At 43.2% G+C, this 288,358-nt stretch overlaps 3 protein-coding genes across 8 annotated transcripts; 1 reads left to right on the forward strand and 2 right to left on the reverse strand.

The window, feature by feature from the left end:
- Window positions 1-3,464: 3,464 nt before the first annotated feature.
- On the reverse strand, window positions 3,465-129,146 carry LOC121540502 (KICSTOR complex protein SZT2-like). 2 transcript variants are annotated; one of them, XM_041849429.2, is made up of 75 exons: window positions 128,968-129,146; window positions 127,960-128,085; window positions 127,462-127,635; window positions 125,214-125,384; window positions 124,806-124,949; window positions 122,972-123,137; window positions 122,612-122,718; window positions 118,190-118,400; window positions 111,200-111,370; window positions 110,288-110,519; window positions 108,159-108,288; window positions 107,733-107,878; window positions 107,299-107,451; window positions 106,912-107,026; window positions 106,357-106,562; window positions 105,922-106,158; window positions 105,598-105,676; window positions 105,209-105,297; window positions 104,787-104,955; window positions 98,887-99,109; window positions 98,470-98,670; window positions 98,104-98,201; window positions 97,686-97,824; window positions 97,094-97,348; window positions 96,681-96,888; window positions 96,138-96,185; window positions 94,527-94,654; window positions 89,431-89,689; window positions 88,842-89,016; window positions 88,625-88,717; window positions 88,366-88,438; window positions 87,841-88,161; window positions 85,534-85,672; window positions 85,093-85,209; window positions 84,775-84,844; window positions 84,423-84,608; window positions 83,887-84,180; window positions 83,269-83,695; window positions 73,442-73,516; window positions 73,129-73,267; window positions 72,046-72,172; window positions 71,567-71,687; window positions 68,963-69,115; window positions 68,264-68,366; window positions 67,966-68,083; window positions 67,534-67,621; window positions 62,566-62,684; window positions 62,100-62,264; window positions 61,394-61,478; window positions 55,343-55,516; window positions 54,166-54,363; window positions 53,422-53,666; window positions 52,948-53,111; window positions 50,280-50,377; window positions 49,796-49,928; window positions 49,411-49,538; window positions 46,764-46,811; window positions 45,525-45,646; window positions 45,183-45,365; window positions 40,338-40,605; window positions 39,666-39,745; window positions 34,492-34,620; window positions 33,985-34,187; window positions 33,345-33,438; window positions 32,910-32,990; window positions 32,145-32,219; window positions 28,838-28,906; window positions 21,450-21,663; window positions 20,952-21,138; window positions 20,752-20,874; window positions 19,741-20,077; window positions 19,253-19,462; window positions 8,402-8,512; window positions 5,458-5,526; window positions 3,465-5,295 (listed from the first exon to the last, which is right to left on the reverse strand). In XM_041849429.2, exons 1-75 carry the CDS (start codon window positions 128,989-128,991, stop codon window positions 5,152-5,154), a joined length of 11,484 nt encoding a protein of 3,827 aa, XP_041705363.2. In that variant the 5' UTR covers window positions 128,992-129,146; the 3' UTR covers window positions 3,465-5,151. The 2 variants fall into 2 exon arrangements, with proteins under 2 accessions (XP_041705363.2, XP_041705364.2); XM_041849430.2 differs by lacking the exon at window positions 96,138-96,185 and having other exon boundaries at window positions 128,968-129,145.
- A 218-nt stretch (window positions 129,147-129,364) lies between these two features.
- LOC121540503 (mediator of RNA polymerase II transcription subunit 8) lies at window positions 129,365-133,400 on the forward strand. Of its 2 annotated transcripts, XM_041849431.2 has the most exons (7): window positions 129,365-129,467; window positions 129,686-129,807; window positions 130,138-130,282; window positions 130,464-130,604; window positions 131,137-131,224; window positions 131,395-131,631; window positions 131,882-133,400. In XM_041849431.2, the coding sequence occupies exons 1-7, from the start codon at window positions 129,462-129,464 to the stop codon at window positions 131,947-131,949; spliced, it is 807 nt and encodes a 268-aa protein (XP_041705365.1). In that variant the 5' UTR covers window positions 129,365-129,461; the 3' UTR covers window positions 131,950-133,400. The 2 variants fall into 2 exon arrangements, with proteins under 2 accessions (XP_041705365.1, XP_041705366.1); XM_041849432.2 differs by lacking the exon at window positions 129,365-129,467 and having other exon boundaries at window positions 129,717-129,807; window positions 130,076-130,282.
- A 4,358-nt stretch (window positions 133,401-137,758) lies between these two features.
- Window positions 137,759-243,047, reverse strand: LOC121540504 (pre-B-cell leukemia transcription factor 1). Of its 4 annotated transcripts, XM_041849433.2 has the most exons (10): window positions 242,372-243,047; window positions 240,964-241,037; window positions 153,640-153,887; window positions 150,012-150,074; window positions 148,073-148,263; window positions 146,650-146,785; window positions 145,319-145,478; window positions 144,585-144,697; window positions 144,047-144,136; window positions 137,759-141,192 (listed from the first exon to the last, which is right to left on the reverse strand). In XM_041849433.2, the coding sequence occupies exons 1-10, from the start codon at window positions 242,554-242,556 to the stop codon at window positions 141,100-141,102; spliced, it is 1,353 nt and encodes a 450-aa protein (XP_041705367.1). In that variant the 5' UTR covers window positions 242,557-243,047; the 3' UTR covers window positions 137,759-141,099. The 4 variants fall into 4 exon arrangements, with proteins under 4 accessions (XP_041705367.1, XP_041705368.1, XP_041705369.1 ...); XM_041849434.2 differs by lacking the exon at window positions 150,012-150,074; XM_041849435.2 differs by lacking the exon at window positions 144,585-144,697 and having other exon boundaries at window positions 141,103-141,192.
- Between the last annotated feature and the right edge of the window lie 45,311 nt (window positions 243,048-288,358).

Raw genomic sequence — 288,358 nt, forward strand, 5'->3', positions numbered from 1 at the left:
CCTTGAAGGAGCTGGAGCAGTTTTACCTTGAAGAATGGGCAAAAATCCCAGTGGCTAGATGTGCCAAGCTTATAGAGACATACCCCAAGAGACTTGCAGCTGTAATTGCTGCAAAAGGTGGCTATACAAAGTATTGACTTTGGGGGGGGGGGTAAATAGTTATGGACGCTCAAGTTTTATGTTTTTTTGTCTTACTTCTTGTTTCTTTCACAAACATTTTTATTTTGCATCTTCAAAGTGGTAGGCATGTTGTGTAAATCAAATTATTCAAACCCCCACAAAATCAATTTTAATTCCAGGTTGTAAGGCAACAAAATAGGAAAAATGCCAAGGGGGGTGAATACTTTCACAAGCCACTGTAATTTATATATATATATTGTTTTGTTATTTTTGACCCCTTTTTCTCCCCAATTTCATGATATCCAATCGGTAGCTAGTCTCGTCCCATCGTTGCAACTCCCGTACGGACTCGGGAGAGGCGAAGGTTGAGAGCCACGCGTCCTCTGAAACACGACCCTGCCAAGCCGCACTGCTTCTTGACACACTGCCTGCTTAACCCGGAAGCCAGCCGCACCAATGTGTGAGAGGAAACACTGTACACCTGGTGACCGAAGTGGGACATCCTGGCCGGCCAAACCCTCCCCTAACCCGGACGACGCTGGGCCAATTGTGCGCCGCCTCATGGGTCTCCCGGTCGTGGCCGGCTGTGACACAGCCCGGGACCGAACCCGGGTCTGTAGTGACACCTCTAGCACTGCGATGCAGTGCCTTAGACCGCTGCACCACTCGGGAGGCCAGAGGATAGACTTTTGTTGAGGCAGAAAACATAAATAACAATATTTGAACGTTCTTTTAACGTTATTAATGTTTTCTTTGTCCCCATCAGCCCGCATCCTCTCTCCCCACCCGGAAACCATGCCTCCCATCCCGCCTAGCCTTTTTTAAGCAAATGTATTTTAAGGGAGTATACGAACACGGACGTTCATTTCCCCTAGCCGAGTTCAGCTAGGAGCAAACCAAACCTATGTTTTTGGACGCTTTTGGCCACGTAGCTAACATAAATAGCATTCCTCTCTGTTTGAGTCACGTTGTTGCTAAGTACGTGAAAGGTAAAATAATAATAAGAAAATATACAACGAAATAGCTAGCTCTCTTTCTCTCTGTCCTCCGGCTACATCATGGTGCTACCCTAGAGGGTGCTATTGAGGGTAATGTAGATCATTGCAAAACAGTGTGTTTTAATCAGTTATTTGGTGACGTGAATATATTTAGTATAGTTTTATTTTAAAAGGATACCTTTTTTAATATTTCACTATTTTCATTTTTATTAAAATTCACTGAGTAGGATGGTCCTCCCGTTCCTCCTCTGAGGGGCCTCCACTGGACCACATTATTTGACATATGATAGTAGTAGTGGTAGAACTCGTTACTACTGTAATGGTGTTTGAATTTCAATTCCTTCTCACATTCTCTCTCTGGCAGGTCACATCCAGATAGCTCAGGTGCCCAGCAGGAACGAGCCAGGCCGTGTCTAGACTTGACAGTTAATGCAGTTTTTGTATTCGGATCATGGAATTCTGATCATGGAATTCAGAACACATCATGCATCTACGCTTACATTTAAATGTGTCCACCATGTCCAGATTCCCTTTTCCCACACTATTTTCAAATGCCACTATGCATTCTGCAAATGGTGAAATAGACAAAATATGATAACACAACAACTTGATGGCAGTAGCTAACTATTGTAGCTAACTGTCCAGCTAATATCTGTAGCTAGCCAGCAAGCTAGCAAGCAACACTAAAGGGATTGCAAACTGGTTAGCATAATTCTAGCCAAACCATTTTTTCCCTTCTAAATATTAGCTAACTGGTTAGCATTTATGAGGCCAGCAAACACATTCCTCACATGCTAGGAACGTATTTCCTCCAACGTTATAATGAAAAGATGCCTCTCACTCCCAAAACACAAGTGTTTTGGAGACCTGTGGGCGGAGTGCTGATGACATCGCCCACTGTATGATCTTTAGGTAGCCTGATTGCATCCAGACTGAGGAAAAATCTGCAAACAATGTGTCTCTGACCACCTCCTGACCTTCCTTTTCAATGCGATATTTGTATTTTGATAGCAGAAGTCGCATGTAAGTGTCAAGTGTAGACGTGGCCCAGACAGTGCAGGAGAGCTGAACTTCCCATACCTCTTGTCTAATAGAGTAGCTGGGTTACCAGGGATACATCGGCTATGAATACAAACTACTAGGTGAGAACAGAGCTGCATTCCAAATGACAAACTATTCCTTATATAGTGTACTACTTTTGGCCAGAGCCCTCACATTTAATGGGTTTAATGGTGAACTAATTGATGTCTTAACTAAACTACCGTTAATTGCACTGGACTACAGTTCAATTCACTTATGACATTGTGGATATAGATTGATAAACTGTTTCCTCACTTCAATCATCACATTTATAATGTAGAGTGTAGTAGTAAGGTTATGATAATGTTAGTGTGTATACTGTATAAAGTAATAAACTCTGTCAACATTGAATCAAGATTCTACAAATTAAGGTCTGGGTTGGGTGAAAGACTACTGGAAGAGCAACTACAAGTGATGGACTAAGAGACCAGAATATCAGAATTCATAGAATAGGCAAAATCATGAACTAACAATGTGAAATGTGGGTTTGGCAGATGCCAGGAGAACGCTACTTGCCCAAATGCATAGTGCCAACTGTAAAGTTTGGTGGAGGAGGAATAATGGTCTGGGGCTGTTTTTCATGGTTCAGGCTAGGCCTTTAGTTCCAGCGAAGGGAAATATTTACGCTACAGCATACAATGACATTCTAGACAATTCTGTTCCTCCAACTTTGTGGCAACAGTTTAGGGAAGGCCCTTTCCTATTTCAGCATGGCAATGTCCCTGTGCACAAAGCGAGGTCCATACAGAAATGGTTTGTCAAGATCGTTGTGGAAGAACTTGACTGGCCTGCACAGAGCCCTGACCTCAACCCCATCGAACACCTTTGGTATGAATTGGAACGCCGACTGTAAGCCAGGCCTAATCGCCCAACATCAGTGCCTGACCTCACTAATGCTTGTGGCTGAATGGAAGAAAGTCCCCGCAGCAATGTTCCAACATCTAGTGGAAAGCCTTCCCAGAAGAGTGGAGGTTGTTATAGCAGCAAAGGGGGGACCAACTCCATATTAATGCCCATGATTTTGGAATGAAACGTTTGACGAGCAGGTGTCCACATACTTTTGGTCATGTAGTGTAGCTCTTATTGATGTTTTGATTAAGAATGTTCGGTGAGCAGCAGTATGATTAGATCCTTTGTAAGACAATATGTCTTTTAAATGTACTTGTGTACAATAAAGTCCTGTGTTTTACCACACTCTCTCTTCACTCTACTCCCAGTCCCAAACATTGCACAATTTACATCTGTCAAGTTACTGTTAAAACACACTTGAATATACCATAAGGTTTATTGTAGCATATCATACAAATTCATCTGTATATACATAATGTACAGTTTCAGATGATATTACAGTTTCAGAATGCCTATACTGTTGCTATAGCTGGCCTAACTGTTAACAACATCTTGAATTATTCAAAATCCAGTGTTCTTACCTTCAAAACAAATAAACATCTCTAAAGACACAATTCACCTTACTCAGAAATCCATTATTATTAATATTCAAATTTCCTTCATTCCTTTTTAATAAGGAACTTTAAACAATCTTGAAATATTTGGTTTCCTTCAATTGAATTGTGTACAAACTTTAAGGCCATCTTGAAGTCATAATGTATTGCAATGACATCTCTGAACTGATGTGTGGGTGATATTACAATGTTGTACACAAGCTGGCTCCTATGTCCACCCAACACTCCATCTCTTTGTAAACGGAGACCAGCTATACCCTCAACCCTGTCAGAATGTAGCTAGTTAGCAGTCCAATTGCATTTTCCAGAGATTCCACTTGCAAGATTGATGCAATAACAATAACACTGCTCTAGTAGCATTGTTAAGAAATAAAACATTAAAAACGAAGGCACTTCTAGGATGAAGATGTGGCAGTAGGGAAAACTGGGTAGCAGGTTTGACACTTATACTGTAGGATACAATGGGAAGAGGGAAACATCATTTACCCAATATTTCAGACTGAAATGGCAGCAATCTTTCACCTCTGCAGAAGACTCAAGACTGTGGATTCACTGGATTGTGTGCAGCGCTGATCTTGAGCATCTAGTCCTAGAGCTTCGCAAGGCACAGTATCCAAGATAAATCAGTTGGAGAATAGGATCTAATTTCCCAACACTTGTTTGCACAATACTGACTTGTTTACAGTCCAATTCAGTTGGTTGGGGAGTGAGATCCACTTCAGGTTAGATGTACATGTATTGTAGATGATGTCTCATTTGAAGTAAAGGCCAAACGACAAGCTGAATGGGAACATGAATGAGATTACATACAGAAGTTTGGCTTTAGATCAAACTAGCCTGAAAGTCTCATCCGCTTTTCATTCTACCATACCACCACTAACAACCAAGTCAATGAGCAATGGGCCCAGAAAGTTGGCGTTGAAATGGGGGCAAATTGCATAACTTCGCTGCTTTGATCTGGTGCACTGTTCAGTGCAAAAAGCTCATCTTCTTCAGTCGGATTCTGTCATTGTGAGGTAGTGTTCACCTGAGCCTCAAAGCAAAGCGTTTGTAAAGTGACCTCTGACTGTGAGGCTCAATGCCCACTGCAGAGGGCATGTCAACACCCACTACTGGCAGAAAAGAGTTCAGCCAAAGCCTGTCTCTGGTTCAACTCAAATTAAATTCAGTGTTGAGAGGAATCCTTGAAGTAAAAATATATTTTCAGTCACTATAGGGCACATACACTGTCTGATAGAGGAGAACCTGTGTGCAATAGGGTGTATAGTTCCTCCGAATATATTTTCTCCCAGCGGTAGAATGAGTAAATTCCTGATTAATTGTACAGGAAGCTTTGACCTTTGAACTCTCTCTCTGATTCACTGGTTCTGCACTTTTCAACGATAACATCCCTTTTTGGTGTCCTATAAATGAAGCCGCCTGTCTGGAACTACACCTCCCAGCAGCTCCGTTTCTCTGAGGCACGCCCGGCCCTGATTGGCCCTCCAGCCCTACAGCAAGCCGGTCCACAGGTTGTAGCAGGCTGTGTTGATCACAGACTCCAGGTGATGGTACATGGATACCAGCTGGGGCGGGGGGCTGCTACTAGGCTGCGGTTGGGATGGCAACGGCTCCCTAAACACAACCTTGAGGCTCTGGAGGGAGGGGGGTGGGGGGCAACAAAGATACACTGAACATGTCATCTCATGTTATGGCTTATAAGGAATTCATACACAGTATTGGAGAAGCTATATAATTATATAAATGGGATTTTAAGAGTTAGACCATAACAAGGGGCAGGCATCACAATTACTCACCGTTTTTCCTGCCTTAGTGTCAAGGAAGACCAGAACAAAGCAGTCAGTGAATTTCTGGTTTAGGACAGCCTGAAAGAGAAAAGAAGAGAATCGCAGGGCAACTGTTTATTTCAAACTATAATGACTTACTTAAAATTCCATCCCCCCTATTCCACACAATATAACTTTGAACAAAAATAGGTGACTGACTACAGTTAATAGATGGATGGGATCTTGTGTTTGAGCTGTTATAGTCTTTTTCCCTCTGGAACAAAAAAGTTATTGTGTGTGTCGTTTGCTAGGGAGGGAGGGAGAGGTTGAGTTTATGTCACCAACTACAGTACTAGGGCAGAACATCTCCAGAAGAGAAGAAGTGAGGGGGTTGTTCTTTTGATCTCAACTCTCCCAATTACCATATTAAGTAGTGAGTAACCTCTTGACACAGGAGAGGAGATGACAATTCCCCACAAGACTCCCATAATCCCCCTTGAGAGCCAAGCTTCACATTTTTACACAATGTCAAAACCCTTCTTCCAAACTGCAGAGGTCTCACAATTTTACATGTTTGAACAGACCAATTTTTTCCTTCTTCACATTCAATAGTTATTTTTCTCCCCTGTTACATATAAAAGTTAAAAGCCTGAGAGAAACAGATGAGTTGAATTTAGAAAAGTTCAAGGTGAATTGAAGGAGTTCCTGATAGCGGATTAGTCCAGAAGAACTTACACTGAACAAAAATATAAACGCAACATGCAACAATTTCAACGATTTTACTGAGTTACAGTTTAAATAAGGATATCAGTCCATTGAAATAAATTCATTAGGCCCTAATCTATGGATTTCACATGAAAAAAAAAAAGTAGGGGGGTGGATCAGAAAACCAGTCAGTTTCTGGTGTGAACACCATTTGCCTCATGTAGCGCGACACATCTCCTTCGTATAGAGTTGATCAGCCTGTTGATTTTGGCTTGTGGAATGTTGTCCCACTCCTCTTCAATGGCTGTGCAAAGTTGCTGGATATTGGCGGGAACTGGAACACGCTGTCGTACACCTGGATCCAGAGCATCCCAAACATGCTCAATGGGTGACATGTCTGGTGAGTATGCAGGCCATGGAAGAACTGGGAACATTTTCAGCTTCCAGGAATTGTGTACAGATCCTTGCGACATGGGGCTGTACATTATCATGCTGAAATATGAGGTGATGGAGGCGGATGAAAGGCAGGACAATGGGCCTCAGGATCTTGCCATCGATAAAATGCAATTGTGTCGGTTGTCTGTAGCTTATGCCTGCCCATACCATAACCCCACCGCCACCATGAGGCACTCCGTTCACAACGTTGACATCAGCAAACCGCGCGCTCACACGACACCATACATGCTGTCTGCCACCTGCCCGGTACAGTTGAAACCAGGATTAATCTGTGAAGACCACACTTCTCCAGCATGCCAGTGGCCATCGAAGGTGAGCATTTGCCCACTGAAGTCGGTTACGACGCCGAACTGCAGTCAGGTCAAGACCCTGGTGAGGACGACGAGCACGCAGATGAGCTTCTCTGAGACGGTTTCTGACAGGCTGTGCAGAAATTCTTCGGTTGTGCAAACCCACAGTTTCATCAGCTGTCCGGGTGGCTGGTCTCAGACGATCCCGCAGGTGAAGAAAACGGATGTGGAAGTCCTGGCCTGGTGTGGTTACACGTGGTCTGCGGTCGTGAGGCTGGTTGGATGTACTGCCAAATTCTCTAAAACGACGTTGGAGGTCGGCTTAAGAAATTAACATTACATTATCTGGCAACAGCTTTGGTGGACATTCCTGCAGTTAGCATGCCAATTACACAGTCCCTTTAAAACTTGAGATATCTGTGGCATTGTGTTGTGTGACAAACTGCCCATTTTAGAGTGGCCTTTTATTGCACCTGTGCAATGATCATGCTGTTTAATCAGCTTTTTGATATTCCACACCTGTCAGGTGGATGGATTATCTTGGCAAAGGAGAAATGCTCACTAATAGGGATGTAAACAAATGTGTCCACACATTTTAAGAGAAATAAGCTTTTTGTGCATATGGAACATTTCTGGGATCTTTTATTTCAGCTCAGGAAACATGGGACCAACACTTAACATGCTGTGATTATATTTTTGTTAAGTATAAAAAGATCACCTTCAAAATCAAATAGGGGATGGAGGGAGGGAATTAATTATAGGATATTACACATATAGAGTGATATAGTATTTTTCTTGAATGCATATAATAAACGCTGGAGTCCAATGACTGAGCTATGGGAACTTTGATAGAGGCACCCGGTGGTTTTGATGTTGTTGCATGTAGTGTCAAGATACAGTTTGGCTTGAGGTGGATGGAATCACATTGAATGTGGAGTAGAGAACAGGGGATAATTAATTTGCTTAGTGGGGTGCTTTCCCCTGTTTATCTACATTATATTCTGGGTCACATTGAATCAGCTGGAGGTGCAGTAGCTGGTGGTGCTTTGTCCAGTGGTTCCCAAACTGTGGGGTGCGGAGAGGTAGGGGGAGATTAACAAATACAAAGTTGGGCTTTCAAGTTACTCTTGAAAGTTGTAATAGTTGAATGCACAAGGTGCAATTTCGAAATTGGGTAGTGCATCAGTAGTTTTCCTCGTCATGTCAGTCATTGCAGAACTTAGAGAGCTATTTATATATTGTCAGAAATGGGGCGAGGCACCTCATAATATACTGGGAAGGGCTGTGTTCAGTGGGGAGAAAGGTTTTGATACGTTTTCCATTGCAGATTTTGCTACGTGTGCCCTACTGAACATGACCCTGATTTAGTGGTGGTTGAGCTCCGAAGGCCGCACTCTGGAACCCATTTTGGCAAGCCATTTTAATTGTACTGTAATTGTGGACAAAGTGCTGTAGGGAGTTGTAGTTTTTATGTTTTTGTAGTGTTTATATTTTATATGTTATATTAGTTGTTTTGTTCTTACCAGATACTGAATGCCACTGTCATCAAAGTGTCGGCAGCTCTGAGGGAAGCGAGTCAGCAGCACTTTGATCAGACTCTGGTACCAGCTGGGACTCATGGTAAGGAAACAGTCCTGGAACAGAGAGAGAGGACAAAAAGCTTTGAAAGAAAGATAGATACCCGGGCCACACAGTGCTGAATGGTCCCAAAGTGTTATTGTGCAACATTTGTATTCGTCAGGCTTCTGAACTAGAGACAAACAAAGGCTTGACCCTACCAGTTACCACCCAGATGCAGAACTGCTCCAGCTACATAAGAACTACTGCTCAAACTGGAGGAACAATTAGCCTACACACACTGACAAAGGATACATTAGGAATTAAGTTAAGAGTAAACATCTTTCAAAGTCTTCTAGATATTACCTTCCAAAAAAGAAAAGCCCAAATAGTACACATCCAAATACTAAGTTGGCTTTGAATCTAAAATGTATAAAACATTGCTTGGCTGAGAATCTGTGATTCCCTGACATACATTATGAATAGCAGCAAATAATGCAAGCAGAGGGATTGGGAGGGAAGACGAAGCTGTAGGCAGCTTTTCAAGGAGACCCCTGCAATGCTGCAGAGCCTACTCAGTTCTCAATGTGCATACTTTACTACACTCCTAATCTGTTCTCTCAGATCACTGGCGGTGAAGTTTCCATTCCACTTATTTTTTCTTCATCAGACGGACATACAGCGAGGGAAAAAAGTATTTGATCCTCTGCTGATTTTGTACGTTTGCCCACTGACAAAGAAATGATCAGTCTATAATGTTAATGGTAGGTTTATTTGAACAGTGAGAGACAGAATAACAACAAAAAAATCCAGAAAAACGCATGTCAAAAATGTTATAAATTGATTTGCATTTTAATGAGAGAAATAAGTATTTGACCCCTCTACAAAACATGACTTAGTACTTGGTGGAAAAACCCTTGTTGGCAATCACAGAGGTCAGACGTTTCTTGTAGTTGGCCACCAGGTTTGCACACATCTCAGGAGGGATTTTGTCCCACTCCTCTTTGCAGATCTTCTCCAAGTCATTAAGGTTTCGAGGCTGACGTTTGGCAACTCGAACCTTCAGCTCCCTCCACAGATTTTCTATGGGATTAAGGTCTGGAGACTGGCTAGGCCACTCCAGGACCTTAATGTGCTTCTTCTTGAGCCACTCCTTTGTTGCCTTGGCCGTGTGTTTTGGGTCATTGTCATGCTGGAATACCCATCCACGACGCATTTTCAATGCCCTGGCTGAGGGAAGGAGAATCCCACACAAGATTTGACGGTACATGGCCCTGTCCATCGTCCCTTTGATGCGGTGAAGTTGTCCTGTCCCCTTAGCAGAAAAACACCCCCAAAGCATAATGTTTCCACCTTCATGTTTGACGGTGGGGATGGTGTTCTTGGGGTCAAAGGCAGCATTCCTCCTCCTCCAAACACGGCGAGTTGAGTTGATGCCAAAGAGCTCCATTTTGGTCTCATCTGACCACAACACTTTCACCCAGTTCTCCTCTGAATCATTCAGATGTTCATTGGATAACTACAGATGGGCATGTATATGTGCTTTCTTGAGCAGGGGGACCTTGCGGGCGCCGCAGGATTTCACGGCGTAGTGTGTTACCAATTGTTTTCTTGGTGACTATGGTCCGAGCTGCCTTGAGATCATTGACAAGATCCTCCCGTGTAGTTCTGGGCTGATTCCTCACCGTTCTCATGATCATTTTGCAACTCCACGAGGTGAGATCTTGCATGGAGCCCCAGGCCGAGGGAGAAAAGACACCTGGGAGCCAGAAATCTTTCTGATTGAGAGGGGGTCAAATACTTATTTCCCTCATTAAAATTCAAATCAATTTATAACATTTTTGACATGTATTTTTTTGTTGTTATTCTGTCTCTCACTGTTCAAATAAACCTACCATTAAAATTATAGACTGATCATTTCTTTGTCAGTGGGCAAACGTACAAAATCATCATGGGATCAAATACTTTTTTCCCTCACTGTAAATTATAAATAGGATGTTTGGGTTTGTAACTTTTCTATTGATAATTGCTGAGATCCCTGTGGGAAAGACAGAGTGTGTATTAAGACATGTATAAATATATCTTTGAAGAGGGCAGCTCTCTACTGTAGTTATACCACCACACTAACTTGAAGTGCATATTTTGTTACATAATAATAAGGTATATAGAACTTTATTTGAAAAGGGCAGCTCTCTACTGTCCCAAATGGCACCCCATAGCCTATATACACTAGGAAATAGGGTTTGGGAAGCATCCCATTCTAACATCCTACTCAGAATAAAGACCTTCTGCACTTCTGAGCATCGAGAAGCTTCAACCTCATGATGGACTGGATTTTTGATTTATTTAATCTTTAAATAGACATTTAAATGAAATTAGTAACTAGCAAAGAGTATCATCAGACACATTCTAAATGTTGTTCAATTTGGTTTAAAATCTAATTTGAAGCTGGGGATCTTCTTGATTTTGTGTATCACATGTAGGCAGAGTAGACCTCTGGTAGCTGAGCGCTATCCCCTTGTTGTGAGCAGCATGTAGACTTATGACATGCCCAGAGAGTCAGGGGGTATAGAACTAACTCATAGGCAGAATCCCAAATGGTACCCTATTCCCTAAATGGTGCACTACTTTTGACCAGAGCCCATGGGCCATGGTCAAAAGTAGTTAACTATATAGGGAATAGGGATGTAACCACATAATAGATCAAATAAGACATTGGCACAGTGGAGTAGCTACATGTAATCACACTGCACATATCTGCATTCAGCACATTGACATGTTCTCCAACTGCGCATGGGGATACGACGGCTACATTAACCTTATTTTGCTGTCACAGTAAATATTGTGTGGTTAATGTAGGGAGGATATGGCCTGGTCTTGGCTCCATTCTCCACCTGCCTCACCGTCTCAGCTCTGATGGGATGAGCTGCTGCGGTGCACTGTGGGAAGGCTCTAATACCTGAAGGAGCTGTCAGTCACACGGTGAGGAGCCCAGGAGCCAACAACCACTGGATCAGGGAAGGTAAGTGGGCTTTTAGAGGGAGCCTGTGATTATCAGGATTCCTTTCTCCATGGATTACGTGGCGTGTTTCTCTCCTGTCCGACTCGCACAAGTAACATGTGCGCATGCACGCACGCACACACGCATATGAAAATGCATATGCACACACACCTCTGTGATTATCAATATTCGTCCAAGGATGCTGTGGAGTCGTTCCTTGTCATTTTGGCAAGCCAAGATTGATCTGAAATTGTTTCTGTAGTGAGAAACAGGTAAGATTGGCATTCCTGATTTTTTTTCTTCAACATTAAGTAAAATGAAAATTTTATTTATAGAATTAAGATAATATCCAATAAATATAGTACCCAACATCTGATTTGTACCAAACTTTTTCCTACCAATGAGTAAGACATGAGGAATCCCCCACAAAATGGTCAATAGCCACCCACAGACCGCCCACACCAATCCCACCCCAACAACCAGTATAAAAACTCAGCAAAAAAAGAAACGTCCCCTTTTCAGGACCCTGTCTTTGTGAAAATACAAATAACTTCACATATCTTCATTGTAAAGGGTTTAAACACTGTTTCCCATGCTTGTTCAATGAACCATAAACAATTAATGAACATGCACCTGTTGAACGGTCGTTAAGACACTAACAGCTTACAGACAGTAGGCAATTAAGGTCACAGTTATGAAAACTTAGGACACTAAAGAGGCCTTTCTACTGACTCTGAAAAACACCAAAAGAAAGATGCCCAGGGTCCCTGCTCATCTGCGTGAACGTGCCATAGGCATGCTGCAAGGAGGCATGAGGACTGCAGATGTGGCCAGGGCAATAAATTGCAATGTCCGTACTGTGAGACGTCTAAGACAGCGCTACAGGGAGACAGGACAGACAGCTGATCGTCCTCACAGTGGCAGACCACGTGTAACAACATCTGCACAGGATCGGTACATCCGAACATCACACCTGCGGGACAGGTACAGGATGGCAACAACAACTGCCCGAGTTACACCAGGAACGCACAATCCCTCCATCAGTGCTCAGACTGTCCGCAATAGGCTGAGAGAGGCTGGACTGAGGGCTTGTAGGCCTGTTTTAAGACAGGTCCTCACCAGACATCACCGGCAACAACGTCGCCTATGGGCACAAATCCACCGTCGCTGGACTAGACAGGACTGGCGAAAGGTGCTCTTCACTGACGAGTCGCGGTTTTGTCTCACCAGGGGTGATGGTCGGATTCACGTTTATCATCAAAGGAATGAGGGTTACACCGAGGCCTGTACTCTGGAGTGGGATCGATTTGGAGGTGGAGGGTCCGTCTTGGTCTGGGGCGGTGTGTCACAGCATCATCGGACTGAGCTTGTTGTCATTGCAGGCAATCTCAACACTGTGCGTTTCAGGGAAGACATCCTCCTCCCTCATGTGGTAACCTTCTTGCAGGCTCATCCTGACATGACAATGCCACCAGCCATACTGCTCGTTCTGTGCGTGATTTCCTGCAAGACAGGAATGTCAGTGTTCTGCCATGGCCAGCGAAGAGCCCGGATCTCAATCCCATTGAGCACATCTGGGACCTGTTGGATCGGAGTGTGAGGGCTAGGGCCATTCCCCCCAGAAATGTCCGGGAACTTGCAGGTGCCTTGGTGGAAGAGTGGGGTAACATCTCACAGCAAGAACTGGCAAATCTAGTGCAGTCTATGAGGAGGAGATGCACTGCAGTACTTAATGCAGCTGGATACTGTTACTTTTGATTTTGACCCCCCCTTTGTTCAGGGACACATTATTCAATTTTTGTTACTCACATGTCTGTGGAACTTGTTCAGTTTATGTCTCAGTTGTTGAATCTTGTTATGTTCATACAAATATTTACACATGTTAAGTTTGCTGAAAATAAACGCAGTTGACAGTGAGAGGACGTTTATTTTTTTGCTGAGTTTAGTATAAATTCGCTATGTTTAACAAGTAGTATGAAGCTGCGGCTTGGAGTATTGCTTCTCCATACTATGTAATGTATTCCCTGTGAATCTGGTGATGTGTTTTTCCCCTGTTCAGAGAAATTTGTCGCTTGCATTATTTACCCTAAAGTAGTGCGAAAATACCAGGTTTAGATCACTAGATGCTGCTGTTCCTGCTATACCACCATACTCATCCATTGTGCTGGTCTCTTGTGTTTATTAAATAGATCACAACATTTCCTTTACAACTTTAGGTAGAAAACCAATTAGGGCTGTCCCCACCCAAAAAAATATATTGGTCAACAGAGAGTATTAAGACTAAAGAGGACGCACTCTTAGGCCTACAGCTTGATGGAGGTTACACAATGCTTCTATACAAAGCCTACTAATGATAACAACATTACATATTATTTTAATGATAATCATAATAATAATAATTGTAATAAAAACAATAAGAAGGAGATTTTAAAAAAGGAGGTTATAGGAGTCGAGAGCTGCGTGCATATTATGTGTGACAAACAGGTGCTGTTAGGTTACAATATTATTTTTCTGCCTATTTGGAACAGTGTTAACACTAAATAAAGTAATACTAGTCTGTTCTAACGGGGAAAAAAGTAAAGCCTTTATTACAGCATAGCAAAGATTGCACTTGAAGAAACGTTCAAAGTTCTTGATATTTTCTGGATTGACTGACCTTCATGTCTTAAAGTAATGATGGACTGTCGTTTCTCTTTGCTTATTTGAGCTGTTCTTGCCATAATATGGACTTGGTCTTTTACCAAATAGGGCTATCTTCTGTATACCCCCCCCCCTCCACAAATTAACTATTAAGAAGGCACACCTGTTAATTGAAATACATTCCAGGTGACTACCTCATGAAGCTGGTTGAGAGAATGCCAAAAGTGTGCAAAGCTGTCATCAAGGCAAAGGGTGGCTATTTGAAGAATCTCAAATATAAAATATATTTTGATTTGATTAACACTTTTTTGGTTACTGCATGATTCCATATGTGTTTTTTCATAGTTTTGATGTCTTCACTATTATTCTACAATGTAAAAAATAGTAAAAATAAAGAAAAACCTTTGAATGAGTAGGTATGTCCAAACTTTTGACTGGTACTGTACATACACAACATGAGCAAATGTATGTGGACAGCTGCTCGTCAAACATCTCATTACAAAATAATTGACATTAATATGTAGTTGGTCCCCCCTTTGCTGCTATAACAGCCTCCACTCTTCTGGGAAGGCTTTCCACTAGATGTTGGAACATTGCTGTGGGGACTTGCTTCCATTTAGCCACAAGAGCATTAGTGAGGTCGGGTGCTGATGTTGGAAGATTAGGCCTGGCTCGTAGTCGACGTTCCAATTCATCCCAAAGGTGTTCGATGGGGTTGAGGTCAGGGCTCTGTAAAGCCAATCAAGTTCTTCCACACCGATCTCAACAAACCATTTGTGTATGGACCTCGCTTTATGCACGGGGGCATTGTCATGCTGAAACAGGAAAGGGCCTTCCCCAAACTTTTGCCACAAAGTTGCACAGAATCGTCTAGAATGTCATTGTGTGCTGTAGGGCCTCCTGTAGCTCAGTTGGTAGAGCATGGCGCATGCAACGCCAGGGTTGTTGGTTCGATTCCCACGTGGGGCCAGTATGAAAAATGTATGCACTCACTAACTGTAAGTCGCTCTGGATAAGAGCGTCTGCTAAATGACTAAAATCTAAAATGTAATGTAGCGTTAAGACTCCCCTTCACTGGAACTAAGGGGCCTAGCCCGAACCATGAAAAACAGCCCCTGTCCATTATTCCTCCTCCACCAAACTTTACAGTTGGCACTATGCATAGGGGCACTATGCATTGGGGCAAGTAGCGTTCTCCTGGCATCCACCAAACCCAGATTTGTCCGTTGGACTGCCAGATGGTGATGCGTGATTCATCACTCCAGAGAAAGCGTTTCCACTGCTCCAGAGTCCAATGCCGGCGAGCTTTACACCACTCCAGCAGATGCTTGGCATTGCGCATGGTGATCTTAGGCTTGTGTGCAGCTGCTTGGCCATGGAAACCCATTTCATGAAGCTCCCGACGAACAGTTATTGTGCTGATGTTTCTTCCAGAGGCAGTTTGGAACTCGGTAGTGAATGTTGCAACTGAGGACAGACGATTTTTATGCGGTCCCGTTCTGTGAGCTTGTGTGGCCTATCACTTTGCGGCTGAGCAGTTGTTGCTCCGAGACATTGCCACTTCATAATAACAGCACTTACAGTTGACCGGGGCAGCTCAAGCTGGGCAGATATTTGACGAACTGACTTGTTGGAAAGGTGGCATCCTATGACGGTGCCACGTTGAAAGTCACTGAGCTCTTCAGTAAGGCCATTCTACTGCCAATGTTTGTCTATGGAGATTGCATGGCTGTGTGATCGATTGTATATACCTGTAAGGTGCCAAATCCACTAATTTGAAGGGGTGTCCACATACTTTTGTATATATAGTTTATGTACCTCAATTTCCTCGTTCCCCTGCACATCAACTCAGTACTGGTACCCAGTGCATTTGCCAAGTTATCTTTGTGTATTTATTATTATTATTATTATTATTATTATTATTATGTGTTTTACTTTTCGATTATTTCTCCATTTTCTTTCTATCTGCATTGTTGGGAAGGGCCCGTAAGAAAGCATTTCACTGTTAGTCTACACCTGTTGTTTACGAAGCTTGTGACAAATAACATTTTATTTGATTATAGTGTTTTGCAATTGTAATCGTATTGGGTTGCGTGGATTTAATGGTAAATGCCAATATATACAGTGCTTTCAGAAATAATTCACACCCCTTAACGTTTTCCACATTTTGTTGTGTTACAAAGTGGGATTAACATTGATTTGTCATTTTCTGTCAACAATATCCACAAAATACTCTGTAATGTCAACATTTTAAAAAAGGGAAAAAATAGTTAGCATTTAACACTAATATATCTTGATTAGATAAGTCTTCAACCCCCTGAGTCAATACATGTTAGAATCACCTTTGGCAGTGATTACAGCTGTGAGTCTTTCTGGGTAATTCTCTAAGAGGTTTGAACACCTGGATTGCACAATATTTGCCCATTATTCTTTAAAGAATTCTTCAAGCTCTGCCAAGTTGGTTGTTGATCATTGCTAGACAGCCATTTTCAAGTCTTGCCATAGATTTTCAAGCCAATTTAAATCAAAACTGTACTAGGCCATTCATGATTATTCAATGTCGTCTTGGTAAGCAATCCAGTGTATATTTGGTCTTGTGTTTTAGGCCTTGTGTTGTCCTGCTGAAAGGTACATTTGTCTATCTTTGTCTGTAGATGCTCCAACCATTGTGTAATTGAAACTAAGTATAACGAACACTAATTGAAATGATTGGAGCGCTCAAGAAAGGCAAAGTCAACAAGTGAAGGAAGGCTATAATCGGTAACATCAGTAACAAACTATTGGGTTAAAGTGGTTTTCAGTTATTGCAGAAGATAATCTGTTCTCAGTGATTTACTGGTAACTAAATTAAATGTTTCCATCTAAAAGCACCATTTTAATGGGTGGTAATTTAAGAGGATAAAATACTAACAGGAAACTCTACAACACTGACACAATGCATGCTTATCTACCTCCAGAGGTACTCAGCCAAATCCAATCACGTCTAGAACGCAATAGCCTAATACGGACATGGCGTGATACTGGAAATTAGGCTATTGAATCTAACACATATACACCTGACTGGAACTATCCAATCTCTCTGAATGGCGGCACAATCCAATCAGTGACCGGATGCGTTTTAATAATACAGTGAGGGAAAAAAGTATTTGATCCCCTGCTGATTTTGTACGTTTGCCCACTGACAAAGAAATGATCAGTCTATAATGTTAATGGTAGGTTTATTTGAACAGTGAGAGACAGAATAACAACAACAACAAATCCAGAAAAACGCATGTAGAAAATGTTATAAATTGATTTGCATTTTAATGAGGGAAATAAGTATTTGACCCCCTCTCAATCAGAAAGATTTCTGGCTCCCAGGTGTCTTTTATACAGGTAACGAGCTGAGATTAAGAGCACACTTAAAGGGAGTGCTCCTAATCTCAGTTTGTTACCTGTATAAAAAGACACCTGTCCACAGAAGCAATCAATCAATCAGATTCCAAACTCTCCACCATGGCCAAGACCAAAGAGCTCTCCAAGGATGTCAGGGACAAGATTGTAGACCTACACAAGGCTGGAATGGGCTACAAGACCATCGCCAAGCAGCTTGGTGAGAAGGTGAAAACAGTTGGTGCGATTATTCGCAAATGGAAGAAACACAAAATAACTGTCTCCCTCGGCCTGGGGCTCCTTGCAAGATCTCACCTCGTGGAGTTGCAATGATCATGAGAACGGTGAGGAATCAGCCCAGAACTACACGGGAGGATCTTGTCAATGATCTCAAGGCAGCTGGGACCATAGTCACCAAGAAAACAGTTGGTAACACACTACGCCGTGAAGGACTGAAATCCTGCAGCGCCCGCAAGGTCCCCCTGCTCAAGAAAGCACATATACAGGCCCGTCTGAAGTTTGCCAATGAACATCTGAATGATTCAGAGGAGAACTGGGTGAAAGTGTTGTGGTCAGATGAGACCAAAATCGAGCTCTTTGGCATCAACTCAACTCCCCCACCATCAAACATAGAGGTGGAAACATTATGCTTTGGGGGTGTTTTTCTGCTAAGGGGACAGGACAACTTCACCGCATCAAAGGGACGATGGACGGGGCCATGTACCGTCAAATCTTGGGTGAGAACCTCCTTCCCTCAGCCAGGGCATTGAAAATGGGTCGTGGATGGGTATTCCAGCATGACAATGACCCAAAACACACGGCCAAGGCAACAAAGGAGTGGCTCAAGAAGAAGCACATTAAGGTCCTGGAGTGGCCTAGCCAGTCTCCAGACATTAATCCCATTGAAAATCTGTGGAGGGACCTGAAGGTTCGAGTTGCCAAATGTCAGCCTCGAAACCTTAATGACTTGGAGAAGATCTGCAAAGAGGAGTGGGACAAAATCCATCCTGAGATGTGTGCAAACCTGGTGGCCGACAACAAGAAACGTCTCACCTCTGTGATTGCCAACAAGGGTTTTGCCACCAAGTAATCAATCAAGTCATGTTTTGCAGAGGGGTCAAATACTTATTTCCCTCATTAAAATGCATATCAATGTATAAAATTTTTGAAGTGTGTTTTTCTGGATTTTGTTGTTGTTATTCTGTCTCTCACTGTTCAAATAAACCTACCATTAAAATGATAGACTGATCATGTCTTTGTCAGTGGGCAAACGTACAAAATCAGCAGGGGTTCAAATACTTTTTTCCCTCAATGTAGGTGTAGATGGCTCTATAATAATTATGCCTCTTGCTGTATGTGTACAGTAGGGTGTCGAGGGGTGTTTGAGATATTTCCTAAACAGAAAGAGCAGCAAACAGATGCTGTCAAATCAACACAGCAGCTAAGCAACATTCCTCCTACTTCTAAAGCCTTAAGCTAATAGAGGCGATACAAACAAGACCTGAGAAAGACATGTTTCATCAAACGTCACTGCACATCTGAGTGAGTCAGCGAGGGAGGAGGGTTTGTGTGTAAACAGGAAAGCAAGGTCAGGGTCTATCATTGAAGAGTAATGAGGAAAATCGGGTATTGGAACTTCAGCTTATTTCCTAAATTGACTTAATGGAAATGGAATGGATCCCGACCCTGCAGGAAAGATATGGCCAATATGAACTATGGCAGAGTGGGGTTCAGTTGTGTTGGTGTACACAGTGAGGTGAGGTGGTGTGGTCTGTAGTGGAGTGAGGTACAGTGTGTTCTTTACCAGCTGTGGGTCGATCTCCCCGACAGATTGACTCTGCACGGCATTGAGGAGCTCCTCCAATTCGCTGAAGGAAAGTTTGCTCAGCTTGAGCTTGTCCATTGCCAGGTGATGGTGTTCACCATGGAACAGTCTCCTCCACAGATTATCCCTGCGACAGTGGCCCATGGCCTGCTCCACGCTCGCCTGGATCTGCCTCCGCGCACAGCCCACCTGGATGGATGATTTAGTCAATTTATTCGACTAATTTAAAATACATTGCCTATAACCTCATGTATATGCCATAGCAGCAATAACTACTACATAAATATATTGGTACACTGATTTATTTAGTTATACTAACATAGTAACATATTCCTTTTGTATAGAAATGAACCTAGTATGAAATAGTAACCTACAGTTGCCTCATCCACGTGAGTACAACAATACACACATTAACTAGTTCAAGATTAAAACCACAATTAAGTTATAGCGGTCCTGGAGAACCCTACCTCCTGATTGAGTAGGGGGAACAGAGGAGAGGGGTAGAGGAGTCCCTGGGCCCCAGACCCAGACCTCCGGGGGCCAGTCAGGGGGTAGAACTCGTTCCCATCGCTGGGGATAGAGATGGCCGTGTCTGGGGCTGAGGTTGCAGCGGGGGTCTCCTCCCAGAGGTCTGGATCAGGGTCCCGTGCCCCGCCCGGTTCTGTCCCTCTCTCAAGGGGAACCCTTCCTCCCAGGTCGCGGGCCTCACGGTGTATCTGGGGAAGCTTTTTGAAGCGCCGCATGTCAGCAGTCAGCCGGGGGAACAGCTCTCGCTGACTGGTCATGATCACGTAGTAACGCAGCCTGAAACATTAACACACACATGGTCACATCACACACACACACTGTCAATGTCAAAGCAGTGCAATAAACTTCATACATACATAGAGATATTGGTACAGTACACTGTTTCATGTTGTGTAACCTACTGTATAGAATACTAACCTACTGTTTTCAATAGCAACCTACTGTATGAAATTATAACCTTCCCCAATTTCCAAAATAAACAATTTCCCACAGGATTTCAGAGGATTGAAGAAAGGGAAAGGGGGATACCTAGTCAGTTGCACAACTGAATGTATTCAACCAAAACGTGTCTTCCTCATTTAACCCATACCCTCCGAACCAGAGAGGTCTTAATCGACGTCCGCGTTATCGGCACCCGTTGTTGGGGGTTAACTGCCTTGCTCAAGGACAAAAGAGAGCAACATGGTTTTTACCACATGTATACCCTGGACTAACCCATCTGACTAGGTGTAATTACTTCCCCCATCCATTGTGTGATATTTATACAACGGGTGGGTCTAATCATGGACGCTGATTGGTTAAAACCGCATTCCAGCACGTGTCTATTCCACAAGTTACCACCGGCTAAATCTATGATGCTAAAATGGCTATTTACTCTGTTCCATCTGACTGTGCAATCCACTGTCTCATCAGCTCAGCCAAGCAATATATATACTAGATCTACACTGGACCTCAGCAGATGTCGCTCTCCCTCCGACTGCTCCTCAAACGGAGCGGCATTGTGACACACCAGCAGGGACACGTCAAAATCGTCATGGTGACGCAGGCCTTCCAGGTCCTTGTAAGAGCCAGAGCTAGAGGAGAAGAATAGGTCATGAATAATGTATATTTTAGAGTCACGGAGGTGTGTGTGTGTGTGTCCATAAACTACCTGTTCCACAGCGCCACCAGAGCATACTCATGCAGGTCAGAGCTGGGTGGCGCTCCCTTCTTGCCTTCGCTGGTCATTGCAACCTTGGACATGCGAAGGGGCTTCATGCCGTAGGTGCCAGCGTGGTCAGTGATGTAGTTATACAGCTGGTGGGCTGTGATCATCCCCGTAGAGATAGAGAAACTCCCTGACAGACAGACAGGTAGAAGCATGAGCTCACTGACAGGACATAAGCCTAGATTCAACCCAACACAGATTAGTAACCTGCGCACAGCGATAGACTTTCAAAGGCAATTTCCCCGATGTCCACAGAGATCATGCTCACTGTTAGGCTCAGGGTCAAGCAGAAATCACATGAGAAAGTCAATCGCAAGCACAGGTGGTTAATCTGTGTTGGTTTTCATTCTGGCCTTAGTCTTAAACATGTTCCTACTGCTGGGACTCATTTCAGTAACAACATCAGGGTCTAGTTGTTTAGGTGGGCTGGGTCAGACTCACCCTGGAAGACGTGATTGCGTCCGAACTTGGGGATGTCAGGGTGATGAGCTATGAAGTCCTCCAGGAAGCCAGTGAGCTGGTATCCCTGCCGCAGGGTCATGTGACAGCCCACCAGGTACTGGTGCACCACCCGTAGGTGGAAGTCATAGCTGAACGAGTGCACGTGCATCAGGTCACGCACCTTATCACACTCCTCTGTGAACAGCATGGAGAGCTGGAGGAGAGAGAGGGAGGGGGTGACACAGTGTAGACACTCCCTACCAAGTTCTTTAAGGGCTGCAGGGATGGAATGGGATACATCACACACACACACACACAGTCGCACACGCATAGACATGCACGCACGCACACACACACACCATGGAACCTACCAAACACCTTCTCCAGAGGAAGAAGATCCCCATGACCTACCCTACCCAGCATTCTTAGCATCCTCAGATCATGACCTTAAACCCCAAGCCTCTTTTCTCAAGTCCATCCATTCACAAAATCATTAGAATTCTCCTGGATTAATATCAAGGCAGTATTGGCAGTATCATATGCACAATTCAATGTTTTATAATAATGTTTCTGAAGTTAGGCCTAGCTCCTCTGTCTCTTGGCATTGCTATCTGTCTAGTGTCTAATAGTAATAGCGGTCCCATTAAACTCGTCTACATCGGTAGGAAATACGTCCCTGCTGTTTCAGCCATTCCACAGCCATTGTCTGTCTGTGTTGTATCTATCCAATTTGTGGCAGCATGCACTTAAATTGCTTATGCTGCAACGCTACTCCCACCCCTCCTTTGTGAGAGCCTTTTATAAGCAACTGTGATATCAATCAACTTCACAATTATATCTTATTTAATTAAATCCAACATCAAAGCGGAGGCTTACAAAAGCATTAATGGCTAAATGCAAATGTTTGCGGTGAGAGGCTGGTGCATGCAGTAATTACTACACATTAACAGGAGCTAGGGTTCCAGGAGGGGTGTTCGGAAGGGGAAGGGGGGTAAATGCTATTACCGCTGCTGCTTTCATCTTGACCGTTTGCCTGGAACAAATGCAAATAGGTCTTATCTAATCCAAGAGTTAGGGGGGGGGGAAACACTCACATTCAATGCCAGCACTAGTCTAGAGGCATACAGTACATTACACATCAAGAAACATTTATTTCTCTCTCCTTTTAAGTAAACGTAACAGTTGAACCTTTCACCACCTCTCTGATGAACTGAACATTTTGTACCTGACTTTGCCATCTTATTTGTGCTAGGGCAGACACCTTCAATAAAATAAATAAAATAACATTTCTGTACAGACTGTAGAAGAGATTGAAGGCTAGAACTGGTAGTGTAATGTCAGAAGTCGGAACATGATGGTACAGAGCAGTTTAGTAGGTAAATGGTTCTGTTGGTCAGTGTTGCCCATTGGAGCTGGAGAGATCTGGAGCCTCTGACCCCTGAGTCCACAGGGCAGCGGAAGCTATTAGGAGTACAAACTTCCCTTTAGCAGTGAAACCACAGGGACACAATATAATACTATTTAATTTTGTGAGCGGAACAACACATTTATTAGGGACCTTTTAGCAACAACACTGAATTAATTGCTCAGTCATTTCTTGCATTAATTGCTCAGGCGTTCATATCTAAAAACTATTTTGGGTATACCTTTGAAACTTGCCTGTATCTTTAACTTAGTCTTTATGTTAAACCCCTTTCAAACTGTGCTAGCAAAGAGGTGGTGAAACACATATAACTTAGTAAAAAAGTCAATTATCGATACAGTGCAATTATTCATCCCACTTGGCGTTTTTCCTATTTTGTTGCATTACAACCTGTAATTGAAATTGATTTTTATTTGGACTTCATGTAATGGACATACACAAAATAATCCAAATTGGTGAAGTGAAAAAAATTATAACGGAAAAGTGGTGCGTGCATATGTATTCACCCCCTTTGCTATGAAGCCCCTAAATAAGATCTGGTGCAACCAATTACCTTCAGAAGTCACATAATTAGTTAAATAAAGTCCACCTGTGTGCAATCTAAGTGTCACATGATCTGTCACATGATCTCAGTATATATACAGTGGGGAAAAAAAGTATTTAGTCAGCCACCAATTGTGCAAGTTCTACCACTTAAAAAGATGAGAGGCCTGTAATTTTCATCATATGTACACGTCAACTATGACAGACAAAATGAGAAAAAAAAATCCTGAAAATCACATTGTAGGATTTTTAATGAATTTATTTGCAAATTATGGTGGAAAATAAACAAAAGTTTCTCAATACTTTGTTATATACCCTTTGTTGGCAATGAAACAGGTCAAACATTTTCTGTAAGTCTTCACTAGGTTTTCACACACTGTTGCTGGTATTTTGGCCCATTCCTCCATTCAGATCTCCTCTAGAGCAGTGATGTTTTGGGGCTGTCGCTGGGCAACACAGACTTTCAACTCCCTCCAAAGATTTTCTATGGGGTTGAGATCTGGAGACTGGCTAGGCCACTCCAGGACCTTGAAATGCTTCTTACGAAGCCACTCCTTCGTTGCCCGGGCGGTGTGTTTGGGGTCATTGTCATGCTGAAAGACCCAGCCACGTTTCATCTTCAATGCCCTTGCCGATGGAAGGAGGTTTTCACTCAAAATCTCACGATACATGGCCCCATTCATTCTTTCCTTTACACGGATCAGTCGTCCTGGTCCCTTTGCAGAAAAACAGCCCCAAAGCATGATGTTTCCACCCCCATGCTTCACAGTAGGTATGGTGTTCTTTGGATGCAACTCAGCATTCTTTGTCCTCCAAACACGACGAGTTGAGTTTTTACCAAAAAGTTATATTTTGGTTTCATCTGACCATATGACATTCTCCCAATCCTCTTCTGGATCATCCAAATGCACTCTAGCAAACTTCAGACGGGCCTGGACATGTACTGGCTTAAGCAGGGGGACACGTCTGGCACTGCAGGATTTGAGTCCCTGGCGGCGTAGTGTCTTACTGATGGTAGGCTTTGTCACTTTGGTCCCAGCTCTCTGCAGGTCATTCACTAGGTCCCCCCTTGTGGTTCTGGGATTTTTGCTCACCGTTCTTGTGATCATTTTGACCCCACGGGGTGAGATCTTGCGTGGAGCCCCAGATCGAGGGGAGATTATCAGTGGTCTTGTATGTCTTCCATTTCCTAATAATTGCTCCCACAGTTGATTTCTTCAAACCAAGCTGCTTACCTATTGCAGATTCAGTCTTCCCAGCCTGGTGCAGGTCTACAATTTTGTTTCTGGTGTCCTTTGACAGCTCTTTGGTCTTGGCCATAGTGGAGTTTGGAGTGTGACTGTTTGAGGTTGTGGACAGGTGTCTTTTATACTGATAACAAGTTCAAACAGGTGCCATTAATACAGGTAACGAGTGAAGGACAGAGGAGCCTCTTAAAGAAGAAGTTACAGGTCTGTGAGAGCCAGAAATCTTGCTTGTTTGTAGGTGACCAAATACTTATTTTCCACCATAATTTGCAAATAAATTCATTAAAGATCCTACAATGTGATTTTCTGGAGAAAAAAAAAATCTCAATTTGTCTGTCATAGTTGACGTGTACCTATTACAGGCCTCTCTCATCTTTTTAAGTGGGAGAACTTGCACAATTGGTGGCTGACTAAATATTTTTTTTCCCCCACTGTACACCTGTTCTGAAAGGCCCCAGAGTCTGCAACACCACTAAGCAAGGGGCACCACCAAGCAAGCGGCACCATGAAGACCAAGGAGCTCTCCAAACAGGTCAGGGACAAAGTTGTGGAGAAGTACAGATCAGGGTTGGGTAATAAAAAAAATCTGAAACTTTGAACATCCCACAGAGCACCATTAAATCCATTATTAAAAGAGGCAACAAAGAGACCAAAGATAACTCTGAAGGAGCTGCAAAGCTCCACAGCGGAGATTGGAGTATCTGTCCATAGGACACTTTAAGCCGTACACTCCACAGAGCTGGGCTTTACAGAAGAGTGGCCAGAAAAAAGCCAATGCTTGAAGAAAAAAATAAGCAAACACGTTTGGTGTTCGTCAGAAGGCATTTGGGAGACTCCCCAAACATATGGAAGAAGGTACTCTGGTCAGATGAGGAAAGCGCTATGTCTGGTGCAAACCCAACACCTCTCATCACCCCGAGAACACCATCATGCTGTGGGGATGTTTTTCGTTGGCAAGGACTGGGAAACTGGTCAGAATTGAAGGAATGTTGGATGGCGCTAAATACTGGGAAATTCTTGAGGGAAACCTGTTTCAGTCTTCCAGAGATTTGAGACTGGGACGGAGGTTCACCTTCCAGCAGGACAATGACCCTAAGCATACTGCTAAAGCAACACTTGAGTGGTTTAAGGGGAAACATTTAAATGTCTTGGAATGGCCTAGTCAAAGCCCAGACCTCAATCCAATTGAGAATCTGTGGTATGACTTAAAGATTGCTGTACACCAGCGGAACCCATCCAACTTCAAGGAGCTGGAGCAGTTTTGTCTTGAAGAATGGGCAAAAATCCCCAGTGGCTAGATGTGCCAAGCTTATAGAGACATCCCCAAAGAGACTTGCAGCTGTAATTGCTGCAAATGGTGGCTCTACAATGTATTGACTTTGGGGGGGTGAATAGTTATGCATGCTCAAGTTCTTTTTTTCCTTCTTTTTTTCTTGTTTGTTTCACAATAAAACATATTTTGCATCTTCAAAGTGGTAGGCATGTTGTGTAAATCAAATGATACAACCCCCCCCCCCAAAATCCATTTTAATTCCAGGTTCTAAGGCAACAAAATAGGAAAAATGCCAAGGGGGGTGAATACTTTCGCAAGCCATACAGTACCAGTCAAAAGTTTGGACACACCTACTCATTCAAAGGTTTTTATTTATTTTTACTATTGTGTAGAATAATAGTGAAGACATCAACACTATGAAATAACACATATGGAATCATGTAGTAACCAAAAAAGTGTTAAACAAATCAAAATATATGTTATATTCTCTCAACCAGCTTCATGAGGAATGCTTTTCCAACAGTCTTGAAGGAGTTCCCACATATGCTGAGAACTTGTTGGCTGCTTTTCCTTCACTCTGCGGTCCGACTCATCCCAAAACATCTCAATTGGGTTGAGGTCGAGTGATTGTGGAGGCCAGGTCATCTGATGCAGCACTCCATCACTCTTCTTCTTGGTCAAATAGCCCTTATACAGCCTGGAGGTGTGTTATGGGTCATTGTCCTGTTGAAAAACAAATGATAGTCCCACAAACGCAAACCAGATGGGATGGCATATCGCTGCAGAATGCTGTGGTAGCCATGCTGGTTAAGTGTGCCTTGAATTCTAAATAAATCACCAACAGTGTCACCAGCAAAGCACCCCCACACCATCACACCTCCTCCTCCATGCTTCACGGTGGGAACCACACATGCAGAGATCCTCCGTTCACCTACTCTGTGTCTCACAAAGACACAGCGGTTGGAACAAAAAATCTCAAATTTGGACTCATCAGACCAAAGGACAGATTTCCACCGTTCTAATGTCCATTGCTTGTGTTTCTTGGCCCAAGCAAGTCTCTTCTTCTTATTGGTGTCCTTTAGTAGTGGTTTCTTGGCAGCAATTCAACCATGAAGGCCTGATTCATGCAGTCTCCTCTGAACAGTTGATGTTGAGATGTGTCTGTTACTTGAACTCTGTGAAGCATTTATTTGGGCTGCAATCTGAGGTGCAGTTAATTGCCGATTTCTGAGGCTGGTAACTCTAATGAACTTATCCTCTGCAGCAAAGGTAACTCTGGGTCTTCCTTTCCTGTGGCGGTCCTCATGAGAGCCAGTTTCATCATAGCGCTTGATGGTTTTTGCGACTGCACTTGAAGAAACTTTAAAAGTTCTTGAAATTTCCCGGATTGACTGACCTTCATGTTCTTAAAGTAATGATGGACTGTCGTTTCTCTTTGCTTTTTTGAGCTGTTCTTGCAATAATATGGCCTTGGTCTTTTACCAAATAGGGCTATCTTCTGTATACCAACCCTACCTTGTCACAACACAACTGACTGGCTCAAACGCATTAAGAAGGAAAGTAATTCCACAAATTAACTTTTAACAAGGCACACCTGTTAATTGAAATGCATTCCAAGTGACTACCTCATGAAGCTGGTTGAGAGAATGCCAAGAGTGTGCAAAGTTTAACACTTTTTTGGTTACTGCATGATTCCATCTGTGTTATTTCATAGTTTTGATGTCTTCACTATTATTCTACAATGTAGAAAATAGTAAAAAATAAAAGACAAACCCTTGAATGAGAAGGTGTGTCCAAACTTTTGACTGGTACTGTATTAAAGCTCTTTTCTAATACAGAGAGACACTTTACATTAAAACAACGACAGAGGATGACAGTGGATTAGTGATGCAAAAAATAGATACAGAGAGGATTCTTAATTATCGGGGCCATCCAGGAAGCAGAGAAATCACATACGAGTTGATTGAAGTAGAGAAAGACCGAAAGGAAGGCGGGGCCAGACAGGGCCTTGACTCTAGCCTATCAGAAGCTTTGAAGAAGAAGATCCCAGATCCTTGGACCAATGGGTCACCAATCCGCAAGACCCCACAAGAGGTGACATGAAGTTTCAACTACTAAATGTACTAAAATAAATCACAGACAGATGCTTGAAGACTTGATGGACGTGAGAAGATTGCTCATTCCAGATTTCAGCTATATAAAAAAGACAGAAGAAAAGACAGTAACAGTAGGCATTCTGCAGAAAAAGCAGCATTTAGGCTAGTTTATTCACCAGCTGCATGACAACACAGACTGATACAGAAGGATCTCAGAGGGAGGGCCACAATAACCCACAGACAGACAGTGAATCACAGCACAGCATCGCCCAGGCCTGTTTGCCCCAGCAGTAAGATGGAGATGTAGATTGAGACAGGAGTCAGGCAAACCCAAAGACAACAGAGTCTAGAGGACCGAGGTAAACCCAAGAGTCACAACAGAACAGACACGTAGGGAAGTCAAGAGCTCCACCAGGCTGCATTTAAGATTGATTCTACTCTATCATCACAATTCCACAGAAAGAGAGAGAGAGAGAGAGAGAGAGAGAGAGAGAGAGAGAGAGAGAGAGAGAGAGAGAGAGAGAGAGAGAGAGAGAGAGAGAGAGAGAGAGAGAGAGAGAGAGAGAGAGAGAGAGAGAGAGAGAGAGAGAGAGAGAGAGGCGGAGAGAGATAAACAGCACAAGAGGGAAAGGGAAAGAGAGAAGAAGAGAGAGAGAAAGAGGAAGAGAGAGAAAGAAAGTAAGAGAGGGATACTGTAGATAGAGATAGATCAGGGGCCATGGCAGCAAGCAGAGGGAAGAGGAGGGGAGGGGGGGGGGAGCCTGATTGGTGGAAGACACCCCACCCCTAAGGGTTCTGGGACATACCGCAGAGTCAGAGACCGGTGTGGCGTCAGGGAACGGCTTGAGACGGAGAGGTTTGGTGAGGAGGGAGCCCTGATGGAGAGAGGATATGAGATGGGACTAGACAGACACAAAAACACACACACACACGCACACACACAGAGAGAAGGAAAGGAAATGGACAAACACAGAACAAGACAGACAGAAACACAAACAGAGCAAAAGACACAGACAACTGTCACAATATTGAGATCTATTACACATGCAAAGACAACTACAAACAAATGTGTTGCTACACACTCACATTAATACGATTACAGTGATATGGAAGAGAGAGATGACAATAGGTGACAAATTAGTGGGTGTGTGTGAGCACCAAGCATGAGCAGGTCAGACAGGCCACAAATACAAAAGTCAACACTGAGGGGAACTGAGGGTGATTGGTCACAGCATCCAATTATAAACCACACACGCACACACACAAAGGCAAACATATCTGCCCCTGAATCTCTCACTCATCCACTCCAGTGCTTAATAAACATGTCTGCCACCTTGCTGTGCATCGAGATGAACTCTGCAACCGCGATGGCTCTTCACAAACTATTTACAGTGATTAAAGAGATAGTTATTTGTTTACTCAGACTAACGTGCATCACTTTGAGCCATTTAGTAACACTGGTGTGGAGAGAACGGTGTGGATGACATTGATACATGGTCCTCTGTCTGCCGGTCTGTATCATATTAAATAACAGTAATCTCACAGAGACAGAGAGAGAGCGCGAGAGAGAGAGAGAGCGCGAGAGAGAGAGAGAGTGAGAGAGAGAGAGAGAGAGAGAGAGAAATAGAGCTTATCACAAAAAGCCTATCAACACAGGAGATCCAGTCAGTCTGTACTCTGTATGCCGCGCCGAGCTGAGCACAGCCAGTAGTCTAGTACATAGAGTCGAGAACAGACCTACCGCTGCTAGCTCCATCTCCATATCTCCCTAGTCCACAGACACCACAGTCCATTAGCTCTGTTCAGAGTGGGTGGGCTGCTGCAGTAGCTAGCCACTCACCCCCACACACACTACACTCTGCCCATTAGTTTACATGGCAAAGCAATTACCAGCCTGAAATATACTGGTTATATCTGAGCACTGGAATATTTCTGAGATCAGAATACCATACACGGCAGGCAATCATTATGAAGAATTTAATAAAAGAGGTGAAAATTATGTTCCACTGAGTCCACTGATTTCTTTCATATAATAAGACAATTTGACTTAAAAAGGAAATGGAGGACAGACTGTTTCAAATCCCCTCTCTTGTTAATATAGTTGTAGGTCATTTCAACAACAAAAATGTTTCACTGAGTTTCCCACTGTAGTTTAGTACTACACCAATCCTTCATTGTTTCATAGCTTCCGGCTTTGAGCACCCACATTTACAAACAAACGTCAAAAACACTTGAGATGTCTTAATAGTTGTAGATGGCCAGCTGCTGAAGAGAGGCACCTGTTGGGGCTTTCCCTCACTACCAGCAGAGAGACATCTGGAGACACTCCGCAAACACACAGCATTCATTTACACACCTTTACACTGAATTACACCTAGTTTATGGCAAAACCTGGATACACTCCAGCTTTACATACAGAGGGAAAGAGAGAGCGAGAGAGGGTGGGAGAGAGAGAGAGAGAGAGGAAGGGAGAGAGTGAACCTGAGAGTCAACTGTGAGTCCTAGGAGATAGATAAAGGGGGGGGGAGGAACAGAGGGGGAGGACTAAGAGAGGGAAGGGGGAGGGAGAAAAAGAGGGAGAGAGAAAGAGGGAAAGAGGGGGGAAGACAGACTCCAATTAATTACACCATAGCCTGTAGGGGTGTAACCGTTCACAAAACCCACGGTTCGTTAAGTATTGCGGTTTTTGGGGTCATGGTTCGGTTCGGTTTCGGTACACCAGGAAAATGAAATGCCATTCACAATGTTCATTCAGCATTCACGATGTTCCTTGCATTGTCTGTTGTGACCAGATTGTTATGTTGGGCCTCTCAAGTTTCAACTCTGATGCTGCGTTTGTAACCATGTAGGAGGTGGAATTGACCAGTTGTGAAGTCGTAAATACCAGTTGGACACATTCATGTGATTTAAACTCATATGAGAAATGGCGATTGGCTAATGGCCAACAAGCTGTCAACCATAAATTAAAAGTACAGTTATCATGCTTGTATATAGATATTTTTATAAAATCATGTTTTGTTGTTGCATTTAACTGCCGAAAATGCTGTTATCGAGAAGTGGGTGCTCAGGATGATAGACGAGTTTCCCACTAGTAATTACCAGTTTGAGGGCTGTTCAAGTGAGTTTTTCCCAGTCGTATGTTGTAAATACCCACTTCTCACTTGGTTACGAATGCACCACGACACTGCCTCCTTCAGTGCCAGATGCGTACTTGTGACTCTCATAAAGGGGGCATGTCTGTAGCACGGTACATCTCCCACTCCGGGTAATGTGATGGGCTGTCACTGTGAAATTCATTGAAAACGTTGGCTTTGGTTTGCTTATATAGAGCGTGTACTACTTGTTTGCTGAAATGGGTGCAAGAAGGAAGTTCGGAACGTGGCTCGAGCATCTTCACAACGTACTGAAACCCCCTATTCTCAACCACCGAGAATGGGTGCATATTCGCGGCTATAAACGAAAGACTGTAAAAAATATAAAGCCTATCTATCACTCTTAGAACTTATTTGGCCTGGTCAAAATCAGCTGCCAAGGGCTGCTTGAATGCAGAGAGGAGACAATGTTGTTTCTTTGCATTTCCGTCTTGCTCTGGTATACTGGTGTGATGTCGGCATAAATGTGTCAACATATTTGAGGTGTTTGAAGATGCATAGCCTATTCTCGTTGAGCGTGGCGACATACTGTTGTAATCTACTGGGAAGCCAAAATGTTGCCAAACTGAAGATTGAAACGATGATGGAGGATCCTCCAATTCTGGTTTATCGACCCCACCACTCGCCATCGTACAGAACTAGTTCATGGTTGCGCCAATTAAGATGACCGTTTTTAAAGAGGCAGGCCTACAACACAGCACAGGCATAGCCTATAGGCCTACTGATATGTGTGCCATTAGACTCCTAATAGCCAGGGGGGTATAAAGTCAAGACAATGTTTCCAGAGATTTGTGGAATCAAGCTGTTTACGAGATCAAATCTCTCACTCCCTCCCTCTCGCTCTATTCATCCCTCTTTCCCCAGCCCCAGGTTTACCTAGAAGAGGCTATGGTCTGGTTAATTTGGCCCTGGCTCTGTGGTATAACTCACAGCACCAGCGATAGAGACGCCATAATGTTACCTGAGAGTTGACGGTCTGCCCCATGGGGATGCGGGAGCACTCCAAAGCATACTGCTTCACACAGAAGTAACAACCCTGAGAGAGAGACAGAGCGAGAGAGAGAGAGAGAGAGAGAGAGAGAGAGAGAGAGAGAGAGAGAGAGAGAGAGAGAGAGCAGAGAAAGAGAGCGAGGCAGAGAAAGAGAGAGAGAGAGAGAGGAGAGAGAGAAAGAGAGAGAGGCAGAGAACGAGAGAGAGGCAGAGAAAGAGAGAGAGGCAGAGAAAGAGAGAGAGAGAGAGAGAGAGAGAGAGAGAGAGAGAGAGAGAGAGAGAGAGAGAGAGAGAGAGAGAGAGAGAGAGAGAGAGAGAGAGAGAGAGAGAGAGAGAGAGAGAGAAAGACAAGGGGTGAGGGGAGAAGGAGGAGAGAGATTTTATTGTGCATATTTTACCGCATATTGTGTGGTGTGGTTACAACGACTAAAACTGTTCTAAACACATCTCCTACACTGAGAATGATGAGACACAAAATACTCATTAGGAAAAGACAGTTCACCTCACCTCACTTCTTCTATCTTTAAGGCCTTGAGTCAGACTGCACACAATGATCACACATTTAAACCAGAGGCCCATGTTAAGCTAATATGGAGTAGGAGGGGTGGAGGTGTAATATGGAGTGAGAGAGAAAGAGATAGAGGGAGAGAGAAAGAAAGAGGGAGAGAGAGACAGAGAGAGGTGGAGGTATAATATATAGAGAGGGGTGGAGGAGGTCTGTAGGCAACAGTCTCACCTGGAAGGCCAGCTCCATCAGTACGATGCCCCCTGGCAGCGCCCGCTGGAGGTGGTAAGCGGTGGTGCCCGACCCTGTGCTCTGCAGAGAAATACAACAGTATCTCAAGAGTTGATGATGGAGGGAATTGTGTGTGAGAGAGAGAGAGAGAGAGAGAGAGAGAGAGAGAGAGAGAGAGAGAGAGAGAGAGAGAGAGAGAGAGAGAGAGAGAGAGAGAGAGAGAGAGAGAGAGAGAGAGAGAGAGAGAGAGAGAGAGAGAGAGAGAGAGAGGCAGAGAAAGAGAGAGAGAGGCAGAGAAAGAGAGAGAGGCAGAGAAAGAGAAAGAGAGAGAGAAAGAGAGAGTAAGAGTCAATATATCCCTCTATACCTTTCAGTCAGAAAAAGTGTGTGTAAGTGTATGCGAATATCCTCATCTCTTGCATCAACACTACTCACCTTTGGGCTGTCCTCACTCCTGGCCTTGTTATAGGAGAAGGACTGCCTCTCTGACGAGAGTGAGCTGAGCATGGCTGCCCGGGCCCTGGCGGTGCTACAGGGAGGAGAGGAGAGACAGGCAGGGTTAGGGGTTAGGCAGAGCAGGAGAGACCACAGAGAGAGAGAGTGTGTGTGCATGCTCCTTTCAGCATGGGCCACAGACCCCCAGAGACTGGCAACACAACAGAGTGAATCAACCAGTCCTGGGCCAGAGGATGACAGAGACCGAGAGAGGCAGAAACAGCATCTGCCCAGTGTCTGTTACAGTTATATCACATCTGTGGCCAGAGGGATGTGGCTATTGAGGGCTAGGATGTGATCACAACACATCTGATGACTAATGGATGAATGAATACTGCTCACAGTTCTACTCACTGTCACAGAGAGGATCGTGGGAGGGAAACTCAGAGAAAAAGGACATTTATTGCATTTTCAATTGTGTTTTTATTGTGAGAGATCGGGTGAGTTAGATTTCCAATGTAATCATTACACATGGTAAATACACTTGAAACTTGAGCTAGTATGGTGTAGAAAGATAGGTTACTTGAATAGTGTGTACAACTTTTGAGGACCACTGGACTCTCAGTGAGACAAGACGTACCTGCGTCCGGGGGACTGTGGCCGGACCTGGACCAGAATGAAGCCCATACTCTGGAGGTACTGGACATACTGCTGGAGGAAGGTGTTAGAGATGTCCTGCAGCCAGGGCTCCTCTCTCAGCCGGCTGGGCAGCATGTCAGCTGAGTCTGTACTGTAGCTACGGTCCCTGCCAGACGCCGTGGAGTCACTGGAGCAATGACGCTTCTGAAGAGGGGGGATGGGGGGAGCGGAGGGGTGAACTGGGGTGTTTCATCAAACTGTGACCATCGTTGTTTAGAGTTGCAAAATACCAGGTTTTTCAGAGGTTCTGCTTGAAAGATTGTTGGATGATTGCTGCTTGTTCCCTCCTGATTCCAGAAAGGATACAACCAGGATTTCTGAAAAACGTATGGTTTCCAAAATTTTGCAACTAAGGGCATCTTTCTAAGTAAGAGAGAAGTGAAAAACCATATGAGGAGATTGTGTGTTGGAGTTAGGCCCCAAGGGAAAGAAGCCACGGTTGCTGTACCTTGACCTGTTGAGGTTGGACAATCTGCTCTTCTTGGATCTGCTTCCTGAACACGGGATCAAAGAGCAGAGGGGTGGCACAATAGTGCACTAGCCTGGACGACTGCTTCAGAGTGTCCAAGTCCACCACCTGTGGAAAGTAAGGAAACATCTCTTCATGGTCTTCGAGTCGGATGTGAATTCTTCTAGTATATACACTACCGGTCAAAAGTTTTAGAACACCTACTCATTCAAGGGTTTTTCTTTATTTTTACTATTTTCTACATTGTAGAATAATAGTGAAGACATCAAAACTATGAAATAACACATATGGATCCAAAAAGTGTTAAACAAATCAAAATATGTTTTATATTTGAGATTATTCAAAGTAGCCACCCTTTGCCTTGATGACAGCTTTGCACACTCTTGGCATTCTCTCAACCAGCTTCACCTGGAATGCTTTTCCAACAGTCTTGAAGGATTTCCCACATATGCTGAGCACTTGTTGGCTGCTTTTCCTGCACTCTGTGGTCCGACTCATCCCAAACCATCTCAATTTGGTTGAGGTCGGGGGATTGTGGAGGCCAGGTCATCTGATGCAGCACTCCATCACTCTCCTTCTCTGTAAAATACCTCTTACACAGCCTGGAGGTGTGTTGGGTCATTGTCCTGTTGAAAAACAAATGATAGTCCCACCAAGCCCAAACCAGATGGGATAGCATATCGCTGCAGAATGCTGTCGTAGTCATGCTGATTAAGTGTGCCTTGAATTCTAAATAGATCACAGACAGTGTCACCAGCAAAGCACCCCCACACCATAACACCTCCTCCTCCATGCTTTACGGTGGGAACTAAACACGCTGAGATCATCTGTTCATCCACACCACATCTCACAAAGACACGGCGGTTGGAACAAAAAATCTCCAATTTGGACTCCAGACCAAAGGACACATTTCCACCGGTCTAATATCCATTGCTCGTGTTTCTTGGCCCAAGTAAGTCTCTTCTTCTTATTGGTGTCCTTTAGTAGTGGTTTCTTTGCAGCAATTCGACCATGAAGGCCTGATTCACACACTCCTCTGAACAGTTGATGTTGAGATGTGTCTGTTACTTGAACTCTGTGAAGCATTTATTTGGGCTGCAATTTCTGAGGCTGGTAACTCTAATGAACTTATCCTCTGCAGCAGAGGTAACTCTGGGTCTTCCATTCCTGTGGCGTTCCTCATGAGAGCCAGTTTCATCATAGCGCTTGATGGTTTTTGCGACTGCACTTGAAGACATTTTAAAAGTTCTTGAAATTTTCCGGATTGACTGACCTTCATGTCTTAAAGTAATGATGGACTGTCGTTTCTCTTTGCTTATTTGAGCTGTTCTTGCCATAATATGGACTTGGTCTTTTACCAAATTGGGCTTTTTTCTGTATACCTCCCCCATACCTTGTCACAACACAACTGATTGGCTGAAACGCATTAAGAAGGAAAGACATTCCACAAATGAACTATTAAGAATGTACACCTGTTAATTGAAATGCTTTCCAGGTGACTACCTCATGAAGCTGGTTGAGAGAATGCCAAGAGTGTGCAAAGCTGTCATCAAGGCAAACGGTGGCTATTTGAAGAATCTCAAATATAACATACATTTTGATTTGCTTAACACTTCTTTGGTTACTACATGATTCCATATGTGTTATTTCATAGTTTTGATGTCTTCGCTATTATTCTACAATAAAAATAGTAAAAATAAAGAAAAACCCTTGAATGAGTAGGTGTTCTAAAACTTTTGACCGGTAGTGTATACCAAAAGGCCAAGAATGTTAATACACAGACTGTAACACACACACACACACGCACATGCACACATGCACACGCACACACACACACACACACAACCAACACACACACAGCCACCTACCCACCATCACAATCATTGAGATCAATGACCGGTTTTTCTAATGACACAATCAAACCGTCTACTAAACATTATGCCGACAATGCAGCTAATGGGCGTAGTACAGAGGAATCTGACTGGTAAAATGTTACGGCTCATTTTATCCAGTCATTAATCTGTTGCTCTCTTATAAATCACTCTCATTGACACATCTATCATCTATCTTCCCTGTGCAGCCTGGAGATGGAGATGGAGATAGGACTGTGTGTGTGTGTGTCTCTCTGTGTGTGTGTGTGTGTGTCTCTGTGTGTGTGTGTCTCTGTGTGTGTGTGTCTCTGTGTGTGTGTGTGTGTGTGTGTGTGTGTGTGTGTGTGTGTGTGTGTGTGTGTGTGTGTGTGTGTGTCTGTGTGTGTGTGTGATATAGGAGGGAGGGGGAGACAGAACACAACACTGTATGTTGAGCTGATGTGATCTCCTCTCATATCTAATCCATCATGTCAGGGATGGAGTCAGGAATCCACAGGTGGGCCGGCAGGCGGATCTGAGGAGACCTAAGGGGCCAGCGAAGGGAGAGGGGTCCCCTTAGGCAAGCCTGCCGTCTGACTGGGCATTAATGGATGAGCCTGCTCTGGTGAGGGGTACCATACTGAGAGAAGGAGCAGGAGCACACACAGGGAACACAGACAATGTCATCATCAGGCACTAGCTCAATAGACTGAGTCTAATTGGGACTGACTAGTGTGTGAGAGTGACATGAGGCCTACTGGTGGTGTTTTTTTGTTACTGTTTCTACTGTAACCAGCAGTTATTTAGGCATGAAAGAAACTGTTGTTTTCGTCAGTCTTCCTTTTATGATGAAGGTAGGCAGGGAAACACCCCCGCCACATTGCATTTTTGTGAAATTAGTGTAGTGTTTCAAAAACATGAACGAATGTCAAACACACTTGATTTTTCTATTGATATGCCGGTGTGTTCCAGAGATGTGCTGTCTGTGACGATTATGGAATTTTGGGTAACGATTAATGGTCATGCAAATGGACACGGCATTGTCATGCATCTTTGAAAATTCGCTGCAATATACCTAATGAATACAACACAGCTTTGGTGACACCCCTGTCTCAAAAACGAAACTTTTGGAAACTAAGCCTCTCCTCCAACCGTGCTGTTCTGCTCTTAAAACCTTACCCTATTCATGTCAAAAGTGTAAGTATATCTACTTGAATATAAAGCTAAATCCCCTTCACCTAAAATGAATGAACTAAGACGATTATGACAATATAGCTTTTTTGTAAATGGTTATTGTCCATAATTGTCATGATTATATGATTACTGTGCTAGCCCTAGCTGCCTGTCTATAGCTGCAGTGCCTCTGATGAAACCACTGGTGGGCTTGTGCTCGTGAGTCCCAGGTTACCTACACAAATATGAACTCTACAGTCCCACAATGCCTGCTAGAATATCAACTTAACAAGAGTTACTGTCTCTCATTAAGAGCTGTTCAAATGCTCCAGCTTGCAAACTTTGTAAATTAGTTGGAATATTTAAATGGAGACTACTTAAAAATAATCTTGTATTTACTTCTCTGTGCCAAAGTCCCAGAATACTAAAAATGGCAATAGTTAAATATACATCAATTAGCTACAGCGCATAAAAGCCCCATCTTCCTGACAGCATAGCAGCCAAGTTCAGACAACCAAATGTATTTGAGATGGAGAGATACCATTTGCTGAGTCGCTGTGTGCATACTCTGCCAGCATGTGTGAACTCCATGATTTGCAAACGTATGTGGACACCTGCTCGTCGAACATCTCATTACAAAATCATGGGCATTAATATAGAGTTGGTCCCCCTTTTGCTGCTATAACAGCTTATATTATTCCGGGAAGGCTTTCCACTAGATGTTGGAACATTGCTGGGGGGACTTGCTTCCATTCAGCCACAAGAGCATTGGTGAGGTCGGGCACTGATGTTGGACAATTAGGCCTGGCTCGCAGTCGGCGTTCCAATTCATCCCAAAGGTGTTCCATGGGGTTGAGATCAGGGCTCTGTGCAGGCCAGTCAAGTTCTTCCACACCGGTCTCGACAAACCATTTCTATCTGGACTTTACTTTGTGCACGGGGACATTGTCATGCTGAAACAGGAAAGGGCCTTCCCCAAACTGTTGCCACAAAGTTGGAAGCACAGAAGCGTCTAGAATGTCATTGTATGCTGTAGCGTTAAGATTCCCTTCACTGGAACGAAGGGGCCTAGCCTGAACCATGAAAAACAGCCCTAGACCATTATTCCTCCTCCACCAAACTTTACAGTTGGCACTATGCATTCGGGCAGGAAGCGTTCTCTTGGCATCTGCCAAACCCAGATTCGTCTGTCGGACTGCCAGATGGTGAAGCGTGATTCATCACTCCAGAGAACACGTTTCCACTGCTCCAGAGTCCAATGGCGGCAAGCTTTACACCACTCCAGCCGACCCTCAGCCATGGAAACCCATTTCATGTTGCTCCCGACGAACAGTTATTGTGCTGACGTTGCTTCCAGAGGCAGTTTGGAACTCGGTAGTGAGTGTTGCAACCGATGACAGACGATTTTTACACCCTACGCGCTTCAGCACTCGGCGGTCCCGTTCTGTGAGCTTGTGTGGCCTACCACTTCGCGGCTGAGCTGTTGTTGCTCCTAGACGTTTCCACTTTACAATAACAGCACTTACAGTTGACCTGGGCAGCTCTAGCAGGCCAGAAATTTGACGAACTGACTTGTTGGAAAGGTGGCATCCTATGACGGTGCCACGTTGAAAGTCACCTAGTTCTTCAGTAAGGCCATTCTAATGCCAATATCTTCCTATGGAGATTGCATGGCAGTGTGCTCGATTTTATACACCTGTCAGCAACAGGTGTGGCTGAAGTAGCAGAATCCACTAATTTGAAGGGGTGTCCACATACTTTTGTATATATAGTGTAGATAGCTCCGATTGTCAGACAGAGGGGAGCGGATATTTCTCCTCACTAGAGTCGTTTACCGTGTTGTGAGTGTTTGCACGTGCGCACGTGTGTGTGTGTGTGTGTGTGTGTGTCCATAGGCGTTTCATGGGGATGGAAATGGCTAAAATGGAGGGTGCCGCGTGGCTCATTTCGTAAAGCATGGCGCTTGCAACGCCAGGGTTGTGTGTTCGATTCCCACAAGGGACCAGTACGAAAAAGTATGAAAATGTATGCCCTCACTACTATAAGTAACTCTGGATAAGAGCGTCTGCTAAATTACTCAAATGTAAATGTGATGTAAATGTAAAACGGTTGTGGTAGATAGGTACTTACTGAGATGGGCATGTTGGACTGCGCTGACCTCTGCTGCCAAGTCACAAACAGGTTCTCAATCTTCATCTGCTTCTCCATCTCTGTCAACATGGAGATAAATCCACACAAACACTCTTCAGTCACACAGCACAGCGGTGGGGATACGTAACCATGTGTCCTAAATGGTAGCCTATTCCCTATAGTGCACTAACCATAGGGCTCTGGTCAAATGTAGTGCACTATAAAGGGGAATAAGGTGTCATTACTATAGGCAATAGGGCAGCCTTACTGTTCCCAGGGCCATGTGGTAGCCATCCCTCAGAGCTATCAGCCAGGCCTTGAGCCTTCTGCCTGTCTCTGTTAGGGCCAAGGACTAACTATCGCCATCTCCTCAACCAGCATAGCTGGCTACTTCATCTTTGTTGCTGCTGGATGGACTGGTGTGGCTCACATTGTATCAAACAAACATTATTAGAGCATCCTGTACTCTAACCCCCCCACCCCCCTCAACCTTTTACAACACATTAACATTGGGTGTGTTATAAAAGCATTGCTTTAAAGATCCACTTCATTCTCAACCTGAGTAATATTGCATTAATTAAACTGTAGGAAAGTAGATAGTACAGTATGTACTAGTTATATATTGAAGGTGGGTGAGGAGTGTTTATACACATCATTGGGTCCATATCTGACCTCTCCTCTCTGCAGCCTTGACCTCTAGTAGCTGGGCCCCGTGCCGAGCCACCACATCGGCCCCGTCCTGAGCGCTGGCCAGGGGGCGGCCCGTCCCGATGTCCCTGAGGGCCTCGTCAAAGGGCACCAGCTCTGAGGGGAAGTGGAGGGGTGCCAGGGAGCGGATGGAGCTAGCCAGCCTGCCCTGGTCCTTGCTGGGTACGGGCGGCACTGGGCTCCTCAGCAGGGCATCAGCCTCCATGGTAGGGTTCAGGAACGGGTTGGGCTCCTGAAGAGAAGAGAAGAAGATGAGTGAGGGAGAGAGAGAGAGATTGAGAGACAAAGAGAGGGAGAGAGAGGAAGCAGGAGATGATGAGAGGGGGAGCAAGAGAGAAAGTAGAAGATAGGCGGGAGAATGAGAGAGATGGAGAGAGATAGATGGACAGAGATGGAGAAAGATGGAGCGAGATGGAGAGAGAGATGGAGAGATGGCGAGGAAGAGAGAGAAAGTAGAAGATGAAGAGGGAGCGAGAGAGATGAAGAGGGAGCGAGAAGCAGAGAGAAATAGTGCAAAAAAAGAGGAGAATAGAGGGGGAGCGAGAGATGGAGAGAGAGAAAGAAGATGAGAGGCAGAATGAGAGCGATGGAGTGAGTGCAAGGGGGGCGTAGAAGCTGAACAAGTAACTTTCTGGTATATCAACATGCCATGACAATGATTTTTTTTATTAAATACACATGAACACTGTGCCTGAAACAAGCCTAAACCATGGGTTGGAATCTGAATTCCAACTCCATATTCCAGTGTGTAATAAATGAACTATCAGGACACAATAGTTCTGAAAGAGCTGAAAATTCTGGACCCCCACAAATCAGCTGGGCTAGACAATCTGGACCCTTTCTTTCTAAAATTAGCCGCCAAAATTTTCGCAACCCCTATTTCTAGCCTGTTCAACCTCTCTTTCGTAACGTCTGAGATCCCCAGAGATTGGAAAGTTGCCGCGGTCATCCCCCTCTTCAAAGGGGGTGACACTCTAGATCCAAACTGTTAGAGACCTATATCCATCCTGCCCTGCCTTTCGAAAGTATTTGAAAGCAAAGTTAACAAACAGATCACCGACCATTTCGAATCCCACCGTACCTTCTCCGCTATGCAATCCGGTTTCCGAGCTGGTCATGGGTGCACCTCAGCCACGCTCAAGGTCCTAAACGATATTATAACCGCGATCGATAAAAGGCAGTACTGCGCAGCCGCCTTCATCGACCTGGCCAAGGCTTTCGACTCTGTCAACCACCGCATTCTTATTGGCAGACTAAATAGCCTTGGTTTCTCTAATGACTGCTTCGCCTGGTTCACCAACTACTTCTCAGATAGAGTTCAATGTGTCAAATCGGAGGGCCTGTTGTCTGGACCTCTGGCAGTCTCTATGGGGGTGCCGCAGGGTTCAATTCTCGGGCCGACTCTATTCTCTGTGTATATCAATGATGGTGCTCTTGCTGCTGGTGAAGCTCGGATCCACCTCTATGCGGACGACACCACTTTGTATACATCTGGCCCTTCATTGGACACTGTTAACAAACCTCCAAACAAGCTTCAACGCCATACAACACTCCTTCCGTAGCCTCCAACTGCTCTTAAACACTAGTAAAACTAAATGCATGCTCTTCAACCGAACGCTGCTTGCACCCGCCCACCCGACTAGAATCACTACTCTCGACGGGTCTGACCTAGAGTATGTGGACAACTACAAATACCTAGGTGTCTGGTTAGACTGTAAACTCTCCTTCCAGACTCACATTAAGCATCTCCAATCAAAAGTTAGATCTAGAATCGGCTTCCTATTTCGCAACAAAGCCTCCTTCACTCATGCTGCCAAACATGCCCTCGTCAAACTGACTATCCTACCGGTCCTTGACTTCGGCGATGTCATTTACAAAATAGCCTCCAACACTCTACTCAGCAAATTGGATGTAGTCTATCACAGTGCCATCCGTTTTGTCACCAAAGCCCCATATACTACCCACCATTGTGACCTGTACGCTCTTGTTGGCTGGCCCTCACTACATATTCGTCGCCAAACCCACTGGCTCCAGGTCATCTATAAATCACTGCTAGGCAAATCCCAGTCTTATCGTAGCTCATTGGTCACCATAGCAACACCCACCCGTAGTATGCGCTCCAGCAGGTATATCTCACTGGTCATCCCCAAAGCCAACACCTCTTTTGGCCGCCATTCCTTCCAGTTCTCTGCTGCCAATGACTGGAACGAACTGCAAAAATCTCTGAAGCTGGAGACTCTTATCTCCCTCACTAACTTTAAGCGTCAGTTGTCAGAGCAGCTTACCGATCACTGCACCTGTACACAGCCCATCTGTAATTAGCCCACCCAACTACCTCATCCCCATATTGTTATTTATTTTGCTCATTTGCACCCCAGTATCTCTATTTGCACATCATCTTTTCCACATCTATCATTCCAGTGTTAATACGAAATTGTAACTATTTTGCACTATGGCCTATTTATTGCCTTACCTCCATAACTTACTACATTCGCACACACTGTATATATATTTTCTGTTGTATTTTTGACTTTATGTTTTGTTTTACCCCATATGTAACTTTGTGTTGTTGTTTTTATCGCACTGCTTTGCTTTATCTTGGCCAGGTCGCAGTTGTAAATGAGAACTTGTTCTCAACTGGCTTACCTGGTTAAATAAAGGTGAAATAAAAAATAAAAAAATAAACACAAGTTGTACACACTCATATTAGATCAACCTAACGGTAGAAACCTATCCCTTTATAAAGTACAGTATCTGTTACAGACCAACTCTGGTAGGGCTGAAACCATGATCTACTTGAAAGGCCTAACAAAACTAGGATAGAGCCTAGTTGGTGAAGCTTTAGAGATGGCACAGAGACTCATGGACAGCATGTCCCGACTGACACTGCACAGCTAATATGTCCGCATCCCCCCCTCCCCACTCTCTCCTCCACTCTCCCCTCTGCTCAGGGGAACTTTTGAGCAAGTTAGCTCAACGGAGCAGCTTATTGGCTGCTGGGCAGGACCAAGGCAACGGATGAGGAAGGGGAGGGCCCAGATGCCCCAGTGTGGCAGAACCCTCTGGCCAGTGTCTGTCTCGTGCCCGGGGGGCGAGGGGGGGATGAACTGGACACTGGTGCCCACTGTGCTCCTCATCAGGACAGTGACAGATGACGGTCTGCGCGGGCAAATTTTCTGTCGCTCTGACTCTGCCTTCTGTCAGCATTCGTTAGTGGAGATGCGATTAAGAGTGAGGGCATATAGAAAGAAATAGAAGAAAGTTTGGGAGATTTCCTTTCTTTTGATTTGACTTTTTTGCACTGTAATTGGTTGTCGTGCAGTTGGAAGGATGTTTCTACCATATGATCCCCAAAACACTGTTGTAAAACAAAATGCTATAAGTGTATCGTCTTATGTTCCCAGTAAAAAGAAAAGCGGCAGAGCAAAACAGTTTCTATGACAGATAAAATACAGAATATTATTTTTGCCCTAAAAGCCCTAAAAATACCTCTCGCCTTTCTTTCGTCTCGTATACGGGCATTCATGCAGACTGCTCAGAAATGATAGGCATTCTTTGTTTTTGACCCCCGGAGCTACGGAACTAAAAACACAGGGCTGTGAAGTCAGAGAGCTGAGTGATTCTATTAGCGATGTCCCAAATGGCACCACATCCCCTACAGAGCACTATGTGCCCTGGCCAAAAGCAGTGCACTACATAGGGAATAGGGTGCCATTTGGGACACAAGACATTCTCTCCGCTCCTTTCCTCACGCATATCAAAAGGAGTCAGAGATACAAGGATGCTGACGGGGATGTTGACTGAAAAGGTGAAAAAGAGGAACAGAAGGAATGAGGAATGGAGGCCTTGGTGCTGACATGTCATACCCAGGTAGGGAGGAAGAGGGATGATCAAAGAGAGGGAAAAAACTAGGTCATATTGATGTTCTGTATTAAAGACCAAGGAGAATCTACTAAGTACAATAAACAGACTAAGTGTGTGTCCCAAATGGCACCCTATTCCATATTTAGTGCACTACTTTTGACCAGGGCCCATAGAGCTCTGATCAAAAGAAGTGCAATATGAATATTAAAACTACCGCTGTTTAAAACTCAGATAGGAATAGAGATGTAGGAGGGGATTTAGTGACAAGACACCCTCCCAGCTTTTGCTAAGAAGAGAAGCAAGAAAGCAGAGGAGAGCGTGAGAGGGGGACATAAAAGAAAGGCAATGAGCAGGTATCCTACCCACTAGAGTGAAAGAGGGCAGTGCGTGTATGTGTGTGTACGGTACGAGCAGGTACCTGCTAGTGTGAAAGGAATCTCAGTCCCACACTCAGGAGTTGACAGCTGTGTGTAACCTGCCTCGGGGGTGGCCTGTCCTGTACCACCAGACACTGCAGTTACACTACCCAACTGACTGATTCCACCTGACTGAACCCCCCATTTAAACCACCAGGACATTGTTCCCAATCCTAACATCGTACCATCTGTATAGTGTGTGTGGGTAAATGTTTAATACTTACAGGCCACAGTGTATGAAAGGGTGTAAGACTGTGATGAATTAAAGCAGATGGCTGTGCCGTGCGTGAGATTGAGCGTTTACCTGATCAGGTCTTCGTGGGCAGGTGTGTCTGATTTAGATACAGTAGCTCTGTGAAAGCGTTGGTGTGTGTTTGAGTGTTAGGCTGTGGTTACAGTAAGAATGATGGATCTGTGTGAGATTGACAGTGTTGTAAGGCGATGTCAGCACCACTTCCCCAGTTCAAATTCATGGTACAGTAAATGTACTTGGCGAGTAAAGGTGATTCTGATTCTGAGAAACGTTTACCTGTTTGAGGTCTTCGTGGGCCGGTGTGTCAGAGAAGCAGTAGTGGTGGAAGAGGCCCATCTTCTGATTGAGGAGACAGTGGATAACGTGGGACCTGGCGTTCTGCCACTGGACCAGCCTGACCAGTCCCCGGTTCAGAGACACACCAAGGTCCACTGACCAGTTATAGGTGTACAGGGTCACCTGAAGAGGGAGGGAGAGGGGGAGAGAGGGCGGGAGAGACTTAGATCAACATTGAGATTGAGATCAACCCACGTCACATAGCCTATGGGTAGAAATAAATGGGCCAAATTGTGCATACATACCCACACCCACCAACAACTCACTCCCATACCTACTCACCTTCTTATCCAGGATGTGTATGAGGAGGAACCTCTGTCTTGGGGCCACACCCCTCGAGGCCTGCCCTGGGCTGAACCAATCAGACTGCTCCAAGGCCTCGAAGCGCTGGAAGCCCTTATGAGCTGGACCAATAGGGAGAGAGAAGACAGTGAGAGTGGGACACAGGGGAAGGATGCAGACCAGGTTTGGGGTCAATACCATTTATTTCAGTCAATACTGAAAGTAAACTGAAATTCCAATTCCATTTTGTCTTTATTGACAAGCAATGAGGCACATTGGAATTGGAATTTTAGTTTAGTTCCTGGATTGACTGAATTGTAATGGAATTGACCCCAACCTGACACAGCAGACAGAGGACAGACAGGAGAGAACCTGAGCTGAACCAGACTCTGGCACAGTCTCTAAGATAAGGATGGTACAGTAGAATAGACTCAGGTTGACAATCAATTTAACAAGGGGACCTTAATGTCAAAGACTGAGAATCTTTCATCTCTTATTTACCATCAAGTATATTATTAAACAGACAGTCAGTCACCTTATGGTGGGAAAGTGATTTTTGAATATGATGCTATTAAGATTAAATAATAAACGGTTCTCATTATGTCCTATCAGCAGGGTTTTCTAAGCCCCCAGGGCCGGTTGCATAACATTATTCACAGATCCATCCTTTGAGAGGCGTGCAAGGGGCTACTCTGCTGCTGCTTTTAGAGCAGGCTGAGAAGAAGAAGAAAGAACCTTTCCTTTCTAGGAAAATGACTATTATTTTGCCAGACAGCCAGAGAGTTTAGCTTGAAGAGAAATTGTGGCCCTTTATGAGTAGAAATTGTGAGATTTGATTGGACATTTGGAATTGAAATATCAAGTTTGAGGGAGACGGGACAGAGGAAACTGTGTGAACTCTTCATATTCCACAGGTATAAGGTCATCCGTATTAAGCTACATAAGCAACATGAGTATATGATGCACAGTTCACGCCATGCATTCAGTGAAGCATTCAGTACAAAGCTTTACATTCCAAAAAATACCTATCTATGCAGCAGAGATTCTGTTTTTTTTGGACACATTCTTTTAGGCTTAATAGGTAAATAGAACAGCTAATAATGGCTTAGAAAATTGTATGAATTAAAAAATATATAAATGAAACCAGAATAGCCCAGAGCCAGCGTTGCTTGGTTGGGGCTGGCTGGAGGTAAACTTACATGTGAACCTACTATGAGGAGGGGGCAAAGTCAGACTTACGTGTGAACCTACTAATCTCAGGGGTGTTTTCATCATCTGAACTGTCTTCTGTGGGCAAACGGAGATGAGCACAAACAAACAGCATGATATTGGCAGGGTGCAGGCACTGACAACAGACAGGTTTACAGTAGCTACACAGAGACACTCAGCTAACACTAGACAGACAGACACAGAGATGCTTGCAAAAGAAAGAAGAAATAACAGTAACAGTTAAAAAAATGTTGCTTTGATTGTCAGAGAGGGACAGAGGAGAGAGAACAGAACCCAAGCGCAGTAGCAGACAGAGCACGTCATGTCACAGTAAGCTTAGAAATAATACCTTTATGTATATCATGCACTTAGTCTTCTACACTCATCTACAGTTGATAATTAGTAACAGTTAATAGTAACATGCCATTGAAATGCAGTGTTGTTTTTGAAGTGAGAGAATCTATCTAACAGATTTGATGCAATGAGTAATTTGGAAGTCAGTTAGCTACAAATGTTCCAGGTTGGGTTAGGATAGAGTATTTGGGTTTGTGCCCAGTTCTGCTATGGTCTGCCTGCTAGCTGGGTGGCTGAGCATCATAATAATATCTCTCACTATAAGCTAATGTAGTACAGTGGCTTGCGAAAGTATTCAGCCCCCTTGGCATTTTTCCTATTTTGTTGCCTTACAACCTGGAATTAAAATGGATTTTTGGGGGGTTTATGTCATTTGATTTACACAACATGCCTACCACTTTGAAGATGCAAAATATTTTTTTATTGTGAAACAAACAAGAAATAAGACAAAAAAACAGAAAACTTGAGCGTGCATAACTATTCAACCCCCAAAGTCAATACTTTGTAGAGCCACCTTTTGCAGCAATTACAGCTGCAAGTCTTTTGGGGTATGTCTCTATAAGCTTGGCACACCTAGCCACTGGGATTTTTGCCCATTCATCAAGGCAAAACTGCTCCAGCTCCTTCAAGTTGGATGGGTTCCGCTGGTGTACATCAATCTTTGAGTTATACCACATATTCGCAATTGGATTGATGTCTGGGCTTTGACTAGGCCATTCCAAGACATTTACATGTTTCCCCTTAAACCACTCAAGTGTTGCTTTAGCAGTATGCTTAGGGTAATTGTCCTGCTGGAAGGTGAACCTCTGTCCCAGTCTCAAATCACTGGAAGACTGAAACAGGTTTCCCTCAAGAATTTCCATGTATTTAGCGCCATCCATCATTCCTTCAATTCTGACCAGTTTTCCAGTCCCTGCCGATGGAAAACATCCCCACAGCATGATGCTGCCACCACCATGCTTCACCGTGGGGATGGTGTTCTCGGGGTGATGAGAGGTGTTGGGTTTGCTCCAGACATAGCGTTGTCCTTGATGGCCAAAAAGCTCAATTTTAGTCTCATCTGACCAGAGTACCTTTTTCAATATGTTTGGGGAGTCTCCCACATGGCTTTAAGCAATGGCTTTTTTCTGGCCACTCTTCCGTAAAGCCCAGCTCTGTGGAGTGTACGGCTTAAAGTGGTCCTATGGACAGATACTCCAATCTCCACTGTGGAGCTTTGCAGCTCCTTCAGAGTTATCTTTGGTGTCTTTGTTGCCTCTCTGATTAATGCCCTCCTTGCCTGGTCCGTGAGTTGGCAGATTTGTTGTGGTGCCATATTCTTTCAATTTTTTAATAATGGATTTAATGGTGCTCCATGGGACGTTCAAAGTTTCAGATATTTTTTTATAACCCAACCCTGATCTGTACTTCTTCACAACTTTGTCCCTGACCAGTTTGGAGAGCTCCTTGGTCTTCATGGTGCCGCTTGCTTGGTGGTGCCCCTTGCATAGTGGTGTTGCAGACTCTGGGGCCTTTCAGAACAGCTGTATATATACTGAGATCATGTGACAGATCATGTGACTCTTAGACTGCACACAGATGGACTTTATTTAACTAATTATGTGACTTCTGAAGGTAATTGGTTGCACCAGATCTTATTTAGGGGCTTCATAGCAAAGGGTGTGAATACATATGCACGCACCACTTTTCTGTTATTTATTTTGTATAATTTTTTGAAACAAGTTATTTTTTTCATTTCACTTCACCAGTTTGGACTATTTTGTGTATGTCCATTACATGAAATCCAAATAAAAATGCATTTAAATTACAGGTTGTAATGCAACAAAATAGGAAAAATGCCAAGGGGAATGAACTTTTGCAAGGCACTGTATTTCTCACTTTTTCATTTGTCAATTTGGTGCTTCCATAAAGTCAGTTAGTAAAGCATGGTTGACCACAGAATCCCAAAGTTACAGAGGGGAAAAAGGTACCTCATAATTTTTTTATTTCCCAAAACTAAATAAGGAAATGAGGCATAATTTGAAGTATAAAATGAGCATCAAATGCTAGTAAAGGGCAATGATTATGTTTAACTCCATGAATCTAATAAGCCAATAAAATCAAGGGTCAAGCGAACAGCACCCTTAGCGGAATTGCTAACAGCCGGATACATCCGGTTTCCAGGGATAAAGCTAAGTCAACCTAGCTTCCTCTTCCGCTGAAAACCGGATGTGGGACCTCTGCTCAGGCGTCTTTTTACACCTGTCACATTAGGTTAAGCAAACAGTGAACAGTGACTACTTTCAAAGCACAGGGATAATAGAACTCTGGCTTATGCAGGTACCTTGCTCTGTGCTGCAATGCCATTGGTGGAAGTTCCGTCCAATGAGGATGAAGGTTCTAGAGGTGGTAGGTGGTTGGCTGAGGTGGTGGATCAAAGTCAGGGGAACAAATATGTCTCTTTGGAGACAACTAGGGGACCAAACAAAAACACAAAACCATGATAAAGTAACTTTAAACCAAAACAATATCCTTATAACACTAGCTTGAAAGATGAAGCACAAAATGTGTTTATGATTTTAGAAAAATGTATATAGATGCTTTCCTGATATACACTCTTTCCAAACTTGCTGGAAGATATTAAAATAATGTACACATATCTGTATGCTTGATTAATTCCAGTGACTGTGTCTTTCCAATGATTGACTTGATTATTTCAAATGACCTACCTTGTCCTCTCAAACACCTTGACTGCCGTGTCACAGGCCAGGGAGCTGACCAGATTGACAATCTCTGTCAGGATGGGTGGAAGCAGGAACTGGGAGGCAATCTCAGCTGTGCACTGCTGAATCGACGGGCATCCTATTTACACCAGAGAAAGAATGAGAGAAAAGGAGAAGAACTAGAGAAAATGAGAGTTAACCTTAACATTGAAAGCCACTCGCAGAAAATAGATAGGAGACAATGGTATCGTCCCAAATAGCACCCTATTCTCTGTATAGTGCACTACTTTTGACTAGAGCCCATCAAGGGTTATATAGCGGTAATAGAGTGCAATTTGGGATGCAGCCAATATTTTCTATTACCCCCTCTCCTCTCTCCTCTCCACTCCACTCCAGTAGAAATAAGGAGATGGGTAAGTGGAGTGCAAAGGAGAGGGCAGATGACAGGGCAGAGGAGCTCAGCCATGAAAAGAAAAGAAAACACACTCACCAAGTTTAGCCATGAAGGTGATCCAGGGCTGACAGGTGACCTGGTATAAAGGGTGCAGGGTCCCAACGTCACCCTCCTCTAGCTGGGACACGTGTCTCCTGTTGGAACATACACACCCATTAAACAGTGCAATACTACTGACAGAAACTCCATATTTGTGACTGAAATCAGGAAGGTGAGCTTATGTCCCGAAGAAACAGTGCATTCGTAAAGTATTCAGACCCCTTGACTTTTTACACATTTTGTTACCTCACAGCCTTATTCTAAAATAGACAAAAAAATAGTTTTTCCTCATAAATCTACACACAATACCCCATAATGACAAGGCAAAAACCGTTTTTGTGTTGCTATGCGACTCGAAATTGAGCTCAGGTGCATCCTGTTTCCATTGATCATCCTTGAGATGTTTCTACAATTTGATTGGAGTCCACCTGTGGTAAATTCAATTGATTGGACATGATTTAGAAAGGCATACACCTGTCTATATAAGGTCCCACAGTTGACAGTGCACGTCAGAGCAAAAACCAAGCCATGAGGTCGAAATAATTGTCTGTAGAGCTCCGAGACAGATCTGTGTCAAGGCACAGATCTGGGGAAGGGTACCAAAAAAGTATCTTCCTAGAACTGGCCGCCCGGCCAAACTGAGCAATTGGAGGAGAAGGGCATTCGTCAGGGAGTTGACAAAGAACCCGATGGTCACTCTGACAGAGCTCCACAGTTTCTCTGTGGAGATGGGAGAACCTTCCAGAAGGACAACCATCTCTGCAGCACTCCACCAATCAGGCCTTTATGGTAGTGGCCAGACGGAAGCCACTCCGCAGTAAAAGGTATATGACAGCCTGCTTGGAGTTTGCCAAAAGGCACCTAAAGGACTCTCAACAAGATTCTCTGGTCTGAAAAAAAACCAAGATTGAACTCTTTGGCCTGAATGCCAAGCGTCACATCTGGAGGAAACCTGGCAGCATCATGAGGTGGGGATGTTTTTCAGCGGCAGGGATTGGGAGACTAGTCAGGATCGAGGGAAAGATGAACGGAGCAAAGTACAGAGAGATCCTTGATGAAAACCTGCTTCAGAGCGCTCAGGACCTCAGACTGGGGCGAAGGTTCACCTTCCAACAGGACAACGACCCTAAGCACACAGCCCAGACAACGCAGGAGTGGCTTAGGGACAAGTCTCTGAATGTCCTTGAGTGGCCCAGCCAGAGCCCGGAATTGAACCCGATCGAACATCTCTGGAGAGACCAGAAAACAGCTGTGCAGCGATGCTCCCCATCCAACCTGACAGAGCTTGAGAAGATATGCAGAGAAGAATGGGAGAAACTCCCCAAATACAGGTGTGCCAAGCTTGTAGCGTCATATCCAAGAAGACTCAAGGCTGTAATCGCTGCCAAAGGTGCTTCAACAAATTACTGAGTAAAGGGTCTGAATACTTATGTAAATGTAATATTTCATTTATTTTAATAAATTAGCAACAATTTCTAAAAACCTGTTTTTGCTTTGACATTATGGGCTATTGTGTGTAGATTGATGAGGGAAAAAAATCAATTTTAGAATAAGGCTGTAATGTAACAAAATGTGGAAAAAGTCAAGGGGTCTGAATACTTTCCGAATGTACTGTATGTAAATAAGGTATTTCCATTTTTTATTTTTTATAAATTTACAAAAACCTATTTTCGCTTTGTCATTATTGGGTATTGTGATGAGGAAAAATAACAATTGAATCCATTTTAGAATACGGCTGTAACATAACAAAATGTGGAAAAAGTCAAGGGGTCTGAATACTTTCCGAATGCACTATACATGTATGTGTACACTGCAGCTGGGGGAAGCATTGGAAAGTCATGCTTTTTATTATTATTATATAAACCTATCCTTTGGAGACAAGTAGGAGAAAATGCATTTGAATGATTTTCACACTTTCTAAAGAGCTCTTCTTTGTTTACGCCCATTCAGCATCAGTCACACCCTCTTAAGCCGTAGCCCCACCCATCTCTTTAAGAATTCATATGTAAACGCATTAGTCAGCATGGCATTGTCCTCCAGAAATTACTCTCTTTTATCCCCCTCCATTATCTCAGCCAATCATGGATCCTGCCTTTCTCCATACACTCACCGGCCAGCTTATTAGGTACAGCGAGTTCAGTTTACTTGAGTGGCCTGCGCAGTCCCCAGACCCCAACCCAATAGAGTATCTTTGGGATGAGATGGAACGGGCTATTCGCAGCATGAATGTACCGCCGTCCAATCTGCAGCAGCTGCGTGATGACATTGCGTCAGCATGGACCAACATCCCTGTGGAACGTTTCCTACACCTTGTAGAATGCCCTGAATAATTTAGGCTGTTCTGGAGGCAAAGGGGGGTCCCGACTGGGTGTACTTAATAAACTGGCTGGTGAGTGTAGCTCAGTGCTTTCTCCTTGGCTTAAGGAGATATTGAATCCGCTCACATTAAACGGTGGAGACCAGACCTAGGTTCAAGTGGTATTTTCTGTCTACTTGACGAAAAAGTACCTGATTGAGCTTGCCTGTCACAATGAAACCAATGAAATAGTTCTAACTCTGCCCATCTGTAACACCAGACAGAAAAGGAAAAAAAAGCATTTGGAAGAAAAGCGATACTATTTGAACCCAGATCTAAATCCAGCCTGTGTTGTGTGTATCTGCTAACCTCTGGGCCTGCTCCAGCTCTACAGCCATGGCCTTCTCCTGGCTCCACTGCTGCTTCACGTTCTCCGTCTTGTGTCTCCTGCGTGTCCGACCCTCCTCTCCCTTCTCCTGCACAATGTCGTCTGTCGTCTTAGGGCTCCCCAGCTCAGATGAGTCTGGCTTGCTCTATAGGGAGGATCACAATTTCATCACCACTCTTTACTACTGAATAAAACAGCAACATGGTGGTTCATAATCCAACTATAGATATAATATTGATCTCGGATGGATGTATCACTGACAGAACTAACTCAGATGAGACACACAAAAATGTTTTATGAAAGATTGTGAAATGGCACTATTCCCTATACAGTAAACTATTGTTGGCCACTCTAGCAGAAATAGAAAAGTAGTGCATTAGGGAATAGGGTACCATTTGGGACAAAATCCTGTCTTAAAAAACGTCACAAAACCAATGAAAGAGAACTCCACTCACCAGTATTTCCCAGAAGCTTCGGCGGGTGGTCTTGCCGGTGGGTGTAGTGGACTCAGGTGTACTTGGTCCGGTGTTGGGGGTGGTCCCAGGGGGGGCAGGAATCAGGGTGATAGGGGAGGGGCTGTTCTTAACCCTCCTAGAGCCACTACAAGGCCGGAAGCTGTCCTTAAATTCCTTCACTTCTTTCACTTCCCTAACCTCCAGTTCATTCACCTTTGCTTCCAATGGAGGAGGACTTAAAAGACCTAAAGAAAAGATGTGGAGATAGACAAGGGATGAACCTGATAACATGAATTGATAACATAGACTGAATTATACAACAATTTGAATTCACTTTCCAAGAAGACCAATAAAGCATTTTTGTATTTGTTGTGCAGGCCAAAGGCAACAATGTGTACTAATCAGTAGAGGTGTGTTATATGGACAACAATCCATATTGCGATAAATCGCCTGAATTGATGCGATAACGATATGATACGTTTATAACAATCTACACCAGTTTATTTTAAATGATCCTTTAAACTACTACTACTAGTTTGATGTCATAGCCATCAATTGTCCCATCAACAATCACCCATATTAGCAAACTTTCATTTCAACCTTCACATTTCTCTAGTATAGGCTAGTTATCACAATTAACAATATCAGCAAAATGCCTGTGATAAGTGATCGGTGTCGATCATTTTCTGTTGATCGTCCCAGCATTGCCACGCAGGTACTTTAAAGGTAGTTATAGTTCCTCACTGTTAGTTGAGTCCTCTCTCCGCCCTCTCCCCGGTGTAGCGCAGAATGTCTCCAGACACAGGGGATTCGGCAGGACCCGGAGTTCCATGATGACATCACAGAGGGCGTGGCGCAGGGCTCCTCGCAGCTTGTCAGTCAGCTGGAGGGGGGAGACGTTACCTTGCTCCCAGATGTCAAAACGCACCCTCATCTCTGGCCCTGTCAGGAAGAAGGAAGGACAGATTACTGACTAATGAGAATTGCACTGAGCATGAGCAGAACTACTAGAGCCTGGTTCCAGGTCTGTTTGTGCTGTCTTGCCAGCTCCTATTGTCATTGAACTAGCCTGGTCCCAATTCTGATGGTGCTGTCTTGGCAATCATCACATTGTGACTATGAGCATAGTAGTTGGCTATACAGCACACACACATCTGCGACCAGGCTAGTGCAGAGCACACCTGATTAAACAGCTCAGGTAGTAGGCCTCTAATGAATACACAAACACATGGCAACGCAGTAGATTACCACATGAGGTTATTTTTACTCTCAGAACTAATTGCATTTTCTCAAACAAACTAGGAAGCATAAATCATATTTGCCAATTAAAGTTGGTAGCTATATGCGAATAAAACATTTTTTATGCACGTAATTAGTTGGATGATGTTTTAGAGTTTTTTTAAACAAAAACAAAAAAGTTCATAATTTCATTCAATTTAACTCAATGTCACATTGAAAAATACAATCCCTGTATCTCAGAAAGAGGGAATAAAAACTCCTTGTGCAATGACCATCATTATGCAAACAGCTTTAGCAGTCCTATTCAAGGTGACTTGACATTTCATTCCAGAGAGAGAACATTATGTATGACTTATTGCTCTGCGTATAAATTAATCTCTCTTGTGAAATGAAGAAGTTTTACAATTCTCAAATACTTCCCCAGTGCAAAATATATTTCATAAAATCACTTAATACAAATAAACAATGCAGCACATAATAAAAAACACATTTTATGACACTCTTTGAGAAGAAAGAGACACAGCAACAACTCCGCCAAAGGTTGTCCTGGCTACTCTGGCCTTGTCATGGTCATCAGGCACGAAACGGAGAGGTATTATCTGAACCTGTCCAATATGAAACATTCATTTTTGTTTTCCGATATGGGACCCTGATCTCTAAAAGAAACCCTACCAGGCTTTACCTGAGCTGAGGTTGTTGGAGTCCACCTTGATGACAGTTGTCAGGGCGTCAAACTGGTCCGGCTGTAGGAGGATGGTGGATGCATCCCCTCTGGGTGGTGTGGCGCAGTCCTGGGCAGGAACCTGAAGAGGGCAGCCTTGAGCATCAACGAACGACAGGGCGATACAGGCGATACCTGAAGGGAACAGGTGAAATGTGGAGGACAGGGTGACCCAGAGTTACACTGATAGACTAACTAGAGGATGAATAAAGGTGGTGCTCTTTTTAATGGTCCTTCGAGCCGGATAGTGTTTTTTCTACATTAACAATAACCTTGATTATTGTGCATGTTGTTTGTCTCTAAACTCTAAACATATTTCTCAAGTGCAATTAAGTTCAGTTTTGGAGTGCAATAAACAACAACGACTTTGTGTGCCATTATAAACTACAGAGATTCTGCATTGACTCTTGTCTGATATTCTCCTGCATCAACATCAGAGGAACTACAGTATAAAATGTACAAACCATGACCTTTCTACTACAACACAGTTGATGTTCCATCCCAACACCAACCCAGACAGCCTTGTCTTCTGATTCACACCCCATCACCCTGCTTCAGCTATTCACCTCATAAAACCTGCACCACACAGGCATTCCTCACCCATACATGACACCTGCGTTAAATAATATTACCGCCAATCTGCCCGGACCCATGTTTGGTTTGATACGGCTATGGCTATTAGCTTGCACCATTAGTGGGCAGAGGCATGCGTGGAGTAGTGATTGTTAGGCTGGTGTACCTGGCAGGCTGGCGGGAGACATAGATGCATTACATTCATCACCTGGAATAAATCAGCAACACACACACGGCCATCTCTTCTACGACACGCTGCACTGGACTGGGCTTCACACTGACTGCAGACAGTCATGCCACACCGCTTGCCTGTGCCTGTGTGTGCATGTTGTGTGCGTATTGTGTGCATGTTGTGTGCGTGCGCGTGTATCTGCCTATTGCAGCCAGCTAGTCAACAAAGCAGCCACATGTCATTCTCAAACCACTAAGCCCACTTATAAATGTTACTGTTTCTCTCCAGAAGGTTTGGCTACTACTACTACAACGTGCTTGTGTATTCTGATGACTGAACAGGTCAGTCTACAACGTGCTTGTGTATTCTGATGACTGAACAGGTCAGTCTACAACGTGCTTGTGTATTCTGATGACTGAACAGGTCAGTCTACAACGTGCTTGTGTATTCTGATGACTGAACAGGTCAGTCTACAACGTGCTTGTGTATTCTGATGACTGAACAGGTCAGTCTACAACGTGCTTGTGTATTCTGATGACTGAACAGGTCAGTCTACAACGTGCTTGTGTATTCTGATGACTGAACAGGTCAGTCGGAGCGAGTGACTTGATGTGTTTGCAATTTGTGTTTTGCGGAGACTCCAATCCATTTTTCTTTGGCTACTTTAGCAGGGTGGTTTATGAGGTCTGACGGACTGACTGGGCCGTCACCTGCGAGTCGCACACGTACACACAAACACCACAATGCAGCAGGAGTCCTTTTGGGTTCAGTAGACCCTCCACGGTGGCTTTAATGTGAGTGGCTTTGTCCCAAATGGTACCCTAATCCCTATTTAGTGCACTACTTTTGACCAGGGACCTTATGGCTCTGGTCAAAAGTAGTGCACTCTATAAGGAATAAGGTGCCATTTGGAATGCAGCATCTGATAGGCTGTCCAGGTTCTGTGATGGCTGCCTGTGTCAGCCAGGGCGATGAGGCAACAGATTGCTACAGCACATCCATAGTAGTGGCAGCCAGAAAACAGGATTTAGAGCTGATGGGGCTCTAGCTACAAGACAAGGCCATGCCGTTATCCTGTAGGCCCTGAGCCAGGCAATCACTCAGTCAATTACATCACGGTTAGTCTGGACTATGGATCCTTTCCGCAGTCTTTGAAGAAGTCACACTGACATCCACTAGTCAGACAAGACAGGACCGAAGTGACATTTTCAAACTGTCTCAGCCTTGATTCAAATTTTAAAAAAGAACACACTGAAATATTACATTTTACAAACATTAGGCTACATATCATAGCCTTTCTCGGAACGAAAAGAGCTCTACAGTTCTAAAGATAACCTTTCTATAGGAAAGATGGTGAATAAAAGACTATACCATTATTTCATTCTACTCAACAGAATTATTTCAATATCAATGAGTACACTGCAGTAGCCCTGTGTTTAACCAGCCTATATCTCATCAGACGTAAATATCATTGCCTAATTGGAAAAAACATTCCATTTAGTTTAATAGCTGGATGCTATTAAACTAATGCACACATATTCCTATGCTTGATTATTTTCCATTCAATTTCTCATTGAGCAGCATCTCTTGATAGACTGCAGAAGACCAAAGCCAGTCAAGAACACATTGAAGCTTTAAAGGCTGTGAATGTTCCAGACTACATTACGGAAAGAAAGAACAGTCAGGTCACTCTGCATGCCACTTAAAAAGTAATGCAGAGAGCAAAGGGCAACTCAAATAAGCAATCCGTTCCACAGTAAAGACTACTGCTGTTGAAGTACAGCCAATTTAATTCCAAAGAGCCAATCAACCTTAAGAGTAAAGCACTGCCACATAAAGCCATTGGGAAAATGAGGTAAGAGCAGAACACCCCCAGCCAGCCAGGCCAGTAGAGCCAAGGTTGCTAGGGGTTCATAAAACATGATACCTTGGAACTGAGAGGGTGGGAAGAGGTGCTGAACGAGGTCCGACATGGTACCTGAGTCAACAGACAGACAGACAGACATACAGTTGAAGTCGGAAGTTCGGAAGTTTACATAAACATTTTAGTCATTCAGCAGACGCTCTTACCCAGAGCGACTTACAGTTAGTGAGTGCATACATTATTATTATTTTAATTTTTTTATCATACTGGCCCACCGTGGAAATCGAACCCACAACCCTGGCGTTGCAAGCGCCATGCTCTACCAACTGAGCTACACGGGACCCCTAATCCTTAGCCAAATACATTTAAAATCAGTTTTTCACAATTTCTGACATTTAATCCGAGTAAGAATTCCCTGTTTTAGGTCAGTTATGATCACCACTTTATTAGAATGATTTATTTCAGCTTTTATTTCTTTCATCACATTCCCAGTGGGTCAGAAGTTTACATACACTCAATTAGTATTTGGTAGTACATGGTCCCCATGTGCAGTTGCAAACGGTAGTCTGGCTTTTTATGGCGGTTTTGGAGCAGTGGCTTCTTCCTTGCTGAGCGGCCTTTCAGGTTATGTCGATATAGGACTCGTTTTACTGTAGATATAGATACTTTTGTACCTGTTTCCTCCAGCATCTTCACAAGGACCGTTGCTGTTCTTCTGGGATTGATTTGCACTTTTTGCACCAAAGTACATTCATCTATAAGAGACAGAATGCGTCTCCTTCCTGAGTGGTATGATGGCTGCGTGGTCCCATGGTGTTTATACTTGCATACTATTGTTTGTACAGATGAACGTGGTACCTTCAGGCGTTTGGAAATTGCTCCCAAGAATGAACAAGACTTGTGGAGGTCTACAATTTTTTTTCTGAGGTCTTGGCTGTTTTCTTTAGATTTTTCCATGATGTCAAGCAAAGAGGCACTGAGTTTGAAGGTAGGCCTTGAAATACATCCACAGGTACACCTCCAATTGACTCAAATTATGTCAATTAGCCTATCAGAAGCTTCTAAAGCCATGACATCATTTTCTGGAATTTTCCAAGCTGTTTAAAGGCACAGGCAACTTAGTGTATGTAAATTTCTTACCCACTGGAATTGTGATACATTGAATTATAAGTGAAATAATCTGTCTGTAAACAATTGTTAGAAAAATTACTTTTGTCATGCAGAAAGTAGATGTCCTAACCGACTTGCCAAAACTATAGTTTGTTAACAAGACATTTGTGGAGTGGTTGGAAAAACGAGTTTTAATGACTCCAACCTAAGTGTATGTAAACTTCCGACTTCAACTGTACATACCCTCAATACATGACCTTCTACTATCATCAGATATGATATGAGAGGTGTTTCTCATCAGCTCCTTTCTGAAGGCCAGATGGTGCATCAGCTGCTAAGGTAATGTATGGTATGTTGCAAACTGTGTACAAAGTACTGCAAACTGATAAGGAATGAGGGGAGTTAGTGGAACAGCATCATAAGATCATCACTAATTAGGGTTGCAAAGGCTTCCACTAACTTTACCAAAATTCACAGGTTTTCCAGAAAGTTTCGGATTTCCTGCTTATTCCCTACGGATTCTGCAAATCTTCCAACCAGGATTATTGGAAAACGTGGAAATTTGGGGATAGTTACCAAAATTGTGCAACTCTCTGCTGGACCTTCACTAGCTCTGGTTCAGGGTGTTAGTGCGGCTTTAAAGAAGGCTCAGCGTTAACTAGCCGCACTAACTCCCTGGACCAGAGCTAGGCCTCCACTAGCCTGGCACTACACTCTTTTACTTCCTTTAAACACGGATATTGCTACTATTTTATCACACATATAATAACATATATGAGTTATTATATTAGTTATTTGTTGCAGGGCCTTTGTGCACAGTTATTTGTAAGAGGAAAATGTCTCTGTCTGTATTCTGCAATAAAACTCTGTCTATAAGCTCTCTGAGATGGAATCACTGAAGCAGCAGCCCATACTAAAGTTCCTTCCACGGTACTCAAGCACAGTAGACATGTATTTTAGGCTGTGACTTTTCTATAAGATGAATGTGGCAAATTAGAAAACTGTTTCTTAATAAGCTGGCAGTGGAATACAACAGTGCAAAACTAAACCTTCAGTCTGCACCAGATATATTCTCACACCAGGCAGGGATCAAGTAAAATCAAATAATTTAAGCACCTTGTTGTGCAATACTTAAAATGTATGAGATGAAGTCAGAGCTTCCCTTCACACCAATTAAAAAGTAGCGAGACTGCATGGGAAATGAATGCAAAGCCTGGGTTGTGTCCCAAATGGCACCCTATTCCCTTTATAGCGCACCAAGGCCTATAGGGCTCTGGTCAAAACTAGTGTACTATATGAGGAATAGGGTGCCATTTGGGATGCACTTGGAGAAAAAAAGCCCCTCGAATAAACATCAGCCTTGGTACTTAAGTATGACACTGCAGAGAGAGGTCAGTTTAAGTGAGATATCAGCCAGTATCAAGTTCCTCTTGTTTTGAAACATTATTTATAACGACAGGAAGGTAGTGGGCATCATATAGGAACCGTGTATTAATCATTATAGCTGTCAACACACTATATAATCAACAGGATAGATAGAGAATTGTCTTACTACAGGCTAATCATAACTGATAGGAGGCCATATCACACCCAGGCGCACGGCAATAGCATGTGCTGTCACCAGAGAAAAATGATCTGATTCTCAAACAGAGGAATACACAACAAAACAGGTAATTATTCAGTCTAGTTTCATTTTTGGCAAGTTACCACCAAAGCACACTCTGCATACGGAAGTTGGAGAGTCTGATGTTCCAGTCACCTTGGGAGAACGAGTGTAGCACTAATCAGAGAAACGAACATTCTATCCTAGAAGTGTCTTAGCAGAACAGGAGAAGTCAGCTTAGTGCATTTTAACTATGCAAGGCAAGGCAGTGCTGTGCTAATTTGCTGTGCGTTTATTTAATGTGGTGGGAGGTATAAATAGGGAAAGAGGCTGTCAGCACAACCCGTGATATCACTCCCTCGAAGTCAGCAGCTTATAAACACACACACGGAAAACAACAACTGACTCCGCAGAGCAAAATCCATCAAGTAGAGGAGAGATATACAGCAGATAAATTATTAGAGAAAACAAGCAACGGCTACCTAATTATAGAGAAACCCACTCTCAGGTGGTGAATTAGATGTAGGGTGCGCTATGCCAACTGCAATGGGATACGCGTGTTTGTATGCGCGCGTGCATGTGTGTGTGTGCGAAAGAGAGAGAGAGATAGACAGTGTGCAGGGATGGAGTGAGCGGGAGAGGAGGGTGTGTGTGCAGGGATAGCTGTGCTGAGAGAAATAACGTCATTACCTTTCCCTCCAGTCCCCTGGCCCCCAGGCTTATTGTAGAGGTAGATATCAGAGTCAGGTAGCTCATTGCTCTGATGGAAGTAGTGCTGAGAGAGGGGGGGAAGGAGAGAGAGAGAGAGAGTAAGAGAGAGTGAGAGTAGAGTAGAGAGTAGAGAGAGAGATCATCAGCCCAGACGACAAAACAAAAGCGAATAAGGAAGTCAGCACATTTTCGGGAGAGCTGATTTCATACATAAAAATGAAACTCCTCTTTTTATACATCTAGCCTACACCCCTTCATAGGGAACTGTATACACCACACTTGCATAATTTGAACGGTCCTCTTCTATCATCCTTTAAAACTGACAAATACATCGCTGTAAAACGTTTGACCAATTAGATCAGCTCTGAAAAAGATCTGATGTGAAAAAGATCTGATTAGATTGGTCAAAAGAGAGTGGAAAAAAGATCTGAATTGGGCAGCACTAGTGCTGTGAGTAATGTTACCCCACATTCAGAGGTCGGTTTATATTGGTTTAAATTCTTCCAAATGTAAGAGGGGGATAGGTGGGACATTCACTTGCAGAAGCAGAAGCAGATTTTGCCCCCAATGTCTGTATGCGGGGTGAGGCTGGGCTGTAGCCTACCTTGACGTGGTGATCGATGTACTGTAGCTGTCTGTGTACTCGTGTAGTGTACTAGTGTAGTGTACTAGTGGTGTAGCCTACCTTAAAGTGGTGTTCTACGTAGCTGTCTGTGTACTTGGGGATGTGGAGGAAGATGAGCAGGTTCTGCCTGAGGTAGTGGGCCACAGCAAGGGTCCAGGGCATGAAGCACTGCGGCAGAGTAAACTCCATCACCTCAGTGGCTGGAGAGCCTGACGGCTGGATAAACTGAGGGGAGAACATCAACACGTAATTAAGCAACACATCAATGTCTCTCCCATTCCTACTAAATACTAAGTAATCTCTGAAATCCATAACTAATTTTACGTAGTCTTTTCCACAAGAGATTCAGAACCAAATCTCAACTCTACTTCTGGGGGCGGAAGTAGCAACATTTGAACTAGCCAAAACAGCATATTTAGCCCCTTTCCACTACAGAACAAACCGAACGTTTCAGTTAAAATCTCTGCCTCCACTAAATCATAATTCATCAAAAGAATAAGTGACACTAATGCACCAAATAATTTACCTCCACATCAGCGGGGGTGAGTTTGCAGTTCCTGCCCAGCATGATGGTGATGATGTCCAGGGTGGTCTCATCCAGACGCTTCCTCAAAACCTTCACCAGCTCATCTGTGATCTCCGGACCTGTGTTGGAGACCAGACAGTGACAAGGGTCAGGAGAATAGACCTCAAACCATTGCTCTAATTGTATTGTAAAAAAAAAAGATCCATCATCTCCTCGCCTCCTCTCCTTCATCACTCTGACCAGAAAGAACTGACCAGGTGAAAGCCAGCTTAATGATGAGCGTCCACCATATTGTTTTTATCTGTCAAGTATTTTTTCCATCAGTGCATATGAAGGGGAGATGATGACAGATTAAGCAATTAAAATAGAGACCATGTCAAAATGACCCTTGCCTCAGACCGGACTCGGCTTTGTCTTTCCAGTTCTACACTGAACAAAGATATAAACACAACATGCAACAATTTCAAAGATTTTACTGAGTTACACTTCATATAAGGAAATCAGTCAATTGAAATAAATGAATTAGGCCCTAATCTATGGATTTCACATGACTGGGAACACAGATACGCATCTGTTGGTCACAGATACCTTTAAAAAAAGGTAGAGGCGTGGATCAGCAAACCAGTCAGTATCTGGTGTGACCACCATTTGCCTCATGCAGCGCGACACATCTCCTTCACATAGAGTTGAGCAGGCTGTTGATTGTGGCCTGTGGAATGTTGTCCCACTCCTCTTCAATGGCTACATTTTACACTAAATACCTGCGTGCACTATTTCTAAAAAGACTGTGCACGCACAAAAATATTGAGATTGATACACTTGGCGTTTCCCGTTAGAAGTCAGACATGTCGTAAAACTGCACGTGCGTGAACGAGCATTAAAACTCAGCCTGAATAATGCCCATCATGTACCTTTTATGGTGACAATAACGCCCTTATTTACTGTATACTTTGGAAGTATTGGAATTAGGCCAAGACAGTATCTAAAGGAAATATCAATGGCAAACTTGATCAAATGTCTTTGGAGGTGTTGGCAGAACGTAAAACATTTTGGGCAGTGACATTTGCTTTATCTAACCATTTCTGAAACACAAACAATTGCAAATTGTTGTGGACCTGTAAACAGATCGTTTCAATTGAACATTGTCTACTCTGAAAAAAAATTATACCTACAGTAGGCCTACTTACAGTGGTAGTCTACACACTTCAATGCAAAAGATCAACTGTCTGTTCACCTGTTAAATTATACTGTATGTTATAAACCGCGCTCCCTTTCGGATGCATAGAGCAAAAACTTGAAATTATAAGTCTAATAGGCCCAATTAAATGAGAGATGTGCATCGTCTCTTGGCCCTCCCACCCCTATGGGAGAGCAGCTCCCGCTCAGCTAAGTCCAAGTTCTCTGTCCTGGCATCCCAATGGTGGAACCAGCTTCCCTCTGAAGCTAGGACAGCAGAGTCCCTGCCCATCTTCCGAAAACATCTGAAAATGTACTTTTTATCCCTGTGATATGTGGTTGTCCCACCTAGCTATCTTAAGATGAATGCACTAACTGTAAATCGCTCTGGATAAGAGCGTCTGCTCAATGACTAAAACCTAAATGTAAAATGCATGGTAATTTGTTGTATGGCTACTTTGGGAATATGAACTCATCATGGGCAGAAAAGGTGGAATGGTTATGATATACACCACATGACCAAAAGTATGTGGACACCTGCTTGTCGAACATCTCATTCCAAAATTATGGGCATTAATATGGAGTTGGTTCCCCCGTTGTTGCTATAATGGCCTCCACTCTTCTGGGAAGGCTTTCCGCTAGATGTTGGAACATTCCTGTGGGGACTTGCTTCCATTCAGCCACAAGAGCATTAGTGAGGTTGGGCACTGATGTTGGGCGATTAGGCCAGGCTTGCAGTCGGCTTTCCAATTCATCCCTAAGGTGTTCATCCCTAAGGTGTTTGATGCCCCAGACCATTATTCCTCCGCCACCAAACTTTACAGTTGGCACTATGCATTGGGGATAAGTAGCGTTCTCCAGGCATCAGCCAAACCCAGATTTGTTCGTTGGACTGTCAGATGGTGAAGTGTTATTCATCACTCCAGAGAATGCGTTTCCACCGCTCCAGATTCCAATGGTGGTGAGTGTTGCACCACTCCAGCCAACGCTTGGCATTGCACATGGTGATATTAGGCTTGTGTGCAGCTGCTCGGCCATGGAAACCCATTTCATGAAGCTCCCGACGAACAGTTCTTGGCCTGATGTTGCTTCCAGAGGCAGTTTGGAACTCAGTAGTGATTGTTGCAACCGAGGACAGATGATCTTTACGCACTACGCGCTTCAGCACTCGGCGGTCCCGTTCTGTGAGCCTGTGTGGCCTACCACTTCGCGGCTGAGCTGTTGGGCTATCGAATCCCAGGGCTGACAAGGTAAAAATCTGGCGTTCTGCCCCTGAGCAAGGCAGTTAACCCACTGTTCCCCGGGCGCTGAAGACACATTTCAGTTGAATGCATTCAGTTGTACAACTGACTAGGTATCCCCCTTTCCTTTCCCTTTGTTGATCCTAGATGTTTCCACTTCACAATAACAGCACTTACAGTTGACCGGAGCAGCTCTAGCAGGGCAGAAATTTGACAAACAGTGATTGGAAAGGTGTCATCCTATGATGGTGCCACGTTGAAAGTCACTGAGCTCTTCAGTAAGGCCATTCTACTGCCAGTGTTTGTCTATGGAAATTGCATGGCTGTGTGCTCGATTTTATACACCTGTCAGCAATGGGTTTGGCTGAAATAGAACAAATCCACAAATTTGAAGGGGTGTCCACATACTTCTGTGTATATAGTGTATGCATTATGCTTATAAATTAAATATTGTCTAGGCTACTCGAGAAATCTGACAGTACAGTATTCAGACGTAGCCTACAAACGTTAATGGAAAAGGTGAACCGTCTGTTCTACCGTTAAACTGTGCTTCGGATCAGATCGCATAGGGCAAAATACCGGTAGCTTTTCTACAGTATTTACTACTGTGAAGTGGGTCCAATTAAATTAAAGATGGGACGAATGGTAGCCTATCCTAAATTGTTGTAGGCCTATAAGCTATTTTGCGAGAATGAAACCATCAGGCAGGAATTTAATTTGCAATGATCATGGATATAAATAAATAATCGGAAATAGATTTCTAAATATTTTACAATGCAAATATCAAATTAATTGATTTTTGCTCTTCTCACTAACAGCCAATGATTGCATCTTGACATTTAGCTATCTGTTTTTTTTTTTTTTATGAATAAGTCATCATACATTCCTTGTGAGAAAGCTAACTCAGTGCTTCCTCACTAGTCCAATTTCACAGTATACATGGTGATATAACTGCTTGGTCACCTCACCCAATATACATTTTTGGTTGATTATGTTACCTGTGTTTGATCTATTATAAATCATTTCTAAACATTAAATATAAATTACAGAAGACATGAGAAGTAAATCACAAAGTTTGTTAGTTATGTTGCTAGTCTAAAGCAGTACTATTTGCCAGTCTAAAGCAGTACTTACAAAGGTTTGTGTGAGGTCGGTCTTGTAGCATGTGGAGGGGGTTGGTCACCATGCGCGCAGGTCTGCTCATTAATTAAGGGACACTATGTTACTAATTGGGGGGGAAAGAGTTTCTGCTCTAGTCCAGCTCTTTAAAAGTATTCTATATATTTCTGTATCGTACAGGTTATAGTATCTAAACTGTTATTGTAGAGTTGTTTACTTTGCTAAGTGTTTATTGCCTTAGTTGGACAAAGTGTATTCAAAGACAAGTGCTTCCTGTTTCCTGTCACCTGGTCTCTGCCAGGGTGCTCAGGTGTAGAGCTTTATGTTAGTTGAAGATGACCGCCTGGCTTGGCAGGGGTTAGCTAGGGTTGTTTTCAGCCCTAGGGGCTAGTCAGACTGCTCTTTAGTCTTTATATTCATTTGACTCGTTTTGAAAAAATCTGTTTATTATTTACTCTGAGCCTGGTCAAGCATCTTGTTGCATGATTTGTATATTTTGTAAATGCCTGTTCCAAGAGCCTTAAAATATTAACCATGCAGTAGATCTTCTGCTTCCTGCCTTTCCTTGCTCACCAACACCAGCCAGACAGCTCAAACCATCCAAGACAAGTAAGACATTTGCACAAGGTTACTAGGCTACTTTTGTCTTGTTGCAATGCAATACTTCAACCACTAGAAACTTTGCGTACGCATGGGCTAAAGTTTGCAGGAGGATAAGCACATTCTCAAGTCTAGCTCAGTTTTTATAAATGCCAACTTTTGCGTGAAAACTGATGCGCACATATGTGCGTATGCAACGTTTATAAATGAGGCCCCTGGTCTGGAGCCTTAGAAACAAACGCTTCATTGAAACACATACACACACTTCAAGAAAATGTAAACTCTCTGTAAACAAAGGAATTCATCAATAAAGACGTTGAGCTGTATGAACAGTTGTGGGGGAGATTTAAAAAAACACGTACAAATTTAATATGTCCATCTTGTTGAAGCTCAGAAGAACTTTGAGAGGAAAAGAGCTGACGTGTAAGAAGCCTGGGAAGAGCTAGATGGAGCCAGAACAACAGTGCCATCTAGCAGGTCATTAGAGGTACTGCAGCACAAACTACAGAATGTTCACACTATTTGCCACCCAGAATGAATCCGCAGTTTCATGAGTCACTCTTAAGTTTGCCAGGAGGACAGTATGCGGGGGCACATTTAACTCAGCGAGGAAATGCACTCAGAGGAGACAAACAGGTCGTGTTTTACTCCTTACTCCCGCATCAGCCCTTTACATATGCAGTCAATCTCTCATTAGGCTAACTCTTCTCACAATCCATACACTGCAGGATTCTCTGTTACCAATAGCACTGTCAATCACACTCTTTCCTAGAATTGTCCTCTAGCCCCCTGAGCCCCTTTCTTCCCCTTGCTCTCCAAACCACTGTCTTACCAGCACTTCCCACTCCATGCACCAGCAACAAGATGTGTTTGTCCACCTGTCCCACTGGCCGAGCACCTTCCAGAGATGACCGGGAGCCCTGGGGATAGGAGTAAAACACAGACACACACAACATACAAAGACAAACATGCAGACACACACACACACACGTCAGACCACTGTAGAGATTTGACAGTGCCATTGCATAATCCCCTCTAACCCAAGAGCAGGATACCACAGTTCTGGGAACAGCAGATAAATCATCTAGTGGTGACACCATCTCAGAGCCCTAATGGTTTCTCAGGGCCAAAGCTGCCTGCTCTTTATAGAGAAATCCACTATGAGTGTGGTATGAGTTTACTATGACATGACCAGAATAGAGCCCTAATGGTTCTTCGGGACCAAAGTTGCTTGCTGTTATTATAAGAAAGTGTGCTACTTTACCGTGAGGTCCTCAGAGTAGAGCGGCTCCTGGCTCTGGGCGAGGCCGACGCAGCGAGACATGGGGTGCAGGTTGCCATCCTGGTCAGAGTATTTCCCTGTTTGGGACGTCTCGGAAAGTCTGGGAAGAACAGAGATCATGGGAATATTTACAAGCAAGAGTTGGCCTGCTCAATTCAATTCCTTCAACAAAAGTATTTGGGTGCAGGGTTGGATGCAGGAGAGCCTATGAAGAGGTGGGACTGTTCTACAACGAGAGGGGAGGCAGCGGAGTAAGAACGAGGGGGGCACCAGGGCTAACCTTAGGTAGAAGACTGATTTAGTGGTGCGCTCCTGATAGACAAACATGCTCTTCCTGTTGACCACACACATGGCGTTGAGCACTGACCGCAGAGCCTGGATAGCTGGGATATGGAGAGGAGAAGACAGTCTTTCCACACAAATAAAGATACTGAGCAAATCATCTCAATAATACTGACACTGATTGTGATGAATCCATCATATTAAAATGTATTTTAAATAAAGGAAGTCCTATTCATTTTACATTTACATTTTAGTCATTTAGCAGACGCTCTTATCCAGAGCGACTTACAGTTAGTGAGTGCATACAAAATTTTAATATATTTTTCATACTGGCCCCCCGTGGGAATCGAACCCACAAACCTGGTGTTGCAAACGCCCTGCCCTGGACGACGCTGGGCCAATTGTGCGCCGCCCAATGGTTCTCCCGGTCGCGGCCGGCTACAACAGAGCCTGGATTCGAACCAGGATCTCTAGTGGCACAGCTAGCACTGCGATGCAGTGACTTAGACCACTGCGCCACTCGGGAGGCCACATTTTCCTATGTATATTCATTTGGCATATTCAAAGTACATTTCAGGATCAAGGGGTTATTGTTAATGGTCATGAAGACATGAAGTCCTACTCTGTGGGTGGTCTTTGTTGTTCTGCATGACCAAACACATTCTTGTTCTGTATTTTGCGAGTGTCACTGACTCACCCCTGGACACCCCCATGTTAGGCCCCATCTTGAGGCGAGGGTGGATGTGGATGACGGTGCTCCACACCACCTCACAGGCAAAGTGACCCGGGATGAACTGCATTGTGGCCGCTAGGTAGTCCCGTGGCTGGTAGCTCTCCTCTGCATTGTAATCTGTTGGTTGGTGGAGAGGAGAGGGGAGAGAGACGTGGGTGAAAGAGAGAGAGAGAGAGAGAGAGAGGGGGGAGGGTGAAACAGAGAGAAGATAAAAAATAAATAAAAATAAAAACAATTGCTGAGAGGAGAGAGGGGGGGGACGCATTTCAGCATGACGCCAGCCAGGAAAAGAAACACAAGGGAGCCCCTTCCTTTCCACACTAATATTATGTTACTGCCCTGCAGTCGCAAACAACAAGCCTTCTCTCTGATGCCTATCCCCTGTACAGGATCCAATTCATTTACACATACTGGAGCGGAACAAATCAGCGATATTAGAAAATAAAAGCTGGTAATTCTGGCTTAACAGCTGCCATAAAATATAAAGTGAATCTAATGAGCGTTTCACACCGCTCCCGTCTCCGAGCATACGTCACTGGCCTGTCACTGATGCTCCTACCTGTAACCTTGAATACATTAGAGAGAGTGTGTTTGTGTTTCCTTCTCCTTGGCCCTGTATTGATTGTGCTCTATTATCACTATGACAGTTGGGAGCTTGTGGGGCCAAGGAAGTGCAATGCATTATTAACTTGTGTACTGTACAACAACAAACCTGGTGCCACCAAGAGAGAAGTTTATGATACTTGTGTATTGATTAGCCTTAGGTACTAGAATAGGGACGTTCCACTGAAACTACGACTGTACATCATTTTACCTTGGCTGTACTCGACACCCCAAAACTGTTTTTGGATATTTAGTTCATGTGTTTATGTACATGTGTAAGCAGGTTTAGAAAGTTGTTGAGAGAGTCTACAGTGAGGAAAAAAAGTATTTGATCCCCTGCTGATTTTGTACGTTTGCCCACTGACAAAGAAATGATCAATCTATAATTTAAATGGTAGGTTTATTTGAACAGTGAGAGACAGAATAACAACAAAGAAATCCAGAAAAACGCATGTCAGAAATGTTATAAATGGATTTGCATTTCAATGAGGGAAATAAGTATTTGACCCCCTCTCAATCAGAAAGATTTCTGGCTCCCAGGTGTCTTTTATACAGGTAATGAGCTGAGATTAGGAGCACACTCTTAAAGGGAGCGCTCCTAATCTCAGCTTGTTACCTGTATAAAAGACACCTGTCCACAGAAGCAATCAATCAATCAGATTCCAAACTCTCCACCATGGCCAAGACCAAAGAGCTCTCCAAGGATGTCAGGGACAAGATTGTAGACCTACACAAGGCTGGAATGGGCTACAAGACCATCGCCAAGCAGCTTGGTGAGAAGGTGACAACGGTGCAATTATTCGCAAATGGAAGAAAAACAAAAGACCTGTCAATCTCCCTCGGCCTGGGGCTACATGCAAGATCTCACCTCGTGGAGTTGCAATGATCATGAGAACGGTGAGGAATCAGCCCAGAACTACACGGGAGGATCTTGTCAATGATCTCAAGGCAGCTGGGACCATAGTCACCAAGAAAACAATTGGTAACACACTACGCCGTGAAGGACTGAAATCCTGCAGCGCCCGCAAGGTCCCCCTGCTCAAGAAAGCACATATACATGCCCGTCTGAAGTTTGCCAATGAACATCTGAATGATTCAGAGGAGAACTGGGTGAAAGTGTTGTGGTCAGATGAGACCAAAATGGAGCTCTTTGGCATCAACTCAACTCGCCGTGTTTGGAGGAGGAGGAATGCTGCATATGACCCCAAGAACACCATCCCCACCATCAAACATGGAGGTGGAAACATTATGCTTTGGGGGTGTTTTTCTGCTAAGGGGACGGGACAACTTCACCGCATCAAAGGGACGATGGACGGGGCCATGTACCGTCAAATATTGGGTGAGGACCTCCTTCCCTCAGCCAGGGCATTGAAAATGGGTCGTGGATGGGTATTCCAGCATGACAATGACACAAAACACACGGCCAAGGCAACAAAGGAGTGGCTCAAGAAGAAGCACATTAAGGTCCTGGAGTGGCCTAGCCAGTCTCCAGACCATAATCCCATAGAAAATCTGTGGAGGGAGCTGAAGGTTCGAGTTGCCAAACGTCAGCCTCGAAACCTTAATGACTTGGAAAAGATCTGCAAAGAGGAGTGGGACAATATCCCTCCTGAGATGTGTGCAAACCTGGTGGCCAACTACAAGAAACGTCTGACCTCTGTGATTGCCAACAAGGGTTTTTCCACTAAGTACTAAGTCATGTTTTGCAGAGGGGTCAAATACTTCTTTCCCTCATTAAAATGCAAATCAATTTATAACATTTTTCTGGATTTTTTTGTTGTTATTCTGTCTCTCACTGTTCAAATAAACCTACCATTAAAATTATAGATTGATCATTTCTTTGTCAGTGGGCAAACGTACAAAATCAGCAGGGGATCAAATACTTTTTTCCCTCACTGTACATCAAAGCATGAATCATGTCTGTTTGTATTAGTGTGTGTTTGTGAGCATCGCTGACTAACTGACCGTCAGAGTTGGCCAGTCTCTGTCTGTACAGGGACTCGTTCTTCCAGATGTCCTCTTCACTCTCTGCCACCAGGAGCGAGTTACACACATGGCTGTCATGTAGGTCCTGGAGTAGCAGACGCTGTGGAGAGACAAAGGAGAGGAGAGACAGAAGAGAGGAGAGAGTTAGCGCCTATTCCAATATCCACACTAGCACACTACTTAGAATGCGAGTGTAATATGTTGGTTAGTTATAAGAGGTATGCTACTGTGGACATTTGAATGTTGCCTTAGAGGTTGAACAGCACCAACCAGACAGAGGGAGGGAGGGTTAAGGGCTAGGACTGCACTTTAATGTTGCTATTAAAGCAATAAAGTGGCAGACGTGTCTTCCTGGGTGAGAGCGTAACCTACCTTTTGCGAACAATTTTTTAACTGAAACGTTTTTATTAAGGTCAAACAAACAGAGGATCACAGTCACATAAAGGAGTGTAGCCTACCTGATTGACTATCCGGCAGATCTCCCCAATCTTCCTCACCACCATCTGATGCAGCCGTAAGTACTCTGGAACCTCCTCTTCTTCCTCCTCCTCCTCTACTCTGCCCTCCTTAGCTTCATTGAAGCTCCTGCACACAATACGCCATGATGGATTTACATCTTACAGGTCTCCCTTGCAAAATAGATGATCTCGGTAGCTAGGTTTCCATCCAATGTGCGACAGATTTCCATGCGAATATTATCTGCATCAAAAATTGTGCAAGATGCGTGATGAGGTAGCGTACATAAAAAACACGTTTGCGCTAAAGTCCTCATGTGCCGAATATAAAACATAAGTTCACTGTGTTTCCATTACATTTTCAACTCTCTCGATGATTTTGTCACACAAACCGATGCGATAAATGCTCTCTAGACAACAGTTTGCTCATAAATTGGACAGGTTAGGTTATATGATGAGATGGATAAGAGCAAGATCATTCTTATTTGTTAATTGGCAGCTAAGCACTGATCATCATGTCACTAGCATACAAATTAAGACCTTCAATATGTATTGGAAAGGAGCATCAAGCTCATCACTGTGCACTTTCACCCCCCTGTGAAGTTCATCATACCTTATTTCCTCTGTAGCCTAATAAACTGTGCGTGCTTTTCAAGTCATAGTAGGAGGACCACACAACATAGCAGTAACATGTGACTGCAAATTGACTTTGACATGATGGTTATTCTATCAACAATTGCGCAAGAAATCGTTTCCGCCGCACTTTGTCGCATAATTTATTTTACCGACACAAAAGGATCCCACCATGTCAAACGAACATATTGTCTGTTGAGATTTCTGAAATTGTACCGACACTTCCTGTTTCCTTCCATACTGTTGTGATTTATTTTTTTATACGGTATGGCTTTACTCGCATTAAAACTGTGGATGGAAACGTGGTTAGTAAGAATAATATTGTATTTATGAAATATATTTCCAAAGGGTTCTCAGAAGCTAAATAATGTAAACATTATGGAAAAATCATGTCATCTAAGATGAGAACCAGTTATGAGCTGGATAAGTGTCCTCCCTAAGCCCCTCCCTCACCTAGACTGGGAGTACACCTCCACTCTGTCCTGGTGGATCTTAACGATGAGCCAGAAGTCAGGCATCAGAGGGGACTGGGACTCCTGCTCATCCACAGTGGGGCTCTCACACTCAGAGTCACTGCTGCCACCATCATAACCTGAAAATATACAGGTAGAGATCAGTTATCATTAGCATTAGTATCGTCATCATTATTATCATCATGAGCGTCACCACCATCGTTATCATCATCATCATTATCGTCATCACCAACATCATCATCATCGTGATAATCATCATCTTCTTCATCATCACTATAATGTCCATCTCTTACCCAGCATGTCAGAGTCCAGGCTGCCTTGACTGGAGACCACACTCTGGACTCGACTGGGCCTCAGCTTCCCACTGCCTGAGGAAAGAAAGAGATTAGTTCTATAGTTTTACACCACAACACATTCACCTGAGGCAGCACAGCCCAGGGGCATGTTCATTAGGACACACGTAAAATGAAAAAAAAAATACATATATTTTTGAATGTACAGATAGTACCAAACTGTTTCATGGAGAATTATTCAGGTTTGTGCCTACTGAACACAACCCAGGACCAATCTAAACAACTCCCTCTCTAGCACTGACCAATCTCCAGATGCCCGCTATCTTAGACTCTCCGAGACATGACTAAGACCCTCAGGGCTTTCTCCTCCTCCCTTCTCCCCCTATCCTGGCAGGGCCTATGAGTCTCCCCAAATCAGTGTTGGAACAAGTACCCCAGACAGAAGAGAGTAGGGGGGGATCATCACATGTATTATTCTGTCTGTCTGTCAGCTCTGAGCTGAGCTGTGTGCTGCTCCCTGTTGATTTGGGGAAGAGAGGGAGAAAACAGCCTGGAGGTGGACACTCAGTAAAGCTGCAAGCTAAGCCAAGAGACTTGTGCTGCTAGTGCTGCCGATGATTCACTCACTCACACAACACTCACTCACTCCTCAATGGTTTGTCAGTATCTGTTACACACAGCTAGCCTTGCAAGAGACACTCCACACACAAGGGTAGACAACAACACATCCGCCACGCTGTCCCTCAACATGGGGGCCCCTCAGAGGTGTGTGCTTAGTCCCCTCCTGTACTCCCTGTTCGCACACGACTCTTACACCATCATACGTTTTGCAGACGACACAACGGTGGTAGGCCTGATACCGACGACGATGAGACAGCCTATTGGTAGGAGGGTCAGAGACCTGGCAGTGTGGTGTGAGGACAACAAGCTCTCCCTCAACGTCAGCAAGACAAAGGAGCTGATCGTGGACTACAGGAAACGGAGGGCCGAGCACGCCCCCATTCACATTGACGGGGCTGTAGTGTAGCGGTTCGAGAGCTTCAAGTTCCTCGGTGTCCACACCACTAAGGATCTATTATGGTCCACACACACCATCACATTCATGAAGAGCCCCCTCAGGAGGCTTAGAATGTATGGCATGGGTCCTCAGATCCTCAAAAAGTTATACAGCTGCACCATTGACAGCATCTTGACTGGCTGCATCCCCGCTTGGTATGGCAACTGCTTGGCATCCACCGCAAGGTGCTACAGAGGGTAGTGCGTATGGCCCAATACATCACTGTAGCCGAGCTCCCTGCCATCCAGGACCTCTATACCAGGTGGTGTCAGAGGAAGGCCCTAAAAATTGCCAATGACTCCAGCCACCCAAGTCATAGACTGTTCTCTCTGCTACCACACGGCAAACGGTACCAACGCACCAAGTCTGGAACCAACGGCACCCTGAACAGCTTTAAACCCCACGCCATAAGACTGCTAAATAGTTAATTAAATAGTTAACCAAATAGATACCCGGACTATCTGCATTGAACCTTTTTGCACTAACCCTTTTGACTCATCACATAAGCTACTGCTACTGTTTATTATCTGTCACTTTATTCCACTTACATTCTTATATGTACATACAGTGCCTTCAGAAAGTATTCGTACCCCTTGACTTATTCCACATTTTGTTGTGTTACAGCCTGAATTCAAAATGGATGACATTTATTTTTATTCTCACCCATCTACACACAATAACCCATAATGACAAAGTGAAAACATGTTTTTAGAAATTGTTGCACATTTATTGAAAATGAAATGCATAAATATTTCATTTACTTAAGTATTACCAACCCCGAGTCAATACATGTTGGAATCCCCTTTGGCAGCGATTACAGCTGTCTTTCTCTGGGTAAGTCTATAAGACCTTTGCACACCTGGATTGAACAATATTATTAAAACAATTCTTCAAGCTCTGTTAAGTTGGTTGTTGATCATTGCTAGACAGTCATTTTCAAGTCTTGCCATACAGTGGGGAAAAAAGTATTTAGTCAGCCACCAATTGTGCAAGTTCTCCCACTTAAAAAGATGAGAGAGGCCTGTAATTTTCATCATAGGTACACGTCAACTATGACAGACAAATTGAGAAAAGAAAATCCAGAAAATCACATTGTAGGATTTTTAATGAATTTATTTGCAAATTGTGGTGGAAAATAAGTATTTGGTCACCTACAAACAAGCAAGATTTCTGGCTCTCACAGACCTGTAACTTCTTCTTTAAGAGGCTCCTCTGTCCTCCACTCGTTACCTGTATTAATGGCATCTGTTTGAACTTGTTATCAGTATAAAAGACACCTGTCCACAACCTCAAACAGTCACACTCCAAACTCCACTATGGCCAAGACCAAAGAGATGTCAAAGGACACCAGAAACAAAATTGTAGACCTGCACCAGGCTGGGAAGACTGAATCTGCAATAGGTAAGCAGCTTGGTTTGAAGAAATCAACTGTGGGAGCAAATATTAGGAAATGGAAGACATACAAGACCACTGATAATCTCCCTCGATCTGGGGCTCCACGCAAGATCTCACCCCGTGGGGTCAAAATGATCACAAGAACAGTGAGCAAAAATCCCAGAACCAAACGGCGGGACCTAGTGAATGACCTGCAGAGAGCTGGGACCAAAGTAACAAAGCCTACCATCAGTAACACACTACGCCGCCAGGGACTCAAATCCTGCAGTGCCAGACGTGTCCCCCTGCTTAAGCCAGTACATGTCCAGGCCCGTCTGAAGTTTGCTAGAGTGCATTTGGATGATCCAGAAGAGGATTGGGAGAATGTCATATGGTCAGATGAAACCAAAATAGAACTTTTTGGTAAAAACTCAACTCGTCGTGTTTGGAGGACAAAGAATGCTGGGTTGCATCCAAAGTACACCATACCTACTGTGAAGCATGGGGGTGGAAACATCATGCTTTGGGGCTGTTTTTCTGCAAAGGGACCAGGACGACTGATCCGTGTAAAGGAAAGAATGAATGGGGCCATGTATCGTGAAATTTTGAGTGAAAACCTCCTTCCATCAGCAAGGGCATTGAAGATGAAACGTGGCTGGGTCTTTCAGCATGACAATGATCGCAAACACTCTGCCCGGGCAACGAAGGAGTGGCTTCGTAAGAAGCATTTCAAGTTCCTGGAGTGGCCTAGCCAGTCTCCAGATCTCAACCCCATAGAAAATCTTTGGAGGGAGTTGAAAGTCCGTGTTGCCCAGCGACAGCCCCAAAACATCACTGCTCTAGAGGAGATCTGCATGGAGGAATGGGCCAAAATACCAGCAACAGTGTGTGAAAACCTTGTGAAGACTTACAGAAAACGTTTGACCTGTGTCATTGCCAACAAAGGGTATATAACAAAGTATTGAGAAACTTTTGTTAATGACCAAATACTTATTTTCCACCATAATTTGCAAATAAATTCATAAAAAATCCTACAATGTGATTTTCTGGAGATTTTTTTTTTCAATTTGTCTGTCATAGTTGACGTGTAACTATGATGAAAATTACAGGCCTCTCTCATCTTTTTAAGTGGGAGAACTTGCACAATTGGTGGCTGACTAAATACTTTTTTTCCCCACTGTAGATATTCAAGCCGATTTAAGTCAAAACTGTAACTAGGCCACTCAGGAACATTCAATGTTGTCTTGGTAGGCGACTCCAGTCTATATTTGGCCTTGTGTTTCAGGTTACTGTCCTGCTGAAATTTGTCTCCCAGTGTCTGTTGAAGCAGGTTTTCCTCTAGGGTTTGCCTGTGCTTATTCCATTTATTTTTATCATAAGAAACTCCCTAGTCCTTGCCAATGACAAGCATACCCATAACATGATGCAGACACCACCATGCTTGAAAATATGATGGGATTTTTCTGTATTTTTTTTGTTATTATGTTTCAGCAAAAGAACACAGCATTATCCATGGCAAAATGCATAGAATTGCAGGAAACTAGCTTTAAAACTGCAAAAATTTCTCTCAGCTCCAAGGAGACATTTGCAGAATTGCAGGGAATTGGCATAGAAATGCTACAATTTCTCTACAACACCAAGATGGGTGCCTGTAAAATGCTCATTGCCCCGCCCACCACCTAAGCCCCTTTTTGATCGAGGAAAAACACCTGTACTCAGTGATGTGTTTTGTTGAATTTGCCCCAAACATAACATTTGTATTGAGGACATGAAGTACATTTCTTTGAAAATATTGTGGAGTTTTACTTTAGTGCCTTATTGTAAACAGGATGCATGTCTTGGAATATTTTTATTCTGTACAGGCTTCCTTTTCACTCGGTCATTTAGGTTAGTATTGTGGAGTAACTACAATGTTGTTGATCCATCCTCAGTTTTCTCCTATCACAGCCATTAAACTCTGTAACTGTTTTAGTCATCATTGGCCTCATGGTGAAATCCCTGAGCGCTTTCCTTCCTCTCCGGCAACTGAGTTAGGAAGGACACCTGCATCTTTGTAGTAGCTGGGTGTATTGATACACCATCCAAAGTGTAATTAATAACTTCACCATGCTCAAAGGGATATTCAATGTCTGCTTTTTCATTTTTACCCATCTACCAATAGGTGCTCTTCTTTGTGAGGCATTGGAAAACCTCCCTGGTCTTTGAGGTTGAATCTGTGTTTGAAACGCACCGCTCGACAGAGGGACCTTACAGATAATTGTATGTGTAGGGTACAGAGATGAGGTAGTAATTTCAAAATCATGTTGAACACTATTATTGCACACAGAGTGAGTCCATGCAACTCATTACGTGACTTGTTAAGCTAATTTGTTACACCTGAACTCATTTAGGCTTGTCATAACAAAGGGGTTGAATACTTATTGACTAAAGACATTTCATTTTTTCATTTTTTATTAATTTGTAAAAGTTTCTAAAAACATCATTCCACTTTGACATTATAGGTTATTGTGTGTAGGCCAGTGATACAAAATCTCAAATTAATCCATTTTAGATTCATGCTGTAACATATACAGTGGGGAGAACAAGTATTTGATACAATGCCGATTTTGCAGGTTTTCCTACTTACAAAGCATGTAGAGGTCTGTCATTTTTATCATAGGTACACTTCAACTGTGAGAGACGGAATCTAAAACAAAAATCCAGAAAATCACATTGTATGATTTTTAAGTAATTAATTTGCATTTTATTGCATGACATAAGTATTTGATACATCAGAAAAGCAGAACTTAATATTTGGTACAGAAACCTTTGTTTGCAATTACAGAGATCATACGTTTCCTGTAGGTTTGCCACACTGCAGCAGGGATTTTGGCCCACACCTCCATACAGACCTTCTCCAGATCCTTCAGGTTTCGGGGCTGTCGCTGGGCAATACGGACTTTCAGCTCCCTCCAAAGATTTTCTATTGGGTTCAGGTCTGGAGACTGGCTAGGCCACTCCAGGACCTTGAGATGCTTCTTACGGAGCCACTCCTTAGTTGCCCTGGCTGTGTGTTTCGGGTCGTTGTCATGCTGGAAGACCCAGCCACGACCCATCTTCAATGCTCTTACTGAGGGAAGGAGGTTGTTGGTCAAGATCTTGCGATAATGGCCCCATCCATCCTCCCCTCAATACAGTGCAGTCGTCCTGTCCCCTTTGCAGAAAAGCATCCCCAAAGAATGATGTTTCCACCTCCATGCTTCACGGTTGGGATGGTGTTCTTGGGGTTGTACTCATCCTTCTTCTTCCTCCAAACACGGCGAGTGGAGTTTAGACCAAAAAGCTCTATTTTTGTCTCATCAGACCACATGACCTTCTCCCATTCCTCCTCTGGATCATCCAGATGGTCATTGGCAAACTTCAGACGGGCCTGGACATGCGCTGGCTTGAGCAGGGGGACCTTGCGTGCACTGCAGGATTTTAATCCATGACGGCGTAGTGTGTTACTAATGGTTTTCTTTGAGACTGTGGTCCCAGCTCTCTTCAGGTCATTGACCAGGTCCTGCCGTGGGCTGATCCCTCACCTTCCTCATGATCATTGATGCCCCACGAGGTGAGATCTTGCATGGAGCCCCAGACCGAGGGTGATTGACCGTCATCTTGAACTTTTTCAATTTTCTAATAATTGTGCCAACAGTTGTTGCCTTCTCACCAAGCTGCTTGTCTATTGTCCTGTAGCCCATCCCAGCCTTGTGCAGGTCTACAATTTTATCCCTGATGTCCTTACACAGCTCTCTGGTCTTGGCCATTGTGGAGAGGTTGGAGTCTGTTTGATTGAGTGTGTGGACAGGTGCAGTTAATACAGGTAATGAGTGGAGAACAGGAGGGCTTCTTAAAGAAAAACTAACAGGTCTGTGAGAGCCGGAATTCTTACTGGTTGGTAGGTGATCAAATACTTATGTCATGCAATAAAATGCAAATTAATTACTTAAAAATCATACAATGTGATTTTCTGGATTTTTGTTTTAGATTCCGTCTCTCACAGTTGAAGTGTACCTATGATACAAATTACAGACCTCTACATGCTTTGTAAGTAGGAAAACCTGCAAAATCGGCAGTGTATCAAATACTTGTTCTCCCCACTGTACAAATTTGGAAAAAGTCAAGGGGTGTGAATACTTTCTGAAGGCACTGTATCTACACTATATATACAAAAGTATGTGGACACCCCTTCAAATTAGTGGATTCGGCTATTTCAGCCACACCCGTTGCTGACAGGTGTATAAAATTGCGCACAGTCATGTAATCTCCATAGACAAACATTGGCACTAGAATGGCCTTACTGAAGAGCTCAGAGACTTTCAATGTGGCACCGTCATAGGATGCCACCTTTCCAACAAGTCAGTTCATCAAATTTCTGCCCAGCATGAGCTGCCCCAGTCAACTGTAAGTGCTGTTATTGTGAAGAGGAAACGCGTAGGAGCAACAATGGCTCAGCCGCAAAGTGGTAGGCCACACAAGCTCACAGAACGGGACATCCGAGTGCTGAAGCACGTAGCGTGTTAAAATTGTCTGTCTTCAGTTGCAACACTCACTACAGAGTTCCAAACTGCCTCTGGAAGAAACATAAGCACAATAACGTTTCATTGGGAGCTTCATGAAATGGGTTTCCATGGCCGAGCAGCCGCACACAAGCCCAAGATCACCATGCACAATGCCAAGCATCGGCTGGAGTCGTTTAAAGCTCGCCGTTATTGGCCACTGGAGCAGTGGAAACACGTTCTCTGGAGTGATGAATCACGCTTCACCATCTGGTAGGCCAACGGACGAGTCTGGGTTTGGTGGATGCCAGGAGACTGCTACCTGGCAGAATGCATAGTGCCAACTGTTAAGTTTGGTGTAGGAGGAATAATGGTCTGGGTCTGTTTTTCATGGTTCGGGCTAGGCCCTTTAGTTCCAGCGAAGGGAAATCTTAACGCTACAGCATACGATGACATTCTAGACGATTCTGTGCTTCCAACTTTGTGGCAAAAGTTTGGGGAAGGACCTTTCCTGTTTCAGCATGACAATGCCCCCGTGCACAATGCGAGGTCCATACAGAAATGGTTTGTTGAGATCGGTGTGGAAGAACTTGACTGGCCTGCACAGAGCCCTGACCTCAACCTCATTGAACACCTTTGGGATGAATTGGAACGCCGACTGCGAGCCAGGCCTAATCGCCCAACATCAGTGCCCGACCTCACTAATGCTCGTGGCTGAGTGGAAGCAAGTCCCCCCAGCAATATTCCAACATCTAGTGGAAAGCCTTCCCAGAGGAGTGGAGGCTGTTATAGCAGCAAAGGGGGACCAACTCCGTATTAATGCCCATGATTTTGGAATGAGATGTTCGACAAGCAGGTGTCCACATACTTTTGGTCATGTAGTGTCCCTCAATTACCTCTAGTGGAGGCTCCTCAGAGGAGTAAGGGGAGGACCGTCCTTCTCAGTGAAAAAATGTATATTGTAAAATATTTTTAAAGTTATCCTTTTTGGTTAAAACTATACTAAATATATTCACATGTCACCATATAATTGATTAAACACACTGTTTTGCAATGAAGGTCCACAGTAGCCTCAACAGCACTCTGTAGGGTAGCACTGTGGTGTAGACAGAGGACAGCTAGCTTCCGTCCTCCTCTGGGTACATTGACTTCAATTCAAAACCTAGGAGGCTCATGGTTATCACCCCCTTCCATAGACTTACACAGTAATTACGACATCTTCCGGAGGATGTCCTCAACCTATCAAAGCTCTTGCTGCATGAACTGACATGTTGTCCACCCAATCAAAGGATCAGAGAATGAATCTAGTACTGAAAGCATAAGCTACAACTTGCTAGCACTGCAGTGCTAAAATGTAGTGAGTAGTTGATTCAGAGATAGAAGACAATAGTTGAACAGTTCTGAACAAATTCATTTAGGAGAAGCAAGAGAGAAAGAGAGATTTTATAATTTTTTTCAGTTTCAGTTTCACTTAGCTATCAAATGCAGCTAGCTAGTTTAGCCTACTCAAACACCCTGCTCATACAGAGGGATGCCATGTTAGCTAGCTGGCTATGACTATCCAACACAACACTGGAACTTTTCCAAGTCAAGGTAAGCTTTTGGTTTTACTAATTTATTGCCACCGGGGCCCGCCAGTGTAAGTGCTAACTGCTTACTGACTGTACACTGTAACGTTACTGCATGATTGTAGCAGGTTTACGAACACGTTAATTCTATCAGCTATGTTGACTATGACGTTACTTTAGCTAATATGGTGTCAACGATGTAGGCTGTGTGTAGCGGTGTTTTCGCCTGGTCAAGTACAGCTGATGTGTTGTGCATTGAAGACAACAAGGGAAGGGAATATGTGAGAGGAGGAGAGCGCATAGATGCGAGAAGGAATACAACGTGGCTGCTATGAAAGTGAACTGTGTTTATGCGTGATCAAGGGTGTATTCATTCTGCCGATTCTGTTGAAAAATGTTTCTTAAACGAAAGCAAACGGAACGTGGATAAACATACCTGAATTTGTCCAATAGAAACTCTTGTTTGCAACTGTTGGACTAATGATTACACCCCAGAACAGTTAGATGCAGTCAAGGCGGTATTGAATGTGTCACTGTCTGTCACCTCAAGTTTATCTCTCGACCTGTGTGCACCTACATCGTAAACTTTCCTTCATAGGCTAGATTGCAGCAACCTCATGATGGGTATAGGGAAACTGAGTATCATGTAGTAGCCTAAACCTATCGCTGTTACATTGAACTGGGTGAATGGAATATGAAAGACAGTCATCCAATATTCTGTAATAGAAATAAGGCCATGCTCATAAAAAAACGGCACCGACCGCCACTGATTACCTCGTACCCCTGCACATCAATTCGGTACTGGTACCCCATCTATATAGCCAGGTTTTCGTTCCTCATTGTGTATTTATTTCATTTGGGCAACAACAGTTTAGCTAGATTCACAGTTGAGACACTTCTCGTTCCAGTGGTGTATAACATTCAGGTATTCACACATGTTTAAAAACTGTACTACGTCATTGTTTGAGATTGCGGGAGGAGTACCCCGGATATGGGGAACCTCGTGATGAAGAGGTTAACAAAATGTGGAAAAAGTCAAGGGATCTGAATACCTTTCGAATGCACTGTACACACACACACATCCCTGAAATAGCAATCTCTCTTTTGCAGGTAGATAGATAAGGCCAAAGTGTAGTTCCATTAAAAACACAGTATGAGAACACCACCATTTAAAAAGAATGTCATCATGATCAATAGGCCTCATCCGCTTCTGTCATTAGGTCTGTCATTAGTTTCTTTCATTCCACACCACAGAGTCGTGTTCAGTAGCAAGACAGATAGTATTACCCTGGAGACAGGGACACTTACTGTGGGTGGTGGACTGCACCGACTCGGCCAGGCTGACCGTGGAGGGGGTCTTGGGGGGCGAGGTGTATTCTGAGGAGCGGTCGGTGCTGGTGCTGGGCTGGAGCTGAAGGGTACTGGCCTGGACGCTGTCCCCTGTAGCGGTGGAGGTGGAGTTGGAGCCCACGGAGCTCAGCCGAGGTCTTATCTCCTCTCCTCCTCTGCCCACAGAGCTCAGTTGGGGTCGACTGGTGGAGGCACCAACAGAACTCAACCGGGTGCTGTCACCAGCGGGAGTGGAGGTAGCACCAACTGAGCTCAAGCGGGGTCTAGGGCCCTCCTCTGAGTCAGCCCGGGTTGGTTTGACTGGGGGATCACTGGGGTCCTGGGCTGGGTAACTCACAGATTCACTAACAGCCCCGACAGTAGACTTCTTCTCTTCTCCCTGAACCTTCAGGTATATAGAATAATTAATTAATTCATTCATTTAATCATACATTCATTAATTCATTCAAATTTCATTTATTCTGAAAAAAACAGAAACATAAGAGACCTTAATCTGTCTCAAAGGACCATGAAAGAGGATGCTTGGAAATAAACTAGTTGGTCAGGTTGAAACTCCACCCAAAAGGTTTGACAAACCTCACTGTCTGTCTCCACCCTCGCCACCTCTGCTTCGTGGTCAGGTCTTCTTCCTGGTGTGCCATGATTGGACGGAGCCCTGGCGCTGTCATCCACATCAGGAAGGTGATTGGTTAGCTGTGAGTTCCGTCCAATCATGGAGTTCTCTCCCGCCTCACCAGGGTTGACAGTGCTCTCAGACAGCCTCTTAGCAGCCTGGATCCTCTTGGGGTGGAGTCTACTCAGAGACATGTAGTGGAAGTTGTCTTGCTCTCCGTTCAGAAGGTAACCTGAGAATGACATCCTACGGAACTCCTGTGGAGGAGAAGATTCAAGGGTGAGGGTCAGTACCATCTCAATTCAGGAAGTAAACTGATATTCCAATTTTCCTCATTGAAAAGCAAAATCGGCAGAGTAGCACTTGGGTATGCAACATGTAAGGTTCCGAACAATGTGAAAAACTAATTGATCGCATAGAAAAAAGGATCAAAACTCATCTTTGCTATGAAAGAAGAACACCCCTTTGTCACCGCTCCTGGTCACCCTCCCTTGCCTACCTCTTTGAACTTCTCCAGGGACTGCTCAGGGCCGAAGACAAACTGCAGAGGAACGACCTCACAGTGGCACCGTGGTCGCCCGCCTGAGCGAAACACGTGATCCGCCACCTTCTGTAGTGTGGACGAGCGGATGACCCGGGAGAGACGCAGCGCTGACACGATCTCATCCTCCAAGAGCCAACGGATCTACAGCGAGAGACAACAGGAGAGCTGAGTAAATGGGCCTGAAATATGTAGCTCAGTGACAGGGGAATTCCTGCTATTTAGTGGTCGACTAGCTCAAAGTCGAATCAATATCAATATGAAGTATCAAAATCGACATCAAGTTCAAAAGTAAACAGACTGAACTTACCTCATCCATGGTGGCTAACACTGCTAGTTTGTGGGGAGTTGGAAGTTTGGCCAAAGGGTCTCCTCCAACCCTGTTGAAATAAAGAAGAAATTAGCTACTGTAAGCTACGTGAAATTATCATGCAGGCAGCCAAGGCCTGCTCAACATGCTTTCTTACTCCAATGTATCCCTACCCTTCAGACCACTCACCCGTCAACCCCTACTCCTCTAGCCTAGTTCTATATCTGTTTGTGCTGTATAGCCAAAAGACAACGGTTATACAGCACAAACAGATAAAGAACTAGGCTACTCCTTTCCCCATCCTTCCTAATGACTCACCCGTCGACCCCTACTCCTCTCAGGCTGTCCAGGTTGCCCATCAGCTCCTCGTCAGAGCGGTAGGAGGAGGGCTGACCTGGAGAACGGTTCAGAGACACACTGCTCTCTGACGTGTACCTGGAGAGAGTGCAGCCCGTTGGTTAACATGATCTACTTCTAGTGAAAGATCCTATCTGATAAATGCAGTTTGATGAAAGTATACAGCACAGGGTTATGCTCATACACACTGCACATTATCATTCCAATGACAATGTATCTGGTAAGAGTGCCTATCCTAATGAGTGAAATCCTACAAGTTTAAGCGCCAAGTTCTTTTCAATGTTTTTACAAATCTGGGGAACCAAAGAGCACCTTACCATATGAACAATAATGAATCCAAGAACAAAGAGATGCATTTTATTTTGTTCCACATATTTCTTAAGTAGGATCTAAAAACCTCACCTGTTGTGTCTCAAGTCAGATTGCATGCCCTCTATCTCTAGGGGTAAGGTGAGGACAAAGATGTCCAGTGTGACAGACAGATCATTCAGATCAACAGCCTGCAGGGCCTCTGCATTCTCCAGACATGTGATCACCTCACCTGTAACAAAACAGTACACGTCGTCTCAACACAAATAGCAGGGCATTTAATATTATTATGAAAATTCACACCACAACTGGGGTCAAAGAGTATTTGTTGTCTTTCAAATATTTTGACTGTAAGAGTGATCCAGATGGGAAGGTTTAGCACTTTTGGAACTAGTCCACTGGTTCCATTGTGCCAGACAAACTCAATAAAGTGCAGCTATCAAATCAAATCAAATGTTACTGGTCACATACACATATTTAGCAGATGTTATTGTGGGTGTAACGAAATGCTTGTGTTCCTCGCTCCAACAGTGCAGTAGTATCTAACAATTCACACAAATCTAAAAGTAAAAGAATGGAATTAAGAAATATATAAATATTAGGATGAGCAATGTCAGAATGGCATTGACTAAAATACAGTAGAATACAGTATATACATATTACATGAGTAAAGCAGTATGTAAACATTATTAAAGTGACCTGTGATTCCATGTCTACGTACAGTTGAAGTCGGAAGTTTACATACACCTTAGCCAAATACATTTAAACTCAGTTTTTCACAATTCCTGACATTTAATCCTAGTAAAAATTCCCGGTCTTGGGTCAGTTAGGATCACCACTTTATTTTAAGAATGTGAAATGTCAGAATAATATTAGAGAGAATGATTTATTTAAGCTTTTATTTCTTTCATCACATTCCCAGTGGGTCAGAAGTTTACATACACTCAATTAGTATTTGGTAGCATTGCCTTTAAATTGTTTAACTTGGGTCAAACGTTTCGGGTAGCCTTCCACAAGCTTCCCACAATAAGTTGGGTGAATTTTGGCCCATTCTTCCTGACAGAGCTGGTGTAACTGAGTCAGGTTTGTAGGCCTCCTTGCTCGCACACGCTTTTTCAGTTCTGCCCACAAATGTTCTATAGGATTGAGGTCAGGGCTTTGTGATGGCCACTCAAATACCTTGACTTTGTTGTCCTTAAGCAATTTTGCCACAACTTTGGAAGTATGGTTGGGGTCATTGTTCATTTGGAAGACCCATTTGCGACCAAACTTTAACTTCCTGACTGATGTCTTGAGATGTTGCTTCAATATATCCACATAATTTTCCTTCCTCATGATGCCATCTATTTTGTGAAGTGCACCAGTCCCTCCTGCAGCAAAGCACCCCCACAGCATGATGTTGCCACCCACGTGCTTCACGGTTGGGATGGTGTTCTTTGGCTTGCAAGCATCCCCCTTTTTCCTCCAAACATAACAATGATCATTATGGCCAAACAGTTCTATTTTTGTTTCATCAGACCAGAGGATATTTGTCCAAAAAGTAAGATATTTGTCCCCATGTGCAGTTGCAAACCGTAGTCTGGCTTTTTTATGGCGGTTTTGGAGCAGTGGCTTCTTCCTTGCTGAGCGGCCTTTCAGGTTATGTCGATATAGGACTTGTTTTACTGTGGATATAGATACTTTTGTACATGTTTCCTCCAGCATCTTCACAAGGTCCTTTGCTGTTGTTCTGGGATTGATTTGCACTTTTCACACCAAAGTACGTTCATCTCTAGCAGACAGAACGTGTCTCCTTCCTGAACGGTATGATGGCTACGTGGTCCCATGGTGTTTATACTTGCGTACTATTGTTTGTACAGATGAACGTGGTACCTTCAGGTGTTTGGAAATTGCTCACAAGGATGAACCAGACTTGTGGAGGTCTACAATTTGTTTTCTGAGGTCTTGGATGATTTCTTTTGATTTTCCCATGATTAAAGGCACCGTCAACTTAGTTTATGTAAACTTCTGACCCACTGGAATTGTGATACAGTGAATTATAAGTGAAATAATCTGTCTGTAAACAATTGTTGGAAAAAGTTACTTGTGTCAGGCACAAAGTAGATGTCCTAACCGACTTGACAAAACTATAGTTTGTTAACAAGAAATGTGTGGACTGGTTGAAAAACATGTTTTAATGACTCCAACCTAAGTGTATGTAAACTTCTGACTTCAACTGTACATAGGGCAGCAGCCTCTAAGGTGCAGGGTTGAGTAACCGGGTGGTAGCCGGCTAGTGAAGGTTATTTAACAGTCTGATGGCCTTGAGATAGAGAACCCAGGTCTGATTCACACACTGTCTATTGGCTTGTGTCTCTTATGTGAGGGTTGTGAGGGGTGCCAGGTACAGTGTGTACTCACCCAGGCAGGTGGGTAGCGTGGTTATGGGCATGGATCCGTGGCAGCTCTTCATGTTAACAGAGCAGGTGAGGTGGACGAACAGCGGCGGCATCTCAGGCTGAGGCCCCTCTGGCTCCAACAGGCTGTCTCCCTCTAGGATGCTGAAGGAGTCCTCATCCTGGTTCACCGTGTTGGAGTCAGACAGGGACTCATCCTCCCCCTCTCCCCCTGCTTCCCCCTCTCCGTCTGTCCCTATGCAACTCCGGCCTCCAGCCCTCTCCTGGTACTCCACCTCCAGGTCTGTGTCGCTCTCCATCATGATGCAACAGCCCGACATGTTCTCTGAGGTGCACAGGTGGAAGACATTAGGATGACATAGTACACAGCATTATGACATAGCGCACAGGACTTATGACGTATCCTTAACTACATGTTCTCTGTCGTGCACAGGATGAGTATAGAGTATCTGATGTATTGTTAACTAGAAGATCTTAGGCGGGGGGTTACACCAAGTAATCCTAGCAACTAAAATACAAGGATCCTCACCGTCCTCTGTAGCAGGCTCAGCCTCTGAGACAACCTCTTCACTAAGTCGTCTCTCCTCTTCCCTATCAGAGTCCTTAGGAGAAGGACAAAAAATGTAATAAGATTAAGAACACTATATTATTCACAGTCTCAGTTAGTTAGCACTGAACCAATGTTTCGGCAGCCAGTGCCATCTTCAGTGTCCTGAGGGTGGATACCAACCAGGCATTCACGTACCACAGAGACTCAGAACAATGGATAGGAAATAACATACACATACCTCTTTCTTAGATGATGGTGGGCAGTAGTAGAAGTAGTGGGGATTGGAAGGCACGGTCTTGAAGTACTGAGCACCAATTTCCATGAATTTGTCCTGTTGAATACAGGTATTAGCTAGCTTTAAAACTGTTATATAACAAGAGCATCAAATTGTAACATAATCCATAATCCAACAAATTTCTTTCCATTCTAACATCATTTATCCTTCAGTTGTTTACCTGTATGATTTTGTGCAGGTCAGGGTAGACCTCACACTTCTGCTGAAGGTGGAGGAGGGACAGAGGGAACTCTGGTATCCTGGTGGTCCTGGGGGGTTCGTCCAGGCCGCGGGGGGAGTTTGGGGCCGAGGCCTTCCCCCTAGACTCTGCCTCACTCACGTCCTCCATCTCAATACTTGCAGATACAAGGTCGTCATATTCACTCATAGAGCACCATTCAGCACCGTCAATCAATAGTCTGAACCAAACAAGTACCAAAACAAACCAAACAAACAAAGGTCCTGTATATACCCACTCTGTGTGAATTAAGCTCTGGGCCAAGGTCAGATTACATTCTGAGGATCATTCTGTAGCCGACCTGGGTCGAATATGTATATAAAATATTTAATATACTTCAGGTGCCCTTGATTTAGTTTGTTAGGGACATGGGATGGTCCCAAAAGTGCAAACTCCAGATTGTTTGTTTTAATTTATTTGATAATTAATAGTAGAAGGCTGCTCCAGCCAGAGACAACACACACCAGTCAAACACACCTTGATTACTTCAAATATTTGAAATGGGTAACTGCTCTGTAGGTCCCAGTAGTACCTGGATGAGGAAGCCATGGGTCCCCTCTTGACCGGCCCGTCCTCCTCTGCCTCGCCGACGGTGAAGGTGGCGGAGTTGCTGCTGTGACCCCTGACCCCGCCGTCTCCATGGCGCTCTCGGAACACCCGGATGTGTCCGCAGAGCGTCTGGAGGAAGGAAGTGATGTCTATCTCCTGGAGAGACTCCTCACAGTAGTCCATGGCTGTCAGCAAGTCCTGGGAACTGATGCTGTGGGACTGCTGCAGGCTGTGGTACACACCTAGGGGGAGAGAACACGATCATGCACACGCACACACTTCAGATACATGCCTGCTCTGTCTTAATTCATCTTTCCACGATTCCTCAAATCTTATCTCCTCGCCTCCTTCTCAAGTGCATTAAAGGAGAACGTAAAAGTGGACGATCTCCAATGTAATCTGAAAATGAGGGGAGGAGAGAGGATGCAAGGAATATCTTAGCTACTAACTACATTATCAAAAACCTTCCACTATACTCTCAAATACGAATCTGGCCAACTATTCCACGGTTAGTTCAGTCAAGTACAGCACATAAATCCACATAAAAAAACAGTGCCTTCAGAAAGCACTCACACCCCTTGAGTTTTTTCCAGATTGTGTTGAATTGAAAATGGATTACATTGGGCCTCCCGGGTGGCGCAGCGGTCTAAGGCACTGCATCGCAGTGCTAGAGGCGTCACTACAGACCTGGGTTCGATCCCAGGCTGTATCACAACCGGCCATGATCGGGAGTCCCATAGCGCGGTGCACAATTGGCCTAGCGTCGTCCGGGTTAGGGGAGGGTTTGGCCGGGGTGCTTTACTTGGCTCATCGCGCTCTAGCGACTCCTTGTGGTGGGCCGGGCGCCTGCAGCCAGACCTCGGTCGTCAATTGAACAGTGTTTCCTCCGACACATTGGTGAGGCTGGCTTCCGGGTTAAGCGGGCAGGTGTTAAGAAGCGCGGTTAGGCGGGTCATGGTTGGGGTGTTGCAGTGATGAGACAAGATCGAAATTGAAGCACCAGCGATTCGGTCAATAAAGAAGTGGTCAGATGACGCAGATCCTAAGCTACAGGACTGTTCCGGGATTCTTCCGATGGCTTCATCAATAAGTGCATTGATGACGTCGTCCCCATAGTGAACGTACGTACATACCCCAAACAGAAGCTATGGATTACAGGCAACATCCGCACTGACCTAAAGGGTAGAGCTGCCGCTTTCAAGGAGCAGGACTCTAACCCGGACGCTTATAAGAAATCCTGCTATGCCCTCCGACAAACTATCAAACAGGCAAAGCATCAATACAGGACTAAGATTGAATCGTACTACACCGGCTCCGACGCTTGTCGGATGTGGCAGGGCTATTACAGACTACAAAAGGGAAACAAAGCCGCGAGCTGACCAGTGACACAAGCCTACCAGAGCACATAACACTGAAGCATGCATGAGAGCATCAGCTGTTCCGGATGACTATGTGATCACGCTCTCAGTCGCCGATGTGAGTAAGACCTTTAAACAGGTCAACATTCACAAGGCCGCAGGGCCAGACGGATTACCAGGACGTACTCAACTGGAAAGTGTCTTCACTGACATTTTCAACCTGTCCCTGACTGAGTCTGTAATACCAACATGTTTCAAGCAGACCACCATAGTCCCTGCGCCCAAGAACACTAAGGTAACCTGCCTAAATGACTACCGACCCATAGCACTCACGTCTGTAGCCATGAAGTGCTTTGAAAGGCTGGTTATGGCTCACATCAACACCATTATCCCAGAAACCCTAGACCCACTCCAATTTGCATACCGCCCCCACAGATCCACAGATGATGCAATCTCTATTGCACTCCACACTGCCCTTTCCCACCTGGACAAAAGGAACACCTACGTGATAATGCTATTCATTGACTACAGCTCAGCGTAGTAGTTAGGACTAAACGCCTCCCTCTGCAACTGGATCCTGGACTTCCTGACGGGCCGCCTCCAGGTGGTATGGGTAGGTAACAACATCTGCCACGCTTATCCTCAACACGGGGGCCCCTCAGGGGTGCGTGCTCAGTCCCCTCCTGTACTCCCTGTTCACCCATGACTGCATGGCCAGGCATGACTCCAACACCATCATTACGTTTTCTGACGACACAACAGTGGTAGGCCTGATCACCGACAACGATGAGACAGCCTATAGGAAGAAGGTCAGAGACCTGGCCGTGTGGTGCCAGGATAACAACTTCTCCCTCAATGTGATCAAGACAAAGGAGATGATTGTGGACTAGAGGAAAAAGAAGAGGACTGAGCACGCCCCCATTCTCGTCAACGGGGCTGTAGTGGAGCAGGTTGAGAGCTTCAAGTTCCTTGGTGTCCACATCACCAACAAACTACCATGGTCCAAACACACCAAGACAGTCGTGAAGAGGGCACGACAAAGTCTATTCCCCCTCAAGAGACTGAAAAGATTTGGCATGGGTCCTTAGATCCTCAAAAGGTTCTACAGCTTCACCATCGAGAGCATGCTGACTGGTTACATCACTGCCTGATATGGCAACTGCTCAGCCTCCGACCGCAAGACACTACAGAGGGTAGTGTGTACGGCCCAGTACATCACTGGGGCCAAGCTTCCTGCCATCCAGGACCTCTATACCAGGCGGTGTCAGAGGAAGGCCCTAAAATTTGTCAAAGACTCCAGCCACCCTAGTCATAGACTGTTCTCTCTGCTACCGCACGGCAAGCGGTACCGGAGCGCCAAGTCTAGGTCCAAAAGGCTTCTTAACAGCTTCTACCCCCAAGCCATAAGACTCCTGAACAGCTAATCAAATGGCTACCCAGACTATTTGCATTGTAGTCACTTTAACTCTACCTACATGTACATATTACCTCAATTACCTTGACTAACCTGTGCCCCCGCACATTGACTCTGTACCGGTACCCCCTGTATATAGCCTCGCTACTGTTATTTTACTGCTGCTTTTTAATTATTTGTAATTTTTATTTATCTACTTTTTACTTAACACTTATTTTTCTTAAACCTGCATTGTTGGTTAAGGGTTTGTAAGTAAGCATTTCACTGTAAGGTCTACACCTGTATTATTTGGCGCATGTGACAAAAACATGTTTGATTTGATTTGGGGAGAAAAAGGGGGTCAAACACACCAAAAATAAAACTAAAAACGATTTACATTGAGATTTTGTGGAATTATGTTTTTAATGGCTGTGATAGGATGGATCAACAACATTGTAGTTACTCCACAATACTAACCTAAATGACAGAGTGAAAAGGAAGCCTGTACAGAATAAAAATTATCCAAAACCTGCATCCTGTTTGCAATAAGGCACTAGAGTAAAACTGCTAAAATTTGGCAAAGAAATTAACTTTATGTCGTGAATACAAAGCGTTACGTTTGGGGCAAATCCAACACAACACATCACTGAGTACCACTCTTCATATGTTATGGGTATGCTTGTAATCGGCAAGGACTAGGGAGTTTTGAATGTTCCTGAGAGGCTTAGTTACAGTTTGGATCGGTTTGAAAATCTATGGCAAGACTTGAAAATGGCTGATCAAAAACCAACTTGACAGAGCTTGAAGAATTTTCAAAAGAATAATGTGCAAATGTTGTACAATCCAGCTGTGCAAAGCTCTTAGAGACTTACCCAGAAAGACACAAAGCTGTAATCCCATGTAGCTCAGTTGGTAGAGCATGGTGCTTGCATCGCCAGGATTGTGGGTTCGTTTCCCACGGGGGACCAGTATGAAAATGTATGCACTCACTAACTGTAAGTCGCTCTGGATAAGAGTGTCTGCTAAATGACTAAAATGTAAATGTAAAAAATGTAATCGCTGCCAAAGCTGATTCTAACATGTAGTGACCCAGGGGTGTGAATACTTATGCAAATGAGACATTTCTGTATTTGACTTTCAATACATTTGCTAAAAATTATTTTAAAAAAATATAACTTTGTCATTATGGGGTATTGTGTGTAGATTGGTGAGATTTATTTATTTTTAATCAATTTTTAATTCAGGCTGTAACACAACAAAATTAATACTTTCTGAAGGCACTATAATATACCCTAACAAATGAGTCAATACTTTTATCTGGATGTTGTTTATATCAAATTAATCTTGAGAGAACAGGTTTTAAATTGTGCTTTTTTTCAGTACCACAGGGTATACATTTTCTGTTAACCTCTCGACTCAGTGAGCAGTGAGAGAAAATATGCTGCCGTGGTGTGACTATATCTGCATGACAGACAGTCAGCACCTGAAATGTGCACCAATTTAAATCCATCAGGCTTGTCAGAGAGAAGCGGATATTTCGCCTCAACAGAGTTGTCTAGTGTGTGTGTGTGTGTGCGTGCATGCATGCGTCGTCTAGTTGCTCTCCTCCTGATTGACGTTTACAGATGCTTCTGCCAAGGAGCATAAAAGCCAATCCTGACAGTTTAAACACTCCTCTAATTGATTTTTCCGTCACTGGGATGACGCAGGTGAGAGATGGGGGCTGTCTGTCGTCGTGTTTAAAAAGCCCAGGCTTGCCCTGTAGTAGTGGAGGCGCTATCTTCGGGTCTATGTGTGTGTGTGTGTGTGTGTGTGTGTGTCGAGTCACAGGCCTAAAGGACTCTGTTCAACAGTAGTGCACTATATAGGGAATAGGGTGCAATGCACTGTTTAAAAGTAGTGTACTATATAGGGAATAGGGTGTAATTCCCTGATCAAAAGTAGTGTACTATATAGGGAATAGGAAGAGAATCAACTGCTAGCCTATACTGTGGTCAATAATAAACTTCTCCTGCCAACTGCTTTCCCCAGCACCAGTAGCCCATCTCATTTCCTTTTAGTGCCATAAAGCAGGGTACATTACCATTGGGTTCCTCTCTGCGTCAGTCATTTGCGAGTCAGAAGACAGAGGTACCGTATCTCATTTCCTGAGCAGTATATTTAAGGGGTGTTTTATGACGTCTGGCTGTCGCAGTGGTCAAATGCTAGCTACACAGACAGATTAAGCGGTCAGACTGGACTGGTCATCTTTCACTTAGTCTCTCGTGACAGGCTGTTACCAAAAATGTTAATGTCTGTCAGCGATACTTGCTGGCAGTAGTGTCTTACCTTTGACATAACACTGGTGGTAGTGCTCCTGTAGCAGGCTGCAGTAGTTGGCCAGCTCCTTATTTTTATGAGGCTGCGACATCAGGTCTGTCCAGGAGGAGGTGCTGCTGCGTTCCTGAGATAGAGATCTGCAGGGGGAAGAGGACAGACATCGGCCAGACAAACACACACACACACCGGACACACAAAAAAAAACAACACCGTTAGAGAAGAAGAAGAGGAGAAAGCTCAGAATCAGGAAGCCAAATAGTAGATCTGTGGAAGTAACATACAAGCCATAGAAAGGAGGGAGCATAGCCTAATCATTAGATATAACACGGTTATTTTACACACCCCTTTGAAAACACAATCTCATCTCACCCCCCAATTAACATGCCGCATATCTCCTTTGCAAACACAGTCTCTAATCTCACGTCATAAAAAACACAAATCTCTGATGATATTTAATCTCTGTTAGAAAATAAACACACTGTCCAGCTCCATGTAATGTTGCATTATGCATTGAGGAGGATGCTGTTAAAGTCTATTAGCTTGAGGATGAGCGGTCACTGAACAACATTAGAGCTCCAAAGCGTGCTTTTTAACGGGGGAAATAAGCAGTTCCGAAAATGTATCCAATATGTCAATACTATGTGTCTAATGTTAATCTGAGATCAGCACATGGTTGGTCCTGTCCTATGATACACAAGTGTATAATTCCCATATTTGACTTGACTTGGAACTTGCGGATGAAAAAAAAAAGAGTACCAAGGAACTTGTTTCTTCATTAAAAACATGAATTGTTTAATCATAGGCTTAGAGGAGAGACTTTCATAGCACCACGCCCATGGCATCAAGTAGGGTCTGCAAAAGTCACCACAACCCCCAGAGAAGCATGAAAATACTACTGCAACTGCATGAACCAAATTTGATTTTCTGGGAACATGCAATTAGTTAGATATTGTCAGTTCACACAGCAGACATGTTGATTTTTGACAGTTCCACCCATTGGTATCTGACTGCAGAGAGAGAGACCGCCTCCTACAAGAAGCTATGAGCTCCAGCAAACATAAGTGCCTTGTGGAGTCAAGCCTTCAATTATGCAAATTCATATAAAGTCAAAATGTCTAGAGGTGACAGTCTTATCTGGAGGCAGATACCAACCTCCCAATAGCAACACAGGCCTGGAGTGAGTGAGAGAGAGATGACCTCAGCCTCACCCACTTAGAGAGGAGGAGCAACCTCTCCCTGGTATGAAAAAGGAGGAGCTAGGAGCATGTGGCCAGGCCTAAGTCCCTCCCACAGGCACTGACTCGAAACCCCATCAATTAATCTTTCCATGAGTCCTTGTGTCTTTTCTCCTCACCTCCTTCTCAACCGTATTGGAGGAGAACGTCCAAGGTCCCTCCCTTCAGACCTTCTTCTCCTATGTCTTTTGAGAAAGATGCAAGGAGATAAGATGCAAGGAATTGAGGAAAGATTCATTGAGATTGATCTCACCACAGCTCTACACCAGGAAGGGACGGAGGGGAGGAGGAAGAGGAGGATGGGGGGGGGGGTAGGTGCGCAGCAGGATGATGGAAGCAGCAGCAAGCTAGCTGTGCTGTGCTGTGCTGTGCTGTGCTGTGCTACCTGAACTTCATCTGCTGATACATCTCCCAGGAGTCAGCGTCTTGAGGTCTATTTTTCACCATAGTACAGGAAAACAATCAGAGATGCACAACGTTAACATGGGGCTCAACCAACAACAATGAGCTTGCTGGCAGCCAATGTTAAGTGAAGGGTAGACTTATGAAGGGTATGAAGGGTATAATCTGGTATGGCATGGTAGGACTTCTGACTGTGAGCGTTTCAAGAGGAAGTCACATATGATGGATGGTAAGGTGATTAAACGGATGATAAGTAAAGTGCTGCATACACGGAGCCTTGGATCTGCCCTGTTCCGCTCACAACACCTGGGTTCAAATTGAATTTGTTTCCTCCTCAATACTCCTCAGTCCCAGACAGCTGGTTTTTCCACTTCTGAGAATATTCAAGTGATAACATTGAATTGGGCAAGCTCAATCCTCAATCAAGTGCAGCTAAAGTATTTGAAAGAAAACAAATCCTATTTGAACCCAGATGTGCTCCCCATCAGTAGCCCCAGTGTGTGTATGGGTGTGTGTTACTGGGTACCTGAAGAAGATGTCCCTTGGCTGCCTGTTAGAGTGGGGATTGAGTAGCTGATCCTTCAGAGAGTCCAGGGAACAGTTGTAGACGTATACGGGGCAGCGCGGACGGGACAGGTCCCCTGAGCTCTGCTGGGACGCCTGGCGACTGAACGTGATGTGGAAGTCTCTCTTCTGGGGCTCAGCGAACTGCACCCCGTCCCTCTCCTCCACACCTGAGAGAGGGAGAGAGAGCGAGACAGAGAGAAAATAATTTCCAATTTGCTCAGGGAGCCCCATCCCTTTCCTTCCCTTTCACAACAATAACATTATGTTATTGCAGAGCGAGAGAGAGATAGAAATACAGAGGGTTGGGTTAGTGATGAGGTACAGTATGTTGGTAGGAAAGGACTAATGATACAATAATCCTATAGTACTTACCTGCACCTTTGGTGCCATTTTCTGGCTCAGAGGGACGGCTCTCCCAGTTGTCCTGCTCCACCGTGGAGCTCCCAGATCCAGGGGAGAGCAGGGGCGACCTGGGTCCCGCAGGACCACCACCACCAGGGGAGAGCCCATTGGTGGAGCCAGAGTGAGAATCAGCCTGTGATTTGTTGCTGGTAGTCAGGGTGTCGTCATCATCTCCGTTATCCTGGGGCTCTGTCTCCAGCCCAGATGACATCAACATCTGGACATCTGCAGAGAAAACACAACAAAGTTAAATTCCAAGAGCCTTATTGACATAGTACCGTAAATGTTGTACATTTTAGTAATTTAGCAGACAGTCTTATCCAGAGCGACTTACAGTTACTGCATTCGTCTTAAGATAGCTAGGTGCTATAACCACATATCACAGGCATAGAACGTACATTTTTCCTCAATAACGTAGCTATCAGTAGAGTCAGAGCTGGGGGGGGGGGGTCATTATTATTTTTAAAAAAATGGGGGGGGGGTTACCAACATCTACATCTTCATTCGTACAGGCACATCACACAACTACAGCAGAGCACAGAGAACAGTAGCGGGTACCTACCTGTGAAGGTGGAAGGGAGGAAGGTCAGTAGGATCTGTTGGGGGCTGATGTACTTGGCGTAACACTTCCACTGAGGGGTAGACCCATCCCTCTCCACTGGGACTGCCTCCTCATCCACCAGGTCTGCATTGCTGAAACTCTGAGAGAAAGAGGGGACAAACTGAGGTATAACTGAGCATAACTGAGAGGACAAGTGTTACAAAATAGACAAAAATAAGTTTTGCCCAAGGTGGACAGAGTTTCAATGAGAGGAAGAAGAGGGTAGTATAAACCATGTCTGGACATCCAAAACAGAACCTCTGGCCAACTGGTGGTTTTACATTGTTTTTACACTGCATAAAACCAATATCAATGCCAAGGAGAAACCTTCTGGATATCTTTCCCTGAAGAGAGAATGCAGACTGGTTAAAAGGTTTACCTGAAGGGTACTGGTTGATCCTGTCACCTCCTTACTGCTCCCTGTAGTGTGGAAGGACATCACTGTGTCCTGTCTCTCTGGAGGTTTCAGGCACTCTTCTGTCAAGGGAAAGTAACAATACCAATCACTCAAAACATTGAAAGGAACCACATTGGCAAGGCAATTAAAACATGTGTGCAGGAGTATAGGATGTTGTTACATAATTAATACAATCATTAGCAGGATTCTGTTCTTTTCAGTCAGTCAACATGTATTTATAACGCCATTTCTACATCAACAGTTGTCACAAAGTGCTTTACATGAACCCAGCCTAGACCCCAAAGAACAAGCAGGTGCATAGCAGAAGCACACATTTACAATGCCTACCTCTGATGACAGGTAGAGAGAAGGGTGCAACATGTCCGTCTCGTTCCCTGTCTAGGATGTGATGCATGAAGGTGACGTTGTCCTGGTCAGCCAATGGGATCTCCCGGTCACTGAGCTCCTGTTGCAAGCTGCTGTGGAACAGGCTCAGCAGGAGCTCGTTGGGAATATAGGGGGTACTCTGGGACACCTCCTCATTCTCCACTGCAAGACACACAAATAAGTATCAATTAATTCATCCACCATCTTCATAATATTGCAGCGACAACACCTAGCGACCAAGTCAAGATGTAATGGCTAAGGTGTTGGGCTAACAGTCGCAGGGACTCAGGTTTGAGCGATTCCTTGAATTTGCTACAATTTATAAATTAATGTTTGATAACAATAAGATCCTTGAAGACATAACATGATAAAATTCACCTCTGCTGAGAGTGAGGAAGAAGATTTCTATCTGTTGGCACTTGGGCAGCAGCTCTATGAGGTCAAACTGGAAGGGAACAGTGTGGATGCAGTCCTCAGAGGCTGGGGGTTCCCCTGCAGCGGGCCCGCTGGGAGGGTACACCTGCTCCTTGTTCTGGCACAGCTGGCTCAGGTACTCAAACGTCATCATGGTGGACATACACGTCAGATCCCGGGGGAAGATCTGTGGATAAAGTAAACTCACAATTTTATTTATTTATATATATATATATATATATATATTTTAACCCCCGTCTTCGGAAGACACATATTTTTTAGTTTTTACATATTTTCTGCTACATATACATTTTACATTTTAGTCATTTAGCAGACGCTCTTATCCAGAGCGACTTACAGTTAGTGAGTGCATACATTTTCATACTGGCCCCCCATGGGAAACGAACCCACAACCCTGGTGTTGCAAGCGCCATGCTCTACCAACTGAGCTACAGGGGACTGTAGATACATTTTACATATATATTTTACATATACATTTTAGATACATAGTACTTTCATATACAGAAATCATGTACAATAATACATTACCGAACATAAACTCTTTAATCCCACTCCTCAGCCACTCTCAGCCCATCCCACCTATCACCATAGACCACCCTCATTTGGTTTCCATGTGCCAAATATTTTTCAATTGTGCTGTGATGTGTAAATTAATTTTCTACCTTTCTAATTGCATATTATCTTCAGATTGTGAGCTAAAGATGAAAACCTTTCCTACGAGTATTTATTATATTACTGATTGATTGACTATGGCTTTCCAAATCGCCCAACACTGCTATTTGTAAGATTAATTTGAAGTGAATGTTATGATTTTTTAACCATTCCTGAACCTGTGACCAGAAACAAGCTACATAGGGGCAATACCAGAATAAATTATCTAGTGATTCTGTCTCTTCGCAGCAAAATCTACAGAGCTGAGACTGTTGTATGCCCCATATATACAGTGCATTCGGGAAAGTATTCAGACCCCTTCACTTTATCCACATTTTGTTACATTAAAGCTTTAGTCTAAAATTGACTAAATACAAATATTTTCTTATCAATCTACACACAATACCCCATAATGACAAAGCGAAAAAAGGGTTTAATAATTTTTTCCACATATAAAAAACAGAAATACCTTATTTACATAAGTATTCAGACCCTTTGCTATGAGACTCGAAATTGAGATGAGGTGCATCCTGTTTCCATTGATCATCCTTGAGATGTTTCTACAACTTGATTGGAGTCCACGTGTGGTCAATTCAATTGATTGGACATGATTTGGAAAGGCACACACCTGTCTATATGAGGTCCCACAGTTGGCATGTCAGAGCAAAAACCATGCCATGAGGTCAAAGGAATTGTCCGTAGAGCTCCGAGACAGGATTGTGTTGAGGCACAGATCTGGGGAAGGGTATCAAAACATGTCTGCAGTATTGAAGGTCCCCAAGAACACAGTGGCCTCTATCATTCTTAAATGGAATAAGTTTGGAACTCCAAGACTCTTCCTAGAGCTGGCCACCTGGCCAAACTGAGCAATCGGGGGAGAAGGGCCTTGGTCAGGGAGGTGCCCAAGAACCCGATGGTCACTCTCTCTGACAGAGCTCCAGAGTTCCTCTGTGGAGATGGGTGAACCTTCCAGAAGGACAACCATCTCTGCAGCACTCCACCAGTCAGGCCTTTATGGTAGAGTGGCCAGACGGAAGCCACTCCTCAGTAAAAGGCACAAGACAGCCCGCTTGGAGTTTGCCAAAAGGCACCTAAAGGACTCTCAGACCATGAGAAACAAGATTCTCTGGTCTGATGAAACCAAGATTGAACACTTTGGCCTGAATGCCAAGCGTCATGTCTGGAGGAAACCTGGTACCATCCCTATGGTGGTGGTAGCATCCTGCTGTGGGGATGTTTTTCAGCGGCAGGGACTGGGAGACTAGTCAGGATTGAGGGAAAGATGAACAGAGCAAAGTACAGAGAGATCCTTGATGAAAACCTGCTCCAGAGCGCTCAGGACCTCAGACTGGGGCGAAGGTTCACCTTCCACAATTTACTCCATTTTAGAATAAGGCTGAAAAAGTCAAGGGGTCTGAATACTTTCCGAATGCACTTTATAGCATTCTGTTGGTGGCAATAATTTTGTTTAATAATTTAAATTGAAAACATTTGAAGTGTTGAATCAAGTGTTGTTTTTTGTATCAGTACATATAACGTGCCATGTAATCGGCACATCGAAAATCTCTTCTTTTTTTTGCAACCTTTATTACATTTACATTTTAGTCATTTAGCAGACGCTCTTATCCAGAGCGACTTTACAGTTAGTGAGTGCATACATTTTTATTTTTTTTCATACTGGCCCCCCATGGGAATCGAACCCACAACCCTGCCGTTGCAAGTGCCATGCTCTACCAACTGAGCTACACAGGGCCTGTATGGTGCAGCTGGCAACATTTTTGTCCTCAAATGAAACTGGTATATTTTTCTATTTATGCCAATTCCTTTCAGCCAATTTGTATCTTTAATATATAGCTGACAAACAAGTTCCCTACCTTCCCTCTCTTCCACTTGCCTCCTCCATATTTGTGGTAATGCTGCAATCAGTTAGTTGTAAGTTAGGATTGAGCAGACAACTTTTGATGCCAGCAAGAATGAGACCAGGAACTAGTCAAGACGGCTAGCTTGTTTAAGCCTCCTCCATGTACAGTGGGTAGAACAAGTATTTGATACACTGCCGATTTTGCAGGTTTTCCTACTTACAAAGCATGTAGAGGTCTGTAATTTTTATCATAGGTACACTTCAACTGTGAGAGACGGAATCTAAAACAAAAATCCAGAAAATCACATTGTATGATTTTTAAGTAATTAATTTGCATTTTATTGCATGACATAAGTATTTTGATACATCAGAAAAGCAGAACTTAATATTTGGTACAGAAACCTTTGTTTGCAATTACAGAGATCATACATTTCCTGTAGGTCTTGACCAGGTTTGCACACACTGCAGCAGGGATTTTGGCCCACTCCTCCATACAGACCTTCTCCAGATCCTTCAGGTTTCGGGGCTGTCGCTGGGCAATACGGACTTTCAGCTCCCTCCAAATATTTTCTATGGGTTCAGGTCTGGAGACTGGCTAGGCCACTCCAGGACCTTGAGATGCTTCTTATGGAGCCACTCCTTAGTTGCCCTGGCTGTGTGTTTCGGGTCGTTGTCATGCTGGAAGACCCAGCCACGACCCATCTTCAATGCTCTTACTGAGGGAAGGAGGTTGTTGGCCAAGATCTCGCGATACATGGCCCCATCCATCCTCTCCTCAATATGGTGCAGTCGTCCTGTCCCCTTTGCAGAAAAGAATCCCCAAAGAATGATGTTTCCACCTCCATGCTTCACGGTTGGGATGGTGTTCTTGGGGTTGTACTCATCCTTCTTCTTCCTCCAAACACGGCGAGTGGAGTTTAGACCAAAAATATATATTTTTGTCTCATCAGACCACATGACCTTCTCCCATTCCTCCTCTGGATCATCCAGATGGTCATTGGCAAACTTCAGACGGGCCTGGACATGCGCTGGCTTGAGCAGGGGGACCTTGCATGCGCTGCAGGATTTTAATCCATGACGGCATAGTGTGTTACTAATGGTTTTCTTTGAGACTGTGGTCCCAGCTCTCTTCAGGTCATTGACCAGGTCCTGCCGTGTAGTCCTGGGCTGATCCCTCACCTTCCTCATGATCATTGATGCCCCACGAGGTGAGATCTTGCATGGAGCCCCAGACCGAGGGTGATTGACCGTCATCTTGAACTTCTTCCATTTTCAAATAATTGCGCCAACAGTTGTTGCCTTCTCACCAAGCTGCTTGCCTATTGTCCTGTAGCCCATCCCAGCCTTGTGCAGGTCTACAATTTTATCCCTGATGTCCTTACACAGCTTGGCCATTGTGGAGAGGTGTCTTTGATTGAGTGTGTGGACAGGTGTCTTTTATACAGGTAACGAGTTCAAACAGGTGCAGTTAATGCAGGTAATGAGTGGAGAACAGGAGGGCTTCTTAAAGAAAAACTAACAGGTCTGTGAGAGCCGGAATTCTTACTGGTTGGTAGGTGATCAAATACTTATGTCATGCAATAAAATGCAAATTAATTACTTAAAAATCATACAATGTGATTTTCTGGATTTTGGTTTTAGATTCCGTCTCTCACAGTTGAAGTGTACCTATGATAAAAATTACAGACCTCTACATGCTTCGTAAGTAGGAAAACCTGCAAAATTGGCAGTGTATCAAATACTTGTTCTCCCCACTGTATATCTCATTAGGTCAGAGGTTTTCAGCCTCCATATATCCACTAGTTCTAATGTATCCATGATATTCGTGATCTCCTTAACTGCATGAGGGTGATAGTTTGTAGTGTGATGTATTTTACAATCCATTGAGGTACTTAAAACCGTATTGTAATCTCCCACCATAATAATAGATACATTTGTTACTTGTGAGCTCAATAGATTATTATATATATTTTCGAAGAAGTGTGAATCATCATTATTTGGCCCATATAGATTAATTAGCCAGATCTGTTTTTGGTCCAATAGCATATTTAAAAGGATCCATCTTTCTTGAGGATCTGTTTGCACAAATCAGATCAACATTGTTGTTATTTAATATAATCCCCCCGTTTGAGTGTCTTTGCCCATGATAAAAATATATTTCTCCCTCCCAGTCCTTTTTCCACCCAACCTCATCTATATTTTTAGAGTGAGTTTCCTGTAAACGATAGATAGTTTCAATTATACTTAACACAACCAATGTTTGTAAACTTACCATCAAAAAGCGTCATGATTATTAAGTGTCCATATAGCTGTACCATAATATTTGCACTGTTAAGCATACTGTAGCTGCAACTGTGTAAACCTCCAATTGTCTTAACATTCCACCCACTAAAACCTCCCCCCATATCTGGGAGGTCTGTTGTCACTAAGACCATCAGACCATCTCCCTGACACATGACGCACCTTCGCGTCCTAAGGCAAACCTTTGGCCGCCAATTGGCATAGGCCAGAGGGAAAAATGGGCAGTCCCATGATAACATAATTCAATACTGCCACCCTTCACTCACACATTCAAAGCCACATAGGTCTATTGTATATCTATGAGGGTGCTTTTTCATACAGAACTAACCAAATAACATGGAAATCAGTCAGAAAAAGACAATAACAATAACAGATAATATTAATATAAATAATAACAGCACAATATTATAGATTCGTGCTCATATTGTCCCCTGTAGCTCAGTTGGTAGAGCATGGCGCTTGCAACGCCAGGGTTGTGGGTTCGTTTCCCACGGGGGGCCAGTATGAAAATGTATGCACTCACTAACTGTAAGTCGCTCTGGATAAGAGCGTCTGCTAAATGACTAAAATGTCAAATGTATTAAGAAAGTCCTAGCAAAGGCTATAAGCATGTCAGCCTAGCCTGCTCAGTTCATTGGATCCAATTGTTTGAAAAAATGAAGAGAAAAATACCCATAAATATCACAAGACCAGTTATTTATGTCCATTACAAGCACGCTGCCTATTGGCAGAGAGACATCTTTCATGTAGTCCTTATTATATCCTGTTATATTCGGAACATACATTTTAACAGCCGCTAATGACTTCCTGTAAAATGCTGTCTTACGCATCACACTACCCATGAAGGGATACATAAGTTTAACTTACTATCAAGCCTGACACAGCCATGGCACGATAGTAAAGACGACATGCAGTACTGACAATCTAGAACGAGTAAACCTGTAAAACCAACCCGCTCTCCACCCACACACATTTTGTTTTTATTCTATGGTCGTTTCTCTATGACCTCGGCTGTTTTACACATACTGACCGCCTGTGGTATCCCCTGGTAGGTGAGCTCCTGGAAGTGTCTATGTTGGTCTCTGGGGCTCCATACTGTCCCACTCTGAGGCTCTACCCAACACTCTGTCACCAGGTTGAGCTCTGTGTCCACATCAATGGCCTCCACCTCTGTTTCGTTGTCATCGTCTGTGGAGAAACTGGAGACCCCATGATGGAAGACAAGGGGTCAGGACAGGAGGAGACATACAGAAGCTTATTCAGCAATAGCACCATTTACTGACTAAATAACCAGCAAAATATACCAAAGTGTTCAAAAGGTTAAAAAAATATATATGTTATTATAAATGTTTAATATTTGTAGATACAGTTGGAGAATGTGTATAATTTGTGGAACTGGTAAAATAAAGCAATAGAACCAATGGCCAAATATTCTATGGAATTCAGTCTCACCTGTCCTTGGTAGAGGTGGAGTGAGGTGGAAACAGGATATACTGGACGATACAGGTGTGACTTTCTCTGTCCACCGCCTCTGGCATCCCCTACGAGCATCATTACAATGGGATTTTTATAGGAATTCAATGCAAACACTATACAGTAATAAACTGTCTGGCCTCAATATGTCCAGATTAGAACATATGTATGTGTGTATTGTGTAGAATAATCTTCCTTTCAGTGTTAATGTAGACAGCGCTACATTAGTATTTTTTGGTTACAATTTAACAATTTTACTTATGAAGGACTCAAAGGTTTTGTGAGAGGGTTTTTGTACTGAGTTCATCTGGGTTTAGTAAATGTTTGCTGTCCCTAAGTGTCCCAGTACCCCAGCATGCTACTCTCACCTTCATTGGCAGTTCAGTCACCATGTTGACTATGCCCTCTCCACTGGAAGCAAAATGAAAGCCCTCAGAGAGGCGAATCCTGGGGAAACATCAATAAACATTTTCAGCCAACAAGTCAGATGATGTTAGTACCCCTAAGACCTTCATAACAACTCTCTGATATGATAATGATGATGACTTCATTTATATTCATATGGAGAGTCTTTCTGTGTCATAAAGCATGTCAGCATACAGATATTCATGTAAACAGCCGTACAGCAAATCACAAACACTACATACATAGTGCACGAGTCAGGTAACATTAGACATGCCAGTGGGACTCACTCAGACAGCATGGACAGTATATGAGCCACAGCCTGCAGCGGTACGGTAGATCCCAGGCCGTTCTGCACCGTCCACACCCACCGCTGGTGGAGGAAGTAGCGTGACAGAGACGCCAGCGTGGATGAGGCCGTCCGATTGGCTGCCATGCTGAGGGGCACGGTCATGTTGATGGGCTGGGTGAAGTTCTCCATGTTCAGAATAAACGGGGTCCGGAAGTCTGACGGGAGCTTCTCGTACCTACAGGAGGAGATTGGACACCGTTAGATTCAGAGTACCGGTACTCATGTTTATAATTGGGTAAAATGTCTTCATAATCCAAATTTAGGTCTGATACTTTATGTTTTATGACCTCAATAATTGTAATCTACAGTAATAAGCCACATCACTGAAAAAATGGCCATGCTCAAGGCACAAATCTGACAACATTCCACTGACCTGATGAGTAGTTTCTCCAGAGGTTTGTTGAGGACCACCACACATGGCCTGTCAGACAGCGCAGGTTTGGGAGCAGGGAGAGGAGGAGACTTGGAGGGGGACGCGTGCCCCAAAATCTTCCTCTTGGTCTTTGGCGTAGCCTCCTTGTTCTGGACGCGGTGAGGGAAGCGAAGCCTCAGGATCTGTTCCCGCAGCTCATCCACTATCTGGAAGTGGGCCAGAGAAAAGGTTGGGCTGAAGAATAGGATGGGTTGGTTCCCTCGCAGACAGTTCAGCTTAGTTCACTTGCCTTTATTGGCCTTGTTCATGATTCTTTTTTTGCATCTTCAGCAATGAGTTAACAATCAACATTTACATAAACGGCAACTAAAGGTCACACCAACAGAGGGTTGCAGCATTCTGAGAAAAAAAGGTGACGTTTCACCTAGCGACTGACATCTTTCTGCTTGTTAGTTCCATTTAGTGAGGAGAAATAGGCACAGCTCTTGAGATTAAAAATATAGATTTTAATCAAAAATGGTTAGAAGTGTTTCTGGTTTGGACCATGTCCCATACCTTGTTCCTGGTGTGGGCCAGGGTGCCGATAGGGAAGCCCAGCCTCAGCACCATGCAGGGAGCCTTGGAGATCAGACGCACCAGATAGAAGGAGTTGGGGGGCTGGTCAGAGGCACTGGGGACAGAACAGGACATTCATTAAAACCTTACTCAAGTCATTTACTGTAGCTCAATCCAGACCTGGGTTAAGATAGTATGTGTTTTCTTTCAAATATTTTGAGCATGTGATTGAATATGCCTCAAGTGGTTTTGCCATTTTGAGACTATTCCATTTGTTCATTCAATCACAGTTTAAGTATTTGAAAGAAAAAACAAATACTATTTAAACACAGTTCTATCTCACTCCACAATGTGAACAACATTTCCCATGAGTCTCTCTGCCTCTACCTGTATATGAGCTTGACATATGAGTATCCCTCCACCAGTACAAAGCTGCTCCAGTCCCTCAGTAAAGAGGTGAGGGCTGAGTGGGAGATACGACACTGGATGGTGCTGAAACGCCCGTTACTACCGGCAGTGTGGAGGTGCTTGGGCACAGGCCTGCAGAGAAGACAAGACAGGAGATCACCATTACAATGACTGGGGAAATAATAAACAAATGTATTCTGAAGTTGTTGGTACGTAGACCTGAAATAGTTTTTAAAAAAGATTCTACCTAGATTTGACTAATTATACTAAATGACTGGGAGAGGACTGCTCTCAGTGATGCATCACTTTACAGTACATCTAAAAGGAGAAATGTAATCAGTATGAATTAACAACATTGTAATTTAAGACACTGACACCAGAAGTTAGTGTAGTATCTATAAACCATCTCTCACATGTCATGCTCCAGGATTATGGCAATGCGGTGCATGTGAAGCCATCTCTGCCAGAAGTTGGCGTCCATGGACAGGATAGGCTTCCAGTAGGAGGCAAACTGGGACTGGGAGGAGTCCTTAGAGCCACTGTGCTGGAGGGAGAGAACCTGAAGGAAACAGCATAGGAACACTGTGACTATCTGTCCTTAGGTTACTAGGATCAATGGCCCATATTCATAAAGTGTCTCAGAGCAGTCGGATATAGGATCAGTTTTGCCTTTGTGATTATAAGATCAGTTTTGTATTTTAGACCATAACGAATAAAACTATGGAAAGTGGGGACCTGATCCGAGATCAGCTTTATGAATATAGGCCAATGTAAGAATGAATTTGAAAAGTCAGTGCTAGTAAGAGTAAAGGAGTCACCAGAGCAGACAGAGGACATACCGGCGTGGTGGATCCAGGTGGGATGTAGAAGAGGGGAACTCCGTTCTTGGTGCTCTCAGGGATGGTGTAGTTCTCTGGGAGAGAGTTAAAGGACTGCAGGTGGACCAGCATCTGATCTGTCTGGTTTATACTGTGAAGAAAAAGAGCATAATAACATGTGTTTTAACAGGAGAAATGCAGAGTATACACTTACAAAATCTTGTACTTGGAATTCAATTCGGTGTTTCCCCTATATTCACTGACACCACTCCAAATTATTATAATTATTATTATTTGTTTTAATAATTTCCGGTATAATAAAACGTTTTCAGTGTAAACTTAAACGAATAAAACCAGAGATAAAGTATATACAATTGATAATGGAGCTACAGTATATAAACTCAGCAAAAAAAGAAACGTCCCTTTTTCAGGACCCTGTCTTTCAAAGATAATTCGTAAAAATACAAATAACTTCACAGATCTTCATTGTAAAGGGTTTAAACACTGTTTCCCATGCTTGTTCAATGAACCATAAACAATTAATGAACATGCACCTGTGCAACGGTCGTTAATACACTAACAGCTAACAGACGGTAGGCAATTAAGGTCACAGTTATGAAAACTTAGGACAGTAAAGAGGCCTTTCTACTGACTCTGAAAAACACCAAAAGAAAGATGCCCAGAGTCCCTGCTCATCTGCGTGAGCGTGCCTTAGGCATGCTGCAAGGAGGCATGAGGACTGCAGATGTGGCCAGGGCAATTAATTGCAATGTCCGTACTGTGAGACGCCTAAGACAGTGCTACAGGGAGACAGGACGCAGTGGCAGCCCACGTGTAACAACACCTGCACAGGATCGGTACATCCAAACATCACACCTGTGGGACAGGTACTGGATGGCAACAACAACTGCCCAAGTTACACCAGGAACGCACAATCCCTCCATCAGTGCTCAGACTGTCCGCAATAGGCTGAGAGAGGTTGGACTGTGCCTATGGGCACAAACCCAACGTCGCTGGACCAGACAGGACTGGCAAAAAGTGCTCTTCACTGACGAGTCGCGGTTTTGTCTCACCAGGGGTGATGGTCGTATTTGCGATTATCGTCGAAGGAATGAGCGTTACACCGAGGCCTGTACTCTGGAGTGGGATCGATTTGGAGGTGGAGGGTCCGTCTTGGTCTGGGGCGGTGTGTCACAGCATCATCGGACTGAGCTTGTTGTCATTGCAGGCAATCTCAACGCTGTGCGTTACAGGGAAGACATCCTTGTGGTACCCATCCTGCAGGCTCATCCTGACATGACCCTCCAGCATGACAATGCCATCAGCCATACTGCTCGTTCTGTGCGTGATTTCCTGCAAGACAGGAATGTCAGTGTTCTGCCATGGCCAGCGAAGAGCCCGGATCTCAATCCTATTGAGCACATCTGGGACCTGTTGGATCGGAGGGTGAGGGCTAGGGCCATTTCCCCCAGAAATGTCCGGGAACTTGCAGGTGCCTTAGTGGAAGAGTGCGGTAACATCTCACAGCAAGAACTGGCAAATCTGGTGCAGTCCATGAGGAGGAGATGCACTGCAGTACTTAATGCAGCTGGTGGCCACACCAGATACTGACTGTTACTTTTGATTTTGACCCCCCCTTTGTTCAGGGACACATATTCAATTTCTGTTAGTCACATGTCTGTGGAACTTGTTCAGTTTATGTCTCAGTTGTTGAATCTTGTTATGTTCATACAAATATTTACACATGTTAAGTTTGCTGAAAATAAACGCAGTTGACAGTGAGAGGACGTTTCTTTTTTTGCTGAGTTTATATATGTTTAAATAATAATCTTTGAGAACTAACAATCATCAAAATAAAAACTAGACATTTAGGGAGAATCTAACACTTAAAAAATGTCATGGCATGGGGACCCCATTGATTTTGTTATAATGTTTGAGTCACTCAGATAGCATAGGACACGGCATAAGACATGGCAAAATGTGTAGAATTGCTTTAAAACAATTTTAAGTAGGTTCTATGATTATCTATTATAGGAGTAACACTAAAATATATATGTTTTAATAGAATAGTATCCTTAACAATGAGCTGTATCAGTGTGTTTCCCTAGCAGTTTCCTTAGGCAGATTGATACAGCTGAGTCAAAGGTCACCTCTGCAGTGTGTTCCAGAAGCGCCTGATGACGGAGGTGCGGTAGGTTGAGGTGATGGGTTTCCTCATGGTGCAGCTGATATCATGAAGGATGTCGTAGCTTCCCTCCATGGTGACCTCTACCCAAGTGGTCCTCTTGGCAGGGTCCAGGGGCCACTGGGCCACCGCCAGGTACTCTATACGCATGTTGTGTTTCCAAAGCAACACCAGCTTCACCTCCAGCTGGGTGCCACCTAGAGGAGGGACCAAAACACAAACTGAAACATTGCCTTTATATAAATAGTTTGGTTTATTTAATACTGTATACAGTAAGTCTGGAAAAGTGGAAGAAAGTTGGCCTTGTGGATGCACTTGCAGTAAAACAGATGTTCTATATCGTGGGTCTTGTGTGGACAGTAGAAAGTAACTTTAATGTTAGGCTTGAGGCTAATCTCGCCCACCAGCCTGCTCTTTCTCTCTCTCTGTTGAGACTTCTGGTTTCTGAGCGCCTCAGAACAGGACTTGACTAGAAGTCTATGGCAGGAGCAGACAAAACAACCGCTTGCTTTAATTGGCTGATCTCTCAGTCCATCACCATCTAGCACAAGCCTTAGAACCTCCTCTCTACATTGTGGATTTCAATCAGAAAGTCTGCATCTTAGAACTAATTTTCACATATAAACGTTATATGCCAATCAGAATCAATTGGGCTTCCCAAAAATAATACGGTCGCTGTGATAGAACATTTATTTTTATTGGCGATTTTCTGCAAGTCCAATCTAATACAGTTGTAGCAGGCTCTCTTTCTCTCCCATCTCGATTTTAACCCACACCCCTTTCATTGCCACTTTGTTGCACAGTGTTTCCAGGCACTATATGTGTTAGCAATTGAGCTTGGAACGAGATTAGGCTTGAGGCTGGTGTGAGCCGGTACCTTTAGTGAGGTTGATCTCCCTGATGGTGTATCCCTCTCTCAGTCTGACCGACACCACACTGACTAGGTGGGCGTGCACTTCCTTCTCTGTGTGCTTCTTCCTCCTCATCACTAACGCAGGGTTCCCACTGGCTGACACCAGGTGCTCGTTGAACAGCTTGTGCTGAGACACTGGAAAACAGAATTGTTAACATGCCAACAAGATGTTCAATGTTTATAACAGCTTACAATTAGCCAATAAGTCTGCCATTTGAGCCAAAGTAATGGTCTGCTGAACTGCCTGCCAGCACTGTATCATTGCTCTACCTAGATGCTTTATTTAGAAGCAGTAAAATGCATATAAAAAAAAATGTATATGAAATGAAAGTACAATTATCAACATCATGCATTTTCACTTCCTCTGTTGATATCTCCACTGTGACAAACTCTCCTCCAGTAAAACAATACACCGGTAGGTAGGTATAGTATTTAACGTAATGAGAGATATTGGGAAGGAAAGACTGTAAAAAGACAGCCCATTTCATTATGTCTAGGTGAAGTCAGACCCAGCCATTAAACATTGTCCTTTCATCTGCATCTCTTTATGTTAAACCACTCAATATAAAGACTGACTTCTATTCAGAGAGCAGCCATCACTGTGGGTGTCTCCAACACATGATTCACAGATAATGACAGGGTGTTTGGAAATGACAAGAGCCTTGCACAAAAGCCACTGTAAAGTTAAAATAGAGTATAGTCTTTCACATCATGATATATCGTCTTGCACTTCACGTCTAGGGCGTCTTGCAACTGTGTCGGGCTTCATCAGGAAATACATAGCTGACGTTGTCCCCACAGTGAAGTTTCACTGTTCCCCAATCCAGCTACGACCTCCGCAGGACCATCAGACGGGCAAAAGCATAATATAGGAACAAGGTGGAATCCTATTACACTGGCTCCGATGCTCAACGCATGACGCAGGGGAAACAGTCCATTATGAATTACAAAAAGGAACACAAAGTCTGCATATTGCACCTATAATTATAATGTCAATACTAGCTACAGTGGTCAGCTAGCTTGGAGGAAGTATTTAGTGTTGTGTGCATTATGGCTGTGCACTTAGCTAGTTACCATCCCAATTGCCTACATTGCATACAGTTGAAGTCGGAAGTTTACATACACTTAGGTTGGAGTCATTAAAACTAGTTTTTCAACCACTCCACAAATGTATTGTTAACAAACTATAGTTTGGGCAAGTCGGTTAGGACATCTACTTTGTGTATGACACAAGTAATTTTTCCAACAATTGTTTACAGACAGATTATTTCACTTATAATTCACTGTATCACAATTCCAGTGGGTCAGAAGTTTACATGCACTAAGTTGACTGTGCCTTTAAACAGCTTGGCAAATTCCAGAAAATGATGTCATGACTTTAGAAGCTTCTGATAGGCTAATTGACATCATTTGAGTCAATTGGAGGTGTACCTGTGGATGTATTTCAAGACCTACCTTCAAACTCAGTGCCTCTTTGCTTGACATCATGGGAAAATCAAAAGAAATCAGCCAAGACCTCAGAAAAAAAATTGTAGACCACAAGTCTGGTTCATTCTTGGGAGCAATTTCCAAACGCCTGAAGGTACCACGTTCATCTGTACAAACAATAGTACGCAAGTATAAACACCATGGGACCACGCAGCCTTCATACCGCTCAGGAAGGAGACGCGTTCTGTCTCCTAGAGATGAACGTAGTTTGGTGCGAATCAGTGCAAATCAATCGATGAACAACAGCAAAGGACCTTGTGAAGATGCTGGAGGAAACAGGTACAAAAGTCTCTATATACACACAGTAAAACGAGTCCTATATCGACATAACCTGAAAGGCCGCTCAGCAAAGAAGAAGCCACTGCTCCAAAACCACCATAAAAAAGCCAGACTACGGTTTGTAACTGCACATGGGGACAAAGATCGTACTTTTTTGAGAAATGTCCTCTGGTCTGATGAAACAAAAATAGAACTGTTTGGCCATAATGACCATCGTTATGTTTGGAGGAAAAAGGGGGTACTTGCAAGCCAAAGAACACCATCCCAACCGTGAAGCACGGGGGTGGCAGCATCATGCTGTGGGGGTGCTTTGCTGCAGGAGGGACAGGTGCACTTCACAAAATAGATGGCATATGAGGAAGGAAAATTATGTGGATATATTGAAGCAACATCTCAAGACATCAGTCAGGAAGTTAAAGCTTGGTCACAAATGGGTCTTCCAAATGGACAATGACCCCAAGCATACTTCCAAAGTTGTGGCAAAATGGCTTAAGGACAACAAAGTCAAGGTATTGGAGTGGCCATAACAAAGCCCTGACCTCAATCCTATAGAACATCTGTGGGCAGAACTGAAAAAGCATGTGCGAGCAAGGAGGCCTACAAACCTGACTCAGTTACACCAGCTCTGTCAGGAGGAATGGGCCAGAATTCACCCAACTTATTGTGGGAAGCTTGTGGAAGGCTACCTGAAACGTTTGATCCAAGTTAAACAATTTAAAGGCAATGCTACCAAATACTAATTGAGTGTATGTAAACTTCTGACCCACTGGGAATGCGATGAAAGAAATAAAAGCTTAAATAAATCATTCTCTCTACTATTATTCTGACATTTCACATTCTCAAAATAAAGTGGTGATCCTAACTGACCTAAGATAGGGACTTTTTACTGTGATTTAATGTCAGGAATTGTGAAAAACTGAGTTTAAATGTATTTGGCTAAGGTGTATGTAAACTTCCGTCTTCAACTGTATGAAGTGTGACTGGCTCATGACATTTAAACGTGGATGTACGGAGAAAATGCCCTCTTTTTTCCTTTTTGTTGTCACTCCTGTTGGCTCCCACATGAACATGCTCTCTGATTGGCTCCAAGTTATTGGCCACTGACGAGCATTGCGATTCTACAAGTAGAAACGGTAGGTTTGTCGCTACCGGGTTGGCAAGCAGCAGATACCGCTGTTTAAAGGCACAGTCAACTTAGTGTATGTAAACTTCTGACCCACTGGAATTGTGATACAGTGAATTATAAGTGAAATAATCTGTCTGGTAAACAATTGTTGGAAAAATTACTTTTGTCATGCACAAAGTAGATGTCCTAACCGACTTGCCAAAACTATAGTTTGTTAACAAGAAATTTGTGGAGTGCTTGAAAAACGAGTTTTAATGACTCCAACCTAAGTGTATGTAAACTTCCGACTTCAACTGTGTATGTATGTATGTATGTATGTATGTATGTATGTATGTATATACAGTGGGGAAAAAAAGTATTTAGTCAGCCACCAATTGTGCAAGTTCTCCCACTTAAAAAGATGAGAGAGGCCTGTAATTTTCATCATAGGTACACGTCAACTATGACAGACAAATTGAGGAAAAAAAATCCAGAAAATCACATTGTAGGATTTTTAATGAATTTATTTGCAAATTATGGTGGAAAATAAGTATTTGGTCACCTACAAACAAGCAAGATTTCTGGCTCTCACAGACCTGTAACTTCTTCTTTAAGAGGCTCCTCTGTCCTCCACTCGTTACCTGTATTAATGGCACCTGTTTGAACTTGTTATCAGTATAAAAGACACCTGTCCACAACCTCAAACAGTCACACTCCAAACTCCACTATGGCCAAGACCAAAGAGCTGTCAAAGGACACCAGAAACAAAATTGTAGACCTGCACCAGGCTGGGAAGACTGAATCTGCAATAGGTAAGCAGCTTGGTTTGAAGAAATCAACTGTGGGAGCAATTATTAGGAAATGGAAGACATACAAGACCACTGATAATCTCCCTCGATCTGGGGCTCCATGTAAGATCTCACCCGTGGGGTCAAAATGATCACAAGAACGGTGAGCAAAAATCCCAGAACCACATGGGGGGACCTAGTGAATGACCTGCAGAGAGCTGGGACCAAAGTAACAAAGCCTACCATCAGTAACACACTACGCCGCCAGGGACTCAAATCCTGCAGTGCCAGACGTGTCCCCCTGCTAAAGCCAGTACATGTCCAGGCCCGTCTGAAGTTTGCTAGAGTGCATTTGGATGATCCAGAAGAGGATTGGGAGAATGTCATATGGTCAGATGAAACCAAAATATAACTTTTTGGTAAAAACTCAACTCAGTCGTGTTTGGAGGACAAAGAATGCTGAGTTGCATCCAAAGAACACCATACCTACTGTGAAGCATAGGGGGTGGAAACATCATGCTTTGGGGCTGTTTTTCTGCAAAGGGACCAGAACGACTGATCCGTGTAAAGGAAAGAATGAATGGGGCCATGTATCGTGAGATTTTGAGTGAAAACCTCCTTCCATCAGCAAGGGCATTGAAGATGAAACGTGGCTGGGTCTTTCAGCATGACAATGATCCCAAACACACCACCCGGGCAACAAAGGAGTGGCTTCGTAAGAAGCATTTCAAGGTCCTGGAGTGGCCTAGCCAGTCTCCAGATCTCAACCCCATAGAAAATCTTTGGAGGGAGTTGAAAGTCCGTGTTGCCCAGCGACAGGCCCAAAAATCACTGCTCTATAGGAGATCTGCATGGAGGAATGGGCCAAAATACCAGCAACAGTGTGCGAAAACCTTGTGAAGACTTACAGAAAACGTTTGACCTGTGTCATTGCCAACAAAGGGTATATAACAAAGTATTGAGAAACTTTTGTTATTGACCAAATACTTATTTTCCACCATAATTTGCAAATAAATTCATTAAAAATCCTACAATGTGATTTTCTGGAATTTTTTTTCTCAATTTGTCTGTCATAGTTGACGTGTACCTATGATGAAAATTACAGGCCTCTCTCATCTTTTTTAAGTGGGAGAACTTGCACAATTGGTGGCTGTCTAAATACTTTTTTTCCCCACTGTATATATATACGGTGGGGAAAAAAAGTATTTAGTCAGCCACCAATTGTGCAAGTTCTCCCACTTAAAAAAGATGAGAGAGGCCTGTCATTTTCATCATAGGTACACGTCAACTATGACAGACAAATTGAGAAAAAAAATCCAGAAAATCACATTGTAGGATTTTAATGAATTTATTTGCAAATTATGGTGGAAAATAAGTATTTGGTCACCTACAAACAAGCAAGATTTCTGGCTCTCACAGACCTGTAACTTCTTCTTTAAGAGGCTCCTCTGTCCTCCACTTGTTACCTGTATTAATGGCACCTGTTTGAACTTGTTATCAGTATAAAAGACACCTGTCCACAACCTCAAACAGTCACACTCCAAACTCCACTATGGTCAAGACCAAAGAGCTGTCAAAGGACACCAGAAACAAAATTGTAGACCTGCACCAGGCTGGGAAGACTGAATCTGCAATAGGTAAGCAGCTTGGTTTGAAGAAATCAACTGTGGGAGCAATTATTAGGAAATGGAAGACATACAAGACCACTGATAATCTCCCTCCATCTGGGGCTCCACGCAAGATCTCACCCCGTGGGGTCAAGATGATCACAAGAACGGTGAGCAAAAATCCCAGAACCACACGGGGGGACCTAGTGAATGACCTGCAGAGAGCTGGGACCAAAGTAACAAAGCCTACCATCAGTAACACACTACTCCGCCAGGGACTCAAATCCTGCATTGCCAGACGTGTCCCCCTGCTTAAGCCAGTACATGTCCAGGCCCGTCTGAAGTTTGCTAGAGTGCATTTGGATGATCCAGAAGAGGATTGGGAGAATGTCATATGGTCAGATGAAACCAAAATATAACTTTTTGGTAAAAACTCAACTCATCGTGTTTGGAGGACAAAGAATGCTGAGTTGCATCCAAAGAACACCATACCTACTGTGAAGCATGGCGGTGGAAACTTCATGCTTTGGGGCTGTTTTTTCTGCAAAAGGGACCAGGACGACTGATCCGTGTAAAGGAAAGAATGAATGGGGCCATGTATCGTGAGATTTTGAGTGAAAACCTCCTTCCATCAGCAAGGGCATTGAAGATGAAACGTGGCTGGGTCTTTCAGCATGACAATGATCCCAAACACACCGCCCGGGCAACAAAGGAGTGGCTTCGTAAGAAGCATTTCAAGGTCCTGGAGTGGCCTAGCCAGTCTCCAGATCTCAACCCCATAGAAAATCTTTGGAGGGGAGTTGAAAGTCCGTGTTGCCCAGCGACAGCCCCAAAACATCACTGCTCTAGAGGAGATCTGCATGGAGGAATGGGCCAAAATACCAGCAACAGTGTGTGAAAACCTTGTGAAGACTTACAGAAAACGTTTGACCTGTGTCATTGCCAACAAGGGGTATATAACAAAGTATTGAGAAACTTTTGTTATTGACCAAATACTTATTTTCCACCATTATTTGCAAATAAATTCATAAAAAATCCTACAATGTGATTTTCTGGATTTTTTTTTCTCATTTGTCTGTCATAGTTGACATGTACCTATGATGAAAATTACAGGCCTCTCTCATCTTTTTAAGTGGGAGAACTTGCACAATTGGTGGCTGACTAAATACTTTTTTTCCCCACTGTATATATATATATATATATATATATATATATATATATATATATATATATATATATAGGGTAGGTGACTAGGCATCAGGATATATGATAAACAGAGTAGCAGCAGTGTATACGATGATTGTATGTGAGTGTGTGTGCGTGTAGAGTCAGTATAAATGTGTGTGCGTGTTGTGTGTGCGTAAGCAAATGAAGTGAGTAAGTGAGTGAATGAGTGTTGGAGTGTCAGTGTGCGTGAGTGTGTAGAGTCCTTTGAGTGTGCATAAATAAAATACAAGGGTCAACTCAGATAGTCCGTATAGCCATTTTGTTAGCTATTTAGCAGTCTTATGGCTTGGGGATAGAAATGGTTCTATTTTCTATTATTATCTATATTATTATTACTGCACTGTTGGAAAGAGCTCTCAAGGTAAGAATTTCACTGTACTGTTTTACAATGTCAAATATCACGACATTCAATTTAATCATATATCGGCCCAACCCTAACGAATGCCATGCCCTTTCTTACCACAGTTGTACTCAGGGTTCATGGATTCGCTGTTCTTGAGGAAGGAGTATGTGAGGAAGGCCTTGTGGTAGGTGTTCATATCCTGACTGGCCAGGTCAGGCTCAGGGCAGCTGGACAGGTAGGAGCCAAAGGTCGCCAGGGAGATAAACTTCATCAACTCAACGTTAGGGATGTACCCAAAACTACAATTGTAGGAGTAGGCCCCGCCCACCTAACAGACAGACACAGAGAATAGCAAAGATATATGAAACCAATCACAACCATAGACTCTCCACAATATGTCAATTACAGTGTGGATCATAAGTATTCACCCCACTTGGATTTTGTGTTGCGTTTCAAAGTGGGATTGAAATGCATTTAATTTGACATTTTTGTCATTGATCTACACAAGATACTCCATAATGTCAAAGTGAAAAGAAAATTCTACAAATGTTTACAAATTTATAAAAATGTAATAACTAAAATATAGTCGTTGCATAAGTATTCACCCCCCTTTGTTGACGCAAGCCTAAATAAGTTCAGGAGTAAAATTTGGTTTAACCCTTTACACTCGTGGGAATTGGCCTATATGGATAGGGAAAAATTAAAATATTACTTACAGAATAAATATGAAAAGCATAACCATGATAGCTATTGAAAGGCAACAGTTTGGAGATAATAGAAAAAGTATTAGACCAAAGCTGAGGACACAACAGTTCACCTGACACAAGACTGAATCCAAACATTACACTGTTGATTTTGTGTTACATTTACTGTACTTTTCACCCCATTTGTTGATAACGAAATCTGAAAATATTCCTGAAAAATTGGGGTAGGTGCAACATAAGACAGAAAAATGACAAGGGTTTGAGTGAAAGGACTAACTGGTGTTTCCAAGTGGCCACACACCTCTATAAAGTGTGCACAGCTCCTAAGTAATTTCAATGCACTTTCACTCAAAAGAAGTGTCTTCAACTATAAGGTGCTTTTTTGAGCTCTCCTAGCTATCCCGTTGAGGAACTAGAGCAAGCACACTTGTAGTTGTTTTGTATGGAACACAACCCTGCATCCCCGCCATCACACAATTACAGTTGTTTACGCAATCCCAAAACTGCAATCTGGTTCAGGTGGGCATCATTTGAAAGCTAGTTCTGTTGCCAACATGACTAGCTAAGTTATAAAATACGATCTTACCGTGTTAGACTTTCACAAGGCAATTCAGTGAAACCGATTGTAATTTTGGTGCGCATAGAAAGGAGTCATGCGTGCATTCAGGTGCGTGTTCTGTGGCAAATGTTCTTTACAATAGACAAACATAGGCTCATTCTGTTAAGAACAGCCCAGGGTATGACGCCATGTCATCTTGTAACTGTACATCAAACATTAGTGATCATAAACGTTGACACTCTATATGACATGAGTTTATGATATGCGGTATTTATCATAATACTCAACGTCTCATCTTTCAAAATACATAGAGTCCTCTTAATTTACAGAACTTCCCTCACTGAGACAACAAAAAAATGAGCAAAAGTTGCTGAATTAGCTGGAGGGATGGGGGCAACTTCTTGTTGTGTGCAGTGCTCAAGTTCAGAACGGCTATCAGTTAAAACCCATACAGCGCTGTGAAGAACAGAGCGTGAGCTCTGGCGTAATTTATAGCATGTTTCTGTACAGCCACTGCGTTCCAATTTAGGTGCTCATCAGTGCACAAATCTGTCATTTTCAACCCGTATACTGGTACGAGCTAGTATTGCTTACACCAGCCTCTCTACATCCCTGCTGTGTAGTCACGTGGGTCGCGCATCAGCCAAGCTAGGTACAGTGGGGAAAAAAAGTATTTAGTCAGCCACCAATTGTGCAAGTTCTCCCACTTAAAAAGATGAGAGAGGCCTGTAATTTTCATCATAGGTACACGTCAACTATGACAGACAAATTGAGAAAAAAAATCACATTGTAGGATTTTTTATGAATTTATTTGCAAATTATGGTGGAAAATAAGTATTTGGTCACCTACAAACAAGCAAGATTTCTGGCTCTCACAGACCTGTAACTTCTTCTTTAAGAGGCTCCTCTGTCCTCCACTCGTTACCTGTATTAATGGCACCTGTTTGAACTTATTATCAGTATAAAAGACACCTGTCCACAACTTCAAACAGTCACACTCCAAACTCCACTATGGCCAAGACCAAAGAGCTGTCAAAATACACCAGAAACAAAATTGTAGACCTGCACCAGGCTGGGAAGACTGAATCTGCAATAGGTAAACAGCTTGGTTTGAAGAAATCAACTGTGGGAGCAATTATTAGGAAATGGAAGACATACAAGACCACTGATAATCTCCCTCGATCTGGGGCTCCACGCAAGATCTCACCCCGTGGGGTCAAAATGATCACAAGAACAGTGAGCAAAAATCCCAGAACCACACGGGGGGGACCTAGTGAATGACCTGCAGAGAGCTGGGACCAAAGTAACAAAGCCTACCATCAGTAACACACTACGCCGCCAGGGACTCAAATCCTGCAGTGACAGACGTGTCCCCCTGCTTAAGCCAGTACATGTCCAGGCCCGTCTGAAGTTTGCTAGAGTGCATTTGGATGATCCAGAAGAGGATTGGGAGAATGTCATATGGTCAGATGAAACCAAAATATAACTTTTTGGTAAAAACTCAACCCGTCGTGTTTGGAGGACAAAGAATGCTGAGTTGCATCCAAAGAACACCATACCTACTGTGAAGCATGGGGGTGGAAACATCATGCTTTGGGGCTGTTTTTTCTGCAAAGGGACCAGGACGACTGATCCGTGTAAAGGAAAGAATGAATGGGGCCATGTATCGTGAGATTTTGAGTGAAAACCTCCTTCCATCAGCAAGGGCATTGAAGATGAAACGTGGCTGGGTCTTTCAGCATGACAATGATCCCAAACACACCGCCCGGGCAACGAAGGAGTGGCTTCGTAAGAAGCATTTCAAGGTCCTGGAGTGGCCTAGCCAGTCTCCAGATCTCAACCCCATAGAAAATCTTTGGAGGGAGTTGAAAGTCCGTGTTGCCCAGCGACAGCCCCAATACATCACTGCTCTAGAGGAGATCTGCATGGAGGAATGGGCCAAAATACCAGCAACAGTGTGTGAAAACCTTGTGAAGACTTACAGAAAACGTTTGACCTGTGTCATTGTCAACAAAGGGTATATAACAAAGTATTGAGAAACTTTTGTTATTGAACAAATACTTATTTTCCACCATAATTTGCAAATAAATTCATTAAAAATCCTACAATGTGATTTTCTGGATAGTTTTTTCTCATTTTGTCTGTCATAGTTGACGTGTACCTATGGTGTAAATTACAGGCCTCTCTCATCTTTTTAAGTGGGAGAACTTGCACAATTGGTGGCTGACTAAATACTTTTTTTCCCCACCGTACGAGTGTTAAGGGCTACCAAATCACATAAGTCCAACAAAACACATCACTGAGTAACTGCCTGCATATTTTCAAGCGTGGTGGTGGCTGCATCATTGGGGAGTTTTTCAGGATTAAAGGAAATGGGATGGAGCTAAGCACAGGCAAAGTCCTAGAGGAAAACCTGCTTTAGTCTACTGTCCACCAGACACTGGGAGACAAATTCACATTTCAGCAGGACAATAAACTACAACACAAGGCCAAATCTACACTGGAGTTGCTTCCAAGAAAACAGTTAATGTTCCTGAGTGGCCAAGTTACCATTTTGACTTAAATCTGCTTCAAATCTATGGCAAGACTTGAAAATTGCTGTGTAGCCATGACCCCCAACGCCTTGACAGAGCTTGAATAATTATTTTTAGAATAATGGCCAAATATTGCACAATCCAGGTGTGCAAAGCTCTTAGAGACTAACCCAAGAAGACTGACAAATGTCTTTCTGACATGTATTGACTGAGGGGGTGAATACTTATCTAATCAAGGTATATTTGTGTTTTATTTTCCATTAGTTTTTAAGAAGTGTTAGAAAAGAAAAAACACTTTGTGTAGCCAAAAAATGTCAATTAAATCCATTTTAATCCCACTTTGTAACACAATAAAATGTGAAGAAATCCAAGGGGGGTGAATACTTACGATACCCATTGTACATAAAAATATTTTCAGAACTATCTTTCATTACAAAAATACTGTTATTGAATGACAGATATCAGACCATATTTAGTAGATGGACTTTTCTAAAGGGCAGTTGCCTGCTAGCCTGGAATCCAAACTGAATCCATGCTGCGTTTCACTTTGTTTCACTTAATTAAACAGAGCATGGATTCAGTTTGGATTCCAGGCTAGTTGCCTGCCTCTGTTGAGAAGATACAACAATCTATGCAGTAGATGACAGACAGCAGTTATCATGGTGTGTCAGCATGTTGTAATGTAGACTGAATAGAAATAGCAGTTTGACCCACTGGGCTATGTTGTGGCATGTTTCAGTACCTGGACGAAGGAGCAGGCGATGGTTCCACTCCTGAGCTGGTTCAGAAGAGTCTCACACACAGCCACATCAGGCACACTGGTCACCCCATCTGTGATGATGATTATACCTGGGAGAGGTGACAGGAATAGTGTCATAAGTCTAAAAGAATCAATCATATATAAATTAATCAGATCATGCATCTCCCTTCGAATGGTGCCTTTAGACAATTACTCCGATAGTGCCCTTTCAGACCTGGCTATGGGTTGCAACAAAGGAGGACCTTATCATAAGTCTGACTCAAACAAGTATCATTTCTCCCTATGGAACCAGCCTTGAGAAGCTCAACTTTAAAAGCAAAGGTATTGACAGACTTAACCAACCTGCGGAGGAGTTGGGGGGCAGCAGCTGTAGAGCTAGGATGCCCTGTCGCACCATGCTGACCAGCCCTACGTCTGCAGTCACCATGGAAACGCCATGTTTCCTCACAGGCACCTCCTCCATGGTGATGTCACTACCAAGCCCGGGGCACGGGATTGGCCCATCAGACTATCAGAGACAAATTTAATAATAATCAACCTGGAAATTATATCAAACATTTTCATAGTCATACTCAACTCCAGAGCCATATACTGTACAGTCAGTTACAAAAAATTTGGCACCCATGATAAAGATTAGCAAAAAAGACTGTATAAAATAAATAATACAAATAACTGAGCTATATTTTTGCTCCACAAAATTGGGAAATCATATTATTTTGAACCAATACAATTCCTCAGAGAAATATATTTTGTTTAACAAGTAATAATAAAAATATCTAAAAAAGATAAGGTAAAAGTTATTGGACCCGTTTTCAATACTCCGCAAAACACCCCTTGTGAGGATAACGACACTGAGCCTTTTTCTAAAATGTTTTATGAGATTGGAGACCACATTGGGAGGGACCTTAGATCATTCCTCCATACAGAATCTTTCCAGATCCTGTATATATTCTTCATCTGTGCTTAAGGACTGCCCTCTTCAATTCAAACCACAAGTTTTCAATGGGGTTCTAGTCCGGAGAATGAGATGGCCATTGCAAAATGTTGATTTAGTGGTCAATTAAACAATTTCTTTGTGAATTTTGATATGTGCTATGTTTTATTGTCTTGCTGGAAGATCCATTTGCGGCCAAGTTTCAGCCTCCTGGCAGAGGCAACAGGGTTTTTAGTTAAAATGTCCTGGTACTTGGTAAAATTCATGATGCAGTTGACCTTAACAAGAGCCCCAGGACCAGTGGAAGCAACAACAAAAAAAGCCCCATAACATCAAAGACCCACCACCATATTTTACAGTAGGTGTGGGGTTATTTTCTGCATATGATATCCTTCTTTTGACACCAAACCCACCACTGGTGTGCGTGACCAAAGAGCTCTATTTTGAAGTCATCTGACCTTAGCACCAATTCCAATCCACGTGCCAATGCCGTTTAGCAAACTCCAGGCATTTACATTTCTTGGTTGCTCTCAATTAAAGGCTTTTTTTCTGGCAACCCTTTCAAATAGCCTATTGGCATGGATGTGGTGTCTAATGCTAGATTTGGACACTTGGTGAACCAAAGATGCGACCAAGTTCTGTAATTCTCCAAAAGGCCCTTGGACTTTTCTGTGCCTCCTGAACCATCTTCCTCAGTGTCCGTGGGGACAAGATACACATGCATCCAATACAAGGCAAGTTTACCACTGTTCCACTGTGTTTAAACTTTTTAATTGTTGCCCTAATAGTGGTAAGTGGTATATTTGTTTAGCAATTTTTTTGTACCCATTGCATGATTTGTTAAGGTCAACAATCATTTGTCTCATTTCGATTGTGAGTTCTTTGCCTTTTCCCATGGTGATGATGATCAAAGTGATTTTACATGCATTACCTCATTTTATACCCCAGTGAAACAGGAAGCCATGGAAGGCCACAATACAGTTCCTTAAAATGCGTACAATATAGCTCTGTAATTGTATTATTTATTTTATAGACTATTTTTTGCTCATCTTTATCAAGGGTGCCAATCATTTTGGAACTGACTGTATTATACATATGTAAATATATGGTTCTGTTCTAGAGTAAAAAGATTGACGGATGACCTAAAGGTTGTCACTGGTTCAAGTGATGGTCACTGGTTCATAGCTTCCATTGTCATTGAAGCTCTGAATATAGTACTGTAATAACCATGTGTCCTCTTGCCTGGTCGTGCTGCTGTTGAAGATGGTTGTGCTGCTGTTGTAGGACCTCTGCAGTGTTGTTCTCCACTGATCGCAGCTGCTGGTAGATCTGGTGTAGGAACTGATCCAGGGCTGTACGATCCAGCTGACAACCCTGCACCAACACCTACAGTCAAAGCAGACACAACACAGTTTCCTTATAGGTGTGATGGAGTGGAACGTGCTTCTAGTTTTCAGTAGCGATGCACTTAACCGTCAGCTACATAGGCTCACATGACTAGAATGTATTACTATAGTTCCTGTTCCCATTAAAATATGTCTCCGTCTCAATCATGGGTAGCGCATCTACCTGCACCAGCAAAATAATGATTTAATGTCTCTTGTTCAATCACCAAGAAGTATATAATTTTGATATGAATATTATGATCACCTGGTGTGTATTGAGCCCAATAATGGAGGAATAAGCCAGGATAGTGACGAAGATTTCCGGCTGGAATACATGATCTGTGCCTGGAACATTGAAGGGTCGGACCAGTCCAGCTAAGCATCGTGACAAGGCATGGAATACCTCATCAAATATCATCTCCCCCGTGCTGTCATCCTGTGAACAGAGGGAAAAACTAACATGATGTACCTAACACATCAAACAACACATCATGAGGATGATCTGCTCTTGGCAGTCTACCAAAATAGCCATAGCATGAAAGTGTGATATGTAACACGATTGTCATAAAGGATTGTAAACTTCCTCCTGCCGTCAAAAAGAAAAGCATCCCTTCATAGATGCTTGTAAAATAGTCATAAGGCCACATTCTGTCTGATCAACAGGGTTCAAATCCGGGTCTCCTGCATGCCATTGATTATAACTGCTTGCTTGTTTTCTAATGGAGCTAAGGAAGGTCTTCAGTTCTCAGTGGTTCAGAGAACCACCTCCATTATAGGTTCAAACATTTTCCAAAACGTAATTCGTGGGAAAACTGCATTCTAAACAGTGCACCTGATGAGAGCGATTAAATATGTGACAGGGATGACAATCTCCATTAGAAACTTAGAAAGAGGGGCAATCTAAAGTAGCAACCCATCCTAGTTGTTGCAAATGACTAGGATTGTGCCTTTGGCTTCTGGACAATGAAAGGAAGTTGATATGAAAACCAATAGAACAGGAGAGAAATGGAATATGAGGAAGTCTTTCATAGGTGGCGTGTCAAATAGTCTAGGGAAGTAAATAAAAATACATTTGCCAAAATTATATAATTACTCCTGTCCATACAGAAATGAATAAAATACTTCAAAATACTTCACCAGAAAGCACGACTTAGCCACAGAGGAATCGAGGATCATTAGCTTATATTTTTGTATAGCTGTGGATTGTTTCAAATCACAAGCTTTTAGGCCTATGCCTATTTGAGAAGCCCGCAAGTTGAGACAAGAAGAAGGGGAGGGGTGTGTGGCAAAGATATAGGCTAGTCTCTCTCCAGAATGGCTCATCTGTCTCCCGCCAATTCTTAGCATTCATTGTTTCACTTTGTGAATTGTTTGCCCATTGATTGTTTATTTTTATCAATTCCCCATTACATATGTCACCAGCAGTAAACATATGTAATTGGGAATTGATAAATAGAGTAGCTCAAGACCTATAGAAAGGGAGGCAGACAGGCTGAGTAGAGAAGAATGGAATTTAAAGAACCTGAATTTATCTTATTTTCTACAGTTTTTATTTGTCAGCTTTATGTATTTTGACTTAGTTGACAATTAAGTTATATGCCTACTGCTTCATTGGCCTATAGGCTATGAGTTCCATGCACTCATTTCTTTAGCCGCCAATGGATCACGGTGTGTCAATGTGTCCATATGGCAGAGGCTGGTGCTCTCGCATTAGTTTAATCTTAATTTCTAGATGTATACAATTTTAATTCAGATTTTTATGATTAACCACGTGACAATGATTTTGAGAAACGAAAACGTTATTGTTGAAATGAAACTGTTCCACGGAAATGCACATATGTAAATCATAACTGGCACACAGATCGGTACAAATGGTAGGATAAAATGTAAGCTTCCCTAAACTTGAAACTCATGCGCCTATGAAGTCTTTACAAAATAATTGCCTCCACGTTTCCATAGTTGGATTTGTCTATAGGCTACTTTGAAGCAAGGTAAGACATGCCTCATAATATGAAGTAAAACATTCAGGTTTCAAACAATTAAGTAGGCCTTTGTTAAAAAAAATGCATTCTGCCTCCAGCTCATATTGTAAAGTGGTGGTGATTCCCGCTCAAAGTAGGCTCTATATGCTGTGTGTTTGTGATAGTTGTGTTGGATAAATAAGATAGGCTACATGATGACTAACGAAAATACACACACGCCAATTTAATTCCACTATATTATGCAAATTAACCTATAGACCGATAAGTGTGACGGTGAAATGTATTTCCATCGACTGGTATTTCCATCTATGAATAAAAATTATTATTTTGCAATGGGATTGTTTTTCTCCTGGTCATTTTGGCAGGCAACAGTTTTATTTATCTGATTTTCTTCTTTTTTGGGGGGGGGCAAAAGCCAGATAATGGAAACCCTGCTCCTTTAGCTCCATTAGGTATCTGTTTTAACCCAAGTAGCTTTGATTGTGTTCAGTAGCCTAGTTTGTAACTTGTTGAAGAAGCCTCTTTACTCACCACGATCCCAGTGGAGGGGCTGAGGTCCAGCTCGATGATGAAGCGGTACCTGCGGGCCAGGAAGGTGACCCGAGTGGAGGGTACCAGCAGGTAGGGCATGGTGGAGGGGGAGAAGTCTGGCTGCCATCCCTTCGGCAAGATGCTGAGCAGGTCCAGCTCATTCTCAGAGTTCAGCTGCACAGAAGGTGGAACCACAACAATCATCATAAACAACAATCCCACGGAAATATGGTCATTTAGCAGATGCTTAGTTTCATCCAAAGCAAAATTTTATACATCAATTCAGTATATGTGGCCCATGCGGGAACATCAGTACATAATAATAATAATAATAATAATAATAATAATAATAATAATAGTGATTGAACCATCTCCTCTGGGCTGGTCCCAGATCTGTTTATGCTGTTTTGCCAACCCCTATGGTCGTTGTCATTGACGAGACAGCACAACAGATCTAGGAGCAGGCTGCATCTCCTCCAGTAGAGCTAATTAACCCACCAGTTCAGACTTTGGGGCTGGCCAAATGACCTGGTTGAGCTTGCCCAGGAACCAGGCCAGACGTACGTTCCGTGAGATACGGTACTCCTCTTTCATCAGCAGGTACACCTGGTCTGCCTCCTCCACCTGAAGAAAGAGAATATTCAAACATATAGTATTCTCCTGAAAAAATGACAGCGCCTGATCACCCATGCATGTTTCTGCAAATATCTTGGTGAACTTTGACATCTTGATGAACTTTGTTAATGGGTACAGAGGTTGCAGACTGCATCTGCAAGGGAAGGACTATCCTGACACTGTACCTTTTGTTCAATATTGTCTTAGCAAGAAGAGACACTTTATTTATGTCAGTAAGCGAGGCTTAACCACAATACATTGACAACATTAAACATTTTGCATATTCTGGGTGTAAAGTTTTCCAGCCAGTATCATATGCCATTATGCTGGGTGACATCATTGCAAAGCTTAATGAGCAGCAATCTGATCCCAAATTGACTAATGTCATGCACGGCACGACTCATGAGTCATGCACGACTCATGGGCGGAGCACAATTGGCCCAGCGTTGTCCAGGGTAGGGGAGGGAATGGCCGGCAGGGATGTAGCTCAGTTGATAGGGCATGGCGTTTGTAACGCCAGGATTGTGGGTTCGATTCCCACGGGGGGCCAGTATAAAAAAAATAATGTATTCACTAACTGTAAGTCGCTCTGGATAAGAGCGTCTGCTAAATGACTAAAATGTAAATGTAAAATGACACTGGCAAAACAACCTGGCTATAGCTAAATATGGCCTCCCAAACTACTGTAATTGTCCCTGTATTTTACAGCATATGTAACGTTACAGTATCAGTTGGTATGCTCAGTTCAAGCGCGAGCGCTTTGCAACGCCACAACTCAAGTTACACTGCTAGCTGTTTTACTTGGAGAAGATAGCTATAGCTAGCATAACAAGCTATAGCTAGCGCTAGTGACAGGTCAAGGCTACAAAAACATGAACCTCAGTAAATTACCTCATTGTCCTGTCTCTCTGCCATGCCTTGTATGGCATAACTAGCAGGTTCTGTGAAAGCTCCGAGGGTATTTTCAGGCCCTGGCTGACATATAACGACTTGTTTAGTTCGTTTTCATGCACGATTGCTGGCTATCGTTGTATTTTGTTTATTTGGTTAAGATGCACGTGACCTGGATGCTTGAGTCCTCGTCTTTGCACCGGAACAACACAACTAGGCTTAGAGGGTTTTGTAGTTCTATTTTATTTTGATTCCGATATGACCAGCTTTCTGAAAATAATGTGTGCAGATAAGCGATATAACATATATTATTGAATATTTCACGGCATGATGACTCAAATATACGATTATGTGGCTGACTACAGTAAAATGTTGAACATACAGCAAAATTATTCTCACTGGAGCATGCGAACTGTTGCGCTCATTGTTTACTTCCGGTTAAGATGTATTTATTTAGCTAGCTAGCAAGTTCCCATAAAGAGAGGCGGATAAAAATGCAGGTAAGGTGCATGTTCTATAAACGTAAAATTCCTAAGCAGTCAGTTGTTTGAAATTACATCCAGTGAATAAAATACAAAATCACCATCGCAGGTTAAATATTTCGTTTGATTCAGTTTACGTTACCCCAAGTCACTCTGCTACTGTAGGTAACTAGCTAAAAGGCTAACAGCTAACGTTAGGTAGCTAATCAAATGTCTCTTTATTTGTTTAAATCAAGCAACGGGAAGAAAAGCTGTTGGAAGCATCCGTGGAATCACTTATTTCCCGCGTGGCTCATCTCAAAAACGCTCTTCAAAGTTTCATCTACAAGTTGGAAAACGAGTATGAAAGACTGACATGGTAAGTGACGAGCTAACTTTAGTTAGCATTGCGCATGCAACACTTTGAAATGATGAGCTGTTAGCTAACTCTCGAGAACCCAAGCCCGTACAGCCATTGGGTTCTCGTTCAAACAAATGACCACAGCGTGGCGTGTATAATGTTGAGTTTGGAGAAAGCTAACTAGCTAGGTCCCAGTGTTGCTTTTGGAATTACATCAATTAAACCAATCTGTAAGACTTGGCTAGCTAACGACTTATTTGGATAAATACACATTATTCATTTTCAGACATACTCTACTAGCTAATTCATGAAGTTGTTGTCTCTGTTATTGAACAACTTGGACAACAGGCCCTCTGTGTTGGACAACTTTGCCCTCCTGTCCGGTCAGTTGAATACCATCAATAAACTGTTGAGGAATGAGAAGACACCATCTTTCCGTCAGCAGGTCATCATCCCCCTTCTGCTGTCTCCAGACAGGGATGAGGAACTAGCTGTGAGTATATTTTCTGTGGACAAGGATTACCCTGGTTAAACCAGACTGAATGCTGTGCTCACCAATAATGAGAATAGCGTTGAGTCTGGTTTAGCCAGGCTAGAAGAGGATGGCTTTACAGACACACATACCGGTACCCTAGTCTTTGCTTACATCCATACACACTGTGCCCACACTCCAGAAACTGACAGAGCAGCGTGTGCCTGTGTTCAGCCATGAGATTGTGCCAGATCACCTGCGCACGAAGCCTGATCCTGAGGTGGAGGAGCAGGAGAAACAGCTGAGTGCAGAAGCTGCCCGGATAGGACCAGAGGTGGCACAGGTAAACAGACATGGTCTTTATCTAATCATACAAGTTCTTTATGGCAGCAGTCTGAGAGGAGAGTAGGGCCCTGGTTCACATAAGGCAACCTGTATCCTTTTCATACTACTGAGTGAAGTTGTACATCCACCATTTGTTGGAAAGGACAATACGACAAGAAAATATTGTGGCCACTTCAAGCCAGTGTGACGGACGTCAATATGCTTGCTTAGTAGCTTCACTTCCTCCCTGCCTCGGTACAGTGGCCGTACAACAGCTCATACCAGAGTAATCTGCCCGCTTGACCATACCTTTAGCCAGTTGTGCCACTGAAAAGGTACAAATTCGGCAAGTGGATACATTTCAAGCTGTGGAGTGAGCTTAAAGTACAATACATTTGTTACATAATGAACATGACCATGGTGTATGGTGGGAAGACACAATTCTAAGTAAAATGGTTCTTGTCATGTAATGCACATTGTAGTCTTTTTATCCCACAACTATATTTGGAAGCAATGAGTAACAAAGCAATCCTTTGTTTTCCCCCCAACAGAAACAAATCCAGACACTGAATAAGCTATGTTCAAATCTACTGGAGAAACTGAACAATCCTCGCGATGACAGGGATGCAGAAAGTGCAGGTACAATGATTGAACCAAGATAACTTATTTACCTGAACATTTAGGCAAGCTAACCTAAGAACTGTGTTATGAAGTTGATATTGATGCTTATGTACTCAAAATGTACAGACGGTCTAACCTAAGGTCTATGTTATGGAGTTGATACAATTGCACTCTACTCTCTGTTTCAGCTATACGGCAGAACAAACCATCATTCAACATTGCTGACACCAATGCACTGGTGGCAGCGGTGGGCTTTGGGAAGGGGCTTTCGAAGTGCAGGCCCCCCGGGCCCGTTGCCCCTGGACACCCAGGACAAGGACCCATGATGAGTGGAGGTCCCACCTTACAGCAGGTTACCATCGGTGGGGGTTCAGGCCAGCAGCAAGGCATGGGGCCTGGTGCTCCTCAGCAACAGGGACAGCCAGGTATGATGCTCCTGAATATCATTGTCTGGCTTTGCTACACTTTGAAGTCTTGTATTCACTTGAAGGCCGTAAATCAAGGTTCTACAGACTTGAATAATAAAGGCAGTGGGTTTCTCAGACACAGATTATACCTAGTCCTGGACTAAAAATAACTGTAAATAGAGAACTTGGCTTAACCTGTGTCTGAGGACCCGGCCCTAAAGGTATTGATCAAAAGACTGCGCTATAACTGACCTATTTATTTTTTCAGGCAAAATGCCAAGCAACATCAAGACAAACATCAAGGCTGCCTCCTCAATGCATCCTTACAACCGATAAGATTCTCTCTCTATCCCATACTGATGAAGTATTCAGGAGGCCGAGAGAGTAAGTGACGTAAAGCAATGGAAATATTAATATCTTTTATCTTTTGATTAAATAAATCAGTTTGAGAAGAAGGCATCATACTGTGTCAGTGAATGTGCAGAATGTAGTGAAACGGATATATGTGCTTCAATTTGTGAACACTAGATGGCACAGTCTTTCCATTTTATATTCGAGGGACAAGACATTTTGAGAACTTGGTATTTGTTGCAGAAAATCTAAATGAGATTTTATATTAATAGTGAATAAAGGGAATATTAGAGCTTTATTTTCAATTGTACCTTTATCCAGATACCCCACGATATGTTAATATTTCACACAATGAAAACCTGTTATCACAGGCATTATGTTGAGCTATGTCTTTCAGAAATATATAACACAAGTGTGGAGTTTAGGGTCAGTCAGAGAACAGGCATTATATTTCAAACCTTATATTTCAACTGCTTCACCATGTTGTCTGTCCAGTCTTTTGAACCCTAGCACTGCTTCCTTCCCTCCCTACACTTTGCCTCCATTGTGGCCATTATAAATATTGTAGGACCGGTGAGAGTAATGCAGCTGGACATTGCACTGCCTGGCCTGATAACGTCAAAGTCGTTAAGGGAGGAGATGAGAAAGTTGATGCTGACGTGTGGGGGGCCTCTGTGCTTTGCGCCCCACCGTGGTCTGTCCACTCTAATCCCTATCCCACCTCCCGCTGGGCGGACGGCACAGGGACAATGACCACTGTGGCTGTCACCAGATACGACACAGGTCGCTGGGTGACCTACATACAAACACTCACTGACACACACCCTCGGTCCTGCACACACACACTGTCCTACACACACATACACCTTCTGTCCTCTGCCGGGCCGACGTCTCGCTGTGTCAGCCTCCATGCCCTGGTAGGAGAGGAGGGTCTGCTGAGACAGCTAGAAGATGCACAGGTTCATACTCTCTATAGACTCCATAGGCAGATGGACAGTCTACTGGCTGTGTCTAATTGACCTACCTATGAGAAAGACTTCTGAACAGGCTGTTACTGGCATGTTTTGCTACTGCATCTTCCTTTTTATATGAAAGAAAATTAGGGCTGCAATTCTTGATTCAATAAAGAAAATGTTTCCTGGAGATGTGAGTAAAATAACATACAGTGCCTTCAGAAAGTATTCACACCACTTTACTTTTTCCCAGAATTGTTGTTTTACAGCTTGAATTTAAAATATATTAAATTGAGATGTGTCACTGGCTTACGCACAATACCCCATAATGTCAAAGTGGAATCATGTTTTTAGAAATAAATGAAAAGCGGAAATGTATTGAGTTAATAAATATTCAACCCCTTTGTTATGGCAAGCTTAAATAAGTTCATGAGTAAAAAATGTGCTTAACAAGTCACATAATAAATTGCAAGGACTGACTGTGTGCAATAATAGTGTTTAACATGATTTTTGAATAACTACCTCATCTCTGTACCCTACACATACAATTATCTTTAAGGTCCTTCAATCAAGCAGTGAATTTCAAACACAGATTCAACCACAAAGACCAGGGAGGTTTTCCAATGCCTCGCAAATAAGGGCACCTACTGGTAGATGGGTAAATGTAAAAAGAGCAGACACTGAATATCCCTTTGAGCATGGTGAAGTTATTAATTACACTTTGGGTGGTCTATCAATACACCCAGCTACTACAAAGATACAGGTGTCCTTCCTAGCTCAGTTGCCAGAGAGGAAGGAAACCGCTCAGGGATTTCACCATGAGGCCAATGATGACTTTAAAACAGTTACTGAGTTTAATAGCTGTGATAGGAGAAAACTGAGGATGGATCAACAACATTGTAGTTACTCCACAATACTAACCTAAATGACAGAGTGAAAAGAAGGAAGCCTGTACAGAATAAAAATATTCCAAAACATGCATCCTGTTTGCAATAAGGCACTTAAGTAAAACTGCAAAAAATGTTGCAAAGAAATGAACTTTGTCCTGAATACAAAGCGTTATGTTTGGGGCAAATCCAACACATCACTGAGTACCACTCTTCATATTTTCAAGAATGGTGGTGGGTGCATCATGTTATGGGTATGTTTGTCATTGGCAAGGACTAGGGAGTCTTTTAGGGTAATGAGAAACGGAATAAAGCTAAGCACAGGCAAAATCCTAGAGGAAAACCTGGTTCAGTCTGCTTTCCAACAGACACTGGGAGACAAAGAGAAGAGTGGTGATAATGAAGTGGGTTGAGGGTTGAGCTGACCTCTACGCACATTCAATTAGCACTTACTGGAAGATAATATTATGTGAAAATGGAAAATTAGTCACCAGATGAATTGCATGGTGCACCAGAAGTGCCTTCATTTGGGGAAAAAAAGCAGTGAAATAGTATTGTGGTGAGTTTAGGGAGAGGCTGCATTGTTACATTACATTACATTCTTATCATTCTCCTATTAATTGTTTTGGGATTCTTCATAATTGTCTTATGTTTCCTCTTATTCATATACTCCATCTGATTCAGATTCATCATCAGATCAAGTTTTACAGCTTGATTCTTATCTTAAATGATAGGGTGAGATCTGCAATTTCTGTTTAAGCGACAGTCTTTTAGCTTTTCTAGGATACAATGAGCATCAGGACACCACTGAATGCCACTTAACAGTAGCCTGTTATCTCTAGGTAGTACTGTAGAGCTGATGTAAGTCAGTCAGGCTGTTTCCCTTTGGATTAGTCTGCACTAGCTGACCATAAGGGGTCAGCAGTGTTTCACAACAGAATCTGACAATGTTCTACAACCTACAGTAGCTCCTTCAGTCTTTAGGGTGCAAGTTCATGGTCCAGATGTGCACTGATAGAGATATTTTAGAGGTCGTGTTGCCTTTTCTCTGACAATTATCATGACACATATTTTACTTACATGATAATTACATATTTTTTCTCCCTGAGTTTTGTGCATAAATACATACAGACACAAATAGAGCATCTCTCCTACAGACTTAATGAGGAGTAGGAGACATCCTGTGGTGTTAGCCTCTGAGCTTACGGATACTTGGGATGGCAGGGAAACTCAATGTGACAGCTTCCTCCCCATCCAAGTTCCTCTCTAAAAATCACAATTTCCCCCGAAAACACCTTTGTAGATACAAAGGCCCTTTTTGTGAATGTATGTAGCCCAGCAAGATAGTCTTCCTATGCTCACATGGTTCTGGTTTTGACTGCAAGGTGATTGTAATACCAATATATCTATGTCCCTGATCATCTAGAGAGGATAATGTTTAGCATTTCTCAGTTGGTTTTGGATTTATATTCCAGGGAATTTTGGCTTTGAATTCTCTTGAAAGAATGTCTTTGGGCACAGTTTTCGAGGGAAATATAGGCTCTACATTATTTTTTGATGAAGATAAGGTCCATATCTGGCTCATTAAGAAAGCTTTAGGCTAACATTATAAAGCAACATTATAGCCTACAACATCAAACTCCCACACTAGAAAATTGACCATATCTTCCAAATGTAAAATTATTACACGGTTTAAGACATGAAAGACCATGAAGACACACTGATTTGGGAAATATGTTCAAACGTGTCTCCTTTATGAAACTTCCAGCACAAGAGGATCCAAATAATTCATTACATATCTGTGGGTGGCAACGCAAAGGTAAGAAGAGACGCAAGCATTCCTTCCAACAAAATTTTGCACAAGTTCCTTTGCCAAACTGAAAATCTACACCAATTCAAATACACACACACTTAGACCAGAGTTCCATCCATTTCAGCCCAGTCTATTCAAGAGGTAAACGTCATAATTTCAGTTTACTTCCTGAATTTAAATGGCATTGACCCTAACCCTCCCTCAGTCAAGACTGCAGTATCTCCCTCACCATGAGGTGTCGATCCTCCATCTCCAACTGCCCATCATCATATCATGCCCTGCCCAGCAGGACCCAGAGAGAGGTCCTTCCCTTAGCGATCTCCTTGAATGAGGGAATGAGGGAGCTCCATAATCTCCTGCCCCCCAGGACCACAACCCTTCAGCCCCTGCAATCAGACCATAACCTCAGACCATCCCATGTCTCTGCTTCCATAGCCATTCCCATTCCCTCAGGCTTGCATTGCAGCCCTTCATATGGTGTATGTGTATTGTGCTGGCAGGCATTGGTTTTCTTTACGCACATTGTGAATAACACTAAACTTGATATGGGGGGTGTACATTGTGCATTGTGTTGCCATTGATACAGTGTGGGCATTGGCAAGGGATTTGTGTGCAACATGCATTAGGTTGGAAGTATAGATATGACATAAGCTATGTAAACATTGAGACAGTTTATGCTCAACAAATGTGTGTTATTGGATACTATATCAGAAAACAAATACAAAATCAAGCTCAAATGAAAAAATATGGATTGTGAGGGACTACAAATAGTGGCCAGAAATAAACACCACCGCTTTGGTTGGCATTGGTCTTCTTCCTAACTTAATTTGTTTCCCAGACACCGGTCCCTTGGCTGCTGACCTTTCAAAAAGATGCTTCTAAAACAGCCAATATGGCAAAAACTATTTATGTTTGAGAAGTAATTTATTCATGAAGTGCAGCTGGAAAAAGGAGTATATATTGACAGAACTGGAGAAATGCCAGAGCTTTTTACACTATATCTCCCTTTAATTTGCCCAACTACAAGACATAGAATAAGCGGCTTCCCCTTGTAGATCAATATTGACATACTAAATACCACCTAAAAACCAAGGCATGTTAAAGGGATTATGCCTATTGCATATTTATAAGAAAAGTATAACCCATTACCACAGGATATATAATATTGCTAGCGACACTGTGTAGAGTGCTGTCCACCCCCGGTTGCTCTGTGCATTCAGTAGGATAGCGTACAGTACAGTGACTTCACAACAAGTGTATGAATGGGCAGCTAGGTACAGGTGAAACCCATTAACCAGGTGTTTTGCTAATGATTAAAGCACTTGAATAGTAAGTGCAACTGATTTTCTACTCGGTATGGGATTTATGCCTTTTCAAGAGAGCGACGTACAGTAATTAAACTCACAATACCTTTTTGGTTTGTAAAGCCACGGTGAATATATTAAAGCATACAGTACACGTCCAACAGTTCTTGTCTTTCATCCTCCTAACAGAGCCTACAAGAAACCCTTTGATAGAAACAAGGAGATATCCCCATGTAATTATATTTGATCATGTTTGCATATGTCACTCCCACAGTCTCCGTCACGCTCTGTGATTTGGCTGCTCTCTGATCGTTTTGGAAACCTTTCCTAGTTCCTAATCCCCCACCCCCCCACCCCCCTTCCCTCTGCTGTGTGTGGGAGGTAGGAGGGGAGGGGGAACCGGGGGCGTCTGTCTGCTTGCTGTAAGCACACAGCTTTCACTCACTTAGAAAACGGAGAAAATGTCCCCTTCACACCCTCTCCAGCTCACCCTAGCTCTGACGCTATGTCAACAGTGAGAAAATGCCCCCGATGCTTAAGCATGTTTTTGAAGTGTGATGTGCGATGCTGTCCAGAGGTGAAGGACTGACAAGTCTGAGACGTGTAAACTTGTGTCCTACAGTAACTTATGACCCTGACCCTGTTACTGAAGTCTTATATGTCTTAAATTCACAATCTTTGATTCGTTTTTCGTCAGTTTTTCATCAGTTTTTCATCAAACCCCACTACTTGATTTTGTTATAAAGCTAAGGGATGGGGCTGAAGAAATGAATTTAATGTATGGACATCTCCATAATATGTGTGTGACAAGGAAAATCAATGAGGACAATACAAAAGTATGCAACAAAAGAAACAATTTATTTGGAATATGCATTACCAGTACAAAGAAAGAGACCATAAAACCTACACCTTGTTAGCAATTTTTTTCTCCACAGAAAACAGGTTTTAAATCGGAATTAAAAAGACAATAGTTTTGCGGTTTCCATTTTTATACTTTTAGTTTTTTACATATGCAGAGAGATCTTAAAATGTCAAACCTATCAAGAAAAAGGCTCCATGATTTCACTCTGAAATCTTTATAAAAAAGAAGTAACATTCAAAAACACTGCAGTACGGTATTTTATTAAAGAACAAAAGACATGCCACAAAGAAAACATTTGATGTTTTACAAATTGTTCAGTTTCTTCTTTCTTTTTTATAGTTATTTTTTCCCTTTTTATATTCAAAAACTAAAAGCATCATTACATGAAGCTTTCAATAATATTATGATACTGGACAGGCAATGTGAAAAGTAGAGTCACTTTTACTTATTTTACGGGCACGGCATCACAAAAGCTATTGTTCTGCTAGCCACATGGCTAAAATCTGTATCGAAAGGCCAGGAAACCACTCAAACATACTCCACTCATAGGGTACCTATGTGTTGTCTGTCAACTGGACTGCCGGGTGTGGGAGCAAATTAAGTAATTTGTAGTTATCGAAAAAAGAACACGATTTTTTCCACTCATCATAGTACACTTCCACGTCTTCAAAAAGTACATCAAATATAAAATGTTGTTTGTGAAAGAAGAGCTAAGTTCTGTGATATGCAGTCTATGGTAGATTCAGCTGTGTGGTACTGTAGTTATCTATACAGATGTTGGTTATGATTTGAAATACTATATAATGTATATCGATTACCATGGATTTGGTTGGGCTAAAAACACTGTCACGAGACAGTGTTCACACAAACTTTTCACATTACCTTTAATTAACAAGACAGTACTCATTTTAGAAGCAAGCTTTTGTGTCAATGCTTTAGAAAGTACAAAGTGAACCAGTGAGTGGATTATATCCGTAATGTGAAAGGAACTCTGTCCTACTGTATGTCTGTGTCTGTCAAACTTTTACTGTAGGTGCTTTGTTTTAAAATGGATACTGTCCAATTCCCCAAAAACGCAAAACGAAAAAAGGTGTACATCTACATATATAGAGCATTATTGGGCTAATTCACATTATGCTAGCAAGAAAAGAAAATTTAACGTACTGTAAGTCATGTAACCAAGCAAAATAAAAGTAAAATAGTAGCAAAATGTAGTTATTCACAACATGAGGACATAAAAATACAGTATCTCCAAACATCATCTGTATCTGTCTGTGTGCCATCAGGGTTAGTCTCTTCCATTTCATTTCTATAAACAAACACTACTGTATTCTGACTGCATTTTTGGTTTTTAGTACAGAAAGAGTACCTGAACATTCCTATGAGATGTTCGTGAGTACTTCAGTTAATACACAGTTTTACAAAACAAACAAAGTCAAGTTGGTCAAGGTGATCCCAATGTATAGAGCTGAAGCTTCTGCAGTATTTTTTTGGTATCAAAGTAATAGTATGGTGGATATGTTGAAATGCCCAAGAAGGTAATGTGTATTTGTGAGTAAATAAATACTGTAGCTCAAATCAAATACAACAAAATGAATAAATCTCATTTCAAATTTATTTTTATTATTTAGACTGACGTCATATGCTAGGAGGACACTGAAATATAAGATTGAGTGAAGACCAACCTTGATAACCAAAATGTAAAAACAGGATGATATGAGTGATGAGGTTGAATGGAGAAATTCAAACTGGGTGACAATAATAAATGGACAGAAATATACTACTGAGAAATAAGAAATAAAATAGCTAATTAGCACCAAAAACACCAAACAAAGAGGGTAGTAATTTTGAGAGATATTTCATAATCATGTGTAGTCGTGTATTCAATGACTACAACATTGTACCACAAAATCAGAATTAAAATCTACATAAAAATGCATTTTTTGCACGTACACAAGTGATTTTGGTTACCAGCAGTATTTGGCTATTACGATAACAGTGATGGTGATAATGGCAGGGTATGTATGTGTATGTACACACACCTTATGTTCCATATATGAAGACTATATACAATTATTATGCATGTGTGTTGTGTGTTCTCTGTACTGTGTTTGACAAATACAAATGTTACCCTTTGTAGGGTAATCACTGTAAATTACTGTGCTTAAAGACATATTGGCTTATTATAATTGATGCTAATATACTAATTGATTAAGTGTTCTGGATAGATTTTAAACTGCAGATCAATAGTCTCTGGATGCAGTGCACACTACAAACAATATTTCAAGAGCAGGGAATGTATTAGAATTCCAGTAGCTAGAATCACCATGATCCATTCCTTTCTGACTCTTCCATTTATTCTGGAGCATACTGTTACTCTTATAATGTTTGCTTATGCATTGTTGATCACTCATGCTATGTTGCATTCAGTATGAGCAGAAAACATAGGCTACCATTCTTGCAGTACATTTTTTTAATGTCTTATTGCCCATTGTAGAAGATCTTAAACGGAATGCCTAAAATGAGTAGGAAAGGTTGAATCTCCTTTTCAAAGCATCCTGTTGATACGCTACTAACATTAAATGTAATTAAATACAGTAATGAAACATTTTTCATATGAAATGTCAGAGGGATGTTTTTTTTACAAGCACAATTAATATTATTAAAATTAATCTCCTGTGTTGAACCTTGGCACTGGACAATTTTATAGAATTTATTTTATGTTGTGAATAAAGTAATTATGTAGGGTAAAACTTGCCACAAAGGCAAAACTGTCCTAAAAACAAGCCTTGAGACATGACAAGAGGAGATTGGGAGCTACTGTCAATACCAGTAATTACAAAAAAAACAACGCTTATTTAGAAGATTGTTCTTTTCTTGTTATTTTCAATAGAGGTAGTGTGAAACGCATTTCAATCTACAAGATATGGGCCATACTGTATATACGTGTTGTAACTGTTTGCCTACTGTGTTATAAGTCAGATGATCACACAGTGAGGCAACACGGATATATGGTGAAGAAAACTGTACAAACAGACAGTGAAGGGGTTGTAGATAGGTGGAGGATAGAGCCCTACTCAAGCTACTGACTGACTAACTGTGTCATGGTTGGTTGTTGGTTGTAAAGAACTATCTGTGGTGGTGATGGTGTTTCATTTTGTAGTCCCCGCCGTAGAGAGAGGTCTCCTGCCCTGTGACGAGACTAGTGTGTCACCTCCAGTCCTGATGGGGGGGGGGCTGGCTGGGAAGCTGGCTGGATGATCGAGGGTGGAGGTTAGGGCTGTCTGGACGGTGGTGGAGGAAGAGGGTGGAGGGATCAGTTGGACGTGTCCGAGTGAACACTTCCGGGTCCTTCTGTGGGTGATGTCACTGACGAGGGGGTGGTAGCATCCTGCCAGCCTCCGTTTGCCTGAGAGAGAGACAGGAGAGACAGGAGGAGAGATGAAATATGAGCACAGGTATAGGACACTAATTATAGCCATAACATAGGTTTTCTATGTCTTTGCTTCTTCTTTTTCTCTTCTCTTTCAGAGTACATATTCATTATACAGTTCAATAGGTTTATAATATCATCTTATCTGCAGTATTGAATGCCGTATCTGTGAAGTCCTGAGGACACATGTAGTAGCTACGGTATGAGCTTTACTAATGCTAGAACGACCCTTAAACAACGAAACCTACATTCCACTAAAGCCTCAAGCCAAATTGGAAGAACATCTGATTCACTCAAATTACAGTAACCTAGACCTCATATTTCAGAACAGAATTGTCACAAAAATGCTACTTGTTTGAAGCAACTGAAAATTCTGTAAACCACAAATATACCTTTCAGATCACATGCAGTATGCTCAAATTTCTATAATGAAGACAATTTTGTCTTCACTTCAAAACCAATACTGCATTCTTGTATCACTGGGGTTGAGATAAATGCCTGTTACATTCAATGACACACATAATAACAGTGGCAACGTCTTAAAAGGACCTTAAAACCAAAGTCACGAAACAGTCATAAAAGGAATCAATGGTCGCCAATTGTGACATTGGGAGATTGAATGAAAACACAATGAGAGACGCGTAAGCCATTTCCAATCCCGGAGACAGGCCTGCTAAAGAGCTTTGGGATATTAATAGCAAATTTCATGCCATCAGAAAAACTGGAAATGGTCCTTGACAGCCTTTCATTTCAAAGCCTGTTATTTCAGCCAGAAGAAAGTCTGTAATCAAAAATGGAGGAAAAAGAAACATCTTAAAATGTCTGACTTTGGTGACACTCTCTCTGTCTTTTCCAAACTGTAATTACTGCCCTAGCCTACCAGAAAACCCATTATGTAACTGCTCAGTCATTATCAACACAGAGAGACGGGAGTCTTCTCATCGTTTCACAGATAGGACATACTCGTTGATACACTGTTTCTAAGCAGACAGCTTTCCTGGGCTTTGCTTTGTGAATAGGTTTGATACTGGGGTATCAAATTTCACAATCTTTCAACTTCATATTCATCATCTCCAGCACCACCCCAACATCAACATATGTGAAAATTGCACGTTTCTATGTTTTGTATTAAAAAAGATAGAGGAAGATAAGTGTTTCCAATGACATCATCGGTGTGCATCGTGTGATGTTAGCCAATTATGAGTAGGCATTGCCTACTAATTGCCTATTAATTGATTGATGATGTCATTGGAAACACTTATCTTCCTCTATCTTTTTTAATACAAAACATAGAAACGCGCAATTTTCACATATGTTGATGTTGGGGTGGTGCTGGAGATGATGAATATGAAGTAAACAAATTGTGAAATTTCTAACAAATACTATTGCAGTAAAATGCTGCAGAGGCAAGGAAATAAACTAGTAATCAACCCCACTCCAGAATACTAAAATGTAGAAATTATTTCTGTAAGATATGATTACATTTATTATATCTCCCCGAATCCTACATTAAAAATGGGGAACCATATTTGTATGTGATATTGTATAGATTTTCTTTTACGGAAAACAATGTAGGCCTTGTCTGCTCTTACATTTTTATTCCAAACATCACTGGTTATAACAGCTTACCATACAGATAACATTATATCCTTCTCTTATTATGCAGTAAGAGGGTTCTTTAAAAGCTATGAAAGAGAATATTGTGGCATTTTAGGACGTGGTACAGCAAGCAAGGGGTCCAAGGATAACCATATCCATGAGGTCAGAGTGCTGTCTAAGAACAGGGATTGAACACGTTAGTAGTGCTCTCTCAGGGTTATCACAGCCTGTTCTGTGGGAGGGAGATGAGTGGAGAGCAAGCCGGGAAAGGAGGGGGGATTTGAATACACACTACATACCCCAACATTTTTTACAGGAGGCATTTCATCTCATTATCATATGGCCATTGATGCACGACGAGCGAGGCGTAGGGACGGGAGAGGAAGCCAGAAGCCTAGCCGTGTGGCTGTGTGTGACTGTGACCGTCCTCTCTCGTCGTAGCTCTCACCGACCCACACTGCCTCGGCTCGCTGTCAGGGCCATTAGTGTGGCGGGAGCATGATCTGAGCAATGCGCTTGGATTGCTGTCCCAAGTCCACACTCCGCTCTCCTTGTGTCTGTCTTATTGATTTTCCCTTTTACGACACGGCTTGTCGCTGTGAATTTCCCTGCTGTTTGCAGCCGCCAGCTAACCTCCCCCCCATCCTCCCCTCCTCTCCCCTCACCCAAAACAAACACACATTCCCCCAAACCCAAACCCCCCACCCCCATCCCCTATAAAATAAGAAAAAAATATAACATGGTGGAAATACGCCCCCATGTTATGCCCCTCAGTGCTCTATCTAGGGGCTAGCAGTTTGGCTAGTTTTATTTTTAATGTGACTCTACTCTGGGGTTGTTCTGATAGGGTTTTAACAGGGCCTTGCGATCCGCTGTGATAATAAGGGTCAGGTGGTTAGTGGGGGTGTTGGGGGCGTCCGATCCACGCGTCAAAGGATGTGTCACCTGTTTGTGCCATTCCTGCACGGCTGTATGGCCGTGATTGGCTGCAGGTGCTACGGGAGAGCTGATTGGACATGACAGGCTCAGGCGGCCACTCCGTGTGTGTGTGTGGCCGGCCCCACGCCGTTCTGGCGTTCTGCCTGTGGCGCGACCGATACAGAAGCAATCAACTAGGTGACTGTGTTGGAGCTGAGACAAGTCCTACTAAGTGGCATTCTGAGCCCTATGGCTTTGAAATAATTGGTAGGGGAAGAGAAAGCAAAAAAAGCTTGTGGTTTTCTCTCCTTACATTGATGCCCTGCGGACTGTACATCTGGCTGGCTGTGAGGCCCTCACTGTATCCGCCTGTCTGACTGATAACATGGCGAAGGGTATCCACCTGAAACACAACAGAGGAACACAAACAAAGCAAGGTCAGAGAACAGAAGATAAACACTGCAAGACAAAAACAAGAAGGAAGAACTATACAGTAAAGGCAGAGAAAACACATAGGAAATACATCCAGCCATGGACAATAAAAAGCAAGATAAGCAAAACATGTTATTACGTATTTAGAAGACTGTCGAAAGGATGAATTAATAATAGCTGCAGAGAGCACTGAATTATTTAATCATTACACTCACTGTAATGTTTTAGTAACAATGGTGGAAAACGATACTTTGAAAACCCTATGGTGTGGTGCTATTATCGGCCCATGGTGATGTAGACACTGGAGGAGTACTGAGATGCCTCTGGTGCGTTTAGGATAGATTACAAGGCCTATTCTTAGGGAGGTGGGTCTGTTCCTATAGTAGTATCTTCTGCACTGCTTAGTTATAGGGCCCTACCTGTGACTGCACGTTGGCTCCCACCTGAGCCCCTTGGTACGAGTCCCCATTGAGAGACTGCACGCTCATGAACAAGTCACCGGAGTTTGACATGTTAAAAGATCCAGCAGAACCTGGAAGAGGAGAGAGGGAGCACTGGAATCACAGAGCAGAGAGAAATAGGAGCAAGCAGAGCAGGATTCAGCCACTTGGCCCCGTCCAGGGTTAGACCCGGAGAAGCACCACGCAAAGTGTTAGCAGCCAAACAAATGCAGTTAGCGCTAGAGAAAATGTTAGAAATAGAGCTAGAGTTAGGGTTAGGGCCAGAGCGAGCAGACAGATTACAGAATGGCAGCATAAAGCTGAGGGAAGTCGAGTACAGCCGTCAGATGTGTTGTTGTGCCTATTTGTCAACATGAAAGTAGAATGATAGTATGGTTCTACAGTCAAAGTATTAATGAAGATTAATGAATTCAGTAAATTCAACTGGTACAACACAAATAAAATGTTCTGTATTGAGATAAAGTACAAGAAAAGGTGTGTTAATTGAAAAGAAGACAACAGGGAAGAAAGCACTGGGAGACTTGATATGGGGTCCTGGTATCCTACTCTTGGACAAAGCCATTTTTCATTTTTTCCTTTTGACTTGAGCATAGAAAAATGCCCTTGACTGATATAGAGTGTATTCAGAGCCTTCCAAATATTGTAGCCTATCTGTAAAAGGGTAACCCATTGGTATTGTTCTTTAGTCTCACCTGCAGAATTTGGAGTGGAGGGTGAGTTAGCCTGGCTTCCGTGTGAGGAAACGTTGGTCGCGTTCACGGCAGTTTTGGCAGCGTACATGTTGGCTTCTTCCTGGAACTTTCCAATGTTTTTCTTGTATCTGATTCGTTTGTTTCCGAACCAGTTGGAAACCTGTACAAACAACGTGCAAATTGTAAATGCTTACACAATGTTAATGTTACACAAATCATTTCCCACATTTCTAATGAGCAAATTGTGAGTGTGAAATCAGAATCAGAATGAGTTCTGCATGCATGGCCCTCCACTGTCTGGCATATCCTATCTGACACTGAAGAAAGACTTTGGCTGCATCCCAAATGGCACCCTATTCCCATTGTAGTGCACTACTTTTAACCAGAGCCCTATGGGCCCTGGTCAAAGGTAGTGCAGTACATAGGGAATAGGGTGCCATTTGGGACACAGCCTTTGAGGTAGTAGTGAGCGCTACCACTCGCTACATAGACCGGTGCTGTGAATCCACATTAGTGGCAGAAGGGAATGATTGCCAACAACAGTCTCATTATGTCAGTATGACTGCAGCTATCATCAGAGCTCACGCTAGCACCAATCAGTCAACATCCGCTATCTAACACCCATTACAGCTAATGGACTCCCCGATGAAGCTACCAGGATAAGCCAGCTAGTGCTAATGATAAACAATATTAAAATAAAAACGAAATCAATCCTGTTGCTAAGTTTGAACAAATGCAGAGAGAAGGTAGGTAAACATGTTATCTTATTATAGACCCAGGAACGCATAGGATGAATCCCAAATGGCACTCTATTCACTACGGGAGCTGGTCAAAAGTAGTGAACTATATAGGGAAAAGGGTGCAATTTGGGGCACAGACAGATGCTCAACTAATCATTCAGACACTGAAGCCCGTTGTTTTCATCAATCAACGCCCAGATGCATCCTCAAAATAATTTGGTATAAACTTAATGAAACCGTTTGAGGAGATGATGGACGTGAAACACATGACATTACTGCTGTTTACCTTGGTATTGTTAGTGCATTCTTAATAACATTATCAATCATCATATTACACTATCAATTTAGTCCCTGCGATGTAGCCTATGAATGAAGAAAATAATGTAATCTTCATATCTTAAAGGCCCAGTGCAGTCAAAAACCTGATTTTCCAGTTTTGAATATATCTTTCCACACTATGAGGTTGGAATAATACTGTGAAATTGTGAAAATGATAACAATGCCCTTTTACATTATCCACTACTGCCTCTAGTCCTGTTCTACATGTACTGTGGCCTTCCTGAAGACAGGTGGCACTGTACTATACTGTACCTGTGAAACTGTGATGGAGCACTTCTTGGCCAGCTCTTCCTTGGCCTCTTCACTAGGGTAGGGGTTAGACAGGTGTGAGTAGAAGTACTCATTCAGGATCTCTGTCGCCTGTTTGTTGAAGTTCCTTCTTTTCCGTCTGCAAGGAGAATTATATAAATTGGTTAGTTAGGACCAGAATAAACACTATGTAAAATAGATACAGTTAATACCGCCCGGTCAAAGCATATACAAATCTGAAGCCTACATAGAGTAAATGTGTCAAAGCCACTTGCGGTAAACAGGCAAAACTGGGGCACCTCATACAGTAACAATACAACTACCACCCAATTCGATCCAATACCTTCCATACAACTGCCACCCCATTCAATACAGCTGCCTAAGCTGGTATGAAATATGTTTTCTTTGTGGAGGTTCACTAATAGAAATGAACACTGCCTGCAAATCCTGACAAACAACAGAACACTGCCCTTCCTTATTAAAGGATAGAAAACGTGCTGTAAGCATGCGCTGATGCTAGTTCAGTTCACTGACCCCTCCATCTCTTCCTCCTTCCCCATCTCCACCCTCTATCAGGTTAAGTCTGCATGTGCCACAACTCATGAGAGGGCTTTACATAAGCTAGGTAGGGAACCCTGTAAAATGCTTGCTTCCATGCATCGTATCGATTGACTGGTGAAAGAGATTTGTGCTGAAATCTTCGTCCCGCACTCCAAAAGCCTGCTTGAGAATATGTAAATGTGCACAGCATGGTGCTAGGGCAGGCTGCAGAGTAATCAGTAAAGCTGAGACTGGTTGGGAGGCAGTCTCTCTCTCTCTCTCTCTCTCTCTCTCTCTCTCTCTCTCTCTCTCTCTCTCTCTCTCTCTCACTCTCACTCTAACTGAAAGCCCTTCCCTCCTTCCCCTGCCTCCCTCCCTGCACCACAGCCACAATCATTTGCAAAATAATAGAGGGGGAGCTTTGTGAGAAGAGCACAAGCCTAATTTAAATGTTATGCTTCCGACTCAGAGTGAGATTTATCCTCAGAGAAATGTATGCAAATCCAAAACATGCATCAAAAGGAACAAGGGATTATATTAAAAAAGGGAAATATTTAGCGTTATGGAGCCTGGAGAGAGGAGAGAATTGTCAGTGGCCAAGCAGCCATGTATGTGCTGGTCCAAATGGCACCCATAGATGTACTGTATGTAGGCACAAAGCTTTGGTTGATTTTGGAAGATCAGTTTTGATGATGTTGTATAGAATGGTGGTAAGCTGTAGAGTAACATGCTGTGAACATGACTGTAAAAGCACCTTATGTGAATAATGCAGTTACAGGTAGGCAAATACTGTAGCTAGCTATGCAAGTCAACAAAACATTGCAGTGGTACAGTGACTTTGTATATGGTAATTTGTACCGCTGTAGGCACACACACAGACACACACCTGGCGTCGAGGAAGCGTGAGCGCAGGATCATGACGGCTTCGCAGGTGCTCTGTTTGAGCTGCATCTGGATGGAGCTGAACTTGCGGTGGATGATCCCCACCATGCGTTCTATCTCCTTGGGAGAGATGGGCCGCGTGCGACTCTGCTCCCTCAGCAGGTTCATCACATGGGTAGTGAACTCGTTACAAGCCTGCAGAGGGGGGGAAAACAGACAAAGACAGAGAAGGGGATCAGATAGATAGAGCAATCTGGTTTGTTACATTTACATTTTAGTCATTTAGCAGACACTCTTATCCAGAGTGACATCAGTTTTCATCAATCTTGATGACAAAATAAATGTTGTTGGTGAGAGTTTTGATAGCAGCCACACCATGATGATGGTGACATACTATATGGCTATTGCCAGGCTGGGTGGTGTCCTCTAGCATTAGACTAAAGCAGTGTTTGCGTACAGCGCAAAAATATACTGTATGGTACTCTATATCAAACAAGGTCTTGCACAAAGACAGAAAGGAAAAATTAGATGCAAATCAAGAGGTGTTTAATGTATTTAGTTCTGGGAATGCTTCCATGTTGTGAAGCCAAGGAGGAAAATAAGTGGTGATATTTTTTATATTAAACAGAAGTGGCAATGGCAACTGTAAGTGTCGTTTTTCAGAAAGGAGACATGGAGAAATGACAGCTGCTAGTCCCTGCTGACGAGCAGCAAACCTTCTCTTCTCACCGCAGTAGAGTCGCAGCTGAGCGGGTTGAGAGATCAACATGCCATGATGATACACTCACCCTCCTGTGTGGCACCAGGCGTGAACCTGACATGATATTACAGTATGCCTCTGTCTCTCTCCCTCTTTCTCTCCCCATCTTTTTCTCTTCCTCTCGAACTCTTTCTTGTTCTCTCTCTCCCTCTTTCCCTGTCTCTCTCCCAGTATTTTCTTGTTCTTTTTCTCCTTCTAATTCTCTCACTCACTTTCTCTTTCTCTCTCTCCCTGTCACTTCAATATGTCTGTCATATTCACACGCATCTCAAAGGGCCTTTACTGACATGAAAGCAATAGTTATCAAAGCAGAAGGATGTGAATGAAGAGAGACAGTAACAAGACAAAGGACAACAATACAAAAATGTTTGTACAACGAATGTAAATGAGTGTGAATAGGTGGGGATGATATGAGAGGTAAGGTGCAGAGTGGTCATGCGGTTAGTGTCATACAGTGATGCATGGGGATGACAGTGAAGCCATCTGGTACAGCCCCAGATAGACTATAGACATAATGTCATCATAACAACATTGGTTAACACACACACACAGACCAAGCACAGAAACGTATATCCTGGTTCTTGTGTATGTGGGCCTTATCTGAAACAAAATACATGCAAACATGGTATAGTGCAATGTACTGCTTATGATTCTACTGGAAGCATCTAAAGCGAGCAGACATAGCATAAATTACAAATGAACATATATACATAATTAAATATATAGAAAAATTATAAATAAAAAACCTGTTAAATCACTACTAAATTGTGGTAATAAATTATAAGTGAGTTATAGTATTTTTTCTCCGTAAGCAACACTACTGCTTTAAAAGACTGGGTTGCCATCCAGTTCCTAATCCTGAACCTGACAGTGAAGGTCTGTTCCCTATCACTGAGATTGTAAGGGAGGGAAGCGTGGTATAAAATGCTGGGTTTGAAAGCTCTGGGTTGTAAATAAAAACACTGGAGCCAAGTTCACATTAGATTTAGTTACTAACCAAGCTTTATAAATACTCGTCAGATGTGAGAAATGTCCTTGATTCAACACATCCCAAAGTGTGTCTATTTGTTAAACAACCTAACCAAAGTAAAATAATGTTATTAACTAATGATATTATGACTATAAAATATATTATCTCTCTATATAGTGTATGGTAGGGCAGTGGTCTGCAGTGGAGGAGTACCTTGTTTCCGTTGCCATGACTCCCTGTGTAACTCTCCCCCCTCCATCCGCACTGGGATACCATCTTAAATACAGTATATTACATATATATTACATATTATATATAATTATATAGCACATTGTCAGCATGTAATGGTGGCATAGTCACAGGACTGTTTTCCACACTACTCCCGACTGCTACAGCCCTGCCAATTGTATATGGCTCCGGGGTGAAGTTTCCCCTAGGTACAGATCTAGGATCAGCTTCCCCTTCTCCAATCCTAAACTTAACCATTAGTGGGAACAATGCAAAACCGACCCAAGATCAGCGTCTAGAGGCAACTTTACCCTACTCCACTGTATGTGTGTTTCAGGATGGCAACCCTGTCTACAGACTAGACTAACATCACAACACTGAACCCTGTCTACAGACTAGACTAACATCACAACACTGAACCCTGTCTACAGACTAGACTAACATCACAACACTGAACCATGTCTATAGACTAGACTAACATCACAACACTGGCTTTGCTTTTTTATATAAACAAAAATGTAAGCAATGTCTGGGACTATACGGAAAATACATTTGCATTTCATCAAACAGGGCATGCATTCATTCCAGCCAGTCAGGGCCTTAAAATTTGACTGTGTGTATATTGGTTAGAAAGTAGACAACGTTATGCAGTAAAATCCACTCTGATTTATTGGCATGGTAGATAATGACATGGAGGAGAAGAGAAGGAAACTGCACATTACATAGGGATGCAATGGAGATGAGAGAAAATCAGTCAAATATTTTTTTCACATCTTTAGATGGATGCCATAAATGTAGAAAGTCTCCTTCAATTGGTATGTAAATCTAAAAAAATATATGGCTCAGTTGTTAGAGCATGATGCTTGTATGCCAGGATCGTGGGTTTGATTCCCAGGACCACCCATATGTAAAATGTATGTCGTTTTGGATAAAAGTGTCTGCTAAATGGCATATACAGTGAGGGAAAAAAGTATTTGATCCCCTGCTGATTGTGTACATTTGCCCACTGACAAAGACATGATCAGTCTATAATTTTAATGGTAGGTTTATTTGAACAGTGAGAGACAGAATAACAACACAAAAATCCAGAAAAACGCATGTCAGAAATGTTATAAATTGATTTGCATTTTAATGAGGGAAATAAGTATTTGACCCCCTCTCAACCAGAAAGATTTCTGGCTCCCAGGTGTCTTTTATACAGGTAACGAGCTGAGATTAGGAGCACACTCGTAAAGGGAGTGCTCCTAATCTCAGCTTGTTACCTGTATAAAAGACACCTGTCCACAGAAGCAATCAATCAGATTCGAAACTCTCCACCATGGCCAAGACCAAAGAGCTCTCCAAGGATGTCAGGGACAAGATTGTAGACCTACACAAGGCTGGAATGGGCTACAAGACCATCGCCAAGCAGCTTGGTGAGAAGGTGACAACAGTTGGTGTGATTATTCGCAAATGGAAGAAACAAAAAATAACTGTCAATCTCCCTCGGCCTGGGGCTCCATGCAAGATCTCACCTCGTGGAGTTGCAATGATCATGAGAACGGTGAGGAATCAGCCCAGAACTACACGGGAGTATCTTGTCAATGATCTCAAGGCAGCTGACACCATAGTTACCAAGAAAACAATTGGTAACACACCACGCCGTGAAGGACTGAAATCCTGCAGCGCCCGCAAGGTCCCCCTGCTCAAGAAAGCACATATACAGGCCCGTCTGAACTTTGCCAATGAACATCTGAATGATTCAGAGGAGAACTGGGTGAAAGTGTTGTGGTCAGATGAGACCAAAATCGAGCTCTTTGCCATCAACTCAACTCGCCGTGTTTGGAGGAGGAGGAATGCTGCCTATGACCTCAAGAACACCATCCCCACCATCAAACATGGAGGTGGAAACATTATGCTTTGGGGGTGTTTTTCTGCTAAGGGGACAGGACAACTTCACCGCATCAAAGGGACGATGGACGAGGCCATGTACCATCAAATCTTGGGTGAAACCTCCTTCCCTCAGCCAGGGCATTGAAAATGGGTCGTGGATGGGTATTCCAGCATGACAATGACCCAAAACACACGGCCAAGGCAACAAAGGAGTGGCTCAAGAAGAAGCACCAGTCTCCAGACCTTAATCCCATAGAAAATCTGTGGAGGCAGCTGAAGGTTCGAGTTGCCAAACGTCAGCCTCGAAACCTTAATTACTTGGAGTAGATCTGCAAAGAGGAGTGGGACAAAATCCCTCCTGAGATGTGTGCAAACCTGGTGGCTCCTGAGTGGCGCAGTGGTCTAGAGATCCTGGTTCGAATCCAGGCTCTGTCGTAGCTGGCCACGACCGGGAGACCCATGGGGTGGCGCACAATTGGTCCAGGGTAGGGGAGGGAATGGCCGGCAGGGATGTAGCTCAGTTGGTAGAGCATGGCGTTTGCAACGCCAGGGTTGTGGGTTCGATTCCCACGGGGGGCCTGTATGTAAAACATAATGTATGCACTCACTAACTGTAAGTCGCTCTGGATAAGAGCGTCTGCTAAATGACTTAAATGTAAATGGTGGCCAACTACAAGAAACGTCTGAACTCTGTGATAGACAACAAGGGTTTTGCCACCAAGTACTAAGTCATGTTTTGCAGAGGGGTCAAATACTTATTTCCCTCATTAAAATGCAAATCAATTTATAACATTTTTACATACATTTTTCTGGATTTTGTTGTTGTTATTCTGTCTCTCACTGTTCAAATAAACCTACCATTAAAATTATAGACTGATCATGTCTTTGTCAGTGGGCAAACGTACAAAATCATCAGGGGATCAAATACTTTTTTCCCTCACTGTACAGTGAGCTTCAAAGGTATTGGGACAGTGACATATTATTATTATGTTTGGCTCTGTATTCCAGCACTTTGGATTTGAAATGATACAATGACTATGAGGTTAAATTGCAGACTGTCCACTTTAATTTGAGGGTATTTTCATCCATATCGGGTGAACCGTTGAGAAATAACAGCCCTTTTTGTACATAGTCCCCCGCATTTTAGAGGACCAAAAGTATTGGGACAAATTCACTTGTATGTGTATTAAAGTAGTCAAAAGTTAAGTATTTGGTCCCATATTCATAGCACGTAGTGATTACATCAAGCTTGTGACTACACATTTGTTGGATGCATTTGCTGTTTGTTTTGGTTGTGTTTCAGATTATTTTGAGCCCAATAGAAATTAATGGTAAATAATGTACTGTGTCACTTTGGAGTCACTTTTATTGTAAATAAGAATAGAATATGTTTCTAAACACTTCTACATGAATGTGGATGCTACCATGATTACGGATCAATTCTGAATAAACCCTGAATAATGATAAGTGAGAAAGTTACAGGCGCACAAAAATGCTAACCTCCCCTGTTAATGTAATTGTGAGAGGTTTAACATGTCTTGGGGGTATGATATTTGTGCATCTGTAACTTTCTCACTCATCATTATCCAGGTAGTCATAGTTTAATAAATAATCACTGTGATGGGAATGGTGATGGGTGGAGCTGGTGCGTTTGGGTTAAAGGGTTAGAGTATGTGATTATGGTAAAAGGCACCAAAGACAGTAGTTCTCTGAGGGGTGACTATATCCTGTCCATTCTTACCTGTTCGTATTTCTCCAGCTCTGTGTGGTAGATCTGTCTGATCTGAGAGAGCTTGGCTCTGTAGTCCGAGTGTTCCGCTGAGTTATCCACTCCTGCCCCACCTCCTGAGGCTGCAGCTGCAGCCGCAGCCGCTGCAGAACCGCCCCCTTTCTCGGGTCCAGACACGCCCTCCGCCAGCAACATGTTGTCCAATCGCATGAGCTGGGCATCTGGAGGCTCCTCCTCCTGGGCGCCACGGATACTCAGCACTACAAACGACAGGAAGGGTCAGAGGTTAGAGGTCAGTCATGCAGGTCACCAATCCCAGCGTCATGACGCCATAGGTCACTCAAACACAGCGCTGTGATACCGTAACAAGCTGTCGGCTGTAGGCAGCGCCCCACGTCTTGCCTGACTCCACGCCTGACACACACAACACACACACCATGCCTAACACATACACACACACACCACGCCTGACACACACAACACACACACCATGCCTAACACACACACACACACCGCCTAACACGTCCTCCTCCTCTGGTCTGGAGAGCAACGGTGCAGCAGAATTGTTTTCTTTTCACCACGGTAACACTTGATGGTGCATCCATGTGGACCGTAAAAGCCAGCAGTATGTGTGGAAACAAGTAACGACCAGGCTCAGATTGAGACTACTAGAGTACAGTGTGTAGTGTAAATGGCAGTGGTAGTACATAGTGTAGTGTAGCTGGCAGTAGGACCTCCCTGTCTGGACGGGGATCATCCAGTTGATAAATCACTTGCCTCTTTATTGTCTCTTTGCCAGAATAAAGGCTACGGCGCTAGACTCTTGCAAGACTACACTATAATAAAACTCAATTTATATAATTAACTTAAAATGCAACTTCAATAATAACTACCAGAGCATTGGCCAGGACTGTTTGGTATTCAACACGTATGTCATAAAGCAATTTGTGATATTGGAGGAATAAATAAACAAATACTATAAATGGGGGTTACACCCTGATAATGAATGAGGCATAGTCTCTGAGGAGTCAGTTAGCATCCCAAATGGCACCCTATTCACTTTATAGTGCACGACTTTTGACTATGGCCCATAGGGTTTTGGTCAAAAGTAGTGCACTATATAGGGAATAGGGTGCCATGTGGGACACACACTCAGTGACATCATTGGTGTCTTAGATGCCTTATGTCAGTATTGGGATACATTGAACTATGGATAATGGTGGTTTTGTACTTCAGTGATTTCCAATTCAGTATGTAAATGTAACCTCCATGCACTCACACAGAAAACACACACTGATTGTTGCTCTTACAGTGGTGCTTGGTTACTATTCTTACAATGCCCTAACAGTGCTGGTTCTTAAAGCGTAAGGATCTGGGCAACAACTGAAGCCTGTCATTGAGCGATAGTGCACATTGTGAGGTCAGAAACAGAGCACTGGACTTGGCAGTGTGTGTGCAGTGGCAGAGCAAAGGTATTCATGCTGTTCCCTTTCCTTCCTCTAGAGGTCTCCCTCGCTGTTCTTTAGGGTAGACAATGCCGACCTTCCATTTTCTGAAATAACACACACTCACAGATGCTACCTCCTCCTGCTATCCAAGAGCAATGAGTCTATCCATTCCAATTACAAACACCTTCTCCCACTGTCCATGAATTCAAACTGATAACAGGGAAGACAAGTGCATCAAATGTAGCATACACAATGTAATTACTTTAAAGGCTACAGCCACTTATGCAGTGTCTAAATATGACTTACTGACTTTAAGGCCAATGTTTGTCGATTGCTATTTAAAATGTTAACACTCCTCACATGTCTCATTGTCTCTGAACGAAATGGAACAGGCAGGGAACACTTCATTAATCCAGAGACAATGGGAGTAGCTTGGTGCATTAACCCCAGACTAGACCGCTGCCCCAGCCATGGAATGGGATGGCTGGGGTGGGGTGATTAGGGTGGGGGTGGCTGGCCTGGGTGGGGGGTCAGCGGGATGAGAAAGAGGCAGGCTGTACGGCCAGAGGGAGGGTACCCCTGCTGCTCTCCCCTGTGTCATTATAGAACGTCCTTCATCACACTGAAAAGGTAGGGATAAGGTGGAGAGAGGGGAATCCCCCTGGGTGTGTCAGGAAGGACACCCTATTCCCTATATAGTGCACTCCTTGCCCTGGTCAGAAACAGTGCACTATATAGGGAATATGGTACCATTTCGGACACAGCACTTGTCTTTTACAGCCACTACGTTTCTCTATCTCCTGGCTAGACTACGTCTGCCTGGTGCATTTCTAAACACAAATGGTGTCATCAATTTTAATAAGCCTGTCCACACTATATACACCCCCCTATGTATTTATTTGGACAGTGAAGCTAAAACATTTAATTTGACTCTATACTCCAACATTTTGGATTTTAGATCAAATGTTCCATGTGAGGTGAAAGTACAGAATGTCACCTTTAATTTTAGGGTATTTTCATACATATCTGTTTTACCTTTTAGAAATGAAAGCACTTTATGTATCTAGTCCCGCCATTTGAAAGTGTCAAGTATTTTCAGTGTATTAAAGTAGTCAAAAGTTTAGTATTTGGTCCCATATTCCTAGCATGCAATGATTACATCAAGGTTGTGACTCTACAAACTTTTAAGATGCATTTGCAGTTTGTTTTGGTTGTGTTTCGGATTATGTTGTGTCCAATAGAAATTAATGGTAAATAATAAATTGTGATATTTTGGAGTCACTTTTATTGTAAATATTAATAGAATATGTTTCTGAACACTTCTACATTAATGTGGATGCTACCATGATAACAGATAATCATTAATGAATCGTGAATAATGTGAAAAAGTTATATACAGTTGAAGTCGGAAGTTTACATACACTTAGGTTGGAGTCATTAAAACTCGTTTTTCAACCACTCCACAAATTTCTTGTTAACAAACTATAGTTTTGGCAAGTCGGTTAGGACATCTACTTTGTGCATGACACAAGTAATTTTTTCCAACAATTGTTTACAGACAAATGATTTCACTTATAATTCACTGTATCACAATTCCAGTGGGTCAGAAGTTTACATACACTAAGTTGACTGTGCCTTTAAACAGCTTGGAAAATTCCAGAAAATGATGTCATGGCTTTAGAAGCTTCTGATAAGCTAATTGACATCATTTGAGTCAATTGGAGGTGTACCTGTGGATGTATTTCAAAGCCTACCTTCAAACTCAGTGCCTATTTGCTTGACATCATGGGAAAATCAAAAGAAATCAGCCAAGACCTCAGAAAAAAATGGTAGACCTCCACAAGCCTGGTTCATCCTTGGGAGCAATTTCCAAACGCCTGAAGGTACCACGTTCATCTGTACAAACAATAGTACGCAAGTATAAACACCATGGGACCACGCAGCCGTCATACCGCTCAGGAAGGAGACGCGTTCTGTCTCCTAGAGATGAACATACTTTAGTGCGAAAGTGCAAATCAATCCCAGAACAACAGCAAAGGACCTTGTGAAGATGCTGGAGGAAACAGGTACAAAAGTTTCTATATCCACAGTAAAACAAGTCCTATATCGACATAACCTGAAAGACCGCTCAGCAAGGAAGAAGCCACTGCTCCAAAACCGCCATAGAAAAGCCAGACTACGGTTTGCAACTGCACATGGGGACTAAGAACTTACTTTTTGGAGAAATGTCTTCTGGTCTGATGAAACAAAAATATAACTGTTTGGCCATAATGACCATCGTTATGTTTGTCGGAAAAAGGGGGTCGCTTGCAAGCCGAAGAACACCATCCCAACCACAGGGGTGGCAGCATCATGCTGTGGGGGTGCTTTGCTGCAGGAGGGACTGGTGCACTTCACAAAATAGATAGCATCATGAAGAAGGAAAATGATGTGGATATATTGAAGCAACATCTCAAGACATCAGTCAGGAAGTTAAAGCTTGGTCGCAAATGGGTCTTCCAAATGGACAATGACCCCAAAAATACTTCCAAATTTGTGCCAAAATGGCTTAAGGACAACAAAGTCAAGGTATTGGAGTGGCCATCACAAAGCCCTGACCTCAATCCTATAGAAAATGTGTGGGCAGAACTGAAAAAGCGTGTGCGAGCAAGGAGGCCTACAAACCTGACTCTCTTACACCAGTTCTGTCAGGAGGAATGGGCCAAAATTCACCCAACTTATTGTGGGAAGCTTGTGGAAGGCTACCCGAAATGTTTGACCCAAGTTAAACAATTTAAAGGCAATGCTACCAAATAGTAATTGAGTGTATGTAAACTTCTGACCCACTGGGAATGTGATGAAAGAAATAAAAGCTGAAATAAATCAATCTCTCTAACTATTATTCTGACATTTCACATTCTTAAAATAAAGTGGTGCTCCTAACTTACCTAAGACAGGGAATATTTACTAGGATTAAATGTCAGGAATTGTAAAAAACTGAGTTTAAATGTATTTGGCTAAGGTGTATGTAAACTTCCGACTTCAACTGTATATAAATATCATACCCCCCAAAAAATGCTAACCTCCCCTGTTATTAGTAATGGCGAGAGTTTAGCATGTTTTGGGAGTATGGTCTTTGTGCCTCTATAACTTTCTGGAATATGGGACCAAATACTAAATCTTTGACTACTTTAATACACTAACACGTTAATTTGTCCAAATACTTATGACACCTTAAAACAGTAAGAACCTCATACCAACAGTCAAGCATGGTGGTGGTAGTGTGATGGTTTGGGGATGCTTTGCTGCCTCAGGACCTGGACGACTTGCCTTAATAGAAGGAACCATGAATTCTGCTCTGTATCAGATAATTATACAGGAGAATATCAAGCCATCTGACTGTGAGCTAAAGCTGAAGCACAGCTGGGTCATACAGCAGGACAATGATCCAAAACACACAATCAAGTCTACATGAAAATGGTTAAAAAGCAACAAATTTGAAGTTTTCGAATGGCCTAGTCAAAGTCCAGACCTAATCCCAATTGAGATGTTGTGGCAGGACTTGAAACAAGCATTTCATGCTTGAAAACCCACAAATGTTGTTGAGTTAAAGCAGTTCTGCATGCAAGAGTGGGCCAAAATTCCTCTACAGCAATGTGAGAGACTGATCAACAACTACAGGAAGCATGTGGTTGCAGTCATTGCAGCTAAAGGTGGCACAACAAGTTATTGAGTGTAAGGGGGCAATACATTTTTCACACAGGGGAATTGGGCGTTGCATAACTTTGTTAATTAAATGAATAAAATAAGTATCCATTCCCTTTATCTAATATTAGGTTTTGGTTAAATCTGATAACATTCAGTATCAAAAATATGCAAAAATAAAGAAAATCAGAAATGGGGCAAAAACTTTTTCACGGCACTATATACAGTGAGGAGAACAAGTATTTGATACACTGCCGATTTTGCAGGTTTTCCTACTTACAAATCATGTAGAGGTCTGTAAATAACATTGTATGATTTTTAAGTAATTAATTTGCATTTTATTGCATGACATAAGTATTTGATACATCAGAAAAGCAGAACTTAATATTTGGTACAGAAACCTTTGTTTGCAATTACAGAGATCATATGTTTCCTGTAGGTCTTGACCAGGTTTGCACACACTGCAGCAGGGATTTTGGCCCACTCCTCCATACAGACCTTCTCCAGATCCTTCAGGTTTCGGGGCTGTCGCTGGGCAATACGGACTTTCAGCACCCTCCAAAGATTTTCTATTGGGTTCAGGTCTGGAGACTGGCTAGGCCACTCCAGGAACTTGAGATGCTTCTTACGGAGCCACTCCTTAGTTGCCCTGGCTGTGTGTTTCGGGTCGTTGTCATGCTGGAAGACCCAGCCATGACCCATCTTCAATGCTCTTACTGAGGGAAGGAGGTTGTTGGCCAAGATCTCGCGATACATGGCCCCATCCATCCTCTCCTCAATATGGTGCAGTCGTCCTGTCCCCTTTGCAGAAAAGCATCCCCAAAGAATGATGCTTCACGGTGGGATGGTGTTCCCAACCATGCTTCACGGTTGGGATGGTGTTCTTGGGGTTGTACTCATCCTTCTTCTTCCTCCAAACACCGCGAGTGGAGTTTAGACCAAAAAATATATATTTTTGTCTCATCAGACCACATGACCTTCTCCCATTCCTCCTCTGGATCATCCAGATGGTCATTGGCAAACTTGAGCAGGGGGACCTTGCATGCGCTGCAGGATTTTAATCCATGACGGCGTAGTGTGTTACTAATGGTTTTCTTTGAGACTGTGGTCCCAGCTCGCTTCAGGTCATTGACCAGGTCCTGCTGTGTAGTTCTGGGCTGATCCCTCACCTTCCTCATGATCATTGAGGCCCCACGAGGTGAGATCTTGCATGGAGCCCCAGACCGAGGGTGATTAACCGTCATCTTGAACTTCTTCCATTTTCTAATAATTGTACCAACAGTTGTTGCCTTCTCACCAAGCTCCTTGCCTATTGTCCTGTAGCCCATCCCAGCCTTGTGCAGGTCTACAATTTTATCCCTGATGTCCTTACACAGCTCTCTGGTCTTGGCCATTGTGGAGAGGTTGGAGTCTGTTTGAATGAGTGTGTGGACAGGTGTCTTTTATGCAGGTAACGAGTTCAAACAGGTGCAGTTAATACAGGTAATGAGTGGAGAACAGGAGGGCTTCTTAAAGAAAAACGAACAGGTCTGTGAGAGCCGGAATTCTTACTTGTTGGTAGGTGATCAAATACTTATGTCATGCAATAAAATGCAAATTAATTACTTAAAAATCATACAATGTGATTTTCTGGATTTTTTTAGATTCCGTCTCTCACAGTTGAAGAGTACCTATGATAAAAATTACAGACCTCTAAATGCTTTGTAAGTAGGAAAACCTGCAAAATCGGCAGTGTATCAAATACTTGTTCTCCCCACTGTATGTGAAAATACCCTCAAATAAAAGTTGACATTCTGTCCTGTCAGCTCATATGAAACATTTGATCTCAAATCCAAAATGCTGGAGTATAGAGCCAAATTAAACATTTTAACTTTACTGTCCAAATAAATATGTAGGGGAGTGTGTCTGTAGAGGTCCTGCTCCCCTACCACAGTAACACTGAGGAATGTGGTATAGCAACACGTTTCCTGTGGTTACAACCTCATAAATACCTCATGGGTAAACTGGGTGTGAAACAGGGGTGAAAGCATAAAATAAGACAGGAAAATAACCTCTCCCTCAATGTCAACAAAACAAAGTTGCTGATCGGGGACTACAGGAGACAGCAGAGAGAACACGCCCCCATCCATATCGACGAGGCCGCAGTGGAGAAGGTCAAAAGCTTCAAGTTCCTCTGTGTGCACATCAATGACAACCTGAAATTTGATTTGATTTGATTTGAAATGGTCCCATCACACAGACAGTGTGGTGAAGAAGGTGAAACAGTGCCTCTTCAACCTCAGGAGGCTGAAGAAATTCGGCTTGGCCCCTAAGATCCTCACAAACTTCTACACGTGCACCATTGACAGCATCCTGTCTGACTGTATCACCGCCTGGTACGGCAATTGCAACGTCCGCAACCGCAGGGCTCTCCAGAGGGTGCTGCGGTCAGCCCAATGCATCACCGGGGCCACACTGCCTGCCCTCCAGGACATCTACAGCACCCAGTGTCACAGGAAGGCCAAGAAGATCATCAAGGACCTCAGCCACTGGAGCCACGGCCTGTTCACCCCGCTACCATCTAGAAGGTGGAGACAGTACAGATGCATCAAAGCTGGGACCGAGAGACTGAGAAACAGCTTCTATCTCCAGGTCATCTGACTGTTAAATAGTCACCACTAGCCGGGCCTCTGCCCAGTACCCTGCCCTGAACCTTAGTCACTGTTCTAGCCGGCTACCACCTTGCTCTCTACCCTACACCTTAGAGACTGCTGCCCAATTTACATAGAGTCATTGAACACAGGTCACTTTAATAATGTTTACATACTGTTTCACCCATTTCATATGTACAGTTGAAGTCGGAAGTTTACATACACCTTAGCCAAATACATTTAAACTCAGTTTTTCACAATTCCTGACATTTAATCCTAGTACAAATTCCCTGTCTTAGGTCAGTTAGGATCACCATTTTATTTTAAGAATGTGAAATGTCAGAATAATAGTAGAGAGTATGATTTATTTCAGTTTGTATTTCTTTCATCACATTCCCAGTGGGACAGAAGTTTACATACACTCAATTAGTATTTGGTAGCATTGCCTTTAAATTGTTTAACTTGGGTCAAACGTTTCGGGTAGCCTTCCACAAGCTTCCCACAATAAGTTGGGTGAATTTTGGCCCATTCCTCCTGACAGAGCTGGTGTAACTGAGTGAGGTTTGTAGGCCTCCTTGCTCGCACACGCTTTTTCAGTTCTGCCCACAAATGTTCTATAGGATTGAGGTCAGGGCTTTGTGATGGCCACTCAAATACCTTGACTTTGTTGTCCTTAAGCCATTTTGCCACAACTTTGGAAGTATGCTTGGGGTCATTGTCCATTTGGAAGACCCATTTGCGACCAAGCTTTAACTTCCTGACTGATGTCTTGAGATGTTGCTTCAATATATCCACATAATTCTCCTTCCTCATGATGCCATCTATCTTGTGAAGTGCACCAGTCCCTCCTGCAGCAAAGCACCCTTCACAGCATGATGCTGCCACCCCCGTGCTTCACGGTTGGGATGGTGTTCTTCGGCTTGCAAGCAACCCCCTTTTTCCTCCAAACATAACGATGGTCATGCACAAAGTAGATGTCCTAACTGACTTGCCAAAACTATAGTTTGTTAGCAAGAAATGTGTGGAGTGGTTGAAAAATGAGTTTTAATGACTCCAACCTAAGTGTATGTAAACTTACGACTTCAACTGTATGTACTGTACTCTAGTCATGGCTCATACTATATATATATATAAAAAACTATGGATTATGTGTGTATTGTTATTTTTATTGCTAGGTATTATACTGCCATGTTGGAGCTAGAAACACAAGCATTTCACTGCATCTGCGATAACATCTGCAAATCTGTGTACCCGACCAATAAACGTTGATTTGATTTGAAAATAGTATAACCCTGTGTAAAGAATTTTGAACAATATCGTTATCACCTATAATTCTTTATAGGATAATCCCACAGGAATACATTTCTAAAATAGTGGGAATTAAATACTTAATGATACTGGGGACAGATAGCTAGCTGTATGCAAGTTAAACTACATGTTGGACTTTGAGTCAACCTGGATGACTAAACCAAGTCAATTGTTTACTGCAAGTTCACATGATCTTTCCTGTCCCTTGGTTAAAGGGCAGGGATAAGGACTTCCCACTAAATCTCACAGTTAACTGAATTTTGGGACTCAAAGAGCACACAAAAGCTAGGGAGGACGCTCTTCTCCCCTTTACAGCTGTTTGCAGCTGAAACTGAGGCTCACAGATTTCTTCCCAAAGTCATAAAATGTCTAGACTGTCAAATGAAAATGGAACATAAAGGGTATGTCCCAAATGACACTCTATTCTCTTTATAATGCAGTACTTTTGTAGTGCAAAAGTAGTGCACTCTATAGGGAATAGGAGGCCATTTGGGACGCCTCCAAAAAAAAAACTCCTACGTTCATGTAATGATTTGATACTCATCTGCCAATTCTCTGAAAAGTTCAGAAATTGCTGGAGTACGTCTTTAACATTCACAAAGTGCTTATTTTACTTGGCCTGAAGTACCTCCCCCATCAGTCTTATAAGGTCAGAGCTTATAACATCTTTCTCAGAGAGAAAAACAGAGAGGGAAAATATTTGATCCACATTTAGATAGTGAACTAAGAACAAATGTGCCAGAAAAATGAAAGATTTACTTGATACTGTAGTTAGTAGAAAGTAGTTATTTGTGGAAGGCTAGGGATACAGGAATACTAAAATTTTTTATGAATAATACAAAATGTGTCATTTAGTTAGCATAATCTGAACATTCCCAGCGTTTCCCAACGTTTTCATACGTGATGCAAATATACAATTGTTTTCTGAGCAATAGCTACAAGAAACTGTCACTGTTCAAGCCCTTAATTCCTCCCTGTATCCTGGTTTTACTGTGGAGTTATTTGGGCATTTGGTTTACACAGACGGGACCCCCAGAGGAGCATTATCAGGTCGTATGAGAGACAGAACCAAAGGACCTGCTGCAGTGTGTATCTGCCTCCAAGGATATTGGAGTATATCATTTAGGTATGTACAGTATATTGTATAATATAATTGATATTTACAATATTGGAGTTATTTGGCTATTTGGTTTCCACAGACTGGAACCCCTTACGAGCAGCCGGCAGAACTAGGGAGCTGGGACCTGCGTGTGTCTGGCTGCCTCTGCCTGGTCTGGAGGCGATGCTGCCCTGATGGAGGCAAATTATGATTTATTTATTCCGCCCTGAACCTAAAGCACATAATTAAAACCACGGAACGGATTATCTTAAACAAATACAATGAATAAAGAAAAGAAAGAAAGGAGGGGGGAACAATGTGCCTCTTTAAAACAGTCTTTGCTGTGGGTCATAATTACACGAGTCATTGAGGGCCACTTTAGTGGCTAATGGCAGGCTAATTGATTCATCCTAATGTTTCCCAGCCTTGGGTTTGTTCTGCTCCAGACCTGGGTTCAAATACTATTTGAAATAATTTCAAATACTTTAGCTGGGCTTGATTGAGCTTGCCTGTCGCAATGGACACATAGAATAGTCACACAACTCTGCCCATCTGGCACTCCAGGCAGGCTAAAGCAAACACTTAAAGTATTTGACAGACCTCGAATAGTGTTTGAACCCAGGTCTGTTCTGCTCTGTTCTCCCTGTCCAATAGTGCTGGTGAACTTACTTAACCACCCTCAGACAAATATTGAGGGTTCTCACAGGGATAAACAATTATCTGTGTGGGATGTTAACTCCTTCCCCTCCCCCCTACTATCTCCCCCTTATCCTATCTCCCTTCCTCCTCCTCCTGTCTATTCCTCTTCCTTTTATCTCCCCCTCCGATCTATCTCCCCCTTCTCCTCCGTCTCTCCCTTCGCCAACGAACATCACGTTTGCTGTAACAGAGTCTCTAATGGACTCTGTTTCCTTTTCCCTTTCATTGATGGCTTGTTGTCTGTCTGTGTGCGTATGTGTGTGTGTGTGTGCGCGTGTGCGTAATGCCTTAATTTTCGGAGTCCCCCATCACTGACATGTAATTCCCACTAGGTATAGGCCATAAGCCAACCTTTATTCCTGCACAATACTGTATATTATTGTGCCATAGCAGGCTGATAAGTTTATTGATACCACCCAGCATCTCTCTCGCTCTCTTTCTGGAGAGATAGAAAAGTGTCTGAGAAAACAGTGAGAGCAGTGTTTAGGCCTAATCGACTCCCTCTTGGTAGGTAGTCTCTTTGTTTGCCTATATAGACAGTGAGCGGGCAGGCATCAGTGTGGATGGATGCATACTGTTCGCAGTGCAGGATCAATGGATCAAGCAACAAAGGCCAGACTGACGACAACCATTAGTTGGTTTCGTCGTCACTGCAAACACACAATCCAGGCATCCAGGAAAAATGTCACCCACTGAAAATAAATTAAAACTAAACCAATGGGAGATCATGACATTAATTCAACTCTGGCCTTTTATAAATCAAATCTATATTTCATTAAAAAAATAAACCTGGGGGCACATGGCTTTTGGATAAGTGAATTTTTAACTGTCTGGTCGTTTATAGGAGAATATTTATTTCCTTTCCAAGAAGCCGCTCAGGAAACAGCCATGTTCTTTGAGGATAAACTGGGAATATTAGGCATTGTGATGATTTACAGCTCTATTTGGAGAGGTCTGCTTCCCTAAGCCCTCTCTCTCTCTCTCTCTCTCGCTCTCGCTCTCTCTCTCTCTCTCTCTCTCTCTCTCTCTCTCTCTCTCTCTCTCTCTCTCTCTCTCTCTCTCTCTCTCTCTCTCTCTCTCTCTCTCCCCCTCTCTCTCTCCCCCTCACTCTCTCCCCCCCTCACTCTCTCCCCCCCTCACTCTCTCTCTATGTCCCTCTGTCTCTCTGACGTTCTTCCCCTTGTTTTAAACAGTGGTATGTGTAACATTCTTTCCATCTCCCTGTATTTTCCATTTACCAATCACCCAGCTACAGGCTCATGGCTGGCTGTGAGGGCAACATCATTGGATGTTGAAATATGAATTAAACTGCTAGAACCGAGCGGTAGATCATTTCAGCTTAACCCTGAGTTTGGGGCGAGCCTTAATTGAACAAGGACAAGGGACACATCTCCCTCCTCTCTCTGAGAGAGACTGAAGCGTGTCAGAGAGGAGGAGAAGAAGAGAGGAGGGGAACGGTTGTGGGAGACACCATATGCAGACAGTGGCAGGGTATAACCAGCTAATAAAGGAAGGGAAATATTCACTTGACTCTATAGGCCACGGTAGTAATTGACAAAATAAAGGAATATCCTCCACAGGCACTGGAATACCAGTCACAAGCCTGTTTTATCCCAGTTACAACAATACTGGATAAACAAAAACATCCAAAATAGTTGGATTGAAAAACATAAACGAACTGGGGGAATATAATAAACAATACAACAGAATAATAGAGGATCTATCTTCCACCTTCCCAAAATATACCAGCTTTGTGTCTGTCTGTCAGTGTTTGGACAGCAGTGACAATATTTGATAGTGTATCAAATCAAATCAAATTTTATTTGTCACATGCGCCGAATACAACAGGTACCTTACCGTGAAATTCTTACTTACAAGCCCTTAACCAACAATGCAGTTAAGAAAATATTTACTAAATAAACTAAAGTAAAAAAAAAAGAACACTATAAAATAACAATAACGAGGCTATATAAATGGGGTGCCGGTATCGAGTCAATGTGCGGGGGTACAGGTTAGTCGATGTAATTGAGGTAATATGTACATGTAGGTAGGGGTAAAGTGACTTTGCATAGATGAAAACCGGCAAGTAGTCCGGGTAGCCATTTGATTAACTGTTAAGGAGCCTTTTGGACGAACACTTGGCGCTCTGGTAACGCTTGCTGTGCGGTAGCAGAGAGAACAGTCTATAACTAGGGTGGCTGGAGTCATAGACACATTTTAGGGCCTTCCTCTGACACCGCCTGGTATAGAGGTCCTGGATGGCAGGAAGCTTGGCCCCAGTGATGTACTGGGCCGTACGCACTACCCTCTGTAGCGCCTTGCGGTCGGATGATGAGCAGTTACCATACCAGGTGGTGATAAAACGAGTCAGGATGCTCTCGTTGGTGCAGCTGTAGAACATTTTGAGGATCTGTGGACCCATGACAAATCTTTTCAGTCTCCTGAGGGGGAATAAGTGTTGAGGTGCCCTCTTCATGACTGTCTTGGTGTGTTTGGACCATGATAGTTTATTGGTGATGTGGACACCAAGGAACTTTAAGGTCTCGACCTGCTCCACTACAGCTCTGTCGATGTGAATGGGGGCGTGCTCGGCCCTCCTTTTCCTGTAGTCCATGATCGTTGAGGGTCTCTGACCTCCTCCCTAATTGCTGTCTCATCATTGTCGGTGATCAGGCCTACCAACGTTCTGTCGTCGGCAAACTTAATGATGGTGTTGGAGTCGTGCTTGGCCACGCAGTCGTGGGTGAACAGGGAGTACAGGAGGGGACTAAGCACGCACCTGAGGGGCCCCCGTGTTGAGGATCAGCATGGCAGATGTGTTGTTTTCCTACTCTTACCACCTGGGGGCGGCCCGTCAGGAAGTCCAGGATCCAGTTGCAGAGGTAGGTGTTTAGTCCCAGGGTCCTTAGCTTAGCTTTGAGGGCACTATGGAGTTGAATGCTGAGCTGTAGTCAACGAACAGCATTCTCACGTAGGTGTTCCTTTTGTCCAGGTCAGAAAGGGCAGTGTGGAGTGCAATAGAGATTGCGTAATCTGTGGATCTGTTGGGGTGGTATGCGAATTGGAGTGGGTCTAGGGTTTCTGGGATGATGGTTTTGATGTGAGCCATGACCAGCCTTTCTACTCACATCGGCTACGGAGAGCGTGATCATACAGTTATCCGGAACAGCTGGTGCTCTCATGCATGCTTCAGTGTTGCTTGCCTCAAAGCGTGCATAGAAGTAATTTAGCTCACCTGGTAGGCTCGTGTCACTGGGCAGCTCGTGGCTGGCTTCCCTTTGTAGTCCGTAATAGTTAGCAAGCCCTGCCACATCTGACAAGCGTCAAAACCGGTGTAGTAGGATTCAATCTTAGTCCTGTATTGACGCTTTGCCTGTTTGATGGTTCGTCGGAGGGCATCATAGCGGGATTTCTTATAAGCGTCCAGGTTAGTGTCCCTCTCCTTGAAAGCAGCAGCTCTACCCTCTAGCTCAGTGCGGATGTTGCCTGTAATCCATGGCTTCTGGTTGGGGTATGTACGTACGGTCACTGTGGGGACGACATCATCGATGCACTTATTGATGAAGCCGGTGACTGATGTGGTGTACTCCTCAATGCTATCGGATGAATCCCGGAACATATTCCAGGCAGTGCTAGCAAAACAGTCCTGTAGCTTAGTATCTTGCTCATCTGACCACTTCTGTATTGAGCGAGTCACTGATTCTTCCTGCTTTAGTTTTTGATTGTAAGCAGGAATGAGGAGGATAGAATTATGGTCAGATTTGCCAAATGGAGAGCGAGGGAGAGCTTTGTATGTGTCTCTGTGTGTGGAGTAAAGGTGGTCTAGAGTTTTTTTTTCCTCTGGTTGAACATGTGACATGCTGGTAGAAATGAGGTAAAACGGATGTAAGTTTTCCTGCATTAAAGTCCCCAGCCACAAGGGGCGCCCACCTCTGGATAAGCTTTTATTTTTTGCTTATGGCCTTATACAGCTCATTGAGTGCGGTCTTAGTGCCAGCATCGGTTTGTGGTGGTAAAAAGACAGCTACGAAAAATATAGCCTAGATGAAAACTCTCTTGGTAAAAAGTGTGGTCTACAGCTTATCATGAGGTACTCTACCTCAGGCGAGCAAAACCTTGAGACTTCTTTAATATTAGATTTCGTGCACCAGCTGTTATTGACAAATAGACACAGACCACCACCCGTCATCTTACCGGAGGTAGCTGTTCTGTCTTGCCGATGCATGGAAAACCCAGCCAACTGTATATTATCAATTTCGTCGTTCAGCCACGCCTCACTGAAACATAAGATATTACATATTTTTATGTCCCGTTGCTAGGATAGTCTCGGATGGAGATCATTCAGTTTATTCTCCAATGATTGCACGTTGGCCAATAGGATAGATGGTAGAGGCGGGTAACCCACTCGCTGACTAATTCTCACAAGGCACCCGGATCTACGTCCCCTGTATCGGCGTCTCCTCTTCATGCAAATGACGGGGATTTGTTCATGGTCCGGGAGCAGCAGTAAATCCTTCAGTTCGGACTCGTTAAAGATAATATCTTTGTCCAGTTCAAGGTGAGTAATCGCTGTTCTGATATCCAGAAGCTTTTTTCAGTCATAAGAGACGGTGGCAAAAACATTATGTACAAAATAAGTTACAAACAACGCAAAAAAAACACACAAAATAGCACAATTGGTTAGGACCCCGTAAAACGGCAGCCATCCCCTCCGGCGCCATTCTGTTCAAAGCCTTCGGGAAGGGGAGCTATAGCTAGCTCTCTTCCAGGACACCGCCTGCCTGCCCGCCTGCCCGCCTGCCTGCCTGTCTGCCTGCTTGTGTTCCTTTTCCAAGTGGTTCAGCTCTTTTTAAAGTAACTGTCCAGTGTATCAAGATTTCTATGAAATATGACCTATAATTCATTACAATATGAGTGAAATAGTTTTCCTTCCAAAAAAATTGAAATTAAGTATAAAATGTTATGTGTTGGAATGGTGTGGGCGTACCCCACAACAGAATGGTGTGGGCGTATACCGGTCATAAAAAAAATTAATATCCTCAGGAGAATGACATCATCCTCTGTGAGGAAATAGCAAGCATTTTTTAAACGGTCTGTTTGAGATACAAGTTTGAGGTGGGGTTCTTTAAAAGTTTTTTCTCTAATTTATGCTTTGGCCACAAATACGTGTATAGGATGAGTCAACAACATAATCTGGGTATGAATTAACAGAATATTAACTTTTAAAAGTGAGATTTTCACTGGACAGGTAATTTAAATGGCATAACAATATCAGGCCCTGATAGTTACAGCACAGTACACCCCGTACCCACCACCCTCCACGGTCCAGATATCTTATCCTATCGGGTTAGGGGAGGGAGGCAAACCAACACCAACGACAACGAGTGGGGCTGTCAAAAGCTATTACCATATGTAATCCCAAACTAGATTTCTCCGACATGTCGACAGGGAATTTCTGCGTGGACGCTCGCCATGGCAGTCTGATGATAGGGGAAACCCTGATGTTTAATTAATGATGTTTGGTTGTTCTGTTAGAGACATGTATGATCAAGGTGTGTGTATGTCTGTGTCTGTGTCTGTGTGTGTGTGTGTGTGTGTGTGTGTGTGTGTGTGTGTGTGTGTGTGTGTATGTGTGTGTGTGTGTGTGTGTGTGTCAGAGGAGGGTGGTGGTAGGAGCTAGTAAGTGTGCATGGTGTCTAGTAAGGGACTGGCCCCGCCCTGCCGACCCTGACGTAACACAGCAGATCACGTTACATCATCGCTATGCAAAATGGAGAGGATCCAAAGGTGTCTGTCTGTCAGCCCACGCAGCTTGAGACCGCAGCACAGCGACCCATCTTCTCTGTCAGACGCACCCTGGGCTGGGGGGCCCCCTCTGTCACACGCACACACACACACACACACACACACACACACACACACACACACACACACACACACACACACACACACACACACACACACCAGTGTAGGCTGGTGGGAAGAGCTATAGGGGGACGGGTTCATTCTAATGTCTGGAATGGAATTAATGGAACGGTATCAAACACATCAAACATATGGAAACCACATGTTTGACTCCGTTCTATAAATAACATTCCAGCCATTACAATGATCCCATCCTCCAATAGCTCTTCCCACCAGCCTACACTGGTGTGTGTGTGTCTGCCTCTGACAGAGAAGATGGGTCGCTGTGCTACGGTCTCACGCACAGGACACACACACACACACACACACACACACACACACACTAGTCTGGTCTGAATAATGATTAGGACTGAGTAGGGCACAGGGTCTGACATTATAGTTAGCATACGTACTGTAGTGCTAAGGGTAGCATTATGAAAACAGGGTTAGGTTAGTTGTGTTAACTAGCAGTTAGGGAAAAGGTATGGTGGTCATGTTCACTAGAGTAATACACAAAAATGATTTGAGTAAATCTATTTTTTTTTTGGAAAAATATTTTGTTTAAAAGAGATAAGATCAAAAAATATAAAATATCTCAGCATAATTTAGAAAGAAACATGTATGATCAGATGAAAACATTTAATAATTCAAATAATTATATTGATAGGCATAATGTATATGGTTCCTAATGTTGTTCTCCCTCCCGAAGACAACTCAACTATAAAAAACCAACAACAACCCAGTTAGCACATACTGTTCTGAGAACCATATGTTTCTTAGAGCTTGGTGAGAGCGTAGTTGTCCTATGGTTATTTTGCATACAACCTTCGCACAACTTTCTGGAATGGTGAAGGATAGTTGCTTGACTTTCAAATCAAATCAAATTTGGAACATTCTCAACACATTTAAGGAACTTCACAAAAACAGACAGTTTCCTAAAAGTTCAAAGATTGTTACATTTAATTTCAATTTTGTTAATGTTCTAGGAATGTTCTCCAACTGGTTTGACATTGGGAATGTTACCAAATAGTTTAGAGAATGTTAAGAAACAACGTTCTTCTGTGGGAATTTCAGCTTCATCATAATGTTTCCTTACAGGTTTCCTCATAGTTCTATTTAAATTCATGTTCTCAAATTGTTCCGAGAATGGTAAGAAAACTTTCCAGAAAAACCACTAGAAAACATTAGTAACGTTCAGAGAACGTTCTAAGAATGTTATTTAAAAACATACATTCATTTCTTAGAATGTTAAGAAAACTTTCCATAAAAACCACAAGAAAACTTTAGTAATGTTCAGAGAATGTTCTAAGAATGTTATTTGATAACATATACATTCCGTTCTCAGAATCAACAAAACTCTCTCTAGCCTCTATCTTGTTAAGTGTGTTCAGGTGTGTTGGCCGCGCCCACTAATTGGCCACACTTGATCTTAATGAGTGCTTGTTTCCTTTTAAATGGGGTATGTTTGAATAAACAAAAATGAACAACTTTGTATGAGCTAAAAAATCAATGCATGCTAGCTCCATCCTGGTGGCGCAGTGGACTAATTCCATGGAAAGAGAATAGAGGTTCATATGATCAAATCTCACTGATGCCAAACCACACTGAAACATCAATGTGTTTGCATGATTAATGCCTAAGCAAATTAATTTCCATGTGTTCTATCTGCGCTTGGAGTTCAAAACAGTTAACCTAAGCTAGCAGTGTTATTAAGTCTTATTGAACAATGTTCTCTGAACATTATTTAATTACCTTACAATAACCAACATTTCTGTTCTCAGAACATTAACCTTTTCACACGTGAGTTACAAATATCTATTTTCACAGCGTGAGTTGTTTTATGCACATGATGTCAGAATGCACTCACTGTTCCAAAATGTGATTGTTATGCAACAGGACAGTTAGCACCTGCTGCCTGCTAATTATCTATAGCCTATGTTTCAACTTGTCAATTTCAATGTATTTTCTAACAACAGTTTGAATTGAGGTGTGTTCCGCCTCCTCATTCATTTACTGAGCCGGACAAACTTCTCTCTTCGAGGAGAGCCCAAGCACGTCTTCACCAATGTTTCCGCAGATCAAGTATGCAGACATTTGCGCAGTCTTGCACGAATTGGAAAATTTTCTGGCTGGCGCTCGCATTGCCTTCCTTGTTGTTTTCCTTACAAATAATAACTTTGGGCATGTGTTCATTCCTATCGAAGTAAGTGCCTTATTTTCTATATATCGCGTTGTCGTTTCTACTGTAGCATACAGTTTGTATGTATGTACACTACCATTCAAAAGTTTGGGGTCACTTAGAAATGTCCTTGTTTTCGAAAGAAAAGTCCATTAAAATAACATCAAATTGATCAGAAATACAGTTTTTAATGGAATATCTACATAGGCGTACAGAGGCCCATCATCAGCAACCATCAGTCCTCTGTTCCAATGGCACATTGTGGTTGCTAATCCAAGTTTATCATTTTAAAAGGCTAATTGATCATTAGAAAACCTTTTTGCAATTATGTTAGCACAGCTGAAAACTGTTGTGCTGATTAAAGAAGCAATAAAACTGGCCTTCTTGAGACTAGTTGAGTATCTGGAGCATCAGCAATTGTTGGTTCAATTACAGGCAAAACAACAGTCTCAACGTCAACAGTGAAGAGGCGACTCTGGGATGCTGACCTTCTAGGCAGAGTTGCAAAGAAAAAGCCATATCTCAGACTGGCCAATAAAAATAAAAGATTAAGATAGGCAGTCTGAGATATGGCTTTTTCTTTGCAACTCTGCCTAGAAGGTCAGCATCCCGGTGTCGCCTCTTCACTGTTGACGTTGAGACTGGTGTTTTGTGGGTACTATTTAATGAAGCTGCCAGTTGAGGACCTGTGAGGCGCCTATTTCTCAAACTAGACACTCTAATGTACTTGTCCTCTTGCTCAGATGTGCACCGGGGCCTCCCACTCCTCTTTATATTCTGGTTAGAGACAGTTTGCGCTGTTCTGTGAAGGGAGTAGTACACAGCGTTGTATGAGATCTTCAGTTTCTTGGCAATTTCTCGCATGGAATAGCCTTCATTTCTCAGAACAAGAATAGACTGAAGAAAGTTATTTGTTTCTGGCCATTTTGAGCCTGTAATCGAACCCACAATTGCTGATGCTCCAGATACTCAACTAGTCTCAAGAAGGCCAGTTTTATTTCTTCTTTAATCAGCACAACAGTTTTCAGCTATACTAACATAATTGCAAAAGGGTTTTCTAATGATCAATTAGCCTTTTAAAATGATAAACTTGGATTAGCAAACACAACGTGCCATTGGAACACAGGACTGATTGTTGCTGATAATGGGCCTCTGTACGCCTATGTAGATATTCCATTAAAAATCAGCCGGTTCCAGCTACAATAGCCATTTACAACATTAACAATGTCTACACTGTATTTCTGATCAATTTGATGTTATTTTAAATGGACAAAAAAATTGCTTTTCTTTCGAAAACAAGGACATTTCTAAGTGACCCCAAACTTTTGAACGGTAGCGTATGTACAGTTGAAGTCGGAAGTTTACATACACCTTAGCCAAATACATTTAAACTCAGTTTTTCACAATTCCTGACATTTAATCCTAGTACAAATTCCCGGTCTTAGGTCAGTTAGGATTACCACTTCATTTTAAGAATGTGAAATGTCAGAATAATAGTAGAGAGAATGATTTATTTGAGCTTTTATTTCTTTCATCACATTCCCAGTGGGTCAGAAGTTTACATACACTCAATTAGTATTTGGTAGCATTGCCTTTAAATTGTTTAACGTTTCGGGTAGCCTTCCACAAGCTTCCCACAAAAAGTTGGGTGAATTTTGGCCCATTCCTCCTGACAGAGCTGGTGTAACTGAGTCAGGTTTGTAGGCCTCCTTGCTCGCACACGGTTTTTCAGTTCCGCCTACAAATTCTCTATAGGATTGAGGTCAGGGCTTTGTGATGGCCACTTCAATACCTTGACTTTGTTGTCCTTAAGCCATTTTGCCACAACTTTGGAAGTATGCTTGGGGTCATTGTCCATTTGGAAGACCCATTTGCGACCAAGCTTTAACTTCCTGACTGATGTCTTGAGATGTTGCTTCAATATATCCACATACATTTCCTTCCTCATGATGCCATCTATTTTGTGAAGTGCACCAGTCCCTCCTGCAGCAAAGCACCCCCACAGCATGATGCTGCCACCCCCGTGCTTCACGGTTGGGATGGTATTCTTCGGCTTGCAAGCAACCCTCTTTTTCCTCCAAACATAACGATGGTCATTATGGCCAAAAAGTTATATTTTTGTTTCATCAGACCAGAAGACATTTCTCCAAAAAGTACGATCTTTGTCCCCATGTGCAGTTGCAAACCGTAGTATGGCTTTTTTATGGCTTCTTCCTTGCTGAGCGGCCTTTCAGGTTATGTCGATATAGGACTTGTTTTACTGTGGATATAGATACTTTTGTACCTGTTTCCTCCAGCATCTTCACAAGGTCCTTTGCTGTTGTTCTGGGATTGATTTGCACTTTTCTCACCAAAGTACGTTCATCTCTAGGAGACAGAACGCGTCTCCTTCCTGAGCAGTATGACGGCTGCGTGGTCCAATGGTGTTTATACTTGCGTACTATTGTTCGTACTGATGAACGTGGTACCTTCAGGCGTTTGGAAATTGCTCCCAAAGATGAACCAGAGTTGTGGAGGTCTACAATTTTTTTTCTGAGGTCCTGGCTGATTTCTTTTGATTTTCCCATGATGTCAAGCAAAGAGGCACTGAGATTGAAGCTAGGCCTTGAAATACATCCACAGGTACACCTCCAATTGACTCAAATGATGTCAATTAGCCTATCAGAAGCTTCTAAAGCCATGACATCATTTTCTGGAATTTTCCAAGCTGTTTAAAGGCACGGTCAACTTAGTGTATGTAAACTTCTGACCCACTGGAATTGTGATACAGTGAATTATAAGTGAAATAATCTGTCAGTAAACAATTGTTGGAAAAATTACTTGTGTCATGCACAAAGTATATGTCGTAACTGACTTGCCAAAACTATAGTTTGTTAACAAGAAATTTGTGGAGTGGTTGAAAAACGAGTTTTAATGACTCCAACCTAAGTGTAAGTAAACTTCCAACTTCAACTGTATGTATGGATGTTTTGTACAGTGGGGAGAACAAGTATTTGATACACTGCTGGTTTGGCAGGTTTTCCTACTTACAAAGCATGTAGAGGTCTGTAATTTTTATCATAGGTACACTTCAACTGTGAGAGACGGAATCTAAAACAAAAATCCAGAAAATCACATTGTATGATTTTTAAGTAATTAATTTGCATTTTATTGCATGACACAAGTATTTGATCACCTACCAACCAGTAAGAATTCCGGCTCTCACAGACCTGTTAGTTTTTCTTTAAGAAGCCCTCCTGTTCTTCACTCATTACCTGTATTAACTGCACCTGTTTGAACCCGTTACCTGTATAAAAGACACCTGTCCACACACTCAATCAAACAGACTCCAACCTCTCCACAATGGCCAAGACCAGAGAGCTGTGTAAGGACATCAGGGATAAAAGTGTAGACCTGCACAAGGCTGGGATGGGCTACAGGACAATAAGCAAGCAGCTTGGTGAGAAGGCAACAACTGTTTGCGCAATTATTAGAAAATGGAAGAAGTTCAAGATGACGGTCAATCACCCTCGGTCTGGGGCTCCATGCAAGATCTCACCTCGTGGGGCATCAATGATCATGAGGAAGGTGAGGGATCAGCCCAGAACTACATGGCAGGACCTGGTCAATGACCTGAAGCGAGCTGGGACCACAGTCTCAAAGAAAACCATTAGTAACACACTACGCCATCATGGATTAAAATCCTGCAGCGCACGCAAGGTCCCCCTGCTCAAGCCAGCGCATGTCCAGGCCCGTCTGAAGTTTGCCAATGACCATCTGGATTATCCAGAGGAGGAATGGGAGAAGGTCATGTGGTCTGATGAGACAAAAATAGAGCTTTTTGGTCTAAACTCCACTCGCCGTGTTTGGAGGAAGAAGAACGATGAGTACAACCCCAAGAACACCATCCCAACCGTGAAGCATGGAGGTGGAAACATCATTCTTTGGGGATGCTTTTCTCCAAAGGGGACAGGATGACTGCACCATATTGAGGGGCGGATGGATGGGGTCATGTATCGCGAGATCTTGGCCAACAACCTCCTTCCCTCAGTAAGAGCATTGAAGATGGGTCGTGGCTGGGTCTTCCAGCATGACAACGACCCGAAACACACAGCCAGGGCAACTAAGGAGTGGCTCCGTAAGAAGCATCTGAAGGTCCTGGAGTGGCCTAGCCAGTCTCCAGATCTGAACCCAATAGAAAATCTTTGGAGAGAGCTGAAAGTCCGTATTGCCCAGCGACAGCCCCCGAAACCTGAAGGATCTGGAGAAGGTCTGTATGGAGGAGTGGGCCAAAATCCCTGCTGCAGTGTGTGCAAACCTGGTCAAGACTTACAGGAAACATATGATCTCTGTAATTGCAAACAAAGGTTTCTGTACCAAATATTAAGTTCTGCTTTTCTGATGTATCAAATACTTATGTCATGCAATAAAAGGCAAATTAATTACTTAAAAATCATACAATGTGATTTTCTGGATTTTTGTTTTAGATTCCGTCTCTCACAGTTGAAGTGTAACTATGATAAAAATTACAGACCTCTACATGCTTTGTAAGTAGGAAAACCTGCAAAATCGGCAGTGTATCAAATACTTGTTCTCCCCACTGTATGTGTGGAGCATAATGTATTTACAGTTTTATTCACGTTTTCAAGTACTGGTGACAAATAATGCATTCTGATTATTGCATAGATTGTAATGGACACCTATGATGTGTGTAAAATACTTTTTTGAAGGTTCTACTGATTATAATGAGCTAATGCTAAGCTATTTGCCAGCTATGTGTGGCGCCATGTTTGTTGACATTATACAATGCATTCTGGTTGTCACGTAAATGTCTGTCAGACCAAATATGTTATAATGAGGTGAAGGGTAAACTTCCGGAAGTGAATGAAGGAAAGTGAATGATCGTAGACGATACACCCACTTCAACATACATACTGCTAACAGACCAAACTCATCTTGTCTCCTCTTATTATCTTTGGTAGACGCGAAAAAACGAACATGGTGGCGTGCACAAACTACCAATCGTCTGATTACCTTCGATTTCTAGAAAGCATTTTACTCAATTATTTCAATCAAAGGTGAGCTCACCTGTGATGTGATGAATTATAAATAGTCATTGCTATTAGCTAATTCATATTGTGGTTTCTGACAGCCGAGAGTTATCTAAATATGACCGCTTGTGTTACGTCAATCTTTCCTCAGTTAGCGCTATGACTAATAAAAAATAAAATAAAGGGAACACTTAAACAACACAATGTAACTCCAAGTCAATCACACTTCTGTGAAATCAAACTGTCCACTTAGGAAGCAACACTGATTGACAATAAATTTCACATGCTGTTGTGCAAATGGAATAGACAACAGGTGGAAATTATAGGCAATTAGCAAGACACCCCCAATAAAGGACTGGTTTTGCAGGTGGTGACCACAGACCACTTCTCAGTTCCTATGCTTCCTGGCTGATGTTTTGGTCACTTTTGAATGCTGGCGGTGCTTTCACTCTAGTGGTAGCATGAGACGGAGTCTACAACCCACACAAGTGGCTCAGGTAGTGCAGCTCATCCAGGATGGCACATCAATGCGAGCTGTGACAAGAAGGTTTGCTGTGTCTGTCAGCGTAGTGTCCAGAGCATGGAGGCGCTACCAGGAGACAGGCCAGTACATCAGGTGACGTGGAGGAGGCCAAAGGAGGGCAACAATCCAGCAGCAGGACTGCTACCTCCGCCTTTGTGCAAGGAGGAGCAGGAGGAGCACTGTCAGAGCCCTGCAAAATGACCTCCAGCAGGCCACAAATGTGCATGTGTCTGCTCAAATGGTCAGAAACAGACTCCATGAGGGTGGTATGAGGGCCTGACGTCCACAGGTGGGGGTTGTGCTTACAGCCCAACACCGTGCAGGACGTTTGGCATTTGCCAGAGAACACCAAGATTGGCAAATTCGCCACTGGCGCCCTGTGCTCTTCACAGATGAAAGCAGGTTCACACGTAGCACATGTGACAGACGTGACAGAGTCTGGAGACGCCGTGGAGAACGTTCTGCTGCCTGCAACATCCTCTAGCATGACCAGTTTGGCGGTGGGTCAGTCATGGTGTGGGGTGGCATTTCTTTGGGGGGCCGGGAGGAGATCCCTCAGGAGACCATCCGCCACCTCATCAGGAGCATGCCCAGGCATTGTAGGGAGGTCATACAGGCACGTGGAGGCCACACACACTACTGAGCCTCATTTTGACTTGTTTTAAGGACATTACATCAAAGTTGGATCAGCCTGTAGTGTGGCTTTCCACTTTAATTTTGAGGGTGACTCCAAATCCAGACCTCCATGGGTTGATACATTTGATTTCCATTGATAATTTTTGTGTGATTTTGTTGTCAGCACATTCAACTATGTAAAGAAAAAAGTATTTAATAAGATTATTTCATTCATTCAGATCTAGGATGTGTTATTTTAGTGTTCCCTTTATTTTTTTGAGCAGTGTATATGCTGTCGCTACTTCTGTGAATGTCTGAACATTGCATCCAAAAAATAAACTGGTCACATTCAGGAAATAACTTTGTAAGGACTGGGTTTGTGCAAAATGTTTCTGTGAAAAAACAGTGTGGCTAGCTCAAATGCTGACTGTTGCGTCAATCGAAACTGGACGTTCTAAATAAGCATTCTAATCACACCGGTTTGAGCGTATGCTGTAGAATGATCACACACGTTTTTCTTATTTTTATTTTTTATTTTTTGGGGGGGTAGATCAGCTTTAATATTGTAGATAGATTGTAACTTCCATCAATGTAATTGTCTGCATCACTTCCAATCCCCCATATATATTTTTTTTCTCGCATATATATACACATACATACACATATATATATACACATACATACATATAAACAGTGGGGGAAAAAAAGTATTTAGTCAGCCACCAATTGTGCAAGTTCTCCCACTTAAAAAGATGAGAGAGGCCTGTAATTTTCATCATATGTACACGTCAACTATGACAGACAAATTGAGGGGAAAAAAATCCAGAAAATCACATTGTAGGATTTTTTATGAATTTATTTGCAAATTATGGTGGAAAATAAGTATTTGGTCACCTACAAACAAGCAACATTTCTGGCTCTCACAGACCTGTAACTTCTTCTTTAAGAGGCTCCTCTGTCCTCCTCTCGTTACCTGTATTAATGGCACCTGTTTGAACTTGTTATCAGTATAAAAGACAGCTGTCCACAACCTCAAACAGTCACACTCCAAACTCCACTATGGCCAAGACCAAAGAGCTGTCAAAGGACACCAGAAACAAAATTGTAGACCTGCACCAGGCTGGGAAGACTGAATCTGCAATAGGTAAGCAGCTTGGTTTGAAGAAATCAACTGTGGGAGCAATTATTAGGAAATGGAAGACATACAAGACCACTGATAATCTCCCTCGATCTGGGGCTCCACGCAATATCTCACCCCGTGGGGTCAAAATGATCACAAGAACGGTGAGCTAAAATCCCAGAACCACACAGGGGGACCTAGTGAATGACCTGCAGAGAGCTGGGACCAAAGTAACAAAGCCTACCATCAGTAACACACTACGCCGCCAGGGACTCAAATCCTGCAGTGCCAGACGTGTCCCCCTGCTTAAGCCAGTACATGTCCAGGCCCGTCTGAAGTTTGCTAGAGTATATTTGGATGATCCAGAAGAGGATTGGGAGAATGTCATATGGTCAGATGAAACCAAAATATAACTTTTAGGTAAAAACTCAACTCGTCGTGTTTGGAGGACAAAGAATGCTGAGTTGCATTCAAAGAACACCATACCTACTGTGAAGCATGGGGGTGGAAACATCATGCTTTGGGGCTGTTTTTCTGCAAAGGGACCAGGACGACTGATCCGTGTAAAGGAAAGAATGAATGGGGCCATGTATCGTGAGATTTTGAGTGAAAACCTCCTTCCACCAGCAAGGGCATTGAAGATGAAACGTGGCTGGGTCTTTCAGCATGACAGTGATCCCAAACACACTGCCCGGGCAACGAAGGAGTGGCTTCGTAAGAAGCATTTCATGGTCCTGGAGTGGCCTAGCCAGTCTCCAGATCTCAACCCCATAGAAAATCTTTGGAGGGAGTTGAAAGTCCGTGTTGCCCAGCGACAGCCCCAAAACATCACTGCTCTAGAGGAGATCTGCATGGAGGAATGGGCCAAAATACCAGCAACAGTGTGTGAAAACCTTGTGAAGACTTACAGAAAATGTTTGACCTGTGTCATTGCCAACAAAGGGCATATAACAAAGTATTGAGAAACTTTTGTTATTGACCAAATATTATTTTCCACCATAATTTGCAAATAAATTCATTAAAAATCCTACAATGTGATTTTCTGGAGAAAAAAATTCTCATTTTGTCTGTCATAGTTGACGTGTACCTATGATGAAAATTACAGGCCTCTCTCATCTTTTTAAGTGGAAGAACTTGCACAATTGGTGGCTGACTAAATACTTTTTTCCCCCACTGTATATACATACATATCCTTTAATATATATATATATTTCCCTTTATTACTTTCCAACCCCACCATCCCCTCCCTAATTGGAGTAAACTAGTGAACAACAATGCTTAGGCCTCTACTTCATGCTTATACATTCTATATACATTTTATGGACACAGTCAATAATTATATTTTGTTTGTTTTTACTCCTGAACTTCCTCCGATCATTTTCGCATGTCTTACACTAGTTATCTTGTTGTTATTAGTTGTTGTTATTAGTCCCATCCTTCAGCTCCATTCAACACCTCCCATCTATATCTTAACACCATCCATATTGGATTTCTATTTGCCATATATTTTTCAACTGTACTGTGATGTTTTACAAAAGTTCTGAACCTTTCTATTCTCATAGTTTCTACAGTTTGTGAATTGAAAATAAACATCTTTGCTAAAAGTATTATTATATTATTGATCGATTGACTATGACTTTTCAGATCACCCAGTAGTGCTATCTGCAGGGTCAGCTCCATGCAAATATTGCAATCATTCAGCCATTCCTGGACCTGTGTCGAGAAACAAGCTACAAATGGACAGTACCAAAACAAATGATCAAATGATTCTGTCTCTTCACAGCCAAATCTGCAGAGCTGGGAAGATTGTATCCCCTATACAAATAACATTCTATTGGTAGCAAGAATTTTATATAATAATTTAAATTGACAAATTCTAAGTTTTGAATCCGACGTCGTTTTGCGTATCAGTTCATAAACACTATGCCATGGAATCAGTACGTCAAAAATCTCTTCCCAACTATTTTGCAATCTATATATATATATTTTTTTTTTTCTTTTTTGTCATTTAGCTGACGCTCTTATCCAGAGCGACTTACAGGAGCAATTAGGGTTAAGTGCCTTGCTCAAGGGCACATCGACAGATTTTTCACCTAGTCGGCTCGGGGATTAGAACCAGCAACCTTTCGGTTACTGGCACAACGCTCTTAACCACTAACCTACCTGCCGCTGTCAATCTTTTGGTCCTTAAATGAAACTGGTAAACTTTTTTATTTATCACAATTTTCTTTAACCAATTATGTTCTTTAATGCAAGGCCGACAGACAAGTTCCTTACTTTTTCCTCCTTCCACTTTCCTCTTCCATTTTTGCGGTAATGCTGCAATTATTTGGTTGTAATTTTGGGTAGAGCAGACATTTCCATATGTTTTTGTTAGCTGCATGTGCGACATAACTCCACCATTCCTATCGATAATATCATTTACGAAGATTATACCTTTTTTTTTTTTTTTTCTCAAAAAAGAACGTTTTTTTATCAATTTGTATATTTGAGTTTAACCACAATATTTGTTGCAATATTTGTTCTGTCATTTCTGGAGGATTAAATTGAAATTGCAACCAACTTTCTATGGCTTGTTTTAGAAATAGTGATATTTGGGAGATTATTTCCATTTCAAATACCTGAAAGTGAGGGGTTGTAATCTGAATAAAGGGAAAAAGTCCCTTCTTGAACATTGGGTGAGACAATCTTACTAGTTTGCTAGAGAACCAGTTCGGATTTAAGTATAATTTTTGTATGACTGAAGCTTTTAGTGATAGGTCTAATGCTTAAATATTTAATAATTTCTGTCCTCCTAATTCATATTCATTATATAAATAGGCCCGTTTAATTTTGTCTGGCTTGCCGTTCCAAATCAAATTGAATATTTTTTTCTCATATAATTTTAAAAACTGTTCACTAGGCGTAGGCAAGACCATAAGCAAATAGGTAAACTGGGATAATACTAAAGAGTTAATCAGGGTGAATTTTCCACAAATTTACAGGTATTTACCTTTCCATGGTAGCAAGATCTTATCTATTTTTGATAACGTTTGTTGGTACGTGTGAAAAGTTGAATAAACCTCCCAAGAAAACATTCAGGGAACCATAGTAAAACATTCTCAGAACCTCCCTGCAACCTTAAAACTAAAGGAAATGTATGTCTTTATTCCCAGAACCAATAGGAAAACAAAAACGTACATTCCCACAACTTCCAAGAAACAAAATGTGCTTGCTGGGAACATTGTGGTGTGTGTGGCTAAGCCAAAGTCTTTTGCATAATTAATTCTGGTTGGGGGGTTGTAGTGGGCTTGTCTAGATTAATTTACAGTGACACCACTGGCCCTATTTGTTGGCATTGGTGATTCAGTGGGCACACTTCATTGTGGCTTTAGAAGTTAATAAATCACAGTGGCCCCCTCTCTCTCCCAAAGCAAGTGAGGAGTGTGTGCCGCGGTGGTCATGTCTCAAGGCAGGCAGCAGAGCCGAAGCGACAGCTACATGCTAATTCAAAATCGGCATAATTCATTATACAGTCGCGAGGGTAGTGGAACGGAAAGGGAACCAACACACACCGGGAGGATGACGACAGGCATCAAATTGTTAAAACCAGGCCAGGTCAGTCCTTTAGTACTGTTGTCTGTTCCCTCTCTGTGCCTTTATAAAAGCTGAAGCATGTAAACTGAGCCAGTTATCAGAGGTGAGGCTGCAGCTAATGGGTGATGATAAAAATAATCTATAAAACATATAATTAAGACAGAATACATCCATGAAAAATACAAATATACAGACATATAAAACATTTATGATCGTAATCATGATCAATTATGTTTACAGTCAATAGCATTTTGTTTTTACTGGTCTGACATTTTATTTCCTAAGGATGATTTCAAATTGATAAAGGCCTACCATTTTTTAAATTGTAAACACAGAGGGCTCTGGCGTATAACAGCAGTGAGAGAGGGAGCCTACTCATGCCATTTAAATGCCCATTAGTTACATCGAGGAAGATACTAGAGCAGACACACAAAAGGTACAATAGATGAAGGCTATTAACCTAAAGAAGATATTAACAATAAGATAAAATGTCAATTAAGAGAATAATCCCCTGTGCTCTTCAGAAGGTGACAGGGGGCAGGAGAGGAGCTGACATGCGTTGCATTAACCATTAGCCTGCTTTGGTGGCTTCTTGTCATTTACGCGGTCCCACAAGTTTGTGACCAGCAGTTCCAAAGTGAGCAGATCACAGCGAGCGCTAGCTACACTTTGTGTGTGTCCCAAATGGCACCAGAGGGCTCTGGCCAAAGGTCATGCACTATATAGGGAATAGGGTGCCATTTGGGACGCAGCCTACATTTTGTTTGTGGTTTCCTCTCACCCTCTTTCACTGCAGCCCAGCCACCTCTAACATTGGCAATTATAATCAGTACAAGCCGTAGCCAGGCCTACGGGCTGGTAGTTATGATGCAGTCCCTGCTGCAGTGGAGAGACGCCCGGTCCACCGCTCCTACGAGCAGGGATCTTAAGTGAAAGGCATTCAAAGGAGAGACAATATATTGGGCCTCCAGTCAAATACATTTATTCTGTCTAGCTCCTCTTTCTTTTATGAAGAAGCTTTCAATATATGATTTGAGATGCTTGATCTGATCACATTTGAGTTCATGGTGTAAGATACCATTAATGCAATAAGAAGAAGCCTTAGGCTTCATGGAAGTTCGTGCTGTATTAACATCTATGAAGCAATGTTAAAGAAACAACGGAATATCAAGTAGTCACTCTATTCTATCCATCCGATTGACTGATTTTTAATGAGTAACAAATAAAGGCTGATCAATAGACTTTAATAAGGGCTGTTTAAAACATCAAGGAATATATATTTCATTAGTCATTAGAGCTGATATTGACTGCTGATCTGATACAATTGCTGCAAATCTCTTCTATATGTGAACATAACCCAGTTTCCAGTCAATAGAAGAGCCAGTCAACTCTGTAGTGTGGTCTAAGTTAGCGTCCAGGCAGCATGCACCAGACTGGGGGATGTGTTGACTGGGACTGGGCCATGTCATTAACATTGGCCTCCCACTCCTCCCTACCTCCTCCCCTTATTAAAGCCATTCCTTCAGGAGATCAGACGAGCATGTCACTGATGCCTCAAACCAGGCCAGAGAGCTAAAGGTGACTGTGCACACTGCCACCATGACCACTGAGACCAAGCAGAGAGATGAGCACTCACTCAGCCTATGTTTGGTCACTACCAGATCTCTGTGATTCTCTTGTCAGTGTGATTTAATGGCATTCAATATAAATGTTGATTTATATTAAAGAACATATCCGATGTAAACAAATTGAGTGGTCAGGTGATAATGAACTAGAATGTATTGGCCTGAACATTACACTGTCTCCCCAAATGTATTTTACCCTCATTGGAATGTATAGGCCACCTTCCACCAAAAGTGTGTTTTTTGATCAGTTTAATAACATGCTTAGGGAATGTGATTTTGGGAAAGAGGTCATCTTAATGGGAGATTTTAACATTAATTATGAAGACAAGTGTTGTAGGAAAACCCTCAAACGGATCACTAATACCTTTGACCATACACAGCTAGTTAAAGGGCCAACCAGGGTGACTTGTTGCTCTAAAACACAGATTGATTTGGTGTTCAGTAATAAACCAGAGAGAGTGACTAAATCATTCAATATGGTTACTGGGCTATCTGATCATAATCTGACACTTATAGCCAGAAAGCTGTCTAAGAGCAGGTTTAACCTCTCTACTGTTAGAAAGCCTGATCAACTAAGAATACCTAAGAGTGAATTAAGCTATTTTGAAAATGCAATTAAGGGAATTAACTGGAATGATCTCTTGTCCTATGCAGACGTGGAAGCTGATAGTCAAGTTTTTCTATCCACAATCCAGACTACATTAAATGGTTTCCTAAAAGAAAATCAAATCCAAACCTGGCCAAAAGAACACTCTTCCTTGGCTAAATGGAGAAATCTGGAAATTGATGAAAGAACGAGATTATTATCTAAAAATAGCCCTAAGATCCAAATTAGAGCATGACAGACATAGGTTTACCATGTTGAGAAATAAGGTGATGAAAGAAATCAGACAGGCCAAGGCAAACTTTTTTTATTAACATAATTGGTGAAGCAAAGGGAAATTCTAAACTGATCTGGGAGAATCTAAAAAAAGTTAACAGGGAAAGACCATAGTAACACTGCAAAAAGACTAGAAATCATGGTGAATAACAATCTAACACAGGATGCAGTCGAAATAGCAATAGCCTTCAATTCCTACTTTATTGACTCTGTCAGGGTACTGACACAGAACCCCTCCACTGGTTTCTTGGGCTCAGTGCTAGTAAATGATGCTCAACCTGTCTTCATCATAAGGGAGGTTTCTGAGTCAAAGGTAGACAAGGTGATTAGCTCACTAAAGAACTCTAAAGCCAAAGATGTGTTTGGGATGGACTCTACCTTTCTTAAAAACTACAAAGAGTCACTCATTGGCCCCATTACTAAGGTCACCAACACATCTATTGGTCTCGGGGTGTTTCAAGGGTATGGAAGTCGGCCATAATAACGGCCATCTTTAAATCAGGCGACCCTGCTGACGTGAGTAACTACAGGCCCATTAGTATACTACCTGTGGTGTCAAAGGTTGTTGAAAAGTGTGTAGCAGAACAACTGACTGCCCACCTCAACAACAGCCCCTTCACATTACATTGCATGCAGTTTGGCTTCAGAGCGAAACACTCCACAGAAATGGCCAACTGCTTTTTTCTGAAAATGTGAAGTCCAAGATGGACAAAGGGGCGTTGTTGGGGCTGTGTTTCTGGACCTAAGGAAGGCTTTTGATACTGTTAACCATGAGATTCTCATCACAAAATTGTCCAAGTTCAACTTTTCCCCCGATGCCTTGAGATGGATGAAATCATACCTTGAAGGCAGAACTCAGTGTGTCAGAGTGAGCAATGAGCTGTCGCCCACTCTTAGCTATGATGTGGGTGTGCCCCAAGGGTCAATACTGGGGCCCCTCCTGTTCAGCCTGTACATTAATGATCTGCCTTCTGTCTGTACTGGGTCTGAAGTTCAAATGTATGCAGATGATACAGTGATATATGTGCATGCAAAGAGCAAACAACAAGCTGCACAAGAACTCACTACTGTAATGGTCCAGGTTACAAAGTGGCTCAGTGACTCGTGTTTGCATCTCAATGTGAAAAAAACTGTTTGCATGTTCTTCACAAAGAGGGCAACAGATGCTACTGAGCCAGAAGTCTATGTGTCAGGGGAGAAGCTCCAGGGGGTATCTGATTTTAAGTACCTTGGCATCATACTTGATTCCAACCTCTCTTTTAAAAAGCATGTGAAAAAGGTAATTCAAATAATTTATACGAAATTGTTTGACTACAGAGGTAGCAAAACTGTACTTCAAATCTATGATACTCCCCCACTTAACATACTGTTTGGCTAGTTGGGCCCAAGCTTGCTGTACAACAGTAAGACCTATTCAGTCTGTCTACAAACAGGCTCTCAAAGTGCTTGATAGGAAGCCCAATAGCCATCATCACTGTCACATCCTTAGAAAGCATGAGCTCCTGAGTTGGGAAAATCTTGTGCAATACACCGATGCATGTATTGTATTCAAGATCCTAAATGGCTTGGCTCCCCCTCCACTCAGTATTTTTGTTAAACAGAAAACCCAAACATATGGCAGCAGATCCACAAGGTCTGCCATGAGAGGTGACTGTGTAGTTCCCCTAAGGAAAAGCACCTTTAGTAAATCCGCTTTTTCTGTGAGAGCTTCCCATGTCTGGAATACACTGCCATCAGACACACATAACTGCACCACATATCACACTTTCACAAAATGCTTGAAGACATGGCTAAAGGTCAATCAGATTTGTGAACATGGTCCCTAGCTGTGTGTTGCCGCTTTCCATGTCTTTTGTCTGTAACTTGTGAGGTGTGGAAACACTTTGTTGCTTTTATGAATTTTGTCTTGCTGCTTTTTGTTCTATGTTGCTCTGTCTGTATGCTACGTCTTGCTTGTCCTATGTTGCTATGTCTGTATGCTATGTCTTGTTCTATGTTGTTATTGTCTACATTGTAATTGTTTTTAATAACCTGCCCAGGGACTGCGGTTGAAAATTAGCCGGCTGGCTAAAACCGGCACTTTTACTGAAACGTTGATTAATGTGCACTGTCCCTGTAAAAATAAACTCAAACTCAAGTGGTTCTTTGTCCTCTCTGTCCTTCTGAAGGGTGAGTGGACGGTCAAACAACCTCTCACTGTACGCGACCACCATGGACCACCCAGAATGACAGATTGAAGGGCAGAGACAGATATGCTTTTGAGATCAGCATTCTTTGGGAAAACAAAAACATACACTACCAGTCAAAAGTTTGGACAAACCTACTCATTCAAGGGTTTTTCTTTATTTTAACTATTTTCTACATTGTAGAATAATAGTGAAGACATCAAAACTATGAAATAACACATATGGAATCATGTAGTAACCAAGAAAGTGTTAAACAAATCAAAATATATTTTATATTTAAGATTCTTCAAATAGCCACCCTTTGCCTTGATGACAGCTTTGCACAGTCTTGGCATTCCATCAACCAGCTTCATGAGGTAGTCACCTGGAATGCATTTCAATTAACAGGTGTGCCTTCTTAAAAGTTAATTTGTGGAATTTCTTTCCTTCTTAGTGTGTTTGAGCCAATCAGTTGTGTTGTGACATGGTAGGTGGGGTATACAGAAGATACCCCTATTTGGTAAAAGACCAAGTCCATATTATGGCAAGAACAGCTCAAATAAGCAAAGAGAAATGACAGTCCATCATTACTTTAAGACATAAAGGTTAGTCAATCTGGAACATTTCAAGAACTTTGAAAGTTTCTTCAAGTGCAGTCGCAAAATCAAGCGCTATGATGAAACTGGCTCTCATGAGGACCGCCACAGGAATGGAAGACCAGTGTTACCTCTGCTGCAGAGGATAAGTTCATTAGAGTTACCAGCGTCAGAAATTGCTGCCCAAATAAATGCTTCACAGAGTTTAATTAACAGACACATCTCAACATCAACTGTTCAGAGGAGACTGTGTGAATCAGGCCTTCATCGTTGAATTGCTGCAAAGAAACCACTACTAAAGGACACCAATAAGAAGAAGAGACTTGGTTGGGCCAAGAAACACGAGAAATGGACATTAGACCGGTGGAAATGTGTCTTTTAGTCTGGAGTCCAAATTTGAGATTTTTGGTTCCAACCGGCGTGTCTTTGTGAGACGTGGTGTGGGTGATCACTGCATGTGTATTTCCCACCGTAAAGCATGGAGGAGGAGGTGGTATGGTGTGGGGGTGCTTTGCTGGTGACACTGTCTGTGATTTATTTAGAATTCAAGGCACACTTAACCCGCATTCTGCAGCGATACGTCATCCCATCTGGTTTGGGCTTAGTGGGACTATTATTTGTTTTTCAACAGGGCAATGACCCAACACCTCCAGGCTGTGTAAGGGCTATTTTACCAAGAAGGAGAGTGATGAAGTGCTGCATCAGATGACCTGGCCTCCACAATCCCCCGACCTCAACCAAATTGAGATGGTTTGGGATGAGTCGGACCGCAGAGTGAAGGAAAAGCTGCCAACAAGTGCTCAGCATTTGTGGGAACTCATTCAAGACTGTTGGAAAAGCATTCCAGGTGAAGCTGGTTGAGAGAATGCCAAGAGTGTCCAAAGCTGTCATCAAGGCAAAGGGTGGCTATTTGAAGAATCTCAAATATAACATATATTTTGATTTGTATAAAAAAAATTTTGTTACTACATGATTCCATATGTGTTATTTCATAGTTTTGATGTCTTCACTATTATTCTACAATGTATAACATTGTAAAAATAAAGAAAAACCCTGGAATGAGTATCTGTGTCCAAACTTTTGACTGGTACTGTATATATTGTCACATACACCAGATAGGTGCAGTGAAATGTGTTGTTTACAGGGTCAGCCATAGTAGTACTGCACCCCTGGAACAAATTAGGGTTAAGTGCTTTGCTCAAGGGCATATCGACAGATATTTCCCCTTGTCGGCTCAGGTATTCAAACCAGCAAACGTTTGGTTACTGGCCCAACATTCTAACTGCTAGGCTATGGATTGAAGACAATTAATGATTCAGAATTAATAACCAATATCTTACAGACTGACAGTGCTGCTGCATAAAGTAACGGGCGGGGGGGGGTCTTTTAGATGTCACTGGAGTGTGAGTGGAGTGCTCATTGGTAAAGTGGATAGACAACATCCCACGCTGACTCTCTGTAAACCCCAGCAGCATGGAGAGCATGGCTGCCTCTCTTCCTCCCTTTCTACTCCATCCCCCGATCTATCTGACTGTTTTAACTTGGGCGGTATTTCTCATTCAGCACAGCTCTCCTACTGCCAACCAGTTTATGTAAAAGTGATTAACAGTAATTAATCCTTAATCACCATGATTAGCCAAGTCGCAGTAAATTAGTCCACATCTGGAGCAGATGAGGGCCTGTGATTGAAGTAGAGTGAGAGAGTAGAGGCTGGGATAGTGTCTGAGTTTGGCTAGCCTGCAGCCTATACTGAACTGAAGCCTACCTGGTACTGGAAGTGTTGCTATGTTTGGATGAACTACTGTTCATAATTTTGTGCATATAATGGGGTTGTTACTGTATATGGGGTGTGTAATGTCTTTACTCAGCTGGAGAAAAGTCCTTTAAGCTATATGCTCAAACACAAATAGATCACACATTGCTTTGCCATTAGGTCATCTCCTTGTCTTGCTAGCTATATAAAGGCTGTACATACATCACATTATGAAATTGTGTGCTAAGAAAGCATATCTCCAGAGATTCCAAAGTGAGAACACTCCAGAGATTCCGTCAACTTTTCTCAACCTTACCCAACAAGTAAACCTTATTTTAAAGTGCAAACAAGCCATTTGCCACAAGGGCCTGCCATCATTCACTTTGAACTGGACTTCAGATCATTAGAACGCATTCGGCAAAAGCCACAAAATACACTTGAATGGATTTCTGCAAATATGTAGCTAAATACCATGGGAGTCCTCTTACATTTGGGAACTTTACAGTCCTATTGATCAAACAACCATAAAAAGGTCGCTATCTTTCCCTATATGCACATCAACAACAACACGATCAACAACTAATGCTAGCCAGAGCAAGATTAACTAAAATCTAATGAAGGAACATTAGATAAACCCTCTCAAACTTTTTCAGCTAGTTGGCCGTCAAAATTGCACTGATAAACGTTGGGGAATATCTTGCTCGTCCTTCTGCAGCTTGCCAATGCATGCGTCCCAACCAAGCACCCAAGCTAACTGGCTAAAGTTGGCTAGCTTGCTAGCTAGCTTCTTCCAGACACAAATGAGAGAACACCTCACTGACCATTTTACTCGCCCTAGCAGAGCAGGTTAGGCTGTTTACATGTTATATAGAGTGTTCGTGACTAACTATTTTGCGCGTTCGTAAATTCATCAGTTATTCTGTGCTCTGGCACACTCAGACAAGAGTGCTCTGAAATCGGAGTAGATAGCTAGCCAGAGTGAATTTGCGAACGCAAGAGATATGATAACTGGATAACAGTCATTTAGCATAGCTAGCTAGCAAAGCGATTCACATTTCTTGCTAGCTAACCAAATGACACATTCATCTCTAGCTGTGTAGCCACCGAAAAACAATACAAGGGGAAAAAGTCAGTCACTCACCCACTCCTCCAATTACATTACACCCTCCTAGAAGCTAGCTAGCTATCTAGCTAATGTTAGGCTCTGCGTTTTTAGCTTGCTACATAAATAGATACGCTAGCATATTAGCAACATTATTACTGACTTGTGATCATTGCCCTTGCTAGTTTGATTGTATTGACATTCGCAGCCTTAGATACATTCGTCCGTTTTTGTCCAAAATATTGAGTCATTGAAACAGAAACAGTGCATCCCGAATGGAGGCAGCAAACAATGTACCAGGCCAGTTGTGATTTATAACCTGATTTAGATTTTTTGGGCTACTTATATTAATCATGCATTGAACTGCATCCATCTATTCTGCCAATAATGCCTTAGTGTATGTCATGGAACGTTGAGTCAAATATAACCTGTTTTTAAAACCTCTTATGAAGTTGATTTTGTAGCATAAACTGGGAATTTGATATTTTTGACTGATATTATGATCTTCTGTTTGTTTCATATCTGCAAAGTAGTTAAATCGCTGTCAGTTCCACTTTAAATCCATATCCACATTAGAAATGTTATCCAAGATATACTGACCTCAGCATGCATTACAAACAGACACACCAAAGCATGTTCCCCCACATTCATTATTGAACAAGGACACACACAAACACACACATGCATTCACACACAGACTTTCAAACACACCCCTCACCCTCTGCACTCTAGTACACATGCTGCATTCTTGATTGTCTGTGATGCCTGAAGATGTCTCTGTACATGCCCCCAAAAGTCCCCAAAAGAACACCATGGGAGCTATAGTTATTAATAATTAATAATATAGTGCATTACCTCCTGAGTGGCGCAGTGGTCTAAGGCACTGCATCGCAGTGCTAACTGTGCCACTAGAGATCCTGGTTCGAATCCAGGCTCTGTCGCAGCCGGCCGCGACCGGGAGACTCATGGGCGGCGCACGATTGGCCCAGCGTCGTCCAGGGTAGGGGAGGGAATGGCCGGCAGGGATGTAGCTCAGTTGATAGAGCATGGCGTTTGCAACGCCAGGGTTGTGGGTTCGTTTCCCACGGGGGGCCAGTATAAAAAAAATATGTATTCACCTAACTGTAAGTCGCTCTGGATAAGAGCGTCTGCTAAATGACGTAAATGTATATTTATGTCTCTCTCTCTCTCTCTCTCATTCTCTTTCTCTATCTATTTATATTCTTCCATTGAGACATTAATGATGCATCAGACATGGTTGTGTTGCTGTGGAGGCTGGCTCCCTCATAGTGGGGGGTGTTGTATCTCTCTCCCCCCTTCCCTCTCGTCCTACTCCCCTTATGGTGCGCCCCAGTCTATCCCTGTTACACACAAGGGGCCAGGGTTCCGGTCTAGAAGCATGGTTTCAACTGCTCCTACAGTCTTGCTTCGGTACTGCAATTTAACTGACACCCGGCCCAGGAAGACTTATTTATATTTGAACATATTTGAACATTCCTAATAAGTCATATTTTAACATTCCTAATAAGATACTTTAGTCATCACATTTGTGCACAAAATATGTGCACAAAATATCCACTGAATTATTCTAACAATTGTCGCTGAGGCCCAATTTTGTTTTCATCACTCAGCTGAAGATATGAACATTTTATATTCCCCCAATGTCTGCCATGTTTTTGGATGATGTGATGATGTCGACAAAGCTTACGCTGCATCCTGTGTGCACTGAGTGCTAAAGCGCATGTGAAGTTGGTCCGTGCAAACCGGATGCAACCCGGTTATACACGGTCCATGAATTGGCGTATGCGAACGTGAGTAGATTATGTTATTTTATACCTTAGTGGTTACACAGCTCCCTCTTCCTCCTCCTGCTCCCCCTGTTCCCCCCCTCCTCCTCTTCCTCCCTCTCCTGCTCCCCTGGAGAGTACAACTCCAGCTCCCTCCCTAGCTCCCTGTCCCCTGGTGAGCCTCCCTCCCTGCCGCCTCCCCTCTCTGTTTCTCCCCTGGGGTGCCCCAGTCTCTCCCTGTTACATGGCCACGGATTAATTACACACTTTAATGAGCTGCATTATTAATGGGGCTCTTACTTGGCAGTTTAAGAAAGCGCAGCGGAGAGAGAACTCAGTGTTGAGCGTCACATCGCCACGGCAACAGGGCCTTCCAGACAGCTCTCTCTTCTCTCTCTTTCTCTCTTTCTCATTTAAACATCACAATGCCGCTGGGAACCCTACCTGTTATTTAGCCAGAGAAATAATAGGTTTTGTGGTACTTTACATCACAGTGAATACAGTACAGTATATACTGTAAACAGTAATGGATCCAATACAGTCCACTGCAGGGGACTGTTCATGACATGGGCTGCATCCCAAATGGCACCCTATTCCCTATATAGTGCATTACTTTTGACCAGAGCCCAGTGCACTATATAGGGAATAAGGAGCCATTTGGAATGCAGACAATGTCATTATGATTGCAGGCCCATTCAGCCAGGGAAAATGAAAGCGCGTTCAGTACAGCCGCTGGAAAAGGCTCCCCAGCTGATGGTTCATAGCAGATAGGAGCATATTGTCTGAAATGAAATGGAGTGGACTAGAAAATGGATGAACGAAAAGAAACAATAATTTCAAGGAGAATGTGGCAGTGTTAAAAAATACATTTGCAGTGTTACAGTGTATTATTAGTTTAAAGCTTGTGACAAAGGCGCAGAAATCAGCCATTTGCAGTGCACAGGTTGTCTGTCTGCGTTTGTTAAAATCCAGGAGAGAGAGAGAGAGAGAGAGAGAGAGAGAGAGAGAGAGAGAGAGAGAAAGAGAGAGTTCAGTGAGGGTTTAATAATTAAAGTTATAGGGTTTTGTACACTTGGTGACACTAATATTATCCAGCTCTAAGACGCCAGACTATAAGTACTGAAGATTTACTGTGAGTGGCTGAGTGAACTGGCTCATTACAGGAGGGTGGGAGAAGGGAGAGGAGGGGAGGGGAAGGGAGACGAGGACAGGAGAGCCCTATCTGGGTCACGGAGCAGATGCAAATTTAGGTCTAGACGAACCCCTGTTGTCAATCAAGAGACAAAAAAAGAAAAGAGTGGAAGAGAGGAGTAGCGGAGGGGTGGAGGGAGGGAGGTAAGTTAGAGTGAGAGAAAGAGAGAGGGTTGGAGGAAGAGGGGGAGGGAGAGGGAGAGGGGGTCAGGGGAGGGAGAAAAGAGAGAGTGAGAAAGAAAGAAAGAGACTCCCTGGAAAGGGTGAGAGATCAGGCCTGCTGCACATCACAGCCTGTCCCTCCCAGAGGAGAGGTGTACAAAATAATATTAAATGATGAAGCAGGGTGAGAGTGGGATTGGGAGGGTAGTGGTGGCACTGATAGGGACAGTTCACAGGTTGAATGAGGAAACCTAACACAGCATGAGACTCATGCTTTGTGGGGCTTTGACTTCCATTACCCTTTAGTGAGTGAAAATCTTTTTTTAAATTATTATTATTATAGTAATAGTTAAAACTATGATTTCCAATAATATTTTAATTTTATCAGTAATTATTGGCTAATATTGGGTAAATATATATAAAAGACCCTGATGGGTTTTGAAGAGGAGATATTTTGTTTACCTTCTGTGACCCTAAGCTCTCAGAATCTAACATGGTTCACAATAACATCCAGCTGATGCTGGTATTTTGAGACATGCTTTTTATTTGAGGAGCTCGCTGTATCATAATGTTTTCACAATCAGGTTTGCTTTTCACTATTGGTTTGTTGAGCCCTTTCCTCTCCTCTGCATACTGTAGAGCACTGGCTGGATGATAAAAGCAGTAGTCTGACCTACATGCTACAGACCCTCCTGAGACTCCTGCCTGCATCCAGTCCCTCTCTCTCAGCTCCTCTCTCTCTGCTCCTCTCTCTCAGCTCCTCTCTCTCTGCTCCTCTCTCTCTGCTCCTCTCTCTCTGCTCCTCTCTCTCTGCTCCTCTCTCTCTGTACCTCTCTCTCTGTTAATCTCTCTCTGCTCCTCTCTCTGCTCCTCTCTCTCTGTTCCTCTCTCTCTGCTCCTCTCTCTCTGCTCCTCTCTCTCTGCCCCTCTCTCTCTTCTCCTCTCTCTCTGATCCTTTCTCTTTGCTCATCTCTCTCTGCTCCTCTCTCTCTGCACCTCTCTCTCTGCTCCTCTCTCTATGTTCCTCTCTCTCTGCTCCTCTCTCTCTGCTCCTCTCTCTCTGCACCCTCTCTCTCTGCTCCTCTCTCTGCTCCTCTTTCTCTGCTCCTCTCTCTCTGCTCCTCTCTCTCTGTTCCTCTCTCTCTGTTCCTCTCTCTCTGCTCCTCTCTCTCTGTTCCTCTCTCTCTGCTCCTCTCTCTCTTCTCCTCTCTCTCTGTTCCTCTCTCTCTGCTCCTCTCTCTCTGCTCCTCTCTCTCTGCTCCTCTCTGTTCCTCTCTCTCTGTTCCTCTCTCTCTGCTCCTCTCTACTCCTCTTTGTCCTCATCTCCTCTATGCTGCACTACACAGGCCTGTCTTGGCCACCGCATCTAGCTGAGAATGACTTCACCCTGCAGAAGGAGCAGCTGTTGTCATGTGAAGTGAACTTACCAATAGTTGGAATCATCTTGAATTTTTTACATATTTCTGAAGAATGAGGCATCTAATTGTTTATTTCAATGGACTTTAAGTGAACGATCACATGCCAGATGTAAAAAAAAAAAAAAGAAAAAAAAAGATTAGCAGTTCAGCATTTTTAGGCAATTCAAACTCTTCACCAACTTCCCAAAGTCTTGACTGAAGTCACAGTCTTTACCCCCCTTGTCCGCCCACTCCTGATAACCCCACTAGCTCACACTGTGCTCTGATGCAGAGGGAACTGCTAAAGGCTTGACACTTACGTGAATAATGGTATGCTAACGCTTCAGGCTACCTGTATTTACCCCTAAGTGCAGAAAAAACTCTGTTGATTGCGGGAAAGCAATTTTCCTGAAAGTGGGAGAGCGAGAGGGAGAGAGCAGGCAGGAAAGAGCGATTGAACGAGAGCGGTACGAACGAAAGGTATTCTTTAAGCTACAGGAAAAGTACAGGCAATTTATAGAGGATGACAATTTTCCTCCCCTGCCTCTGAAAGGAGGGCTTTAAAATCGTGCTGAGGCAGAGACGTCATGCCGGGGATGGGGGTAGAGTTGGGTTTTGGGTATACCAGGCAGATACACTTTACCAAAGCAGCCTCAGAAGAAGTACAAACACAAAGATTCACATTAAATCGATAGTATGATCAAGTTAACCAAGGAAAATTATCTCCACTCTCTGTTAAAGTTAACTAAGGAAAATAATCTCCACTGCATCTCAAGAGTTTTGTATCGCCCAGTAAGTATTAATAAGTTGCATTGCTTAAAAGCATACTTAAAGGCCCAATGCAGCCATTTTATATCAATATTTAAAAAATGTTGGGTAACAATTAAGTACCTTACTGTAATAGATTCCCATTAAAATGGGAGAAAAAAAAACTATTTCTCAGGCAATAATTTTACTAGGGCTGACTGGGAGTGGTCTGAGTGGGGAGGGGAAAACTGAAAATGTTAATTGGCAGAGAGGTTTGGAACTCTCTTTGTTATTGGTCTATTAACCTGTTTGTGATGTCACCACGGAAAGCCGAAACTCCCGCCCATGCAAACCTGCTGATTAGAAGGTACTGTGTAGATTGTATTTTCAACAAGCAACTATCAGGAAATAACACTGAACACATCTTTTCACACTTTTACAGTGTTAGTTTCATCAGCTGTTGTACAATATGATACAAAACACAGGAACATTTTTATTTTGACTGCACTGGGCCTTTAAATATGGCACAGTAACCATTTCATTGTTCTTCACTGCCGGTCTTATATAACCTCAAACTTCCTAGTCTTTAGTTTCAGACAAACCTGTACTGCTGCACTCCCACCATTCATTATTTACCAACTTGTAAACAAAAGCCCCAATGATGAATGCGAACATGGTCCTTTTAATTTGTCTGTCTGCCGGTCTCCATGTTGCCTCTAAAGGCAGATGTAGAAATTGATTGCTCTTTCCGGCAGTGTATCTAAGGGGGACAGGGCTTCTAAAAATAACCGTGCAGTAGAACCGTGTGTGCGTGCGTGTGCGTGTGCATGCGTGAGTGTATGTGCGGTGCCAGATTGGGGCTCGGTGTTGTGTTGTACTCTGCCCTGCTCGTCTCGCTCTGGCTCTGCCTTTATCTGGCTGTGTGATAAAGCTGCTAACAGGCCTTTATCGGGTAGCTGAGGGGAAATATGCTGCTGCCAGATTAGGCCCCAGACTCTGCCAAGGTTATAAACAGCCTGTTATCTCAGGCCCTAACACAGTAATCCACGCTCTATCAGCAGCCAAACATATGGGCCACACAGAGCACAGATAGCTCTCTGATGGGGACACACACACACACACGCACAGCACAGATAGCCCCTGACGGACACTTCCCTTGAATTGCAACAAGAGCCACCAGAGCAGAGCATCCTGGGTAAAAAATAAAATAAAAATAAACCCCAAAAGAGAGAGGGAATGCAGCCCTGTTTCAAACCAGCCCAGGCTCACAGTGCTCACAGAGACCTACCTTTGACCTTTCTGCTGTACTGTCCCTGTTCCTCCTAGATATCATGACTGGGCAGAGCAGGACCACTTCAACGTTACACCTCCTCCTGGCACCAATTATAGTACCATGGGTTTGTTTGTTCTTGTCTGCATTTCCTCTGGTGTCAGTTTCATGTCTGTCTGTTTGTTTTGTTATCTGCATGGTCAATTAGATGGGGAGGCCACTGTGAGTATCCATGGCTTACATCAGGCTGGTGATGATGTGATGGGAGATCTTTGGCTGTTAGCAGAGCTGCGTCTAGACAGATGCCTCTTACTCAGATGCCTCACTTCACCGAAACAACAGCTAGGATTCTCTCTCAGACGCTCTCTCTGTCTCGCTAATCAATACCAACTCTAACGTCCACAGAGCCAGGCTGGGTAAACAACATTAACTCAGACACACTCTCAGACACACTCTCAAAACAAAAACAACTTTGTGCTTCTCAGACAGACACATTAAAAGTCTTGCTGAAGTGAGAGGAAGTAGACAGGTAGAGAGGTACAGGGATCCCATAAGGTGAACAGGTTCAGACTCTTGTAGCATAAACAATGTCTGCGTAGCATAGCAGGTGACTTGACAACACTCCCAATGGTGAACTTAGCAAAGAGGCACAAAACTATGTTGTCAAGATGTACAGTATTCATTCATGTAAGGTCTGCAAAATACCAAACATCTGTGAAATGATTTGGAGAAAATGAATCTGTAATTCACATATGGGAGATGATTCAGTGAAGAAACACACGTACTGCATCTTGTCAAAAACCTATTTCTGTCCCTGTGAAAACACTGTGGAGTTTTGACTAAGAAAATCTTGATCAAAGATGCCTTTGACAGCCCCAGAGGTGAGTGTAGCTGGGGCTGCAGCAGCCCTGCACTAGATTCGTCGGATGGTGTAGGCTCTGGGCTTCAATAGGATCCTGTAATAAAAGCATCTCCCCAAAGATTAATGATCTTGGGGGAAAACAGACTTTACCTGAGAACAGCACATGTTACACACTAGACTAGAGGTCAGCCACACACACATTTAATATACTTTGACAGTGAGACAGTCAAGTTTATCATTCTGGTTTCTAAAAAGGTAAAATAATGATCCTATGTTATGTATCATTGTCCACATAAGTAGTGGTTTTAATGAGATGTTTGGTTGTAATTCAACATACCCTCCCGACTATACTTTTTGCTAACCCTCAGAAAGTGTTCAAGGTATCATCTAAAATTCACACAGACCCAAGACGAGCTAGGCAGTAAAAAGGGACTGGTACGTTAATGAGTTCTGAGGTAAATCTGAGGTAGATGTAGGCCCTCTCCCACTACTCTGTCTCCTTATATACCTGTAATCAGCAGGCCTCCTTGTCTCTCTCTCTCTCTCTCTCTCTCTCTCTCTCTCTCTCTCTCTCTCTCTCTCTCTCTCTCTCTCTCTCTCCCTCTCTCTCTCTCTCTCTCTCTCCCTCTCTCTCTCTCACCTTATTGACGTCCTCCTACCTTCCTTTCCCCACAGGGCAGAGCCTCAGCCTACCTACCTATATACCAAGCTCCTTTTAGATTCTCCTCTCGACCGTAGCTGAGGCAGATGCACACCTGCCTCACGATCACACAGCCATCTTAGCAAAGGGATTCTATACCTGCTCCTCCCAGCTACCAACACAATATGTGCTGAAGAACTACAGTGCATTCGGAAAGTATTCAGACCCCTTTACTTTTTCCACATTTTGTTACGTTACATTTTGTTATGTTGGTTGGCACTGTTGGTTAAGGGCTGTAAGTAAGCATTTCACTGTAATGTCTGCACCTGTTGTATTCGGCGCATGTGACCAATAAAATTTGATTTGATTTGATTTGATTTGATTTACAGTCTTATTCTAAATTGATCATCATTGATCTACACATAACACCCCAAAATGACAAAGCAAAAACAGTTGGGTTTTTTAAGTTGCAAAAATAAATTTCTGAAATATCACATTTACATAAGTATTCAGACCCTTTACTCAGTACTTTGTTGAACCACCTTTGGCAGCGATTAGAGCCCCCGAGTCTTCTTGGGTATGACGCTACAAGCTTGGCACACGTGTATTTGGGGAGTTTCTCCCATTCTTCTCTGCAGATCCTCTCAAGTTCTGTCATGTTGGATGGGCCACTCAAGGATATTCAGAGACTTGCCCGAAGCCACTCCTGCGTTGTCTTGGCTGTGTACTTAGTCGTTGTCCTGTTGGAAGGTGAACCTTCACCCCAGTCTGAGGTCCTGAGCACTCTGGAGCAGGTTTTCATCAAGGATCTCTCTGTACTTTGCTCCGTTCATCTTTCCCTCGATCCTGACTAGTCTTCCAGTCCCTGCCGCTGAAAAACATCCCCACAACATGATGCTGCCACCACCATGCTTCACCGTAGGGATGGTAACAGGTTTCCTCCAAACGTGACACTTGGCATTCAGGTCAAAGAGTTCAATCTTGGTTTCATCAGACCAGAGAATCTTGTTTTTCATGTTCCGAGAGTCCTTTGTTTCAATTTTCGCCTAAAATGACATACCCAAATCTAACTGCCTGTAGCTCAAGACCTGAAGCAAGGATATGCATATTCTTGATATCATTTGAAAGGAAACACTTTGAAGTTTGTGGAATTGTGAAATTAATGTAGGAGAATATAACACATTAGATCTGGTAGAAGATAATACTATTTTTTTATTTATAATACTATTTTTTTTTTTATCATCTTTGAAATGCAAGAGAAAGGCCAGACAGTGATGTCGGATTCTATGTGTAATTTAGATGTTGTCCACAAGATGGCAGCAGTGTGTGTGCAACGTTTCAGACTGATCCAGTGAAGAATTACATCACTACACAATCTTTTTTTCATCAAATCTGCCAGGATTTTTCCCAAATGAGCCGAATTGGTAAATGTATACATTTTCATGTACATAACTATAGAGAACATACAAAAATGCTATGGTAATACAAAATTAAAGTTTACACACTCCCAGGAATGTCATACATGATGGATCATTAGCTTCCCTACAGAAAAGACACTAACCTTCACACCTCTAGATGGCCGCTGTTTTTTCCCCAAACAAAACTACACTACATTTTATCTCTGGGATCCTCAGGATTACAAATCAGAGCAAGATTACTGAATGTAAGTACATTATTTACCTTCAGAGGTGAATGTATCAAACCAGTTGCCGTGATATAAGTTTTTTGTTGTTGTGCACTATCCTCAAACAATAGCATGGTATTTTTTTTTGCTGTAATAGCTACTGTAAATTGGACACTGCAGTTAGATGAACAAGAATGTAAGCTTTCTGCCCATATAAGATTGAAGTGGAGTCCATATTCAGAGACTCAGAGATTCAGTGTTTAATAGTCACATGTACACAAGTGACATCAATAAGGGATCATAGCTTTCACCTGGATTCACCTGGTCAGTCTATGTCACGGAAAGAGCAGGTGTTCTTAATGTTTTGTACACTCAGTGTATATCATGTTTGGTTTGTTTCAGCAGCTGTCTGGGAAATACTATTTATATTTACAGCCTGTAGTGCTGAATGAATTACTCATTAGAACATTAGATAGACACACAGACTGGGGTTGCAACCCAAATGGCACCATATTCCACATTTAGTGCACTACCCTATGGGTCTTGATCAAAAGTAGTGCACTAGGTAGGGAATAGGATACCATTTGGGACGTAAACTGAGTTCAGCTGGTTGCGTCTACAACACAATCGTTCAATCACCATGCAGTCTACACATACAGGGCACAAAATGAAATAAATTCCTCAATTCATATACTTCCTCCAGATTTCAAAGTCTTGTCCAATAAAGTTTTAAATGTCACAGAGGGGTTGTAACATAAACAGTGTAAACCTGCGCCTGGAAAACCATACTGCACACTGTCACCTGTCCCCCTCCTTTTACCCAATAAAGTTTTATATCTTTGAATCATCTATAAAATGGTTTGAAAACGGTCGACTGAGGAATAATTGGAGCTGTTTTACTGTTATCATTATAGGTCTCAGGAAACTGTTCTCTATGCTCCGATCTGGCTCAGTCGGACACCTTCGAGGAAACCCCAAAGTTGTAGAGTCGCTTTCTAAATATGATACATTATGATATATTACTGATCTACACTTTTTCCTCAGAATGCAATCCACACTGTAGGAACTGGGAGGACATCGTTTTTTAAATTGATCATTATTACATAGATTTCGGATTAAGCTGATATTTCTGACATTTACCAAGCAATACCTTAAAGAAATATTATTGATATATGATCAATGAAAAATGTAGACTAGGGTTCGGTCAGGTTCAGTCAAGAAAAGTCTGGTTTAATATGAACAAAGCATGATAAAAAACGTTCCGTCATGGTTATCCTTGACCCTAAAAAGCGACACTAACCCTCTGTCCAGGATTTCCATTTTGTGACACTCTGATGGAACAAACAAAAGCAGACCAGCATCTCTAAGGTGCTGCATTTCACACTTGGGTAGAGGCAGAGGACGGCCCTTTAATGACACACTGTCCCCCCAGTCACCTAGAATGAGAAGCAGTGCTGGAAATAGACCGGAAACTCTGCCAGCCTCCACACTGCCTCCTCTCAGCCCAGGAACCAATCCAGCGACAACTTACTCCCTGCCTGCCTGCCTGCCTGTCTGGCTGCCTGCCTGCCTGTCTGGCTGCCTGCCTGCCTGTCTGTCTGGCTGCCTGCCTGCCTTCCCCTCACAAAGGCATAATAGAGAGATACTAAGACAGTAGACATCACATGAACTAAATGCTATCATAACAAAGTGTATCATACTTGTATATTGTAAATATCACATAATTTACAGTACGATACTATATTTGTGCATGGTTACATCGAGTGAGACTGTAGGCTATCTGTATTAAGCTAAGTGGCCAGCGATGTGTGAGCGCACAGTGCATGGCAAAATGCCCATTCCAGGCTTTTCCACCCAGTAAAATCTATACATTTAGAGAGTTCAGTCTACTCTCACATATGCGAGCAGATTACATTGGGGCTTACAGGATTCATAGATATACTGTATGTATAACACAGACTCATACACATACATCTCAACAGTAATGTCACTCACCCATGTACCCACCACCTCATTCCTATAAGTTGTGCGTAGGCAGTGACCTTTCTAGTGCCCTTGGCAAACCAAGACAGGTACAGGGAGGGAGTCACAGGACTCATACTAACGCTGCAGCTAGCACTGTGGGCTCTACACACAGGAGTAAACACAGACAGGTTGCATGTGGAGTAATAACTATAGACTATTCTTATTCCACATATTTAATATGACAACTTGGTCACTGGCACAATATACACTAATCATTGAATGTCTTCATATTGATTATATTTCCCCATTAATGTATAAAACATATACAGTGCAGATATAGTGGTAACTTAAATCTTTCTGACATTAACTATACACCTGTACCTTAATGTACTTATCCTACAGTCCATCACAAATTGAAAACACTGACTTCCCAGTTCTTCCATTCTAAATTCCATGCCTTCTATTCACCTGCAGTGACAAAGGCACCAGTACAGTGAATGCATACATTATTGTATGTATGTGACTCCTGGAGGAACTGAACCTACGACCTTTGTGTTGCTTGCTCCACACGCTTACCAACTGAGCCACAGAGGACCACAGTCATCCCAGTCTATGGCTGTTGGCCAAATGGTACCTTATACACTACATAGTGCACTACTTTTGACCAGGGCCCATATGGGTATCCGCGGTATCTAATGAGCTCCTCTGTTCCAGTACGTTGCATAAACCCATTACCTCCCTGCACATTACTTCATTCATTTCGTATATGTGGATGGCTCCCCCTCTCTCAGGACAGAGGATGTTATGGAAGCTTCAAGACACGGCTCATGGTACACACACGCACAAATCCACACACACACAGGCACACACATCCACGCAGGTGGGCAGGCACACACAGAAACACACACACACACACCTCCCCTCCCCCTCGGTTGTTCTATAGATCACAGTTAACACTCTGACAGTAAGAGTCTATAATGTTTCTATTCCACAAAGCCATCGAGTCGACCCTGAGACATCACGCTAAGATGGAGGAAAATAAAAAAAATAAAAACCCTGGCTGCTGGCGGGAGATACATAATTCAGAGAGAAGAGAGAGAGAGAGAGAGAGAGAGAGAGAGAGAGAGAGAGAGAGAGAGAGAGAGAGAGAGAGAGAAGAAAAAACAGAGGCCTCTCCTTTTGAGCAAAGAATTTCCTCAGAAATTCCTTCATACATTTTAGCATGCAGCCACTGACTGTCAATGCCCCATGTGGCAGATGTTCACGCATTCTTGGGGATCTCACAAGCCGAGGCCTATGCAACAACAATACATTCAGCAAAAATAATAGCCGTTCTCATAAAACTAGTGGAGGCAAGACAGATAAAGAATACTGGACTCACAGACAGTACATAGAATCTCTTAGTACCAGAATTCCAGAACTCTGGGAATCGGAATTTAGAACATATTATTTTGGATGACACCCATGTGGATAATGTATGACAATCAAAGACATATGTTTCTTTCAAACAGCAAAACCACTTCAGAGTTCTGTGTTGATTGATTGCGGATGAAGCTGAATAAATCTAACTGTGTCTGTGAATCAATTATCCACTGCTAATCCTGTGTCTGTCTTTTGTCTGAACGAGGGAAATCTTATTTATGTCTGTTGGGATGAGGAAATGACTCTCACTTTCACGGCACTGAACAACTGTTTCCTATACACGTCTCCAAACATCAACATGCATGTTCGCTTTTACTTACAGAAGGATTCAAATTTATTGACAGCTTGGTGGGACAACGAAGGAACATGAATTTCAATTTGGCGTTTGAACACTTTAGTTTGTCACCGTAAATCACAAGTCAAGAGAAAACAATGGGCCTATTATTCAAGCTAAAAGCTTATTCCTTTCTGACTCCAGCTCAGGCTGTGCCCCAAATGTAGTCCATTCCCTATAGTGCACTACTTTTGACCAGAGCCCTATGGGCTAACCCTGAGCACTGGTCAAAAGTAGTGCACTATAGGAAATAGGGTGCCATTTGGGAGTGTGATGTCTGTGACTCTGAATAAACTGCTCAATATGGGACGTGTGTTTACATGGATATCAATATTTAATTGCAGTTTTGAGACAGCAACAATTCAGACAGACAATGGATGGAGTTTATAAAAAATAATATTGTTGCCTGAAGCCAGAAGACTTCTCCGTCGGGTCTACTTCAATACTTGAATGAAAAAGTAAACCATCACATCAAGGCTCTAACACAGCCAATATATAACTGAATCCTCCTCATATTACAAATTATGACTGGAATAATGTGGAATCCTGTCTCATGCTTTGTTTGTTTATTGTTAATTTCTCTCATTTCTCTCACTACCATAGTCTGTATCCTAAATGGCACATATTCCCTATATAGTGCACTACTTTGACCTGAGCCCCAAGAGGGAATAGGGTGTCATTTGGGACGGAGAAAATAGGGTGCCATTTGTACTGAGGATACAATGACGTCTGTTGTTAGTGTTAGTGTTTGTCAGAGAGAAGTCAATAACAAACGTTGCAATCACTACCATTTGGACTTCATTAGGGTTAAAACCACAGCCCTAACACATCAATCACAGAAAACATCATGACCAAATGTGTCCCTGCTATAATTGTTTGCATACAGCCCTTTTGTCTCTGCAGTGATGGAAAACTGCAATGCAACCCACAATACATAATTCTGTTTGAAGAGGGAAATGTCTGAAATATGAAATCCCTATGAATGTTTCACAACCCGCTCCAAGTTTCCAACAAAAATATGATTTCCTAATAGACAGAAACTGAGTGAATGGAAAAGGATCACTATCTCACTCTTTTTCTTTTCTCTCAGGTTCTGGGGAGAGGGGGATCAAACTGAGGCTTGGCTGGGGCTACTGTCCTATGCATGTGTCTCCTTTCTCCTCTGTCCTCTGTTTTAGTGTCAGAACCCAGGCTTTCTTTAATAATTGAAGGAGTGACTGCAGCAGAGAGGAGAGCTGGGTTCTTTCCTTAGGCCTTGTTGATGCAATGTGGAGGAAAGCTTGAATAGATGCATGGATGTTTCCCTGGGGGGGATGTGTAGAGGGCTGCACAACACTCAGAGCTCAGGCTCTGCGCTGTACGCTCTAAAGGAAGATGACCTGAACAAGGCTCTGAGGACCATTATTCTACCGCAGAGGGCGGTTGAGTTGGCCATGATTCTGATCGTATACAGATTGTCAATATTACTTTTCCCATAATCAATTACATTTACTTCTAATGCAAATAATTTGACTGCATGATGCTCTTATTCAGAGCGACTTCCAAGACTGGCATAGCGTTGCGCAATCTACTGAGTGCAGGCCATAGAAAGAGGATAGGTAAACAAGAATATACAAAACATTAGGAACACCTTCATAATATTGAGTTGCACCCCCTTTTGCCCTCAGAACAGCTTTCAATCGTCGGGGCATGGACTCTACAAGGTGTCGAAAGCTTTCCAGAGGGATGCTGGCCCATGTTGACTCCAATGCTTCCCACAGTGTCAAGTTAGCTGGATGTCCTTTGGGTGGTGGACCATTGTGGATACACATGGGAAACTGTTGAGCATGAAAACCCCAGCAGCTCTGCAGTTCTTGACACAGTCAACCTGTTGCGCCTGGCACCTACTACCATACCCCGTTCAAAGGTACTTCAATCTTTTGTCTTTCCCATTCACCCTATGAATGGCACACATACACAATTCATGTCTCAATTGTCTCAAGGCTTGAAAATCCTTCTTTAACCTGTCTCCTCCCCTTCATCTACACTGATTGAAGTGGATTTAACAAGTGACATCAATAAGGGATCATAGCTTTCACCTGGATTTACCTGGTCAGTCTATGTCATGGAAAGAGCAGTGTTTATAGATACAGACTCAGCATTTACTATGATAGGAGTTCCAGCAAACACTAAATGTGCCCAGCACATTTAAGGGAAAACAAAGTCAGACACGTCCTTTGCAGTTAACTATCCTTCCAGCCTCCTGTTAGTGTTTCACTTGATCTTGGCTGCAAGGCTGTGCCTTTCAAATGTAATCTCTGACTCAGATGTATCGGTTTTCCTCACCCCACCATTAAGGCTCGGACCTAAATTATTGATCCCCCGCCTTCATCAGCATAGCAGTCACGTCCGAGTGAAGGGAGAGGAGGGAGCACTGGGGATCCAGCTTCACACACACAGACACACGCACACAAACACACGTACGGACGCACGCACTAATGCCCGCACGCACACAGCCAGGATCGTTCTGATCAAAGCCTGAGGCTGGGTCTAAAGATGACAGGCCTTACAAACCACAGAAACACACACAGTGCGTTGCACACACGCACACATAGCGCACTGTGGACACACGCCACAAACACAGACACACACACAAACTTTGGCCATGGACACACAGCTATGCACAAATAATACAAGACAGATCGAGGGAGAGACAGAGATAAAGTGAGAGAGAGAGAGAGCAAACGATGCATAAACAAAGATGTAGCTCAGCTCCAGCAGATTAGTAATGAATTGTGAAGGTTGGGATCAATAACATCAGCACATAGCCTTGGAGAGTATTAATATGATGGGAGAAAAGGAGCTTCTCCAAATATATCTAAACTAAACATAGCAGCGTGAATTAGAGCATTCCCTGCTCATCTCCCTTTTATTTCTGCTAGGCAGGCATCCACATGGGGCCTCATAGTCCCAGGGTGATACCAGTCAGATGCACAACGCTTTGTGGATGTTTCAGCTGGATCAGATATATACCTGGAATTCACCAGAGGTGGGCTTGAAGAGGAACATCACTGCAGCACCATGGGAGCTATAGTTATTAATATGCATGTGTGTATTTATGTCTCTCCCTGTGTTTCTCTCTCTGTGTCTCTCTCTTGCTACTCTCTTTCTCTGTTTCTCCCACCCTTTAACATAGGAGGCCCCAACGAAGGTATGAGTGAGAGGTGTCAGAACCTATGACTGGATACTTTACAAATGTGTCCTGTACATCCCAAACACAAACGAGATGTGTGGAGGTACCAACTGAATAATTATACAGTTGTAATGAACATTACCGCCAAGATTTGATGTTTCACGATGCATTTTGTTTGTCACATTGTGCTTTCTCAGTTCCTCTACAATCCTCACCTCATGCTGCGACGAGACTCCTGAGTTTCCTGACGAGCTTGTTGCTGCTGCTGCTGTTGCCGCTAAAGCCACACCTCTCGTTAGTGGGGAGGGTTCATTATGCAAATGATGCTGCTGGAGCGGTATCAACGAGACGCACTCTCTGTTATCGCTTTCTGCCGCCGGGGCTCTTCCACTCCCCGATCGCTCACACGGAATCATGGCCTAATAGCAAACCATTAACATAATTGCCAGCACAACTAGTGTTCCGTGTCTCAGAGCCACTCCGCTGCTCCATCAGGCGAACGAGAATGTGGAGAGAGGGAAAGGGGGGATGAGGGGGAGAGAAAATGTAATTAAGCCAAAGCAAAGGGAGAGACCCTCCCACCACCCGTAAATGTGTCTCTTTTTTTCCCGTTCGGAGTGCGAGAGAGGGAGTGGGAGAGCTTTTTGTATTTAGGGAGACCTTGAGATGCTCCCCCAGCTCCTGTCAAAGCGAAGCAGCATGCATCAAGCAGAAAGCCACGATGCTCAACATTTCTCTGATGATCTCACAGCAGACGCCAGGCAGCATCCCATCTACTGCTCTACACACCCAGCCCAGCCTGCCAGCCAGGCAAATTGAAATCCCCATTATTTTTTAATTAATCCTTAATTAAAATGTATTATGCCGCTGATTCCGCAAATCTCTCTTAATGTGCAAATGCAGCTCATTGAAGGATATTTACATTTCTTTAATTAAAGCTGTGCATTCTTTCAGTCTAACAAGCTGATGGGAGGGCCAAGGTGATCCACCACGGCACCAATGTACTCTGGGTAATATGGTGAGGGGACCGCTGTCAGAGTCAGAGACTTTCAAAATCACTCACACCTATACTGGAGCCTCATTCTGGAAAGCTCAGCAGATGTGTAGCCAATGGCTTCTATGGGTCAGTGCTATTGACTGTGCTTCTTGAGTATCAAGTGTTGTTGTGCAGAGGGGTACCTCATTGAGGACAGGGGCAGGACCTACTCACAGACACAGGAGGAGGACAATATAATGGTCATGTCATTTAAGCTCTGTGTTGTCCTGCCCTCAAAGACATGGCCGACCCATCTTCAGATCAGATACAACTGGTGAAGTCAGTGATGATGATCACAGTCATAACATTGCAATGAATCACTCTAAATAAGGGCTCTCCCACCCTGTTCCTGGAGAGCTACCCTCCTGTAGGTTTTCACTCCAACCCTAATCTAGCGCACCTGATTCTAATAATTAGCTGGTTGATAAGCTGAGTCAGGTTAGTTACAACGGAGGTTGGAGTGAAAACCTACAGGAGGGTATCTCTCCAGAAACAGGGTTGGAGAGCCCTACTCTAAATCATTATCACTTACAAGGGAAAATAGTTATTTCCCCAATCCCACATTTATCATCAGTCTTAGATGATGGATTGGTTTTTGAGGTGATATTTGGGGTGGTCTTTCCCATGGTCTAGTCTGCAGACCAGGCAGTTACTATCTGCACCTCCTATGACAACCTCCACACAGCACAGATACATTATCCTCACCACACCCCCAGCTCTCCTCCCAGTCCCAGTCCCAGTTCCAGTCCCAGTCCCAGTCCCAGTTCCAGTCCCAGTTCCAGTCCCAGTTCCAGTCCCAGTCCCAGTCCCAGTTCCAGTCCCAGTCCCAGTCCCAGTTCCAGTCCCAGTCCCAGTCCCAGTTCCAGTCCCAGTCCCAGTCCCAGTCCCAGTCCCAGTCCCAGTCCCAGTTCCAGTCCCAGTCCCAGTCCCAGTCCCAGTTCCAGTCCCAGTCCCAGTCCCAGTCCCAGTCCCAGTCCCAGTCCCAGTCCCAGTAGAGACAGAGACAGAGGCACGCTGCTTTGGTGAATTGATAGACACCATTTTCCATCTGCTGGCGCTGTCAGAGAGAGAGACACATAGGGATGCCTCCTCCTCCTCCTCCTCAGATGGCCCAGTAGCGGTCATTTCTGATGGGTACTCAGTCCACTGGGAAATGCACATAATTAGACATCACAGAGCTAGCCTCACTTAGCGATCAGAGATGTTTATAGAGTAGCTCAAGCCTGGTGCACCCCGAACACTAGTGATATCATGAATAGCAAGTGGTACCTGGTATTGTAACAATAGCTAGCCCTATCCCAAACAGACTACCCTCATGTACTGTACAAAGCACTTGCAACCTTCCAATATGTAACCCTATTCTGTAGTAGGTAGTCCCAGCCAGAGAAACCATGCTACCGCTACGGTTGTCCCAGGCAGCTCACAGCTCAATAACACATGTCTACCCTCGTTACCCTTATAACATTGACAACTAAATAAGCACAATTAGCAATCACCAAGACGCTCTCGATGCTGAAGATTTCATATACGGGATTATCTGAGAGACACAAATGTTGGGTGCAACTCCCTGCTTTCATCATTATATAACGGATGGTAAGCACAGAGGGAGAAATAAAGGGAAAGTTCAAACAGAAAGTCAATATCTGAACCATATGTCATGGCAGGAGCCTCTGACAACAGACTCGTGCCATCATTGATGTAGATAAATTCACTCACGTCGTTTAACTTCTGCTGTAAGATTTTTGTCTTTGTCCAAGTACACAGCTATAATCTTTCATTTCAGCTGTCTTCCTGACCACTGTGCACATACAGTATATTTGCCTCTCTCACCAACTCACTGGTCAGCAGGCTTCAGCCATTCATTCATTAGTCCAAATCCTAACCCCTGGACAAGAGTTGGTTCAAAAACATTGGAAACACAAGCATACAGTTGAAGTCGGATGTTTACATACACTTAGGTTGGAGTCATTAAAACTTGTTTTTCAACCACTCCATAAATGTCTTGTTAACAAACTATAGTTTTGGCAAGTCGGTTAGGACATCTACTTTGTGCATGACACAAATAATTTTTCCAACAATTGTTTACAGACAGATTATTTCACGTACAATTCACTGTATCACAATTCCAGTGGGTCAGAAGTTTACATACACTAAGTTGACTGTGCCTTTAAACAGCTTGGAAAATTCCAGAAAATGATGTCATGGCTTTAGAAGCTTCTGATAGGCTAATTGACGTCATTTGAGTCAATTGGAGGTGTACCTGTGGATGTATTTCAAGACCTACCTTCAAACTCTGTGCCTCTTTGCTTGACATCATGGGAAAATCAAAAGAAATCAGCCAAGAACTCAGAAGAAAAATTGTAGACCTCCACATGTCTGGTTCATCCTTGGGAGCAATTTCCAAATGCCTGAAGGTACCACGTTCATCTGTACAAACAATAGTACGCAAGTATAAACACCATGGGACCACGCAGCCATCATACCACTCAGGAAGGAGACGCGTTCTGTCTCCTAGAGATTAACTTACTTTGGTGCGAAAAGTGCAAATCAATCCCAGAACAACAGCAAATAACCTTGTGAAGATGCTGGAGGAAACAGGTACAAAAGTATCTATATCCACAGTAAAATGAGTCCTATATCGACATAACCTGAAAGGCCGCTCAGCAAGGAAGAAACCACTGCTCCAAAACCGCCATAAAAAAGACAGACTACGGTTTGCAACTGCACATGTGGACAAAGATCGTACTTTTTGGAGAAATGTCCTCTGGTCTGATGAAACCAAAATATTTAACTTTTTGGCCATAATGACCATCATTATGTTTGGAGGAAAAAGGGGGTCGCTGAAGAACACCATCCCAACCGTGAAGCACGGGGTTGGCAGCATCATGCTGTGGGGGCATCATGAGGAAGGGAAATTATGTGGATATATTGAAGCAACATCTCAAGACATCAGTCAGGAAGTTAAAGCTTGGTCACGAGGCTTATATGGCTTATATACATAGTTTGGGCTTTGTTGATTAAAGCTTAAACTATGTATTTAGATTGTAGTTAGGTATTGTAGGTAGTTATCGTGGGTTGTTGTATGTAATTATTGTAGGTTAGTATTGTATTCGGCTGAGCCCGGTGAAGCACGAAGCTAGCTAACCCACTACCTGGACTAGCTAGCGGGTAGCTACTGGTAACTATTAGCAACTGTGGATAGTTGTTTCACGCCTGAGAGTACCTGTAATTACGCCAGCTAGCTGCCTACAATAATTACATACAATAATGCCTACCATTCAGCTGTTTTTCTAACCTCATTGTCTGAAGCGTTAACGTTAGGTAGTAAGTGGCTACTGTGCTTGAAATTTAGCTAGCTTGTTGCTACCTGGATGGCTACTAAACAATAGCTGGAACAACCTAGCGAACAGACGCGAACTGGCTGAGTCAATTCAGTGGCTAGCTTTGCACTTGGCTAGCTAACAGTAGCTGCTAGGGGTAAGTTATAACCTACATTTGTGTTTTGTTTTTACATACTGGTAGCCAGAGTCGTTCAAGGGAATTCGGGACATAGGTGACTAGTTAACGTTAGCTTGGCTCTCTGTGTGTTCGTGCCGTGGGAGGAGGGGTTTCTTTGTTGTCTGAAAGCAATGGCTAGCTAGTATGCTAACTATTCTAGCTAACTAACTGGCTGAATAAGTTGACGACGGACTCGCTAAAGCTGTCCGGACTAACCCACAACGTTAGACACGGACACGAATGATCTGCTTGGCGTGTTGACACACTGGTGGTTTGTTGTGGCCGAGTATTGGTGCTAAACCGTGTTGTTGGAGTCCGGCATGCTAGTTGGCTGTGGTGTCATATGACTAGGTGCCCTGGACGATTTTCACGGAAGAATACTGTACCAAGTTAGCTAGCTGAATAAACTAAGTTAGTCTATTCCTAGAAAACATTGAACCGCTGTAGTTTACAACAATTATAGTTTCTGAGGTGGAAGTTGGGAGAGTTATATTTGGGTGTTTCAGTTAAACGTAAGTGAGTGAGGCCCCGCTTTCTCCTTTCCCAGATGTTTAGTTCATTTCATTCCGATCTCCTTTGCATTATTGTAGCCATTTTCTGTAGCCTGTCAACTATGCCTCTGTCTATCCCTGTTCTCTCCTCTCCGCACAGGCTATACAAACGCCTCACACCGCGTGGCTGCTGCCTCTCTAACCTGGTGGTCCCTGCACGCACCACCCACGTGGAGTTCCAGGTCTCAGGCAGCCTCTGGAACTGCCGTTCTGCGGCCAACAAGGCAGAGTTCATCTCAGCCTATGCTACCCTCCAGTCCCTCGACTTCTTGGCACTGACGGAAACATGGATTACCACTGAAAACACTGCTACTCCTACTGCTCTCTCCTCGTCTGACCATGTGTTCTCGCATACCCCGAGAGCATCTGGTCAGCGGGGTGGTGGCACAGGAATCCTCATCTCTCCCAAGTGGACATTCTCTCTTTTTCCCCTGACCCATCTGTCTATCTCCTCATTTGAATTCCATGCTGTCACATTCACTAGCCCATTCAAGCTTAACATCCTTGTCATTTCTCGCCCTCCAGGTTCCCTTGGAGAGTTCATCAATGAGCTTGACGCCTTGATAAGTTCCTTTCCTGAGGATGGCTCACCCCTCACAGTTCTGGGTGACTTCAACCTCCCTATGTCTACCTTTGACTCATTTCTCTCTGCCTCCTTCTTTCCACTCCTCTCCTCTTTTGACCTCACCCTCTCACCGTCCCCCCCTACTCACAAGGCAGGCAATACGCTTGACCTCATCTTTACTAGATGCTGTTCTTCTACTAATCTCACTGCAACTCACTGCCCCTACTCAGATGGTAATGCGCCGTCGCAACCTTCGCTCTCTCTCTCCCGCTACTCTCTCCTCTTCCATCCTATCATCTCTTCCCTCTGCTCAATCCTTCTCCCTCCAATCTCCTGATTCTGCCTCCTCAACCCTCCTCTCCTCCCTTTCTGCATCCTTTGACTCTCTATGTCCCCTATCCTCCCGGCCGGCTCGGTCCTCCCCTCCTGCTCCGTGGCTTGATGACTCATTGCGAGCTCACAGAACAGGGCTCCGGGCAGCCGAGCGGAAATGGAGGAAAACTAGATTCCCTGCGGACCTTGGCATCTTTTCACTCCCTCCTCTCTACATTCTCTTCATCTGTTTCTGCTGCTAAAGCCACTTTCTACCACTCTAAATTCCAAGCATCTGCCTCTAACCCTAGGAAGCTCTTTGCCACCTTCTCCTCCCTACTGAATCCTCCTCCCCCCCCTCCCTCTCTGTGGATGACTTCGTCAACCATTTTGCAAAGAAGGTTGACGACATCCGATCCTTGTTTGTTAAGTCAAATGACACTGCTGGTCCTGCTCACACTGCCCTACCCTATGCTTTGACTTCTTTCTCCCCTCTCTCTCCAGATAAAATCTTGCGACTTGTGACGGCCGGCCGCCCAACAACCTGCCCGCTTGACCCTATCCCATCCTCTCTTCTCCAGACCATCTCCGGTGACCTTCTCCCTTACCCCTACAACTCATCCAGAATGCCGCAGCCCGTCTGGTGTTCAACCTTCCCAAGTTCTCTCACGTCACCTCGCTCCTCCGCACACTCCACTGGCTTCCAGTTGAAGTTTGCATCTGCTACTAGACCATGGTGCTTGCCTACGGAGCTGTGAGGGGAACGGCACCTCCGTACCTTCAGGCTCTGATCAGTCCCTACACCCAAACGAGGGCATTGCGTTCATCCACCTCTGGCCTGCTGGCCCCCCTACCTCTGCGGAAGCACAGTTCCCGCTCAGCCCAGTCAAAACTGTTCGCTGCTCTGGCACCCCAATGGTGGAACAAGCTCCCTCATGACGCCAGGACAGCGGAGTCACTCACCACCTTCCGGAGACACTTGAAACCCCACCTCTTTAAGGAATACCTGGGATAGGATAAAGTAATCCTTCTACCCCCCCTTACCCCACCCCCCCACAAAAAAATAAATAAATTTGTAAAGTGGTTATCCCACTGGTTATAAGGTGAATGAACCAATTTGTAAGTCGCTCTGGATAAGAGCGTCTGCTAAATGACGTAAATGTAAATGTAATGTCACAAATGGGTCTTCCAAATGGACAATGACCCCAAGCATACTTCCAAAGTTGTGACAAAATGGCTTAAGGACAACAAAGTCAAGGTATTGGAGTGGCCATCACAAAGCCCTGACCTCAATCCTATAGAACATTTGTGGGCAGAACTGAAAAAGCGTGTGCGAGCAAGGAGGCCTACAAACCTGACTCAGTTACACCAGCTCTGTCAGGAAGAATGGGCCAAATTTCACCCAACTTATTGTGGGAAGCTTGTGGAAGGCTACCCAAAATATTTGACCCAAGTTGAACAATTTAAAGGCAATGCTACCAAATACTAATTGAGTGTATGTAAACATCTGACCCACTGGGAATGTGATGAAAGAAATACAAGCTGAAATAAATCATTCTCTCTACTATTATTCTGACATTTCACATTCTTAAAATAAAGTGGTGATCCTAACTGACCTAAGACAGGGAATCTTTACTAGGATTAAATGTCAGGAATTGTGAAAAACTGAGTTTAAATGTATTTGGCTAAGGTGTATGTAAACCTCCGACTGTAACTGTACATACACACACGCTAATATTCACATGTGAACCAACACACACACACTACTCTCCCTCGCTCTCCCTCTCTCTTTCTTTCTCTCTCTCCCTCTCTTTTCCCAGGCTGTTTTAATTTGTCACCTTGAGCCTGGGTAACGAGCTGGCGTGGTGGTGGTGGTGGTGGTGGTGGTGGTGGGGAGCAGCCGCAGTGGAATTCATTAGGAGCAGCCACTACAGGGTACCTGCTCCTCCTCTCCCCCCACTGCTCTTCCTCGCTCCCCGCGTTAATGACACGGGAAAATAGGGAAAGGAGACAGCCCAGGCAGACACAGGATGAAATAAACATGAGGTCTGTCAGTCTCTGACAGCAGCAGCTAAGGGGACAGAGTCATTTGAGCCGAAGACCTTCAGACCTTAGGTCCCAAAGATCAAAGCAAACGGCATTAGGACCCAAACAATACATTCTTGGGGGATTTTCCTCTTCTTAGGCCCTTAAATATTAGTGATGGGGAAAAAATTTATATATAGTTACATATCGCAATATTTTTTGGGACAATTTTATATTCATTCTTTGACTCCAAGTATCGATTTGTAAAATGTACAAAAAATATAGATAGCGTTAGCTAGCGATTGTCAGCTGTACCTGCACCAAAACTCCTATAGCTTGTTATCCATCGTCTTTTTGAATAGTGAGCCAAAATGTTTTCAGCACTTTTATTTCCATGACTGATCAAAACTCATTTTCTCATGCTCTCGCTTGTCTCTCTACAGCAGACATATAGCTGAGAGCAATATGTTTGGAACATCAAAATGGCAATAAAATCGCAGTATCGAATCGCAATACATATAGAATCGTGAGAATTGCAATACATATTGTATCGGCACCTAAGTATTGTGATAGTATCATATCATGAGGTCCCTGGCAATTCCCAGCCCTAAACTTTGAGCGGTTCTGGACTGGTTCCAACCGATATTTATGTGTACAGCACGCTATGTGAATGGCGCAACATCAATTGCTTTACACTTCCTAAAAGCGCTGGTTGTTCCGGTTCATATGCTCTATTGCAAGCGCAGCTGTGAGGTTCACAAGTCACTATTTGCATAGGGAGCGACGCGTCACATTTTCTGGCCTATCCATACAAAGGAATGATTTCCTGAGCCTGTGAACCTTGTAGCTGCGCTTGCAATAGTGCATATATGAAATGTGAGAGTCTAGTGGATGCAACAATAGCAGTTTCATCTCACTGTGATGTTCTCAGATGGATTCATAGCTCTCAACAGTAAAAAATAAAAAATAATTTAGTAGAATTGAAAGAAGAACCCTTTCTCTTGGTCACATAACTTAAAGCTGAAGTTGTACACATTTGAATGGTGTCTCTGTGTCGCTCAGAGGACGTTTGGCAGAAAGGTTGCCAATATTGTACTGTTGTACTATTGTATTGTCAATTAGTAAATTATAATCATATTGATTTTACAGTTTTAAGAAAGGTCAAATCTTATAGTAAGTCATTTATCATTTCATTGTTACTATATTGAAAAGCATTTCAGTCATTTCAAGCCCCATTTTTGTGGAATAGGAAAAAATATTATTTTTTATTTTTTCATAATATTTGTAATATGTACTTGAGCTTGTGTCCTCAAATGTGAGTACACCTCAGCCATTTATAACTATTTTTACCAGAAAATCCAGCATTTCCAGTTATTGAGATGGCCATCTCATGAAAAATTATTACTTATAGATGGAAATCTATTTAGGTGGAAATCTAAATTTCCCCCTAACTTTCAAGAGGTACAGATTGTGGTGGTGTATGTGGGGATGACGGTATGTGTGCGCGCGTGTGTGTTTGCATGATTGTATGCATGTATGTTTGTTTGTGTGTACGTGCGTGTGCGTGTGTGTGTGTTTGAGTTAACACATGTTGTCGTTGATCCAAATCAGCCTTCACTCTTCATTTATATCATAAAAAATTTAACTTTGCTCTCCCCACTGTAAAAATAGAAAGACTCAAAACACCACGTTGTATAATGAAACCATGAAAAGTAGTGCACCTAACCTGAGATCTGGAGGGTGTTTGAATGTAAACCCAATGTAAGTGTTATGATACACAGAAAGTGTTTTAAAACAGAATAGAAGTACTCTGAAACACCCAAAGTGTTTTTTCCATCTGAATATTGGTGTTTTTAAGAGTGTTGTGAAAACACTTTAGGGGGTTTCAGTGCATGTAAAAGGCAGCATCAAAACACACAGACAAAAAAACGATTTGCAGACTGTATCTCTCATACAATCAATGGTTTAGAAATGGAAATGGTTCATAGCCTAAATATTGATTGATGAAAAGGGCCTTTTTGTGGAATTCCACCTTTTTCAATGATTTATTTAGACAGATAAAAAAAAAGAAGGAGACAGAGACAGGTGGAAGCGGGAATTGAACACCTGACTTCCGGGGCAGTAAAAAATGAATCTGGGGTGAATTGAAACTGACTTAAAAAAAAAAAAAAAAACTATACTTATTAGAAATAAATGCAAGTCATTTAAATTATTATTTAATTTAATTCTACCAAAAAATTTAAGAATAAATCCAATTGAATATGTTTCTCAAAATGTAAGTATCTTTTATGAGGATAACCAAAGATAGAGAAGATTGAGTGATAGAATTCATTGGAGGTCTGGTTTCAATCTCCTTGCACTTCCTATCTTGCCATATGGCTGTTTTTAGAGGATTGTGGGTAATTCATATATTTTTTAACTTTCTTATGCACAATGTTGTATGCACGTTTGAAGAAAATGTTTACTTCTATATTAGTATTAATCAGCTTGTTGTGCCATGAGGTATAATGGATCATGATGAACAGATATAAAAACCGTCAGTCAAAATGACATTCAATAATGACAATTCATACCCACATTTCCAAGTACAGTATACTGTAATGCTTGCTGTAAAACCTCCACTGCTGGTGGATTGAGCTCTGTGCTCAACAATGTCTGCCAAAATGGGTTAAACTGACAAATGATCATATATAAACCAATGTTGAACATTAAAATACTCCAGAAGAAGTGATCTAATTCTGTACTAGACAGGATTTGAAACACGATAATAGTGTTTAGAAGCTATAGAGAGAAGAAACGGCACCAAAAGAGAAGGTACAGTGAGGGAAAAAAGTATTTGATCCCGTGCTGATTTTGTACGTTTGCCCACTGACAAAGACATGATCAGTCTATAATTTTAATGTTAGGTTTATTTGAACAGTGAGAGACAGAATAACAACAAAAAAATCCAGAAAAAAGCATGTCAAAAATGTTATAAATGTATTTGCATTTTAATGAGGGAAATAAGTATTTGACCCCTCTGCAAAACGTGGCAAAACCCTTGTTGGCAATCACAGAGGTCAGACGTTTCTTGTAGTTGGCCACCAGGTTTGCACACATCTCAGGAGGGACTTTGTCCCACTTATCTTTGCAGATCTTCTCCAAGTCAGACGTTTGGCAACTCAAACCTTCAGCTCCCTCCACAGATTTTCTATGGGATTAAGGTCTGGAGACTGGCTAGGCCACTCCAGGACCTTAATGTGCTTCTTCTTGAGCCACTCCTTTGTTGCCTTGGCCGTGTGTTTTGGGTCTTTGTCATGCTGGAATACCCATCCATGACCCATTTTCAATGCCCTGGCTGAGTGAAGGAGGTCCTCACCCAAGATTTGACGGTACATGGCCCCGTCATCATCCCTTTGATGCGGTGAAGTTGTCCTGTCCCCTTAGCATAAAAACACCCCCAAAGCATAATGTTTCTACCTCCATGTTTGACGGTGGGGATGGTGTTCTTGGGGTCATAGGCAGCATTCCTCCTCCTCCAAACACGGCGAGTTGAGTTGATGCCAAAGAGCTCGATTTTGGTCTCATCTGACCACAACACTTTCACCCAGTTCTCCTCTGAATCATTCAGATGTTCATTGGCAAACTTCAGACGGGCCTGTATATGTGCTTTCTTGAGCATGGGGACCTTGCGGGCACTGCAGGATTTCAGTCCTTCACGGCGTAGTGTGTTACCAATAGTTTTCTTGGTGACTATGGTCCCAGCTGCCTTGAGATCATTGACAAGATCCTCCCGTGTAGTTCTGGGCTGATTCCTCACCGTTCTCATGATCATTGCAACTCCACGAGGTGAGATCTTGCATGGAGCCCCAGGCCGAGGGAGATCGACAGTTCTTTTATGTTTCTTCCATTTGCGAATAATCGCACCAACTGTTGTCACCTTCTCACCAAGCTGCTTGGCGATGGTCTTGTAGCCTATTCCAGCCTTGTGTAGGTCTACAATCTTGTCCCTGACATCCTTGGAGAGCTCTTTGGTCTTGGCCATGGTGGAGAGTTTGGAATCTGATTGATTGATTGCTTCTGTGGACAGGTGTCTTTTATACAGGTAACAAACTGAGATTAGGAGCACTCCCTTTAAGAGTGTGCTCCTAATCTCAGCTCGTTACCTGTATAAAAGACACCTGGGAGCCAGAATCTTTCTGATTGAGAGGGGGTCAAATACTTATTTCCCTCATTAAAATGCAAATCAATTTATAACATTTTGTACATGCATTTTTCTGGATTTTGTTGTTATTCTGTCTCTCACTGTTCAAATAAACCTACCATTAAAATTATAGACTGATCATGTCTTTGTCAGTGGGCAAACTTACAAAATAAGCAGGGGATCAAATACTTTTTTCCCTCACTGTATCTAATTCTGCACTAAACAGAACTCGGAACACCAAAATTGTGTTTTCATCCATTTCCGATAGTGCAAGATGTTGCACAAGACTTGATTAAGTGGTGTTACAACACACCATGTAATGTTTCAAAACATCTCAGGATGACGTGTTTCAATACTCCAGCAAAGTTAAGGTTTCGTCAAGTTGGTGGCAGCTCAGTTGCCACTAGTTTTAGTGTTACAAAGCACTTCATTTTAACAGTGCAGCAGCATTCAGATACACAGCTGGAACTAAATTATTAATGTCACAGCATTCCCTATTCAACTGACAGCTCTCAACGTGCCTGCCTGGTGAAAGACATTAAATATATAGGAATCATTCAAATGACAACAAAAATAATACGTGGAGAGTTAAGGGGACCACTAGCCACAAAATAAGGAGATGTGAGACTATCCTGCGTCCTAAATGGCACCCTTTTCCCATATAGTGTACTACTTTTGACCAGGGCCCATAGGGCTCTGGTCAATTATGCACTATATATGGACTAGGGTGCAATTTGGGACACAGTTTGTGAGAAAGGGGTGGAGGAGGGGAATAGCATTAGTAATTTTGGCTTCCACTATTTCATGTCACCTCTTTGAATAAAAGTGTCAGGTACTAGCAGATGGAACAGCAGGGAGATGTGGATGAAATTGCCTCTAAAATGCTGGACCCTTTTAGCTGTGTTTTTTTTTCCTTCCTCACAAAAATGCAAAGTACATTAAAAAAGAAATCTACATCCAAGCACTAGGTCTAGGAGTTCATCGGATTCTGCAAACTATTACCAAAGAGTTTCTAAACCCAGAGGCGCAACATCGCGAGACTTCCGGGAACGCTTGCAAAGCAGACCAAGCAGACCAGGCCAGGGTTTGGGGTTTGAGAAATCAATGAGAGAAGATGTTAATTTTCTCTAAATCTAAAGGCACAACCTTTTTTTTTAGGGGGTAGATCAGCTTTAATATTGCAGATAGATTGTAACTTCCATCAATGTAATTGTCTGCATCACTTCCAATCCCCCATATGTTTTTTTTCTTCTCGCAAATATATATATATATACATACATACATACATACATACATTACTGTGTTGCTGTAAAATAATAAATAAAGCCAATAAACAGAGGAAGGAAAATGAGTTAACGAGGTGTATCCTCCTCTCTTATCGTTAATGTGTGGACGGGTCTTCCTCTCTCTCCTCTCTGCTAATGATGATCTGTAGCACAGGTAGCTGTCAGCAAGCTATGATTAATTAAAAGGAAAACTGGGCCACTTTGTCATCTTCCTGTGACTGTGTGGCCGGTCAGAGAGGAAGACAAGTGGCAGCGCCTCCCCTCTGCACCGCGCTGCCGATATCTCTACGCCACCCAAACATATTCCCTATATTGTGCACTACTTTTGAAGAAGTGTATTCCCATTGCAATACTGTGTGCCATGATCAAATATCCTCTATGCAATCCATTCAGGTGTTAAAAGGCATCCCATTCACTAGGAGTGACTAAATAATTAATGCCACTAACACAACTTGTGGATTACCAAGCATCAAGCATTATTATGCATTTCTAACCACACCTTTGCTAAAAACAAAACCTCATTCCTTTTCCTCTGTCAAAACGCATCAATGAAAAACCAAATGGATGGCATTACATCTGAATATATTGACTGAAACTACATCATTATATCACCTCCATCCATATAACTCTATCCCTCAACCTTTGTGCATGTCTTTGTGATATTATGTACATTCAAATTGAAATGATAAATTAATGGGATTGGGATGGCAACCTCTGGTTTGTCCATATAGCCAGACCAGCAGACAGATACAGATATGACTTGTGGCAACAAAAATCATTGTTCTGTTCCAGTCCCTCGTATTAGAGCAGAAAAGCCTCGGAACAAACCAACGCTCCTCTCTAGGGTTGCGTCCCAAATGGCACCCTATTCCCTATTTAGTGCACTACGGGCCCTGGTCAAAATTAGCGGACTATATAGGGAATAGGGTGCCATTTTGGATGCATAATAGGATTTGGGAAGCCCATCATTTGATTGACAGCTCCCTCTTTATAGGAAGCCATCATCCAACAAAACAGCAGACACCAGAGGCCATGCCCTAAACCCGCCCACAGGGCCCAAAGTGCTCTGGGAGGCCAGTTATGAACCAGAGAGATAAAATAGAGACGCTGAATCAATCATCAGCATGAGCAGATAGTGTAAATCTACAAAAGTCCAACCTCCCTCACAGACACTCAGGATACGTCCCAAATGGCACCCTATTCCCTACATAGTGCCCATAGGAGCTTTGGTCAAAAGTAGTGCACTATATAAATAGGGTGTCTGGGCATAGGGTGTCATTTGGGACGCAGACTCAGCTTAAACTGACGCTTTGTACAATACAATTCTTCAAACATCCACAAGCATTGAGCACCACCACCATCCTATATTTTGTGGTGTAATATCTTGCTTGTTATAAGCTTGTTGCCTATCATGCATGCTCAAATTTTAATTGGGCCTATATATTTGTTTATCATGGCTATTAAAGGTTATGTGTATATTAATAATATGTCGAATACCATCTGTTCAACACTATCCCATAATGGAGACGTTTTAACAACTACCAGCCACACATATAGATGTGAGCAGTGGTGTTTCTAAAAGGGTCTGGTGTTATCCTTTCTCATAAAAGCATAAATACTGAGATGATAAAAGTCCCAATAAACACCTATCCTAAATCACAAATGGCCACAAATAGGAAATAATTAGGGCCCATATTATGTATTCATCAGATTGGTGTAAATATACTGTAAGTGATGAAATATGGTGTTTAACTGGAGATAGCATTAGCTGAGTCTTTGTTCAACTGGTTACTGACTGGATGTTGTATAATGACAAAGGACAAGCTAACACATTTAAATATGTTGATGAAGCTTATTATGAAGGAGCATTGGAATATTTCACCAAGAAAAGCTAAACAACTGGAGTCCACATTTTGAAGGATACATAACATGCAACGTCTTACCACTGAACAGATACAATGTAGAAAAAGATAAGTGCCTTCAGAAAGTATTCACACCCCTTGACTTTTTCCACATGTTGTTGTGTTACAATGTGGGATTAAAATGGATTTATTACACAAAAATACTCTGTAATGTCAAAGTGGAAGAAAAATTCTAACATACAGTACCAGTCAAAGGTTTGGACACACCTACTCATTCCAGGGTTTTTCTTTATTTTTACTATTTTCTACATTGTAGAATAATAGTGAAGACATCAAAACTATGAAATAACACGTATGGAATCATATAGTAACCAAAAGAGTGTTAAACAAATCAAAATATATTTGACATTCTTCAAATAGCCACCCTTTGCCTTGATGACAACTTTGCACAGTCTTGGCATTCCATCAACCAGCTTCATGAGGTAGTCACCTGGAATGCATTTCAATTAACAGGTGTGCCTTCTTAAAAGTTAATTTGTGGAATTTAATGCGCTTGAGTCAATCAGTTGTGTTGTGACAACACAGGGGGGGTATACAGAAGATAGCCCTATTTGGTCAAATACCAAGTCCATATTATGGCAAGAACAGCTTAAATAAGCAAAGAGAAACGACAGTCCATCATTACTTTAAGACATGAAAGTCAGTCAATACGGACAATTTCAAGAACTTTGAAAGTTTCTTCAAGTGCAGTCGCAAAAACCATGAAGCGCTATGATGAAACTGGATCTCCTGAGGACTGTGACAGGAATGGAAGACCCAGAGTTACCTCTGCTGCAGAGCATAAGTTCATTAGAGTTACCAGCCTCAGAAATTGCAGCCTAAATAAATGCTTCACAGAGTTCAAGTAACAGACACATCTCAACATCAACTGTTCAGAGGGGACAGTGTGAATCAGGCCGTCATGGTCGAATTGCTGCAAAGAAACCACTACTAAAGGACACCAATAATAAGAAGAGACCTGCTTGGGCCAAGAAACACGAGCAATGGACATTAGACCAGTAAATTTGTCCTTTGGTCTGGAGTCCAAATTTGAGATTTTTGGTTGCAACAGCCGTGTCTTTGTGAGACACGGTGTGGGTGAATGGATGATCTCCGCATGTGTATTTCCCACCGTAAAGCATGGAGGAGGAGGTGTTATGGTGTGGGGTTGCTTTGCTGGTGACACTGTCTATGATTTATTTAGAATTCAAGGCACACTTAACCAGCATGGCTACCACAGCATTCTACAAGCGATACGTCATCCCATCTGGTTTGGGCTTAGTGGGACTATCATTTATTTTTCAACAGGACAATGACCCAACACACCTCCAGGCTGTGTAAGGGCTATTTTACCAAGAAGGAGAGTGATGGAGTGCTGCATCAGATGACGTGGCCTCCACAATCCCCCGACCTCAACCCAATTGAGATGGCTTGGGATGAGTCGGACCGCAGAGTGAAGGAAAAACAGCCAACAAGTGCTCAGTATATGTGGGAACCCCTTCAAGACTGTTGGAAAAGCATTGCAGGTGAAGGAAGCTGGTTGAGAGAATGCCAAGAGTGTGCAACGCTGTCATCAAGGCAAAGGGTGGCTATTTGAAGATTCTCAAATATAAGAATATACTTAGTTTAACACTTTTTTGTTTACTACATGATTCCATACGTGTTATTTCGTATGTTTTGATGTCTTCACTATTATTCTACAATGTAAAAAATAGTAAAAATAAAGAAAAACCCTTGAATGAGTTGGTGTGTCCAGACTTTTGACTGGTAGTGTACATATTTGTATGGAAAATAAAACACTAATATATCTTGATTGGATAAGTATTCAACCCCCTGAGTCAATACATGTTAGAATCACCTTTGGCAGCGATTACAGCTGTGAGTCTTTCTAGGTAAGTCTCTAAGAGCTTTACACACATGGATTGTACAATATTTGCCCATATTATTTTTTAAAAATTATTATTCAGGCTCTGTCAAGTTGGTTGTTGAGTGATACTCAGTGATGTGTTGTGTTGGATTTGCCCCAAACATAATGCTTTGTATACAGGAAAAAAAGTTAATTTCTTTGCCACATTTTTTGCAGTATTACTTTAATGCTTTATTGCAAACAGGATGCATGTTTTGGAATATATTTATTCTGTACAGGCTTCCTTCTTTTCACTCTGTCATTTATGTTAGTATTGTGGAGTAACTACAATGTTGTTGATCCATTCTCAATTATCTCTTATCACAGCCATTCAACTCTGTAACTGTTTTAAAATCATCATTGGCCTCATGGTGAACTTCCTGAGTGGTTTCCTTCCTCTCTGGCAACTGAGTTAGGAAGGGAGCCTGTATCTTTATAGTGACTAGGTGTATTGATACACCACACAAAGTGTAATTAACAACTGCACCATGCTCAAAGGGATATTCAATATCTGCTTTTTTTTACCCATTTACCAATAGGTGCCCTTCTTTGCGAACCATTGGAAAACCTCCCAGTCTTTGTGGTTGAATCTGTGCTTGAAATTCACTGCTCAACTGAGGACCCTTTCAGATAATTGTAAGTATGGGGTACAGAGATGGGGTTGTCATTTAAAAATCATGTTAAACACTATTATTGCACACAGAGTGAGTCCATGAAACGTATTATGTGACTTGTCAGGCACATTTTTACTCCTGAACTTATTTAGGATAACAACAAAAGGGTAGAATACTTATTGACTCAAGACATTTCAGCTTTCATTTTTTATTAATTTGTAAACATTTCTAAAAACATAATTCCACTTTGACATTATGGAGTATTGTGTGTAGATCAGTGACACAAAATCTCAATTTAATCAATTTTAAATTCAGGCTGTAGCACAACAAAATGTGGAAAAAGTCAAGGGGTGTAAATACTTTCTGAAGGCACTGTACATATATGCAGTTTCAAAACAGATGAACACACAAGTAACTGTGCCACAGCTTGTGCTGACACTGTTAAAAATGAAGAGCAATGTGGCGATGTAAAATCCTCTACATGCTGTTAATATTTTATAAGTAGCCACTCTGACACTGTGCAGTATAGCTCTAATTTGTATGGCAAGGCAAGGCAGGATAGAAAAAGAGGGGGAACAAGGGGAGAGAAAGACAGAATGGTGGGGGAGGGAGAAAAAAGGGGGAGAGAAGACAGAACCAAAGCTAGAGAAATGGAGGCAGCGAGAGAGAGAGAGAGGGCGATAAAGGATAAAAGAGAGTGAAGGGTAAGAGAGAAAGAGATGGAAAAAACACTTGAGCATGCACTGAATTGGATGGTGGTACATTTGGAAGTCAGCATGGTACACAGAACATTTGAAATGGCCCATTTAACAGCACTGTACTGTACTCCCATCCGTTCCCATCCCATGGTTTCATTTGCATATTTCATAACGGATGAAGATAGATGGAGAAAATCTGTGTTATCTCGCCTTTGTTGACAGAATATAAAGCTATCAACACAATCGCTTCATAGCAGAGGGAAATAAGAAAACACTGGAGCGGTGTGAATTTCAGAGGAGCAAGCAACCAATTACAATGTTATCAATGTACACTTGCATACAATTGAGTAAAACAACATTGATACAAACAGGACAGGGGTGATTGTATCACACAATCAAATTCCAATGATCCTACCTATAACAGCAAAATCCACAACATATCACATACAATACCTATAAAAACATCATTCACCAACACCAAGTCTACATCCCTGACCTGCTATCTAGTTCACATGTATGTAAAATTAAATGTTTAGTGTACACACTTTTCTGCAGCAGTTGCATACAGTACAGTATATAGACAGTCCACACTGTCCCCAAGGACAGAGAGCAGTATTTTCCATTGTGTGTGTGATTAGACCTTCTGCCATTGTATGTGCTATAGCTGTAGTGCTACACTTCCTCCATTTCAGAGTAGACCCTCTGCCTGCACTTCCACCTTTAGTTCAGGCCACACTACAGTACCAGTCATAAAAATGCCATGCCAGCTATAGCTCTGGAACAAAGGGGCGAGGGCCACAGGAGTGAGACTCAGAATGCATCCCAAATGGCAACCTATTCCCTATATAGTGCACTATGTATGAACAGGGCCCTTAGGGAATAATGTGCTATTTGGGATGCAGACTCTGTTCTAACAGGAATCACACGCTCAAGGGCACATGCCCGGGGAAAAGAGGTGAGGGCCGAGGAGGTCGCAATTTGGAGATGTGCCAACTGACAATAGTCTCTATATAAACCTGTCTATCGTCACAGTCACACCATCCCAACCCTTCCCACAAGAAAGTGTGTTTCCCAAATGGCATGCTATTCCCTACATTGCACTATTTTTATCCAGGGCCTATAGAGACAAACACTGAATATGACTTCAGTCATCAATCGAATCATACATCCAATTTATTTGTCTTTCTCCTTCCGAGCCGAAGGTGCTGGTGTGTATTACTGCACAGTACCACTGAATGGAAATGATAGTCATTTATAGAACACTAAGAGGACTTCAGTAAGAATAACTACTACTGTACAAGGCCCTCTATGGATAACAAAGACCTGTCAAATAATCTAACAGGTCCAAGGTTTGCTTATAATAACATCTCATGTTCAGAAAAATGCAACACGACAAAAGCTTTCAACACAAAGCCGAGTTTACACCAACCCTAATCACAGCCTTGAGTAAAAATTGAAAATTCTAAATTATATTGCAGAAAATTGCTTTGCTATTGTTTGTTTTGTCATTAAATGTATAGGGACTCTGACATAAAATGCAATATCTGTTTAACAAGCAATCATTACTCCTCAGCACTGGGAGAAATATACTGCAGAAAGGTACAGTAAACAAAGCATTGGATGGGTTGTAATGTAGCTAATGTAATAGTCTCTAAAAAGCCCTGAGGCTTCTATAAGGCTATAATGTTCACAGTCAAAGTCTTCAGGTTCAAATATGTACGCAGAAATCATATTTAGTACAATTTTGTGTGTTGTTATACATTTGCATGACATGCATAAGTAATTCAAAATAAAATTGTTTAGCCATCTGAAATATCCAAATACCTAAAACACTTCCTCTCATCAGTAAGCTTTATGATTACATTATAAATTACATTAGCTACATATCCTAACACACTCCTAACTCACCAAGCTCCTTTACCACACTACCCTGTCCTCCACTGAAACAGCAGCATTCCCCCTCCCCCTCTTCCTCCCCCTCTCCTCCCTTCCTCCTCCTCCCCCTCTTCCCGTGCTAAAAGTTACCCGAGATGTAATATAATAATATAATATAATATGCCATTTAGCAGACGCTTTTATCCAAAGCGACTTACAGTCATGCGTGCATACATTTTTGTGTGGTCCCGGGGATCGAACCCACTACCTTGGCGTTACAAGCGCCGTGCTCTACCAGCTGAGCTACAGAGGACCACGTGTCACTTGTGTCTGTGTACCGGGAAGCTGTCCAAAACCACCGCAGCGCTGCGTTTCTGCTACGGAACATTTGTTTCCTTTCAGGGTGCACAAGGTCCAACACAATCTATCTACATTTACACACACACACACACACACACACACACACAGACACACACACACACACACACACAATCTCCTGCCAAGCGGCCATGCCATGAAGCTGGCTGATCTATTCTGATTGGCACCTGAGACAGTGCATGTCCCAAATGGCACCCTATTCCCTATATATAGTAGTGCACTACTTTTGACCAGGGCCCATAGGGTGTGTAGTCATGAAGAGCTGACAAAGCTCTTGGTTGGTGTCTCTTCAAGGATGCCAGTTGGTGGCACAACAATGACTATGGTTGTATTCAATCATATAAAGACAGTTGAGAGTGTGTATGTTGTATGGTGGGTGGAATACAGTATGTAAAGGATAGATACCAGCACACTGTCGGAAATATGGAAACAATCCAAAATGGAGGCTCAGATATAATTGTTTTGTTAAACTTGTTTTGTAATCAAAGGATAAGTAGGAAAATAAAATGTAACTCTGGTGTACTATTAGCCTTAATTGATTTTGATTCATTTCTGTTGTATTGGGAATCCAGCATATTTAGACTAAAATGTAGATATACAATGTTCCTCCTGAGCATGTTTTCCAGTGATACAGTGGGGAGACAGGAAGATATAATGAGCACCAGCAGCTGATTACTGCCATCCATTAGACTGTCTAATTATGAGAGATTTGCATAACGTTAGACGGGTGGGTTCTACCAAGGATATTTAGGTTGTTCTGTGAAACAGAGGAATCGCTTCATCTTCGCTCCGCATTATGGGTGTGAACGTTTAAACGTTAAACTAAATTGGTAGCGTTAACGTTAAGAAAAAAATCCCTAACTGAAAAACTACGTTTTTTGTTTTGTAAATGTAAATCACAGTGCAGTTTTCACAAAACTACCACTAACAGGTCCCGATCATCATCATAAAGGGAACAGTTTAAAATAAACAAATACCTAACGCAACAATGCTATAACGTTAGTAGGATATACTGTATGCATCTTTCAAATTATTTGCCACGGATATAAAGCACTCCGCACGTCATCGTCGTTAACAGTTGGAGAAATGGAAAGGTAAGCAATAGCAGTGAAGTTCTGTATGGCATCACTTTGAGAAGTTAAATGAGAAGGTGGTGAAATGTACAATTTGCGAGGTGGAATTGAGGTACAGTAATGGTAGTACAGGTGCAATGCTTAACCATCTGAAAGAGATGCAACGTGAGACCCAAACCATCGTTAACAGTTGGAGAAATGGAAAGGCAAGCAATAGCAGTGAAGTTCTGTATGGCAACACGTTGAGAAGTTAAACGAGAAGGTGGTGAAATGTAAAAAAAAATGTAAAATTTGCGAGGTGGAATTGAGGTACAGTAATGGTAGTTCAGGTGCAATGCTTAACCATCTGAAAGAGATGCAACGTGAGACCCAAACCGTTGCTGGCAGCAGCGCAGGCCGCCAACCAGGACTGTGGGCAGCTGGTACGCAGCGGAGCAACGCTCCGCCACTTCTCAGAATGGTGCTCTTTAATAAAGTTTAGATTAAAGTTGAATCAATATGTCTCACAAGATCACTTAATGATTCATTAGTATTCTACATAACAAACCGAATAGAATAGCCTAGTATAACGTTAGGCTCTACACCACACAATTAGGCTACTTATTACTTTTTTGTTCTAATGTTGCCGTAACTCAACAGCACGTGCCACTAGGCTAAATACTGTAGGGTCCTAGGGGGTAACTAGCCTCCTGGGGTACCCCCCCTCCCTGTAATTCACAATAAGACCACAAGATGTCACCAAATTATTTTCCTAACACTTTCCCTGGCTGCCACTGCTCTTGCTCAACGAAAAATGTTTTTGAGATATTTCAACAAAACGATGTTGTGGTAAGTTGATCAAAATGTTTTACATTTTGAAAAAGTTGTAGATATATTCCAATTGTTTTTTAAATATACAGGTAGGAAAGCCTTAAGATTTGTATGAATTAAAAACAACTATTGAAAATATTTTGCTCCTGAATGTCATTTTAAAGACTGCTGGGATTTAAAATCTTGCATTATTTAAATAATATTTAGTGCAATTGTACAAGTATTGTTTGGAAAAGGAACAACAAAGAAAGAACAATGAACATTTATGTGCAGGTGAGTTAAAAAGGGGGACTTTACATGAAATCTCCTCATAGCGCGGATATTAATGGTGACATGTGCAACACCATTTCCCCCCCATAAATATTTCAATAATTAAAATAAGACAACTAGACTTAGCTTTTAAGTATTACTTACTAAAGAATTTGTAAATAAAACTCATTAAATGGATTTTAACACACTTGTGTGAAACCCTATGCCATAATCTTCTACAGGGGTAACTGGCAGTTACCCCAGTATAAACAAATAAAAATAACGCCCATTTTCTAAAAACAACATTTGTTGGAATTATATAAATCTTTAGTATCGTTTTAACAGAAAACTGAAAAACTTTTAAACATTAAGAAAATGATACTTTTGTCACATCCCTACTCTGCATGAACACAGATGAAACAGTAACAATATAATCAGCACAATGATCAATGACACAAGTGATGTGAAATGTAGTAATCTAATGAATGTTAAAATAATCAATAATCTTACAATAATTCAATTTTAGTCAAACACGATAGATCGTTGGTCTAGGTCTGCATACTATATATACAATATGTAGTACAACAGAATTGTGGGCAACACTAGAATGAAAGACAGCATCACATCCTGATAACTTCACAGAAATGGATATTATGTTTCTTTGAAATAAGGACGCAAATATACACAGGAGATTGCCTTGTCGAAGGAAATACAAGCCCTATTGGGAGAGAAAGAGGAGCTCAGTTTCCTAATCATGGGCCATCCACAGACATAATGCTGCTTTAAGGAAAACCCACTCAGATATGTCCATAATGCATACACACAACACAACACACATCTTGTTAGTGATAATTCAATGTGAGATTTATGACACATAATGCCACAGATTGCTCAGAATACAAAATATGCTCAGATACACAAATACACACACACACACACCCACACCCACAACCATACACAGTCCACACACACCTCCCATATTGTGAAGTGCCAGAGCAACTGCTTTAAAGTGTTAAATATCAGATGCAAATGAAAAGAGAAAATCTATCATGACTGTAATGTGTCCTGATGGGAGGGGGCGATCTCCCCTGCGCGGAGCCAGGCCGGGGGGCGGGAAGGAGGGAGGGAGCAGAGTGATGTATGAAGGAGCTGGATTGGAGGTGAAAAGCGTAGCAAGACGGACGGGGGAAGGCGAAGGGGGGGAGAGGGGGTAGGAGGAGAGGGGGGTTGGGTGGAGGGGGGGGTAACACAGTCCTGCCGCAAGACTCCTGAGGGCCCAGGGCAAAAGTGGAATAAATGTTGATTAGTGTTGATTTTGTCCAATGAGCACTCGGCAACTGACAGTGGGACTAAGCTGCCGCGAAAGGCAACCATTAATCTTAGTCTGGTTTAAGTAGTGTATATTAATTTGTGTCATTTCCACTACGTGGAGAGAGGTGTCTTCCTCTCTCTCTCTCTCTCTCTCTCTCTCTCTCTCTCTCTCTCTCTCTCTCTCTCTCTCTCTCTCTCTCTCTCTCTCTCTCTCTCTATATCTGCTCTCCCTCACTCTTGCTCTCTCTCTCTCTCCCTCTCTCACCCCCTCTCTCTCCATCTCTCTCTATAACAGCTCCAGTGTTTGAAGGCTGTGATGGTAGACCGGGGCTCTGTCAGCGGTACAGTGGAAGCCTTGAGGTAGCGCCTGCTCGGAGCAGCTCCTAGCAGCAGGGGAGAGTGTAAGAAATGAGATTCCGAGCCCTGAATGAAGGAAAATGAACTCCTGGGGGGTTGGTATGGCAACCGCATTCGAAAGTGCCGTTGCATGTTCAATTTAATGTACATAACAAATTTGTGGATTTGATTAAATTCAGAACATGTTAGAGGAGCCATGGCAGACCAAACCTTCATAGAACATTATTGAAAACAGAGCTCTTTTAAAAGGAGTCAAAAAAAGCAAGCAGAGTCAGATTTAAGCTACCATATCCCCATCTTAAAAGCAGTGGATACTGTGGTCTGTTAATTCAGTCTGGTGAGGCATGAGGGCTAAATCCAACCAAATAGCTATCCATTTTATACATTTCATTCACCACCCTGACTGGAATATGCTTTCTTTTGGAGATCACAAGCGCATAATCTGCATTTTTAATGAATAGCATTTAGCATTGCCCCTGATGCTATAACAGGAACAAATTACAGTACTTTTAGTAGCTAGCTCACCAGCCTATCAAAAAGGAGTTTGACTTACGTCAGTCTTTCCTCTTGTGTTTCTTTTTTCTCAGTCCTCTCTTTATCTTTCTGTCTTAGCTACTCTCTTTCATACATAACATGGAAGCTTGCTCCCTGTCTTCATCACTGGGATAACATCACAAAAAAACATTGAGGGGAAAAACAACAAATCAACGTGAAACAGCTAGATCAATTTCACAGTCACCACCATTGTGATGCCCAATCACATCACACTAATATTTATATGATTAAGCTCCTTAATATGATTAACATGTATCAGTTAGGCCACTGATAATTTCTAAAATTGATAAGGTAACTAAATGATGCCGTAAGAATGGAGAAAAAAACACAAACCTAAAATAACAGGGGACTCAATAATGCGACCAATCCTTTTAACTGTGATCCCTTCATACTGTATTCATAATTATGCTACTAATAAAAAGAGGTGAAGAGCGAAGCTATTTGAAGGCTTCTCTAAAAACACGCATTGTCACATTTTCCTACTTTGCCTCTGCCTGTGTTTCTGTGACTCTGTGAGCAGTAGAATTAGAGCATCAGCTGGATGGATGATTAAACAGAGAGATAGGAGGGAAACAGCTGTGGAGGAGAGTACTGCTTTGTGTTTCTGTTTCTCCTGTGAATGCTGCAGTACACACACACACACACACACACACTGGATTATGCAGCATCAACATAGAAGAGCAGGCTGGATAAAAGGGAGACAAAAGCTGCTGCACGTATTAGCAACACTCCCAGTCAGTCCGCTAACAGACAGGCATGGGAGGGGGACGCATATCACCGTGACACAACACTCTGAGTAGACATTTATATCCTCCTGCATTGATAGGATAGAAAATAAACTGTTACAGGCTGCGTGTTTACATTACCTCTGAACAGGCCCTGGCCTAGCCTATGTCAGCATCCCAAATGGCACCCTATAGGGCCCCAGAGGGCCCTGGTCAAAAGTAGTGCACTATAGAGGGAATAGGGTGCATTTGGGACACACACTTTACTTCCCAAAGTGACACCAGAGAGAGAACTGAAATGTCAACATTAACCTTTCAACTACCATCAGTTTGGCATTGGCAATAGACTTAGATACACACTCAAAATACACCATTGTGCTAATCAAAAAAATTAAAATAATACTGTATATACAGTCACATTTTTACCCCTATGAGTTTCTATACCACATTGGTTTTCGAAGCTAAAATTCATAACAGATTTTCTTCTGCGGATCATGACGGCTGACATAAATGGTTGATATGACGATGGTGTGCTGTAGTGTAGGGTTCTGACTGGACTCTATGTTCTATAGTAAAAATAGGCAGATGCCAAGCCATCTGAATGGACTGACACTCAATGTCATGTACTGTACAATACACCTCTCTGTAATCACATCTCTGGCTCATTTCACCCACATCAAATATTACTCCGATGCCCTCTGTAAAACACCCAATTTTCACTCTTCAAAAAATAACATTACATCACTCCACTAGTCATTTTTATAAATGGAGCATCCCCCGGGCGTGAAACCTTACACTATTCAAACACGGCCACCAGAAAACTAGCCTTTTGTTGAGGTTGAGAGGGAAAAAACTAAACAGCCAGTCAGAGCAGTAGGGATGTGTCTCAAATAGCACCCTATTCCATATATATAGTGTACTACTTTTAGTAGTCGGGCACTGATGTTGGGCGTGCCATTTGGGACACTCTAGGTTTACTGAGCAAGCATCTCAGTCACAGAGAGGTTGTTTGACACTGGTGGAGATTTATGACGTTGCTGAGGTGTTTACAGAAGTCAATTCGTTTTAGAAGAATTTCTAAAGCACAATTTTGGATGTCAGCAGTTTGCTTTTCAAAAGGAGAAGGAAGGTTCTTTAGATCAGTTCCTAAAGCAATCTGTGGATTTAAAAAAAAAACATGATTGAAATATATATTTTTGCAGTCCTCTACATCCAGGTTTTGTGATTAATTAATTTTGTGTTTAAGATCGGAAATTAATGACACTGACAAAATGTCAAAACCATGATGTTAGATTGAGTTGTGTTACATTTGTATATGTTATAATGCGTTGAGTTTGCAGAAGGTTAAGGTTTCATGGCACAATAGCATTGGAGTGAACATTTTTGGCTGCATTTTTGGAAAGCACCCTGTGCCAAAACCTCTTATAACATTATTCTTGGTGGGTATTGCTCGGACATGTAGCCTACTGTCACAGACAAGACCCTAACACTGATTTCAACTTCTCTTCCTTACTCTGACTATACTCCAAAGTGACCATAGGGGTAAGTGTTCAAACAATGTTTAATTCTAAGGATCCATGAAAGTAAATTAGACATTTTCGTGTCTCTTTTTATTATGTATTACACACAGAGACACACACACAGACACACACGGTATGCCTTTTAATGAAAAGTAACATTCCTTTCAGTTGAGAAAGACAACCAAAACATGCTCGTAATGAAACTAAGCAGTCAAGGAGGGAAAAAATAAACCAGTGTCTGTGAGAATAAAAAAAAGAAAAAGAAAGAAGTCTGCCAGGGGTTGAAATAAAGTGTTCCTTCACCTTCTCCTTTCCTCTGGGGTGTGAGCTGAGCACAGCATTGCGCTTGTTTATAGTGAGCAGTCATTCTGCTAGGCACCGTTCGCTCACCACACACACCACACCGCAATATCCCAGTACAAATACACAGAGTGGGTCAGGAGTTCAGGCACTGGCTTCCTCAGCGCTGCCTGCCTGTCCTGCCTCCCTGAGCATGGCATTTTATTCTGTCCTGACTCCTGCAGGTGATGTCAGTTGCTCTGGTACTGGGGACAGTCAGAGGCATAAAACGCGTAGCGGAGATGGAGGGGAAAGACAATCCCATTTGCTGAAACCAAATTCCAGAAATATTGATATATTCGTTAAAAAAAGACACTGTGATTGAAGGTTTTGACAAAAAACTAAGCCACTTTTCCTTTAATTAAAACATGTAAAATGTAATGTGCTATATGCAGTTATATCAATTCTTAGCGCTCAAATTTTGCTATGACAAAATTATACAAATAAATACAAATGCCAAATGATACACTACAGTCTTTTCAGAAATAAAAACGACATGTTACAATAAGATATTAATGTGAAATTCATGTGTTGTAAAAACCAGACTACAAAATAGCCTTGCTAATGCATCTGGTGCATTCATACATATTTAATGGTTAAAAACAAGACAGATTCCAGAGCTGCAGCAGCAGAGGTCTGTGCAGTCAGTAGGTTCTGCGCTGAGCTTTACTTACTTTAAGACCTAACAGTAACACCGACCAACCGGCTCAACTCTACACAGCCTCACTAGGGCTAGTCTGTAGTCTGTACTGTGGCAGGCAGAGTTGTAATAATGTTTAAAAAACAGGTAGGCTCTTTTTACATGGATAACACTTTGGCACCCAGCCAAGAGGACCCAGTTGAGATATACTCCAGGCTTCAGCAGCAGACATTTTTCAAAAATATTTTCAAAACTACTGGTGACAATTTAATTCTAACACCTTATACAGCAACACTAGGAAGCAGATGAGACAATGTCTCACACAGTATATGAAAGAGTAGAGATTTACAAAACCATATATCTTGTACATCCATATATCTATATTCACTTGATGTAATGAACCCTAATGTTCTCCAACCACAGCGGGTATGTGTACCTAAACCTCCTCTGAGAAGAGGAGAGGGTCAGACTCAGAGACATTCTCTTTCAGGAGAAACAGAAACCTGGGCTATTGGGTTGTTGGGGTCGTAGCCGGCTTAGAGAGAGACTGAGAGAAAATAAGCACAGGGTGCACAGCACTCCCAGCCAGGACCAGATCCAAGTTACTTTGTGTCCCATGCGGAGATGAACTTTGGATGAACTCGAAGAAACGCCAGGGAGTAAAACACTATGCATAACTGTGCCACTTACTCCCCCTCCAAAACCCTACCAAGAGAACAGAGAAAGGAGAGAGAGTCAGCAGGCCTCAAAAGGCCCCCTGCTCTCCTGAGACACTGGCCAGATTGAGAGTGAGCTACATGGGGCAGGAGGACTGGGTTGGTGGGAGGGTGGAGGTGGAGGGTGGTGGCCTCTATCTATCTATCTATCTATCTATCTATCTATCTATCTATCCAATTTTATTTAATGCACTAATGACAGTGAACACAGTGGAGATGCTTCCATATTAAACCCACACAGTGCAAATTTAAAGGAGTCTCCATTCCACGCCAGGTCTTATGTAACAGTGTTGCTTCCGTCCCTCTCCTCGCCCCTACCTGGGCTTGAACAAGGGACCCTCTGCACACATCGACAACAGTCACCCTCGAAGCACCGTTACCCGTCGCTCCACAAAAGCCGCGGCCCTTGCAGAGCAAGGGAAACAACTACTTCAAGGTCTCAGAGCGAGTGACGTCACCGATTGAAACGCTACTAGTGCGCACCGCTAACTAGCTAGCCATTTCACACCGGTTACACGTAGAAAGGGAAAATAATGGACAAGATACAGTGCCTATAGAAAGTCTACACCCCCTATTGTATTGTGTTACAAAGTGGGATTCAAATGGTTTTAATTGTCATTTGTTGTCAACGATCTACACAAAATGTAATGTCATTTATTTTTTATGTAAAATTAATGAAACATAAAACCCCAATATTCCTTTGCCATGTTTTTTTGCAGTATTAATTTAGTGCCTCGTTGCATACATACAGTGTATGCATGTTTTGGAATATTTTTTATTATGTATATTTGTATCCTTCTTTTCACTCTGTCGTTTAGGTCATTATTGTGGAGAGACTACAATGTTGTTGATCCATCCTCAGTTTTCTTCCATCACAGCCATTGAACTCCATAGCTGTTTTAAAGTCACCAATGGCCTCATGGTGACTTCCCTAAGAAGTTTCCTTCCAGTCCTGCAGCTCAGTTCAGAAGTACGACTGCATCTTTGATGTGTCTTGGTGGTTAAATACATCATCCACAGCATAATTATTAAATTGACCATGTTTAAAGATATATTCAATGTCTGCCAATCACAGCCCTTCTTTCAAGAAGCTCCCTGGTCTTTGGAGTTGAATCTGTGTTTGAATTTCAATACTTGACTGAGGTTCCTTACAGATGCTATATGTTTTGGGGACAGAGGAAGGGGTAGTCATTCAAAAATCATATCAACCAGTGGTGGTTCCTCAGAGGAGGAAGGGGGGACCATCCTACTCAGTGAATTTCATTTTTTTTATATATAGTGAAACATTAAAAAAGTTATCATTTTTAGATAAAACTATACAAAATATATTCACGTCACCAAATAACTGATTAAAACACACTGTTTTGCAATGAAGGTATACAGTAGACGCAACAGCACCCTCTTGGGTAGCACCATGGGGTAGCCGGAGGACATCCTCCTGTGGGTATATTGACTTCAATAAAAAACCTAGGCGGCTCATGATTCTCACCCCCTTCCATAGACTTAAACAGTAATTATGACGACTTGCGGAGGACGTCCTCCAAACTATTAGAGGTCTTGCAACATGAAATGACATTTTGTCCATCCAATCAAAGGATCAGGTAATGAATCTAGTACTGAAAGTATAAGCTACAGCTAGCTAGCACTGCAGTGTATAAAGTGTGGTAAGTAGTTGACTCAAAGAGAGAGAAAGATAATAGTTGAACAGTTTTGAACAAATTAGTTTCTTAAAATGAAGGAGAAGCAGCAGAGAGAGAAAGAGAGAGAGAAATAGCTAGCTATATTTTGTTGTATATATTTTTTTCTTCTTACTTTACCTTTCACTTAGCCTACTCAACAACCTGACTCAAACAGCGAGGAATGCTATGCATGTTAGCTAGCTGGCTAAGGCTATCCAACATTGCAACTCTTCTAAGTCAAGGTACGCTTTCGGTTTTAATAATTTATTGCCACCGGGGCCCACCGGTGTAACTGTTAAACTGCTTGCTGTACACTGTACTGTGTGACTGTACACATGGATTGGATTGTGGGTTTACTAACGTGTTAGTTCTAGTTTGTTGACTATGATGTTAGCTAAAATGGTGACAATGATGTAGGTTGTGTAGTGGTTAGCGGTTATGGCATGATGAAGGTTTGGCTTGGAGAAGTTTTCACGCCTGGTCACAGACAGCTGTTGTGTTGTGCACTGAAGTCCACAAGCAAAGGGAAAAGGTGAGAGGATAAGAGCGTGTAGCTGCGAGAAGGAATTATATAACGAGCAAAGTGATGATGCTGTAGGCCTATTTGGCTGCTATGAAAGTGTGAGGGAGAAAACAGAACGAAATGAGGATGGACCAAAGGGATCTTTTTTTTTATAGTGAATTTGTCCAATAGAAACTCATTTTAGTTTCGGTTTTGCAACAGTTTGGACTAATGATTACACCCCAGATCAGTTAGATGCAGGCAAGAGTGTGCATGGCAGTATTGAATGTGTTACTGTCACTGAACCAATTTGGTTCTCGACCTGCATACCTACGTTATAAACTTTCATTTGTAGGCTAGGTTGTAGCAACCTCGTGATGGGTATAGTGCAAATTCGAGTATCATGTAGTAGCCTAAACCTATCGATGTTACATTGAGCTGGGTGAATGGAATATGAATGACAGTCATCCAATATGATGTAATAGAAATATGGCCATGCTCATAAAAATACATAATATCCTCCCTAATCTTAAACGCCACTGACTGCCACTGATGTCAACCCCTATTATTTCACACAGAGTGAGTCCATCTAACTTATTATGTGATTTGTTATGCCAAATTTGACTTCTGAACTGATGTAGGTTGCCTAAACAAAGGGGGTGAATACTTATGCAACGACTATATTTTATTTTCACTTTGACATTATGGAGTATTTTTGGCAGATCAATTACAAAAATGTACAATTAAATATATTTCAATTCCACTTTGTAACTCAACAAAATGTGAAAACAGTTCAAGGGGGTGTAGACTTTCTATAGGCACTGTACTGTATATACACACCACTGCTCCTAAACAGCGCTGAATTCTATCTGTGCCAATTTCAAAAATGTCAAGGGAAAAGGGGTTTGTATTCTGGAAAGACGATTTATGTTATGCCTCTCCCTAAGCCTAATGTCATTGCATCTGCTCTTAGTGCAATTATTTTGGCGACATGGAAAGACGGACACAAGTGAATTAAATGAGACACACTCAGCAGAGAGACTTGACAGCTAACACACAAGGGGGAAACATTATGATGCAGATGGTAATTTAGCTCTCAGATGTTTGACACTATAATTGATAAGGATTTTCAATGTAGTAGCACTGACTCTAGGCCTACGTCTTGTGTAACAGCGCAAAATGGATTGCACGACAACACAGGGCAAAGGGTAAAAACACAGGTATAATAAATAATCCCATTTGTATACCTTATATGTAATTGAAAGTACATTGAAAAACAATGGTGCATGTCCTGCAACAAGTTTGTGGATAGGAATGGCTGTGAATTGTAAAACGCGCTTTCTCTGAAGACATTTATGAGTCCTATGCATGCATCAGAGCGCATATAATATATCCCCTTTACGTGGGCTTCTGTAGCCTATAGTATAAATAGTTTTCCCTTCAAATTATGTAGGCTAGGTCTATATTTGATGTGCGTTCAATACCTTACCAGTAGATAACTTTATTAAACGCATTGGGCCTACCTGTTTTTTCTTTGATTTCACACAAGACGTTGAAGAGAGCAGGCTTCATCCTGTGGCAATTCAAGGCGTGTTTCCTAAAACAAAACAAAGTACCTTCAAAAATTATCTTAATAACATAGTTAGGCTATAACGGGTTTATTGAAGCATGTGCCGCATATTATGGAGACAGGCAATTGTGTGATACAATTGCGCATTACATCAACCTTTTTTATTAATAGGCTGCTGTATTTTTTATATACATGCTTAGTCTCAAAAGTAAAATAGCATATGTAATATTTTAAAAATGACATGTTAATATGTATAGGCCTATTATTAATATTATTATTATTATTATTATTATTATTATTATTATCGGAAGTAAGTAAAGAAAGTAAACTGGAATATATGGCTACTTGTAACTGCCTAAAAATATCATGCAAAAAATCATGCTGAGTTCTGGACTGATTGAGCAACAATACCAACAATAATTTATACAACAGTTTTGAAGATGTAATTTTTTGTTTAGAAAGGTAAAGTATTATCAACAATTATTACATGTCTTGTTTGTTGTTGACTTTGTATAAATTACAGTCATGTATATCGCAGTGAAACACAGGACTGTGGAAAAGGTTGTCCAAAGAGCTTCATGGCATTTTGACAGATTCCTCTCTGCTGCCCGCCCTCCACGATGTAGACTAAACACATAGCCTACGCGCACCATGCACGTCTGAGTACTTCTCTTTAGCGTCTGAGTCAACAAAATATCTAATAACTGGATGCAAATTATTTTCTGCAATTACTACCAATAGCCCATTGTATTTTCCATGTAAATAACAAATGATAGCCTAATAGCCTAGTCTCGATTTATTTTTAGATTTAGGCTGTGCCTTATCAGTTATATTTTGCCTGGAGTGACTGAGAGAGCTGTGTTTGCACAAAAGTTAATCAAAATGATGATGTTGTCAGTCAATGTGATGCTGGTTATTTTGATGACAGATCGCATCCACAAACTTGAGATGTCAAATTTGCGAGTCATTATTGATTTGTCAGTAGTGTGAAAACACTTTGAATCTATAGTTGCAGCCTGTAGGCTAAACTGCTGCAATTTTACGGTCTATAATTTCTGGAAAGTCAGGAGAAAATTATCTGTTTTCTAAATATTAATAATAATAGAACTTCCAAAGTGTATTTTCAGTAACTGGTGCACTTTGGATGTCATTATTTTACCAAATGCGCGCTCGCCCGCTTATCATTATTGTAGGCTGTTGGGCGCGAATACCTAATTATTTTCAATTCATCAATATAATATTTTTCACTAAAAATCTGACGGGCTTGAAATGTCTTATTATCCATCGATATTGAATGCATAGAGTAGTTTGCCATAATGATTCGCTGCCCATTTTGACAAGGTAGGTCCCTAGCACCTTACCTAGCTTGAGCTTCATCCAGACTTTGATCTGTGATGGTCATTATTTGCTGTAAAATGTCTCCAATGTCCTGTTTTCTCCCATCGCCGTCTGTTCCTCCGGTGCCTTCCATGTGTTGAGACAGGCCGGGATGCCCTGCCATCCCTACTCCCGCATGAGAGTGCATCAACCGCGGTTGCTCGTCCATCTCTTACGATCTATTTGCTCTCACCTCCGTGTCAATCTCGCAAAAGAGAATCCTTAACAAATTCCGACGGACCTTTTATCGTGCCTACCCAGGTTCAGGATTCCACGCTGTGGTTTGCTTTCTTGCGCTCCTGAGTTCTCCAAGACCCAGAGTCGGAGGGGAAGAGAAACAAGCCTTCTCTCTCCCTCTCTCTGCTCTCCCAGCTGGTCAGAACTGAATGTGAAATCTGATATGAAATGCTCCCTTTAGCAGATCAGACTGTGTGTTAGTAGATCAGACTGTGGGTGGAAAAGATAAACTGGCTTCAACTACAACATTTGAATCTGTATGCGTCTTCCTTTCGTGTGTCAGAGCCCGTGTCTTCCCGAAACACAACCCCTTTTTCATCCGAGAGACTGTCGTATCGAAGGAGGGTTTTGGAAACCTGAAGTGCAAGCTATTTCGACTTATTCCACCCGCTTGCTTTTGTTGCGTAGCCTACAGTACCGTACCGCAGCACATAGCGAGAGTATGAAAGTCAGACTCCGCCTACGCGAAATTATTGGGAATAGAGACCATTTAGCCCCACCTTGAGGTGCCTCTCGTGAAACGTCAATCATAGCGCTGTGTGAAGGAGGGATGCAGGAGATGTTGACTGGGACAGTTCAGAGCAAAATGGTCTCAGAGAATTTCGTATTATTCTGTACATAAATCCGAGACACTGTACATAAATCCGAGACACTGTACATAAATCCGAGACACACAATTAGTATGATATGTTACGAATTGCAATTTGTACAATATGTTTAGAATTTCCAAAACATATGACATGTTACGAATTCCAATTTGTTGTGTCTAACATTAGCCAGGTGGCTAGGTGGAAAACGCTAACGTTAGCTAGCCGGCTAATGTTAGCTAGGCTAGCGGTTATGGTTAGAAGTTAGGGTTAAGGTTAATGTTAGGAGTTAGGGTAAAAGGTTAAGGTTAGGGTTAGGGGAAAGGTTAGCTGAAAGGGTTAAGGTTAGGGGAAGGGTTAGCTAACATGCTATGTAGTTGCAAAGTAGCTAAAAAAGTAGTAAGTAGTTGCAAAGTTGCTAAAATGCTAAAGTTGTCCGTGATGAGATTCAAACACACAACCTTTCGGTTACTAGACGTTTGCGTTATACACCCGAACAACCATCATCCCTTAGTTTTTGCCTTAAGTAACCTTCTGTCTTATGTAACCATACCAAATATAACATGTCATACCAATAAATAAATAAACTTTGAGTGTCCCGAATATACGTCTAGTCTATGAGACCAGGCTGTTCAAAGTGGCAACCATGTGATGGATAGAACCTGAACTACAAATAAATAATAGTGGTTGACACAAGAGGTCTGCTGTAGTTTTCCCCTCTGATCACAGACCTGTCTCCATTTTCTCTCCACACCAGTCCATTTAATTTCCCCTGCCTGTTGCCAAGGTAGTCTAAACTAATCAAAACAATCGACAATACCCATCATTTAGAAAAATTATTGGATAGTATCAGGTGTCAAATGTGCAGCGGTAGGACGGAGTCAGGCGCAGGACACAGAACTGAGTACACAACGTACTCGGAAAAAACTAACACTAATTTCCACGGAAAAGACACCAGCTCACAAAAGCGTATGACACAACACAACGAACAAACACGCACAAAACCATGTGGGAACCAGAGGGTTAAATAGGGAAATAATCATCATACAATGGAAACCAGGTGTATACAAACAAGACAAAACAAATGGAAAACAGAAACGTAGATCGGTGGCAGCTAGAAAGCCGGTGACGATGACCGCCGATAGCCACCCGCACAAGGAGAGGCACCAACTTCGGTGGAAGTCGTGACAGTACCCCCCCCCTTGACGCGCGGCTCCAGCAGCGTGCCTACACCGGCCTCAGGGACGACCCGGAGGACGAGGCGCAGGACGATCCGGGTGGAGACGGTCAAATTCCTGCAGTAAGGAAGGGTCCAGGATGTCCTCCACCGGCATCCAGCATCTCTCATCTGGACCGTACCCCTCCCACTCCACGAGGTACTGAAGGCCCCTCGCCCGACATCTTGAGTCCATGATGGCTCGTACAGTATACGCCGGGGAACCTCCCGCACCTCAAACTGCTGGAGCGGACCTGCTACCACCGGCCTGAGGAGAGACACATAGAACGAGGGGTTAATACGGTAATCAGGGGGGAGTTGTAACCTATAACATACCTTGTTCAGTCTCCTCAGGACTTTAAATGGCCCCACAAACCACGGATCCAGCATCCGGCAGGGCAGGCGAAGGGGCAGGTTTCGTGTCGGCGCTCGCCTTCTGTCGCCTGATGGCCTGTTGCAGGCGCACATGGGCAGCGTCCCAGGTCTCCTCAGAGCGCCTAAACCAGGGGTGTCAAACGTCTGGCCCGCGGGCCGGATCAGGCCCGCAAACGGGTTTAATCCGGCCCGCGAGATGATTTTGTAAAGTATAAAAATGCGCTGCAATTTTTCAATAAAATAAACTGCTGTTCCAATTGCGTCCACTGGATGGCGCAATAGCAATTGTGTTAAGCAAGCAAACTGTTTATACCGGGGCAGAGCAAGTAGGTCAAGTCTGTGTTTACTCACAGCCGAGACATCAGTGACGCTGCAGTGAAAGCTAGCTACCTCGTTGCTAATGAAATCGCAGTGGCTTCAAAACCATTTAGTGAGGGTGAATTTGTAAAAACATGCATGATGAAGGCAGCGGAGATTGTGTGCCCTGAAAAGCGTCAGGCTGACAAGAAACACAGTTGCAGACAGGATTTCCGATCTTTCAGTGGATTTGGACAGCCAGTTGAAGCAAAAAGTAAAGTAATTTATTGCGTTTTCGGTTGCAATTGATGAAAGCACGGACATTACAGATGTTGCACAACTTGCCATTTTCATCCGCGGAGTTGATGACACATTGACCGTCACCGAGGAGTTCGTGGAGTTGGTGCCGATGACAGATACAACGACAGCAGCTGATATTTTTACCGCACTCGTCGGCGCGCTGGACAGGGTCGGAGTGGACTGGTCCCGCGCTGTCAGCCTGGCTACAGATGGTGCGCCCTCAATGATCGGGAAAAAAAGCAGCCGTTGTGACAAAGTTCAGAGAGAAAGTGCAATCTGCAAATGGAGGACGTGATTTTTTGACTTTTCACTGTATTTTGCACCAGGAGGCTTTGTGTTGCAAGTCATTAAAGATGGATAACGTCATGAAGGTGGTCATCCAAACTGTTAATTTCATCCGATCCAGAAGCCTGAATCACCGTCAGTTTGACAGCCTTCTCAGAGAGAAAGACCACATCTATGGCCTGCCATACCACACTGAGGTAAGATGGTTAAGCCGAGGTGCTGAGGCGTTTCTTTGATTTACGAGAAGAAATTGAACAGTTCATGGAAGAAAAGGGCAAACTAGTGTTAGAATTCCATTCCGCAGAATGGATGCAGGACCTTGCATTTATGGTGGATGTTACAGAGCACCTGAATAACTTGAACAAACAGCTGCAAGGGCGCAACAAAGTTGTCACGCAGTATTATGACAGCATACGTTCTTTCAAGTTGAAGCTGTCATTGTGGGAGACGCAACTTGCCGGTGGTGATGCAGCTCACTTCCCCTGTCTGAAAAATTTGTGCGCGACCCAACATGTGGCAGACATGAAGCGGTTCAAATATAAAATAACGGGACCGTTACGGGAGTTTGAGCAACACTTTCAGATTTTTGGTGAACTGGAGAAAGACTTCAACGTTTTTTGCTCGCCAATCACCGTGAATCCCTCTGATCTGCCCGTCAGCATCCAACTTGAAATAATAGACTTGCAGTGTGACTCGGATTTGTAGGGCAAATTTGCTGCAGCTGGCTTGGACACATTTAATCAGAATCTCTTGCCAGGTTACCCCAACTTGACAGCCCTCGCTGCAAAACTGTTGTGCATGTTTGGAACCACATATCTTTGTGAGCAAGTTTTCTCTGTAATGACCATAAATAAAACAAAGCTGTGCTCAAGGCTCACGCACAAGCACTTGAATCACATCCTGAAGTTGGCTGCCACTCAGGATGTGACGCCTGATATTGATGCGCTGGTGAAAGCTAAAAGATGCCAGGTATCAGGAGTCAAATAAACTATGCAACCCCACATAAAGTGCTACATGAGACACCCTGATATAGTTCTGTGATCTGTGATATACTTCTGTGAATCACTGAGGCATTGTGTGTTTGTGTGTTCTTTGTCCTCAGAACTTTCAAATAACTTGAGGTGTTTTATGATTAATAGTGATGTTGTGCTTTTGGACACACTGTCCTCAGGCTCCAGCTTTATGTTTATATGTTTTTATGTTGATGTGCTATTGTTTTTAATTGATTTTATTTTATTTGTATATTTAACCTATTCTTGACTCTGTGGTTCTTGCACTTGTTTGGGGAACAGGATTTCATTCTTTTTATCTACATTTCTGCCTGAGAAATGACCCCTGATATAGTTCTGTGATCTGTGAAACAGTTCTGTTAATCACTGAGGCATTGTGTGTTTGTGTTCTTTTTCTTTAGAATTTTCAAATAAACTTGACGTGTTTTATGATTAATAGTGATGTTGTGCTTGTACTATTTTGGACACACTGTCCTCAGGCTCCAGCTTTATGTTGTATGTTGATCGTATTAAAACAAAGAAAACAATCTGAAGTTGTTGTTTTTAAGTTATATATACCATGATTTTTCCGGTCCGGCCCACTTGGGAATAGATTTTCCTCCATGTGGCCCCTGAGCTAAAATGAGTTTGACACCCCTGGCCTAAACCATTCATCCACCGCAGGTGCCTCGATCTGGCTATTATGCCACGGTGCCAGGACCGGCTGATAACCTAGTACACACTGAAACGGAGACATGTTAGTGGAGGAGTGGCGGAGGAAGTTTTGGGCCATCTCTGCCCAGGGGATGAAAGCCGCCCACTCCCCCGGCCGGTCCTGGCAATAGGACCGCAGAAACCTACCCACATCCTGGTTAACTCTCTCCACCTGCCCATTACTCTTTGGGTGAAAACCTGAGGTCAGTCTGACCGAGACCCCCAGACGTTCCATGAACGCCCTCCATACCCTCGATGTGAACTGGGGACAATGATCAGACACTATAACCTCAGGCACCCCGTAGTGCTGGAAGTCGTGGGTAAACAGAGCCTCCGCAGTCTGCAGGGCCGTAGGGAGACCGGGCAAAGGAAGGAGACGGCAGGACTTAGAAAACCGATCCACAGCGACCAGGATTGTGGTGTTACCTCGTGACGGAGGAAGATCCATCACGAAGTCCACCGATAGGTGTGACCACGGCCGTTGTGGAACGGGTAGGGGTTGTAATTTCCCTCTGGACAGGTGTCTAGGTGCCTTGCACTGGGCGCACACCGAGCAGGAGGAAACATAAACCCTCACATCCTTAGCTAAAGTGGGCCACCAGTACTTCCCACTAAGACAGCACACTGTCCGACCGATGCCAGGATGACCAGAGGAGGGTGACGTGTGAGCCCAACAGATCAATCGATCGCGAACATCAACCGGAATGTACAGACGCCCAACTGGACACTGGGTGGGAGTGGGCTCCGTACGTAACGCCTGCTCGATGTCCGCGTCAACCTCCCATACCACCGGTGCCACCAGGCAAGAAGCCGGAAGTATGGGAGTGGGTTCCGTGGACCGCTCCTCTGTGTCATACATCCAGGACAGTGCGTCTGCCTTAGCGTTCTGGGAACCTGGTCTGTAGGATAGGGTGAAAACAAAATGGGTGAAAAACATGGCCCACCTTGCCTGGCGAGGGGTCAGTCTCCTCACTGCCCGGATGTACTCCAGATTGCGGTGGTCAGTCCAAATGAGGAAAGGGTGTTTAGCCCCCTCAAGCCAATGCCTCCACGCCTTCAGAGCCCTGACAACAGCTAACAGCTCCCGGTCCCCCACATTATAGTTTCGCTCTGCCGGGCTGAGCTTCTTCAAAAAGAAAGCACAGGGGCGGAGCTTTTGTGGCGTACCCGAACGCTGAGACAGCACAGCTCCTATCCCAGCATCGGACGCGTCCACCTCTACTATGAATGCCAAGGAAGGATCAGGATGAGCCAGCACAGTAGCCAAGGTAAACAGAGCCTTCAGGTGACCAAAAGCCCTGTCCGCCCCAGCTGACCACTGCAGTCGCACCGGTCCCCCCTTCAGCAAGGAGGTAATGGGAGCCGCTACCTGACCAAAGCCCCGGATAAACCTCCGGTAGTAGTTGGCAAACCCTAAGAACCGCTGCACCTCCTTTACCGTGGTTGGAGTCGGCCAATTAAGCACGGCTGAAATGCAGTCATTCTCCATCTCCACCCCTGACGCGGACAGGCGGTACCCTAGGAAGGAGATGGACTGTTGGAAGAACAGACATTTCTCAGCCTTGACGTACAGGTCATGCTCCAACAGTCGACCAAGCACCTTGCGCACCAGTGACACATGCTCGGCGCGTGTAGCGGAGTATATTAGAATGTCATCTATATACACCACTACACCCTTCCCATGCAGGTCCCTGAAAATGTTGTCTATAAAGTATTGGAAGACTGATGGAGCATTCATCAACCCGTACGACACGACGAGGTACTCATAGTGACCAGAGGTGGTACTAAATGCCATCTTCCACTTATCCCCCTCCCGGATACGCGCCAGGTTGTAAGCGCTCCTGAGATCCAATTTGGTGAAGAAGCGCGCCCCGTGCAATGACTCTGTCACACTGGCTATGAGAGGCAGTGGGTAACTGTACTTCACAGTGATCTGATTTAGCCCACGATAGTCAATGCACGGGCGTAACCCTCCATCCTTCTTCTTCACAAAAAAGAAACTTGAGGAGGCAGGTGAAGTGGAAGGCCGAATGTATCCCTGTCCCAGAGATTCGGAGACATATGTTTCCATAGCCGCCGTCTCCTCCTGAGACAGAGGATACATGTGACTCCTGGGAAGTGCTGCGCCTACCTGGATATTTATCACACAATCCCCCTGTCAATGGGGTGGTAGTTGAGTCGCCTTCTTTTCCAGAAGGCGAGAGACAAATCAGCATATTTGGGGGGAATGTGCATAGTGGAGACCTGGTTTGGACTCTCCACTGTAGTTGCACCTATAGAAACACCTACGCACCTCCCTGAGCACTGACGTGACCATCCCTTGAGAGCACTCTGTTGCCACAAAATAGTGGGGTCATGAGAGGCCAACCAGGGAAGCCCCAACACCACAGGAAACGCAGGAGAATCGATCAGGAAGAGACTAACTCTCTCCTCATGACCCTCCTGCGTTTTCATCCATAGTGGAGCTGTGACCTCCCTAATCAGGCCCGACCCTAAAGGACGACTATCTAAGGCATGTACAGGGAAGGGCACATCAACAGGACCAATAAGGATCCCTAATCTACGTGCAAATGAACTGTCAATAAAGTTCCCAGCTGTGCCTGAATCGACTAGCGCCTTATGCTGAGAATGCGGGGAAAACTCAGGATATTCTATACAAATATACATGTGTGCAACAGGGAGCCCTGGGTAAGTCAGGTGCCTACTCACCTGGGATGATCCACCAGTGCCCTGCCTGCTGCCTCGACTCCCTGGGGAACCTCCCCAGCACCGACCAGCAGTGTGCCCTCTGCGGCCACACTTGGTGCAGGAACCGGCCCCCCTCCGGTCACCCTAGGAGCAGCACCTCCAAGCTCCATAGGGGTAGGGTCAGAGGTGCTGGGGGATGGAAGGGACGGACCCTGAACCGGACGTCCGCGGGTGGCCAACAGGTTATCCAGCCGTATAGATAGATCCACCAGCTGGTCGAGGGTAAGGGTGGTGTCCCTGCAAGCCAGCTCCCGACGAACGTCCTCACGTAGACTACACCGGTAATGGTCGATCAGGGCCCTCTCATTCCATCCCGTGCTGGCCGCCAAGGTCCGGAAGTCCAGTGCGAAGTCCTGTGTGCTCCTCTTCCCCTGTCTGAGGTGGAACAAGCGGTCCCCCGCCACTCTCTCCTCCGGTGGATGATCGAAAACCGCCCGGAAGCGGCGGGTGAAATCCTCATAGCGAACCAACGCTGCGTCTATTCCTCCCCATTCGGCGTTGGCCCACTCAAGCGCTCTCCCAGACAGACAGGAGATGAGGGCGGACACGCTCTCATATCCCAAGGGAGCCGGGTGGATGGTCGCCAGGTAGAGCTCCACCTGGAGCAGGAACCCCTGGCACCCGGCAGCTGTCCCATCATATGCCCTCGGGAGCGAGAGCCGAATCCCACTGGGTCCAGGTGACGGAGGGGTGGACATCGGTGTGGGTTGACCTGAAGTTGCTGGGGTTGTGGGAAAATCCCCTCTCTCCCATCGCTCCATGGTCTGCAACACGCGATCCATCGCAGTGCCCAGATTCTGGAGCATCGTCGCGTGCTGCTGGACGCGCTCCTCCACGGGTACCGGAGGACTGGCTGCACCTGCTGACTCCATATTAGGTGCGTGTTTCTGTCAGGTGTCAAAAGTGCAGCGGTAGGACGGAGTCAGGCGCAGGACACAGAACTGAGTACACAACGTACTTTACTCGGAAAAACCAAACACTAATTTCCACGCAGGGAAAACACACCAGCTCACAAAAGCGTATGACACAACACAACGAACAAACATGCACAAAACCATGTGGGAACCAGAGGGTTAAATAGGGAAATAATCATCATACAATGGGAACCAGGTGTGTAAAAACAAGACAAAACAAATGGAAAACAGAAACGTAGATCAGTGGCAGCTAGAAAGCCGGTGACAACGCCTGCCGATAGCCGCCCGCACAAGGAGAGGCACCAACTTCGGTGGAAGTCGTGACAGATAGGTAAGGTAGGCCTACTTATTTAAAGATTAATGCCAGAGAAGAAGAATGCACCTACTGAGTAGAATGATCACACTGAAATACATTAGAGGCAACATTTTAATAACAACATTACAAAATGTTATTCATATTTAGTTTGATACAATGTAACATTTTATTTAGAATAGACTATAACCATGCTTGTATCTGTGCAAATTTACACTTGAATTGTGGTGCACTGAGACTGCATACTGCCCTCACATTGTTTATTAGTATTTCAGATAGGTAGGCCTACAGTACTGCCTGTATGTTGGAGGGCTCCGAATGCCTGGGTTTGGCTGGGCGCTCCTAATGTAAGCCGGTGACCTATGGTGCGCAGCCAAGCATTAAGGCCCGCATGTGTCTGGCCAGGCTGAAAAGTGCCCTTAAGGCCCAGGCAGCACAGCACAGGGCTTTGTCCCAAATGGCACCCTATTCCCTACATAATGCACTACTTTTGACCAGAATCCTATGGGGAATAGGGGGCCATTTGGGCCGCAACCCACAGCACAGCCTTCAGTCCTATAGTACCCCTGCTCCTGCTGCTGTAGTGGGCATACACAGCTAAGGGAGGGTGCTAGGAGGGCGAGCCAAAGCTCTCTAGTGTGGAAGTAAAGTATAAACAATGCTGTACTATTCAGAAAGCTAGATTTGCACTCAGGTTAAAAAGGGAGATTTTTGGAAATGGAATAGAATGGAATAGAATACTCATGTAGGCGAAAATTGTGTAGAGCAACAATGCACTTAATTTTTCAATCAAATCAGACATGTTCCCTAAAACCCAACAATGTTCTAAGCTGAATGTGCTATATCACATATTTTTCTTGACTATCATCAGGCAAGGGGGTTTATTTTTATAACAAGAATAACATATACAGTACATTCAAAAATATACAAATGAGCTGAGCCCATTGGAATACAGCTGTTTAGCATATCAAGTTTGAGCTGTACTGACAGTGACATGTCAGACTCTCTTCTCCCACAGTCCCAGGTGAAGCCAGCAAGCTGCAGCTGTATCCTTGAGCTTGTGTGCACACACCTACATCTACACACACACATCTACACACACACACACACACACACACACACACACACACACACACACACACACACACACACACACACACACCACCTGTGTACGCCTGCCTCAGCTGCCTGTGAGTCAGTGGCTATGTAAATGTAGTCAGAATATGTATGATGTAGAAGGGGTAAGTGTAGCAAGTTTCCCTGCCATCTGCTAAGTGAGAGAATAATGAGAATACCTGAGGGGCTGTGTGGTGCTGCAGCACAAGACATACTTACACCAAGTAACATCTGCTGAGCTTTCTTATCAGCCAAGACATTTAGCTAGCTAAACATATGCTGATGTTATTCTATTCTATTCTATGCATGGCCACAAGACACATTAACCAATAACAAATTCTTATTTAATCAAATCAATTATTTAAAGTGTGTTATACAGATTATCTATTGATCCACCAAATAGGTAAAACCACAGTCTCGAAACCATAAGGAAGAACACATGATCGTTCATGCACAAACCAATTGAAATACAATACAAAATGCTAATAAACCAAATGGCGACATTATTTGCAGTAGTGATCAGTGATTGTCTTGCCAATGTATTTGTTCATTTCATATGAGACAATATTGCCCTGGCTAATATGATTCTCTGTAATATAATCCCAGTTATTAAAAGTTACGACGGCAGCAGCTTCTAACAGTCCTGTCAAATATAACACCATGGTGGTGGTGGGGAGCAGCAGCCCAAGCACATCTCACCTACATATAGAACTTCAGTGGCTTTGCTTTGCTTCTTCTGTCGATAACATACAATTTTTAATCTCTTTTGCAAGAGAGCTGACTTTTTAACTCTAGATTGTGTTCAGAAAAACATAACATAATGTATTTTCTATGTAGAAAGTGTAATCCAAAGAATCTATCAAATGAATCCGCATTCTGTGGCTTTATTTGAGTCATACCATTACCGATAGTATATCACTCTCATGATTACTTAAAGATGCACATCGGGATCTTAAGCACAAGAAATCCGAACACAAAAAAAATGGGGACCCATTTATGCTCGTGACCACCGCTTTTAAAACTACAGGCTGAAATTATACAAAAGTTATGAATGAGGTATCATGTGGTATCAGTTCTCTTTGATAAAACATGAAGAGAGGCACCTGACAGGTAGCTATTGCAAAATATTGACTTTAACAGTACTATCGCTGAATTTCAGTAGACATTAATTAATGCCATGCCTTATATCATGTTTCTCATCTATGAAAGAGCCTCAGTGTTAATCACGCCAGAGAGACAACACAATGCAACAGCAAACACACTCTCTACCATGATCAAATCAAATCACATTTTATTTGCCACATGTGCCAAATACAACAGGTGTAGACATTACCGTGAAATGCTTACTTACAGCCCTTAACCAACAATGCATTTATTTCTTAATACAAAGTAAATTAAAACAACAACAACAAAAAAGTGTTGAGAAAAAAAGAGCAGAAGTAAAATAAAATAACAGTAGGGAGGCTATATACAGGGGTGTACCGGTGCAGAGTTAATGTGCAGTGCAAATAGTCCGGGTAGCCATGATTGTTCAGGAGTCTTATGGCTTGGGGGTAGAAGCTGTTAAGGAGTCTTTTGGACCTAGACTTGGCGCTCCGGTACCGCTTGCCGTGCGGTAGCAGAGAGAACATCCTATGACTAGGGTAGCTGGAGTCTTTGACAATTTTGTGGGCCATCCTCTACAGCTGCACCATCGAGAGCATCCTGACTGGTTGCATCACTGCCTGGTATGGCAACTGCTCGACCTCCGACCGCAAGGCACTACAGAGGGTAGTGCGTACGGCCCAGTACATCACTGGGCCAAGCTTCCTGCCATCCAGGACCTCTATACCAGGCCTGGTATAGAGGTCCTGGATGGCAGGAAGCTTGGCCCAGTGATGTACTGGGCCGTACGCACTACCCTCTGTAGTGCCTTGCGGTCGGAGGTCGAGCAGTTGCCATACCAGGCAGTGATGCAACCAGTCAGGATGCTCTCGATGGTGCAGCTGTATAACTTTTTGAGGATCTGAGGACCCATGCCAAATCTTTTCAGTCTCATCAGCCACATATTGTGTGTGTGTGTGCGCGCAGTGCTCACCCCTGTGTGTTAGGCTCAGATAGGGCTGAGAGCAAATGGGAGCTGACAGTGTTGCAGTGTAAGTTTCATTATTTTATTGTCTCATACACCAGATAGGTGCAGTGAAATGTGTTGTTTTTACAGGGTCAGCCATAGTAGTGCAGTGCTCCTGGAGCAAATTAGGGTTGTTCAAGGGCACATCGACAGATTTTTCACCTTGTCGCCTCAGGCATTCGAACCAGCGACCTTTCGGTTACTAGCCCAACACTCTAACCGCTAGGCTACCTGCTGCCCTAGTTCCCTTAGCTAGTGTAGTATAGTTCCCATAGCTAGTGCCTAGTGCAGGGCTCATCAACTAGATTCAGTAGCGGCCCAATTTTTTCTTGAGCGGATGGTCGGGGCTAGAACATAATTACAAATAATTTGTAGACTGCAAATTGATCGTAATAATAATATGTGACTAAAACATTATCATTTAAAACCATGCATACATTTGTACAGTTGAAGTCGGAAGATTACATACACTTAGGTTGGAGTCATTGAAACTCGTTTTTCAACCACTCCACATATTTCTTGTTAACAATATATCGTTTTGGCAAGTCGGTTAGGACATCTACTTTGTGCATGACACAAGTACTTTTTCCAACAATTGTTTACAGACAGATTATTTCACTTATAATGCACTGTATCACAATTCCAGTGGGTCAGAAGTTTACATACACTAAGTTGACTGTGCCTTTAAACAGCTTGGAAATGTCACGAGTTGCTAAGCCAGAACCCAGAAGCAGACCAGGACAAGGTAAGTTGAAACGAAGGTGAGTGTTTATTTACAATTTCAAGAGTGATGCTGAATAATCCAGGGAACAGAGCGGGCGGCGTTGATTAGTTGTTGGGGGTGCAGTGGTTGATCCCATCCTGGGTCGGCAGCCGCCCGACCACCAGGCAGAGGTTGGATGAAGGTTCCGGACGGGTGACTGCAGATGGAACAAAACGGGGGTAAGTAAGCAACAAACCAACAAGGTGCAAAAACAACAAAACTAACGCTAGGCTCTAAGACTGATACTCTGGTAAACCTACTGTTCATGGCTATACGATCCGGCAGGGAATGGATGTTAGGCCAGAGCCTAAGAAGGGTGATGATCAGGACCAGGTGTGCAGATTGCTGATGGGATGCAGTGCGGAAATCAAGAGAGCTCCCCGGAGCGTTCCAGAACCCTCGGGAAACTGGAGATCCCGAACATAAAAACTAGTCCACCGACAGGACCCGACTCAGACTGCCGGGATCGTTACAGTACCCCCCTCCGACCGTAACGCCACCGGGCGGACTCCCGAGCGCCAGGATGGAGGCGGTAGAAGTCACTGATGAGGTCAGCATCTAGGACCTGTCGCCGCGAATCCAACTCCTCTCTTCAGGACCATACCCCTCCCAGTCCACGAGATACTGGAAACCCCGGCCCCGCCGTCTGGAATCCATGATGCGACGCACCGTGTAGGCAGGACCACCTCCGATCATCCGAGGAGGAGGAGGAGGAGGCGGAGGAGGCAACAGAGGACTGAGGAAAACAGGCTTGAGGCAGGAGACATGAAAGGTGGGATGGACTCTGAGCGTCCTCGGGAGTTTGAGTCGAACTGCCACCGGATTGATCACCTTCTCCACCACAAACGGACCAATGAACTTCGGTAACAACTTCCCTAGACTCAGTCCGTAAAGGAAGATCCCGTGTGGCCAACCAGACCCTATCTCCGATGGTGTAGGTGGGAGCGGGGATCCGGCGACGATTCGCCTGGAGCTGATACCGGTCCGAAACTCTAAGGAGTGCTTTTCTGGCCCGATGCCAGGTCCGGTGGCAACGAATATGGACCTGAACAGAAGGCACTGAGAGCTCCTTCTCCTGAGAAGGGAACAAGGGAGGTTGGTAGCCATACAGGCACTGGAAGGGAGACATCCCAGTGGCAGATGTAGGGAGAGTATTGTGGGCATACTCAACCCAAGGCAACTGAGAGACCCAGGAGGTGGGGTTGGAAGAGGCCAGGCAGCGTAGCGTGGATTCCATCTTCTGGTTGGCTCTCTCCGCCTGACCATTAGATTGGGGGTGAAAACCAGATGTGAGACTGACTGTAGCTCCAATGGCCAAACAGAAGGACTTCCAGACAGCAGAGGTAAACTGAGGGCCACGGTCGGAAAGCGATATCACTGGGCAACCCGTGGACCCTGAAAACCTCCCCTAACCAGGATCTCGGGACGTCTCCGAGGCAGAGGGAAGCTGGCATTGGCACAAAGTGGCGAACTTGCTGAATCTGTCCACGATAGTCAGAACGACCGTGTTCCCCCTCAGAAGCGGGCAACCCAGTGACAAAGTCCAGGGCCAGATGCGACCATGGTCGGCGGGGAATAGGAAGAGGGTGAAGTAGTCCAGAGCTGGGCCGATTGGTACTCTTGTTCTGCGCACACACTGGACAGGCAGCAACATAACCCCGAGTATCCTCGGCCATGGCAGGCCACCAAAAACGTCTGCGAAGAAACGCCATTGTCCGAGCCACGCCAGGGTGACAAGCCATCTTGCTGGCGTGGGACCATTTGAGGACAGCAGGACGAACCCGACTCAGGCACAAACAACCCGACCGGGTGGACCGTTACCGGGACCGGGCTGAGTCCGAAGGGCCGCCAGCACCTCCTCCTCAATCTTCCACATAACTGCTCCCACGACGCAGTTCCGGGGAGAATTGTCTCGGTCTTGGACCCACTCTCCTCCGTCTTGGGAGAACATCCGGGACAAGGCGTCCGCCTTGCCGTTCTTAGATCCAGGTCGGAACGTCAGGGAAAACTTGAATCGTCCGAAAAACAACGCCCACCTGGCCTGACGGGAGTTGAGACGTTTAGCCGATTGCCGTAAGCAAGATTCTTGTGGTCAGTCCAGACAATAAACGGTTGCTCCGCCCCCTCCAACCAGTGGCGCCACTCCTCCAAGGCAAGTTTCACCGCGAGAAGCTCCCGGTTACCCACATCAGTAATTCCTCTCCGGAGGCGAAAGGCGACGAGTAGTAGGCGCAGGGATGGAGTTTACTGTCCGTGGAGCATCGCTGCGACAGGATGGCGCCAACTCCCACATCAGACGCGTCCACTTCAACGACGAACTGACGGGCCGTGTCCGGTTGAGAGAGAATCGGTGCGTTGAGTAGAATCGCCTCTTCAAATCCAGAAACGCTCGATCCGCCTCCGGATTCCACTTGTAGGTCCTGATACTGGAAGTCAAGGCAGTTAACGGAGCGGCCACACGGCTGTAATCCCGGATGAATCTGCGGTAGAAATTCGCAAACCCCAAAAAATCTCTGGAGCTGCAATCTCGTACCGGGCTGGGCCCATTCCAGAACCGCTCTAACCTTCTCCTGGTCCATCCTAATCTCTCCCCGGGAGATGATGTACCCGAAAAAGGATGTCGTGTGGGCGTGAAACCTCGCACTTCTCGGCCTTCACGAACAGGCGATTCTCCAACAATCGCTGCAGAACCTGCCGGACATGCTGGACGTGGTCGGAAGGTTCCTTCGAGAAGATCAGAATGTCATCCAGGGTAAACAAACACAAAGAGACCGATCATATCTCTCAGGACGTCGTTCACCATACTCTGGAATACCGCTGGAGCATTGGTCAGTCCAAACGGCATCACCTGATACTCGAGTGACCCATCGGTGTGTATTGAAACCCGTCAACCACTCGTCCCCCTCTCTGATCCGGACCATGTGATACGCATTGCGTAGGTCTAGCTTGGTGAACACCGTAGCACCCTGTAAGGAGTCGAAGGCAGAACTCATCAAGGGCAGGGGATACTTGTTCTTGACCGTGATGTCATTCAACCCCCGATAATCAATACACGGTCGAGAGAGCCATCCTTCTTACCCACAAAGAAGAATCCTGCCCCCAGGGGTGATGACGAGGGACGAACGAGACCAGCAGCTAGGGGACTCCTTGATGTAGGTCTCCAAAGCCTCACGTTCAGGTCGGGAGATACTGTATAACCTTCCCTTTGGGGTAGACAGCTCCAGGGAACAGGTTGATGGCACAATCATATGGTCGGTGGGGAGGGAGTGACAGAGCCTTCTGCTTACTGAAAACTTCCCCAAATCGTGATATGTCTCGGGAACCAGGGATAAATCTGGGGTTTAGCCTCAATCACCTGACTGGGAACCGAATGGGGGCAGGCAGTCTTGAGACAGTTAGCATGACAATCAAGGCTCCAACTCGTTACCTTGCCCGTCACCCAATCGAACGTGGGATTGTGTTCCCTTCAGCCAGGGGTATCCAAGGACCAGAGGAACATGGGAAGACGGCAGAATGAAGAATGAAATCATCTCAGAATGATTCCCCGACAACCGCATCTTAACCGGGTTCAGTCCTCATCGTGATACGTGCCAGACTACTGCCGTCCCAGAGTGGTAGCTTCAATGGCTTCCGGCAATTGCTCCTTGAAAGCCCCAGCTGTTCCACCAACTCGGCATCTAGAAAGCTTCCATCGGCACCTGAATCGATAAAAGCGTTAATCGCTAAGCTCTGATTCCTGTTCATAAGGGTAGCCGAGAAGGGGTCTGACAGAGGGTATTGAGAGGTCGAAACTGGCTCGCTAAAAGTCCTCCCAACTTTAGCGAGCCGCGCGGTTTGACGTATCCCGACTGGAACCTGAGAAGCTGATCGGTTGGACGGAACCCATTGCTTCTCCCTCCTTCGCTCTCGGACTCGATTATCCACCCGAATAGACAAGGCTACCAAGCTGTCCAGGTCACTAGGCTCCCGGATAGGAGATCAACTCATCCTTGAGCTGCTCCGACAGACCCTGGTAAAAGGCCGCTTCAGAGCCTCCTCATTCCACCCACTCTCCACAGCCAACGTCTTGAACTCGATCACGAAGTCGGCCACGCCTGCAGTTCCTTGGCGAAGCGAAAACAGGCGCCTAGCTGCGTCCCTCCCTCGGACGGAATGGTCGAAGAGCTTCCTCATCTCGGCCGTGAACCCCTGGTATGAAGCCATGCAGGGGATCCTGTCGTTCCCAAACGGCTGAAGCCCACTCCAGCGCTCGACCACGCAGCAACTCAATCACAAAGGCTATCCTAGCCTTGTCTGGCGCATAAGAGTAGGGCTGTAGATCGAACACTAATCCACACTGCATAAGGAAGGAACGGCATCTTCCCAGCTCCCCCTCATATTTATCCAAGGCGCGGAACCTTGGGCTCACGGAAGGACACAGCTTCAGAAGCGGCAGGCGAGATGGGTGAAACCGGTAGTGGATCCTCCACCGGACACTTGCGTTGGTTCTGGACCTCCGTCAGACCGGTAGAAAGGTTCCCGAACTGACAACGCGATCTCCTGTAGTACCGTGCTATGATGGCCCAACATCTTCTCCTGCTGGGTAATGGCATGGCGAACAGAGTCCAGGTCCGCTGGGTTCATTACTGGCCGGATCGTTCTGTCACGAGTTGCTAAGCCAGAACCCAGAAGCAGACCAGGACAAGGTAAGTTGAAACGAAGGTGAGTGTTTATTTACAATTTCAAGAGTGATGCTGAATAATCCAGGAACAGAGCGGGCGGCGTTGATTAGTTGTTGGGGGGTGCAGTGGTTGATCCCATCCTGGTCGGCAGCAGCCCGACCACCAGGCAGAGGTTGGATGAAGGTTCCGGACGGGTGACTGCAGATGGAACAAAACGGGGGTAAGTAAGCAACAAACCAACAAGGTGCAAAAACAACAAAACTAACGCTAGGCTCTAAGACTGATACTCTGGTAAACCTACTGTTCGCGGCTAACGATCCGGCAGGGAATGGATGTTAGGCCAGAGCCTAAGAAGGGGTGATGATCAGGACCAGGTGTGCAGATTGCTGATGGGATGCAGGTGCGGAAATCAAGAGAGCTCCCCGGAGCGTTCCAGAACCCTCGGGAAACTGGAGATCCCGAACATAAAAACTAGTCCACCGACAGGACCCGACTCAGACTGCCGGGATCGTTACAGGAAAATTCCAGAAAATGATGTCATGGCTTTAGAAGCTTCTGATAGACTAATTGACATCATTTGTAGACCTCCACAAGTCTGGTTCATTCTTGGGAGCAATTTCCAAATGCCTGAAGGTACCACGTTCATCTGTACAAACAATAGTACGCAAGTATAAACACCATGGGACCATGCAGCCATCATACCGTTCAGGAAGGAGACGCGTTCTGTCTCCTAGAGATTAACGTACTTTGGTGCGAAAAGTGCAAATCAATCCCAGAACAACAGCAAAGGACCTTGTGAAGATGCTGGAGGAAACAGGTACAAAAGTTTCTATATCCACAGTAAAACGAGTCCTATATCGACATAACCTGAAAGGCCGCTCAGCAAGGAAGAAGCCACTGCTCCAAAACCACCATAAAATAGCCAGACTAAGGTTTGCAACTGCACATGGGGACAAAGATCGTACTTTTTTGAGAAATGTCCTCTGGCCTGATGAAACAAAATTAGAACTGTTTGCCCATAATGACCATCGTTATGTTTGGAGGAAAAAGGGGGTCGCTTGCAAGCCGAAGAACACCATCCCAACCATGAAGCACGGGGGTGGCAGCATCATGCTGTGGGGGTGCTTTGCTGCAGGAGTGTCTGGTGCACTTTACAAAATAGATGGCATCATGAGGAAGGAAAATTATGTGGATATATTGAAGCAACATCTCAAGACATCAGTCAGGAAGTTAAACCTTGGTCGCAAATGGGTCTTCCAAATGGACAGTGACCCCAAGCATACTTCCAAAGTTGTGGCAAAATGGCTTAAGGACAACAAAGTCAAGGTATTGGAGTGGCCATCACAAAGCCCTGACCTCAATCCTATAGAACATTTGTGGGCAGAACTGAAAAAGCGTGTGCGAGCAAGGAGGCCTACAAACCTGACTCAGTTACACCAGCTCTGTCAGGAGGAATGGGCCAAAATTCACCCAACTTATTGTGGGAAGCTTGTGGAAGGCTACCCGAAATGTTTGACCCAAGTTAAACAATTTAAAGGTAATGCTACCAAATACTAATTTAGTGTATTTAAACTTCGGACCCACTGGGAATGTGATGAAAGAAATAAAAGCTGAAATAAATCATTCTCTCTACTATTATTCTGACATTTCACATTCTTAAAATAAAGTGGTGATCCTAACTGACCTAAGACAGGGAATTGTTACTATGATTAAATGTCAGGAATTGTGAAAAACGGAGTTTAAATGTATTTGGCTAAGTTGTATGTAAACTTCCGACTTCTCTATTATTATTATGATCTCTCTATTATGCGTGGGAATACTTTTTGCTCAAAAACATGGGGGGGGGCAAATGAAACCACCCACGGGCCGCCAGTTGGGGAACCCTGGCCTAGTGCATAGTGGCTGAGACACAGCGCTGCTCTCTCCCCTCTGCTCTAGGCTTCAGGTCATCTCATATGATGAGGTTATGTAGATAATTCTCGCTGTCTCACTCTGAATGGCTTTTGGGCTTCCCTTCCCTGCATTTTCATGTTTTACTTTGATTCTTGTGGCTTGCCATGTAGGATATTATAAGGTGAAAAAGGAAGGAAACGTATTGAGATCTCACCCAAAGTATGGAAGAACAGCTTATCAGACAGCATGGAAGAATAGTCACTTAACAATTCTTCAGAGTGATTGGTCCTTCTAATGACATGGGATAGGAGAGAGAGAGTCCATGTGACACAGTGTGAGAATGAGGCATCATCTATTTACTGCTTCTATATTTACTAAGACGACGGACTTAATGCTAGGCGGCAGTCATCTTCTGTCAGACTTGTGACTTTTCTTGTCTGGAATTGTGTACAGAAAAAACATAACATACTGTCCTTATTTCTCAAAACAGTAGATGGTGAGATGAACACATTGATGTCTGCCCTCCCCTAACCCTCCCCTGAGGCAATAACATATATATATATATTTGGTACATTATACATTCTTTTACAAGACAGGGATGGGGCTGAGCCTATCAATCGATCAGCAAATAATGGAGTAATTCATCCATCAACAATAACAAGAAATAGAAACAGTGTCATCTTCAGTCAGTGTGAAGGAGACAAATCTACATTATATCCCTGCAGCTACTGCTACTACTGTATGTTCAAGATAGAACTATAGATATCAGACTAATACTGGAACCAATAACCAAATCTAACAGTCTGTCACCAGAGACTAATATTGGACAAACAATATCACATCACACAAAACAAATATAAAAACTGCAGCCTATGAGTGATCAGGAAAACTAGATTCATTTTCATGTCATGTGATAGTTTCTGTACATTAATTGCTTTTGATAATTGCATACTGTCAGGAGTCTTGTTGATAACTGCATACTGTCAGGAGTCTTGGGACATACAGCACATCAGTCACATATTGAAGCAGAAAAACAAAGCAAGCAGGGGACCTCCCTTTGAGGAAGTTAAGCCATGTGGGGTCTGTTTTGTGGGGAAGGCTGCTGAGGTGTGAACTGTGAATGAAAATGAAGGAATCATTTAAAAGCTGGTTAGGGTGAGTGAGAGAGAGAAAGAGAGAGAACGAGAGGAGTATATTGGGGAAGGGAGGTCTAAAATGGGAGACAGAAGCTGGTATTGGAGCGGAGTGAGAGAATGAGAGAGAGAACCAGAGTGTGGAGTACATTGGGGAAGGGAGGTCTGAAAGGATCGATACATCATGGAACAAAAGGGAACTGTGCTTGGACAGGGGCCCCAGAACACGACAGGCCCCATTGCTCAACCAGCTCAACCACTGTCACAGTAGTGTATCACAGGCATCTCACATGTACCTTTCACTGCTTAGAGACACTGGTTACACACAATCTGCGTCCCAAATGGCAACCTATTCCCTATATAGTGCACTTTATGATGCCATTTGGGACGCAGTACACAGCCTAGGATGAAGACAGACAACTGTATGAGTGAATAAGCTGTGGAACACACAAGGAAACCTGGGGATGGAGTATTAATGCTGTGGCTTGGTGGTAGCTGAAATGCTGCATCATTGTGACTTTTTATAGCTTAACCACTGAGAGACATTCTCTGTCAGATACGTGTTGTTATAAACCAATATAAACCAATTATATACCAATAGAAACCAGTTATACACAGGGAGAGCCTTTGCTTTCTTTCATTTAGCCATTTAAGTCTGAGGGTGTCTGTACAAACTGCCTGTCACTTATATCATGACGTTGTTTATTTGCAGCGTTGATAGTGTTTCCTTGGTCTGGCCCCAATTGCCGAGAGGGCTTTGTACGAAATATGTGTGACATAGCATCCATTCACATTCTGTAGCTTCCAGCAACACATAGCATTCATGTTGCTGATAGACACAAAGTATAATTTTTTTGAATGGTGGCTACTATTTTTCTTTGACGTAAGCAATAGAAAGTAATCGACACTTTGTGGCTACATCACTGTAGAAAGACCCTTAATAAAATAATATGTCGATTTGAGCTCCATTTGATGGACACATTAACGTTGCTTGCATCCATCCCAAACTTTGCAAAATGTCTCTTAGTAAAAAAAAATATTATTTCATTTCCCGCTTGTGGTGGTAGTAGAGCGGTGGAGCCTTAAATGAAGGTCTAATCAAACCCGGAGATAAATTAAGAGGCAAAAGAACAGTATAGCTGACTCAGCCTTTCGTCTCCCCCGCGATCCATTGACCCTGAGGGGCGGCAGGGAGAAAATTGAGAAATGTTGGTTTTAATGCCTATCCAATATATACGGCATCTACCTCGAGATGGGGCCGGGCAATCAACCCCCAATCCATTAGACAGAGATGTTTTTCAAAGATTGACCCATTATTGTACCACTGCCTGCATTGGCTCACGTTCAAGGTTAACCTTTTAGAGACGCCTGATTGTTGCTAGAAGGTTAAACAACACATTAACATGCGTTAAAATATTAAATTATGGCACCATTTACTATACGAGAGGAAAAACAACAACATAAAAAAGGCTTTTAAAATTATGAAGGCAATTGATGAAGTGGATGGCCGGTGGAGTCATTTGCTCTATAGGGGAATGTGTAAGGAGGAGGAGGGGTGTTAGATGGTTTTTGAATGGGCAGACTGGGTGCAGTTTTGGCAGCATGAGGACTTCTTTTATTGTCAGGTTAATGAACTGATGGGGAGGGTCAAGTGTTGAAGCCTTTGCAATTAAGGTGACTCTTCCAACACGAGGTAGCTACGTTCACATCACAATGAAAACAGAGTGAAACACACCCTGTTGGAAAATATGTTTCATAATTTGCACGTGTTGATACATTTTTGGACATTGGCATGTAACCTAGGTGTACTGTATGCACAGTATGTTCATACAGCCACTGTATTGAAAAAGGTATCTGAAAAAGGTATCTGAACAAAATGTTGACATACCATGAAACTTCAATTAATAGCCTGGTGTTTATTTGCTTCAATCACTGAACACAACCGGCGCTTATTAGAAACAGGCTTCAATTTGAGCCAGTGTCTATTTCCAACAGTAGTGTGCCATCTGACTGAAAACCCATTGCGTTCGAGGAATTTGTCAAGCCAGCCTGCACTAGCTACGAAGTCAAAGGCCCCGCTGTTACTCACGGTGGTGTAGATCTCTTTTGCTTTCACCCTGATCATCTTGCGGGACACCCAGATGCATCAAAGATACAGTCGTCCTTCTGAACGGAGCTGCAGGACAGGAATGAAACTGCTCAAGGATGTCACCATGAGGCCATTGGTGATTTTAATTTAGCTACGGAGTTCAAGGGCTGTGATGGGAGAAAACTGAGGATGGATCAACAACATTGTAGTGACTCCACAATAATGACTTAAATGATATAGTAAAAATAAGAATAGAAAATATACAGAACAAAACACAGCAAATAGATACACGTTTTGGCCTGTATACAAAGCCTCATGATTGGGGCAAATCCAACACAACACATCACTGAGTAACTGCCTCCTTATTTTCAAGCATGGTGGTGGCTGCATCGTGGCATGGGTATGCTTGACATCGGCAAAGACTGGGGCGTTTTTAGGATAAAAAGAAATGGGGTGGAGCTAAGCACAGCCAAAATCCTAGAGGAAAACCTGCTTCAGTCTGCTTTACACCAGAAACTGTGAGAGGAATTCACCTTTCAGCAGGACAATAACCTGCAAGGCCAAATCTACAATGGAGTTGCTTACCAAGAACATAGTGAATGTTCCAGAGTGCCCAAGTTACAGTTTTGACTTAAATCTGCTTGCATTTCTATGGCAACACTTGAACATTGCTGTCTAGCTATGATCACTACCACATTTTCAGAGAGCTTGAAGAATTTTAAAAGAATAATGGGCAAATATTGCACAATTCAGGTGTGCAAAGCTCTTAGAGACCCAAGAAGACTCACAGCTGTAATAGCTGCCAAAGGTGTTTCTGACATGTATTGACTCAGAGGAGTGAATACTTATTTAATCAAGGTATATTAGTGTTTTATTTTTCATAAATCTAAAAATAAAATAAAAATCTTCCACTTTGACATTACAGAGTATTTTGTGTAGATCGTCGACATAATATGACAATTAAATCAAGTTTAATCCCACTTTGTAACACAATAAAATCTGAAGAAATCCAAGGGGGGTGAACACTTGATACCCACTGTACAGTATGTGAATTATTGTAGAAAAGATAACCCCAGCACACATGATATTCTCCATGATTTTTATTATCGTAAAACCTCAATTAATACATCATCCACAGCATAATTATTAACTTGCCCATGCTTAAAGAGATATTCAACGTCTGATTTGTTATTGTTACCCATCTACCAATCACTACCCTTTATGATGCTTTCGAAAAGCTCCCTGGTCTTTGTAGTTGAACTTACAGATGTAGGGACCTTACAGATGTTGTATGTATGGGGGACAGAGGAAGAGGTAGTTATAAAAAAATAATGTCAAACCCTATTATTGTCAACCCCTATTACATCTAACTTATTATGTGATTTGTTAAGCCACATTTTACTCCTGAACTGATTTAGGCTTGCCTAAACAAAATGGGTGAATACTTATGCAACAACTATATTTTAGTTATTTCATTTTTATTAATTTGTAAACATTTGTAGAATTTTAATTTCACTTTGACATTATGGAGTGTCTTGTGTAGATCAATGACAAAAAACATCACCATTAAATCTATTTCAATCCCACTTTGTAAATCAACAAAATGTGAAAAAATCCAAGGGGGGTGAATACTTATGACACCCACTGTACATACAGGTCACCCAGAAATACAGAGAGATTGTGTTGAGAGGCCCCCTGCACTCCCTCCTGTCTGTGTTATTGACAGGGAGAGGCCTCTGATTGAGTGTAGGCCCTGTGTCTCTCTGAGTGAAATACTGCTGCTACCTCGATTGTGCCCCAAATGGTACCCTATTCCTTATGTAGTGCACTACTTTTGACCAAGTGCCCTGGTCAAAAGTAGTGCACTATATAGGGAATAGGGTGTCATTTGGGACTCAGCCCTTGTTTGAGCAGATAACCAATTAACCAATGTGAGCGTTATAGGATAGCTACAGTGGCAGGGCCTGCTCTATCCCCATCTCCTCCATTTAGATAATTGAAGGATTGGAAAAGCTATCCCACTTTAAACCTTAGGAATGGAGAGGAGCAAGCAATCCCATCACGCATGTCTTCGCCATGACCATCCCCAACTTTCTCTGAGGTTGCGTCGTAAATGTCAGCCTATTCCCTATAAAGTGCACTACTATTGACACAAAGTAGTGCACTATATAAGGAATAGAATGCCATTTGGGATACAGGCTTGATTGACAGCTTATTTATTTTTAACGATCCTCCCACAGCCCCACCGGGTTAAATTTATGTTATTGTGATTTGAGTGGCTAGTTGGAGTGGAGGGGGCATGAGCGGTTGAGAGGTACAAACTACCTTCACAGGCTGAGCCATGGGGGTGGTGTGGGAGGTGGGGGGGTGGGGGTGGGGGTGGGGGGTGGTAGAGAACAAGAGATGCGGAAGAGAGACAACGAGAGAGATAATGAAGACAGGGAGGACAAGCAGAGGATGGAGAGAAAGAGAGGGAGAGAGGGAGAGAGGGGGAGAGAGAGGATGGATGGAGAGAAAGAGAGGAAGAGAGGGAGAGAAAGGGGAGCCTGTCACTTGGAATCAGCGTCACAGAGCAGGTGGAGAGAGATAAATGTCAAAGGACTCTCGGCAAAATACAACTCGTCCTGCTCTCTGCTCATCCAGCCCTTTACAGCGAGGCACCACGCATCCACAGCCTCTGAGTCCCCTGCCCTTTGGTTAAAATGGAGACACAGACACAATATATTATATTCAATCACATTGTAAACAAGGATCAATGGGAAACAGTCAATTCAAAGGGGTCTGTAGCCAGTTAGGAAGAATGGGGAGACATGAGAAAATGTGTGCAAACTCTGAGGTGTTATATTGTGGAGTTGACATGTCTCTATTTGTTTTTTAAATCTCAAGAAAGAACAGCGTGTCATATTTTCCTTAATATGCAAACAACACTACCCTACTTGGAAAGGACTAGTAAAAGTGAAGTAAGGGTTCCAGAAGTTTGTCCTGCTGTCTGTTTCAGTGTTTGAGTGTCACAGCTCTAAGCCCTCATACACCCAGAGCCACTCTCCATACCCACCCACCCAGCCCTGCTTTTATTAAAACTACCCCCTCTCCCCTCCCACCCAAAATAACAGAGACCGATCCAGGAGTGTGCAGCCAAGTAGCTGTTGCAGGAGTTGGAGTAGCCAGCATTTTTCTGGTCTCATTTGCATTAATGAAGAGGCTGTTCCTTGTCGGAATGTGTTTTATCCAGCTCACACAATCCCTGGGCGATCCCTCTCCTCGGACCGCCGGGAGAATCCGACTGTCAGAGTCGACAAGACAAATGAATCCCAGTGTCAGTGCCGAGTGGCTCCACGATGACAGACTGAGAAGAACTGTCCCTCTGTCGACAGGCATACTTTATTTTCAAATTAATAAATCGGAATAAAATATTTTATCCTTCATTATAAGCGCTGCCTGTCTGACAGCTCTGCTGACTGGGGGAGTGGGAGGGAGGGGAGGAGGAGGGGAAGGATACTGGTGAAAACAGCTTGCTCCCCAATCCACCTGGGCTTCAGTTGTGTGTTTGTGATGTGGTGTAGAGGCGCGTGTTTGTGTGTGTGTGTGTGTGTGTGTGTGTGTGTGTGTGTGTGTGTGTGTGTGTGTGTGTGTGTGTGTGTGTGCGTGCGTGTTTGTGGCCTGCAAATTTCTAAATGGCCTTGCATAAACTGAATCGTCAATTTACTGTTATTCAAAAAAAATGTTACAATCCTAATGACTGCTGTTATGATTCTACGACTACTAAAATTACCACTATAATAATGTACAATATACAGGCCAAACAGTGGCAGATATGACATATTTACATATTTACAGTAGTACATATTTATATAATGAGGGCTTATAAGAAAAACAAGTATACAGTAATATACTGTCAAATGTGTTGCATCACATTGTCATATACCTCAACATCAATATAATCACCACTCAAATCTCATATCAGACTCTAACATGATCTACTGTATCTAAAATGCTAAACGGCATTGTATGAAATAAAAATGGATTGATTAAAAGTCAAGTGTTTAGCAATGGATCGATAGATAGTCTCCAAGCAAACTCTTCCCCACCACCTATGACAGACAGTAAATAAAAAACATGTCAATACATTGTATCATCCCACTGTTTCATTAGAATGTGTTGAAGGACAGATTGATGAAAGGCTACACTTAAAAATAAAGGTGCAAGTTGGAAATAAATAAGGTTATTGATAGCGATGCCATAGGGGAACCATTTTAGGGTCTCTGAAGAATCATAAATGGGATGGTTCTTTGAAGAACCATACAAAAATCCAAAAACATAAATTTTTCTGACCTTCAGGACAGGAATTGAAAAGCCCTGCTGTAGGGTTTTAAGACTTATTTGCATATTTCCCAGGGTCCCTTTCAAGTTAATTTTTGACCAGTACCACCCATTACTGTGTTTGTTAGTGACAGAGACATGTTTGTTGCAGTCATTCATTTTTAGTCCTGTGGCTTTAACCAAGTGAGATCCTAAGTGAATATGTTGTCATTAAAATTACATTCTTTACGACAATACAATACATATTAAATAAGGCCTTCTTTTGAGGGCCTTGTTTTATCCTAATACAGTGGCCTGAAACTCATAGTTTACAGTGCTTTCGGAAAGTATTCAGACCCCTTGCCTTTTTCCACATTTTGTTAGGTTACAGACTTATTCTAAATAGTTATTTTCCCGCATCAATCTACACACAATACTCCATTATGACAAAGCAAAAACAGTTTTTAAATTTCTGCTAATGTATAAAAAAATATATCACATTTTCAGTATTCAGACCCTTTACTCAGTACTTTGTTGAAGCACCTTTGGCAGCAATTACAGCCTCGAGTCTTCTTGGGTATGATGCAACAAGCTTGGCACACCTGTATTTGGGGAGTTTCTCACATCCTCTCTCTGCAGATCCTCTCAAGTTCTGTCCGGTTGGATGGGGAGCGTTGCTTTTCAAGTCTCTCCAGAGATGTTCGATCGGGTGCAAGTCCGGGCTCTGGCTGGGCCACTCAAGGACATTCAGAGACTTGTCGCGAAGCCACTCCTGCGTTGTCTTGGCTGTCTGCTTAGGGTCATTGTCCTGTTGGAAGGTGAACCGTCGCACCAGTCTGAGGTCCTGAGCGCTCTGGAGCAGGTTTTCATCAATGATTTCTCCATTCATCTTTCCCTCTATCCTGACTAATCTCCCAGTCCCTGCTGCTGAAAAACATCCCCACAGCATGATGCTGCCACCACCATGCTTCACCGTAGGGATGGTGCCAGGTTTTCTCTAGACGTGACGCTTGGCATTCAGGCCAAAGAGTTGAATATTGGTTTCATCAGACCAGAGAATCTTGTTTCTTACGGTCTGAGAGTCCTTAGGTGCCTTTTGTCAAACTCCAAGTGTGCCTTTTACTGAGGAGTGGCTTCCATCTGGCCACTCTACCATAAAGGCTTGATTGGTGGAGTGCTGCAGAGATGGTTGTCCTTCTGGAAGGTTCTCCCATCTCCACAGAGGAACTCTAGAGCTCTGTCAGAGTGACCATCGGGTTCTTGGTCACCTCCCTGACCAAGGCCCTTCTGCTGTTTGGCCGGGCGGCCAGCTCTAGGAAGAGTCTTGGTGGTTCCAAACTTCTTCCATTTAAGAATGATGGAGGCCACTGTGTTCTTGGGGACCTTCAATGCTGCAGAAATGTTTTGGTACCCTTCCCCAGATCTGTGCCTCAACACAATCCTGTCTCGGAGCTCTACGGACAATTCCTTCGACCTCATGGCTTGGTTTTTGCTTTGACATGCACTGTCAACTGTGGGACATTATATAGACAGGTGTGTGCTTTTCCAAATCATGTCCAATCAATTGAATTTACCAAAGGTGGACTCCAATCAAGTTGTAGAAACATCTCAAGGTCAATGGAAACAGGATGCACCTGAGCTCAATTTCGAGTCTCATAGCAAAGGTCTGAGTACTTATGTAAATAATGTATTTCCGTATTTTTTGTATTTTAAATTTGCAAAAAAAACATTCTATAAACCTGTTTTTCGCTTTGTCATTATGGGGTATTGTGTGTATATTGCTGAGGATTTTTTTTATTTAATCCATTTTAGAATAAGGCTGTAACATAACAATGTGGAAAAAGTCAACGGGTCTGAATACTTTCTGAAGGCACTGTATATGCCAAATCAGACCTGCAAGTCACATTATGCTTGCTTGCAAAGTGATGTGTTATTCCTGTTGGAATCCAGCCAGTGGGGATATACAACATTTTTATTTTTTTATTCATCCTCAACCTGCATTAAGAATGACTGCCAGGTTTGGGAAGACTAAAATACAGTATGAGACTACTTTCACCATCTTAACTGGAACAAACATTTTAGTAACGTGTGCAAAAAGTCCAAGTAATAGTTTAGAAAAAATGTATGTTATTTACATTTGAGTAGCAGAAGATTAATGAATCAATCAATGTACATGCAAAAACATAGATATTGAAACAAACAATTCTAAAAATCAACCTGCAATAGAGCATGCTGGGAAATATGATAATGATGGGCATGGTTTTGGTTCAACTCAGGTTATTAATATTAATACTGGAGTTATTTCAAACCAGTGAGTGTTAATTTAACCCTTTGCAGTGTTAATTTAAATATTGAATCAACACTAGAAATGTTACACTGAAAAATCAACACTAGTTAACACTGGCCAATTTGATGTGTGCTACGAAAGGGACACATCTGCAGGCTTCCATACATTTCAAGAAACTTTTAGAATTCTGAAGAACCGTAGATACCACGTCAAGAATCCCACACTTAACTCAAAGGTTATTTATTGGGCAAGAGTTCTCCAAGGAACCTTAAGAGCTGAGGAAGAACCATTTAAGAACCTTATTTTTTTTCAGTGTAGAAAACTATTTTGTTATTGCAAATGAGAATGTGTTCTCAATGACTTACCTGTTTAAATGAAGGTAAAATAGTGAAACCTGTTCAATAAATGGATCGTTCCACCAATTGGGTGCATTTGGAGATGTGTAACTTAATGAAATATTTTTGTTAGATTTCATCAAATTTTAACATTCTGCATAAAGTGCACGTTCAACTTAATAAAAAATACGTTTTCCCATGCTTCACCCCCCCCCCCCAAAAAAAAGAAATTGAAATGGTTAACATTTCTAGCCTGTCTATCTATGGATAACAGAATTTACATGTTATGCTCAAACCACTCAGTTTTCCAACACAAAACACCAAAAAATATGGCCAAAAATGGTAGAACCAGCCCACTTGCTTTTACACTATGATTTGACTATTAGATGTTCAATGTTTCTTTAGATTTTGTATTTTTAAAGGAATAGTTTCACCATATTAAAATGAGGGACGGGTTTTTTTTCTCTCTTCAAATGAATCACTAATCACATTCAATAAATAATAATCTTCAGAAATGACTTTGTCAAAGCAACAAAATAACTATGTCTACATAGTTAAGAATTTTGTTGTTGTCCTGGCACCACACGGCCAGGTCTCTGACCTCCTCCCTATAGGCTGTCTCGTCGTTGTCTGTGATCAGGCCTACCACTGTTGCATCATCGGCAAACTTAATGATGGTGTTGGAGTCGTGCCTTGCCATGCAGTCATGAGTGAACAGGGAGTACAGGAGGGGACTGAGCACGCACCCCTGAGGGGCCCCGGTGTTGAGGATCACCGTGGCGGATGTGTTGTTACCTACCCTTACCACCTGGGAGCGGCCCATCAGGAAGTCCAGGATCCAGTTGCAGAGGGAGGTGTTTAGTCCCAGGGTCCTTAGCTTAGTGATGAGCTTTGAGGGCACTATGGTGTTGAACGCTGAGCTGTAGTCAATGAATAGCATTCTCACATACTGTAGGTGTTCCTTTTGTCCAGGTGTGAAAGGGCAGTGTGGAGTGCAATAGAGATTGCATCATCTGTGGATCTGTTGGGGCGGTATGCAAATTTAAGTTTCCCTGCATTAAAGTCCCCGGCAGGAGCGCCGCCTCTGGATGAGTGTTTTCCTGTTTGCTTATGGCCGTATACAGTTCATTGAGTGCAGTCTTAGTGCCAGCATCGGTTTGTGGTGGTAAATAGACAGCTACGAGGAATATAGATGAAAACTCTCTTGGTAGATAGTGTGGTCTACAGCTTATTATGAGATACTCAACCTCAGGCAAGCAAAACCTCGAGACTTCCTCAGAGTGAAAATGTATGCACTCACTAACTGTAAGTCGCTCTGGATAAGAGCGTCTGCTAAATGACTAAAATGTTCATGTAAATATTGTGCACCAGCTGTTGTTTACAAATATACATGGACCGCCACCCCTTGTCTTACCAGAGGCTGCTGTTCTATCCTGCCGATACAGTGTATAACCCGCCAGCTGTATGTTATTCATGTCGTCGTTCAGCCACGACTCAGTGAAACATAAGATATTACAGTTTTAATGTCCCGTTGGTAGGATATACGTGCTTGTAGTTCGTCCACTTTATTATCAAGCGATTGTACGTTGGCCAATAGTATCGATGGCAAAGGCAGATTAGCCACTCGTCGCCGGCTCCTTACCAGGCACCCCGATCTCCTTTTCTTTCTACTGCGAACAAAAATAATAATTAAAAAATATAATATCACATACGATATTACCATGCACAGTATGTATGTGGTATTACATGGAATTAAATCATAAATCAATTATTGTACTCTAGTGAACATTAACCTACATGGATGTGTTTCTTATAATACTATTGTCAGCAGCACAGCCCTTAGGGAAAAAACACATGATTTCACATGTGGAAAATCATGTGTCTTCACATGTGAAATTTCCACGTTTTGCACCATGTGTTTTGGAACAAATTTCACATGAAGTTTTACATGTGGATTTTCATGTGATCGCATAACCTTTCACATGTGAAATTATGTGAAACCATGTGGTTCTGGAACTCTTCACATGTGATGGGGGCGGCAGGTAGCTTAGTGGTTAAGAGCGTTGTGCCAGTAACTGAAAGGTTGCTGGTTCTAATCCCTGAGCCGACTAGGTGAAAAATCTGTTGATGTGCCCTTGAGCAAGGCACTTAACCCTAATTGCTCCTGGATAAGAGCGTCTGCTAAATGACTAAAATGTAAATGTAATGATTTTTCACGTGATCACATAAACTTTCAAATTATATTAGAATATTTTTCACATGAGATCTCACAGGCGATCACCTGCAAACAAAAGCTAACCCGGACAACGTTCATTGAATATAACTGCCTTGGAAGTGAGGGATCTAACATTAAGTAGCCCTATTTTGAGATGTGAGATATCTTTATTTCAGTGAGATTGCTAAGGAGAACACCGCCATGTTTAGTTTTGCCCAACCTAGATCGAGGCACAGACACAGTCTCTGACTATGCTAGTGGCAGACTCCACTAAGCTGGCTGGCTGGCTGGCTGACAGCCTGCTGCCTGGCCTGCACCCAATCTCATTGTGGAGCTAGAGGAGTTAGAGCCATGTCTATGTTGATAGATAAGATGAAAGCACACCTCCAGCTAGGATGGAGTCCGTCACTCCTCAGCAGGCCAGGCTTGGTCCTGTTTGTGGGTGAGTCCCAGAAAGAGGGAGGGCCAATTATCTACAAATTCTATCATTTCGGAGGGGCAGAAAACAGTTTTCAACAAGCGATTGAGTTGTGAAACTCTGCTGTAGAGCTCATCACTCCCCCTAACTGGGAGGGGGCAAGAGACAATTACTCGATAACGACACATCTTTCTAGCTAATTTACACGCTGAAGCTACTTTGTGCTTGGTGACCTCTGACTGTTTCATCCTAACATCGTTGGTGCCGACGTGGATAACAATATCCCTATACTCTCTATGCTCGCCAGTTTTAGCCTTAGCCAGCACCCTCTTCAGATTAGCCTTTATGTCGGTAGCCCTGCCCTCTGGTAAACAGTGTATGATCGCTGGATGATTATTTTTAAGTCTAATATTGTGGGTAATGGAGTCACCAATGACTAGGGTTTTCAATTTGTCAGAGCTAATGGTGGGAGTCTTCGGTAGCTCAGACCCCGTACGTTGCTTAATGGGGAGAACCGGTTGAAAGTTTCTGTCGGCTGAATGAGCGACACCAGTTGAGCTTGCAGACAGCATTTCTTTCCAGAGGCCTTAGAGAAAATTGTCCAGCTGCGGGGACTTTGCGAGGGGATTTATATTACTAGCTGTACTTACTGGTGGCACAGACGCTGTTTCATCCTTTCCTACACTTAAATTGCCCTTGCCTAACGATTGCATCTGAAGCTGGGCTTGCAACTCGGCTATCCTCTCCATAAGGCGATAGTTTTCCTGTATATTATGAGTACAGTGACTGCAATTAGATGGCATAGTCCTACAGTTCCAAGATGGCGTAGCAGTGCGGTCGTGTACTCTCGTGTGTCCGTGTAAATAGCCTGTTTTTCTCATTTTTTTGGTCTTTTGTTGTATATATTCCCCTATCACACTTTTCATCCTTCTACTAAATATACTTTCCTGCAACCCGCCTCACTCAATGTGGAACGGATTCTATTATTTACTTACCTTTTATCTAGAATCTCCTGTTGAAACTAGCTAGCCAGCTAACTAGCTACATGCTATTAGCCACTGTTAGCGGTTTTCACCCAGAATATCGGATTTTCTGCCGGAATAACTGAATCAATGGTCTTTAACACCGGATCACAACCATCTAGCCGCAACCGAATGGCTGTTGTTGTTGGCTAATCACCACTGCCCCCGAAGCAAGCACCAGTTAGCCTTGAGCTGGTCTCGAGCCAGGCCCATATCCCGGCTATCTACCTCTCTGTCTACTGGACGGGAGTAGCCAGCTAACTAGCTACTTGCTATTAGCCACCGTTAGCTGTTTCTTTCCCACCACCATTGTCCGTGGCCTGCACTACCTACAAGCCAGCTCTAGCCTGGACTATTATCAGCCAGTCTGCACAGCGCGTTATCGACCCAGAACATATCAGATTTTCTGCCGGAATCACTGAATCACTGGACCTTTAACACCGGATCATCGCAACTAGCTAGTTGCAACCGAATGGATGTTGTGGTTGGCTAATCAGCCTTGAGCTAGCCTTGAGTCAGGCCCATCTCCCGGCTATCTACCTCTCTGTCAACCAGATGGGACCTCCTAGTGTCGACACGGAGCCCCGCCGATCCATCACAACTGGTCTGCCGACGTAATCATCTGTGGTTTCAACAGGCTTCCCGTTGCGACGACCACGAAGATCCATCTGCTAGCCCCGGCCCGCTAGCACACGCAATTCAACAGCCGTGCTTCCTGATTACCTGTGCTGTAGCACCAATTCCAACTGCTCTCGGACTCACATTGCTGTTCACTGGACCTTATGATCACTCAGCTGCACAGCTGATGCCTGCTGGACTGTTCCTTTACACGGTACCCTGTCCTGTTTTATCTGTTTAGCCTCAGCCCAAACTTTCATCACCATTACCAGTTGTTGTCTTAGCTCTCTCGAATAACACCTGTGATTGCTTTATGCCTCTCTACCATGTCAATATGCCTTGCCTATTGCTGTTCCAGTTAGTTCTTATTATACAATTTCACTGTAGAGCCCCAAGTCCCTCTCAAACTGCCTCAAATAGCTCCTTTGTTCCACCCCCCATACATGCGGAGACCGGCTCAATCGGTTCCTCCAGTGATGCTATCTCTTTCATTGTTACCCAACGCTTAGGTTTACCTCCACTGTACTCATATCATTCCATATCCTTGTCTGTACATAAAACCCTGAGTCTATTCTACAATGCCCGGAAATCTGCCCCCTTTATTCTCTGTACCCAACGCACTAGAAGACCAGTTCTTAAAGCCTTTAGCCGTATCCTTATTCTAGTCCTCCTCTGTTCCTCTGGTGATGTAGAGGCTGACCCAGGCCCTGCAGCCCCCACTATCACTCTTACTCCCCAGGAATCATCATTTGTTGACTTCTGTAACCTTAAAAGCCTTGGTTTTCTGCACGTTAACCTCAGAAGCCTCTTTCCTAAGTTTGAGTTATTCACTGCGTTAGCACACTCCGCCAACCCTGATGTTCTAGCAGTGTCTGAATCCTGGCTTAGGAAGGCCACCAAAAATTCAGAAATGTCCATCCCCAACTACAACATTTTCCGTCTAGATATAACTGCCAAAGGGGGTGGAGTTGCAATCTACTGTAGAGAAAGCCTGCATAGCTCTATCATACACTGCTCAAAAAAATAAAGGGAACACTAAAATAACACATCCTAGATCTGAATGAATGAAATAATCTTATTAAATACTTTTTTCTTTACATAGTTGAATGTGCTGACAACAAAATCACACAAAAATGATCAATGGAAATCAAATGTATCAACCCATGGAGGTCTGGATTTGGAGTCACCCTCAAAATTAAAGTGGAAAACCACACTACAGGCTGATCCAACTTTGATGTAATGTCCTTAAAACAAGTCAAAATGAGGCTCAGTAGTGTGTGTGGCTTCCACGTGCCTGTATGACCTCCCTACAATGCCTGTGCATGCTGCTGATGAGGTGGCGGATGGTCTCCTGAGGGATCTCCTCCCAGACCTGGACTAAAGCATCCGCCAACTCCTGGACAGTCTGTGGTGCAACGTGGCGTTGGTGGATGGAGCGAGACATGATGTCCCAGATGTGCTCAATTGGATTCAGGTCTGGGGAACGGGCGGGCCAGTCCATAGCATCAATGCCTTCCTCTTGCAGGAACTGCTGACACACTCCAGCCACATGAGCATTGTCTTGCATTAGGAGGAACCCAGGGCCAACCGCACCAGCATATGGTCTCACAAGGGGTCTGAGGATCTCATCTCGGTACCTAATGGCAGTCAGGCCATTAGCACATGGAGGGCTGTGCGGCCCCCCAAAGAAATGCCACCCCACACCATGACTGACCCACCATCAATCCGGTCATGCTGGAGGATGTTGCAGGCAGCAGAACGTTCTCCACGGCGTCTCCAGACTCTGTCACGTCTGTCACGTGCTCAGTGTGAACCTGCTTTCATCTGTGAAGAGCACAGGGCGCCAGTGGCGAATTTGCCAATCTTGGTGTTCTCTGGCAAATGCCAAACGTCCTGCACGGTGTTGGGCTGTAAGCACAACCCCCACCTGTGGATGTCGGGTCCTCATACCACCCTCATGGAGTCTGTTTCTGACCATTTGAGCAGACACATGCACATTTGTGGCCTGCTGGAGGTCATTTTGCAGGGCTCTGGCAGTGCTCCTCCTGCTCCTCCTTGCACAAAGGCAGAGGTATCAGTCCTGCTGCTGGGTTGTTGCCCTCCTACGGCCTCCTCCACGTCTCCTGATGTACTGGCCTATCTCCTGGTAGCGCCTCCATGCTCTGGACACTACGCTGACAGACACAGCAAACCTTCTTGCCACAGCTCGCATTGATGTGCCATCCTGGATGAGCTGCACTACCTGAGCCACTTGTGTGGGTTGTAGACTCCGTCTCATGCTACCACTAGAGTGAAAGCACCGCCAGCATTCAAAAGTGACCAAAACATCAGCCAGGAAGCATAGGAACTGGGAAGTGGTCTGTGGTCACCACCTGCAAAACCAGTCCTTTATTGGGGGTGTCTTGCTAATTGCCTATAATTTCCACCTGTTGTCTATTCCATTTGCACAACAGCATGTGAAATTTATTGTCAATCAGTGTTGCTTCCTAAGTGGACAGTTTGATTTCACAGAAGTGTGATTGACTTGGAGTTACATTGTGTTGTTTAAGTGTTCTCTATATTTTTTTGAGCAGTGTACTATCCAGGTCTGTGCCCAAACAGTTTGAGCTCTTACTTCTAAAAATCCACCTTTCCAGAAATAAGTCTCTCACTGTTGCCGCTTGCTACAGACCCCCCTCAGCTCCCAGCTGTGCCCTGGACACCATATGTGAATTGATTGCCCCCCATCTATACTCAGAGTTTGTACCGCTTGGTGACCTAAACTGGGATATGCTTAACACCCTGGCCATCCTACAATTCAAACTAGATGCCCTAAATCTCACACAAATTATCAAGGAACCTACCAGGTACAACACCAAACCTACATGGGCACCCTCATAGATATCATCCTGACAAATTTACCCCCTAAATACACCTCCGCTGTCTTCAACCAGGATCTCAGCGATCACTGCCTTATTGCCTGCGTCCGTAACGGGTCCGCGGTCAAACGACCACACCTCATCACTGTCCAACGCTCCCTAAAACACTTTAGCGAGCAGGCCTTCCTAATTGACCTGGCCCAGGTATCCTGGATGGATATCGATCTCATTCCGTCAGTAGAGGATGCATGGTTGTTCTTTAAAAGTGCTTTCCTCTCAATCTTAAATAAGCATAACCCATTCTAAAAATGCAGAACTAAGAACAGATATAGCCCCTGGTTCTCGTCAGACTTAACTGCCCCTGACCAGCACAAAAACATCCTGTGGCGTACTGCATTAGCATCGAATAGCCCCCGCGATATGCAACTTTTCAGGGAAGTTAGGAACCAATATACACAAGCAGTTAGGAAAGCAAAAGCTAGCTTTTTCAAACAGAAATGTGCATCCTGTAGCACTAACTCCAAAAAGTTTTGGGACACTGTAAAGTCCATGGAGAATAAGAGCACCTCCTCCCCGCTGCCCATTGCACTGAGGCTAGGAAACACTGTCACCACCAATAAATCTACAATAATCGAGAATTTCAACAAGCATTTTGCTACGGCTGGCCATTCTTTCCACCTGGCTACCACTACCCCGTCCACCAGCTCTGCACCCTCCGCTGCAACTTGCCCATGCCCCTCTCTTTCGTAACGTCTGAGATCCCCAGCGATTGGAAAGCTGCCACGGTCATCCCCCTCTTCAAAGGGGGTGACACTCTAGATCCAAACTGATACAGACCTATATACATCCTGCCCTGCCTTTCGAAAGTTTTTGAAAGCGAAGTTAACAAACAGATCACCGACCATTTCGAATACCACTGTACCTTCTCCGCTATGCAATCCGGTTTCCGAGCTGGTCATGGGTGCACCTCAGCCATGCTCAAGGTCCTAAACGATATTATGACCGTGATCAATAATAGACAGTACTGTGCAGCCGTCTTCATCGACCTGGCCAAGGCTTTCGACTCTGTCAACCACCGCATTCTTATTGGCAGACTAAATACCCTTGTTTTCTCAAATGACTGCCTCGCCTGGTTCACAAACTACTTCTCAGATAGAGTTCAATGTGTCAAATCGGAGGGCCTGTTGTCTGGACGTATTGCAGTCTCTATGGGGGTGCCACAGGGTTCAATTCTCGGGCAGACTCTTTTCTCTGTGTATATCAATGATGTCGCTCTTGCTGCTGGTGACTCTCAGATCCACCTCTACACAGATGACACCATTTTGTATATGTGTTAACAAACCTCCAAACGAGCTTCAATGCCATACAACACTCCTTCCGTAGCCTCCAACTGCTCTTAAGCGCTAGTAAAACTAAATGCATGCTCTTCAATCGAACGCTGCTGGCACCCGCCCACCCGACTAGAATCACTACTCTCGGCGGGTCTGACCTAGAGTATGTGGACAACTACAAATACTTAGGTGTCTGGTTAGACTGTAAACTATCCTTCCAGACTCACAATAAGCATCTCCAATCCAAAGTTAAATCTAGAATCGGCTTCCTATTTCGCAACAAAGCCTCCTTCACTCATGCTGCCAAACATGCCCTTGTTAAACTGACTATCCTACCGATCCTTGACTTCGGCGATGTCATTTACAAAATAGCCTCCAACACTCTACTCAGCAAATCGGATGTAGTCTACCACAGTGCCATCCATTTTGTCACCAAAGCCCCATATACTACCCACCACTGTGACCTGTACGCTCTTGTTGGCTGGTCCTCACTACATATTCGTCGCCAAACCCACTGGCTCCAGGTCATCTATAAATCACTGCTAGGCAAATCCCCACCTTATCTTAGCTCATTGGTCTCCATAGCAACACCCACCCGTAGTATGCGCTCCAGCAGGTATATCTCACTGGTCATCCCCAAAGCCAACACCTCCTTTGGCCGCCATTCCTTCCAGTTCTCTGCTGCCAATGACTGGAACGAACTGCAAAAATCTCTGAAGCTGGAGACTCTTATCTCCCTCACTAACTTTAAGCGTCAATTGTCAGAGCATCTTACCGATCACTGCACCTCTACACAGCCCATCTGAAATTAGCCCACCCAACTACCTCATCACCATATTGTTATTTATTTTGCTCATTAAACACCCCAGTATCTCTATTTGCACATCATCTCTTATACATCTGTCATTCCAGTGTTAATACTAAATTGTAATTATTTTGGACTATGGCCTATTTATTGCCTTATCTCCATAACTTGCTACATTTGCACACACTGTATATATATTTTCTGTTGTATTTTTGACTTTATGTTTTGTTTACCCCATATGTAACTCTGTGTTGTTGTTTTTTATAGCACTGCTTTGCTTTATCTTGGCCAGGTCTCAGTTGTAAATGAGAACTTGTTCTCAACTGGCTTACCTGGTTAAATAAAGGTGAAATATATATATATATATATATATATTTTAATGTTACTACCTAGCTTTGGCTGGTGGAGGTCCTGTAGACCCATGTCCAGATAAAGCTTCTCGGGTGAAAAAGTTGAATGAAAAAAGTATAGCAAAAATATATATATCCTAAGATTTTTATTCAACGGTTTATAAAAAAGTAAAAAACGTAAAGTTTGGCAGGTAGCCAAGTAGCATCAAATAGCCCAGCAGCACGGATACAAGTGACACGCTCATTGTAAACCTAAGTGATGCGCTCATTCACATGTAAACCTAACTCTCACATCGAATTTGCATTTACATATGAAAAACTTTCAAATGTTGTCACAGGAGTAGATTCAAGGTATCACATGTTGAAACTTTGCATCCCCATGTCACATTTATTTGACATGAGATTATGTTTTCACCTGTCGTTTCATGTTGCTTTTACATGTTTTCATATGTGACCGACCGGCTCGATACGGTCTTATGTAGCAAAATTAGAAATTGTGTTTTTTACACTGGATAAAAGTAGAGATAGAAAATTGTATATCCTATACTACAGTTGAGGAACAATGGAAAAGTAGTTCTGCTTTGAAAGTTGATGAACTTGTAACCTCACATTTGAGAAAATGTCCATTGAATGTTTTGGTACACCTACTGGAGAGCTCTTACATTTACATTACATTTTAGTCATTTAGCAGACGCTCTTATCCAGAGCGACTTACAGGAGCAATTAGGGTTAAGTGCCTTGCTCAAGGGCACATTAACGTCATTTAGCAGACGCTCTTAGCCAGAGCGACTCACAAATTGGTGCGTTCACCCTATAGCCAGTGGGATAACCACTTTACAATTTGGGGGGGGAAGGATTACTTTATCCTATCCCAGGTATTCCTTAAAGAGGTGGGGTTTCAAATGTCTCCGGAAGGTGGTGAGTGACTCCGCTGTCCTGGCGTCGTGAGGGAGCTTGTTCCACCATTGGGGTGCCAGAGCAGCGAACAGTTTTGACTGGGCTGAGCGGGAACTATGCTTCCGCAGAGGAAGGGAGCCAGCAGGCCAGAGGTGGATGAACGCAATGCCCTCGTTTGGGTGTAGGGACTGATCAGAGCCTGAAGGTACAGAGGTGCCGTTCCCTCACTGCTCCATAGGCAAGCACCATGGTCTTGTAGCGGATGCGAGCTTCAACTGGAAGCCAGTGGAGTGTGCGGAGGAGGGGGTGACGTGAGAGAACTTGGGAAGGTTGAACACCAGACGGGCTGCGGCATTCTGGATGAGTTGTAGGGGTTTAATGGCACAGGCAGGGAGGCCAGCCAACAGCGAGTTGCAGTAGTCCAGCCGGGAGATGACAAGTGCCTGGATTAGGACCTGTGCCGCTTCCTGTGTAAGGCAGGGTCGTACTCTCCGAATGTTGTAGAGCATGAACCTGCAGGAGCGGGTCACCGCCTTGATGTTGGCGGAGAACGACAGGGTGTTGTCCAGGGTCTCTTCTTTGTCTACACCCATTCAACTTCGTTCACAACCTCTTAAGCCTTAGCCCCACCCATCTCTTTAAGTGTTCGCATGTGAGGCCATGTACTAAACAACCAAAGATTTCAAGACTAAAGGCTGGTTTATACTTCATCTGTTGACAGTTGTTGCAGTGACATCATTAACTTTCGATTGTCTTCTGACATCAAACTTGTTCGTTGTCATTATGAAAAATTATGAACAAAAACTACAGGCTGCATGACATCAGCAGCCTGGTGGTCCAAAATAGTATAACTAGTGTATTTCAACACCAATAAACCCACCCGTCTAAAAATGAATTTAGTATATGTCAATCTAGCAAACCAGGCAACTAAAAGCACATTTTCTAAACCTTGTCAGCTAGCTAGCTAATGTTAAGAGCTGGCTAGTCAGTTCAAATAATGACCATATCATATAGCTGACAACGTCTTCACTTTAGCTCATTTGTCTTCATTATTACAGGAAAATAAACTCACAATAAGATCATTATTTACAAGTTAATGGTGAGCCAAATACAGAAAATAACTTACGGTTGTGAGAGTGACGAAAGAAAAGCAGGGCATACTACCGGATAATCTTTAAACTTGTACACTTTCTCGTTGGCCTAACATTATATCCTAATTTGACTTTGGTGCAGGTCATGTTCTTCACATTACCATCTCTGGAAAACACATGCTATATCAAATAAAATCAATGTTTATTTGTCACATGTACAGGATACAGAAGGTGTAGTGAAATGGTTACCTGCATAGTGGAGTCTTTTGTTTAGACATGTAGCTAGCTAGCTAAACAATTAACCATAACCCCAACTCATAACGTTACTACCCTGCATGAATCTGCAGGTAGCTAACCAACCATGTTCAATGTTAGCTAGCTAGCTAACATTAGGCTATAACTAGCAATGCAAATAGCTCTGAGATACGAATAATATTACTACACAGATCATACACGTAACATTAGCTAGCGAGCCAGCCAGCTAACTTTAGCTAGTTAACAATACGCTTTAACTTGAAATGAAAACGACTTTCTGACTAAATTAGAAACGTATAATATCTGAAAATGAAGCTAGTTAGACTATCTTACCCGTATACACAGATGCCATGGTTGCCCTTAGTGTGAAGATGTAATCCGGAGACAGGTGTTTTATACAACAGCATTCTGTGTGTTCTCTTTTCGACTCCCTCTGCATATTTTCAATCAAACGCCAACATTTTCTCCATCTCCTTAGCTATCATACTCTAATTCTACCGGGCATTCCACTGATTTCAAAACTCATTCCTTCAGAAAGTGGAGAGCAACAGTTTTGCAATTCTACCACAGATAGAACAACAATTTTTAGAAAATGTGGTTCTACTACGTGATATCTTTCAAAAAAGCCACGTTAGAAAGGATTACCTACACATACTGACCAGCTCATGTTATAGACAGAAGCGTGCTACATGGCAGACCAATCCAAACTCATCTCTCGGCATGTCCAGCCCATTCATTATCTCAGCCAATCATGGCTAGCGGGAAGGTTCCTGTCTTTTTCCATGTCTAAATCAACTAGGCTCGTAATTTAACAATTGTATTCGTATTTACAGATGGCATACACGTTTGTTATTAAGGCACATGAAAGTTCACATGTTCCAGAATGTATTTCTGCTAAAAAACGCATTTTGATAATAAAGAAAAAAGCTTACGTTCAAATGACTCTCCTGTGAAGTAGTGACGCGCGACATACGACTTGTTTCCTGAAACTAATCACATATGTTATGTTTTTTCCGTAAGGGAGGACATGTATGATGAAATGCAGTCATAAATTCAACACAACAAATTTGCTGGTTGTTGTTTGAATATTTGTATATTCCCTGCTGTTTATTGTGTTGTCTGGTGAGTCAGATTCCCAATGTATTCATTGCACATGGCAAAATAAACTTGAAACAAATAAAATGCAGAGACATGTCTAGTAAAATAAACTACATAAAGTTGAATAGTAAATGACAGTAAAGGGCACTACTGGGGACATGACTTGCAATGTCGAGCTATAACGGTTTTGTGACCTTTCTGTAGCTCCCTCAAACAAAATACATGCTTCAAAGGAAATTCTAGCTGGTGTGCACCATGGATTTCAAACTTACATATTAGACTTTTCTAATAATGTTTATGATTTATACGATATATCAAAATATTTCCACATTTATAAATGCTTAGACAATTAAGCACATAGCAGAAATTCTGAAACATAATCTTGAACTATCATTTCACTCCTGTTGAATCAGGTTACAAAGAGAATGTGTGATCCAACCAATTAATTTACATCAACAAACAACACAAGACAGACAGACAGAAAACACAAGGCACAAGGTGTTCCTCCTTGCTTGTAAGGCCTTAAATATTTAAAGAGCAAACATGTGTTTTGGCAAGGGTGCTGCAAAGCAAGTCAGCTAATCTTCGAAGACTACTCTGTCTCTGTGAGCATAACAAACAACATCCCAAAGGAAAGACGACACTTTATCAAACTAAAACCAATAAATAATAGAACAAACAAGTTGAAAACATGAACTTTGTGTGACAACATCTAAGGGAAAACTGTCACACGCTAATTTGGAACCTTGTATTACATCCTAAGAACTGTATAATTTGTGTCTATCATTGTGTCAAAAGTAGAGAGAAAACAATGTGAACTTTTTAAACAGAGGCCTAGCTTTATTTCCATTACTTGGTTGCTGTTTTTGGATAGGGTAATCAAGTCCTGCTTGTGGTCCTCTGTAGCTCAATTGGTAGAGCATGGCGCCTGTAACGCCAGGGAAGTGGGTTCGATCCCCGGGACCACCCATACGTAAAAATGTATGCACACATGACTGTATGTCGCTTTGGATAAAAGCGTCTGCTAAATGCCATATTATTATTATATTATAAAAAGATATCTACTGCATTAGATAGACAGAAAGATTGACACTATAGACAGTGAGACAAACACGATAGATAGAACGGTAGATATATACAATGCCTTCAGAAAGTATTCACACCCCTTGACTTTTTCCTAATTTTTATGTGTTACAGCCTGAATTTAAAATAGTTAAAATATAGATTTTGTGTCACTGGCTTACACACAATACCCCATAATATCAAAGTGGAATTATGTTTTTAGAAATGTTTACAAATTCATTAAAAATGTAAAGCTGAAATGTCTTGAGTCAATATCTATTCAGCCCCTTTGTTATGGCAAGCCTAAATAAGTTCTGGAGTCAATAACCTTAAACATTGAATATCCTTTTAGCATGGTGAAGTTATTAATTACACTTTGGATGGTGTATCAATACACCAAGTCACTGCAAAGATGCAGGAGTCCTTCCTTACTCAGTTGCTGGAGAGGAAGGGAACCGCTCAGGGATTTCACAAACCATGGTTGACCAACTCCCTGACCAAAATGGCTGACCTTTATCCCATCATAAGAAGGTTAATGTCCATTCTAGTATTCTAATTCGTAATTCTATGGGCCCAACTCTCTAAAGACATGGCTCTGGATGGGACTGGGGCTGGGGCCAAGAAACCCATAAGGAGACATTCCTCAGCCCTGACCCCCTGCTCTCCAAGGTATCTCCCCTGTGCAGCATTCTTATTCAACTCCAAACTGACAGTGTTTTTAATATTTTCTTTGCTTCTCTCCTGGAGATTGGGGGAACAAAAATCAATACTGTGTGTTAGGCGATCTAGCAGGCTGTGAATTACAGGCCCTGGACTCTGCGGCGGCTACGTCAAAAATTGCACCCTATTCCCTACATAGTGCACTATACACTATATACCCATAGGGCTCTGGTCAAAAGTAGTGCACTATATGGGGAATAGGATACCATTTGGGATGAAGCCTACCTCACAACGGCGCCCCGACTGCCTGGACAGCCTTGAGCAGAGAACCATAGGAGGATCATCAGAGAGAAGCGAGGGGAGAGGGAGGTCACGCTAGGGTTCAAGCCAGGACCACAGACACCCAGGCAAGGTATTTACTGAGAGAGCCACTAAAATGAGAAATAACTTCCGTCTGGCTCCGCACGAAAGGCATCAGGGGAGCCTATTTTTCTAGTTTTACAAAAAACAACAGTTGTGGCCTCTTGGTCGGTTTCTCTCCCCCACACCTCTCACTCTCTCTCTCTCTCTCTCTCTCTCTCTCTCTCTCTCTCTCTCTCTCTCTCTCTCTCTCGCTATCTCTCTCTCTCTCTCTCTCTCTCTCTCTCTCTCTCTCTCTCTCTCTCTCTCTCTCTCTCTCTCTCTCTCTCTCTCTCTCTCTCTCTCTCTCTCTCTCTCTCTCTCTCTCTCTCTCTCTCTCTCTCTCTCTCTCCCTCCCTTCCTCCCCTAGGCTGACTCCCTCCCAGCGCAGTGAGTGATATATCGGACCAGGGGCCGGCGATCCTGCCTACACTACAAATCTGAGCGGAGAACATATCGACACCCAGGTCTGTCATTTACCGTTAATCACGCTGCTGACGTACATTTCAATCCTGCCTCCTGCTGGCAGTCAACCAATCTCCATAAATGACCTCACATTAATCCACTGGGAAGGAACCAAGGCATCTAGTTTTATTTGGTTTATTTTGCTAACTCACACAAAATTACACAAAACTTAGGCTACATGGCTTTACTTTTTGATGGAGATTCTAAAAGTGAATAAAAAAATTTAAACCGCTGAATTATCTAACTTAATAACACATAATACGTCACTCAGTTATGAGCAAATATATTAGTGAGAAACACTCTAAATAAGCACCTTAATAGTACTAAGCTATCATTAGAAAGATGTCTAGTATTGTAGTAACAAACTGTTTAGAGAGTTCACTAAGAGTATACCTCAAACAGGTCTCATCCACACAACATTTCTTATGCTAAATATGTCTTCTAAATTTGTCTCTTTTCTAAATTACATTTTCCCAGAAGTCCCAGAAGAGAATTCCAGGCATCAGGCTAGCGACAGACTCTTAGAATAAAATAAAATCACCACATTACTGCAGTATACAATGGACCACTATCCTGGGCATAAATCTCACACTAGATCCAAGGGTTGAAGCAGGGTGAAGCTGTGGGCGGATAGAGCAGATAGGGAGGGCTAATGGGCTATGTTACTCAAATATAAGTCTAACTTCATCAGCCTTCTCTCCCTCTCTCCACAGAGACCTACCCTGTGTCCCAATTCTCCAGCCTTTTCTTTGAAGTGTACACTTCT

The sequence above is a fragment of the Coregonus clupeaformis genome, chromosome 26, assembly GCF_020615455.1.
Source record: "Coregonus clupeaformis isolate EN_2021a chromosome 26, ASM2061545v1, whole genome shotgun sequence".
Classification (NCBI taxonomy): Eukaryota; Metazoa; Chordata; class Actinopteri; order Salmoniformes; family Salmonidae; genus Coregonus; species Coregonus clupeaformis.

What these genes read in the sequence shown, in the direction of transcription:
- LOC121540502 (XM_041849429.2), bottom strand. Translation starts at nt 128,991, where the DNA reads ATGGCAGAGAGACAGGACAATGAG. An exon ending in CACCATCATCTAAGAAAGAG is followed by an intron (nt 88,439 to 88,624) that starts GTATGTGTATGT and finishes CCTTCTCCTAAG; the next exon opens with GACTCTGATAGGGAAGAGGA. An exon ending in TCTGACTTGAGACACAACAG is followed by an intron (nt 85,210 to 85,533) that starts GTGAGGTTTTTA and finishes CACTCTCTCCAG; the next exon opens with GTACACGTCAGAGAGCAGTG.
- LOC121540503 (XM_041849431.2), top strand. An exon ending in ACAGGGATGAGGAACTAGCT is followed by an intron (nt 130,283 to 130,463) that starts GTGAGTATATTT and finishes CCCACACTCCAG; the next exon opens with AAACTGACAGAGCAGCGTGT. An exon ending in TAGGACCAGAGGTGGCACAG is followed by an intron (nt 130,605 to 131,136) that starts GTAAACAGACAT and finishes TCCCCCCAACAG; the next exon opens with AAACAAATCCAGACACTGAA.
- LOC121540504 (XM_041849433.2), bottom strand. Translation starts at nt 242,556, where the DNA reads ATGGACGAGCAACCGCGGTTGATGCACTCTCATGCGGGAGTAGGGATG. An exon ending in AGCTGGAGAAATACGAACAG is followed by an intron (nt 150,075 to 153,639) that starts GTAAGAATGGAC and finishes ACTGTATTTAAG; the next exon opens with ATGGTATCCCAGTGCGGATG. An exon ending in GAGCCAACGTGCAGTCACAG is followed by an intron (nt 144,137 to 144,584) that starts GTAGGGCCCTAT and finishes GTTGTGTTTCAG; the next exon opens with GTGGATACCCTTCGCCATGT.